Below are 288358 nucleotides of genomic sequence, written 5' to 3' on the forward strand. Positions count from 1 at the left end.
TCCAAGTCAAGATTGTTGCTTTTATTTTTTATGAAGTATGAGCTGATGATTTGAAGTGCATGATTTAGTTATTTGAGGCAGTTTTCTGTGTGTGCAGTTTATATAATACAATATTAAAAAAAAATGTAAACGGAGAATCTTCTTTTCACATATTCACATCTCAAGAAGGTACTTTTCTTTTTCAGCCCCAAGGCCAGAAAGGTTTGAACAGGTAAAAAAAATAAAAATGACAACTTTGAATTAAATAACAATTTAGACATCCAACAGCTTCTGTCTTCGACCTACACTAACATTTGACTGGAATTAATTAATTGCAGTCCATTTAATGTTGGCACATTTGGCCTGGTTGTCAATAATAAGTTACACTTTTACTGGCTTATGGTGTTAGGAAAACAAACCATGCTTATCAAATAAAAGTCTTATAAATCTTTTTCCTGTATTCTTCCTGCGAGGGATGAAAGGAAAGACAGAAACAGAGGGCAGGGCGGCCATTGTAAATCCATGACAGTTACTGCTCGATACCATCAGCAGGGGCAATGGAGGTATAAATGGTCCCAATAAAGGTTAGAGGTTTTTTTACGGTTGTGGCTATGGCAACCAATTGGTTTCAGAACAAAATGTCTTTCATCACCTATACCACGGAGATACTATATACAGTTTCTGACCGTAGGGTTTCTACTAATGCAGTAACAACCAGCACTGTAAATACCGCACATTGCTCATCATACCTTCCAATGCCATTAGGCTTAACTGATGCAACAGAGATGAAATAAAACAAAAAACTTGAGCGAGTGAATTGTATTTCACGTCCTGACATGTCAGGACTCTAACACACCAATATTGGCAGGTGAACTCTGCAGGATAATCTAGTGCTCCTAACTAGCTATGTGGTAAATGTTGCACAATAGCTCATTTATTTTCTTTTGCAAGGGTTTTAAGTGGGATTTGTAAGGTTGAGGAACACTAAGTATTATTTGTAGGTGATGCAGGGGAAATTACTTGCCTCACAATAATTGTCAAACGGGCTCTCACCGTGATTTCTGACAATGTTCTAATTTATATTATGAAATGTTTGATGGGTTGTATTTATTAGAGTGCAGTCAAATGCTTTCCAGATCCGGAAAAGACAAGTGGAGAGTGGCAAGTGATCGAGAGTACCATCACCCCTTGAATGCAAAGTATATTGGTGGCTGCTACTTGGACCAACCACACTCACAACAGTGATATGTGATGACATAGCACACTTCAGTCCATTGTTCGAAACCACCAGTGGAATAAATTAGTCTATTCAGAAGTCTGCTTACATATCAGTGGTGTAGATATCTCACACACTACATATAATAATCAAAATTTAAGAAATGTTATATTCTTAATATTTACAAAAATACATTATACACAGTTTATTATGGTGAGACATTGCTATTTAATTGGAAAAGTGTTACATTTTCAAAAAAACAACAAAAAAACGAAGGAACGTACTAAAAAAAAAAAGGCCTCATTTGCTACAGAGCACCTTCGAAAATCATGTATCTTCATGTGTCTGCTTCCAGATCAGATAAAACTTTATCGTCCATTCACAAGGAAATTTGTATTGAATTACATGCTCCAAACAATCCACAGAATAACATAAAACAACATAAAAACAACTGCCAGGTCACCCTCGAGCAACATTTGATGGGGGGGGGGGGGGGCTGCACAGTCCTAGGACTGTATGTGGGGGTCGGTGTTCATCACCTCCTTGCGCTCCTCTTGTGTTATAGAGTCAGGAACAAAATTGTGCTTGTGCTGGTTCTTCTTACAACCTGGCACCGTAAAGCATCTCCTAGAGGGCAGAAGTTGGCTCTCCTCATGTAGGACATGAGATGAGATGGGTCCAGGGTGATTTTGTTAGACAATCTGAGAGTACACTTAGTGCAGCTGTTAAAGAAGGAGTTTTACCACAGAGTGACCCACCACCTTGGAGCAGATCCCCACGAGCCATAGTATCCTGGCTTCCATTGGTTCGTACCAGAGGACGCTTTGTATGGTGGAGCAGAAGAATAGATTAAAGGTTTCTTTGCTGGATTCAAATGACCTGAGTCTCCTCTGTAAATCCTCTGCTGTACCTTATTTGCAGATGAAGTCCACACGGTGCGGTCAAGGACAGTGCACTGTCTACGTCCACCCCCAGGTGTTTGAATGATGATGTTTGCTTTATGGGTTGGTTTGTGTATTGTAACCCCGGGCAATATGGGTGTCTTGTGTGGCTCCTAAGATGATCTCCTCCGTTTGGAATATGAGAGCAATGTGATCACAACACTGTCCAGGTAAAGGTCTGGCTCTTTCCCCTCCTTCATCAGTGCTAATAGTGCCGTATCATCAGATCATTTTGTGATGTAGTGGTCAGGTAACCTGGTAACACAGTTGTTTGTGTAAAGGGTGAATAGCAGTGTGGAGCTGACACATCCCTGTGGATTTCCGCCGCTACTTCCATTAATTTACCTGCATCCGAGTGTGAAAGTAACATAACATAACATTAAAAAAGCACTTAGACTACATACTACGATAAAGGCGCCCTATGCTTGGCAATGATGTTAGAGGAGACTTCCATAAGAACGACAGATTTTACCAAGTGCACCCAAAATGACAAAGCCCTCTTGTGGCCGTACTAATTATGACCTGAGAAAAAGAGGAAGTAAGGTCATGTTAAAGAGTGACAAAGCTGGCGTCATTATTGTGATATTGAGATTCTCCGTGGTAGTATATGAACCAGAAACAACTCTGAACTGCAGAACATGAAAAAAAGGATGAGGACATACATTATTGTGTATGCAACTGCCTGTCATAGTTTATATGTATCAATCAGAAGCGTTTGAACAGCAACTGAAAGATGATTCTACCTGTTTAGAAGCGGAGTTGCCTCCAGGCTGCAGGCCAGTGCTGCATTGTATTTCAGCCCTTAATTACCTCGTTCAGATTGAAAACTGATACTCATGTTCTCTCCGTTTTAAATGGGCCTTTTCTTCTGCACATCAGGCTTCTCCGCGCTTTCTATTCTTATTGGTTTCAGCTATTGTGGCTGATATTACTTTTTTTTGCAGTCTCATCTTGATAGCCACAGCTCACTGCAGGCTGTGTCCATATGACATACTCGCACAGCAAATGACCCAAAACATGGCTTTTTAATAGTGCCCCAGAACTATTAAAAAGCCAATTCAGACAAATGTGGAAACTTTGGCACAGAAGGTGGTAATCAGACACAAAGTGCTTATGAAAGTGAATAGTGTCACTGAACATATCTCGCTATTCATGTATCAAACATTTACCCGGTTCTGATCAATATAGCACAAACACAATATTCAAACAAAATCATTTTTTACTTTACTCAGTAACAATAGGTTGTTTTAACCCAGTGTTATTTAAGAACTCTGTGTTGTAACAGAGTGGACCAGAAGTAAATTAGTCACAGGTCATTATAGAGGATAAAAAACACTATGGTGGTAAATTTAACAATGAGCAGTTTGATGGTTTGATGGATGACCAGGGATAGCTAACGCGGTGCCCGCGGGCACTTGGTCTCCCGCGGGCACTTGGTCGCCCGCAGGGACTACGTGAGTCGCCCGCAGAGCATGTTCTAAAAATAGCACTAGTCACCATGAAGTTCTGTCTAAAATTTGTATTTAATTGTTTTGCTGTTGTTTTTTATCAATAACACTTGAATTATTCTTTACTTTAAAATGACAATATTGAATATAGAATTTAAAAAACAAATTTTTTTTATGTATATGAACTCTGAGCGAAAGAAAACAAACTATTTTCACAATGATTGGGAGGAAGAAGTATTTTTTTATAACAGTGAAAGAAAAGTGTGTATGTCTCATTTGCGGGGCGACGGACAAAGCGGCACATTGTGGAGACACTTCGGTACGTGTCACAAAAGCTACCATGCTAACTAACTAATTCCCAGCTGCAGCACTGCGGGCAGAACAAGCCAAGAGTTAAAGGCAGCACATTTTTTAAATAAAGTACAAGAAAGCCTTTTCGGATGGAGAGGTCTTGAAAGGTGCAATGATGTTATTGAAAACACTGTTCAAAGATGAGAAGAAAGGTTCCGATGTGATCACCACTCTCCGATATTACAAAGTGAGTGTTTGTACAAACAGGATATGATTTGAAGATGTGACAGTTAATGATTTCCTAAATGTTTTTACAGAAGTGATACTTTGTATTAAAATATAACTGGTGTGATTTTGAACAAAATGCTACAAATGTTCTCATTCATACAAAACTGACAATAAAGATATTTACAAACATATCAGAGATGTGATAACTCTTACTTTCAAATGTTGAAATAGATTGAGAACATAAATAAATAATGTTGCATGTTTAAATATATCTGTTTCCTACCATAAATCATTGTTAATAATCAATGTGAGGAATAATTAACATTAACATGTGATCAGTCTCTTCACATATATGAATATTATTATGATTATGATTATTAATGATAATATTATCATTAAAGGTGAACCGTGCAACTATGTTATTCAGGAAGATTGTTTCAAACAAGTAGCCCTTCGTATTATTCAGTACCCTTGAAGTAGCTCTCAGTATCAAAAAGGTTGGTGACCCCTGGTTTAGACCAAGCGAGAATCTCCAGTGCTGAAAAATGAAGCCAACACGTAAGAGCCATAAAATGCAGTTCCTTGAATAGCCATGTACGGCTTGCTCCAAAAACGACCAAAAACAACTAAATCCCCATAGAAACCCCCCATGTTAAAATGCCCAACTTTGCAGCCTGGTACAAAGGTTAGAGGTTTTGGTCTCTAAAGCTAATTTCCCCGTTCATGACAACTGTACGTGGGGTTATTTCTATATAACTCATCCGTTTGAATTATATTAAAGCTTATAGTTATGCATAATTGAGTGCCAACGCAGGTTGCGAGCCTCCCCGGCCTGCTTCTCTTCATTGGGTACAATGTATTTTCCTGTTGCTTTACTGCTATACTGGCTTCACATCAGATTAGAAGCCAAACATGTCCCTAATGCTTTGCCTACCATACCATGCGTTTTCTTTTCACGGCGTCTAAGCCAAATGACTATTACATTTTTTTTGCTAAAATGCCGCTATATTTAGGTGTCACTTAAGGGCACGCTGCTACTCTCTATATATGTGCTATATGTGCACTTTTCAATGATGCCTCGCAGTTACTTTAAAGTGACTGCATTTGAACTTTTCCAATCTTTGTAATCGCTCAAAGCACTTCACCCATTCACAGAGTCAGAGGCTACAATACAAGGTGCACATCAGCAGGGATAACCATTCACACACTCACACACCGTTGGCCAGGCCATCAGGAGCAATTTGGGGTTCAGTACCTTGGGTATCCAAGGACACTTTGACATGACTGCGGTTTGTCAGGGCTGGGGATCGAACCACTCTGACCACTGGACAACCACTCTACCTTCTGAGCCACCGCCGCCCACAACCTGAATCTTATTGTAGTATCCCGACTAATATTCCTTGTGTCCATGACCTCATCGCAGATATCAGGGAGGTACAGCCAATGAGAGCTCAAGACACGACATGTTGAGGGGGATTTAGAGCACTAAACCAACAAAATGTTTGAATGTTTATTTTAGAACTGTATTGAAGCACTTCCTTTGATATAAAAAAAAAGTGTGTTACATTAAAAGTATTGATATTCATTACATTTTCAAAACTTTCTTATTGAATTGTATTTACCTACCACATGATTAAACACTCTTTCTGAGGACAAAATGTGCTTAAATCATAAAAAACAGATTTTATTTAATGGAAAATATGAATTTTAGGGAGAAAACCAAATGGAATCTGAGAAAAAATGATAGATTTCATAAGGCTCTACATTTTGGGTGGTATGACTGCGTGTTCTGTGTAATGCCTAAACCTGACTCTTTATGACATGACATGGACTACCAATATTCAGGAGAAGCATACTAAGCATCTCAAGTGCCTAACATGACTCATTTGCCTAACAAGACTTGAGTAGTGGCACAAAAGAAAACATTAATTATTCATAACACCTGAGCTGGTAATTTGTAAGTGTTATGAGTTTCTGCATCTGGATTATGAATGGCTGTTAAAAATACCTCAGCAGCTACACGGTACACACTGCAGGAGTGGATTTCATCAACATGGCCTGCAGTAAATCCTTGGCTCAGCAGAGGCTACAGTTTATCACAAGCACAAATCTGCTCCCTTTCTTACTTGATCCATTCACTGATACGCAAAGGAATTCAATCAGGCCAGGCTTCCTGACATAAAAAGGATTTCTCATTGCAGTGGTGGGACTATGGCGCTGAACTGACTTCAATAGCTTACTGGACCTTTTAAGGATGGTCTTTTGTTGCGCAACATTAAAGGTGACCCCCACACCTTTATCCCAGTGATTGAGCAAGTGCTAATACTCATCATCGGTCTGAATTGAACGACTGCTAGGCTACATCATGCTTCATTGAGTGCAAAATGAGCAGTATCCTATTATTTTCTCAGTTCCCCACTACAAAAATGACTGCAACAGTGTGTCTTCCCTGATTTGAATCTGCAGAATTGCAGTGCAGTCAGGCTGTATTACTGTTGGGAAAAGAGCAGGCCTTTTTAATATACAAAGACATCAGCCGTTTCTTGTAGGAAATGTTTGAGAATGTACGGGAATAGCCCCTTAGGTCGTTTACGAGTAAAGTCAAGCAAGATGCACGTATGGACAAGAATTGACATCTTCATTCATTCAGCTGATAAATAATCTATGCTAATATAGAAAAGGTATTTGGGTTATTTATTATATACCAGCAAGATGCAACAAATGTTACCCATTTTATCAGGAGCTTGAGAATAAGATCATTGAGTATGTATGTATGTATGTATGTATCTTTGTATCCTCTATAACCCTTTCGCAAGAGAAGAACTTCAACAGTGGACTATTCTGCAAAACATCCATGGCCAATGTTTTTCAAATTCTCACTTTCTAAAATATCAGCCCGTGTTAAAGTTTATAAAAGATTATTGTTAACTGTGATAGGACACTAACTTCCACTTCAACGCACCAACCCCCACAGCCTTACATTTCTCTCACACAGAGATCAAGTTCGGATAAAAACAATCTGCAGCTGAAATCAATTTACTTTTGGATTATGGGTCAACTTTTGCTTCATTTACCAACCAGGTGAAATAATTAAACTGGTTGTCATATTGTTCTATTATTTGGGAGAGTCCATTGTTTCTTTGTTAAGTAACATTGAGCATATTGTTTACATTTGTTATTATTAAACGGGAGTACAGAACAGGGAAAAGCACTTCTAGAAACAGCAACCCCCTCCCACACAAAACTATATTGGATGTAAACGTATAAATTGTGAGGTGCAGAATTGTGTAATAAGGGTTAGGGTTAGGGTTAGGGTTCGGGTTAGGTTATTTAAAAATGTTTTTTATTAAATGAGAGTACAGAACAGGGAAAAGCACTTCTAGAAACAGCAAACCCCTCCATCTTCAAAACTATATTGGATATAAATGTATAAATTGTGAGGTGCATTATTGTCTAATTTGAACATCAATCACAATATTTTGGTCTGGAAGTTCATGTCTTGATGATGAGAAATATTCTTGGGGATTTTTACCGCAATCCTTTTTGACATGACATGAAATATTGTGAATATTTCCTCAGTGTCTCTTAGGAAAATGTGATGAAAAAAACAATACTAACAAATTCCACAGAGATTTATTCTGAACCACAAAGACTCAAGTAATGTACCATGATATTCAGTTTGGGAATAAAGATATATTTCTGTGCATTACACTCCAACATACAACAATTCCTGTGACATTAGTTATATTTATTCATGTGTTACTGTCAATCTGCGTTTTAATGGAGGTTTTATTTTAGGCAGTGGGTGATGCTTTCATAATGTTACAAAGAAGCAATTGCCTCGTAGAAATTCTGTCAGGAAGGAGGAAGAAACACATTTAATCAGTATCACAACAATAAAAAAAATATGCTTCCATAAATATTGATTCTTCATCTGTGAATTCTACAAATACAATTAAACTTCGATAGAAGGAATACCAAACACCAGTGGGAGTACATCATCTTACACAGACGAGGTAAACTGCAGGGTGTGAATGTTATTTGGCTCTTTTAGACGATTGTAAGATCAGCAAGTCAACAAAAACGTAATGTGTTATTCAGAATCATAAAAACTTGTATTTGTTATCGTGTCATCCCACGAGAATAGTTACACTAACATCTCCCATAGGCAATGACAGTGCTGTTAAGACTTAGGTTGTCTTTAATGCTCTGTACATAAAGCATTCATGGTATAGTTTATTTTCAGGGAAAAGAAAAAAGAAGAAACTTCTAGCCGTTTTACGGACCAGAAGTCCCGTCTTTTCGTTTTACTTTAAGTTCGGGGGCTTTGATTACATGCCTGCAGTACATGACATGTGACTATGTTTCTCTGTTTCTCCCACTCACCACTTGTTGCAAACATTAAAGTTCTTCTTTCTAAACTTTCTGTCTGATTAAATCCACATCAAGCTCTGACAGTCAAAACAGCCAGGTTTAGGAGTTCAATTTGTCTCGATTAAAATCATTAACATAGAAGACGACTCTGGAGCTGTAATTGTCCAAACTGGCCTTTGATTAGACAGATTTTCCAATAATAAATTGGTGAAGAAAACATTTCATTTTATTTATTTCTTCTGAAAATCATGTAGTGTCTTTGAACACATTTTTGTCATTGATGGCAATGGTAAGCGAGGTCATTAAGAAATAGCAAGCAGTGCAGAGGGCACAATTTGCGTGCTCATGCTGCAAAACAAAAATAATTGAAGTTCATTCATATCAACTTTTCATTCTAACTCATCCAAACTTTATGCACTTTTAATAATGCAAATCTACCACTGAACTTTGACTCTGCTTGTTATTGAGAGAAAACATGATATGGACTTTAATTCCCATGATGTCCAAGACCATGAGAGTGTTCTGTGCCTGAAGCGTTCCTCCTGTCTGTGGGGTGCCACAAATGCCAGCGCCTTGGACTGTTCTTTTGGCCAAAGGCTAGATTTAACATTAATACCTAGATTTATTCAAAGCAATGAAAATATTTAACAACGGCATTCATGTTGTCGTTTAGGCTTGCTCTCTCAGCACTGATAGTGCCATTTATCCGCTGAAATGTTCCTCCACCTTGCGTAAAAAAAGAGGAACTTATCTCAGAAATGGTAGCGTAATTCCATTGCATTAGTGCTGTGGCATTTCTTCTAACTTCCCCTTAAACGATTGTATGCTGTATGTGCATCTGTAAAAAGACATAATACAGCCCTCCTGTTTTTTTTATTAATTTAGTCTATTAACATGTGATTCATTAACACACCATTAAGCCAGTTTAGTGGGTCTCTAGGGTCATAGCACTGATGGTGAACCACTAGCTACAAGGATACTAGCTGCACATGATGATGGCACAAGCGTGTGATATAATCCTGGCATGACGTGCTTGAGAACAAAAAAAAAAAAAAGGAAAGTGAGGCTGGAGCTGAGGTGGCTACGAACAACAGTGCACAAGCCCCTGCAGTTGCCACCATGCTGGCTTTATTAGTTTAGCGTCAAAAGCTTATCCCAGCAGAGAGTGTGTGTGTGTGTGTGTGTGTGTGTGTGCCAAGATGCAGGGGAAGTAAGGCTTTGTTTGTCTGGGCGTGTGTGTGTGTGTGTGTGTGTGTGTGTGTGTGTGTGTGTGTGTGTGTGTGTGTGTGTGCGAACAAATGGGTATGTGGGTCTGTCTCCTTGTATGACTCTTTTTGTTTGTTACCAAATAATTTGTGCTTGCTCTACTGACAGTTTGCAGTTGCATCTTTCTTTTGTATGTGTGTGTGTGTGTGTGTGTTTGTGTCAAGCCCTGTGATGTTCCCAGCCCGTTCTCTGATGGACATGATTTTCTAAGAAAATAAACAGACGGTGACCTTGCAAAGTAATCGCCTGTGAGGACCGAAACAAAAACAAACAATAAAAACCTTTAAATGGCAAGTTCCAAAACAATGCTAATAAAGAGGGCTGACCTACCAAATTCTAATTATTGCTTTCGAAGGCCTAATTTTCTGCAACCTAGAAAGTTGTTTTCCCAGAATGTGGGGACTTATTGCAGCGGTGTTTTCAGATGCATATATCTTAGGGGTAGAGAGAAGGTGCGAGGTGCACTTCTTCAGGCATGAACACAATAAGAGAAAAAAAGGTATGGAAGGTGTTGCAAAATTGAACAGCTGCAATTGTAAATAAGGTTTATGTGGCAAGGGAGAGCAGTCTCTCATCGGTCACCACGGTAACTGTGAATGTTGTTGATCCCTTGGGGAGAAGCCGCCTCTTCACACCAACACACTCACCTCCACTGCTCGAACTAGCACTGTGTCCAATACGAATCCCAAGTGTTTAACAAAGACTTCTTTTATAAACAATGCGCAGCATCGGTGCTCAATTAGATAACGGTCTTTTTTATTTATTTATCTGTGCTGTGAGGGAATATTACACACACACACACACACACACACACACACACACACACACACACACACACAGGGAAATTAGTTACATGGGGTGTACGGTTTGCTTGTTGACCTGGTGACAACAAACTTAAGAGACCTTGATTCAAGTGAGCTTAAAGCAGTCAAGCTGATAGTTAAACACAGCGCTGATGCCAGGAGAGGAGCAGTAAGGAGCCAGCAAACTATCTGCCTTTCAAGACGTTTGCCAAGGAACTGGCTTTAGACCAGACTCACATTCTTGCTATGAATCTGAAACGGCAATTATTTTCAGTTTACGGTGTGTATTATGTGCTATATTTTCAGAAAACACGGATGGGGCAAAACATGAACTGTTAACATTTTGTCTTTGTTTCAATGACACCTTCTTTTGCTGTGGTTTTGTTAACACTTCCCTGTTTAGTGCTTTATGACTGAGGGGGCAGGGAAATACATTCAGCAAAGAGAAGGGAATCAAAGTAGTCAAAAAGTTACACTCCTCGAGACGAATTTGACATAAAACTATGTGAAGTCGCCTTTCATTCGTTAAGCATAACTGTGTTTTTTTTGGGCGGGGATCAGCATTGACTCTCAAATCAGTGCAGGAGAGAGAAGAGGATACTAGCAAGTACAACTCCCCGAGGCGGAAATGAATGCTCCGCTTGTTTCCCTGTTGATCTCTCCCTGGTTGACATGTTCTGTTTTCCTCTCCGACTCGTTCAAATGCTAACAGGCTCATTTGAGCCATTTCTACAGGGAGACATGGATGTAGTCATTTGAATAGAGTTGCTTGGACCAGACTCATGGTGGCATGGCTTCCTGCGCATTCAGGCCAATTTGTGATTGTCGTGCAGGGAGCCATTGTAGATTTCTCCACTATCCCTTTCATGCAGCACAAATCAGCCATTCAGCGAGTGTGTGCTTTTGAACTTCATTTACCCTTTGGAAAGAATAGATGCAAGAGGAACGTGTCACAATAAAATGAACCTGTTAAGCTATTCTGATGTAAATGATTCATGCTTTTATGGGGGAAAAGGTTCTGTGGTTTTATATTACATTTTAACAACAGGTTCATATCTTGCTTGTGCTATTTTCTCATGTCTTCTCCATAATCTGTCAGCAAGAACAGCTTGTGTTAAGTGTCATCTAAAGTCATGGATTTTCTGTGGATAATGTGTGAAATAATTTCAAATGTCAATTTAAAAAGTCCTATACAATTCCATCTAGAGAATAAAGTATTACTTGGTGAAAGCAGGATACCTGAATATGTTATTTCAGGAGGCCATGCACCGGCTGACCTCACAGTGCTTCAACAGCCTTTCTGATATTTCTATCAGTTTGCATTTCATCATAAACTATACAAGCAGGTTTATTTTTTGAAAGCTGTGAGCATGAACTGACATCCTGCCATTCAAAATTAAATTTGATTTCTCGAGATGTGTCTTTAGAAACCAAATAAACTGCACTAGCCTCGAACAAGGCCTGTCACCAGTTCTTTTGAGAAATAGTGTCTCTCTCTGATGTCTCTGACAGAGTCCTTTGCTTTAGAGATGTGCATAACTGAAGGGACGTGACACAAAGTCACACAGCTCAAAGCATGCAGTGCACATGCTGCTGGACATAAAACCTTTTTTTTTTATGAAACAACATTTTAACATGTGATGCCGGCTCCACATTTCACCTATGCACAACCGCAGAGCAAAAGGTTCACGTTTTGGTAGGAATATAGTTATCTTAATTCCTGGATAATCTATTTTATATTGTTTTTTTTACAAGGAGCAAAACAATATTGTTAAATCCTATTATTCACAGTTTCCTATTAAACGAATCATTTGCATACTTTCCTCTTTTTCCAAGGTATTATTTGCCATCAACTGTGTCTTACAAGGTCAAAGCTCTGGGCTACACCTGCGTACTTGAAGCTACACGGTAAGTAATTCATCACTTTAATGATTTCTTTGAGATTTTGACCCAATGTGGGGAAGAAATACAAAAAATAAAATAAAAACACCATTTTTGTGCATTTGGTTGAAGGACATACAATAAGCCAGCTGTTTGGTATTGTCTCTTGTGCCTCTGGCTGTGTTGTAATGAAAGTCCTGGTGCTCTAAATATGTGCTGATGAATTGTGGTGACAATTGGATTGTGGTATTTAGGGTTGTACCCACTCACCTGGGCGTTAAATATCCAAAGTTGCCATGCTTTGGGAGAGGACAGTACTGGTTTGAAAATAGACACAAGGTCTATTTTTATTCCTCATCTATAAATGTAGATGAAATAACTCATTTTAAAACTGCTGCTACATAAATATCCATCACAGAGTTTGCTTAAGATGCGAAGTGATGATCCTAAGATAGCGAGACGTCCAGAAAGCTGAAGAATATTGACACATTTAAATGCTTCAATTTAATAAAAAATGTATAAAAATAAAGTACTTTCAGGGTTGTCCATTTCAAAATGATAGTTAAAAAAAATAAAATAATCTATAAACTTCCAAGGATTTTAAAAGTATGTGAAGACCCTGCAACTTTAATCTCAAATCTAAAGATTGTTTGTGTGCCTTGGTAGTAATGTTGTTACATTGCTTGTCACAAATTGTAAGAGAAAAATAAAAGGTTTTTGTGATCTGTGAAATGAGTTGGTACAGTGTTGCCCGCATGCTTTTGTAGATATGACCTGGAGCCTTGGAGATATAATCATTGAAACTGATACTATTTCAGTCAGCGTCGTTGCAGTTAAATCAGCATACTAGTTTCCACTGATCCATCTCAGTTGTTTTTTCTGCACAGTGAAAGGACTATACAAACTAAAAATTTGCCAAGCATATCAATTTATCTTATACACATTGAACAAACTCATTGGAGCGTGCCCACGCTTTTATTACGGGTCTCGATTGGATTGCTGGAGAGAATGCAAAGACTTAGGCTACTGTATGTATATTAGCATACAACAATACTCTGGGTTCAACCCATTAAGCAACTTCTGTTCCCCAAACTCACTTCCTTCCTACAAGTCTTACTTTAGGGACATTAATAAAAAAACAGAAAATAGAGTTATAACTTTTAATTGCATCGACTTTATTGCCGTGTTGTCGTCGCTGAACTTGAAATGCTGCATTGTTGCCGGTGCTTTAATAATTGGCCAATCAGAGATAAGAGACAGTATTCACATTATTAATTGTATCCTTTGCTAACCATAGCTCTTATGCTGGATGTTGCATAAAGCCCGACTGTAGCCTGCTCCACCTTCCAGAAACATATTTTAGTGGAAGCAGTGGCTGTTGGGAGTTCAACCTCCTCAACAGAATGAATAACATCGAGCAATGTCAGCCTAACCTGTGATCAGAAGCTGGGTGCTCCAAATCAGCCTCCTCATTACTAACTCTCGGTACATAACAGTAGATTCACAAGGTCAGAGTTTAAGGCGAAAAACAACCAAGCAAAACATTTCCTTTTCCAAAATGCATTGCTCTTAAAAAAGCAAAAAAAATACTGCATAAACCTTTTAGCGGTGAAATATGACTTTCCAGTTCTCTTGAACTAAGCACTACTGTAGTTTTTTTTTCTGGCATGACACTTAAAGCCACAGTGCAAATAATGGTATGGCAGAAGTGGCTGACATGCAGGGTTCCACTTCAGAAAGCTCACTTCACTTTGTGTCCTAAGGACATTTTTGGAGTGAAACTTTGGTTTGACCTGATTTAGGTGTGATGGGAAACCAGAACAGAGCTCGGAGCCGCTCTTGAAAGTGACCTCTTCTCTTTCTGCCTTTTTTTTTTCTTTTTTATGATCTTCCCTCGTGAAATGTGTTCTTGTCCCTCTCCACAGGGAGGTCTGAGGTCAGAGTGCAGTGTCAGACATAGAGCCATGCGCATGTAGTTGGGAGAGATGCTGGTGTCTTACCTGCGACACTTAAGCAGGGCAGGTTACAGAGCTGATTATAGAACCGTCCCTCACCACTACGCCACCCTACTGATCGTAAAGCTTACAATGACCTTTTGGAATGTCACACCCCGAACACCACCACTGTGAGATGATGGGATGCACTGTCACAAAACCAAGCCTCAAAACTTAAAACATGATCACAAAACAGCCCTGACATGAGACGCATGCTTAAATGAAAATGAACCTGCGCTGGGGAAAAGAAAAAAAAACGTAATCCCGACATGAACAGATCAATATTCAATCTGTCAATCAATCTTAGGTTAACAAGTCTATCAATATTCTGACACTGACAATGATCCAGACACTTGACCTTTTCCATGGCTTAAATCTTGGCATTGGGGGGCGTGAGATGGTAGAGGTTCGTAGCGCTGAGAAAAGATGGAATGAATCACAATTTGGATTTCATAGGCAGGGTCAGAAACGAACAGGAGTGACGGCAGGAAACTACACTTGAAAGTTCAGAAAATGTCCGTGAAATTAAAAGGGGGAGGGCCGTGCCCCCCTGATAGTAATGAACACCTTCTTTTGTATTTCCCCCTTCTCACATTATATTCATTGAGCTGTCAAATATTCACATGTGAATGTGCCTACTGGGTCGTTTTACGGTGATTTGTAGCAACCCATAACAACGTGATTCTTTGCAGGGCATCTCGGACAAGAATAATGGAGCTGATCAGAAAACAATGGAGCACACACATATAGCCTGCAGCAAATGTTTGATTTTTTAAATTTATTTTTTACTGTTGATGGGCTGGTATATTGCCATTTAATACAAGGCAAATCTTCAGTGTGCCAACAGGAAAGTTTAATAACCGATGCAACAACAAGAAGGAAAGGTTGGAGATAAAGAGAAGCTGACAAGTTGGGGAAAGACTTTTGGATTTGCAAGTTAGTATCAAGACAATTCCCCTAAAATTGTGTTAAATCGTTGTATTATTTTATAGTTTACACAAATCACCCCTGAAATGAAATCAAGAGGGTGTAGATAGGGGGTCATCAGATCAGATCAGAATGGGAGGGGGGAAGAAAACCCTCCTAAATAGACTAAGTCAGGCAAACTGCGCTATCATGCAAATCCCTTTATTTATTTTTTACCTTCACACACACACACACACACACACACACACACACACACACACACACACACACACACACACACACACACACACACACACACACATTTCACCAGTGGGCCAGTTTTTACGGCTAAATCTATTTATTGCCGTTCTGTCTGGGAAAGTGCATGAAGCCATGTCAGGTGTGTTTTATTTGGTGCGCATGATAGATACACCGATAGATAATCTGCTAATACAATTTGAATTACATCATAACTACGTATCAGCACACGCTAAACAAATGGAAGGCAAATGTGTTTGTTGTATCAGCAACGGAGATATTACAGGAAAACAGAGGAATAGGATGTTGACAACATTACAATATTAACATGAATTTGTACAGCTTTAATAAGGCATTGCTATGCACTCAGATGCAGTGCTTAGTACTGGGAAATTAACATCATTTTGTATACTCATTTTTTCTATTAATTTCTCTCTTTTTTTATGGCATAGTTGTTATTTATTGATTTTCAACATGAGGGTTGATCTTCTCTTTCTTTCTTTCTTTCACACAGTATTGTGACCTTGACAGTGTCCATGTCAAATCAAAGTTATTTTAAGATCATCTATCCTTACAGATGCTGTATATTACCTGGACAGGCAACCTCTATAAGCGCTTTGTTTGCTTGTTCTGTATTTTCCACAGTACAGTGTACAACGTGTCACGAACGAGATCAATTTAAATAAATTGGTTCAGCCCATTGGCAAAGAGACGCACACACGTGAACCCTCACAGACTCTCTCACACACACACACACACACGCAAACACACCGGAGAGCCACGAGACAAATGCAAGTAAATACCCGATATGACAGATCCAATCCTACTTGTGTAACATAAACAGGGATGGATAGGTGCAGACCCAAACAAAATATTAATACAGAGTTGTGGTTCTGAGATGTTACGAGAGCGCCGGCCTTACACTCATTCATCTTTCACTTTTCTTTTCCTGCAGGCCATAATATTTCTCATCAATCAGCAAGTTAGGTGTCAAGTGAGAACAATTCAGCACAAAGTGAATGTCAAGCTCTCTTCACTGCCCATTTTCCAATCTGGTAAATGAATGGCTCTCTAATGCTGATGAATATGTATTGATAGTGTGAAGATGGTATGCAACAGGGGCCGGACGACCTCACATGCTAATATTCAGCAGACATCTTCCCTCTCAGCGGAGGAACAAATGAAAATCTTGTCCTCTGCAACGTGGGAATTTACATGCAGTGCTTATGCAAACTTTTAAAGTTTAGCATAATGTTCTGCTTTGTTTAATGTGCATTAATCACTGTTCTACTGTACATCTATATATGAATGCAAAGCAACACAAATATGCTGTTGCTGTGCTCATTAGCAACTTTGCCCTGAAACAAGTCTCACTGTGATACGTCAGGGATGACATTATTGTTTGACTTTTAAATTAGCAAAGCAGAGCTTGTTTGCGTGTCTGCTTGATCGTCACTTTTTAATTATGTTTTAATGTTAACAATTAGTACTGAAGTGGAGTCAGCAACACTTGATTGGAATCCTTCATAAACAAAATGCTGTCTAAATATCTCTTATTATATATATAATATATCTTATATCTCTTATAAGGGTAACTAAATAAAAAAAAAAGTTTTCTTCTGAACTGTGTGAAATGTCTATATGACAAACAAGCAAACTTAAAATACATTTCAAACAGACGGATTTCTTTTTTCTAACAAACTCCATGTGATCATGTGTTCATTCTGAATCCTTTAAGATTGCATTTCTTGTGCACAAATGCAGGAAAGTGATAAATGAAGACTCTCTAAAGATGAAAAAATAATAGCACTAAGTAGGCTTTGAACTACAAGATACTATCACACTGCGTGAATGACACGTAGTCATGACTTATGCACTACCGTCAGCACTCTGCAGAGCATATAAATTATTGTGCTGGACAAACATCAATACTTTATTAGCTGAGAAAAATATTTGCAATCCATTTGTATGGTGCTTATACTGTCTGATTAAGCTAAAAGCAGCTGTCAGCGGACAACTGCCCCCAACATCTTCAGCTGAAGCCTTTCATCATATATCTCTGCATGGAGTCTACGCAGTGCATTGCCCTATCTCCTATTTAAAATCATACCTCTCCTTGTGTTCACTGCAGGACCAGTGTTTGTGAGGCAATCAATAATATATATTTTTATAAAACCAAAGTGTGGTAAATGTGGGATAGCCTTTAGACCTTGACCGTTTCATGCACACCAATACGTACAATCATTCCTGAATTCTATTTGAGAGATCATTTCTTGGCTGTCAGCAGCACTCCACTAAAGTTTCACTCATCACTCAGAAACACATAAATTGGAATCGGAGGAGAGGATCGGTCATTTGATGCTGTCACTTTCTTTTTACGTCGCCCCTGCTTATTTCTCATCGCGTCACTCTGCAGAATAGCAAAGTAAGTGTCACCAGTGAAGTGTGCTCGTCTAACCTAACCGCACACCCACCAGTCCACCCACCAATCCATCTCATTCATCCGTTCAGCCATACAATATATGTCATGTGGCCAAAAAAAAAGAGAGGGAATCATCTGACAATGACATGTCGACCATCTGTTACTCCGTTAAAATAGAAAATTTATTGCGTGTGACAATGGAGATAGTTGTTAAAGTGGAGGTTATGTGGTCCTGTATTATCCAATTCCATTTTAAGACAGGAAGCAATCCACATCATTGTACAACATAAAATAATCTATCCGTCCATCTATCCATGTATCTAGATAATTTAGAGCCACCCCTCCCTACTTTGAACCCCATATCTATGATGTGATTTATCATTTTTATCACACCTCTTTATCCCGGCCCTGTAACATGTTAGAGTGCTGTTGTCCAACAAGAAATGCAGTTTTGGTGGCAGTTAAGATTAAGTGCAATGATTTTAATTCCATCAGGAAATGCTTGCTCTGTCTTTCTAGCACGGGCACTCCTTTTGATGGCCCATTTAATTTGTCACCGTTTCTCTATGCTCAGCCAATTTTCATTAGGTTGAGGCAGCGTGGCCCCCCGGTCGACACGCGTACTAACACCCATTTCTTGTTTTGACCATCATGTCCGAAACATAAGCATCTAGTTTGTATTCCCTCCCTCTGCCTCAGCGTCTGCCTTTCTCGCTCACTCGCTCAACCATGACAGACCAAATCCTTCGCTTCTTGCTCATCTTTTCCACTTAACTTTAATAGTGTGAAAGAATCATTTGCATGTTTGAGATCAAGAGATCATGAGAAAATGTCAAAAGAAAAAAACAAAACACATCATTGCCATCTTATCCCAGAACACCTTGCTGTTGCCAGTCACCAAGGCAATCTTCCTTACCCCGCTCTCCTCTGCACTCCCTCTGTGGTGCCGTTTGACAGAACACAGTTAAAACTCTAACTATGTATAGCGTTGCGTGTTGACCAATGGTATTCGGCGATAGCTCGTTATATTTTCAGCTCTTCTATACATTTTTTAATAGGAATTATTAATGACCATACAGATATGTACACAGCTCACACAGATACATTTTTTTTGTGTTAAGATCACTGCATGATTGTGGAACATCGAGCTGATTTGTGCTGCCAGTGTCATCAACCTTTTACGTTCAACTGATCACCATAGAAACTGTCACTATTAGAAACGAAAGTAACATAAATTAAGCAGTCCAAGAGATTGAAAAGTTGGCAATGTAAAATTATGGATTTATAATTGCTTGGATCTAAATATCTCATTATTGAAGCCATCCATGGTAAAGTGCTATCCATTTCTTTGGATAGCTACTTTGCATTTGGAAGGAATTTGTATACATGCTTGTTAAGGAAAGACTTGTTACTGAATGGGGTTATTAGTTACAGTGCACAATAACAAGTGGCAGAGATTCATTATTATCCAGAAAGGAAGGCCTTGTTATCTAAAGCAGAGGTCCGCGGAGGTACTTCAGGGGGGGGTCGCAAAATTTTCAACATATTATAGCGGACGGATAAATGGAGGCAGAAGACGTTATCTTTCAGTCAGCATTAATTGAATAGCCTAGTATTGAATGCACAATAACATGTTAGCTATGTTTATACATGGCACTTGGCCCAGTTTAATATAAAACACAATTGTATACAATATATATAGTCCATGAGTTTGAGGGTCCTTGGCCTGAAAAACGTTGAAGACCCCTAATCTAAAGGGTTCTCACATTAAAATCAAGTATGAGCAGAAAATCATTTTTTTTCTACTACAGTAGCTACATGGAAAACTGGATAATTCACATCTTTAGCCCCAAAGTTTTCCCCAGGGTCAAAGCTTTGTGAGCGGTTTGAGTGGGAAATTAAATCAAACGGAAATTCCCCTCTATCCCCTTTTTACACACTTTTTTTTTTTTCCAATGATATGTCAAGATAGCAAGCTTATCTTTATAAAAACAAAACAAATTGTGAAATTTGGATTAAACTTTTTTGGATATAAGTCATGTTATGCCAAAAACAAACTTAGTTTATGGCATTAATGTTTTTGGCATGTAATCCTCTTTGAAACAGAGGAGAGAGATGGAGAGAGTGAGGCAAAAGCATCTCATGAAAGCTAAGCCAATCCCATTGGGATCTTTGCTTAAAAACCTGGCACAAGTCTACCGAACTGACTAATAACTGCACCTTGCAGTTGAAGTTTTTCTGAAAGGACATCAAGCGTGTTGAACGAGAAACCCCACATTCAGCAGATTAAGATCAACTCTTGAGGCTCAGTTAAGAGTTCTGATTCTATTCCAGTAAAAAAAAAAGTGTCTCTGTGAAACTCTCTTTTGGTACCTTCTGAAACATTTTTATTCACAAACTAATGTGCGGACATGACCGATCGTTATTGGACTGAAGTGTTTCCATGAATGAAATGCTTCTCTAACATGCATGGGTGAGTTAGCTTTTCCAGGAAAGCAAAATGGCTGCATATTGTTTTTGTTTTGGCCCAGTGCTTATTCAGTTATAACGCCAAGGGCATGCTAGTAGGCAAATATCCTTGGCTCCTGGTGCCTTCTCCATTGAGCACAGAGAATTGCAGCAGGAAAGGCCAGAGGCCAAGCAAATATTGCCCATTTAATTCTATTCCCATGAATTATACACCACGTTCTGCTTGAGCAAAGCTGAACTGCCTGATATGTACATTTGATAGGTAGTTTTTTCAGGTAGTTGCACGGAGGGAAAAGTGCATCATTCATGACAAATAAAGTAATAGACCAAGTATTTAAATAATGAAAGTTGCTGTCATCTCAATGCTCCTTTGCCTCCTCTGAGAACAGTGGCATTTTATTTATTTTTACCAGGTGAAATTTGTAATTGAAAATACCTCAAAAGTTTTTTGTCAGAATGATACATGAAGTGACAAATTCACGAAAGGCTTTTATTATTAGAGGAAATAAAATCAGTGTCGCCGACAAATACATGTACTGTCTGGAAAAGTCATCGGCATATATTCCATAGGGATCTAAAATTGTCTCATTCTTTGGAGTTTTAGGTGAGAAAAGATATAATTGAAACCTTTCTCTCTTTCTCTGCTTCACTGGTTCAAGATAGCCGTTGTGGAGGCCGATGCTTTTGAAATCACCCCGGTTGCCCTGTACGACTCTACCAATACTGCAGAGTCTCAATTTAAGAGCTGAAGGATGAGGTGAATACCTCGCTGGACTCACTGAGCCCAGAATAGATGGTGCAAAGCTGTAGTAAAGATGACCATTCATCAGCTATTGATAGACTGTATTAAGTTATTGATTATTTTGAATATAAAAAAATAATCATGTTTTAGTGTCCAGTCTTAAACTAAAATAGGGTATGTCTGCTCACTTACAGGCAGCTGTGGCTCAATAGGTAAAGGGTAAAGGTCGTCGAGTGGTCGGAGGGTTGGTGGTTCGATCCCCATCCCCTGCAGTCAGCATGTCGAAGTGTCCTTGGGCAAGATACTGAACCCCAAATTTCTCCCGTGAGTGTGTGTGAATGGTTATCCCTACTTGCACCTTGTATGGTAGCCACTGACTCTATATGAATGTGTTGTAAAGCACTTTGAGTGATCACAAAGATTGGAAAAAGTGCTATATAAAAGCAGTCCATTTACAGTAGGGCTCCACATTTCACACCTCTGTACTGTACATGCACAATTAAACTGACGGCAGAGGGAAGTTCTGATTGGCCCAAACAGATCTGGTCATTATTCTCTATCATGAATGAATGGCTGTATTAAAACCAATGGCTATTTAAGCATTTTGTCTCCCGTAATGTGTATTTTACTGCTTGTAGAAGTTTTCTTCTGTCTATCAATAGATTCAACAAAGAAGTATAAAACAAACCTACACGTCAGTCCTGCAGAGGAAAAAACTGTTGACCTTTGATCCAGCTACGTGGTCAGAACACACACAAAAACGTTCAACAACCCTAGAAATCTGCCCTTCATGTCGAGTACTCTTTTTCCCCCCACCCAATTCCTTTCTGTCGACACACCGAGATGCTCGTTCCCTGGGTGAACATCAGGAGACCTCGATTGTGGATCCAGGTTCACTGAGTGTGGATGAAGATAGCCACGGCTGCTAATCAGCATCAAACAGTGATATTTTTCTCTGCAACTGAGCGAGTCGAGCATGAGGTGAAAAGAGCTCCTTGAATTGTTATTGTTTCATAAGTTTTTTCAAAGAAGGAAAAACATAAAAACAGAGCCCGGTGCTTAAGTATGAGAGTGGTGAACACAAAACAATGTTGTTTGGGACCGAAATGTAATAAATTCAAAAGCTGTTTTGTTGATATTTGTTCCAGCAATGCCAGCCCTCAACTAGGCTGACTAGGGACAAATGTCAGTGTGCCTCCAGTCGCGTTTTTAATGAAAAACACAGTCCTGAAAGACATTATGATTTTGTAATGTGTCAGACAAATTGTTACAATGGCGCATATTATGTGCAATTTAAGAAATTAAATAATCACATTCGCACTGTGAGCTTTGACTGACAACACCTATATGTGTTTTTTTCAGTTGAATGAATGTGTCTGATAATAATTCACATGTATTTAATTGTGTAATATCAGAAGCTATCCTGTTGTTTGTGCCGTTTAACAATGTTAACATGCCCAGAGCATCTTAAGATATGAACAAAAGGCAGCACTGACAGAGAGAGAGTCTGCCTATAAGAAATGAATGAGGAATAAAGAGAGAGGGGGGGGGGGGGTGAGAGAGGGAGAGAGAGAGAAAGAGAAAAAGAGAGAGAGAGAGAGAGAGAGAGCGAGAGAGCGCTCAGTCTTTTATGTGAAAGATGAGATTAGATTATAGTTATGTAAGGGTCAGAACAGTTTGTGTCATAATTGTAATGAGGCTGAAACATACTGGAACACAATGAAAGGCATCAAGGTATTTATATTCAACAACCTTTTAATTATATCTTTGCCTAAATAAACAGAACTGAAATCACATTTAGTTATCCTATTCCATGTGGACCCAAAGTCATTTCAATGTGTTTTCAATAAATGTATTATTTTGTTATTATTATTATTATTATTAATAAAAGAAGAAACAGAAATGCTCCTTTACATCTCAGCGGGCTGGAGAGGCATGTCGGTGTCTGATGTGAACGAGAGAAGCTTGCGCTGCAGCTACAAGTTATGGGCTTCACGGCAGAGGATTAGGGCCGTATTTGAAAAATGTATTCAAACTTAAAGTTTAAAGTCAGAATCCTGAGAAAGGAGTCAGAATTCTGAGATTAAACTTCTAAGAATTGAGATTTATTCTCAGTAAAGTCATTTTCATGCGGCCCTAATCCTCTTCTGTAACGGGCAGAAGAGTGAGTTATTAGCGGTATTAAAGAGTAAGCACCACAGCAGCATCTAACCAGACCAAAGTAACCCTTGCAGGTATGTTTACATGCTGTTTACTGCACCGCAGCTGGGAAACTAATTAGCTAAATGAAGCTCTAGGGTAAATAAAGACTTTTCCTTTGCATTTTTAAGCCTGTGGTTTATTCCTCATATATCCTGCCAATCACTCCTCTCACAAATGCCCACTGATATTTTCCCTGCTTTCATTGTCTGAGGCTGTCAATCGTGATATGAGATCATCAGCTGGTCAAATCCATCCAGTAGCACAAAGTCACACCTACGTTGTTAGTCTACCATCTTGCTGCTCACCACTTCTCTCTCGGCCTTTAGTAAGCTTTGCTGCTCTTGCGCGCCCCCTCCACCTACCTATCACTGCCCAGTCACAGCAGAATCACCAGCGTCTGGACTCCATGGGGGGATTTATCTTGCTGCTGCTCAGCGTGGACGCCATCCGATTACAAATCTCCCTGTAGAGTCTCAGCGCCAAACACTTTCTGTGAAGACTTTATCATCGCGTGTCATTTGTTATAATAAACAATGATCTTTTCCTCCAGTCACTCGACTCTCCGGATTGAAGAGACGTTAGGTGAATGTTTGGAATGTTGTTCAACAACAGATATGTATGCTGCAGCAGAAATATATATATATATTTAACTTCAAATGTGGACTGAACACTAGGAAATGTTGGCCTGCGAATGTGAGGAAATGAATTCAATAGTACACTAAAAACACCGCTGCTAGCTCGCCACAAGCACACTACATCTCGCTAACTGACTGGAATAGCTACTCGATGCTATGTATTTGGGGGAATACACTGAGTTATCTGAGGACACTAATTATTCATTCACTGATTATTCATTCAACAGACCAATTTACTAATTTGTGCAGATGAATTAGTAATTTGAGGGACACATTAACAAAAGACGATCAAAAGGTATCCTTATACACTTATACAGATTTACAGCATCGCAAGGTTAGGATACAGGAACTTATACCAAACATTATAGAATATTTAGCTATGCTAGGTAAACATGATAAGAGATGCTGCAAACGAAAACATACTGGAAACTTATTTTGTGTATAAATAGCAGTTATGAAATCCCAGAAGTGTGTGTGTTTTGTGGCCATGTTGCAGAGTTGAGAATTAAATTCTTCATCAATAGTAAAAGTAAAATTTAAATATTCTGGTTTGAGTTGCGTACAACTGTTATATAAGCATGTCTGGTGCTAATAATAAGCATATTATTTTTAATATGTTGTTTGAAAAAAATTGGTCCCAATGCATCACATGCTCCTTCAGCCTTATGGTTTGTATTGTACGCTGTAAAAGAGATTTACTAACCAACCTCTTTAGAATAAATCAAACAAATAGTATGCTTGTTGTGGATTGACATTGTAAAACATGTAGCTTTTAGTTTGTAAAAAAAAAGCCTCAACTATTTTATTAGCCTTAACTAGAGATATGCAAGCCATAATGACGGTTATTTCTTTAACAAGATATTTGTACGCCAAACAGAGCTTTACCATCCAGCATCCGAGATGCACAGAGGATCCTTTATTATTACTATCTTCAGATGTGGTCTGAGAGGCCTTTGCATTAACAAGAACGACTTTACACAGTATATTGTTTCTCCAGTTCTCATATAAAAGCTGCATTACAGTCAGGGGAGTTTCAAAAAACACAGTGTGGTTTATAAAGTGACTCCTCAATAACCAGAAATCCCAACACCTGCAGTAATCATCGAGTCATTGGTATTGATCGACAACTCTATTAACACCCTGCAGGTATACTGTGGTCAGTTTGGGGTAAGCTCACAGTAGAAATGTAGGAAAATACATGAAAGTACTTTCACTTTGTTGCTCACAGCTGATGCCACTGATTCTCCTGCACTTTTGCCGTTAAGCATTGTCCATCGCCTCTGGCTTTCCTGTTTGTTGCCAAAAGACTACCTAAGCTTAATGCCATGACAGGAGTTAGGGTTGATTGATTGATGAACACAAACGTACTCCGCACGATAACGACCTCAGATTGGCTGTGTGTGTGTGTGCTGTGCTCTGCAAAAAGTAATCCCCTTTTGACAAATGATCAGATGGAGAAACTATTTATGCGCCTCCATTTCCCAGTTCCATAAAACTATACTTTTCATTTTTTACATTTGGACGTACACATTACATCCCGTTTGACCTCACTGACCCTCCTCTCTCCCCGCCACGCGCATGCTTTTACACACATGAGTGGAATAGAAAGTGACATTTTCCAGCAAGCTTTGTTACCCATCAGTCATTGTTAGTGTGTGTCATGGAGAGAAACCCCTCAGAGCGGTGAGGGAGTCTAAGCTGGAGTGGGGAACAGGGGCCTTTGAGTGTTGGGAGGGGACAAAGGAGCAAAGGCTGGATTGAATGTGTGCTGCACACATCCACCCGACTTTGGCTGAAATAAATAAATGGTCACCAATTAAAATGCAGAACAAGTAGAAATGAATGTGATTTAACTCGCATATTGTATGTGAAGACCAACCAACAAAAGAACATCTATTTATACTAAATACATATTTGACCTAATGGTGAAGAATATGCATTGCTGTAATGTTGGTTTCAAACATTAATTAAATATCATGTCGTGTAGACTGCTTGTAAAATGTCTGGCTTTATTTATTTTTTACATCTTGTACAAAATCCACAGCTTCTTGTCGTACGTTAAGTTCCAACTAGCACATTTTGCTTGCCGTTTGTTGCAGTCACAACCCCTGAGGCAATTAGCCGATGTCTGACAGTTAGCCAAATAATCTAAAGTATTATACCTATGATATCTTTATGTTGACATAAAACAAATACGTTTTAAGTGCATAAATAGAGGCTGCTCTTGTCTTTGCACTGTTTCAGGTGTGATTACAAGTGATGGGATGTAACAAGTGCATCTGTTTATAAAACCTATATAAAGGCAAGTCACTTTTTTCTGCTTTCTTACAAAAATGTATCAACCTTTTTTTTTTTGGTATACAACTCGTATATTGTAGCTTATATTTGTTTCATCCTTCTAAGGGTTGTATTGGCCAGGAAATAAGATTAGAGCGGGCTTGCAATTCATCCACATGGTTGAGCCACATTTATAAATTCAAGCTTATTATTATAATATCAATCAAATTCATTGACGCTACAAGCCATGTGCATTTAACCAGTACCAAAATGTCCATAGAGAATAACTGGCTCCGTGAGTTCAATGCTTGAAAGATCTAAATATTGCACAATATGCCTGCATACTCTCCAATGTTGCAGACCACAGTATAAATTCATGAGACCATATCTCGGTTCGCCTTGTCAGAGATTAGCACTAAATGAATGCATGTGGTCCTTTAATAAAGCATAACAACTCTCTGACCTCTCCGAGTCCACACGCTTCTCTCCCTGCTTTGTTAGCATGAACAGCAGGCTTTTTCCCCTCAAACAGTGCTAGGCTAATATTGCCAAGTAACCGTCAGCAAATATTGGCAGCTTGATTGCTCTGATAGCTTCTTGCTTGTTCGTTCTTTCTGCGGCGCTCAATCGCCCCTTTTACAAATGTGTATAGCTGTGCTTACCAGATGAGGTAGTGGAGGAGAAATAGTTTTAAGATTTGAACACGCAGGGAAGGGAAGAGTCTTGTTTGTACAAATAACAAGGAGGAGGAGGAGGAGGAGGAGGAGGAGGAGGAGTGAGGGGGATGAGGCTTTTAGACAAAAAAAAAACGACATCTTTGGATTTGCACATTGTTATCACAGCGGTGACAGCGCTGACACGGAGAAGACAATGGAAATATTTACTTCCAAGCACAGACATCTTGCCAGACACGATTTCTCTTTTTTTTTTTAAAGCCCACATGTAATAAAAAAAAATTCCATCCCTGGTGTATATTTTATTGGACGGGTCCCGTTATAGGAAATTAATGATTATCCTTCAGCCAATCGGAATAGCATATTCACCCAGGTAATGTTATAATGTAAAATATGTTCTACAGTCAATGCATATGCACACTGCAATAACTGTAATGAAAATGAAGATCATAGTTCAGTCTGGAATGAAGATGATGTTCAGATTGCTGCCGGACCACATCCTATCATCATTATGACACCTGCAAGAGATTGAGATTGAGGGAATGCAGGGAGAAATAGATTCAGAGAGAAAAAGAGTAAGGAGAGATGAGGAGAGGGGGGGGGGTCGAGGTAGATCTACAGTATCGACATTATTGTTAAATACATACAATCAAAGCCAGAAAAATGGCCAAAGAATCTGCTGGAGTGGCAGCACTTGACTAACCACTCATATACCCCTCGATCCCTCCAGAATTCACTTTCATAGCGGGTGTACCAGTGCATAAAGTCTTCCATGGCTGAGACCTGACAGCCTCAGATGCCAAAAATCCATCTTCCAATGCAATTTAGCACAGAGGGAGCTGGGAAGATGGTGAAATTATACAGGACTCGAGTTAGAGTTTAAGGTAGCAGTAGAGGCACACAGACACATTTGAAAAGATGACAGGTTGCAAGGATCTGACAAGTCAAAAGTTAGTGACTCCAAAAATAAAATTTCAGTCACTTTCTTGAGACCCTTGTGACAAGGAGAAATATTGAGCTACTGTTGCACTCCTCTTTGTTTCCAAACGCTCAAGATAACGAGACGTCTGACCAATGTTCCTCTGAAGCCTTCTCATTTCTCACCTCCGCTGAGGAGAATGACAGAGATGAACTAATGCCAAGTGCTGAGAATCGACTCAGTGGAATGAAATTGTATTGTCAGTACAGTACGAGTACGAATTATGAGCAAGAATCCTTTAAAGAGTTTCATATTTGGATGCATTCTTTTCGGAAAAAGCAATTTGTCCTCATTATTCTGCATTTTCTCAAGGTTTTGTTTGTTTGAGTTTTTCTCTCATTTGAATACAATTACTGTAAAAGTTGTGATAAGAATAATAACCCCATTTGTATTTTTACATGAAGAAACTTTGAGGTTCTTTTATGACAAATATTTATTGTTACAGTAGCAGGGAATTAGGTCCTTCTTATGATTCTGGAAAATACTTGTGGTGGCTGATCTCCTTTACGGATAAATGTCCATAAATCTGCTTTAGAGACATAACACCCAAAGCATGATGGGCAAATGTAGTCTTAATAACTTGCTGGTCTCAAATAATAATAATAATAATAATAATAATAATAATAATAATAATAATAATAATAATAATATGAAGAAAAAAGAAACGTATCAAAATTGTATTACTCCTTAGATGTCACCAACATGTATTTAACCTGCAAGGGTCTCCTCCTATAGATGGAATGGCGAGATATTCCTGAGCTGCTCAGCGTTTCTGACCTGCTGCCGGCCATCTTGGTTTTGAAAATGTATTTGTTGCACTTACCCACGGCTGGCTAGTGGATTGGCAGTGTATGTGATGACGCACTAGAGATATACATATACAAGGATGACTTTTGAATATCTGTCCACTGTAGTAACCACTATATCGAAAGGGTTAGGGGGGCTAGCTCCTTCCCTGCTTCCTCCCAAAGTCCCTTGGTCCCTCCGTGTTTTCATTTTATTACTTGCATAAATGTAGCCATTTTGTCTGGGCGTCAGTAGCTCACGTGCAATGCATCCTGGTCCATGTAGGCACTGTCGGCACGCTTTCTCGGCCAATATAGTGGACTGTGTTGCTTTTATCGTCTAAAATCCTCATAAACACAGGTGCCAATTTTTCCCTTGTGTCAGCCTGCCCTCACCACCTGGGGCCTGCCTGTCTGGAAGTCAAGAATCCACATGCACAGTGAGCTGTTTAATCCAAGGTCCTTGGGCTTTTGTGACAAACCTTAAGGGATATATGATGTTTAACTCTGAACTGCAGTCAATGAACAGCGATATCACATAGCTCCCTTTCTTGTCCAGGTGAGATAGGGTGGTGTGGAGGATGTGTGCTATGGTGTCTTCCTTGATCTGTTGTGGTGGTAGGCAAACTGTAGTGAGTCTAGTGCGCTGGGGGGTAGCCAGCCGTTCAAAGCATTTCATCACAAAAGAGGTGAGTGCTACTGGGCGCTAGTCATGTAGGCAGGCTGGTCTTGTTTTGTTTTTTTGGGGAAAGGAATGATGGTGGACTTCTTAAAGCACGTGGACAGACTGAACCAGGGACGGGTTAAATAGAAATTGTGAAAACCGGCGCCAATTGGTCAGCACATAATTTGAGAACCTGCCCACTGATACCGTCTGGTCCTTTTCAAATCTCCATTTCTATTATAAAAAAAAACATCTTTAACACCACTGACATGTGAGTTGATGGAATTTCGAAGCAACCCAGCCTATAAATATAGAGAGTGAAAACTCAGCACAATGTTGTTTACAGTAGTGTAATCTGAAAGCCTGGCACACGGTAGATGCTTCCCAAAACCAAAAGGTTTGGTGTGTCATAGGGTTGTCTCGTTGTGTGTGTGTTCACATGAAGTTACAAGGACAAGATGCACTCTCCAAAGTCACCGAGCAGTTTGCACAGTTTGTCTGTGACTAAATGTAAAGCAATGCTATATCATAGAGTAAATACTTTTCTTTTTTTAATGTATTCTTTGTGTTGTGGGAAAACTTTGTGGTGTTCTGTCAGCTTTACTTGATTTTTGGCAGACATTTTCGAAAGGTGAGGTAAATAAGGACTCTGCCAGGAAACCTGTTTGGGGGGGGTGGTAACGTGCGCTGAACGGGGATGATGTGCGGGGGGTGGTGGCAGAATGGCAGTTGAATAAAATCATAATTACTAACTCAACGTTACACACACACACACTCTCTCTCTCTCTCTTTTCTCTCTCACTGTCTCTGTCTGCACTCGCTAGTGTTAAACACAACCTAGTTAATACTTTAGTTCAATAAACATCTTAACATCTTGGTGGTCAATTTAGGCCCAGCGTAAGTATTTCAATTTAATACCAATTTATCAAGTCCCTAACCTCTGACCTGTGTACCTCCTCTTCATCACACAGTTAAATATCATTAAAATGTGCTGGAAGAATCCCTGTGAAATGTTTCCACATTAGCAGTTGTTGTTTGATGTGAGGAAGACATTTTAAATATGTATAATATATCTCTTCATTTAAAAGTCATATTTTCTTTTTAATTTTACCTCCGCTTTGAAAAAAATTGTGTTCATTGCAGACAACAACTTAGCCGGTGTTAGTCGAGGCAATTACTGCGGATCAGAACCAGAAAAACACATCACTTTCCATATTGGTGATAATTGCTGAACACAGTTGGACTGGATGTATCAATGACAGTGTGGTGGTAAATGCATTACACTTAACCACTGAAATCAAATTGATTACCCTCAACGGACAATAACAAACATTTTAATGGCTGTTCATTTTAACGTATAAAAAAAAACAAGCTTTCCTTCTGGGGCTCAATACAGCAATCTGTGAGAAAGCCAAGTGTAATGTGGGCAAAGTGCTCATGTCCCTCAGAGGAACACATGACCTAACTGTCACATGCCAAAAAGCCAAAGGCTTGATTGACAATCTTGTGTTAAACTGCATGTTTGAACTCATTAGCACATTAAGGCCTTGCTACATGGAGAAACCCCCCCAGAAATTATGTATTAATGTTGTACTCCTGATTCTTTCATCTTGTCACACATCGCAGCCCCGTTGTGAGAACGTGGAAAAGCAATGATGACACGTTTTTGTTTTTTTTAAAGGTTGTAAATCATTGATACTTGATACATTTATTTGCCGAACGTACTTATTGAATACTTAGTTTTGCATACGTACTGTTAATGCATAAAGTGGTGCCTGTGCCGCACAAAGCACATCAATCAAGAGTCAGAACGGGGTTTTCTTCACAACAGCTGTAATTCCAGTCTCAATCATAGCACAGTGCTGAGAGCTCAACATCAGTCAATTCCGCCCACTCCTATTCTCACATCTGTCAGATCAAACAATCATGTTGAACTTTAGGGTTCAAAAAAAAAATCTTTAAAGCTTTGCTACCAAAAATAAGGGATACAGAAGAGTAAGGGACATACAAACATATGTTCATGCCAGGCGTGTATTTGCTGACAAAAGGTTAGTTCCGGGACACAAGTGCAAAAATATACTGATACATCCTGTAGACGGAAATACCTTGATACGGCGCAGGTTACAAAAAGGCTTTGCTTTTCAAACATGAGCGCCTGCATTTTTCCTTTTTAAAGTTGCGACTGTCACCCTAATGCATCTTTCATAAAAGTGATTGACGTATGGTGTTATCATCCTCAGTGGCATTATAAAGAGGGCTAGTGGCAGTCTCAATGCACTCTTCATTTTTAACTAATAGGGACAGCACATGGCTGGAAGCTGTCGCCTTGTTGGTTCCCGTTTGACACTGATGCATTTCTATCCAAACTGAAAATGCTTGGTCAATAGCCAGCCTCAGTATGTACTGTGCGATTACAAAATAAGACCTAGTCCTTGTATTTTTTTGCAATATGAAATATTCTCATGTCGACAGTAGTCCTGAGGAGGATGCTTAGACAATTTAGTCCAGTGAGTGACAAGAAAATGCCCTTTAGCATAATGAGACTTTGACAATTAAATTCCACTCTGACACACTTTTCCACCCAGGTTATAAATAATTAATTTGAAGAAGTAAGCAGTCAAGAGAATGTCACGTCTCATTTGGTTGCGCCGAGCGACAATGACGAGCCTGAAACATGCGGCTTATAGGATATTATTGGAAGGTTGTTCTAGATATCCTGTTTCACAGTGACACACACTGATGTGTTAGTGAATCTCAGTAAGAGAAGTAATGTACAAAGCAGGGATTTTATTTAGTTAATTCTCTTAGATTTTTTTATTAAGATGTTGTTAAATGTTTTTTTAAGTGCACTCACTTTTTGAGCTTCTTAATCAATGACAATGAATATAAATGCCAGAGAGAATTCTACAAGGAAGCTGTAGTTTAGTGGAGATTGAAAAGTAGAGAAGATACATATCTGATTAAGTGTAATTCAATTAGTTATAAGTTTATAAGTTTATTTTTCAACATATGCATCATTATTCGTAAATTGTGTTTAGATTGTGTTCTCCAAAGCGACATCTGACCTTGAATGACAAAAATACATTTGTTAACTGAAGAATGAATATATACGCTCGTCTTATGAGGCTCTACAGTTGAAGTTGTTGACATGAAATCAAAAGCATATCAGATGCAAATGACTTACTAATGTCTTTCAAGGTGAATTTTCTCAGAACAATTCCAATAATTATTCTTTGAAACAATTTATTTTCCAAAGATCATGGGTGTAGACCGACTGTCTTGAGCCTTTAATATAGATATAGATGAACATTCGTCAAACCTTCATTTGAAACTCACCGTATGATGCAAGTCAATGAAAGTCAATATGTTAGGGGATTTCACTGAAATTATCATGCATGTCTTATAGGGTCAACATACTCCCAGAAAAATCCTGAGCTTCCCCTGCCTTTGTGAACAGCCGATTCTGCTTCCAACCCCCTGCAATTTGATGATGGAAATGTATTCCTCTTTTGGGCTGACATGAAGTATCGTACAGGTCATATCAGTCTTTTGATCCAGCAGCCATTAATAATCATGGGGCATGAAAAACTAGACTTGCATATAGGCAGTCCCATTAATAAATGATAGCTCTGATCCAATTAAAAGGCTTTGCAAAAGGAGGGTTTCTGAGGGTGTCCTCACAGAAACATTTTTGAAGGCACGCAGGCCTGTAAATAATCAAGCCCAGGGCGATCCCGCCCTCAGTACCCAGGAGATGCAGGCTGTGTCAACAGCGTGGCACTGTGCTGTCACCACATATCACTCCTGAGCCTTCTCACAGCCCTCAGTTGTGTGAAAACCTCACAGCCCTTATCTTTTCCCTACTTACCACTCCACCATGTTAGCCGTAGAGCATACACACCAGAGCCAGCCAACTATTCAGACTTTTATTTTTTTATTAAACACCATGTTTGCCTGCTCCATTTGGCTTCCTTTCTGTGGTGTTTGGAGCTGTGCAAACAGAATACAGGAGGTTTTTGAATTGGTTGATATATCGCCATGAATGCAAGCAGAGGTTTTGTAGAATTTAGCAACTTGTCCCCTCTCTATTACCATTAATCCCTTTCAAATGTACAATAAAATGTATAAAACGTAATACTGTAATCAGTCACTCATGAATAAATACATTGTTCTGACTGTGTCTAAGCCACTATTGCTGCTGATATCCCTAAGAGCTTTAACTAGAATATAAGCTTGTCACTGTTCTTGCATCATAATTAAACACTTCTTATACCGTATTTCTAGTATTAAATTAAGACATCATACTCCTCTCGGCTTACAAATATTGTCAACCACTGAATCTGTCACTGAAAGTGTGTGATTAACGCCATTGTGGTTGGTTACGCTTTTGTATGGCTGCGGTGCACAGACTGGCCCTTTAAGGAAGGAAATGCATGAAGATATGAGGCCTTAGATGAAAATTCATGCGACTTGCCATCATTAGTGGAACGGACATGCTCATCCAGGTTGGCGATTATCTTTGTGCCCGAGGCTTGACGATGCCCTAAAATATGAGCCATAGTGTGTACGGATGCGTTAATACTCCAGAACAATATGATGGAACATGGAAACACAATGATCTTAATTAGGAAAATAACGAATTCTGTCAGACACCAGTAGAGTCACCAGTCCACCAGTCCACTCTCCAGTACCTTATTATCCTGTAATGACTTCCATTGAATTAAACATGTCAGTCTATGTTTAAATGCAGAATGAGAGACAATGCTGTTTATAATAGAGTGGTTGGTGACATTGCTTTCACGCTGAAGCTGCGGTTTACCATTAAGAGGTATAAGTAGGTTTGTGTATAATGCACTCGAATGTGGAGCGTAAACTTTTATTTATTTAACCATGGCCACATCATTAGCATTTCTCACAACATATGAAAATCTATATTTTAAGCTGGGAAGAGCTGACACTCGCTGGCATCAATTTGACATCGCCATGGCGTCGTCTTCATGATTCCCGTACTTCTGTTGCATTTTAATCAGCGTTGGATGGCAAGAAAGCGAGCACTGAAAATTCCATGTTTTTTATGGATGTATACAATGAACCCTGAACAAAACTGCCAACAGGGTTGGTGGTAATTAAAGCTCATACTTCACTTTCTTTAAATTATAAAACCTACAAATGGCAAAAAGAATCAGCACTAAAAATGTACGCGGATTTAATTAATGTGAAAGTGAGTTTACCGACTGTGTAGACACAACGTTTTCTTTTTCTTTTTTTAAAACTCATTGCAATTCATGTGATAATATACCTGATTACAAGTACACACAGTTGCACATCTCCAGTACAATTAAAATGCTTGCTGTTGATGACTTATTTGCCCCATAATAATAATTGACATATCACTAAAGTGCAAGCAAGGCATTAACTCAGGGAGGAGAACAGCCATGAATGCTATGTATTTATTGATGAAGTAATCATCAAGAAGCAGTTCATTAGGCCCTACTTTATGTTTCGGTTTTAATTATCGGCCCTGGAATATGTAACATGACAGGATCTTTAATCACCTGAGACAAGACGCTTGCCTCAAAAGGACACCTTGCTGACACGCTGAGCAGGGAATGTATCTGCAATGCAGATTCACTGATCTCTATGAGTACATGTGTCACATCACCTTGATAATTAACAAAGGGATGTGTCAATTACCTACCGGGCAATCAGGAAAGCCGAGGCAGCAGGTGGTTTCAAAGGCTGGGGATTTCAGTCGCAGTTCAGGCATCGCTGCTGCCTATCAAAGGTGTACTCACCTTTCCATATAGATGGGGGGGAGGGGAGACCAGCAGCCCTAGCAGCATTCCCACAGCAAATATTCAAAGAAGGGCAAATTGGACTCAGCTCAGTGGAGCAAAGAGGGCACAGAGAGAGAGAGAACCCATCTTCTGCCTTGTTGTGCATGCATACTGCGTGTCTCCTATTCCCACAGAGATAATCTGCATTTCAGCATCATATGACTCACCCAGGAGGAGGAGGTGTACGACAAAACTTAGAAATCTTAACCAGGTTTTGAAATGCATTGCATCACACACACGATGACAGATTCCGCAGGGAATCACTGCGAGAGATTTGTTTTTGTCTTAAATATTCTCGCAACCAGAAATGAGCCCATTCTGCAGCCTGTACCTGCCACCGATGATCCTGCTGTGAATGTGGATGGTGAGACATGAATAAGCATATGTTAGTAGCGCTTCAAAATTTATCGGGGAAGGGAATTTGGGCAAAGCTATAACCGAAGAGACTCAGTCAAATGGGCGCTTTGCAGTAGGAATATGAGGAAGCAGACGGAGGAATGAAGGTAATAGTGCTCCAGTTAAACTAGCAGTTTATTAGTTGTAGAGGAGTTTCCAAATTATTCTCCTTTTAATGTAATCAACGATTAACAATTGCGAGTAAACATTTCTGGGTCACTTCGTTCTAATCTGGGCTCTCATTTGCTTCGGGCAGTCATCACTAAAAAATAAAACTTTCCTCCACAATACAAGAGTAGTAGTGGGCATGCGAGGTTGTGATTGCACGGTGAATCACACTGTGTATTTATGTTTCATGCATGCACTCTGTATGCTTGGCTATCTTCTGTACGTAAACAGTCAATCGGGATGAGTCTTCTTCCTTGTGGAGTGCCCTGCAACCCCCCCCCCCCCCTCCCATCCTGCATGCCTGTTTTCATCCAGCAACCAAAAAGCCCAAACACAACATCTACACATTTTCCTCCAGTCAAGGATGATCTGATCTATGGTTCATATACTCTGTATGATCTGTGCATTTTTTGTTTGTGCATGACTTACTTCAACTCTCAGTGAATTAGCTGCGGGTTACAGAAAGTGGCTCATCAGGCATTCTGAATCTCTCTGCCGGCCTAGATGCATCACTATGGCGTCAGTAAATTAGCGTAATGGCGTCGCGATGTCACAGTCTTCAAACTGCAGGGTGAACAGTGTGGGACACTTTTACCTCTTCCCATGTCTATGCTGTTAAAAAAAAATTAAAAGGTCCGTGCTTGTTGAGGCATTTGCTCTATCTTATGATGCAGTGTAGGTTGAGGGTGAGCAAGTGTGAAATAGAACTTGGGTTGCATTACATAATTTTGTGAAAGACTGAATAATTTGTCACATGTTGGACAGCAGCTAAAAAAAAACTTTTTAAAGCGTATACATCTTTGAATTCCTACAGCAGCTCATGTCTGGAATAAGAATAAGAAGTTACAGTCGACATACATTGTTTTTCGTCTTCTCAGGATTAGTTAAAATAAATAAATATTTGCTTCCCTGAGAAAGCAGACATCATTTCTGGTTGGATTTTTGCCAAAGCGATGTGATTGTTGCATGGGAACAAAGTTAAAAGAGGGGATGAAGTTGATACATTTGGAGCCTTCATTTGTTGCTGGAAAACAGTAAACGTGCATGTCATGAAAGGGGATTATGAGTCGTAGTTTTGCAGATGTACAACTTTATACAAAATCTCTCTCTCTCTCTCTCTCTCTCTCTCTCTCTCTCTCTCTCTCTCTCTCTCTCTCTCAAACAATGTTTAATATTATTAGTTCACGGCTATGGATTTTTATGTTGGCTCTGAAGATAAATCATTTTATGAGTGGACTCTGAATAAACTCTGGATGACAACTGAGCAGACAAAGTTGATTGAGCATAGTAAGCCATGTAAGTATATGGAATGAATGAGAAACAAATCTGTGGGAAAAAGCCTGCAATATGAATGACAAAAAAAATAAAATGTAGGCACCAAGGTAACATATGTACAAATTAAATGTATGATAATGTAATCATCCAGTCCAATAAAGTGGACCAAGAAAGTAGCTTGTTCTTTACCATGTACCACATCAAGTACATCATTTGATGGTATTGTACATACTAAAATGCTGATTAAAAACTGCTTATCAAAGTGTGTAATATTAAGCATTTTCCAGTCATTAATGCAATGCTATTTGCTATTTCATTGACTAGAACCATCTGTACTTTGATAACTTTACAAAAGTAAAAAAAGATGTTAAGTTAAAATCCATCCGGACTATCATTTCATGTCTATAGGTCTTTTCTGTATCTTTCTATACAACTAGCTAAACAACATTGTAACTCACAAAATTGTGAGACAGCAGTTTGTTGGAAAATTATCATTCCTTTGCTACTACTTTCTTTAAGTCATCTCATTGGGAAAGTATAGCTGCTCCTGTGACTTTACTACGAGGAACTACATAAGTAAGATTGTCTGTTTCTATATAGTTATTCTTAATGCTCGGGTCACCGGGTCCGATTCTGGCAAAATCAGACAAAATCATGCAGGTTCAAAAGACTGTAGCGGGGACCGCCAAAATCCACACAGAATTAAAGTTCCTCAAAGTAACTTAAGCAATTCTTCAGAATTAATTCAGTACAATGTTGCATCTGCGATAGGATGTTGCAGGTCCAGCATGTAACCAAGACGGCCGACTTAAAAGGGGGCATTTGGAAAAGAAAATATTAAATATGTTAAAGTTATTTGCGTTAACGGCTGGCTTTTTAGTATCACATATTATCTGACACCAATCTGCATTTTGAATGGAGGCAGCTTGTGTGATTACCTTTGTGAGGGAAGACATTTGTCCGCGATGAACCTCCGTGGCATATTTTTCACAGGGATGTCTGACAGCTGGATAAACAGATAATTAACTTGAACTCTCTTAGCCATAAAAAAGAAGAAGCGTTGGCATACCAACAGGCTATGTATTTTATTAATTGGAGGACACTTGTTTATCATCAGGTGGCTGAGACAACGCATTAATATACAGAATGTGCAGAAACATGTTCAGTCTTATTAATATAAGCCTTCTTTCCATTATTCTGCAACACCCCCAAGTGTGTGTTGTCCAATAGAAGTAGGAAAAGCCATGAACTCACCCTAAGGATTTAATGTCACAAATTATAAATATTTCACTAGAATTCTAAAACAAATCCAGCCCTGAGATACATTTCCCAGGGCCCCCCAGCTGAATGGCTGCTTCAGAAGTGGAAAGCTGTATCTGTGAGGAGAACACATCCTCCTGTACTCATTCTGCTTCAGGGGACAACAGTGAGCTGATGCAGTTCCCCATCGAAGTGACAATCCTGACAGAATAAAAGTAATGGCAGCGCTAAACAGTGGGCAATGGATCTGACAAACATTTAGATGCTATCTCCCAGTTACAGTGAGTAACTGCTCTGCCACTCCTACCACACCAGTGTAGCCACTGGCAACACCAGCCAGACATGTAATCCCTTTGGACAACAGAGCACCTCATCAAGCACAGGCCCAAATCAAAGTAATTGACAAAAGCACGTAAATAATGAATAGACTACGAGTGGATAACCAAGCGTTTTCTTTTTACCGGAATAAAGCAGTTAGCTGCGTGTGCTGTGTTGTCCAACTCAACCACAATGGAAACAATGAATTGGGAAGTTAACATGACCAGAAACATAAAAAAAAAAACTAATTAAAAATATGTTTATCGATATATCCATTTTTGCCAGAGAAAATGTCAGTTTTATGAAGTAGAACAGTTATATACTGTTCAAATGAAAGAAATACATATTAAATCCTATATTTCTATTGCAGTGTTGTCAGTTTTCATCTTTTTCATAGGCTGTAGTCTTGATAAATGTAAACAATCAAGTACATGCGTCAGGCTAAAACCATTTTACGACTGCATTCTTTACTTTTAGTCTACTTGTTATACCCTCATTGTACCGTAAGCCAAACAATATTTCCTCATCTCATGTACTGTATGTCCCCTCTGGGTCACACTCAGTATCTTGGCAAAGACTTCATCCCATACACAACCTATTTACAGATGCAATTTTATCCCCGCTGCTGCAAATATAATTCTAAGTTGCTTGCTTGATCGTGTTTTCATATCCATATCCATGTCTGCACCGCCACCCCCTCCCACCCCCCTTGTGTGTCAGCAAGGCTGAAACCCAATTTTAATGAGGTCAAAAAGTGCTCAGCATAGAAGGGGAATCTGATGGTCCTGCACTAGAGACATTTTGGCCATTTAAAACCAATTTGCTGCAATTTTAACAATAGATCTGCATATTTCATGTTCGTCACAACCTGCAAAATTGACTTATTGTGCAAAAGATCCAATCATCACAGCGGCCCGGTCGTTCAGTAATTGGGGTGCCATTTGTACCTTGAAATTTCTTAAATTAATTTTGGCACCACTCAAAGAATGTGGCTCTGTGTGGTTACATCATATATTAATAATACCGTTTTACAATACATGCACTTAGAGAAATTGCGGTATGCTCTCTTGACATGCAGAGATCAACCCATTCTCATTCCCAGTGTGCTTCTACTGAACACCAGGCAGCACAGAAGAATGAGCCAGTTCTAAGAATTATGTTCGTTTTCAGCTATATTGCAGCTAAATATGTTTTTAGGTGCAATATCAAACTATCGGACAAAATATTAGTTAACTATTCACCGTTTAAGATTTTATTACAATTATATCCACATATTAAAGTGTGATAAAGGACGTGTTAAATCATTAACTGTCCACTTTTATTGCCCTCTTTATTCAGCAGAAATGTATGAAATCACTCGCACATCCTTTTGGTCGAGCCCAAAACAATGCTCGTCAACAACAATGCTCTACCCGCTCATAAAACAACATTTCTTTACAGCACCAACAGTGGTCGAAAACTCTACAGGGACCCTTGAATGTAAAGTCACTCTGGCACTTGCCTTCGATCGGAGTCCAGTTAAGCCGACAGACGAGCCAATAAAGAAAAGGTTCCACTAAGTACAGTCCATAAAATCAAAATCTAATTAAAAGCTACAATTTACACAACCATGGCTTAAAATAACTATTCAATTATTTACTAGGAATACCTTGTAATATTTAGTTTCAAAACATTTGCTTCTGAAAAAATGTAGTTTAGCAAATCATTTCACAGTGTAGTCAGAGGGTGGAAAAATGATTCTTACAATGAAGCTATTAGAAATTCAGTAACACATTTCTGTTACCCCTCTTTAACCGTATGTCTAAAGATGTACAATATTTGCATATTTGGCATGCGAAATGCTGCTGGGACTTGAATTACAGCCGGAAGGTTGCCCGTTTCCTTGGAAAGTGGAAAGATGACATAAAATAAAGTCGCCTGGAAAGAGATATCCAAGTTTCCACTGTCAGCCAGTGTAGAGATCACATGGGTTGTGGAGTCTCACTTGTTTCTCTGCCTTCAGTGTGGCTTTCATGCAATGTTTCACCTCATTACTGTAAATGTCCTCCAACAACTCCAGCAATCAACTCATTTCTGTCTCTATGCACGCACTGGTACAGTAAGTTTGATACATTTCCCTTGCAAAAGGCTCACGTGATGCGGTTGCCTCATCTGCCCCAGTTTCAGAAGTATCACTTCATGATCTAAAATGATAGGGAGGAGCAGAACAAACAAAAGTAAAGATTTTAGAAGTTTTTTTTTGGTAATATACTGTTGCAGGAAGAGCACAATGAACTAAAGTTTCCATCAAATGTACAGTACAAGTGGTTGTCCTTACGAAAAGGACAAATGTATTTTCAGCATTCCAGTCACTGGTGCCGCAGTCATGAGACTTCACAACATTATCAAACTCTCTCAATGGTCAAAATAAGTATTTATTGAATTGCAATAAGGAGCATGTATTGGAAAGAAATGTAGACATTCAAATCATTTTCTCACATAATAGGTTAATGAGTGCCATTATATGTAGTAAAAAAGAAAATGATGGTAGAAATAGGGCACCTCATCAATATTATGAAGCCTAGTTTTGTTCTCATATTACGATATTAATTCCAAAGTGGACAGATGGCACCAATTGCATGTCTACCAGCACTCTTAGGGATCAAGCAACAATTTTGCACTTCACTGCAACTGTCTCATAAAAGGTCATCCATTAAGTTATGCAAAGCTTTAAAAGCCTTTTCATGTATTATGAAATTAATTTTGAAAAGCGGGTAGCGTGTCCCATTCTTCACTGGACTAGCTGAAGCTGACCCTCCACATTTAGTCAGGTTTTGTTTTTTTTTTCGCTGAAAAAGGAACAATTATTATAACACAACCATTAAGGTAGTCAGGCTTAAAATGTTGCTTTATTACAGTTATGGTACAAGAGCAATCTTGATGCAGTGGGCATTGCTCATGATTTGAAAACACCAAACTGACCTTGAGTAGCTCTTTCAGGGGGAGGGGGGGGGGGGCAATGGCAAGGACTGGCTCATTGTCATTCCAGAGGGGAAATATTTGGGGGATCATCTTTATCTCTGATTTAATGATGCATAGTGAAATCTTATGAGAGTCACTTATGTCCCATACAATCCCTGGACAAAGCTGTAAAATCAATGACCTGTTTTGTTACTTAATGAGCAGCTCAACTGTGGAAAGGTTGGACCTCTTTGATTCTTGTGCCCCACCCCTTAAAGTATAACATTTGCTGTGCAGCATTGAAAACACAGTTCCATCATTTATGCTTTTATCTGCAGGTTTAGCTTTTAATGGCCTTTAAAAGACACACTAAACTGTAGTCTAAGGTTGCATGATTACACAATTCTTCAAGTGATATGGTACAATCTTGTGATCATTTCCCCTCTATTATAAACGGCTATATGCAGGTTTGGATACTTTGCTGGCCATAGTACTACAGTGCTGTGGATGTCTTCCATAATATTGTACCTTCTAATCTCAGTGGGGTATTAAAACTGGAATGATTGGTATGCAGCCTTAATGTGGGAGAGTTAAGAGTTAGGGGTGAGAGAAAGGATATAAAACCAACCAGGGGAAAAATTAATATGAGGCAAGGTAGTGGAACTGATAGTATTCTATAATGTGTTGGCAGCGAGATTGGAGCAAAAAAAAAAAGTGTCACCAAACAAAGTGTTGAAAGTTGTGGATTGTTTGGAACATTTTCTTATAGCACAACAGAAAATGCTATGAAGCTCACTCTTAAACTGTTTGATGATATCCAGTTAGTCTGAAAATACTTTTAAACGGTGAATTAAACATTTGTATTTGTTATTTTTTAAACTTTCTCAGTAAAAGTAAAAGTAAAAAAAAAAAGGTAAATAGTGAAACTGTAGATCCAGGTAGAGGAGTGATTATGTATTCTGCCCCATCCTTGTAAATCTATAATCATTAACATCTGCTCTAGCTTTCTTTATTGAACTATTTTGCCCATGTGTGGTCCACTTATCCTCGTTAACTCCACTTTAGCCAACTCAGCACATAGATCGAAGGATAGACAGAAAGGAAAGAGAGGGGAAGACAAACAGAGAGAAGAAGACAGAGACAGGAGGGCACCTTTTTAGAAGATAAAATAAATAACTTCTGGCTCTAATTCAAGCTTTTTCTTTAGGTCGAGGCATGCACGCTACAGAAGTGGCTTTTGTGCCTGTATTTTGTCCCAGGAACTAATTCCTTAGCCTGTACTGTATTTTGACAACTGACCCATGGATTTACTGTCTGGTTGCAGGATGTCTTGAAATAATATCTATAATTGCCTCTCTACAATATTGATTCAGACACAAGGTTAAAATAAGAGCATGTGTATTGAGATTGTGTTGACTGCTGAAATTAAAAACTCATTAGAAATCCCATTGACCTTGTTCCCTTTTATAACTTTATGGTAAGGCCCCCCATTTGAGACAAATACAAGAAAAAGCAGCAGCAGCAGCAGCAGCAGCAGCAGTAGTAATAGCAGTAGTAGTAGTAGTAGTAGTAGCAGTAGAAATAGCAGTAGTAGTAGTAGTAATAGTAATAGTAGTAGTAGTAGCAGTAGTAGTAGTAGTAATAGTAATAGTAGTAATAGCAGTAGTAGTAATGGTAATAGCAGTAGTAGTAGTCGTAGAAGTAGCAGCAGCAGTAATAATAATAGTAATAGCAGTAGTAGTAATAGTAGCAGTAGTAGTAGTAGTAGTAATAGTAGTAGTAGTAATAGTAATAGTAGTAGCAGTAGTAGTAGTAGTAGTAGTAGCAGTAGTAGTAATGGTAATAGCAGTAGTAGTAGTAGTAGTAGTAGTAGTAGCAGTAGCAGTAGTAGTAGTAATAGTAATAGCAGTAGTAGCAGTAGTAGTAGTAATAGTAATAGCAGTAGTAGTAGTAGTAATAGTAGTAGTAATAGCAGTAGTAGTAATAGTAGTAATAGTAATAGTAGTAGCAGTAGTAGTAGTAGTAGTAGTAGCAGTAGTAGTAGTAGTAGTAGTAGTAGTAGTAGTAGTAGTAGTAGTAATAGTAGTAGTAGTATAGCAGTAGTAGTAGTAGTAGTAGTAGTAGTAGTAGTAGTAGTAGTAGTAGTAGTAGTAGTAGTAGTATTAGTAGTAGTAGTAGTAGTAGTACGGTGGTAAATCAGGTCTTGTAAAAGCACACTGGTGCACTGGACACCCATATTTGTCAAATCCCACATCAACCTGTGTGACCTATTGATATCAAGTGACACTATATCAATATGTATAGGCCCTTTCAATATCCACAACACCCCATAGAGGAGATGTGTCTCTGTCCATGCATGCAAAACAATCTCCTAATAAATACAAATCCTGCTGTTATTTCACAATTACATTCCGGGTGCCTTATTGCCGACTTTTGTGTGAATGCGAGTAACAGTGTCAAGGTCATGCCATAGCTGAAAGGTGCAGATACCGATGTTAATGCATACAGTAGGCTATGCATTAGCCTTCGACACCTGCGTCCTAGCTTTGCCTTATAACAGCAGTCAGCGTCGACATTCTTCATGTTTATCCGTGACCCTAAACTTTCCCTAACCTTACCCATGTGGTTTGATTACCTAACCTTTTGACGTCGACACCGATACCATAGGAAGGACTAACTGATTTGTTGTACAGATCTGTACATGATTCTTTTTGTGTATTACGTTGACTAAAAACAGAAGCAAGGTGTTGTAGTAAAGGCTAAATAATTGCATATGTACCTACGATAACTTAAAGAAAATATAAAACGGTTTATATTATGTATTTTGCACTGGTAAACCAGGTAAATATTTTGAAGTATAGAGCATAATGATGATGTTATCACTCCTGGATATGCACGAACAGCAAACACATTCCTTATTAACAACCTGCTTTTGCTGCATTCATGAATCTATGTGATGGTGAATTTCTCCAAGGAAAGAGCCTCTTGACACTGGGTTCTCAGAAAAGCACATGTAAAAGCTCAAAATGAGTACAAGCTAAATTAAAAAACATTTTTTACTTGGGGATAGAGAGAAGCAAAACATTTATCCCAAATATAATTTGCATCAAAATATGTGACAGATGGTGACTGAATTGTTGGACGCAAGATCGACATCTCTCCCCCAAAAAAATAAATGATTCACCCATTGGACTCACATCGAGTAGTTTAGGGCACAGACCCTAAATACATCCTAATGTTCTCACATTCAACATAAAAGGCAATTTCAGTATTATTGTACCTTCATGTAAACTTCTCTTAAATTGCTTCTCAATTTACCAAAAACCTAGTTTTGAGCAAAACCTAGTTTTGAGCAAAACACATCTCTCCCTTTCCCATCCTATCAGGTGATCAGGGCGATAACTAGAATATTATTTACTGGATTGGCAATGTTAAAGTTAATGTTGCAAAAATTCCCTTTCTACAGTCGGATTCCGGCTCTAATGAGGCTTCACTGATACGGCGTTGATGGCTCTGCAGAGGAGACGGGCGGAATGTCAAACACCTACCTCTACATTCTTGTGTACCATCATTAGGGTCATTTAGTATTTCCATTGAATCGCACAGCAAAAAGTGGCAGCAAAGAGCAAAAAGTCCATGAAAAATCACCTTGCGCTTGGCAAGTGCAAAGAACTCAAAGTGTATTTGCATGTTCGAGAGGGAGAGTGCAGGCTGGATCTGCCTTTTGAGCTCTTAGTGCACACGAATGTATTGATTTTAAAGTCATTTCAGTGATCAGAGTCACTTGCAGAGCACCATTACATACCATGAAAAGCTATTTTGAAATAGTCTGGTATAGTAGAGGAAAGATTCTTGCTGAAGTGATTTTCATTTTTCTCGCTGCTGGTTGCTTTTAGTGAGTTTATATTCAGTGTTATCCTGTTTCCGTGCTATATTCTTTCACGTGACAGAAAACCGTATGTGAAAAGTGTTTCAAGTATCATTTATTAAAATACTTCCACTAGTTTGTGTTAGGTTCTCTCCATTTCATCTTGCGATGGTATTTTGAAGTCCTCGTGGAAGGCAGTACTTTGACATCTCAGGTCAGCTGGACTGGTCGTGACATTTGCTGCTGACAAGTGTTACATCTGTGAGAAGGATTGTGAGGCCGATGACATTACAAATGAACAGCGGCTGGAAGAAAACACCTCTTGATGAAAAAGTTTAAGTGGACAGTCGGGCAGTCCGCTACAAAAGTAATGTATTCTCCATCACTCCTTTTTTGATTGACTTTGAGATTTCATTTTTCCATTCACTTGCTTTTTATTCATTTGACGATAGGAAAGTCTCTGTGCTGAACTCCCGCCTGTGTGTAACCCAGGGACCAATATAGTTCAAAGTAAAGGAGGGCTTTAGGTTCTCTACTGTATATTATTTGACAGGTAAAATATAATCTGAAGCAAAATGTAATCTTCTGTGACAAAATCTCAGAAAGGCACAATGATCACAATGCGCTTTATAGACACGACGATGACAATGGCTTCCAAGAACCAATCTCATCGAAATGGTTTGAAAATAATCAAAATGATCACTGACACAATTATATTGTATGTCCCCCAGATCTGCTATTCCTTTGAATGCGGAAGACCTAGAGCCCTAAGCCGCCCATAGGTGACCCTCCCATCCCACACAAACTCCCATTTTCTCGATTTTAATACTCCCACACCACAAAATCTATTTAAATTAGCTTCTGTTGTGGTACTACAGGTTAAAATATGCAGTCTTGTTGAAAACCTGCCACGAAATATAAAAAGTGATACATGTTGAAACTGTCGAATGTAATAAATACTTAGGACTCTGGCTGCATACTATACACACTTTTAAGACCCATGTGGCCACCTAGCAAACTGAAGGTCAAAATTGGATTTTGTATAGAAATAAAAAATCATGTTCTTCTGCTGCTACTTAAAAGACCATTGTGCGATGTGCAATTCTGTCTTTGCTTGTTTATTGTGATATTGTATATATGCATGATTCTCCCTCCATCTTCAAGCCTCTTGACTTGGTATATGACAGTGTGCTGCGTTTCATCACAGGTCAGTGTTTCCACAAATATACTTTACTTGAGCGGGCCGCCTAATTATATTCGCAGGCGCTCAAGAACATTTAGCGACCTATTGCCACATTTAAAAAGAAGAACATTTAAATCCCTCCAAGGGAACAAGGCATCAACGATCAGTTATCTATTGTAACTGCAGTTCCTTCGAATGGCCACTTGAGGCTGTCTTTTTATAGAACTCTCTCATTTGAATTATATAAAAGGCTTAAAGTTACACGTTATTAGGGGCGTGGCCGCTTTGGGTGACAGGTGATTTGCGTCTCAGGTTGTTATCCGCTTCCTGTCTGCTCTGCTGCGTCACTCAGGCCCACTTCAATTTCAAAGAAGATGTCCTTTTTTAGACGAAACGGTGGCTTTTCAGATGGTCTTCAGAAACCTATAGGTGATGTCACTATATTTTATTTATAAGAAAGTTGAGCCAAGTATGAAATATATTTGTTTGCCTAATTGTGAAAATGTATAATGTATGTTTACAAATTATCTGTCTGTCTAAACTTGAATTGTATGTGTTGATGATGTTTTGTACACCGGTCTCTCTTGAAAAAACGGATCCCGATCTCACTGAGACTACTTGTTTAAATAATGGATTAAATCAAATATATAAATCATGATGAGATTTGTAATACATAATCATACGTTTTTTAATCGCTACTGTTTAATAGAACATTTTGTTTATGTCACATTTTCTAGCAAGTGTTGCATACGATCTTTCAAAACATGTAGCCTGTGGCATTTGGTTAATATTTCCATTAATAATATTTTCCCAGCAATTAATAAATATATACAGTACATATATATATATGTACTGTATATATAATAGATTAAATGTATATCTATATCATATTGAAACTCCACAACTGATGAATTATGGACGAGATTTACTAATGAAAAGGGCTGGTCTCCATAGATAAAAAGCTTAAGATCATGTGTTACAATAATGATGATTTTAGAATATGAGAGGACCGTGCTCGGTCTGTACAGTATGAAGAGGACTTTGATTGAGGTGGGAGTATCTGCGTTATGATACACTCTGGAAATGTTCCACCACTTTCGATAAAGCAGCTACAAATCCATATCCCAAAGCTCTCCAAACTTTTACCTGCTGGGATCTGTCGAAAGCATTTAGAGTTTGAGCTTTTACACTTCACAGAGAATTATACATTGAGTTTTCAACAGTGTAGGCTCAACATCATACAGAACTAATACATCTATGTTAAACAGTTGTAAAGATTAACACTGCCAACTATGTTTACATATCTTGCCTTCGGCAGAGAGAGGAACATCTAAGCTAAGGTCTCAGTGTGTGACTTTCTGATGTCTGTGTGATATTGCTCGGCATCATGGGAACACCTCGGCCGGCTGATGAAAAACTGCCAAATCTTTAACTTTCCTCTAGAAATGCATGGGCCTGAATCCCCCCCGCCCCCCCCCCCCGCTCTCCCCTCTCAGTGTTTTTCATGTTATCTGAGGGACTTGTGGCCGAAGTGAATGATCTTGCCTCGAGGCAACATCTTACACTTGTGGAAGTTTGAAACTTTTCACTCGCAAATAATTCTGTTTTGGACAGGTTCATTTATATCGTCGTAATCAAGTTTTAAAACCCATAAAAGACCGTAAGTGTCAGCAGGGTGTGTGTTTAATGTACATGGTTGTGTGGTTGTGTGTGCATGCATCCCCCTACAAACAGAATTTTCTTATGCCTCAAATGCCCAAAAGCCATCATCACACACTGTGTACTACATCGTCTCTGTCATTAGTCATACATTTCATAAATATTCAATCAGATTGACTAGCAGCCGAACGCCACGTATCCAAAAAACAATCTCAACACCCGTTACATTATTTATTTCCGTACCCTCCTATGAATTATTTTTTCTTGTTCAACTATCATGCCTTCTTTTTTCTTTTTTTTTCTTCTTTTTTACTTTCCTGAATATAAACCTCAGCAAAATAAAAGCCAAGTCCAAAAGCATGCTTCAGTTTATAAAACGAGTCGTAAATTCAGGTATTGTGTTTCCTTGAATGTGGGACGCTGCTCTGGAAGATTACATGAACTTTCTGATGTATACAGGGAGATATTGGTTTACTGGAGACACATGAAACATTGCTCTGCTTTCAATATTAGAGTTTCAAAAGACTGCACATAAATTGAAAAAATATATATTTGATTTGTTTATATTGTATTGTATCAGGTAAACATGGAAGTAAATAAGGAACCTGATTATTTATTCAATTTTGTCCTATTTAATTAAGCCGTGTCTTTCGAAAAATGTTTATTTGTCATTTAGCTTTGCATATAAATGATTTGCACAAATGTGAAACCTTTTGAATACTATTCATTCGTTTGCTTGTTAGCTCTGCGCGACATCATCAGCGGACCACAAACACAAGCCCGTTGTTTGAGTCTGGTATTCAGCCTAGCAGGTCATTAGTCCCTGTCTTCGCCATATATCTCATATTCAAAAACCCATGTTCTTTTCATCATTCAGCCCATTTAAGATCCATTTTCCTAAGTCATTTTTTTGGTGATGAATTGGCCCCAACAGTGGCACTTCAATCAGGCCTGATTTGCTATAACACGTTAGAAAATGAGAGAGAAAATGATATGGAAATAAATCACATTCTGCTACTTGATCAGAACCACAGTCTGAGCCTGAGCTGCTCTCTGCCTTGAGTCAATTACTCATTACACACAGCTATTGACCTTTCTTCCAACAGGAAGTTCAGTGAATATCTCTGCAAGGATTGTAATTGACAAGATGTCTCTTTTAATAGAAAAATGCCCACATTTCCTCACAAGTTAATTATAATTCAATAGCGGACCCAACGGCCACAGCCACTGAGAAAGGTTAGTATAGACATTTGTACCTGCCACGCTGCCCATACATGAACACATCATTTATGCCTGACAGAGAACTCATTAACACATGTACCTTTTGTGCCATTCAATACTTGACAGTGTCGCGATTTGGGAATTCACATCCATATACAGTACATAATTCCAGGTGCATGTGACATGAAAATAGACGCTTTTAAGTAATTTGTGCGGCACGAAGTAGCAGTTATTCTTTGTCCTCATTGAATGTTACCGAGTAGGCTTGTCACCACAGCGCATACTTTACAGAGGTTCAATTTCCAAAGTGAAAATGATGTAATCGTAGAGCGATTGGGTCCAACATTATGGAACAATTGAGAAGTGGCAGCACATCCGTCACCATAAGGAAAACATGTCCCTGTGATAATGCACATAGATATGCCCTTTAGTTGCCCTGGAGCCTGTCCCTGAACTCTGCCGAGTAGTGAGGCAACGATCTACATACAGCAAGTCCAATGGTGAACAATTTCTTTGAAAGCGGTTCATTCTCATCTATTGAAAATGTGTGACACATACCGACACATGAACTCCAAGTTGCCTGAATGTTTATAAAAAGATCTAATAAAATTCCATCACATCTCAACCTTCACAACCCTTTTCATTCATGTTAAAGTGAGACCAATGGGACTAAGTATGAGATGACAGATTTGTCTGCTGTAATATTATACTCAAACACTCACAAAGGCTGTCGCAGAGGAATTTTAGCATACAGCATACAATTCATGATTTAGCAAAGTTTACAAGTAAATTATCATTTTTTTCTACAAACCAATTTTTTGCCTATTAAAGTGGATAGAAGCGCTTAATGGTGTCATTATGATCATAACAAGGAAGTCAGCCAGAAGACTTACAACTTTGCCACGAAACTGGCACCTCTGAATTCATGTAACAGAAGAAGGGTGACATGGAAAGAAAAGGAGAAAAAGATAAGCCAAAAGTATTTTCCAACAATGAATACGAGCCACATAGGAATAAATGACATTAATCATCTAATCACCAACAATGACACTGAGCTGTACTGCCAATCTTCATCATTTCTCTTCTCGTGACCCACATTTTTTCAGCAAAATGCATCGATAGATATGAATTGGTCTGTACATTGTCTGTTGCCTTCTACTTCTTACATTGTAGGATTCCATTCCGCTTTATCAAATATCCCGCTGATAGATATCCTTGTCAACTTGCAGCCATAATTCATCCATGCGGCGTGAACAGTGCTCCATTTTTTTTGTAGCAGTGTGGTACTGTTTAACATTTTCGAGAATCACTTTGGATATTTGGCAGCAAATTCTAAACTAGCACATGAATCAAAGACAGCAGCAAGAATAATGACATTCATTTTGGTTTTGATCGCCGCATTTGTGACATAAATAGTTCAGAGTGAACACAGATTGCCAGTTGTCACTTGCAACCCTTGTGCCACATAAACTATCCACCACGATGTCGCTGTATATTTGCATGGATATTTACAGATTTAATATATTAACTACATGCTCAATAAACAACATAACTACTATATTAAGCAACTTTTAAAGTTGGCTTTCCTGAAAAACAGACTTTGAAACACAATGGAGCCTGTGACCTTACAGAGTTCAACTGAAAAGGTTGCCGCGATTTCAGTGGACTTAGAATCAAAAACACTCCACCAGATGATTGGAAGTACAGATGAATCCTTGTTCCTGCTGTTCCAGACTGATGAAAAGACTAGAGTACGGAGGAAAATCCACATGAGTACATGCATCAATCATGCCACACATCAGGCCATGGCACGGTGATGTGTGGTCTTTTTTTTCTCTGTGGCACACATTTTGGACCCTTGATAAAAAGAGAAGTGATGGTTCAATGCCACAGGATAGCAGAGTGCTTTTGCCAATCAGGTGCATCCCTAACAGCATGGAAGCACTGCTGCGGAAGGTTTTTTTTTCCAGCAGGGTAATACCCCATGCCACATGAACAGAATTGTCCAGGAACGGCTCCATGAACATGACAGTGAAGTCAGTTTACTGCAAAAGACTGCCCAGTCACAAGATTCCAATCCAATTGAGCATCTGCTGGATGAGATTGAACATTTGGAGTAGAGATCTACTTCCAGTCAACTTGATACTACTGTGGGAAGCACTGAAGACAACATTGGCCAGCATCCCTGTGGAACTCTTTTAGACAAGATGTGGAGGTTATTTCCTAACAAGCTGGCACTGTGAAGGGGGCAATATGGGATGGGAATGAAAATTATCATCATTTTACAAGTGTTTGTACCATCGAGAAATTAGTTGTGGAAGCAGATCTTACATAATAAAAGTATGTTTTTGCAGTTTTTTTACGATAAAAAAAGGTGTAATCCCCAATGGAGGATTTATTATACAGTATATCTGACTGCTTTATAAAACATTAAAGCAGTAAAAAAGTAAATAAGTGTTTATTGTAATGGATCCCAACCAGTACAATATTTATTCAAACAGCATACTACTGAGTACATTACAGCAACCTGTGCTATACTTTTTATTATAATAACATAACAGAGATGACTCTACTCTTAGAGTCATTTAAGAGCGCTAAAGTGATGATGCATCAACATTAATCTTTCTTTTCAATCGCATACTCTGGAAATGCATCTCTTGGGAAGTTCAGGGAACCTCTTGACACGCTGTTTTTCTCTTCATTACCCAACCAGCTGTTACTCCTAATGAGCCTGAAGGCAATCTCTCATTCTCTTATAGCCAAGGGTCTTGTGCAACTGGTGACATATCGTCTGCCAACAGAGTGAGGACCAGCCACTAGAAAATTAAGTTTGTTGTTGCCACCAGTTTGCACAACATTTTCTTTTTTTTTTTACTAGCATTACTGAAGTGCAGAAAGAAGTTGATCGGACTTCCAAACCGATTACAAATACAAGCAGTGTGAATTGAGTTAAATGAATTGAAATGAAAGTAATCATCAGGAGGAGTTTTCGAAACATTTCTTTAAGAATTTGACAGCACACATATATTGCAGTTCGGCTCTTAAGTTGCAATGCCACTGTGGTGTGGGAAACAATTCTGCACACTCGTAGTTTTTGCTGAGTAATCACTTACAATAGGACAGAAAATGTTAATGATGTGTTGATTTGTCCCAGCATACTGAGACAGGAAATATATATTAGGTGCACAGCCCCTTAAAGCAATGTGATTTTGAGTCTTTCATACGCGAGTAAGCCCACTTTATAATGTCACGCTCAAAACGGCTTAATGCTGCTTCGTCCCGTACGTCGTTGTTTTTGGTAAAAAAGCAATACTCCCTCATTACTGCTTACAAAACCAAGAACAATGCACGACAAGGGAACATTCTTCTCGGTACAACACAGCATCAAAGTCTTTAATAGGAATATCAACACCTGTGCAATTTATCTGTACGTCGTCACACAGGTCTTTGCAAATAATCAGCATCGGTCCCTGACAGGCTGCTGCAGGTGTAGATTAGCTCCCACTCAGATTACAGCCTCATGAATCCTCATAGATAGAGTATGTACCCTGACGGCGACTGAGTGAAACTGCTTGTGGTGTGCCAGAGGAGAATTACTCCCCTGATGTATCACATTAATATGTGATAAACAACCTTGCATTGCCAGATTACAATAAATAATTCACTGCCCTTCAGAGGATGTGATATGTGCCTGCACGGATTACTTACAGCTTTGAAATTATTCTTTTAATCTCGTAGAGCAAGCTGCCAAGGTGAACCCGGAGTAAATAATACATGGCAAAAGTTTATTGCTGCTTTATATTCTTTTTTTTTTGTCTGATTATTCTTTTTTATTATTATTTCTTAGTGAATGACTGGAGAATTATTGGAGAGTGCGCTCGGTGTTGCTTTGTTTCTAATCGAGTTTTGGTAATTTGTGGGTTGTTTAATATTCTTGTGAGGTACTCCACAGGGTTCACGCTCGGTCCACAGCTAACAGAAGTGTAGAAAGCTGAATACAAATACTCTGTGATTCACTTGGGATTTGTATTTTTTCCAACAAATATAAAAGTTCAACTGACTGTTGTGCTGTCCATTAACAATTGCAGAAGACACAAATATATAGGATCCAGTATGGAGTGCGCTGATGATCAGAAGTTCAACTAGTGCTGGAAGTAGTTGCAGTTTGTACCACTCTTATTGATGGTATCAACATATCAAAGAATCCGTAAAGTGCTTCTGGTTGAAGCCGATTCCAATATGCATTTTCAGCCAGTGGGGAATAGGGAAGAAGTTTAAGTGCAAAAAAATATAAATATAGGCATCAAGTAAGTTGGAAAGACATGAAATGTGTGAAATCTAGAAACCCTTCTATGTGCAAATGAAAATGTTACCGCTTAATGGGCGAGCTACATACACATCAGCAGAGTTATTCTCCCCCCCGTCTTTAAATAACAAGAGTACAGGAGTGCCTCTGTGAACAATTTGTGAAAACAGAAAAAATGTTGTTTCTTCCCTGTTGAGTCCAGGACAAAGGAGGCCAGAGAACATCTGCTGCCTAGCAGTAAATTCTAATCTTGTACCTCTACTGCAGACATTATGATTCACAGCTGGATTGAAAAATGTTCCGCTTTCTCCCAGAGTAATTAAGAAACAAGTGGAGTCAAATTAATTCATATATGTGATGCCAGAAAGAGGGCCAGCGAAAAATATGAATTGTTAGTGATTGTTCCAAATATCACAGAAGGTTGCGCTGTATTACAGCGTTTGAATTGATATGAACTTAGATATAGTTTCACCTTTGTTATTCTTTATTTAAAATCTGAAAAAAAGGTGGAGTAAGATGTTATAATAAATATGTCTAAACTAACGCTTGTGGATCTTTGTTGACTCAATACGTGACTTCTGGGAGCTTTTAGCTTCCCATGGATAATAAAGTAACACAGCTCCATGGCAACTGACTAACAGAGAATATTGAGTTGACCCACCATCAACCATGTGATTAAAAGAGCTGAATGCATATTGAGTTGAATTGATACAAATCTAGAACGGAAGGCAGTAATTCTACTTAATTTGGTCAATTCCTGCCACAGCAGTTGTCACTCATGATGATCTGGTGGAGGCAAACGCGTACTGAATCAACCTGCGACACAGAAGACAACAATTAAAGAATGAAAGAAGAAGAAAAGAAAAAGACATTACTGATGTTCCGTTTTTGAAAAGCATGATGTGACTGATTTGATCTAACCTCGATGGGTACCCAAAGTATGACTAATTATTAAAAATCCAATTTTGGATTAATAGTTTTTATGCATACGAGTGTATTCAGGTATCAACACAACTAACAAGGAAGGAAATGCCAAAAAAACCTAAAAGGAACGAGATAAATAATTTCATCAGAGTGTGCAAAGAAACGTCTGAAATGTCTTGTACTAATACTAATACTATGATTAACATGTATTAGAGAGAGTGATAGTTTTTACATTTGTGTTCGCTTATCATGAATAGCCTGAGAGAGCTTAGACTGACAGGTGGATAAAATCAAGCGAAAGCTTTATAGCCACCAAAGCCTTAGGCTACTCAGGTTACCTACATCACCCAGCCAGAGAATCTGTAAAGCAAAGCACCTTTACTGTTGCCTTTTTTATGTACAATCACCTTGGTTGTCTGTGCCTTAAGCTACTGTGTTTCAACTTCAGGAAACACTGCTGCCATGTTTCAAACCTTTAAGATGGGAAGATTAGAGTGTTAACGCCTGAGGATTACAGTCAATGCTGCATCAGCAGTTCTCTGTTTATAACCATTTACCTGCATTCTTTAAGTGTTCCTCGAACTGTCGCAACAAGAGAACTAAATAACTGTGGTCTCCGCAGATCCTTAAAAAGTCTTACATTTAGTTTTGGATATTCAAGGTGTGGAATTGTTGGAGGGTAATCGTTAAATCTGGGTGTGTGAGGTCCGTATAGAAAGGACATGCCCTGCTTCCCCCTGTGGCTTCTGCTGCGCGGTGCGTTTCAACCATCGACATCCGTATTAACCGATATTTGCCTTATTGAACGTCATCGGCTTATCGACGAATAAGATGACATGTTTATCTGTTGTGTCGCATCAATTTTGCGATGTCGTTTTAGTTATTTGCAGTTGGACTTTGAACTGAGATATCCAGCTGCTGATTCGGAGAAGAAGCCACTGGCTGGACGCTCTTGGCTTTACAAATGACTATGAAAGAATATGTCAGACACGTGGCAGTATTACGCCGTCTCAGAGAAAGATCAGCAACATGCTGTTTTGTAAGACGTGTTTTATTACAGAACTATTGGAGAAATAATCACCTCTTTTTTCCAGCACCATGTGCTCCATGCCCCAGCACTGACAGCGGGCGGCTGTTCAGATGAGAAGAAAATAGACTGAGAGATGCTTACAATATCTTTAGTAGGTAATAAGTATTTGTATAGCAGGCTAAAGAGGCTTTTGAAGCAATTAGAAGAACATTACTATTTTTTCATGTGGAAGAAAGCTTTGTTCAAGGTTGTTTCGTACGTTTGCATGATGACATTTTTACTCATTCAAAATAGTTTAATGAACGGCTAAAATAAATAACAACAAAAAACATCGGTATCAGCCCAGAAGTTTACTATCGGTGCATCGCCACTCAATAACAGCGTATACTAGTCTAGTTTCTACATTTCTTTTGCCACAGGAATGGTCATATTTTTACCTTTTAGAGGTATTAAAAAGGTCTAATGCCATTACATGTGCAGATACCCTGTTTATTAAGGCACAAGGAAGAAGCTGTGAGAGAGAGTGAGAAATAGTAAGAGAGCGTGAGTGAGAGAGAGTGAGAGAGAGTGAGAAATAGTAAGAGAGTGAGTGAGAGAGAGTGAGAGTGTGGAATAGTAAGAGAGAGTGAGTGAGTGAGAGAGAGAGAGAGAGAGAGAGTGAGAGAGAGTGAGTGAGAGAGAGAGAGAGTGAGAGAGAGTGAGAGTGTGAAATCGTAAGAGAGAGTGAGTGAGAGAGAGAGAGTGAGAGAGAGTGAGTGAGTGAGAGAGAGAGAGAGTGAGAGAGAGTGAGAGTGTGAAATAGTAAGAGAGAGTGAGAGAGAGTGAGAGTAAGAGAGCGCGAGAGAGAGTGTGGAATAGTAAGAGAGAGTGAGTGAGAGAGAGAGAGAGTGAGAGAGAGTGAGAGTAAGAGAGCGCGAGAGAGAGTGTGTGTTAAAACTACACACAGCATAATGTTAATTGTCAATCATAGGACATTGTTTTAAAAGCTCACAGTCAATGTTATTTTTCATTCAGCAGTTCAGTACCATGTTTCATTTAACATGCTATAGTGCCCGAGTTTTAACATAAACCAGTGTTTCTCTCATGTGTCTTGATAGATAACTTTAAAGGAAGATCTTTTGTTTTTAAGTAAAATTCTTTATCCACTTGTCGTAAGGCTATTATCTGAAGCAATGTCACGCTTATAAATACATTCATCATCAAATAACTGTATAAAATCTGTAAGTCTAGATGTCGTGCACACAGTACTCTTTTCTCTGTAATTCAGCATTAAAACAACTTTGTTTAAAAACATCATGGTTTGAATTCAAATTTAACATAAAGTGCAACGTATCCGAGCTACGCTTGGCCATTCATTTGTAATACTCATCCGCCAGTGACAAGACACAGTTTAAGATTGTATTTATCAAATGAAAAAGTTCCAAGGACATTTGCGAAGGATATTGTGCAAGTCTCAATAACTCATTCAATTGCATTTTCAGATTCGATGGAAAGTCAGTAAATGAAATTTAGCTAAATACAAAAATAAATTCTTCTTTTGATTCATTACCATGGTGCACATGGTGCACGTGGTGCACATGGTGCATGGTGCACATGGTGCACGTGGTGCACATGGTGGCCTCTGTTAACACAAAAACACAAACTCACAAAAGAAATAACATCCTTTGAACTTCCGCACCTTAGGCCTGTGTGTTATGTGAGGGCAGCGGTGTTGACAGAAATATATTGTAATTAATGCAATAATTAGCTTGATCATCCATCTACTTAGCAAAACTAGTTTAGCTTAACATGATGTTCACGGCAGGTCATTACAGAGGAGAAATGTATTTTAAAAGTTAATTTAATTTAAAAAAGGTCATTTCCAAGACTTTCTTCACCGGCAAAAAAAACAAAAGGGCATTGCTCCTTCGTTCCAATGCTTAAGAAAACAAATGTTTAAATCCTAATGTGTTGCAGTTGAGAGGATAATGAGTGTTCTATCTCGTATGATGTTGTCTTACGAGATAAAAACCTGTGAAACGTCTCTTGGGGGAGATTTAGAGTCTTTTTCCCCACACAAGCAAGATCTGCAAGTGCTGCAAGTGTGCAAGTTTGCATGATAGTTGAGACACGTATAACAATTAGACATGCCAGTCTTTGATACTTATTCATCAACTGCTGACATGAAACATTAATTCCCTTTGCCAATTTTAATTAGTCATCTCTCACACTGTGAGCTGCCATGATATCACCGTATGTCTCTTTTATTAATTCACATAGGTTCTTCTAATGTCAGCATATAAAGTCTTGACAAGGGAGTCATGTATCACTGGGGAGTAAGTCAGACGGTTATTAAAGGAATATCATTCATATTGTCAAGTGGTAAGAAATGTTAATTCAGCGTTTGGATCATACTGGAAGCAAATTCCTTACGTTTAAGAGTAGTTCATCTGATGATATGCTAGCAAGACTTGCATCTAAGAGACAAAAAGAAATAAACAGTTTGAGAGTGTTTGGGTGGTGTATTATGTATTTTTTTTGCAGACATTATTCTTCAGAAGGCCGCAGGGCGTATTACCCTTGTGCGACATATTCTTTGGCTCGGAGATTACTTGGGGAATAAATGTATAACGATTTCAGAATTTATTCACAACCAGACAGGCCAGGCAAGGCCTCGCTACTTTACAAGACAATTTGCTCACCTCAAAAAGAGATGGGAGAATGGTCACATCTCCAAGGGCTTGACTTCTCACCGTAACCCCTAAAAATGATGACACGGTGATCTGTGGAAAATCCCAGAACTCAGCATTTTTCTCAGTGTAACTTGAATTTGATAGCTTTCACGAGTGTGACAATACAGCACGGAGTGATCCTTTAAGATGTGGAGATATGAGTGAAAAGGGGGAAATAATGGCCTCTTAGTGATGTAATAGCACACCTGTGCATACAAACTTGTGGATTGATAAAATATTTATATTTAATTTATTTAGGAAGACGTCTTTGATACCATAAGTATGTCAAAAAGGAAGATAAAGCTTTCCAAAAAGCACCATACAATTACTTGTCCAGATATCTGCGCCATATGCTGTTAATAATGTTTTCCATCTGTTTATCGTCCCGTTATGTATTTTATGTGTTTTAGACTTCAGGGCAGGTGAAGAGGAATGTTGTCTGACAGAAGATTAGTCGTGCTTTCGCCCCCATAAATCCATCTTTCTCTTAATCACGCTGAAATGACTTCTGGATGGCTTGACAAGTCAATTTTCTGCCTCCTTTTTTTTGTGATCACTCTCTACAAAATCTAGTCGGCTAAAAGCTAAGGATTCGAGGGAAAGCATTATCATTCAGTGTGTCAACTTCTAGGAGAAATCTTATTCTTTTGCGTCTGGTATTTTTGAGGTCATTCACCCGCAGACATTGCTGCATTGCGATGATGATTTTAATCACTGGATTTCATTGAGAGAACCATACAACAAAATGGATCAATGTAACGTGCATGCAAAAAGCGAAAGTTTCTACTCTCCTTCACAGCCGCTGCCAGGATAAGACGGCTGACGGCAACATCCATACAATCTTCAAGTACAAATACAGCTAAGCCGCTAAGCTGATGATTGGTGTGGGAACACAGTATGTAAGCAAATGACTTTGAGGAGGAGGAGAGGGCCCTGCTGATTTCTCAATTATACTTCTTCCTCAGGCTTGGGAGAGACAAAAAAAAGCTAAACTGCATCATTGACAGTCAACTGGGCCAGACCAAACTCTTACCCTAAGGTATTGTGGTCCAACAAAAAAAAAAAGGGTAATAGAGCTGGTTCCATGTGAGGAAGGCTCACGCTGCTGTGAGATCACAAAGAGCAAAGTTTGAACCATGCAAATACATACACCGGCTCTCGCTTTTAAAAAAGGACGACCGTCCTCTTTGTGGTATGCGTGGAGACGGGATGATATGAGGATCTGAAGTTATTTCTTCAAGAAAGACACAAGAACAAATACGCATCCTTCACTGTTTGTATGTTGGCGGTGGCGGACAGAGAAGAAGGAAACCATAAGAGACACAATTACCACATGATATACCTCAAATAGCAGCAGGTATACAAAAACAATTTATGGTAGAATATGATCATTTATATTTCATTTCTTTATTCCCCCCCCCCCCTCCCCTCCTCAACAGAGACATGTGCTGGGAACGGCCGTGTGAAATTCGACTAATGTTTTAAACATGCAGGCACACTGTAATAAACATCAGCATTTGCATTCACACTGTGGTGATAAGTAGGTTACCCTAGAATAGGAATACATCCTCTGCGGTGCACTATTGTTGTTAAATACTTAATGGTGCTGCCAGTATCTTCAAGGAGCACCTGTCCCGTTGTTTTGTTAGTCTGATTAGAGTGTGAAAGAGCTGTAGGGAAAAAGAATCAATAGGGAGCTCCCTGTTAAGTCAACTCTGCGTGAACATACTTTAGAAATGGCATATTTGTTTCTACAGAAAAAAATGCCCCCACGTGTGTCTTTTCAGCCATTATCTCATCGGGTGCTAAACAACGTTAGCATTGTAAGTCAGAAAATGCAATCTACTAAGTGATTATACTCCTGACAATTATCTAAAGGTCCTCACCTGCAAGAAAATAAGGATGTCTTTTCAGTGTGTGCTTTGTGATGATGGTCATTGTAAAAAAAAAAAAAGGGCTGTTAGCGACCAGTGTAGCATGCCAATTGAACGATTACTGTCTATTGTTATTACTAAATTATAACGTTCACACCACCAGGGGATACATTCGCATGCAAAGAGTCGGCTATTGGCCACGCTTAAGAGTCCTATTCAAGTTTAATTACACACGTGTGCCTTTGATATTTGGAGATGGAGTGCACTGTTGATATGAATAAACCAATTAATGGAGTAGTGGTTTCTACCTGAGGTGCTCCCTACATGAACACATCACTTCAGCAGAAAAGTATGAAAAGGTTCTGCTCGGAGCCAGACTCTATGAGCAGGAGCTTAGCCCTTAAAATTACATTTATAATCCCAATAGTAAAAATAAGAATTGCTGTTGCCATGTTTTTGTTGACATTAAACTTGTACCCATAATGCTGTGCGAATCTGATTTCACAAAGACAACAAAAAACAAAAAGTGGAAAGAAATGAGACCGTTCATGTCACAGTAAGCACTTTATGGAGGGAGAGATGAACATCTTAACCAGGTTTTCATACTCAAAAGTAGGAGTTATTCTGCGTTGTGGCCAAGGCCGGCTTACTACAGTAACTGGGTTAAGAGATGGATTTTCATGAGAATGCAGCAGTGGAACAGCAGGAGCAACAATGAGCTCACATTTGAGATGTAAGCAGTCGTCCAACTGGAATCTTCTTAACATGTTGCATGGATTAATCCAAAACGCTTCTTTCAATTCGGCTCGACGTGTTTAAGTGTGCATAGACGTGCGTTTGTAGCTATTCAACGAATCCAAATATCATTCAAGTGCACAGAGGTTCAGAATGCAGGAACGCACCATTCAAACACCCCGTGGAAAGTACCTGTCATTCTCCCTCTGTGAAGGGTGTGGGAGTTCTCTCCCTCCCTGCAGAGCGCTTGTCTATTTTCAGTGATATAGTTTCCAAGCCAGCAATCACATAATTAAGGCCCTTCATCATATTTATTCATCCTCAAAGCCTTCTGACAACCTACAACTGTTTTCCACCCCCACTGCTAAACCTTGTACAAACATGAATACCCTTGGCAGTATCTTGATAATGTGATGCATTTTGTCTCTGGCTTGATTCATCTTTATGAGAGCGAAAACACTCGCTCACAGTGTATATCGACAATCCTAATAAACATATGAATCAAGATTTTGTCCTTTTTTTCATAACGTCTCTGGCGATGCACAATAAAAGTTGTGAATCATATGCATGACAAGGCTCATCCATTCTCAACTTGAATGTTCTGGAGAAAGAACCCGCTTCACTGAAAGCCTCACACTCAGCTAGCTGGGAATGATTTCCGTGCAAGACTAAGACCTAATCATTAATGCATAATTCCAGTATCCCATCAGAGTAATACACTATCATTGTCCTTATTATTAAAAGTTTATAAGCCTGCGTCTATGGCCACCTTAAGAGCTTTCATGTATTATTTAAGCAGAACCCGGGAGCAATATAAAGCCAAGCCTATCAACTTCACTCCATCCAGTTGTATGGTGTTCATGCGATGGCCCTCGCATGTGAAATATTGAACTAAGTTTATAACAGATTCTGTGGCAGTCTGCAGCAACAGCAAGCTGAAAAGCTGTGCAAATTTTATGTCTGAGTGCTGTGAAAACTGAGAAAGAGGTGTGAAAATGTCTTCCTTCTATTTTCCGTCAATTTGAGGTAGAAATGGGGACATTTTATTAAAAAGCAAAAGGAGAGTCAACAGTAAAAGTGAAATCTGTGGGCTAAATGGTTTTAGAGAGAGCTCTCCTTAATGCTCTCTTCTCTTCCTTCTTCCTTTCTGATGGCCTCTGGTCGTGATGGAAATGCTCAGACGTCCATCATCATTATCTATTTACATGTTGTGTGGGCGTTAGGGCAGCACGGTATGTCGCTTCAGCGTCGACATTGCAATGTGCGCATGCACAATGGTCACAACGCAGGACATGCAATGTCTGAAAATTCACTCAAACACGTCATGCTACAACTTTTTTGCCGTTTGAAACAAAAAGGAAAACTTGCACTCTTCTCATTTTCCATGACTAATTCAGCGTTTTCCCATTATGTACCTAAAGTAGGCCCGCCACAGCTTCCGTGACCGGCTTTAGATCCGGGGTGAAGTTGGCTCGCAGCCATACCTGTCAACATTGGAATTTCAAAATAAGGGAATTTTTTTGCCTGACTCCGCCCTTATTTTAACAGCTCTCAGCCACCCAGCCCCTACCCATATAATGTAAATGTAAACACATAAGGGACAGGTATATACATTCAGAAAATACATGTTTATGTAAAGTATGTATTTTATTTTTTTGTTATTATCATCAATTTATTTGATGATTGATAGTTTTTGTGGCTTTTGTTTCCCCCACGAGGACTTCCTTGCGATGTTAGAGTCGGGAAACATGTCCGCTACACTGCGACTGAAATCAACGCAGAAGCTGAAGGCTACATTATTTTTAACGCAAAGCATCGACATCTTTCCCTCAGCTTTGGTCACTTGGTTTGCCTCCGACACAGTTCTTATCACACATGAAGTCATTGACAGTGTATGTGTTTGTACCTCTTGGCGTGCTTGTGCTTGGACGATTCTTCTTGCTGGCGAACATCGCTTATTCCGCCGTGTGCGATGCTAACATCTGAATGGCACACTTTACAAAAAGCACGAGTTGTCCCGACTCTGCTTTTTATTAAATAATGGAAGGTCTCCTCCCATTTGTCTAGTTACTTACGTAACGTTTTAACTTGTTTGGCAGGTGTTTGTTGTTTGCGTCTCCATCTATCTCCCGTTCACTGTGACTCATCCATATGTTTTCGTCTTCTTCTTCTGTGTTATTGTTACTGTTTTCTTCTTCTGTGCGGATAACGTTTTTCAGCTAATGTTAAACATAATACTGCCACCTGCTTTACACTTTTTTTAATTAGGCCTTCTTTTTTTTTAAAGGTTAAAAATACGGGAAAATTCCGGGAAAATATTTAAACGGGAGGAAAACGGGATGGAAGTAAAAATACGGGATAATCCCAGGAAAAACGGGAGGGTTGACAGGTATGCTCGCAGCTCCGACCGTGAGCTTTATAGCGGCGGTCCCCAACCTTTTCGCATGACGACCCCGTTTCATGCAAGACAATTTTGACAAAAAAACTGGCGAAAAGCGGTTTGAATAGAAGTGGTCATTTTTCAAAATAAAATACCTGGCAGACTAATGTCAATAAAATTTTTAAAATAAATATTACCAACACAAACGTTTTATTCTTTCTGTGCGGCCTGGTACCAAATGATCCACGGCCGGGTACTGGTCCATGGCTCTTTGGTTGGGGACCCCTGCTTTAAAGCCCCCCTCACCTGGACCTCGCCGCTTCCCGGAGCCGTGGACTTGCTCACTGCGCCCTGCGGCTGAGGGACGGGGCTCCTGACGGGACTGCCAGGGGTCTGCAGCGATGTCAGCAGCCCACCCAATCCATCTTGAAACACAGAGTCCGTCGTTAACGTTGCTTTGTAGGTGTGACTTTTCATATCTTTACAACCAATACATTTAATCATAAATGTTTACTAGAGCGCAAAACAATATTTTGCTCTCAAAGTGCACCACATTAACTTTAAAATGTATTTGTAATGTACATTTTTATTTTATTTTACTGTCAGTTTTGTCCAATATTGTGCAGCACTAGTGGATGTGTGAGATATGAAGGGCTCTGTGTGTTACGCATGTGTGTTATCTGCTCATGTGATTCATATTGGCCATAACAGAACAGATAACAGTTTTGCAAGGTATAAGCCAGTGTTTGTAACGCTGCAGCTTAAGTACAATCAAAGGACAACGGCTGAGTTGGTTGTCTGGGACACGCTGGTCGGGCCGTAAACCCAGTGCAGCTGCATTTCGGTGCAACACTTCAATCATCTGCGAAGCCATCGGAGGATGCCTCATTTATATCATCTAAATGTAAACAAATTAAAACTCAAAGAGTAAAGGTTTATGTAATTAGTGTGAGTAGATCACAGGAAAAAAGCTACACACATAGCACTAATGACTGCTGGGTAAATGACTAAATAAATATGCAACGTTTAAAAATGAGAGTGGGTTCACTTCCAGTTTTCTAGTGTAGTGCGCCACAGATCTGGTGGCTAGGCACGCTGCCAGCACAAACTCATGAGGGTGTTGTGTCGTTAACAAACAAGCCCCACACAGCTCCATTCTTTGCCTCCTACAATTTAAAACACAAGATGGGAGACTGTGCCAATGACAGAGCAGGGAGTGATGCCAGAGACTGCACAATGTGGGGGGGGGGGAGTGCTAATGATCAACAGTCCCTCCTAAAACACGCAGCTGGAGCAGTAAGAGAGGAGGGAGTTGTAAAAAGAAAGAAACCTTCTAGTTCAAATCTATGAATTGATTAACTCTTTATTGTGAAGATATGGTCTATTTGTAGTATCTAGCTGTCAGTCAGTCAATCTTTTTCCCTCCTTCATAGGGTGTATGCCCTTTTGCATGTGCGCTGTGTGAGTGTGGGTCTTTAAAGAAGAAGAGAATAGGGACATACTAGGGGTGTCACGATTCTCCACATCCACGATTCAATTTGACTTTGGATTTTAAGTTCAATCAAACTTTTGGCTGACGGCTATGCCATTGTTGTAGACCAGTAGATCATCGGTTTTATGCAACTGTCACTCACATTTGAAAGGCTTTATGGTATCAAGCTGATGTATCCACCATCTGTTTCGGGAATGTACTACATGAAGGCCTTATGGTCAAATTTAAATAACTATTTTAAAGTGTAATAATAACTTATCTTCCCAAGGAAACAAACTGTAGGCTACACAAACACAAAAGGGTATTGTACAACAACAGCTTGAGTTTCTTCGCTTGCACAAAGCCCCAAGATCCTGAACGTTAGTTGTTTCTGTCTACGACACGTTTGTTGTTCACATAACTCGCAGGAAAAGGCTAAATTCATCTGTGTTGTCTTTGAGCTACAAGCTCCGTTAAACTGCGCTGTGCTGACTTTGAGCTGCTGTGTCGATGTAAGTGTTGTTGACGTTTTTTCTTTGGATGAGCGCAAAGTAGGCGGGAGAATCCCTCGATCCTGCTTTTGATTCCGATGATCTGCATGAACTATGTATCCTTGCATTCTTGTGTTGTGAATACAATTCCAATCCGTGATTTATAAATCGAAATTTAGCAGCACTTGTGATCTTAATTGACCCCAGCCCCATTACATATCACTTATGTTTCGTCGTCTCTCTTGTCTGGAACAACCTGCAATTTGAGGCAATTACCCCAGAGGACAAAAGTGTTTTCCAATATAAAAACAAAGTGAATTGACATTATGAATGAGGCACTTTTCCAAAACATTTGATGCATAAACACAATGTCCAAATGTAGTGCCACTGACAATCCTAGCAGGATTAATACATTTCAATCTTTTGAGAATAACAGCATTTAGAAATATGCACGCTGAATAACCGCCATGCTCTTTGGTCGGGATTTGGAAAATGACTATTTGGCACTGTAAGCAATTCTTGTTATTGAGATGAAGTTCATTAGAAACAATTGCTCAATGTGACTATGCTGTACACGGGACAACCTTCAGAGTAAGAAGGGCTCCAAGTTTACTTCACCTCTCTAGGGAAGATGCCTGTCATACTACTATTGTACAAATGATTATGGAATCCTCAGCTTCACACCAGCAGACCAATAATGTGACAGGTGAATTTATTACCGTGATAAAGTTCTTGAGTTATAACATTTATCTGGAAAGATCTGTATGGCATCTTGGTAAATCAATTCTCAGTCATTAAAAGTCACTCTCCTCGTTACTGTGAGATGTCTCCTAATATTGCATTTTAAAAGTCAATTACACGATCAATACGGAAGAAAATGTTTTAAACAGGATATTAAGAAAGATAAGATGCCACACTGTCAATATTATTAATAGCAATTCTGCTGTTAATAATATAGCTGTGGCCTTGTGGATACATTGTTAAATATACTGAAATATTTGTCTCCTAAAAGGCCAAAACAAGTGTACAAACAAGGATTCTAACACTCGAGCAAAATTGCTTCTCGAAACTCTGTGTGGCAGCTCAGCATTGGCCGTGATTATTACTGAGGTTTATATAACTGCTGAGGTCAGGATTCTTCCTGAGCATCAAGTTTAATTAGTAGGATGGACTGGGAGTGAGGAATGAACTTGTGTTTAAGAGCGAGAGTGTAATAGTGACACCATCCTTGATCCCTGGCCCAGGTCATCACCTGAAGGAGTCCCTTGCTAAGACACAGGAGGGAAGAGAGTCTACTGATTGGCCTCAGGAGGATCACAGCGGCCTGCCTGCAGGACCGGACGTCTTGTTAAGGCTCTGGTGAAAATGAATAGCCCCCTCCCCTACACACTTCGAGGGGGTGGGCTATTTAAGGGAGAGGACCCTGGCTATCTAACAAGACAATCACAAAAAGCCAATTAGGACCTGGGGATACAGAGATTCCAGGGCTTTGGGAAGTGAATCTAGCCTTGGTCCTCCCTGGTCTACAAGCTGGAGGAGAATCTCAGTGTTATCCGCGGGAAAACAAACTCTGGCTGTGGATCAATCTCACCAGTGGACCAAATCAGATTTCCCTCGGTCCAGTGTGCATGGAGTGAATGCAACATTACTTTACTTAACTTAGTGTTTTGACAACTTTTCCGAGGCTCGTCAATATGATGTGCTCTGTGCATGAACTTGAGTTCTCGGTTGGTCCATTTTCTTGTATTGTTTTAAAGCACTGCTTGAGAAAGTACAGTTAAGTTTCACCTGATTCTATCATACTATAGTCACCATAATGTGCCACGTTGATCTATTATTCAGTCTTGTACTCCCTGGCAACGTATAAGTCCACGCATTCTGTAATTGTGTGCAGTTATATCATTTGACACACGCCACCTCTATCGAAGGTTGTCCCCTGGGTAGTAACTTCACCAGTAATTTTTCTGCTTAAGTCCAACCTCCTGGATATATGTGACATGTACTTGGGGATCTCTTTATCTTGGATGTCTGTTCAAGGTGGAACAGTGGGCACAATAGAAGAAGAGTTTTAGGACACATAAATGCAAAATATGTTTGTGGAAGAATTCAGTTTAAAAGTTTGAGAGAGAGAAGGAGAGAGAGGAATAATTGGGCACGGAGAACAAAAGCAAGAAGACTAAACTAAACATTTTGTCTACTGTCATATTGTCTGCTACTGTATATTTAACGTATCTTTGTCACTGACGTCTTTTTTTTTACTGCCAATCACGGGAATATGGTGTATAAAAAGTGTTGAAACATACTTATAGGGGTACCTACGTTTCCTGAAGGCAACATGATTGAGAGGATCCTCAGTCTTCTTTGTTTTGCTTTCACTCACATTTCAGCAAAAGTAAAAAAAAAAGAAAAAAGATCTGAAACCGAAATTTTTAAGTGTAAAAAATAAGATCTGCAAATGAAAAAACTTGTATCAAGAAAAAAAAAAAAAAATATATATATATATATATATATATATATATATATATATATATTAAAACAAATGTTTAATAGATAATTTATTCAAAAATAATTCCAGAATTAAATCAAAATGATATTCAACGTGAAAAAACATTTAATACGGAATTTTTTGTATACATATATTATTGTATTTTTTAAAGTGTAAGATAAAAACATGAACTTTCAGTTTAATTTGTTTTGTTTTCAAACAATCAAAACTTTTGGCCCGGATTTAGCTCCATTAATCTGCTGCCTGCCTTCACAGCTGCTCCTAATATCTAATTAATCTGTGTGTGTGTGTATGTAGACGCAGATTTTGTGTTGTTTGCCTGTGAGCCCGCAGTTTTAGTGTTCAAGCTATTCCTGTTTTCCTGAAGCCTGTTGCTGCTGTCCCACCTTCCTGCTAATTCTGTGATTTGTTTCCTGCCTGCTCGGTGCCAACTGTGAACCTGAACATGGACCATGTTAATTGCCTTTAAAACATTTTTTTAATAAACTTCAGCATCAGCATGGGCACTTTGGTACACTTACCTGTTGCTAGGTTCATGAACTGTTACAAAAAACTGCAAAACATCACACTGAGTTAACACAGTGCGCAATGGAACATAAACAGTGGTAGAAAATTGAAAATAACAAAACAGCATACTAAATGTATTGCAGACAAGGCTTAGTCAAAGCCACAGGCGAATAACATCATTTTTATTCATTCTTTTCTTATGTGAAATGCTGGCTTTTGATTCTGCAGAGATCGCAGCTACTTTCCAAGAGCCACTTTAAGAAAGTGCTGGGAAAGTGATGAATGACAACCGTTGACCAACTGAGAGGAGAATGCTGAAATAAACAATACTACAGTTGCTGCCCTCGGTCCAAAGGTTACATAATGTAGCTTTAGGTATAGCATATGCTATTTGAATGTGCATTACATGGTTAACCTATTTCCCTACAACATATTGTAGCGAACGGATTAATGGAGGCAGAAGACTTTATCTATACATTCAGTATTAATTGAATAGCTTAGTATTCAATGGATGAATATTGAATACATGGCACTAGGCCCAGTTTAATATAAAACACAATTTTATACAATATATATAGTAGGCGGTAAATGGTAAATGGACTGCTTTTATATAGGGCTCTAAGCACTTTACAACACATGTCTGCATTCACACAGAGTCAGAGGCTACCATAGAAGGTGCACATCAGCTCGTCAGTAGTGATAACCAATCACACACACTCACTCACTCACCGTTGGCCACCGAGAGCAATTTGGGGTTCAGTATCTTGCCCAAGGACACTTCAACATGCTGAGTGCAGGGGATCGAACCACCAACCTTCTGACCTGTGGACAACCACTCTACCTCTTGAGCCGATGGAAAGATGGATGAGGGTTCCTGCTCCATTTCTCCATCAGTTTGGCGGTCCTTGGCCTGAAAAACGTTGAAGACCCCTGGCGTAGGCTATATACTGCATGGACAATTAACTACTGTCCAAATACTTGCAGAGTGCACTGAAGCATCTCAAGCCCTTGTTGCTATGCATGTAGTTTTTGTTAAAGTATGCCGTCTGTAATATTGCTCTTGAGGCAAGACGATTATGGCCCAACCGATAATCCCGATTATTCAGATCAATAATGAGATCAATTATGTATCATAAATTGATTTTTTGTAGGATGATGCTAGGTTCTAGGTACTGTTATGATTGTATGTTTAACCTCTCAATGATTTCTGATTATTGTACACTTTTCCAAAATAAAAACATTTTTCTTTGGATTTGATTTACTTTTGTTATAATAACTAATATTTTATTTCATACTGTAATATACTTGTTTTTCATTCATAATTTCTACATTATTTTTACCCACTCACTGAACAGAACTGAAAAAACAGAGTTGGTTGGTTATTCATTTTCATGAAGGTATTAAAAAGGTGATCGAGTCATCTGTGCCTGCTTATATTTAATTTCCTCCGTTTAAGTGAAGACGGGGGTAAGATTTTAATTTCGGAATCAGCTGAAGCAACAAATAAGAAGAGCTTGAAGCCCTTCCTGTTGATGCCACACCACATTACCCCTGCTCTGGCGGTGGATTATCCGAAACTTTGTTGAGGACCATGAAAGCAACTCAATCTTGTTATCGCTTATGCACTAACATCTACTTAACAAAAGACTTCCCAAAGCCTTTGCCATGGTTCGATCTTAATAGTCTTAACGGCATTAGACTGCGAACAGCCACAAAAGGAAGATCACTCTTCCCGCCCTCACAATTAAAAAAAGATTGGGGGGCATGCCACAAATCCACTGCATGTTTACAACATGCAAGGCATGCTGAGAGTGCCTGCTTTACTGAAGGTAATGTTGACATGTTTTGTCTTGAAAGATGTCACTTCATCTGGTGTTAAGTGTCCATCAGAATTTGCATGTTGTGTATTTCATCATCAGATTTTTGTCTAAACCAACATGATCATGACAAACACTAATAACAAGATTGGAAATAAATATTTTCCAGTAAGTGCTTTTCCATCTTCACCAACAGTTTGTGTGAAAACCAATGGACGTACAAGACCAGTTGGCATGTCAGTGCTTTTTGAAAAGTGATTAAATTCATCTGAAACGTCTGTACACATGGTGTGTAAATCAGAAACATATACTTAATCAGTTTGGTATTTGTTCACACTTTGTTGTACATCCAGAAATCAAGCAGGGGGTACAACCTGTAGAGAGAACAAAGGCACATTCAGCATTTGTCATTTAAATGACCTCTGATTCAAAGCACAGCTCTACAAGGAGCACGATACCCTTTATTTATGTTTATTTATATTTATTATGTGTGAATCAATCTCTGTGTTTAGTGAAAAGACAGGTCTGGGACACGGTGTGGGGTCTGGAGGCGATGGTACGCAAGCAGGTATTTTGCTAACGTAAATTTGTACTCCCACGTAATATTACATGAAGCTAAAAGACATGCCGCATGCCTTTGTCAATAAGCTTAAATAGTAAGCAGAGCGTGCTAATGCAGTTAACTTTAGAACAGATATTCCAGCTGTTCCTTACACTTTTGCTCTGTGTGGTTTTGGAGAGGTGAATAAATAAAAGACACCGTCCAAAATCTTTTTGAAAGAGAATGCTATGAGAGTGTTGCTCTTAGCAAAGCCCCATGCACACTATGTTGGCATGTGGACACATTAGGGTTTAGCGATTAGGGTTTCCAAGTACCTTGGCTGACACTTGCTGCTTACCGTATGTCTTCTGTGCTTGATTTTCTGACAACATAACCTCGCTTGTAAATGCAATGCTATATCTCAGATCCCGAGAATATAAACGTGATGCCGAAACTGAAATTAGCATTTCTGCCTTCTCTGGAGTTATAATGCAAAATATAATTATTATTATTTTTTTTTTTTAAAGGACACAAAGGAGGACTGACAGTAAGAGCAAGTGGAGACCGCTGTACAGTACTATGGGATGGTACCCCACTACATCACAAGTGTCTATGTCTTAATAGAGCCACAGATAACTGACAACACAAGGGGCGTAGAAACATCAGCGATGAGTTCAAGTGACCAATAAACCCTGTAGATGTTATTTTAAAATGTTTTGTCTATTTTCAACTAAAAAACAGACATAAATGAAGTCTTCCACAATGATAAGTAGACTGTAAGCACTGTGTGCCCATGTATTATTTAATAAATGTAGGTCCCATAAATGCATAGCACACAAGACTTAGTGTTGTTAGGCGTTCACAGATACAACTGAAATAGTGATTTTGTAAGTTTTGCCTTACAGATATAATCAGAGCGAAGGAGTCCAGCAGGTTTCAGGGATATAAGGTTTAGAAGATCACTACCCTATTTGTGCACACACATTAAGAGAACAGAACATCAATTAGATGTTTTTATTTGAAAGGTTTCAGAGATGCACCGGTTTTGTCAAGCACACAATTAACTAGGGGATGCATCAAAAGGACAATATGAGTCCTTGTTAAAGTGCCACATATGGTCTGTCATTTTAGTGTACCTATCGGTGCTCTCCGAGAAAATTAAGGTTTCTTTGACAGCTTTCACCTGGCTGTAGCACTCTCTTTCTCTCCATTTGATCAATACAAATTCACAGGTGCTGCTCTTTGTAATGTAGGCCAGCATTACAAAAGAGGAAAACATGAAAAGGGTGAGAACTCTTCACATTTAATTAAAGATGCAAATAATATTGCAACACAACAAAAACAATGCATAAATAACTGAGGACTTAAAAGAAGCTTGCGTTTTCTTTTTCTCTCAATCGAAATTGAAATATGTACAGAAATAGTTTATTGATTATATACTGTGTAAGGAAAGCATTGTATTGTGCTGCAGTTCATATTTTGTTTAAATAGAACGTCTGCGGGTGTGTGTGTGTGTGTGTGGATACAGTACTCTACTAAAGTAGCCCGAGTGGAGATGAATTGACACATTAGTGCCGGGCCTCTTTAACGATTTGTCAAAGGAAATTAGAGCGACTGCTCTTTATGATGGTGCTGCATAGGAAAGTAACTGAGGGAGAATAATTCAGTCTCAATTCATTTTAAGCTGAAGGCAGGTCAGGGTTGAATTGCACCATTTGGCTTTCGAAACTAATGTCCGTGCATATCTTGATTGCCTGAACAAAAGCGCAGGGTGGCCTTTATGGGTCCTGGAGGACGGGTGTGGGGAGGGCTTAGCCCGTAATGCTCATTGCCGGAGATGATCACTGACAGCTATAACCTTAAGGCACTATTACCACCAGCAGCAACCATCATTTGGTTATTACATTCAACAATGTTGTCTAATGGGTTTGCCATTGTAGCTGTGCTACAGTATGCTGTCTTACTGGGTATAGGCAATTGCTGACATCTTTGTTTTCCCATACTGAATACTAAAGTGACTTAATGATATCAAAAGGCATTTAAATAAAAACTGAAATCGTAGATGAAGTTCCATAATTTAAATTGCATACTACTGGAACAGCTGCTTTGCTGGTAAAACTGTGCTCAGCTTGTGCGTTTACATAAAAATGAACAGTTCAGTAGTCTGCAGATGCTACCGTTAGGACTGCAAGTTGTAAAGCTTCTTGTGGATGCTTATGGGTTGTATATGTTGTTGCAATGAAATAACTCCTGGCTGGCAGAATCACAAATAAAAATGAAATCAAAGTTAAGATATTATCTCATGCGTAGGAACCTTAAACATAATCCGTTAAGAAAATAGATTCTCAAGTATTTTAAAAAGCAATCTGTGGCTTCTTGTACTTTCTGTTTCAACACATTTTATGTGGAAGATGAGCCATACCTAGAAGGACCAATGCACCCAATGCAGTCCACGATTACAGTTCACCCTTCACATGGTACAGAATAGGGCGATATTGACTGCTTCCACTTCAGTGGAGTTAGATGTGATTGACACATAATGAAAGCACAGCGGGGGAGGGGAAAACAAGGAGAAACGGGTACAAGCCTTCTGTGGGCTTTCAAAACATCTGATTTCTTTACTATTAACTGTAGTTTAAAAAACAAAATCCACCATCACTTTATTAAGATTGTAACATTAGTCTTATGAGCAGAGATACAGCACTCTATGGGCTCTATAAGCCTCACTGACTCCTGTGGAGCAGCACACCGATCTGTTGTGTTCATGTACTTGTTGGGCTAATCAGGACTGGCACACCAATCCGCACTGGTACTGGTGGATATAAGTGGAGACTTTATCCTCAAACCAGCATCAACAGAATCAGCATCTCAAAGGGCCCCTTCCATTTCACCTTGTACACTGTAAATACTAACATGGTATTTAATAAAAAGTCATAAGTGAACCTAACTCCGTTTTTATTAACACTCTTTTTAAATAATTTACTTGTAAATTGGGGTCGAACCAACTCAATGTACTTGAGGTGGGCTAATTTAGAAAAAATAAGTTTAGACCTGCGCACATCAGTCCTTATCTACTTGGTGCTTAACGTTGCCTCAGCGGCAGCGGTCATTGTTGTGGGCATTAGCGTAATTCTTGTGCTTGGCACACTGCTTTGGTCAGTAAATATTTTACACTTGCAACCGTTTTGCGGTCTTATTGTAATTCAGCTCAAGGTTTATGTGCTTGCTAGTTAGGGATAACATTACTGTAAATATTGCCGACACCATGTGGCGAAATCTTATTGCAACTTGGCCCATTAGGATAAACCTTGTCAACCCACAACTTTGAGTTTGTTTATACCTTAGACTTAAGAGTAACAACATATAATATGCAAAGATAGACAATGCCTGACAATAACGTTAGTATGTTTTAGATGAGTTGAGGATCTCTTCAGAAGGAAATTGTCTTTTTTACCTTTCAAAACATCGACTTACACATGTGAGCAACTTAAAAGTATTAATGTCGGTGTTTCAGCCTAATTGCCTAGACTGTGGTGGCCCCTTTTAAAGTTTAAGAATGAACCGAAAACAACAACAAAGTGTAATGTTACACTTCTCACCATTTCTACAAGACATGCTTTGTAAAGGCCCTTTCACACATATCCGTATGGCAGAAACGTATGCCGGCGCATACGAAATATTGGCAATACGCTAATATAAATTAAGGGTAAGTTGTGATCGTTTGAAGGAGGCAGATGACACGCCGAACACGCCAGACATACGGCCCTGTCACACAGTTCCGTATGACAGAAACATGGAGCTGGAAAAGTGCCATTTGGTTCACGTCATGGTGATGCTGGAGAACAGGTAGAATGTACTCTTGTCGCAGCCTCTCAGCATCCTCCATGCTCTCTGATGCTGGGTTGATGTATTCATCAAGACATGCTGTGAAGAAGTGAGGATGAGCTACTCACAGGGACCCTATATACTATATATTCAAACCCCAATAAACTCCCAAAACGCTAGCTGAACACTAGCTGTACTGTAGAAAACTCCGTCGTCAGGCATAATCTTAACATAGGGTAGGAATAGAGTATCCACTCGTTATCAATAAATTGGCTGTAGGGTTCAATGTCAGCCGACGTAGCCTATATCTAACGTTCCTCTAACGTATTTACGTAGGTATTCACGTACGTATTCCGTATTCACGTAGGTATTCACGTACGTATTCCGTATTCACGTAGGTATTCACGTACGTATTCCGTATTCACGTAGGTATTCACGTACGTATTCCGTATTCACGGATGTCTAACGTAACGTAACTTAGGTGTAACGTCTGCATAACTTGAAGACACACGTTGGGTATGTCCGGTAATTTTGACGTACACCAGCGTGTTGCCGATATTTTGTATACGCCATATTTTTGTATATCTTATGCATTCGTTTGGTATTCGTCTGATATATTTTGTATTAGTAAGTGATACTCTATCAATAGATCCGATGAAAAATTGGACGTATTTGAACTCTGACAAATTTTCATATAGGCCAGCATACGTTTCTGTCATACGGATATGTGTGACAGGGCCTTAAGTACTTGCACACAAAAAAAAAACAGTTTGGTCTGCCTTTATTAAAAAAATTCTCTTCAGTAGTCATACAGACGTAGAACAAAGATGTAATAATGTCTGCTCAATATACTGTTCAGTGATGTCTGTAAGTTTTTGTACAGTGACACATATATTGTGCTTCAATTTCTCCCCAAATCATCCGATAGGTATGCAAACACTCTTTTCATATGCTTCTCATTATATATGCTTCTATAGCTTTAGTTTATCAAAAATGAATGTTTTCATAGGAAGAGCAAATTCAATAGATAACGAGGATGATGCAGGATACGGCAAGAGATGAGGCCCTAGCAACCGTCACTGTTGTTGTGCTGACTGATCTCAGCGGAGATGGTCCTCTGCAGGGTCCAAACACAATGCACCTCCAGCCCGTCTCCACTGCCATCGTACTTGAGGGAGGTACTGTCATGGACAATATCAAAGACTTGCTTCAGGCAGTTAGTCTGTTATTTGGGCTTACATATGCTTTGCATTTGGATTACCCAAAATGCATGGCAAATACACTCAAATTCATTCAAACAGTAATGTTTGAACTGGGAAACGAAACCCTCTCACCAAAACTGCTAACTGAGAAACAATCTACTGGGTTAGACCTTAGTCAAGATAGTCATCAGCTATCAGAGAGCACTTAGTAACATTTACAATAATTGCTTCGTTAATTGTTATGACAAACAAGTTGGTTACTCTTGTGAAACTATACTGTTAAATTGTTGAAAAGAACAATGATTTTGTGAAACTGTAGTTCTTCTGAGAAAAACATGTGTTGAATAGTACTGCAACTAAAAAGAAAATCTAGATTAATCAATTAAATCATTTGGTCTATAAAAGGTCAGAAAATAGTGAAAAATGTCCATCCCAGGTGATAGTATTTAAATGTCTTGTTTTGTCAGATATTCAGTTCAATATGATATAAGACAGAGAAAAGCAGGAAATCTCCATATGAGAGGATGAAAACTGCATTTTCTGACATTTCTGGAGGAAAAATTACTTTATTTTTTCAAACATTTTCAAAAAGGTATTTAACATAAAAGTGTTTAATTACAAAACACATTTTGAATTGGAAATTTACAATAATATTTGAATCCTCAGTATCCTTGTTTATTGTTCAGCCCAGATCTGCTAAATATTCAATGTTGGTTGAATTACTTTTTTGGCATTTGAAAACAAATGTTGAAATGCAGCTGAATCACCCCAATGAGTGTTCACAATGCATTGTTTTTATAGGCTTATTAGAGTTTATGCAATGTGTTTATAGATAAACTGTTTAGTTGTAATTGTAATATTAGAATCATCCCAGTTCAAGGGAATTAGTTTGTTTAATTTGATTAAGTGAATCTCAGAAATGATGAGTAAGTAGCATTAAAAAGGGTTACGTTGTGGTTATTGATTTATTTAAATTAGGGTTCAATTTGTATCAAGTGAAAATGAAAAAAAAGTTATCTTAAAGCAGGGTTTTTAAGTTACATAACTTTAAAAGTTTGTGTTCGTTGTACTTCTTGAATTAATTAATGCACAATAAACAAGTTTACCACACTAAGTTTATTTAACTAACTTTTTGTGAGGCAATGAGTTTGTATACTTTTTTTCTTTTTTTAAAGTTAAGCAAACTTATTATATTTTACAGTGTAGGGACAACAAGGTAGAGTCACGCTAAGAAGAACCACCACATCTTACCATCTATAAAACAGGATATGGTATAGTTAGGGTTAGGGTTAGGGTTATTTGATAAATATGTAGTCCCAACACATACTGTACTGTATAAGAAATTAGCTTATCTTCTGCTCAGAGAAAGACATCACCTACTTACCTGCAAGCAGTGCTGACATGGATACACTGAGCAGGGTCCTGTTGCTGCTGAGCTGTCAGAAGGTAGTCTTTATTCAGACACAATATCTTCGGCGCTACCTGGGAAGCAAAACACCTCCTGCCTGACCAGCTAGCTGTAGTGGGGTCAGCATAGTCTTCATCCAAATAGCCAACAACAGAGTGGAATTTCTTAGATTTGGTCGGTCTATTGAAGTCAAAAGAAATTGGAACCTGAAGCTTTTACTGCAAGGTCTCCTGCCACACTTACTTGACCACCTGCCAAAACTTGCCCATCAAAGGAGCTTGAAACATCAATATTTCTGGAGTCTGTCTGAAGTCACATACACCCAGAAACATGGGGCCAAGTACAGGGAGAGATCAGTGTGCCTGCGTGGCTTCTGCTTTTGCAAAGATATTAACTGGAAAGTCATTTTGCATGGACAGTGGGGGAAATTCTGAAATCTTCAATGCGTAAAAGAGAGTAAGGGTGCCTTGCTGCCCACTTCAAGGTCATCATCTTATGGAGAGACAGCTGGATGGCAGGGAACTCTGTATCATCATCGTTATGCTATAAGATCTTCAGCTTCAAATATCTTCCCACTCCTGCAGCTGATGAATTTACAGAAACACCCTGCGGTCCTAACAGATAGGCTCTACAGGCAAACCTATGGAGCCTGTTTGAGCGTGAAGCTTAGGTGAAATAGAGCTGCATAACCGTGTGTGTGATTGAAACTAGCAATGTGCAGTCGGCCTACATGTTGGCTCAGTGATAATTACATCAGATTCAAGGCAGACCATATTGGGCTCTATTATGTACAAGCAAATATTGTCATAACTTTACACCTATCGGAATTATTTAATCACCAATTGAGTAAAATGATTAAATCCTCAATGTTAACAACTTAGGATGGATTGAATTGGAAGCCTTAAAAAGAACTACATCACATATTTCATTAATGTTTTATCACTATCTGGAAACTGACCTGCTGTCTCAAATTACTGCAGATGATACAGTCTGAGGTGTAATTAAAAAACAATTAGGAAAATGTGGCAGGCTAAGAGCACCTTCACTTCCCCTCAGCTAAACGAGGTCATTAAGCTTTCTGGATATGACTTTTAGGCCAGGTGTGTGTGGGCAGCAACCATCACAGTCCTACAAAGAGCATCTTAAATTCAGTGCCGCAAAGCATAAAATGTTATAACACAAACATTGTATGATGGAAGCAGTTAATGAAAGCAATAAAATGGCTGTTTTTAAACGTGTTGTGATAAAGATATTTAGTTTTAATACACTTGATGCTTATCAACTTTATTATGTGTCAATAGGAGTAACTGAGCTGACGTCACTTAGTTGCTGGTGGGGAAACACAAGGAGCGCCAACGACGATACTATCTGAACCTGGTCGGGACACATCGGCGGCGGACTGGCATCAGAAAATGGCCCTATTTTCAAATTAAACAGCAACTTAATGTTTCACCCACACACTTTTGTCACAGTGTAGGAAAGCACATTGACATCCCCAGACGAGTAACAACTTTGTCCGGGTCATTTTCTGTAACCATTGTAGCATTAAAGCATGGCGGACTTAGCAAGCTAGTTAACTGGCCAGCTGTCGGCTAGTAGCTAGCTAGCTACATTTAGCACAAATAAATATAGGCTCGACATCAAGGCACCGTACATAATAATACAACAGCTCCACCAAAACATGAAAAGAGCACTGCACTAGTGAATATTAAAATAGCATCATATGAAAAGAGCACTGCACAGCCACAGTGAATATTACAAAAGCTTCATCAAAATACAAAAAGAGTGCATATTACAATAGCTTCATCAGAATATGAAAACAGCACTGCAAAGCCACAGTGAATATGTCACACTGCTGCATCGCTTCTCCCTCCTGCCACATTTGCCTGCGGCTCCGGGGGTCCACTTTCCAAGGCTGTCTGTTCTTTAACGTCCGTTTCTGCCACATATCCAGTGTCCAATACTGATTATTAGGCATCTTCTTCATGTTTGTCTCCTTCCTCGTCTTGTTTTTCCTCTGGTCTGCCTCTGCAATGTCCGTACCGTCGCCCACGCTAACGTTAGCGCTGCAAGCTAACGCATCACTCTCGCTAGCTACAACTGCGGCCTCTGCGGTGACATTTTTCGAGAACAACATTTCAAGGTCATTTTTTTCACATTTTCACCCTCTTTGTTAATTTCTTTCGTTTGGTGCCCCGATTAATTTGCTTTAGCCTGGCAACGCTGGCAATGTTACATTTCGTACCAGCTCAATTTCTTGTTTCCGCCCTCACTTGACCTCACTCGATACGTTACATGAAGGGAATCATGGGAAAAAATGCATTTATTAAAAGTTGAAATTGGACAAATCTCATGTGTTTTGGGCTGATTGTATAAAAAGAACCTTTTGAATATAATTCAGTTATCTAAGCTTTTTAGCCTTCAGTCAATGTACCGCCTGAACTCAATTTTTGAATTTCTCCTTTTTTGACAGAGGTAGGCTACAATCAATATTCAGCAAGAAGCTTGTAAAATCTGCTTAGATTGGTTGAGTTTTTCCATTAACTTCATTGCAGCTCTCTCCCCTCCTGATCCGAACGATTCTCAAATGTTATTTTTAGTTGAACTTGATATAACCGCTGTAGTTGTATTTTATCTGATATATATATATATATATATATGTGGGTATATTTTTCCAGTGACTTTTGTTTTTTTTTGCTGTCTATCCAGAAGTTTGAATGTAGGCTCTTACTTGAAACTGCTTTAATTCAGTCTCCTCGATATTTTTTGAAGGATTTTGACTTTAATCTGAAGTTTCAGGGCATGACTTTTAAAGCAATAACATTATTATTATTGTATTTTATTTTATTTATTTTTAGAATCAATGCTAAGATGACCCATTGTGAACGGCCCTTTGGGCATTTGCTCAATTTCCAGATAGCCAATTTATCACTGGTAGCCAACACAAGAAAACACTTGGCAGCCTAACCATGTGTTAAGACTCAGACACAGGGAGGGAAGACTCAATCGCATGACTCCAAACACAAATGTGAACGTAAAGTGTAGAATAAACCACACAAAGACAGGAAGTAAATACAAGACATGACACAAGGGAAGTGAACTTTACAAAATAAAACAGGAACACAAATCCAGAGTCATGACACCATGGTGCAAACTTGTGTGGTCAGAAGCATTACAAACATTGCTTTTATGATTTTTTTCATTCCCTGCTATATTTTTCACCATTTCAAAATGGTGGGGTACAGTTTTGGTAGGAGGAACAGACTATTTATTTCAATCTCATACAATTTCTCCATAATGGACCTGATTTAAAAACATGTTTCTTAAAAACATGTTTGAAAGATAAATGTCACTTATGAATTCAATATGGCATAAATTGGCAAACCTACTTCCATCAAGCTCAACCTAAATAAGTAATCTTACCTGTATGCATCCAGGGAATTATAAGCTACTTCTCTCTTGTATAGATCCCAGGAGTGTGGATTGATCACTCTATTGTTAATCAGTTCCTTTTTATAGATCTTTCGAGCATGAGAGCTCGCCATGTGGTGGGCATCACTCAATGTGTTGTGAAAGAGTAGAGAAAGCAGTGTTTTGTAAGTAAAAAACAAAAAAAGAAAAAACTCCAAAGAATTTTGCAAGAACATCTGCTTTGCCTTCTAAATTTATTTGCAACTCATAGAAGACAGTGAAGAGTCCTACACCTGTAACCAGCACACGTACACACACACACACACCGCAGACTCTGCCTTAAAGGCATTTCAATTTGTATTTTGGTCTGCGTTAACTTATAACAAGTGAAAAAGGATAAAAGTCTACTTAACTGAAAGTTTCTGTGAGTGTGGAAACATCTGAGCATGCAAAATATCAACAAGATTTGATTTGGATTTAGAAGTTGTATGAAAGACAGATAGGAAAACAAGTGAACATAATCCTCTCACAAAACACCAGGTGTACTGCTTCTGTTCATTTATTGGTTTTTCTTTTTTATCTCACACTTTTCTGTCATTTCCTCAAATTCATATCAGTAACAGGTTGTTGTTCCACCACTTGTTTACCCTTTGCTGGTCAGTTTTTGGTCAGCTCATGTAAAATTGCATTAAACCTCCTGAGGTTAATAATAATTTACTATTTAAACAGATATATATATATATATATTCAGGTTTTGGCTATTAACCTCAATACTGTTTTACTGTTGACATCAATGTAAAACCGCATAACAGATTATTTCTGTCAAGTGTTTAGCACAAATTATTAATTCAAGGGAACAAATTCAGCAACTCGAGGGTAAATATTATCACACATGAGTATCAAAAGGTTTACCACCTGCCAGGCCCTGTATTTTTAATATAATGTGCTTCTTTTTATAACTCCAGACAATGAAAAGCAGCTAAAAATATAAAGGCAAATTAATAATTCTAGTCACTCTCATGCATAGCTTGAAGGCATTTTAAGAAATCTTTGGAGACTTTCTGTTGAAACCAGCTTCCTTATTGCCCTCCTTGTTTAATTTCTCAACCCAAGGAAGTGGAGAGTAACTCTCTTTTTACTCCTCTTTTGTCTGTTCTTTTTGTCACTGTCTTCATACCCTCCAGCTCCAGTAAGGTCCATCATTTTACTGGTGTATCACACAGCCTCCTCTGTTTACTGGCAGTTCTTTTAAATTAAAAGTTACAATCTGGCTGCCAAGCAATTGTTTCTGCCTCATGGCCATAAAGTCATCTACTATTTTAAGTGAAGATGTACCCTCTTCCCTGTGCGATTAAATGGCAATTGTCTGCCAATATCACTTTGCATTAATTAGACTTTAGTCTGAATTTGGTGAAACACAACATATATCCTCACACATCCCCAGTCACAAATTAGGTCCTGTGTTTGGGTCTGCCATGCTCAATACACTTTCTGCACTTTTCAATGCACTTTTTCAATGTCACAGTGCTACCCACTGGCTTTCTGTAATATGATACTGGGCTGTCTCGTTTGACTTCGGGTTTTGCTTTACAGATCACAACTTTTGTCAGTGATGTGTTCATGCCCTTTAAGCCCCTATTCATCCACGCAGTGTGACCTGCAGTATACTGACATGACAGTGACATGGCTGGTGTTTCACAGCAGGCAAACAGGCCTTCAGGGAAGACATAATACCACTCTACTTTTAAAATAAAATGTATTCTGATGCTAATACACATGGCTTAAATGTTATCTGTTCACTGCTTTGTTTAGTGCATGGGGACTCAGTGGCGTATAAACTAATGTAGTGATTTATTATATTATTCATCCAAGTAGGAAGCAAATGTATTTACTCATTTACATGTTTACCTTTGTAAATACTACATTAATGACACACATTCTAACATCTGACGGTCTAAAGAAGTTAAACAATACTTCAGCGTTAGTCCTCTTCTAAGAGAGGATCATATGGTTGTATCAGCCGCTATGCTAACAAAATGTTCCCACGTGCCATCGTATCAAGTTTGGTCGTTTGCTGGAAGATGTCAAACAGCATACTGCTCTGAACAACATAAATATCTTTTGAAAAATTATTTGATGAATAATCTCAGGCGGTGGAATCAGGACGAGTAAGGCACTACACCTGTTACCACGGAAACCATGCAAACAGAGAAGCGCAGAGGAAGTGAGTGGGAACAAGCAAAAGTCTTTCAATTTTCATCTCATCTTCCTTTTCATATGAGGCTATAGTAATATTAAAGGTTATGCACACACAATATACTATATGCTGCCTTTCAAGGTTATAGAGCCTTTGACTGACGCAAAGGCTTTTTCTGCAGCGTTGGTGAGACGTGTAAACCAGTGTGGGATGTAGGCTGACAGTTCCAGCACTAACAACACAGTGCAACAACAACAGGTTGTAATTATCAAGTCAGAAGATGTACAGAGTTACAAGAAGACACATGTACTTGCGTCATCTTCTGCAACCCAGCAGTCCATGTCCTGAGGAAAAGCATTGTTTTATTACCAAACAAAGAGAAACAATATATTTTTATTGTCCAATAGCCATTTTAGAAAAATAAAATAGGCGTGCCTTGTTGATAATTGTGACTTTAAAAGCATTGCCCTGCAATTGAGTATGTCCATTCAAGAGGCAATGTTTTGCTGTGTGTGCTTTTAATTCCCTCAAATGTACCACAGATTTACCATATTAATGTACAAATTGGGTTATCCTTCTTTCAAGGTCTCCAGCCTTAAATTAATATGACATATTTGGCAAGGAAACCAGAATGGCTTTTAAAAGAATTTAATAAAAAGCATCACTGATGAAATTAGCTAATGCCCATTGACATTTTATCCTGAGCATTATAAGAATAACTGCATCCGGTGATCATATTTCCCATGGTTTGTGACGCTATCGTCTGGTTGGTTTAAATTCAATTTGTAAGTGAAAAGTTCGTCTTAAGGTCAGGTGTGGTACCAAGGTTTATTCAGAGGCAAGTGATAATGCATCCATACTGCATTCGAAACGATTTTCTCTGGCAATATTAATCTATCACTAGATTTGTTTTTCTTTTCTCGTCCTTAAATATTGACAGAGAAGCATACGGGATTATTGTCCAACTCAGACTGTAGATTCAAAAGATACAAGATACAAAAGAGATTCTCTGTCTGATGATACAGTGCATTCTGATCTTCGACAAACAGTTGCATCTATTCACGGCTCACGGCAAACAGCAATCACGAACATGGCGTCCCTGCCATCAGTCGTAACTGAATACCGTTTTAATCTTACATTCTCTACTCACCAGACAACAACTAGAACACATCATTTTGTTCGTTTCATATCACATGTCAGCTATAATGATGGAGGCCCACACAGAAGATTTCAGCAGACGAAAAAGCAGTAACCGTATGTCTCGGTAAACCCACGAGAGCAGCAGACTGTGAAACAAAGCAGCTTTCACTTTTATGTCCTTTCTTTCTCTCTGTGGCTGTTGGGAAAGTTGCAAGTAAATTTGCCATTAAAATGGCAGCAAGAACAATTGTTGTTGCGCTTCTCAATCCATTTGAAGAGTTCTTTCTGGTGTATAATGGTAGGCTTTTTATATGCAATGCTGTTGCTCAAGGATGGATGAAAGTACTGTGTTTTTATGACATTGTTTATTTATTTCCTTTAAAAGTCTATTTTTCTATCATTATTTATACAAAAAAGAACTTGATGTATTCTGCAGCTTGTTCGCTCATCAAAGACATTATTGTTTCGTTGTGATTAAACCGGATAAGATCACGATGATGATACCAAGTGATACATTTAAAGATGTGTGGATACTTTATGTATGGTATTTGACGAAACATCACTAATGGTCTGATACACCTTTGATGTCAGTGCCACTTTGGCGATGTTGTATTGTTTTTGTAAGCATGCACAAAGTTTGTTGACACCTAATCAAATGACACATTTTCTCTATATTGTTTTGCCTCACTATTACTCATATACTGACAATGTTGAAAAAGTAACAGAAAGTTTGTTGTTTCAAACACAGAGGAAAATCACCACTTTTTTTTTCTGGTAATAGTCTTCAAGGAGACCTTATTAAAGAATACTTCAGCTGTATGGTTAGCTGACTTTGAGCCATCGTATCAAAGATTTGGACAACTCCCCTCTAAACCTGATTCTACAGTCACTGCCTCGCTGAGAGTCCAATTAGTAAGAAAAACAGAATCCTACATCGTACTGTCAAAATCAAGCATCGTAAAATATGAAATAATAATAATAATATATGTTCAGCTCTTAAAAATTGTTTTTGTTGCTAATTTTTCCAAACAGGATTTTGTATTTTAGCAGCAAACTCCAGGATAATTGTGTCTACTAAACAGCGGTTATATAACTAGTAGTGGCATTCAATATGGCAATAGATTAAGATGAGAGGAGGAATGGTAATTGATTTGAAACACAAAATGCTTAGTGCAGTTAAAACATGTCTGGAACAAAGAATAAATCAATGAGAGTCAGCTGCCCGTCTGGCTGTGAACTGAGACAGGAAAGTTTTAATGCCTTGGTTTTATTGACTTGCATTGGAACTCATTAATAACAAATAAGCAAATATTAAATTAATCTTCTTGGCCAGTGTTTCTGGCACGCATTTTATTCCAGTTTACCAGCTCTTGGCATGTCAGCCAAAATGTTCCTTTTGAACGCTGTAGTTTGGTGAGTTCATCCAATGCCATTATCATCACTGACCTCAGCCATCTTTAATGGTTAATGTATGTATTGTGTTTTTTTTTTTAGATATCTTACATGAAGGTCACTTGTGTAGCCTTTTTTTTTTTATTATAGTTTGTTGGCCTATTTTGTCTTATCTACTACCAACAAGCCGACCATACCTGTGTTCATTTTTCAGAGCTAGGGATAAGAAACAGGAAGGCGTACTGAGACAGGTTTCTAGTATTCTGCACTCCTTTCCTCATGATATGTGAGCAAGGTGCACCGTGCTTTAGTATTCAATTATTCATATAGTAAGTGTTCAGCTAACACATTTTCACACATTAGCGCAACAGCTCATCAACGATCCAAGCAATTTGTATTTACTGTAAAATAGATGAAGTCCTGAAGTCAAATAAGAGCTACCAATAATTGATGAACAATTATATGGAAAAGGCCAAAAATCCTTACTATCTGTGTTTTCTTGTTCACGGTGATGGGTTTCTTCCAATGCAGCTCAGGTGCACTCCCAATAGTCTGTATGTGTCAGTCGACGTATAAGTCCAGTGATGGAGTGGCAACCTGTTCAGTACACGTCAGTATACCTTCTGCCCTGTGCGTACATGGAGCCCAACTCAACCCCTTCACCAGACAGACCCTGAATAAAAATAAGCATGTAAAGGAAATAGGGGAACATACGGGACATTGAGGTGTTTCGGTGCTTAAAGTATGTCCTGGAGAAGTTTTTGACCTTTTCACAGAAAACTCATGCATAATTGTGAATATTGTTTGGCCAGTTTTTCTTTCATTCCCTTCCATAAGATTATTGTTGGACACTATCTTATTAGGCTTCTCTTCCAAGTGTTTGTAGAAAAATACAAAATGATACATACAACCTATGCATTCAACATTCAAAATAGCAACTATAGAGATATCCTTTTATAGCGATATGCTCAAACATGCATTTATGAATAAGTTTGAGGTTCTTGTTTCCTTGTTATAAGAAGAAAGGCTGCAGTCACACTGTGCATGTGAGCCATTAGAGTTACACAAATAAATAGATTACTCCGCATTAACACTTGAGCTATGTCTGGCTCCTCTGTAGTACAAGACAACACATAATTAACACCAGTGAGAGAAACCAAGGCACCCTCATAGCTTTTATAATTGCTCATATGAACACATGCACATCCAGCCAGATAATGTGTCGCCGGGGCAGCAATAAGTGGCAGGAGGTTCACATCGAGGTAAGGGATGTATTTCTAATCGTGATGAACTAAAGAATAGCAGTCACACGAACACAGTCACTTCAAGTTAAGTGAAACACCTGTAGAGTCAATTTGTCCAAATGCAGTTTTCCAGAAGAACAGGATGTAATTAAAATACCACCATGTGAATCTTAGGTAGGAAGTCTTGGCGGATGAATAGTGAGTAAAGCATTTTGTTTTTTAGGTATGACAGACAGATGGTTTTCAGAGTGAGACTAATACATATAAATAAAAGAAACATTAAAAAATAGATGTAAAAAAAAAAGAAACCGTGGCAATATCTCCACTTGAAGTAAATGAACTTCAGATGTTCTGATTAAAAATGGATAATCCCCAAACCTTGGTTTGATAATCCAATTAAAACCACTTGCAATTATGCTCAAGGGTAATTGGCCCTTTCTTGTTAAACATTAAGCTCGGATTTACAGTGTTTCAGTGCACTTTCATATAAACAGCTTTCTAAAGCGGCACTTGATACTGAGGATAACTGAAAAAACAAAAGAATCGACTCTTTTGTCTGTTAAACAAAAAACTCAAAGTCAGCAAATTAAAAAAAAAAACATTTCTGAATCTTATAAATGAAACGGTTTGAAAATGTAATACCGACGGATTACATTCTTGATGTTCATAAAGAGCAGGAGAGATCATCGCGCTATAGTCTGAAAATCTGTTCTTCAGGGACGTCTGTCTTTTAAACTTAGTATAATAGTCTATATCTTTTAGAGTACGATGTTTTCCTTGAGGGTCACTTGTTTATGAGGATAAGAGGGAGTCCAGCTACTCTTTAAAAGCTTTTTTGAATTTCTCGTCTACTCCAACCATAATTTGTTAGTATTTATGGCTACTGGTCTTCCATGAAATCTGGCGAGAATCTGCTGAATGTATTGTGATGTGCAGGGATTGTGATTGTGAAATAGATGTGAAACAGTGTATAACATGTTACCACCATCGTACCCATAATGTACTGTCTGAAATGGTTTGCAGATGTGTTATTGTTCGGCTTATACGTACACTGATGGAGAAAGAAAAGTCGCTTGTGCCACACTCTGTAGTTTGCTAGCAAAGATGTGACAGGCCTCATAGTCAGAGACAGAGGAACATTTTTGGACTCTAATCTCTTTTTGTTGTATATGCAGGTCAGTTTCTACTTTTTGTTATTCGTTGTGTTTGTTGTGTGTTTGTGTGGTGTTTTTTTTTTTTTTTGCATTCTTTTTTTAGACGTTTCAACTCCTTTGCAAAATGCAGGAGGCAGGAAAACTGTAACCAGACGTAGGGTCCTCAGCATCACAGGATTTGAGGTCATCTTTCATTGCGCTCATCTTGCCCTGGTTTCTAACAAAAGCAGATGCCTTCAGAATCTGCAGCAAGATACCAGGTGTGAAAGTAGTGGTACATTCCAGAACATAAATTACAAGAAAGATATAAAAAAAAAAAAAAAGAAAAGAAAGAAAAAAACAAGAAAAGGGCCTCTGGGCAAATGTCTGTTTTACACAGGCTGAGCCTCTAGGTTGCTGCTGGCAAGATACTCGACAAATGACAGCGCTTGGTTGGTTGTTTTGAGGCCATTTGCCGTCATGTGACAGGTTGTGTATCCTTCTCCCCACTCTCAAAATTTGACTGGCTATAATCTTCTTTTTTTTTTTTTAAACCACAATCGGCAGGGCATTAAATAGCATCTGATTTGTAATTTATACTGTTGGATGCATTTGTCTTATTTTCGGTTCTCTTCTGCTGTCTTCTGAGGCCTGTACGATGAAGCAAACTTTGGGGTGAGCGAGGTGACTTCAGGTGTAACCCTGGGTTAAGTCCCACGACGGTGGTTCTTACTTCTTACAGGCGCAGGTTGTGTTCGAGATATCAGATCAACTTGTTTAAAAAGCACTGCCGACTGACCATTCACAGCTCAGCGCACAGATTATAAAACCATATTACACAGATATGAAGAAGTTATTCCTACTTCCACCTAAAAAGAGGCAAACATTATCTGATGTTACTATATTTAAGTTACATAACATATGTAGGTTAGGAATTTGGCATAAGCAGCATTGCTAATCTTGAAACCTTTTTTTTTATAATACTATGCTGGAGCGTAGTTCCCAGTGTATCTGATACATCTGCTATGTTTGAGTCGAAACGCCATAATAATGTGGGCTGCTCTCATTGCAAATCAAGGATTCTCTACAATGCCAAGTTACTGTTGTATTCAATAAAATGTAATATAATGCCCACGGAAGGATATTTACTCAATTATGTTAGATTTATTTAGGGAATAGCGCAGTAGGATAAACAACGTGGGCATATATTATTATCTTCCGGTGCTTTATTTGATCTACTCCTGATCACTGTGTTCTCTTGTCTTTCTCTTTCCTTCATAACTTCTTTTACTCTCTCAGCTTCACTCATTTATTCCTGGAAACTTCCTGACGCGCACGGTCCACCTAGATGACGACATCTCCCCAGTTATAGAACTTTTGCGCCATTGATTTGCCGATCCAGTCGGATACACTGAGTTGAAGGTGTTTCAAAAACCTAAAATATTCAGTGTTTTTGAGAAAACAGTCGAGGCTGGAGCCCCAAATGACACCCCCCCCGCCCCCCCCCCCCCCCTCGCTCTGCCCTGGAGACGAGGCTTATTTTTAATCACCAATTGAACAAAGAGTGGAGCAGATGCCTGTATAAGACCATCAGATAAAACATCAAATCACATATTTCAATCAGTTCTTCAAACATTACAAAATCCAACATAAAGATACACATATGGTGCCATCAAGAACCCAAAAAGATGCATCCAGGCTTCATGCTCAAACAGCCAAGCTTGAAGACTCCACAGAAAGCAAACAGCAGCTCTTAAATGAGACACTGTAGACAGCAGCAGTGACCATCCACCAGTAAAAAAAATTGAATCAGCGAAGCATTGTTCCTCGGAGAAACTCTTTCTGCTCCTGTGCTTCTGTCTTTCTGGGGACAAACGTTAGATTTTATGACCTGGCAAAAGTTCTGCAAATACCTCCCCTCCAGTGACTCACTTACACCCATGCTGTCTGCAATAAACAGGATAAACAACATCCTGTAGCATGGTATGGTAGTTTCTGCAAACCGCATTGCATGTGCTTTATAGTAATTAGCTATAATCATAAAACAGTATGTACATCTACACAGGGTCACAAGGATTTATTACTGTAACCTGTTTACTCGCTTGTGTATACAAATTGCAGAAGATTCTACTAAACAAATATATGTGAAGATATATGTCACTCTGGTATTTTATTTTTCAAATATGGATCCTACATTACATTTACCAGCATGAATCTCAAACATATTTCTAAAAGTGACCTGTTCATACTTTTAAAACGCACAAAATACAAATCAAATGCTGTTTTAAGTCTGAAGAAATGGCACATCAGTAGCAGCGTAATGGTTGATGAGTGGCAGCAAAGTGAAGTGACGAGTGAGCTCAGTCAGCCCCTTCATGTCGACACCATTGTAGCCGTACAAAGCTTTCTGTAGCTAGATGGAGAATTACGTATCAGCAGCCAGCTGCTACTCAGAGCTACAGTCTCGCAGTGTCGATGATGTGCCCTCTCTATATGCCGCGCTCTTCAGAGTTTCCATCGTCCTACATGTGTATTATATTCATAAAGCTGAGACACGCGCACGAGCATTCCAGATCGGCTTCTGCACATCTGTATGTAAACCAGCGGGGAAAGCACTTTAGATGTGTAGATCAGCTCGACGCACTGTAGCCACTGTCACAGCTGTAGGCTGAGTCCCTTAGGGAGCGCTCCACCAGCCACCCTGTAAAAAAGTGCCAGAGCACATCTGGGTCCCAGCAGGTGCTCTGCAGTCCCATGATATAATATCCTTTGCTGCTGAACCTTTTGGACTGGTGTCCACATTCAGTTTGGAGAACAACTCAAGCGATTGGAAAAGGCCTTGAAAATGGAGGATGAGGCGTTCATAAGTGTAAGAAGAAGCCAATAACAATCACAGTGGGAAACTTCTTATTAAAGGAGATGATGGTGATGATGAGATGTGAGTGTGATGTTGACAGCCTCTTTCACTAGGATGCCTGAAGACCAATTATCATTCGTGTAACAAGTGGATTTTATCACAATATTTTATTTTTTGTGTTTGTGTGTCTTGTACTTTTTCCTTACAATTAAATAATCAAATGTGGCATTCTGTCCCCTGCCATCCATCTACTGTATGCAAATTATAATACCGCCGTGTCAGGAGTTTTTGGCATTTAAGGACAAACTGTAAACATTGTTTACATTTTTATTAAGGTGCGGAAAGGACAAAACAAGGATAGCTGAATGTCATCCTGTCTCATCATTATTCTGTGCTGCCATGTGCCAATATCATCAGAGATAAGCAAGTGCAGAGTAATTGCAAAGATAACTTTCATTTAAGCAAACTCTAATACTTGTCTGTGGTTCTTAATTGTATATGTACTATGCAGAATATCACTGACCTTCGCATCCCCTATTGTTTATCAGTGAAACCATCAAAATGATATTTGACAGTATCTGTGAGGAGCAGCGATAAACGATTGATTCAGGAGTCACAGCGTCTTATTAGTTTCTATAAATATAAGAAAACAAGAAAAAGAAAGCAGGTGATGTGCGAGATGCGCTGCTGAAGTCAACATTACAACTCATTACAACAATGTGTCAGTTTGTTTGTTGCTTTCTGACACAACCTCAATCCTTGACTGCAAACAAATCTTAAAAAGTGTTTTTATTAATGTGTTCTTACAATATATGCCATGGGTTTTTTTTAGGTTTTCAAAACAGCACAGAAGCTTTAATAGCGTCGGCTGTGCATAGTTTAATAAGTTTATTATACGAAAGCAACTAAAAATACATAAAATGCTAAACATAAATTAATCAAATGGCGCAACATTTATACCATTGCAGTCATCACACTGAGGACATTATGAACACGTAGTCTAATGTTCAGCCAGAGCTACCAGCCTGCTGCCTTTTATGTGATACATAAAGTATTTATTTAGAAAGAATAATAATAATAATAATAATAATAATAATAGCAATAATAGTTCAAACAACTTTGCTGCTTCCCAAGAGGGACAAAGAAGATCGAGTCCAAAATCAATAGGAAGAAACGCTACGCACTCAAACTAAAAACTAGGAAAACAAAACATTAGGAGAAGATGCAATTCTGGAAGATGGGTGTTCACTCAGGAACAACAACACCAAATGTCTGAGTTAAATAATTCAAACGTCTGTGGCGTCAGTGCCGTTGATGAAATCACGCAAATGACAGTGATAGGTAAAGCAGTTATAGAATATTCGTCTCTTAGAATGAGCGCTGGTGGCCGGACGAGCCTCTGAACGGACATGTATGCTTCATTGGAATATAACTGACAGGTGGACACCCAGTGGAAAACAAAAAGCCTGATCACACAGAATGCTGTACAATGTTTTAATAGAAGAAGCAGCTGCACAAACTACGTATCGCTTGGAAACCAGGTCCAGATCCCAACGACATTAATTAAGAGAGGAATGTCTACAGATAATCATCAAACTGCCATAAACTGTCCAAACTAGAGAACCAAGTACAGCTTGGGTCCTATTATAAAATATAAATAGAGCAGTTGTTGAAAAGACTACGGTTATTGACAGCAATGCTATTTATATAGGAAAGAAAAGAGATGTTTGGGATTGAATGTACAAAAAATAAAAAATGGTCTCCTAGACAGTTTTTTTGTTCTGATATCTTAAAATGCTGCATATTTAAACTTTCGAATGACACGGTTATCTAAAGAAAATCCAACTCTGGCTTGAATTCTGATATGTTTTTTCATCTTTTGAGGGACATACCATGTATATGCCTTTCAGAGTCAACATCACAGGTTTTCACAAGTGGGTCAGTTACAGGCTTGGCCGTCCCACTTTGAGGCAGAACAAGGTATTGTGGAAAAACTATTTTACATTGAGAGCAGACCCAAGTTTGAAACTAGCTAAGTGGAATATGATTTGAGTTGCGTTCTTCCACCTCTAGGTCTGAGAAAAACACAGTGTATGTTTGTGCATCTGAATCCTCTCCCCTTCAACTTGTCTGAGCTTTGATTTCTTGACATATTCCCTTGCTGCTTTTTTGCTTCAGTGCTCTGTGCACTGTGTTGTCTACCATCTTCTTGTATCCGTCTCCTATCTCATCCCACATGTGCTTCCAGGCAACGCAAGGCTCATAGCCTGCTTTCCATAAAGATAACATTGCTGAGTTAAACAGATGGGGTATAAATGTCCTCTCAGTGATAAGTATTGGCTTAGATACACCAAGAGATACAAAAAGATTATTCATAGTATCTTGAATTCTCAACAAAAAAAAGAAGATGTGTGTACAGTTGGCTGTTTGAACATGAGCACAATGCATGTAAGACAAGTTTCACGAGAGTACTTTCATCATGAATGCAAGCCTACATTCCTGATAGGGGAAGAATCTCACACTCTGAAATGTTGTCATGTGTGTTTCTCTTTTAAAGCTAATGGTCACAACCACATAGCTGGAGCTGTTCATCAGATTACATGGTGGAATTTCTTGCAGCCAATGCTATGTAACACATCTGATGAAAGCAGACTAAGAAAAATCATGTCAAAATGGTGTGTTAGCCTATAGAAGTTCTGTCACAAATAATGATAAGATACGATTTTAGGATTCTAATACACCCTGTTAGCGTCACACTATATCCACATTGCACACTGTTTTGCTGAGACCCTATCAACCCAGAATAGATGGGGATGGGATGTATTTAAGTTCATGTAAAAATACATTTTCCTCATCTCCAAATGTTCAGATTAGATGGTCATAGCGGTCCTGTACAGATCCATAAATCTAGGCTAAAACAGGCCGTGTATTAAATATCTTCCTAATGTATAGTGTGGGCGAAGGCCACATCAACCAACTGTCCTTATCCTCAATCCACGCCGTGGTGGCATTTTCATTCCTCCCTGGTAGTTGTAACTTAATTCTAAGTGTTACTGAACTCCCTGTCAAACATTGTGTGTTGATGAATCTCCTAGTTATACTTAAATCAATATGGGGGCAAGGTGGTGGGTGAAAAACCTTTATAATCCTTGCCCTCAGCAATCCTTTGCACGCAGGCCAATTTCAGTTTGGTTTTATCATTTGAACCTGACAGTTTGCTGTATGTTGAGTGGACCCGATCCATATTGTTTGATACCACTATTGGCCCACATCCATAACGTACTCCAATCAAAGTTGCTGGAATGTGATTTTAATGTCAGAGGAAAACCTTGTTTGTTTATGCACTTGTAAGATTTCCGCATAGAATATCAATGGTGGAGGCAATTGAGCAAGTACTAATCAATTTCTACTGACGTGAAAAATGTTACAGCAGCGTCTTTAACGACAGGAAATATGATTACTGTACATTCTTGATGTTATCATTTAATTACTTACAAGACATAAAGCAATGACACAGAAATGAGAATTATCTGTTGAATGATCTATCCTTGATTAAGGAACATACAAGGACAGCAACTGGATGAGTTTCTAAATAATCTAGTGCGTGTGGCTTTAAGTGTAGCAATTTAAGGTCAATTACCTCTTTGATAGTTTACAGATTCTGACCTTCATTTATAGTTTCCTAATCAGTTTAATGTTGATTAAGTATCACAGCACGATGCCTCATCAGGTTTTGTCAAAATTCTATCAATTGTGAATAAAAGTGTTTAATAAGAAGATCACACACACACTGTTGACATCTAGTTAGGCTTTGCCTAGGCATATCTTTGGATCTACTAATGCTTATGGTTATGATTTGTTATATTTTCACCCCAAATGATTCCCTTTTATTATGTCCGTTTTTCATTATTCATAATTGATATGACATTTGTAAAGGGTTCTGGAAGGTCCATCTAAATTAAATGTCATTCAACCGCTAACAACGATGAACACGTTTACAGGTCAAAGTTATCAGTTAAAGAAATGTATCCACTGCAAAAAGACATACAAGTCTGGTAAGACTGATTGCAGAATAACAAGCACAACTCTCAGTTTGATATTTGAAAGGCTAAAATGGGTCTTTGAATTATATATTTCATGGGGCACAGCAGGTGGATCTGCACCAAAAGCTGCTATGGTTGACCATAGTGAAAAATGTAAAAATGAAAAAGTTTTTCACATTTAATGTACTGACTTAGGGTTGGTAATTCAAGTATGTAACGGAGTATTCTGTGACCCTTCTAACTCATCTGCAGGACAACCTCTGATTTAAGTTAAGTGGCTCCTTTCAGACACTTTGTCAACACGAGTAAGTAAATGGAAGCTGTAAAGAGAATGCAGTAAGTTCTCCGGAGATTAAAATCAACATTTACCACGTTTCTCTCCGACCGCACATCACAGTAAGTGACAAACAAGACAACGCTATCTCGCCAGATGTCAAAATGAGACGATGCTCCATCTCTTCTGTCTCACTGTACATTATTTGCAATTTTGCCCATGCAGGTTTGCATGTCTTCAAGGTGCTATATTGAACATCATTGGGACATCTTGTTAACACTCCTTCAAATGAGGCCCATCTCACAGGTTGCGGGAGACAGAAACAATCTTGAAAAGCTCCTCCCAGGTTGCGAGAAGCAGCATCAATGAGTGAAGGATCAGCACACCAACAGTTAGAGGGAAGCCTCAGGGACATGTATAAAATTGGATCTGCCATTTTCTGAAAAATGTGCTGTTGATTTGATGCTTTTCGAGTCCAGGTTTTGTTCCTGAGGATGTCCGTAATGGTTGATGAAGACAAATTACAGGTGCTTCCCTCTAAAGGAAAGGGAAGCGAAAAAGGAGAAAACAGATCTCAGTGTTGGTCCGTCTCGTCTTCTTATGTATTCCGAGAAGACCGTCTCTATACTGTATACAGAGCAATAGTCCGTAGCGCAATAGATCAGAAGAAAGATTTATTAAAAGGTAATGCTAGACATTTTAAATATATTCATATATTTTGGTGTCTCAGGACAGTTTGGTCGATGTCGGTGAACTTGCATCAGTTGTTCCTGAAGCTAGAAATCAGCGGCATAACCCTTGAAGTTGTGATGTCACTCGGCTGTAAAATCGGAGGCTGATTTGTGGACGCTGACTGCGTGGAGCCATACTAAGTTCACACTGAAATTAAATTAAAATTCTATCTCTGTGAAGGGGAATGTGAACCCTCATTTGGATACAAAAAATCTTATGACTGCACAAAGTCAGCATGGTATTCAAAGTCAGCTTTTGACTTAACCGTCCAAGGGCGAAAGAATAACATGCAGTTTGAAAATTTCTCAAATGTTTGACATTCCCCTTTGAAATCCACGAGCATAAAATGAGTTTGTTAGCTGTTTTGTACAGTTGAAAAGCAGTACCCATTCCTTTAAACTTGCCCATTCAATGCCAATGGGGGTTAAATTAAAGAGAGAAGATGCCCTTATGATACTTTAAGCTAAGACTTAGTTATTCTTCAGGAACGGATGTGTATACCCATGCTAGCTCACAGATAAATCCTTATTTGTCTGCTTGTGCGTGTCTGTGCCTTGTATAATTTTCAGTGCTGATGTGTTTGAGTGAGAGTCTGTGTTGTGCTGTGGTGACAACCTTATTGGCATTTTCTACAGTGATTTCTATGAGCTTACTCTATTAGAATCACAGAGGGCTTCCATCTAGTCTGCAGCAGCCTGCATGCAAAAGAAGTGTCCCTGGAGCCTCTGTTTACCAACCAAGTCGGATTTGCTGCTCTCATACGCAGCCAGGCTAAAGCTCAGCTACCCAGCAACCCCCTCCAGTATCCCTCCCCCTGCCCTCGCCACCAACCAACCCCCCCCCCTCCTCCTCCACATACACCCTCACCCCCATCCGCCGGTCCTTGAGGCTTTCATTTTGTCGCTCATCCTTAGTTTACTTTTTGCCAGAATCTGTTTTAAAACTTTCCATACTGCGGGCTTTTTATGTAAATCTCGTGGCACAAAAAACGAAGCCATGGTTACAAGCCAAATCGGCATCCTTTAAAAAAAAAAGAAAAGGAAAACTATAAAAAAAAGAGACACTTCAAAGAGAATTGTTTAAGTCTCCAAATAACAAAATTGAAGAGGGATCGTATTGTTGCTTTGACAAAGTAGAGGGAGGGAATTCAAGAGCTTCTTAATAAACATTGGATTCAAGCATTTTGCCTGAATAAAAACCTCCTCTGTCTGCTTTAAAAAAAGAATAAAACTGTTTAAGTTATTTTTCATTCGTTGAAATGTTTGAAGAGTGTGAGCGTGAGGCGAGTTTGGTCATGTGCCCTTTATACTATTTTTATTATTGTCTTTGGCGCTTTGATGTTCTCAAACAAAATCTTTCTCAGAGTGTGAAATAAATTGTTGTCTCTAAGAATTGCTTATGATACAGAAAACAATCCAAAGACAAGACAACAGGGGAATGTGTCTGCCTCAACCACGCAGCTCTCGGGGGGAAGAAACTTCTCAGTGTTTCAACAACGCTGTACTTCTGCTGATATGAACATATCATATGTTACTTTTTCTTCCACAAACATACTGTATGTGCGTGGAAACAGTTCTAAAGGGGTATGCCAGCATTTTATTATCAACTTCCATAATGTTGGGGGACTCACAAGAGACAAAAAAGAAAAAGAAATATAGGGGTCAAAATTGAAGCAGGATATTGATTTTTACTTTTTAAATTACCCAGAGTGCATAGCGCCACACACCTGATCATCTCCAAAGAAAATACGCATCTTTTCACAGTCAACTTCAACTGAATAGAAAAAGCACGATGTTCCCCTTTAAATGGGAGATTTGCAGTATTCTGTAATTATCATGTAACTTACAGAAACAAACAGCACAAGAGCACAAATGAATTCTACACTTCACAGTAAGCTTTGTTTATCACTTATTTTTGGCTGCCAATATTTAGCATTTAACTCTGCCACACAAACTTGGCTCTGTGTTTATAAACCCTGGCCTTTCTATTTGCCCTCATTATAAAGGTCTGACCTGCCATCACATTGAAAACAATAAAAACTTAATATCAACTGTCAATAAGCAAAAGGGATGGCAGCGCACCAGACATGAAAACAGGACAAAACTGATACCATCATTTTCATTATTCTTAGGTTGTTTTTTTCCGTTATTTCTTGGCAAGAAGATTAATGTGAATTTACACGGAGCTGTTGTCTTGGCAGTCATGGATTGGCAGACTGCCACAAACCTGGCATAATGCTGTCATTCTTCTGATCAAATATAAGCTAGAAGATAGTCATGAGTTCAGTGATGCTACGTTAACTAGTTGGCACCCAGTGTTCATATGACATTGTCAAGAAGAAATTGCTTTCTGTCTTTACGGTAAACATCTGCTTGATAGTTTCTCCGTGCACCTTCAAAGCTGTTTCTCTTTCAGCTTTTGTCTGTCACCAAACAGAGCTGAGTCACCGACTGTCACTTCCAGCTGCAGTCTGTAGGCTCTCAAGACATGAAATCAATACTCAACATTTTCCCTCTGATGGACACATACAGGGGACAGACAGATTCCCCTCACCAAGACTGCACTTGATTGAGCCCCACTTAGATTGCTAATGTGACTGATGGACTGACACAGACAGCTCTACAGGAAGTTACTGTATGATCTATCGTTACAATCTCTTGCTGACAACAAGGAAGTTGTATTTGAACGTGTTTGTGCTGTTGTCTCCAACTGTTAAATGCTCTTTGCTTTTGTGCTTCCTGTTACTTCTTTTTCAAAGGTTCAGATCATGACATGACAGATGGTCTGGTTGAAAATCTGAAGACACATCCAACACTGTATTCGTGTTTTTACCTGTGCTTGTGTTTTAAGGACTGTAACATTGAAACAAAAGACTTGAAAGACAAAATGCCCTAATAAGGGCACATTCTTTTTTAGCTTTGTGTTATTGATAATGAGTTCAAAAAGGGAATAACTGCACACAGAACAGCGTGTTACAATACAGGTCTTCATCTTAAGTGAAGAATATCAATTGCAAAGTAAAATCCATTGTTTGAGGCATTCAATGACTACAGCATCTGGCATAGTGGCACGAGGCTGGCATGCATTTTCAAATGTTTTCAAAAATGATGAATTCAGCAATTAGCTGGGGTGGTTTCATGAAGGTATTAATCTGGGAATTTTTGCAATTTTTGCAATAAATGTAATATGTCTTACAAATAAGTATTAACATAAAAAATGGAAGAAAGCAATATAATGTGTTTCATTTGTTGTGCAATACCACAATATGCCTCAATATGTTGTGTAGAAATGGGGTCTAAGAAATAATCTTTGGGTGGTTACAGTACCAGCATGCATCCTGACGCGTGCATGCACGCCTCACCCCCAATGTAAACTGGGATTGGCACCGAGGATGGCTGATGGATGGATGGATGGATGGATGATTACAGTACAGTTTGCAACACATTATGCATCTTTTGACACTTTGACAGAGTGCAATGAACATTTGTAAAGGTTAAGTAAAACATAGTTTATTATATTATAATTCTCTGCACTTCCCATCCCTAGGGAAGGATAGAATAGGTCTTTGGAGATGAGAGAACCCATGATTAAAAACACATGTCGCTTTTGTTTCTGATTCAAATAGTATATGTATATCAATGATTTTCCTGAATCCTGGTCATGGGATATTCAGAAATAGGTCAGAAGCAACTGGATATCCTGTGTAGTTTTGAAGACATTTCACTGCTCACTAAAGACACCAGAGGGAGTTCTGGGATTTAATCTTACACACAACGTCACATGAAAGGCTACAGGTCACATGGCTACGAGTTGAGACTCATCATAGTCACATGAATGGAGACATATTTGTATCTTAACTCTACATTTGGAAACATTTCTATGAATGAAAAAACATTATTTCCTCAAGCTGAGATATATTCAGTAGTTCATACTTGTGTGTGTTTTTAGGCTGAAACAATGTACTTTAAGTGTCAGTAATTTGTTCAGAATTAAAAAGTGATTCTTCGTTATACTGTAGAATGACAGAAATAACTAAACAAACTTACTATTATGCTACAGGCTTGTTACTGGAAGCTCATTTGAATCAGTTCCTACGTCGTCTGCACATTTTGAATTCCGACATTCCTTTGAGCTGCTTGCATTCCAATGTTTGGTACGGATGTTGACTTCAGAAAAATATATACTTTCTTTTTTTCTTTTTACAGCATACCGAGATCACCATGTCAGTTGGCTTTCAGATCTTAATTACAATGCATACCATCAATTCCTATGAAAGAAAGCTCCACAGATGGCAGCAGTGTCCCTGAAGCGAGTTGTTCTCTACCGCAACAAAGAATCTGGAAATGCCGTGGGTTTTTATTTATTTGGTCATCAATGTTCTAGCAATGGTATCCGGCCTTCTGCCTTCTCTCCATTCTGTCAGCATTCCTCTTCCACTTCTCGTCTGTCACCCTCCTGCTATTAGACCATGTCACACTAATGTTGATAGTTCTAAAAACACATTTCTTCAATGTTTTGGTCTGGCATCATACAACAGTGATTCAGGAATAACAATTTGCCTTGGTTGGCAAGCAACATTTTAAAACCCAATCCATTAAGTTATTATTGTATAACAGTTACATTACAAAAGAAGGATATGTCAAGGAAACTTAGTTATTTGACATGACAGATCAGATATTTCTCCTATTGAAGATGTTTTCTCATATTCATGCCATTTGTGCCTCCCACAAAGCAGCTTCTATGAAACACAAAAAGACAAAAGCAGAGATACATAAGAATGGAGATGATTCAGCCATGTTCTGTTACTAGGCGCATTTTATTTTCAATTACGATTTTGGCTTCAAATGATTATGAAAACAAGATCAACGAAATAAAAAGATTTTTTGTTCCGCATTGGGTTTCGCAATGATGCTCTTGTTTTGTCTTGTGTTTTGAAATCCAGCACTCTTTCCTTTACAGCAGTTCGATTATGCGATGGCCGCCCGGTGTGTCGCGACCAGCGCGGTGTTTTCTTCCGGGGTCGTGGACGTGCTCGCTGCGCCCTCTCTCTCTGCGTGGAGGTATGGGCCCACTGCTTCCGGCACGAATTTCAACCAAGTGGACTGTTCTCAGTGCGTCACGGGTCTGCGTCGATGTCTGCAACCCGCCCGACCAATCTTGAAACGAGAACTCCGTCTCATTTACTGTGCTTTGTGGGTGTGACTTTGTTATCACCATTCAAATCAATACAACCAATGACTTTATGATTAAATTGTTTATAGGGCACACCATTGTTTACAAGAGCACAAAGTTCTACATCGATCTAGCCTCTTAGGGATGGAAGCATTTAAGTTTAAAAATGCTTTAAAGTTCTAAATGCATGATGTTTCCAAAGCCAATGAGTAATCATATTACATAATCGTGATCTCAATATTAACCAAAATAACTGTGGTTATGCCATAATCGAGTAGGTCTATTCTGTTTGACCAAAGCTTGAGTACTTATTTGGCTAATAAAGACTAGCTATAGTCTTTTCTCGTGGTCTTATTGCATACTAAGAACCAATGGGACTTCTCTCTGATTAAGCAACTGGTATAGCAGCACTGCCTTCAAATGACTTACAGTCAAGGAGGACCTCGTCCCACCATTACGCTATTTGAAACAGCCCTCCTGTCCAGGTCTCATAATGGCACTTGATCCTCATCTGGCCTTCAACACCTGCCTGAGAGCTCAGCTGCTGCTGCTGCTGGTGTCATTTACCATCAGCGTTGTATGGATTGGAAGATGCTTCCCTCAGTCTCTTACCTTACCTTACGATTCAAGTGGAGTGATATAATTTGCAGAGGCATGTTGACACTTAAGACACCATTGTCCCTTCCGAAAACTCCAGCTCACACAGTGTTCTCAGAGAAAGAATATGCGGGTGAAGGGAGAAGGATCCTCTCCCTTCCTCAACCTACTAGCGCTACCTAGTTCAAATATAGTTTGCTCTTGGAGCTGGGAGTCACCGATTCACCGTAGCCTGTAGCTTTCTACTTCTATTCTGCACTCTTGCTGGGCTGCAATGAGCATTAAGTCTGGTGATAGAACTCCTTGCTACCGTCAGTCCATGCTGGAGCAGGTGAACTCAGCTAGTGTGTTGTAACCCTCTTCTTCTGACAAATTTCCCCAGCCAAGGCAGAGTGTTCATGCACAAACACTGTGAAACAAAAATGCTTTTATTCTTCCCAGGAGAATCTCTGGACTACAGAGCGACACCCTACTGGCTGTTGCACAAAGAGAGGCTACTTGTTTCCAGAGCGTTTTTTGCAGCACAAACATCCCTACCCATTTGCAGCAAACACACGGCTCTACAATTCCCGAGTTCTTGCACAATAGTAAAGATGCCATGTTTGGGTGAACCAATCTTGGAATGAGACAAAGACTGGAAAATTTGGTATTATAATTTATTTTTTTGTTAACAGTCTGCACCTTTCCCAGCTAGCCTCTTTCCACTAGCTTCACAATGTATTTCTTTAGAGAGGTTTTCTTTGTCTTTAAAAAAAAAATTCCATCAATAATCAAGACTGAACTGTAAAATCTGAACATCTCGTAATTTTCAAAAATATGCATCCAATAACTGCAGCTTCCACATGAGGATTCAACTGTGCACCTGTGACTCATATGAGCTGTAGTTGCTGAATGAATGCGAACAATGGGTGGGTGTTTACACTCGGAAGAGGCCAGCACAGGTTGACAAAGGTGCTGCGCAGGAACATTTGCTTGCTTATTAGCTGGATGTGGAGTGTGGAGGGGGCTGACCATCGTTGAATGGTGTTCTCCATGAAATGGCAACTTTGATTATCTTCCTAGGTCAGTATTTGTGTGGCAAAGGGGTTTCCACATGCATTTGTCAATCAGGCATGCTCTTAACTGATTGGAACATATGAATATGTCATGTCGATGTCACAGCTGGAGATGGCAAATGTCAGTCTTTTCCATCAGAGTCTACTCAGCATGTTGAAGAAATCAAATGGTTTATCGATTGTAACCTGGTCTAGGAGCACATGCACCAGCTATATGTACTGGTATATGTATAGTATCGAGTGTCACAAGAGAGGACAAGGCATTTTCTGAGGTGTCTGCAACGGTGGTCTCAGCTTGTGCTCATAGAACTAGCGTTACAATGTGTGACTCCTGTCACACGTCTATCTACTCAACCATACTCCTTACTAATGGAGGCGGTAATGCACCAATTCCTTGTTTTCCAAATGCATGTAGTTTAAAGGAGAAACAAAATATTTGTTTGCATTTTTTCGGCCACTCAGTATGTTCAGGGTTAGTGGAAAACCTTTCAACATGTGAACGATGTCCTTCCACATTAGTGTGGACATCTCCGGCCGGATTCACTGATGTCAAAGAGAGTCCCGGACTAAATAGACTATTTCCAGACACAGCTTTACTTTACATTTCATCTTATTTACCAAGGTGAGTGTAGACATGCGGCCGACTCTTTCACGATCTGAAAGAGTAAATACATTTATCTATGGGTACATTTAATGTTGTCTTTTATGGGATTTTACATGGACATTTTATGGACAATTAGAACCATTTTGCAACCTCTATTCCTGTTAAACACAGATTACTTATACACATCAAAATGCAAGCACTGAAGCCACTTTTGCTCCCATCATTACACTCCACCTTGATTAATTGGATAATCATTCTGCACATTTTAGCTGCTCCTCTTCTGCACCCAAGTGGCTTTACCAATTTCATTCTGTGTAAGTGTAACAATAAAAAAGTGTCAGTTAAAGTGAACTATGTATTCTAGGTAAAATGACACCCGTCCTTCCCACCCCACCCAAAGTAATGTTGAAAAATTGGTATGACTGATGATTAAACATGCTGATTCCCTCTTAACCACTCTCCCTGTCAAGCTACTCTTCTTCAAACCGGCTTTGCTGTCACTTAGCCTTTCTGCTCCACCAGTCCCCTTTAGAAAAGCCTGTGCACGGTAGCTCTTCTATGTTAACTGTCTCAGACATAGCGGGGTGATTATTCCACCTTAACTGTGCTTAGCAATAATTTAATATCCTTGTTTGACAGTGATAATGTGAGCAAAAACCATTCAATCACCTTTGGGGCCATTATCAACAGTGCTTTGCAACAGGAACATGTATGCATTAGATTAAATAGGCCTCGACACTACAAACATATACACAGTATGACTCATGCAGACCTTCATATTTCTCAAGGAAACAGCTTGTGGATTGGGAAAGCTAGCTACTAGGGAGGATTAGCGAAAGTAAATTATAGTGTATGTAAATGACTACATTATATCATGTTGATGATCAAATTCAAGCATTTTTTAGGCTGTCACATCAGGAGGTGGTCAAAAACAACCATACAATTCTTATAGCAAAATACTACGGCACACCAAATAACTACAAAACTGCTTTGGAAACACAACACATAGAGTCTTGGTTTAATAAATAAGTTCTCGAGGATTACTCAGAAAGATGTTAACCATTCATTTTGGCACTATATTCTTCAGTGTTAGAGCCATGTATTCAAAGTTACCATTTGCCCAGATATTCTTTAGAAGCTGTTAGACTCTGACAAGAATCCTCTCACTGCTTCAGTGTGGGATATTCATGGCCGGAATATCAAAGTACAGCTGAGGTCTGGAGAGTCTGAAATGCTTGAATCAATATGTCTGCTTTTTGCAGATGATGCCGTCTTTCTGACTTCACTGGAATTTGTATTAGAGCAGTTTGTTGCTGAGTATGATGCATTACGAGTGAGTGCAAATACATCAGATGGGCATTGTGGACCCACAAACATGTTTTGTGAACACCAGAACATTAAACTCTATCTGATTGCTGAACATCTCTTTCCAAAACTCTGGACATTGAGATACTGCTATAAAAGCCTTTCTGGTAAACACTTTCTTAAAGATTTTGGCTGCAGGTGGTCGCTTCCATTCAACTTCTAGAGTATAAAGACTGATGTTGGGCAATAAGGCCTGGTCTAGCAGGCGTGTTGTAGTTCATCTAAAAGGTGATCAGTAGGGTCTAGGTCAGCGCTCCGAGCAGACCAATTAAGTTCTCGCTGTACTTCACGCATGCCATAATGGACACTAAATCATTCCAAAGTACATCAATCAAAAGTATACATACTGGATATATGTATACATGGACTCGCACCCCACTAGGGGAAAAAGCTGGCTAGAGGGATATGTTATCTGGGGTTCAATATTTGGTAAACTGCTTGCTGTCTTGCAATTGTGACACTGTCCGGGACAACAAAACAGATGCATGAATGGATGAATAGGTTGATGAATGGATGGATGAGCTGATTGATGAGTTGAGTGGTTGGACGTTGATTGATATTAGTTATGCTTTATGTTCCTGGTCTGGTTTTCCTGAAGCATTTGTCTCAGTAAGAATGTCTGAAAATCAAAGAATTCTTTTTTTTTTGTAAAAGATGTTCTCTTTGTTCTGCTGGCAGTGGTAACCATGTCAGATGAGCAAATCTTTTCTCTGTCAAGTGAGGGGATAATTTGTGCACTGCAAAGAGTTAGACGTAAACTACAATGCCACCTAATCTTTGCCTTACAGTATCGATGCAGTTTAACATGAAACCATTGTGGTAAAAGGTTATTTTTCTTCAACTAAAACAGCTTTGAAGCTTTACAGCATATAGAAGTCTTTTTTTGCACATAATACTGTCCTCTCTTACGCTTCCTCTCTTAAGCCTCAAGCTAAGGAGCACAAAATCTCAAGAGTGCGAAAGAAATGTCTGCACACATTGTCTTTGCAGTGCCATGTCTTTGGCAAAGGGGCATTCACAGTTTACAAGGCTTGCCTTCAATTTTACTCATCAAACAATGGGTGTGTACACAGCCCATTCAAGGCAGGGAAAATGCAACACAACGTGACATGAACATCAAGCATTTGGCCATCTGGGAAGGAAGAGTGCCAAATAATGACTCCTTAGTGATTATGAAAGCGCTATTCTTTCTCTCTCCTGTCACACCTAAAAAGAATAGTTAATGAAGGAGAAATATGTGTGACGATTGATCTTACCATGTGCTCCTGTGACACCGGTCTGATTCTCTGTTCCTGTGTAAAAAGGAAACAGCGGCGTGAATTTCTTTTACATGGAGGAAAAAAAGAGCTGCCAATTCAAAGAAGTTGATTGATTTCAAATCCCTCCTCCCACCCTTAACTCACTTCCATGCAATTTATTTTCCATTTGCTTTTGTTGCCACCAGGGCCAGTCTAGTTCCTGACCTCAAAGGCTCGTCATTAAGATCGAAATCTTCACCACATAAAATTTTATTTGAAATCAATTCAGTTGACCTTCACCATGCAAAGTTAAACGCATTGTCAAACCCATCCCTATTTGAGGCTCTGTGTTAAACAAGGGTTGCTTATCTAGATTAATAACTTCTTCTTTTAGCAATTGGAGGTTAAACTTCATAATGTGCCTTTTTTTCCCTTTTAAGGACATGTAGTAACCTTTGTAATGGTAAATTCAACAGTCCAAGTATCTTTTCTGAAGGATTTTTTACGTTTTTCCGCAACTGTTGTGCAAATGAATGAACGCACACATGCACATGAATACAGGGTGGGACTTCATTCAGCTGAATGTACAGTATACAGCCAAAAAAGCCATTCTCATCTGACAGTGTTGCCCCAGGCTCTGTTTCACAGTAGACAGATGGAAGGAAACATCACCACAGCATGTACAATCGCCTTCATCAAACAACACACAAAGCCTGTTTTAACAGTTACTTCTTGAGAAAGAGAAAGCTTTTCAAGACAGCAAGAATTATGATTTATGTATCCATCTTAAAAAAGGAAACACTGTCAAGTTGATATCTGTTGATGTTCTGCATGTATTTTTGAGCATTTCTAATATTTGTGTTTATTTCGAGCAGAAAGTGACAGATAAAAGTGAATAGGTGAAATATGTATTCTTCTTTTGCTCTACAAATTGATCTTGTGCCGTATCGTTACAGAAAGCAGATGTGTGATGTACATGAAACGGCGCCGAACTGCAACACAATACTATTGTTTCATTATTCATTTACATATGTTGTTATTAACTGACTTTTCCCTTTCACCCATGCGTCATCATACAATGATCACATATGGTTTGCACTATTTATAACACAACGTGGAACAGGTTTTAGCACACTTATGTGTTCTAAATAGGGAATTCATAATTTATGAATTGACTTTGCAGATTTCACATTGAAAGGCTTAGCCTCACTATTGAACTCAGGAAAGTCATTTTAACATCCTTTTTTTTCTTTTTATCCAATTAATGACCATATTCTGCATTTAACCTTAAGATGAAAAGTTTTAATGCTATTTTTACAAACAAAAATTCAAGTATATATTCCGATAATAGCACCATTACTTGTTAGTTTGCCAAAAGCAATTAGCAGTCTTAGCAGTCAAGCGCCTTTCAAGGACAAACATGACATGATAAAACAACACAGAAGTCAAGCAAACCTGAACAATGCTTGCAAATAGAAGTTTTCAGGCATTAACACACATTTGAATCGGCGCACACACACGCATACACACGCATACACACACACACACATATATTAATTTGCCAGTGGAACATTAGGTGAGGACATGCCAACTGACAATAATGGTAGTTCACAGTGCTGGCTGTAGTATAATTGGTGTGTTGCAAATACACGTCACTCAATGTAAGACCCTTCATTAGGCTCAAGAGTTCTGTGCTTTGTGATGAATTCTGCCTCATCTTGCTTCAACTTCCTCTGACAGAAAATTATTGACAGTGGCAAAAGAATGTCATGTCGACTTGAGGCTGATTAGTTGATTGAGGCCAGGAGATGCTGAATGTCTCACACAAATACATCTGTGCTTAGGGTATTTAAAGAGCGTGTGCACTACTTTGCTCATAACATGAATTAGAGCAGCGACATTAACCTTCTATTGTCGAGAACACACTTGGGAGAAAATGATTTTAGAATAGGATCATTTAGGATTTTTATAGTCAGGCATCACATGACAGACCATTTTAAGTACACAAGCCCTACAATTCTGTTTCTGGGGTCAAAAGTCAAAGTCTAAACTAAAGTCTTTACTTGTAATGGTCAGTTCAAGTAACCTTCGGTTTCTCCCTAAATCTAATCGCCACTAGCATGTGATTTCCAACTCAAGACTACTTTTGCAAAGTTTAGTAAGTATGTAAGTATGCAGTAAACAAACTAGGTTTCTTAAAGTTATTCTTTTTGCTACTCAATCAGAGATTATTAAAACAAAACTAGAAATCTTATTCTCTTCATATGTGGAGACTTCACATATTTTAAATAATTAATAATACTCAAAAGAATAGTCTGATATGGATGTCTCTCTGCTTTTAGCTATTTTAGCCTCAGACATGATAGACTGTAATATTGAATCACTGCTTTTTCTTCTGCACTATCTGCTGCTCTGGATGAAACCATTTTCATGCATGCTGCATATTCATACTGTATGAAAAGGTTCAAATATTATTTCATTTGAGGTATCTTTTTTGTCTATCTTGCGTATACATTGTCTCTCTGTAATTCTACTTCTGTTGCCAATAAGGCAAAAGCAAATATTGAATTGTCCTCGCTCTGTCCACTCCATCATTCTCAAATCTTTTTTCTTTCTCCATAGATCCTTGAGAAAGTTGGAGAGGGAGAAACAGACAGAAAGAAACGAGACAATAGAGATAGCTTCAACTCATTGTGGTAAATCTCAGTGGTTCTTGAAAGTTGCCATGGATACAAACTCAGCCTGTATGGATAAGAAGATTTGTCAGGATGTCTCCAACTCTTCAAAAATATCTGCTGTATTTCTACAGAATATACATTGGACATGTTTGCACTTCTCTCTCTCTCTCTAAGTGATATTTAGTTTTACTGGTGGACAGACAACATTAACAATTTAGGCTCAAATCCTAAATGAAAAAGAAAGAAAAATCCATGGCAACATTTGACGGAGTGACGAACAAAAGACGATGGTTCAGCAGCTACTGCACCGTGGTCTCTTTGGACAACTTATCTGTTTAAGCTGAAAGGATGTTACACAAACCCAGAATGGCAATGAATAGAGTGTGGTTGGCACAGAATCTATCCTTTTTTCAAAACCTCTGTATGATAATAGGCAGCGACCTTGCAATTTAGCTCTGCAACCCTTTCCTTCACCCGTCCCCTTGCCCAGCTGTGTCTGACTGATAAGGTATATTAGTAAGTGTGCTCTTTCTTCCAATTATTTCTTTTACATGTGTGCATGGATTCAGAGGGAGGCCAAACAGCAAGCATGATTAAAGGCAATGCTGAGAAAAAGGTCTATTTGTTCATATCTTTAAAAAAGACAAAGGCAAACTTTTGCTTTTCTAAATGTCTGTCACTGAGTCCTTTTGATTTAACATTATGGGGAACAGTTTGTTGTATTTGACTGTTCGCGGACAGAAGACACAATCAAAAGACTTATACGTCTTCAGTTAGCATTTCACGTTAACGCTCGATATCTCTGTATGGCAGTGTTTCTCAAACTTTTCCAGACCAAGGACCACTTAACAATAAAAAAACACTCACGGACCACCTAACTCCCCAAATATCGAGGGGGGGGGGGGTTGCTGTCGGGGCTCAGTGAGAGGGGGTGCTGCGGTCTGGTGGACCACTCTTTGAGAAAGACAGCTGTAGGGGGAAACAGATAATATTATGTTCCTTGATTTTGATATACAGTGTGATATGTGATGGCTCCACACATTTCTCAACTAACTGTTGATGTTTTCAATCTCGTTAAACTGTGTTGCCCTTCAGAAAAAAAGGATCATGAGCTGCAGGAAAATGTGGCGTTGGTAATGTTCACTAGAACAAGAATCTCTGGGATATCTGTGAGGGAACCTGTAAACTAATCTTCTGCTTTGGTTAAGCTGCTGCAACATTATAACTAAAGATTTCTTGCCATGAATAATCAATCAAGGGTAAAACAGTAATCTCCACCAGTGCCAGACAGGTTTTACACACATAAATAGCTTTATTTCAGTTTGTTGAATTTTAACAGCCCACTGATGCATCATATAAGATCTGACATAGTGCATGTAGTAAATTCTTCCCTTCAATTTATTAGAAATGTCAAAAGTTTTCTCTGAAAGTATGTTTTTATAATAATACCAAAATAGCCATATGCATGAGAAATGATATGTGATGCCTTTTGACAGATAATACTGCTTGCATAAGAGAAATCCTCAGAGACTAAGAATACAATTAAGACAAAAAGATACTGTCGTAAACTGAAAAATAACAATGGTTCTGCAATTTCCCAGCTGTCGCTTTTAGACTAAAATATTATTTGACCTAAACAAAAAACAGCCATCTGGCCCCACGCCTGCCCCTTTGTCTTCAGGGATGAGTGTTGTGACATGAAATAATGAGGAGGGAAATGGTTAACAGGTGAAGAATGCTGTTTACTAAACCTTGCCAGGGGCTAAACTTGTTAAAATGCAAAGTTACAACCATTTGTTGGATGAGGGGATGGCAAAGACACAAGGTTAATCAGCTGTAACATGGAGGTGGCGGTGACCATTTGACCTTTGTGTGACCATAACCCTTTACGACCCCCATAAAAGCACCTGTTAGAATCTACTTTAGGGTATTTGAGGACGGACATTCAATTTCCCGCGGCAGAAAATCGACAGCTTGATGGTCTGTGATCAGTGACTTTTGAGCCAGTCGATATGTTGCATTGATGCCTGTTTGACATTGAGCCTTTCAGATGCAAGCAGATATGTTGATGTTTCACCTCAATATGTTTTATGATCCAAATTACACGCTGTTAAACAACGTTAAGCACTTTGCTGATACTGAATATCTAAATCATCATTTAGTATCATTGTAATGAGGAACTCTATTCACCTTGCCAATTTTTGTATGATGACATTTCCCTCAATTTTCCAGGTAATCCTTTGTTGCCATTGTTTCACTTCTTGCATTTTAAGTGTTCAACTGTTCATGGTAATAAGCTGAACTGCGATATGTTCATACATCACAGGAATTGCTTGACACAATTTTATAGAAACTATGGAAACTGTGAACAAGCCCCATTATCTGGCTAATTTCTCTGATAAGAGCTTTTGCCACGGCCTGTTGACACTCTCGGGAATGTCTGAAAAGAATTTGAACCTCATCATTATTCAGAGGTGCCAATGATACAGTAGACCTAATTGGAAATGAAAAGCAGAAACAAAACTCGGTATAAAAGTGAAGAGTGCCCCCCTTCTGCTTTCAGGCGGATTTCTGATTGTTGCAACTGCAAACAGCAGAGGCATATGTGGTACACACATACCCCGCCATCCACCTACGTCTCAGTGCAAGCATCTCTCCAACGCAGTGCGGCTTTAAGAGGACCGGGGCTCTTAAATCTGCGGTTGGCTCCTCCTTCCGCCATGATGTCAGTCGAAGGGAGAGCGAGAGGGAGAGAGGTGGGCAGCATTGAGGAACTGAGTTCATACAATACTACTGAGACATCTACAGCTTAGCAGACAGATACGGTGAACCGCCTATCCCGGCTCCTGTAAGTGATGCTGCACTGAGGCACACTTTGATCCAACTCCATTGGGGGGCGATGCGCTCTCTGCATCCCTCCTTCAAGAGTTTTTTTTGGGAGCGTGCACAACCTCGAATCACTCAAAACAAGTGATTATAAAATACATTAGGTTCAAGCTTTCAGATTTTCATCAGAAGTCCTTTTTTTTGCGCTCTTGGATTGAAGTTTTACGCACGAGTCAAGAAGCATTTAAAGCACACGCGTAAGTTTGGTGCCAGCGATAAGCTGCTAAAAAAAAAGAAGTAGGAAATTCAAGACAGTAGGCTAGGGATACAAAGTTAATGTAAAACAAGATTGGATCAATGCGTATCACCGGCCGTGGGATTTCGAGCCCAAGACACGAGGAATTACAGCGTCCTTTTCAAACAAAGTTGATCGCTGTGCATTATTTTTTTTCTCTTGCACATGAGGACCAGTTGTTTTTTTTAGCGCATGGATAAGTTTTTGTAGTGGATAACCATTTTCTTCTACTTGCACTGCGTTTTGCTGCCGCTTCTGACGAGGATCCTTTCCCCGACTTCAGTTAAATTCATGGCACTTCTTTTTTTGTAAATCAGTGATGTCTCCACGCGACGGTATTCACGGTTGATTTTTCATCCTGTTCGAGCTGAAAAGGTAAGCTTTGCTCTTAATCGCCACTTTACTGTTGACATCAAAATGTGTTTTACTTTAGTGGTCTCTGAGCATGCACATTACTGGTCTGTATCCTGAGCGCATTCAGAGACGCTGTAGAGCGCCCAACAGTCTCATTTATTTGGTGCGTATAAAATCTAATTGATGTCTCAAGACCGACGAGGACCTGCGCTACATGTACAACCACAGAGAGCGAACATATAGTGATCGTCTTCAAGGCACTTGGATAAATCAGTGTGTTGCAATAGTGGGTAATTTCACTGTTCCATGGGTTTTCCTAGAGCTGCTCCAAAGATATAACAGGCGTCCCCGCGCACCTGATGTAAATAGAAATTATCCACGGACACGGTGCATTGTCGAGAATCTAAGATGACTTGTCGCATTATGAATGTGTACCGCGCGGTTGGTCACGACTTCGTGCGTTATTTGCTCAACACTGATCGCTAGATAGATGGGCCTGCCTCCCCAAGAGCATCCAACTGCAGGGACTTCTCAGTGCAGGTTTCTCAGCAGTTTGGCCGAAGCTCGGTGCGTGGGTGCGTGGTAACAGCGCGCTCCTGGTCTAACGGTTCAGCTGCTGCAGACCATAACCTCAGGGGTTATCAGACTGTTCACGCTCAGACTCTAGGAAACCAAACATAAATATATTAGCCTATTGTTTTCTACTAGGAATAGTTTGAATAATCACGATGTAAATCCCCGTTGGCCTGGAGATTAACCGCCACAGTTGGTTGTTTGACTTCCTAATATGTTACCTGCTCAATATGCAATGGATTATTACTGGGCATGTTTTTTTTTTTAAAGAGTCCCACAAGGCCTATTGAACTCAATATTTGCTGGAGAATTAAATCAAATAGTAATGTGAGCCTTCCCAAGGTGAGCAGCATATTTTGGCTGAGGGCTGAGGCATTTATATTAAAAAAGAGTCTGTGGGTAAATAGAAGCAGGTTAAGTATTTGTTGATTTGAAAATCGCAATAAAACTGTCTGCTGATGCACCTCCGCATTTCAAACTCACCAGTAGGTTCAAAGTAATTGATCATAGTCTACAATATGCAGCTTTGGCTACTGTACATAAGCCTATCTCCAAATGTTTTTTATGCCTCTGATAAATTCAACAAAATATTGAATACAGAATGGTTGATTTTGGGGTCATTAACTTGTTGGGAAACTAGTTTTCTAAAGAGTTTCATCGAGTAATTAACTTGTAAGTTGTTCACATTCAAGCTCTTTTGTTATACATGTCTGCCTCCACAGTCACATATAGTTTTGGAAAAACTCAATCAATTAAGGGTTTGTCCATCATTTAAGGCCATCTTTAAATGTGAGATCTTCTCCTGAATAGTTTTGGTTGGAAATTCGCCATGTACTAGTTGTATTGTCCTTTGCACTTCTCATAAAGGATAGTATATTGAATGTAATACACACATTGAATTTGTATATTTTGGAACCCATGATGTTGTCTACAGCACAGATTTGACCAGAAATTTGACCACATTGAAATATAAAATGTTCTGAAATTGAAATAATTAAAAAATAAAGCTATATTTGAGCAACTATTCATAATATACTATACATGTTCACAGACTTTAGTTTTATTAAAAAAAAACATGTTTTAATTAAATGCATGGTTTCTCTGAAAATGTTTTTACTTTAGAATTGTGTCACATTTTCATCAAAAAGAATAGAAGTTAACATTAAAGATGATGTAAAGCTACATTGAAATGACCACTTTTATAGAGCAATATGATGACATTTGCATGCATGGACTGCCCTCTTGAGGTCAATGATTACAACGTTGTAAATTAGTTCGTCATTTTGCTAATGTGGGAAGGTAAGAAATATTACCTAGCAACTATTTAATTACCCATGTACAACTCTTCATAATTTAAGTCTATCAAAGAAACTGACTGAAATGTGAAAAAAGGCACTGGGTTATGCATCTTAACATCATTGCCACACTTTGCCAGGCAAACACTGTGCTACACATTACGTATTAGGATTCTGATACATCATCTATTTCCATTTTCATTGATACAAATAGTGTGATCGTAGTGATATTTGAACTTCAATATACGTGTTTTGTCAGTATTAAATCTACTGTTAACATTGTCAATGTGGCCGTTTATGTGGAGCATCATGTTATAGCACTTTTCCAGCACGACTTAAGTAATATAGTCAATGTTGAAGTTTCCCAAGAGAAAACAACTTTTATTCCTTCACCGTGTAAAGAGAATTGTTCTGGCTGTGTGGACTGAAAAAGAACTGACTGATCTTGACAGAAACCTGGTCTGTCAGGCTGTCAGCGATCCTTAAAGCTGTTAAAAGGGAAAAAGCCCAAGACAATCAGAAGTATTACTTCTACCAATGCCCTCTTTTGAAAATCTCTTTGGATCTAAAGGCAATATTGAAAGATACAACTGTGGTATAAAACCTGCCTTTGACACTTAAAGGACTCCAAACGTCTTGGTTCCCAGCCTCAGATTAACTACACTGAAAGTTTCCAGTTGAGGGTAGGGTGAAGGTAGAGGGTGACAGTAGCTGTATGTCTCCCCTCACTGCTACTTTCAGCGAATGCACACACCAGGAAGGCCTGTCCATCACACTGTTGTGTAAAGTGATCCTGGGCTGGCCTGCTCTTCTTCACTCTGTGTCTCCCAAGAGGGAGGCTTGAGTTTGCCTACTGGATTCAACCTGCTGTCTGGGGCTCAAAATAGCATTTCAGGAGACTAGTGAAATGTAAGCAAACGAGACACTCTGACTGACACCTAGGATTTCTTTCTCCCTCCCTCTTACTTTTTTCCCCCCTCCAGCACAATTCCTTCTCTCACCTATCTTATCCCTCATGGACAGGCTTATAAAGAGTTGTGACAAGTGAAACGCCTGGTTATGACAAAAGAATCCGCATTAAGTTAATAGAATAAGAGGAGTTTGGCCGCTAAATGTTGAAGGGCAACGTGTACCTCAATCCTAAAATGATCTAACGTCCTGATTTGATAATTTTAGCTTAATGTGGGAAGAGAAATATCTTTATATATCTCTCTACTATATATATATATATATATATATATATATATATATATATATATATATATTAATATATTATACTGTATATGTATATTTCCTATACTAGTAAAATGTGGTTGCCACGTTGCCCCTTTTGTACTCCTGCATGTACTCTTGAGCCAAAAACATACTACAGCCCTTCATCTTACGAAACATTATTGTCACTTACAAGGAAGAGGAAATCTAGATCATGCTTTGATCTTTTCTCTTTTTTTTTTTCACCTCGCCGAATCACATCCCATTTAAGGATGTAATTTAAACTTCATTATGTGTTGTGCGAGCTCAGCCTTGGACTGCCTAGCGATCATCACAGTAAAGCAATTGCTGCTCACTCTCAGAAAGATGCGCACTTCAAAGTAAAGTCTGTCACAGTTACTAATGGGATATATCTCATCAATATTTGGACATGACAGTACAAAACTCCCTGTGCTATATGTGTAGCATGAATAACCCTCTCACTGATCAATGTCAGCCATGATTTTTCCTGTCCAACTGTTCTTTAATGAGTCTCATGTGACTGCTTTATGAAATGTGTGAAAAGAAATCTGTCTTCACAGGCTGCATGAATGCCTTGCAATTGTTGCTGATTCAAAAACCAGCTTAATTAAATTCTTATTTTTAATCAATTCCCCTTTGTCGGTAGGCTGAGAGCTTCAATGGCTATGTTGCCTTGCCAATTTAGAGAACCCCCGTAGTGCAGTTTAGGTAGTCATACCTTTTCTACAGGATATTGTTTGACTCATGTTAATGGATGGAAATTTCATAAAGTAGGGAATATTAGGCTTTCCAAGCAGCTTTTTGTGGTCCCTTGTTACTTTGGGTATGTATGCATCTTAAACAGCTGTACATTGTTTGTGTGATGGCTGTCCTACACTTTGCCGTACTTTGAAGGGAATGAGCGTTTGATTTTAAGACAGCTGCCCAATGAATATAAACCAATATGTTGAGGAAAATCATACTGTTGACAAACACTCAGGTGGGGTTTGGTGCAGCTAAATACACAGTGGGATGTGAGCAATACAATTATATTAGTCGTTAAATATATTGTGCCTGAATACACATGGGGAGCCAGGATTATTATGAGAAATAAACATAGCTGCGCATTGGTGGCATCGCCCTGATTCGTCATTGCACACAACAAACTACTAAACATGGAAATACTTTGATAATTACACTCTATTAACACCATTGTAATGCCAAAAGCCAATTAAAGCATTTATAGAGAACAGTGTGATTTTGGTGAAAATGATAGAATTTCATTTATTAAAGATATCCGAGAATTGATTAAATGAATGAATAAGTCCAAATGTGAGTTAGCAAACCAAATGAAGTAACTCCCCTAATAACGTACTAAATATGCTTCTAATTAACTGGTGGAAAGCAGTCAATATTTCATGCTAGCATATACTGGCAGGGAAGGCATTGCCGAGCATGACTCCTTCATCATCTTCCAACGACCTACTTGGGTTTTTTGGCAAATCTGGTCCTTGCCCTTTGGCAAACATTTTCACGTATAAGACAGTTAAAGATTTTGTAAAACAACAGCATCAAAACAATTGGCAATCAACACAAGAATATTTATTAATGAATATGATGGTGAACCCATCTGTACAGCATTTTTTCTGTTAAGGCTTTTTATCCTGGGCATCATTCAGCACAGGAGAGAAACTCATTCGCCAGAATGTAATGAAGTTATGATTAAATTTCACTAATTTGACTGATGGCTGATCCCACAATAAATTATTTCACATCGTTGTCTCCTTCCACACCGGATACTTTAAACAGTGCTCTTATCACACTGTGTATGTTTACACACATGGGCGTTCATGGAATATTTGAGAGCTCAATTGTTTACATTCAGAGCTAATGAGGTTTCCCATTAATAGCTGCTGTCAGGCGGTACTATTGCAAGTGAGTGTGTGTGTGTGTGTTTGTTTGTGTGTGTGTGTGTGTGTGTGTGTGTGTGGATGGAAGCATTGATGCTTACAGGTCAGTTCTGCTGCCTCAATATCAGCAGAATTCTGGATGTGGGGTGCAGCTTATGAAGACACTATATTGACTCCCATTCACTCAGATATGAGTTAAAGTATTTTCTTCATCCCATTTTTCCATTCACAGTAGTTTGTGAAGCTTTCAAAGCAAACAATTTTGTCGCAACACTGAACTTGACTGCTCTCGTACTTCTCAATAAAAATATGAAATGGTTCATTACAGCGATGGAATGGATTGATGGAATATGTGAACTACTAACCTTTATGTGTCCGCTTGCTCAATGGATGTCATCAAAGGTTAATTGTGTAAAACTGCCATTAATTTGCTCTCAAAGACATGCAAAGGATGTGGGCTCATAACTAGTGAGGATGAATAGGTCAAGTTGAAAACTATCTGTGAGGGAAAATACTACTAATTACAACTGAATGTGAATGCCATGTAATTTTGTGCACTGACATTGTGTGTTCTCTCTTCTTTTCCCTTTCTTTCTTCTCTATGTCTCGCCTCTCTTGTGGCAGAATTGCTGCTGTAGAAGTGAAGCTCCCATCCACTCTTGAGTATGGACTTAGCAAGTCAGACTCATGTGCTGGTGGTCTTGCTCACCTGTGTGGTCTTCCTATGCCGGGCCCAGGAGAGGGACTACACGGTGAAGGAGGAGCAGCCGGAGAACGTCCGTATCGGCAACCTCCGCAAGGACCTGGACCTCAACCTGGACCCCAACATCCGGCTATCCTCACCGCTGCAGTTCAAGCCTGTGTACAAGACAGGTGACGTGCCTTTGGTGAGGGTGGAGGCCAACACAGGGGAGATCTTTACCACCAATCACAGAATCGACCGGGAGAAGCTGTGCTCAGGGGTCTTCGCTGAGAAACGCTGCTACTATGAGATTGAGGTGGCCGTGCTGCCAGATGAAATCTTCAGATTGGTCAAGATCCGCTTCCTGATCGAGGATGTAAATGACAACGCACCACTTTTCCAGTCCACTGTAATAAACATCTCTATCCCGGAGAACACGGCCATCAACACCCGCTACCCGGTGCCCTCAGCATTTGACCCTGATGTTGGGATCAATGGGATTCAACATTATGAACTGGTCAAGGTGAGGATCAATCCCGTTTCATCTCTCACATATAGAAAATGAATAGGAATGTTGTTATGTGTCAGAGTTGCCTTAGTTATCTTAATTTTGATAAAAAATAAAATAAAACATTTATGTTCAATCACTGGAGGAGAAAAGATCATTCAAGTCCTCTGTGTGTGTGATACAAACAGAGAGATCAAAAAGCCATTTCTCAAAGTTCCAAAAATAAAGAATATAAATATATACATATATACTGTATGTATGGTTCATTATGAATGTTGATTTTGTTTGTCTAACACCACGACTGCAACAGTCTCTGACTACATGTCAGTCAGGACTCCTATACATCCCTGTTTTATTTAAAATTACAGCTGGACTGCCAGCTGTAATCTGATAATTAATAATTAAAACATCCAAGTAGCTGAATGTTGCTGAATGTTTAACTGAAGTTGATAGAGGCTTTTACTGTATGTCCGCAATCTCATGTCTAAACTAAAAGCCATCTTGTACAAATGAATTTAGTTCTATAGTGAATAAGTGAAAGATATTGATAGTGAAATATACGGGCCTGAAGCCTCATGTTACTGGTACAGTCTTCAAGTTACTGGTTCGCTTTATGGACTTAATAGAATAAAAAGCTTTTAGTAGAAAGATTACATTCGATAAACCAAATAGCCCCGTAGCAATCTATTTTGGAGCAACAATTAGAAAGAATAAATGGGAAAGAAAGTATAAAATGAATTGTCTTTTCAAATAACCATATAGATCTTCAAAGCAAGCAGAATTTTAGTCGGCACACAACTATTGATGGATCTCTTACACACTGATCTGCCTGCAGCATGCCACCTGTCTACATCAGCTCTGATTGGTTGACTTTTTTTAATCAATCACCCTACGATATTTTCTTTCTTCAGATTTGGCTCACCATGGCTTTCATGTAATATCACTCAGATTCTGCATTATACTGTAGCGTGTGCTGTAAACCTGCTATATTGCAGTAGAGCTGTAGCGCTGTAGTGTATATCCATATAGTAAATTAATTTTGACACGTTGGAAATATGACCTACTTTTTCATAAGGTGGAATGTGTCATGAATCCAAACATGTTTTATACCATGCCATTAATATCTCCATATGCTTTATGTCATTATGAGGGAAGGCTATAAATAAGGGGAAGTTTTCACTATGTACAGTATTATTGAGAACAAGCAGTAGAAAGTGCACACGCAGCATATACTGCATGTCCAATTTCCAGCAACAGGTTACATGTGCTGAACATAGTAGATTTAGGCTAGTGAGAAGAAGACTGCTGAATTATGTTAAAATGTGTCTCATGCAGAAATAGGAACGCTTTTCTTCATCATCTAATTGATGCTTTATTAAACTGCAGTGCAATATTCTTTGTTACCTACTAATGGAGTCAGCCCTAAATCCAGAAAATAAGGTTCATATCATGCATTCTTCATTTATAGTCTAGACAATACTCTATGCTTTGTGGATAGATGAATATTGGAGATGACATGAGCTCTTACAAATGAAGCGTAATTAAAGAGGGAGATGCAAGCACTCTGGAGGAAACCCTAAACATAATAAATAAAGAAAGATTACTAGGTTTTGAGAGCATGGTGCGAGACAGAAATGACAAGTCCATCTTGGAGTCTCAGATGAAATTAACACGGGGTTGGAATGAACAGAATCGTTGCTGTCCGTGTCTGCCTTGAATACCAATTTGCATTTTTAAAGAGTCCCACTGCCAAGGCCTCTCCAGCGCAATGTCCTGAATTGTTCATGCCTGGAAAATCACCAACCGAATGTTCTGCTCATTATGATGATCATCTGCAATCATTTTCTTTGCCCTTTTCACAATATAAAGCTTTCTAAAACCCTCGCCTAGACTGTGGTTGTATTATCTTTTGCTGGAAATTCTTCTTAGAGCATCCTCGGCACTGTGTCCCTGACTCAGTTCTTCTCATTATATTTTCATTGTACTCAAGATTAATTTCCTTGTATTCCAGGTTCCATATGAGTAAAACACAGGGAGAGGCATTAAAGGAGCCAGAAACATTATTTCAGAAGTGCAGTAGAAAGCCAAGGGTTTAGTGGGGAAGAAATGTGCAAGCATTTCCTAGAATAGCTCTTGGCCGCTAAGCCACCCTTGGACTATCTTTGTATGGTCCTCTGAGATTTGTCTCAGAAGCTCCCTCAGAATGATAGTTTTCCCAGTTTCCTTGTGTTGTGCTGAAATTGCTTCCATTGTGTAGCACAGTGAGCCATGCTCAATGGTGGACCACTCCACATGTAGCATGCCTGAATTGTCAACATACAAAACAAATGAAAGAAACATGGTAGCTTCTTTTTGCACAATTTTGTCTTTTTCCAAAGCTAAGAGGGACAACGGGTAATTTCATCCAACACAGTGCTCCACACAAAACATAATGGTTGGTAATCACACTTAAAGTGAAACTTTACCATCAGTCTGGTGGTATGCTATGTCACCTGAACTGCAGAAAAAGGCGTCCTACGAAATGGTCAAGGTCAGAGAAAGCAATAACATGCACGGCTGGAGGAGGATGTCCCATGAAAGCAGATTCTATCACTTTACGTATTCACAACTTAGAGGCCAACACGGAAACATACTCAAGACTAAAGGAGATTCTGCTGTTGGTTTTGCTCATGATTTTTGGCTGTTCACAAACATTGGTCCATTTTCTTATTCCAGTGGTGTATTAGTTTGCAGCATCACACACTACATTAATCCAAGTTGCATCTATGTCAGCATCTTCAGACGCTTAAGTCTTGTTCAAGTCATTTCATGTAGATCCATTTTCTGCTGCTGGCTGGGTTATGCCTCACTGATAAAGTGGATGATGAAGTGGGTGTCTCTATTTTGGTTGGGCAATCTGGAGGGCTCTTAGACTTAACCTTTTGCCACATAGCTTTTTGCTTGCAACATTTCTATCTGAAATACACCTAAGATTGTTGAGTGGATGAAGTGGTCTTTTTTGCTGGTACTCCAAGTCTTAGCTTGAATAATTTCATTCCTAAAATTCTAACTTTGCATTTGAAGATGCACAATTTATTCAAGCTCCATTCCCAAGAAGCAAGAAAGGTTTGATTAATGCATTGCTTGCTGCCTATAGGCAGTGAATAGGAATTGTGGGCAGAGAGCTCACTGTCAAGCATTTCCAGTTTTCATTAGCATTCTATTTTGACACATTATCGTCTTCTAGGGGTTGACAAAAAGAGACAAACAATTCCCAGCTTCTTTTGTCTTAATTATATGCATGAGATCATGGCCAGGGGCAAAAGTGGATGAAGGATGGAGAGAAAGAATGAGGGAGGAATGAGAAAGAGACAGAGAGAGGGTGAGTTTCCTTCAGCAGTATAAAGAGGTGCTATAGCTTGTGATGATGAATAGCCCTCCCCAGTTAGCCCTATCCATGGGCATCACCGTGACTAGAGTCCTCCTGATATATTCACAGCCCAATCTCAGTCTCCTCTTAGTTTTAATAAGGTCATCAACTTGACTGAAAGATGCATCGACTGATAATCTCACGCGCTGTCTGCAAAAAGGGGTTCAGAGTAATCCTTCCCTCGTCATCAGCCACCTCTGCTTCTGTCATTATCCCTCAATCATTTTCATTTAAATTAGCCAATTCTGATTAGTCTGTGTACCGCGTACATCCCACGTATACAGTGCCCCAATCCCTTTCTGAGCCCTGCAGAGACCGATCATGTGGAATGAATGGCAAGTCATCAAAGATCAAGACGACATGCACCTGTACAGTATATGTGTGGTGAAAGAACGAGGCGCAGTATAATGTGCACACTTAGTCGTTTAGAGAACCACATCCTTCTCGCTCAGCCTTTGGGTTTCCAGTGAGTGATTCATGCAAGTGTTTGGCCTTTTCTTAGCCTGCCCTAGATCTTATCACAATCCACCAGACTAATTCAGCATTCAGGAGGATGCACAGCCTGAGAGATAGCTCCCTTCAACTTATTGAAATGCGCTGAGTGCCGTCATGTCAGTTGTAAAACTGTGTGAAACCAAGACAAAAGCATAGAGGAAATGCTGGCTCATAAATCATTGTGCAGCATTCCCTTTGACACATCCTAACCCAACATCCTACTATTAAATCAGGCGTTGCCAAATATCAGTGTGCAGATACTCAGCTACTGTGCCGAAATCTGTGAACTATTCAAACAGCTGGGGATTGCGGAGCTCTGTGCGGATGGAGTAGTGCTTAGAGATAGAGCCTCCACAATGTTGTCTTGGACCTTTCAGTTTTGACAGAAATAGTTCTGCAATGTGCATAAAGATTCAGCACAGTTTCTCCATAAGGCAGTTTTTTTACATTCCCACACAAATGTTATGTATCATATCTGCTTATCCCTATACGGTATGACTCTTGCTTGCCAGAAGGATCACAAAATAAGGCCTGAAAGATCATTGCTACAGCGTTGACTAGTTTAAGTAGTTCTGTCAATCAGTGACATGTTAACAACATTCCTTCAGCAAGCAGTTTTTCAGAGTACATAATTTACATGCTGCAGCTGCACGTTTCCTTGTGTCGACTACAACATTGTGCTAGCAGAGCGACGGTTCTAGATTTTTAAAACCTACTGAGGACTCTTGTGCTCACAATTTGGTTTAAATGTTTCTTCCTTGAACGAGGAGAATGTATATATCTTAATCTCATTTGATAGCTGTGCCTAGACAGAGTAATCTCTTCCAACATTATGTGCAGCATGAAGCTTATCTCTTTAAAGAGGATGCTTTTTCTTGTTTTACCATGAAACTGCTTCTGACTGAAAGAGCTTCAAAGGGCTTCTTTGTTTCATAATGTGCATGCAGCTCATTCACAGGCTTGATCTTCTTCTTATTTCCTCCCCCTACTCTCTCTTTCTCTATTTTTCTGTCACTTGCCTCTCTTTTCCTCTCCCGTCCTTCCTTTCCTTCTTCTCTCGTCTAATTCGAAAACATTCATGGATCCATACTATACTCAATCATAAATTGTAAATATTAGTGCTATTTTCTTTTGCTTTAACGCAATTACTCATTACAGCCAGTGCCAGTTCTTCCAGTTTCTCATGGGGATTACTTATGCATTTGTTTTCATTTTCCTCCTACTTTACTTTTTCCTCAATATAGCTCTTCTTCAGCAAAAAGCCTATTTTTCTAATATGCAGAGTTTTTACACTCCTTTCTCTTAATCTGTGGTGATCTGGTCTTGCAGTGTATTTTTAAATGGGAGCTCATTGCTATTTATCCAGTTCCAGCTTTCTCCCTCCCATTATGAAGTTGAAATGTTGCACGGCTGCCTCTGTCTCTATTCTAACTTGACACAAGATAGGAAGGTAGGGTGAAATCTAATTTTAGTGAAGGCAGAAAAAGATGATGGGTGGAAGGACTTGAAGGACTACAATGATTTGTCACATTTGTAAAAAAAAAAAGCTTAATAAACTGACATTTGCTTGGTTTCTGGGGCAAGTATTGCACAGTGTAAGTAAATGAGCAAAAAAAGCTGACGATTAGCATGTTTGAAAATGCTTTTGATTAACGGGTGCCAAACTGAGATGAGCAGAGCAGAGCCAAGAACCAACTGCTTTGTTTAAAAAATGTCCTGGTCCGTTTACTTTGCTCTTAACATTCATCACTGCCTAAAAGCCTGATCCGAAGAAGGGTTATAAATGAACGTGAGTAACCTAAGAAAATACCCCTACAAGCTGTTTGGCTTTCTAAGTCAATTGACAAATCTACAATCTAAGAACAAAAACAAGAGGAAGACTGCTTCAGAATATATTATACAACACTATAGGGATCTGTGCCCATCTTATTACCAAAGTGAAAATGTTATAGTCTTACTCATGATATTATGTAAGTCATGGCTTCACAATTTGCACACCATATGACACCCTCTAATCTAAGTCATATAACAAAAAAACATCAACCTTTGTTGGTAAAATGTTGTGGTTTTCACATATGAATATTATGAGTGCTAAAAAAATAACCATAACTCAAAATGTTGTCTTGTCTTTGCAGAGTGTCAGCGAGTTTGGCTTAGACATCATAGAGACTCCTGAAGGTGACAAGTGGCCGCAGCTTATCGTTCAGCAGAACCTGGATCGTGAGCAGAAGGACACCTTTGTCATGAAGATAAAGGTTGAGGATGGTGGAAACCCTCCCAAGTCCAGCACTGCCATCCTCCAAGTCACCATCTCCGATGTCAATGACAATCGTCCCGTCTTCAAGGACAGTGAGCTGGAGGTCACAGTGCCAGAGAATGCCCCCACGGGGACATCGGTTGCTCAGCTTCACGCTTCAGACGCAGACCTGGGTTCCAATGCACAGATCCACTTCGCCTTCAGCAACCAGATCTCTGCCTCAACCAAACGTCACTTTGCCATCGACAGCTCCACGGGACTGATCACTGTGAGGCAGCCACTGGACAGGGAAGTAACTCCTGTTCACAAACTTATTGTCCTTGCCAGTGATGGCAGCTCTACCCCCTCCAGAGCCACAGTGGTTGTTAATGTAACAGATGTTAATGACAATGTTCCCTCCATAGACACACGCTACATTATCAACCTGGTTAATGGAACTGTTCTGCTGTCTGAGAATGCACCTCTTAACACCAAAATAGCACTCATCACTGTTACTGACAAGGATGCAGATCTTTATGGCAAAGTAGCTTGCTACACTGACCATGATGTTCCTTTTCGGTTGAAGCCTGTCTTTAATGATCAATTCTTACTAGAGACAGCTGCCCCCCTAGATTATGAGACGACTCGAGAATATGCAATTAAGATAGTGGCTTCGGATAGGGGGACGCCTCCTTTGAACACTTCAGCTATGGTTTTAATTAAAATCAAGGATGAGAACGACAACGCACCCATCTTTCCCCAGCCGGAAATCCAACTTTCCATACCGGAGAACAATGACCCCTCTACACAGTTAATAAAAATCAGCGCCACTGACGCAGACAGCGGACATAATGCTGAGATTATTTATACTCTTGGCCCTGATGCGCCTGACGGGTTTAACATAGACAGACGGTCAGGAATTCTCTCCGTTGGCAAACGACTGGACAGAGAGAAGCAAGAGAGGTACTCATTCACTGTCATAGCGAGGGACAATGGCTCCGCTTCCCTGCAGAACAATGTCACTGTCAGGCTAATCGTCCAGGACCTTAATGACAACAGCCCAGCTTTCACACATCCTGAGTACAACTTCTATGTGCCTGAGAACCTGCCTCTCTATGGAACTGTGGGCTTAATCACAGTGACGGATGCAGATGCGGGAGACAATTCGATTATAACCCTGTCCGTTTTGAACGGGAAAGATAATTTCATCATCGACCCCCAAACTGGTGTGATCAAGCCCAATATCACTTTTGATAGGGAGCAGCAAAGCTCCTACACATTTATGGTCAAGGCAGTTGATGCAGGGCAACCTCCAAGCTCCTCCTACGCCAAGGTCACTATAAATGTAGTCGATGTGAACGACAATCGCCCTGTGTTCGTCATCCCATCCTCCAATTACTCATATGACCTAGTGCGAACCACCGTCACCCCTGGCGCAGTGGTTACCAGAGTATTTGCCATTGACAATGACACAGGTATGAATGCTGAGCTGCAGTACAGCATTATCAGCAGCATCATCATCACATCTAGGGTCTCTCCTCGAGGTCTTTTTGCCATCGACAAAACAACGGGTAACATAACACTACAGGAGAAAGTAGTGGCAGCTGATCAGGGGCTGCATAGGCTGGTAGTCAAGGTCAAAGATCTAGGTCAGCCTGAGTCATTACATGCTATCGCACTTATTCACTTGTTTGTCAATGACACTGTGTCAAATGCTACCTTTATCCAAGAGCAGCTGCGAAAAAGTATGGAGACACCCTTGGATCGTAACATAGGGGACAGTGAGGTAACACCTCAAGCCAATGGATATGTAATTGTTGTCATAGCAATCATAGCAGGGACCATGACTGTCATCTTGGTGATATTTGTGACTGCCTTGGTGCGCTGCCGACAGACACCCAGACACAAAGTGGTACAGAAGGGCAAGCAGAGTGGCGAGTGGGTGTCACCCAACCAAGACAACCGTCAGATCAAGAAGAAGAAGAAGAGAAAGAAGCGATCCCCCAAGAGCCTCCTCTTGAACTTTGTGACCATTGATGAATCCAAGCCTGACGACCCCAGCCATGAGCATGTTAATGGTACACTGGATCTCCCTGTGGAGTTGGAGGAGCAAACCATGGGGAAGTACAACTGGGCTACAACACCCACCACCTTCAAACCCGACAGCCCAGATTTGGCCAAGCATTACAAGTCCGCGTCCCCTCAGCCTACATTTCAAATCAAACCGGAGACTCCAGTGGCCCCAAAGAAACATCATGTGATCCAGGAGCTCCCCTTGGACAACACGTTCGTGGTGGGCTGTGACTCACTCTCCAAGTGCTCATCGACTAGCTCCGACCCGTACAGTGTCTCAGAGTGCAGCTGTCAGGGGGGATTCAAGACTGCGGGGCAAATCACCACCCGACAGGTAATTCATGACTTCCTTTTTAAACCCACCCACACTAGTCCCCACTCACACTCCCCTTGCTGTCCCATGGTAGGTGATGTGAAAGGGGGAGGGTGGCAGCATGGAGCCATGGGACTTTCCCACACAGACCATGACCATGTCTACATGAATGTCATTTGCTCTTAAAAATGAAAATAAATAAAACGTAATTTGTCGCAATTAATACAGCAAACCTTTCACTGTACTGATTGTTCATTAATTCATGTATTCACCCTCCTTCATAAGCAATCATAATTGCATAATCGTTTACAAAAATACATGTGCAGGCTAATTTCATATTCAAAAGCTTAAGTAATGGCAGCAGTGTAATTATGATGGCTAGCCGATTTAAACTTCAGTGTGAGTGGTTGGTGGCAATGTAGCCTGATTTAGAGAAGCTTGGGATAGGTGGTAATGATTGGACTCTCCACTGATGTATTTGAGATCAAGGGTGAATGATGCCGTGTGCATATATTTGACTGACGTGTTTTAAAAAGGCTAAGCAAAAAATAAATATTACAGCCACAGGGATACTTCATCAGGTATTCATCTGGTCAAAAATGGTGAAGCTAATAGCACAAAAAACAAAGTGCTCTTGACATGCTAAAACAACTTGATAAATAGTCCCACTGTTTGTGGATTCTGTCCTCAAAATATTAAGTGCTATCTTAGCTTTGCCAGTGAGGCTTTGTGGGAGAGAAACTCATTTGAATGCCAAGGTACAGCAAAGGGCTTATGATTCCATAAGAGATATGTGCCAAATGCGAAGTGCCCCAATAAATAAAAGCTGGCGAGGGAAATAAATGTAAATCAGAGGTAAAGAGAGGTGGCCTTGCTTAGTGCTGACAGCCAGAGCAGAGCACTGTGGGGAAGACTGAGTACTTCTTGGGGCGGGGGGAGGGGGTCACAAGGATCAAGGTGACGCAGAGCCTTGAGACCAATATACTTAAACACCAAGGGAGCAGTAGTCCATAAAAATCCTGCCAAGCCGATGTTGCTTTTAGCCCATAAATGCTCTACTTTAATGACCCCAATTATTGTTATAAATGACGTATGTAGATGCACATTCTTTACATTCTTTAAATTACCTCACATAGGAGAGGCTGTAATGACATCACAACAAAGGTCTTGCCGCTGTGATTTGTTGTAGTTTGTGTTAGAGATGACACTGATGATCATTGCATACATGGCAGAATATCTAAGTGTTGATATTTGACCTGCTATCACCAGCACAATGGAAACTTATCAAGGCAGACTAGTATGTGCATGGGGTAGCAATTTATTTATACTGATACGCCTGGATCCATATTTCCCCTCAGTGTCAAACCAGTCTCAACCATTTTCATTTTTTTGTTTGTTTCTTTTTGTGATTTTTTGTTGTTGTTGAGGATTTGGTTGGTTTGCCTTTGGTTGCATTGGCTTTTGTTTTTGTTACTGTTTTGATCAAAATTATCACAACTGCCATTCATCCAATTCTAGGTCAATTTCATGATATTGCATCAATAATTGATTTAGTTTGATGAGGTGCTTGCTTTTGTTTGTGCGTAGCCTCATATTGCACACAGTTTTCAGATATTTGGTTCATTTCTGTCTTTTTGCTCCCAGTACGCTTCTGTGTAACATCTAGCGAACGTTAAAATTCCTCATGGCATAGTTTTGATAAATGACTGTTGATCCCATGAAGTATTTTGCTTAGCATAATTTATGAAGACACCCACACAGAGTTGATAGTCATTCCCTTCATCCACCTTTTATTTGAAATCATGGTTAAAAGCTATGCTCTGCCATGGTACATTATACATAAGCCAACTACATGCCCTTGGTACCAAAGATTTAATTCCTAATGTGTTTATATGACACACTGACGAGTTGTCAGGATGATTTCCCCCTCTTACTGTTAGTGTCTGCCCTGAAATATGCATAAATATTCTGTCTTTGCTCTACAATTCCGAATTATTATCCTTCGTGAATGCTATGCATCAAGGATTTCAATTGATTTTTACTTATGTTTCTGATCAGAGTGAAGTATTTTTGTCAGAATAATTTAAAATCAATGAATATATGATTAGTAAACATCCTACCAAACATTCAGGCTCTGTTTGAATCAGTTTATTTATAATGTACTATATATTTATTCATTTCTCAAAGGGAGGTCAGGTTTAATATGCTTAATATTCTCATATTTTGGTGTCACATGCTCTAAGGATTTGAATACTATCAAATAAAAATCCTCATTGGTTCTACTCACCAACCATATCTTCAAAGATGCTAAGCTGATAATACATCAATTTCTTTCTGTCCCCTTGAGCAATTGACAAGTGATGCCTCCCACTTTAGACGTTAGATTTCCCACCAGTTTTAAGTGTGCTTATTTAAAGCCTGTGTCATGGAAAAAAAATAGCATGAAGCTTTGCGTAATGAGAATCGGTGGCTGCAAAGGTTAATTAAATGCACTAAAGGGTTAATCACTCGTAATACAGTATGATTAAAATCACCGTAATTAGGTTTCGTATGAGGCTGATAAGAAAGAAGAAAAAAGGCAGCCGTCCTTTAAGATTATCAGTGATGCTTCGTACTATCCTTGTCTAAGTCACGTTCTCAGTATCCCAAGTGATGTGACAATAGATGACCAGCTGTCCTGTTTTTAGAAGCTATTATAATTTCATCTCTGCTTGATATCATCTTCATGCTACTTTAAACAAAATCTATTTTCAAAGTCTAAAGAAGAACACTCCTTCAAAAAGTGCGGTTGTTGCTTTTATCTGAAGGAGGTAAAAAAAAAAGAGAGAATATTTGAGCGCTCTCGAATTTCAAGAGATTATTTCAAGTGTGGCTGTTAAAACAAAAGCTTTATTTGGTCTTTCAATGCCAGCAATTCAGTCTCTGGTGAGCCTAAACCTAATACCAGAAGTCTAAAAGTGAAGATTACAGGCAGGTTGTCATGTTTTCCTTTTTGTTCATCAGAGTGACAGATGGTACGTTAGTGCCTTTACAGTGATCTCTCGTTTGCCCCACACCTTCCCTCACACCAAAAGCAGCTGAAAATAAAGGAAAGACAAAAAGCCCACCCGATGGCAAGCCGATGTGGAGGGCTCATAGGAGGAGATAATTATGGTTGAAGGTCACCTAAATGTTTTCAGGGACTTTACAGATGTAGCTGATAAAGAGTAAAGCTTGTAAAAATACTTCAGAGACCACCGATTTGTGTCACCATATGGCTTCATTATACAGCGAGAGCTGTATTTGCAAATAAAAAATACCTCCTCTCTCCCCTCCCCTCTCCTCTCAGTTTTTACGCATCTCATCATTTTCTTTTAACCCCTACCCTGTGATATTAGAGGTCAATCTGCCTCCGGTGATGAGGAGCTCTTGTGAGAGTATGTGCTTTAGCGGAGGCAGATCAAATGGGTACCACCCTGCTTGAGTGATCTCAGACATCACCATGAATACAAAGGGAATAAAAAGGCTAATACATTCTTTTGTTAGGCCCTTAATTTTGGGCCCACGGAACACGAAGGGTCACTGGTTAACGAAACTAATCTATGACTCAAGATACAGTGGGAGAAGCTGCTGTTAGTGTGTTTGTAGAATCACATCAGAATACATTGCAGTTTGACTAAATATAATTTACACCATAAGTGTTGTAGTTAGGCCTTATTTATAATGCAATTTATTATACGATCTTTATAAAAAAAAAAGATCATATTATAAATGCGTTGTAGAACAAGGGCAGCGGTGAACACATTTTGCATACCGTCATTTATTTGCGTGGGTGAAGGTATGGGCATTTCACACTAGCCACCCATGGTCCGATGACAAAGCGCTTGTGCTGACTCATAGTTAGTGCGTCACCAGGGCTAGAAGCCATAATCTTAAAACACCAACTAGGCTTCGTTTAAAAAACATATAATGCCAGTTTTAAATCTTCACGAATGATAATGACTTTATTATATTTTATTTTATTATCATTGTCTTTTTTTTTATTTATTTTTATTTTGAGTCATTGCATCTATGCATCACTGTGCCTTGCTAATGTAAGCACTATCAGGTCAGATTCTTCCTGATTCAGATATTGGCAGATGTGTTGCTAACCTTCTTAGGAACAGCAAAATGTCATATTCTGTACATATCAGAGGACCCACTGGCAAGGGTCCGAAAGAATAAGTGGGCCTAAATTGATTCAAATGGCTTTTTGAGGGGAAATGAAGAGTGCTGCACTGGTGTGGTGGGAGACAAAAAGACAAATTGGGAGTGATAATTGGATAAGATTGCATGCTCTGATAAGTACAGGAAAAATGCACAAGCTTGTGACACTTGTAGCATTCTTCAAGGAACCCTGACAAGATAATGATATGATTGCCAGCCGTGCCTTGAAGAATGCTTTTTTTTGTATCTTCTACCTTCTCTTCGGAGATTTTTTATTCAGTGTTCAATGTAGCCTCACACTGATAAGGCTACACCTTAGGCTGCTCAGAGCTCGATGATATTGTAACTACAATCTCCCTATATCTGTCTGTCTCTCTATATTTCAGGAGACGGCACTGAAACCACCACACTATGGCACACTCTGTGGCACAGGTACAGCTCACTCCCACAGGATTAAAATCAATCTCTAGCTCCCACTACCTAAAGCGAGAAAAAGAGAGAAAAGAGAGAGAGAGAGGGCAGAGGGAGGAAAGAAGGAAGGCGAGAACTGAAGAGGTGAAACAAGTACTTTACTATCTCTACAGCCTCAAACCTCCACCTCTTCATACAATCGAGAGAAAAGATGAACTTGGAGGGGGGGAGGGATCTCAGAAAAAGAGAGACGCTTCATGTTGCCTGCCTGAAACTTGACAAAGCTCCTCCTGTGAATCTGTTGGAAGTTTGAAATGCTTTATTGAGTCCTATGCTATTACTTACCTGTGTCACTGAGGACAAAACTGTATGCCCTGAACCCTCCTCGAAAAATATCCCTCTCCAGCACCCACTTTGTAAAATAGGTGTCAAATACAGTCAGTAGATCTGTACAGTATGTTTATATGTATGTATGTATATCTATCACAGAGTTGATGGTGTTTATATTTATTGATTCCATTTATTTGCCTTGTTTTCGAAACTGCCTGGTGGCCATTTTATTTTCTTACTTTCTGATTTTTGTATTATTTGTCGTTGCTCTATTTGGGCTTGCTCATGAAACTAATGACTTATAGTGTATTTATGCTGCCAAGTCTACAGCCTGTAGGCTTACATTAGTGTTGAGCCCACGTCACCGTGGACCTTTCTGTCCCACTTTTGATGCCACTGATAGAATTGTTAGTGATGAGTGTAGCTAACGTTACAGAAATATGCATGGCCCCACAATATGACCACATTTGTAGTGCTTTACTACCGTGCTACCGCTCGCCATGCTGTTATTGCAGCGGGAGGAATGGCAGGACAAGTTTAATACTTTGAGCTAAGCCACAATCACAAGGGACTAACTGCTGGGGATATAATCAAAAGCTGTTTATGTAGGGCAGATTTGAAGAGCACTAAGCCTGACCTTTTGTGTTTCGCTTTCAATTCGGAAGCGATTTAACCTGTGAGATCCACGTTAAAATGACTCCAGATGGCAAAAAAAAAAAAATAATAATAATAATAATCCTCAGGCAGTCTTTAAAATGAGTTGTTGGGCTTAAGCAAAAACGACTTGACTGTGTGCACTTCTTTACACTGACAAAAGAAATGTTCTGATGAGAAGAACATCGAACACCAAAATGAAAAGGTAATCCAGGCTTCAGTTTAAAAACAGCAATAAGTTAATATTTGACAGAAATCCACTATGGTGCACTTACTACTTCTTAGGCGTTTTGTTCAGAGCATCATTTTGCTTCTACTGTTTCTACACCTATAGAATGATTATGGTACAGTACGTCCTGCTAGAATAATCTCTACAGTATACACCAGTAAATGGCTTGATGGGTTCGCAGCATTGTTGTTCAATAGTCCTGTTAATTGGTAAGCTAAAGAGTGCTTTGATAGGTAAGGCATAAAAAGGCACCTACAGTACAGTACATGCATATAACCGTAGAATTAGAGTCATTAAAATGGACATAGCCTGTGTATTCAATCGGAAACGTACAGATGGACTGGACCAGAGGCTGTTTCTCTTCTTGCGAGAGACTATATATAGTTAAATGAAATGACTTTTTGATTTAGTTCCAGTCTTAATATGTCATGGTTTCTACAGACTATGTCTATTTTAAAGCTTTTAATTTTATGCGTATTGCCTCTTTGTGAGGCAGGTTGTTATTAGTGAAGGAGGTATATTCATGTAATTATGGTATCAAATGTATTCACTACTGCGTAGGAGCCACAGTATGAAATATACATAGCATTAAGCACTGTGTAATGATTAGATTTGCCTGATCTTTGGGGAAAAGAAAAAAAAATACTCATACATGGGGAGAGCTTTTGTCCTTGTAAGGGAGACAGAGAACCTCACTTTTATTCAATGTGAAGTACAATATGCACCTTACATGATCTTTGTAATTGACTTTGATTTGCCAGTGTGGAGAAAACTGTAAATGTTTTGTTTATGTATGTGTGCGCTTCTGAAATTTATTAAAGTCTTTTGCATTGTATTGCACATTTTGACGACTCTTCTTATTCATTGCTTTGAGCGTTCAATATTAGTCTGCATCACTCAGTTCAGTTTTCTGCACACTATGCTGTATTTGCTTCATGAGCAGAGTAAGACTAAAAGGAGCCAGTATCGTAGTGTATATTACAAACAGGCTGTCAAGTGTGTGTGGCTGTGTTGCTTTGGACACCATTAATTGGCTCATTCAGCGTTCGAAAAACTGCCCATACCTTGGTTCTTCTACATTTTGCAACAATATAGTATTTAACTGGGAGAACGAGACGAAGAAATAGTTTTAGATATACATCGCTCATTAGGAACAGAGTACAGATAAAAAGTTATGGAAATGTGATGGAAGCACATCCTTTGAAGTGCACAGACAGAAAACAGCAGCAGGAAAGCTTTTTTTGGAACGCAATTTTTTTTTTGGTTTCTCCTGCATGAGAGCTGATAATTATCATTTGATAATGATAACCCTGCTATTATGATGTACAGTAGTACACAAACACAGAATTTTACACATCTGAGAGGAAGACTGATGCTAGAGGGTGCAATAATATTGTGTTATGCAGTGTTTATGCGGATTTGATCCAAAAATACAGACTTGAAAGGCATAAAACAAAGCCAGAGTCAAGACAACAGAAAATGTTTAATTGCTTATCAAAGTTACTTCGTATTTTAAAACTGAGAAAGAGCTAATCAGTTCCCTCGGGAAATGTGTCCTTGGTGATTTGAGAAAATGGTGCACACTCAAGTAGAGCATTCTCTTATAGAGAGTGCATAAATGTCAGCCTTCTATTAATACATAAATGTAAACCTGCTAAATGCCTCGTTCTTACTTAGAGAACACAGAGCTCGGGTAGATCATAAGGTATCTCTTTGAGCTTGATAAATTATGATTTGATTTCTCGTGTTATGCACAATTAGGTAATGAAATGTTTTCAAATGAGCCATAAAAAAATAAAAACACCAACAAATCCACAGCATTAATGAGTATTAACATGTGTGCATGAAGATAGAGTAGGCAATAAAAGGATTGTTCTTCTGCTTCGGAGTGCAAAGTCAAAGGTGAGAAGGAAAGGGATGGTAGGAAAGGACTTTTTTTATTTTTTTATTGGAAGCAGGAGTTGCAGATCTGGTTTGTACCAGGAAATGTCTTTGGCATGTCTTTGGACCATTTTGTTGTTGCTCCCTTTGTTCCCACATAAATGTGCAGTTATTACGGGTCTCAGCATGCGCTTGTGATTTGGTCAACTCACATTAAGTGCATGATTTTTTTTTATCATCTATAAAATGACTTTTAAAGGTTGTCCCGTGGTTGTATTACAGTATGTCACTGAGGGGAGTGATTCCAAAGTTTCTTTGCTGACATATTGATTCATGATGTATGAGGATGCAGTATTTAATTTCATCTCACAAACCAGGAAGCTAGATATATGTAGTAAGTTTGATTACATTTAATGCAATGATACAGTATGTCTGCTGATGGAGCAACGTATACAGAACCGCACAGAAGAGCTTACACAGACACACACAGCAATTGTGCTGCAGTGGTGAGGCTAACCATATGGTCTTCATTAATTTCATTTTCTTTCTTTCTCTAGTTTTCTTTATTTCACCATTCGCATTATGGCTTTCGGCAAAGCTTGTTAAGCAGCAGTTTCCTGTAATATAAAACCTTTAGATGCACTGCAGTTATGAAGTATACATGGTTTATTATAATGAATAAGACGATTAATCAGAAACCACATATAAAGTTTGTCAATGTGAAGAAAAGCGCATATAATTTGCCCAGTGACTTTCCCCAACCTTGAAAGTACAATCTGTGCAATCAGTACCTCTGCACTGTTATCAATTATTCCCCTATGATAAATGTAACATAACACTAGAACCTATTAGTTATTCATGTAGGTAACATTGCAAAGTAGCTATTGAGTTGGCAAAACCCATTTCTTTCTTCAAATTACATTGATTTTACAAGTCACTCACATTCTCTGCTGACAGTATAGAATGACAATTCAAGATTACGCATGATTTAGAAATAAAAGATGGCTGCAGTTGCTGCCTCAGCTAACTTTTTAAAAGCAGAGTGGAGTGAGTAATCTGAACACCACTAACAGTATTTTATGACATTTCTCTAAAGTTGTATGAAATCAGTGATAGAAAGATGTTGTTGGCAGCCTCTCACACCTTCATAAAATCCTAACACATCTGTGTATTTTTAATGGGGACATCAGACAAATAAAAGCCTCAAACATGGAACTGTTATTTTGGCGGTCTACACTTTCTACTTAAAAACCATGCGTTTCATTTATATGTTCAAACATAACTACGAGAAATGTATTAAATTGATGATTTAATGCTGAGGGTGTCTATGGTATACTGTAGGTCAATTAGCCAAGCAGCAAGCATGTTCTGGCTATGATGTGAAGTAGTCCTGAAGCGATACTGACTGTCTAAGCAGGGGCTATTTATGCATGTGCTGTGCAGTGGAGCAGGAAACAAGAAGATGCTGTCTTTCTGTTGCACTCCACTCAAGGCAACACTCCACACAATTGCTGCCAAATCTCTGCCAAACTGAATAATTCAATCATCCCCCATAGCTGCGGTGGTCTAGCTACCTTTGTGTGCGCAACAATCAAATCAGTGTGGAAGCCCGCCGAGTGGTTCTTTCTGAGACACTGAGTAGCTCTACAGCCCGGAGATTGTTTTCATTGAAAACAATTCTGTTGATTAAACGAGGTGTGACTGTGGAGCGCGGATCTGAGGAACATCGATTGCTTGTACAATTGTTTGTTCCTTGTTAAAAGTGTGATCTAAAACAGTAGTTGTTGATAGTGTGCAAGGGGCATATAGTTTGCTGGTGTGCCTGCAAGACAGTTAGTCTGTCTCTGTCTTCCCCTAAAATACCCAGTTAGAGAAGTCCTCCGTGATCGTTCGTGTGGGATTAATATTTCCCTCGCGATTGACAGATACACAAAATGTTTGGAGATGTAGTTGCTAGGACATGGCGTTGTCAAGGCTTGATTGTTTTGTTTAATATATGTTACTACAGTTGTTACAGTAGGGATAAGTGAGCTTTACAAGCGTTCTTTAGGAGACACCCACTCCCCCATGTCCATCACCCCACCCCTTTTTGAAGTAATCACAAGGTTTCAACCTTAGTTCTCCTAAGGCAGATTTAACACTAATCCCTCCTGAATACAAAACCAAATACAGTAAAGAGAAGGCAAAGAGAAGGCAAAATGCATTTATCTTGTTAGCTACCAGGTGCATCTGCATTCTGTGGACATTTGTGACTAAGCTACAGCCACATAGAGGTTATTTGCATTGAAATGTGGACCTAATTTTATCCTCTTTGAAGTTTATAGTGGGAAAAACCTGTCCAGCAATCTATCATGCTGTTAGGGCTAATAAATGTAGCTTTCAAACCTAGCCACGTCCCACTGTGGGTCATTGTTCTACAGTAATGATGTCAATGTTGTGTAAAGCAGAGGCGCTTTTCTGAAGTGTAACTGAGCTCTACGACTAATTGAGTTCCAACTGTCAAAAATGAATGCATTTGAACACCGTGGTGCTGCACTAGATGTATTGTGTGGCAAACAGTTAACCATATACCATTTATAACAAAAACAACCATTCCTGAAAGTGATGTTTAAAGCCGAAGAGAATTAACCAGTGTTAAGGAAATTGTCACGACAGGATGCAGCCGTTGCATGTCCGAATACTGAAGGTAGCTATACTGAAAGGCAACAATTTAAGACATTGTCCGAGGAGGGCCATGCCTGTGTCCTCCTTAATCCTGATAATCCCCGTACAGAATTCTTGATTTGCTTTTGTAAAAGAGATTGTGAGATGATAAGAAGCTCTTCCGCCTCCTTAGACTATCTGATAATCTGGTTTGAACAGAGGACTCAGGGGGTATTTAGCCTGCCTTAACATTTGCCCAAGCAGATGGCGCTGACGGGGGAAGGCACAACCTTAGCCTCCAACCCCCTCCTTCTCTGCATGGTCCACTTCGAGAAAAAAAAGAACAGTGGGATGATAATCAATGTTGTTTATTTTGCTACTTGACTCTTTAAGTACTTTCAGCCAGATTATAGGCTTTTGCAGGGGATAATCGGGAGACCGCAGACAATTGCCTTTTTCCATCCTGTCAGTATCCCCCCTTGAATGCGTAAAGAAGGCGATTTAAAGTAGATGTCGACACTTAATTCCTGATTAGTCCCATTGCAAACCCTGTTAAAATTAACTGGAGACTGCACTAATAACTGCATTTCAAACACCCCTGTTCTGGCGCAGTGGACATGCCATATCAAGCAGCGAGAAGACATCCCATGAGTGATATCTCCATAAGTACTCAGTGTTTGAAGCTGCCTGTTTCCCAATGTAATGACACTCACACTATGAACCCAGAAATCTACTCCAGGGTATCTGTAACACTTCAGGACTGAACAGTGAGTGTGCTGACCTCTTCTGACTACAGACAGAGGCAAGGCCCTTCTCCTCTATGTTGTACAGTAAAAAAGAAAGATGGAAAGACAGTTGCTCTCTTTTCCAGTTGCACGGCCGTAGGCTATTGGAACTCGCAAAAGATGTCAAGACAACTCTTATTTGCTGCATTTCATCTAACTGTAACTACAATAATCCATATATTTCTTTTTAGTGACTCTGGCAATGGGATGCCATGCAGTGTGTAAGCATGACTGCATATAAGCTATTAAGTCGTTTATATTGGTTTACTAAGCCCACATCTCTAACCTTAGGCCTCTGGCAATCTTCTCAGCTTGGACTGGACACCTGCAACAAAGCATTTGTCTAATGAGATCAGACAATTAACTAATTAGAGCTTCCCATGACATAAGTAGGATGACTGTGGAAATGTTTGTACGTACGGAACCAAAGCATGTGATGCTTTTCCTTCGTTCTTTCTCAGTGCAGTTGTGTTCTATAACAGGATATTATACATGGCTGTCAGGATCCATCTGGGGCAGAAACACAAAAGACAAGCAGAGGCCCAAAATGCATCCCGCTCAAACATTTACACAGTGCAAGTTAATCCACATGTACACAATAGCATGCTGATTTTCTTTCTGCTCTCTCACTTCATCCTATAACAATCAAAAGGGTTCAAAATGAATGCTTGAAAAACGCTCAAATGTGAATATCTGATTCCTATTCAAAGCATTTTGTATGAGACCCACAAATGTTACGTGTTATAATTGGAACTGCATCCACGGCTTGATATCTTTGTGTCATACTTGCTATGATTATTGCAGTAATTACATAATTCTTGTCATCAATGCTGTGCTATGTAAGGGCTTCCATATAAAATAAATACACTGCATGTGTTTGAGAGGTGAAAACGGGTTGCATTTCAGCTTGGAAGTATGCATCGTGCCATTAGCCGAGAATAATAAACGGTGAACCACAAAATGCTAATGCTAATCAGTGGTACCACACATTGTACAGCTCATTCTAATGGCTTGGCTCTCTAACTGCCCCAATGATAGGACACTGTTGGCTCTTTGAGTCAAACCACAGCATTAACTTGCACAACAAAAGCAAACATCTCTAAGCCTTTAACAAAGTTTTGACCTAATCACTTTATCCATCAGAAGCAGCTCCGCTTTCTATAATACCTTTATAGCAGGTTGCTTTTATATACCGTAGGTAGTAATGCAAAATATAGTCACAGTACCTGCGATCATATTCCACAATGAAATGGAAGGATAGCTAGAGATTGAAACATGAAAGCACAATAGAGTCAGGGATATTCTTCTTCTCCTTAAAAACTGTGTGTGATATTCATGGATGGTCATAAAGAATTTAAATGCATGCAGTCTTCAAAAAGAGCAGCCACTCATTCCCAAGTGCAGTCAGACAGATTATTACATGTCATATTCACTTTTTTTTGTTGCAGAGGTCTTTGTTGCTTGATCGGTCAGACAGTCATTATGAAGTGCTATGGCTTCACGTCATGCTGCGCCAAGAATTTTGAAGGAAATTGGTGCTTCTCACACACCCCTGGAGATGCCTCTTTTTTTGTTTTAACACCCCATTGCAGTTATTTCTTGGTTATAACTTTATTTTTTAAAAGAACTGACTTAATCTACAGTTCCTCCTAGGGGGGTATTGCCATTTCTTTTTGTTTACAAGTAAAACATTTGAAAAAAGAATCTGACCACTTTCACAATACTTTCCAATCATACTCCATTAAATACTTTTGTAGCCAATCCGGTGTGATTAGAACGCTTGGATCCGAACACTGCAATCCCATTTGCCAATAATGACGTAGTTTTCTTTTTCTTTATTGTACTTCTTTCTATTTCTAAGAGTCTACGTATGTAGAATATACTCTGCAATTCCCACTATGTTCTCTCCAAATCAGTTTTTCTCTGCTCGTGTTTTCCTGTGATTGCGGTTATGTCTCTGTTTCCAGCAAAAGAAAAAGACCCAGGTATAGAGGAGAATTGCACATGTATTACAGATAAATTCACTCCATACATTACCAATGCTCCGCACATATAGACAGGCGCTTCTTGTGATGGAGCACACGTGTTCAAGCCTAGAGGTAATGGACAACACTTCAGTGAATTGTGCCGACCTTATTGTATTGTGTGGATGATTGTGTTATGCTCCCTCAGATAATGACCGTGCCCTACTTTGACTTTGAGGCAGTGACCTGAAATAAGGCACACAAGTGAAATCCGAGCCTGGATGAACCTGGAAGTGATTAAGGTCACCCAGACACACCACATTTGTTTGACCCCCCCCGGAGCCTCACATCGACCAATGTCTGCAAATCCTATGGGACTCTTTTGTGGGATTCCTCCTCAATGCAAACATTGGCTATTGATAAAATGTTTTGGAAGAGTGTCAGGATGATTAAATACACCTGCAAGAACAGGCTCTGATTATTTAATACCCTATTGTCCTGGGAAGTGCAAAAAAAAATGTTGTTCCCTCCTTACATGACATAAGGTCTTTAGATTTCTGGTAACAAATCAAAGTTCATCTCCACAAGTAGCCAAGTTTATTTCTTCCTACACATAATTATCTTGATGCAACCTGCTTGCATATTTGAGCCACAAGACCACTTTTCCACTTCAGTTGGCCTCATTCGTTTTCGACTGGACAACAATATGATATACAGGGGAATTGACAAATGGTGCACAGCATGCTGCTACTCATGTGTCCAATATGGCAATGTGCTTGCTATGGCTGCTGACTGCACAGAGGGAGAGTCACTGAGGTCACAAATAGTTCAATGGCAACTATCAATGGAAGTGCACAGTAATGCAGAGCACTATCAGTGAGTCAATGCTATAAGATGAATAACGAATTATTCATAGTTTCTAGGGGAATATGCAAATGCTCTAAGTACTTAAGTATGCATCACATACAGGCAAAATAAAACATCAAGTGAATGAAACTGAGTGCATCAGAAAAGATGATACAACACTGAATTCTGGATTCGTCTGAAATTAAACTCCATTTGGCTCCTTGATACATTATTTAACATGAGGACTGAAAAGGCTGAGTTTCCTAGTCCAGGTCTCATTGACATGATATATACAAATACATATGCCTTAATGCTTTGGGGGGAACACGGATAACATGGCATCATGTCTGCCTCTTGAGGGTGCGATATACTGAGTGGATCTTTGGCTTGTTTTTGTGTCTTGATATTCTGTTGGGGATCAGTACACAGCTCCTCGCTACAGCCACGATGCCCAGATAAAGATTATTCTTCCTCTGGTGTGCATGTAAATGAGAGTGGGGGGATATTATGAAATAATGAAGTGTGCCTGCTTTTTCCAAGAGAGACCATTGGGACCCCTCTATTTTTAGACACAACAAAGAGATTGCCAGGGGTGTCCAGTCTCTATGGTTAGGTTTTATCCACTTGTCAACGTACAACCGCTTGTCTCAGGGCTTAGACACACGCTGGGAAGAAATGGAGGCTGTTATCTCCCCCCAGACAATGTCAATTAAGCCTCTGTGGGATTCACTGGATGGATATGTCCTTGGATGGTAATTTTTCCTACCCTAATAGATGACGGAAATCATCGTCAATGAGATGAAGTGGATTTTGAGTTATGTACAGAACATATCCATTGGTCACAAGCATGGTAACCCTGTAAAATGACCCCCCCTGCCAGCAGGAAATGCTTTGTCACTCAGACAAATGTGGCAGATGAATACTCAGCATGATCCTGGCGTATTTGTCATCTGGTGTTCTCTTTCTAATGGGTTTACTGCTGATGATCCAGGTCAGAGAAGGACAAAGTGCTCCACACCAGAAGTTAAGAACAGATTCTTAAGAGGGATCACACGACGTGAACCTAACCTCTCATCTTTCTAGATGTCATAGTCTAAACGTTAATCTCATTCTCACTGTACCTTTAACATGGACTCATATCACAAATCTTATCCCTTTTGTTTGCGATGCTCTTTCTAAATCTTGCCAAGGTTGCTGCTGCCTGTACCTCAGGACATGCTAGGTTTAGCTCCTTTTATCTCTAAGGACTGACAACCATCGATTTATTCGTCTGGAACTGCATAAGAGATGCATTCCCATAATTTATTGTAACACCATTATCTCCCATATTCTCAATGCAACATTTAACCTTGAAAATGGGAAATTGCAGATGCAGCAAGACTGGATCTTTGCAAAGTCAGATATTTACTGGCATTCTTGGCAAGGAGGAGGGGGCAGTAATGCTGCCATGCTTGCCTTTCTGAGATAACACCTTTGAGGTCATTTGAATGACTTGATATAATGTGGGTCATGTGGCCGTATAGCCTCAAATGCACTAGGCAACCAACTTCCTGGCATGTGAGATATTTCCTCTGCAGAAGGTGTATTATTATATGATTGTGGTTGGTTGCTTACTGTATGTATGATCACTCCGTAGACTATTTCCGCAGTGCAGAGCCACATATATGGGCCTGGGTGATAACACAATGGCCAACCTGTACACATCAGCTTGGTTTTGTGTGAAAGTTATAGCAATGTCTGTTCTCCTTCTATAAGATTTCTCAAAAAAAAAGACTTTATGTCAGAAATGGAAATGCATAAATGTATCCTTAACATTCAGGATTAGAATACCTCCAAAACTAACTGTCCTTGACTACTTTAAAAGGAAAACATAAAAGGCAATGCTTGTCAAGACACACATTCCCCAGCAAAGTGAAAACTCCTGCCTCTTATCTGTTTGATTTTGCACTTAGGGAATTTTTTCTTCATCTTTTCTCTTCAAACATCAAGTACCAAAGTCATTTACATGTGCTAGGGGCAACCAGAGTTAAAACACAGACATACAACTTGCTGCTGTCTAGAGGCAGTCTATGAGGGAAATAATGAAGTTATAAGGTATGGGTAAAATAAGGAAACATAGGAAGGGTAAAATGAAAGGAAAGAGAAAAGGAAGGGAGGTGGAGGAGGAGGATGACGAGGGAAATGAGGACGGTAGGGGAAGAGACCAATGAAACACAGAGGATAATTCAATTTGACTAAAACTCTCTGTCACTTCATACAACTGGGGGATTGGCCTAACCACCAAAATGAATTATAATTCATGAACTATTGAAGAGTGAGCTGCCAGTTGAAAGTGGATAATATGATACAGTTTTAAAGTATGGGCATATATATTTTTTCTAATTACAAATAAATTAGACTATGAGTTTACCTTAAATTAAAAGCAGGAGAGTTCCCACAGAGATATCTGATCCCATGTGTAACTCATTTAAGACTGATTTGGGCCCCTATTGAGCTGGCAGGCAAACTGAAATTATTGAAGCAAAGCATCTCAACTGCATAGTATTGTCTAACTCCTGCTGACGGTTCTGTATTTGAAAACCATATCTGCGAGGTGCAATTAGGTAATAAAAAAAAGGAAAACTTCTGGCATGCTAAAGTTTCCCCTCTCCAATTTGTAATCTTATACAGATTCATGAACGTCTACTCAGTGGAATCTGGCATGGGAAGAACACGCGGCCTATTGTTCGTAATTCTTCCCAAAGTAGCCGAATCAAAAGAAAATCCAGTGTTTGACTTTCATCCATCCACAATATAAATAACTAATTTATCAATTGTGCTTAAAGAGGCATACAATGGGCAGAACAGAGAACATTGTGTAGCTGGGATAATCCCTTAGAAGATTTATCCTGACGTTGCCTTGAGGGGAATAAAGGGAACAAGAAGCAGATCCCATTCCCTCCCTCTCTGTCTCTCTATCTCTCTTTCTCTGGATACATAGTCACTATCACAGCTCCTGATCAGCCCTGTTTAGTTATATTGCATTGTATTCTTTGATATTCCAGTTAATCCGTCAAGTGAAGAGATTTAGCCTGAGATTACAGTGATTCAATGAACTTTTGACGATACACTACTCATGTCTGCAGCCCTCAGGCACTTTCTTGATGCACGTTACGTGCATTTGTATGTATGTGTGTGTTAAGTAAGGTGGCTGTCTTCATCTCTTGCGTGTGCGACTTTGACTGTTACAAGATAGCGAGAGCATTGCCATCGATGGTCTGACGACTTAACAGCTTCCCTTAAGATACTTGAAAGCTAATGTAGGCGGTTTGCATTTCAAACGTGAATGACAAAGCTAGACATGATCCGGGAGAGCTTGAGTTTTGTTAATGTTGTTTAAAGTAAAAACAAAAAACTCTCTATATGATCGCAGTGGAAGAAAAAATGGTTCCAAGACACCTGATTCTCTGTTTAGATGGAATAGAGCCCTAATTGCAGGTTCAGGACTTTTTACTGCCACCAAGACGTGAGTGGATTAGTTTTTCTGTAGTGAACCTGGTGTCTTGATCTATATGCAGAACACTAACAAACAGACCACGGAAGTGTAATTGCACTTTAGGAGTGCCCAAGACTGTTTTACAAATTTACTATGCATGTTTTAACCCAAGGTGAGTTGCGTTGCCTGGCAACAAAGCAAACAAGCCAGTATATATTTGGATAACATCTGTTTTCAGTTCATGAATTCTATCAGTGGGAGCATTCTGTATGTGCAATTACTTGAACCAATCACATGCAAAAGCTTTTTCAATCTGGCTCCTTGAGTGCTGTCACTAGTTATTACAGTGTGTGTGTGCTATTTAGCAAAAGTGCATTTGCAGTTTGAAGAGCATCCCAAGATATTAGTGGCATCTAATTGCATTACCTGGAGGAGACTGATGGCGCCAGTTAAAACGGCTGGCCCCAGTTCAGGCTGTGTTGAAGGCAAGTGCTTCTTTACAGGTCATACGTCATGTTTCTGACTGGAATCTTTTGTCGACTAAGTGATTTTCTGACAGCTTTAAGCCCCCATTCGCCTCACCAAATACCCCTATTCCCTCTGCAATCGTACATCTTACCATTAATCCACTTTCATCCATGCGAAACTAAAACAATGACAGAATGATAATGGCAGCTAATGCAGCCAAATTTTGATTGCACAAGTCAAGATTCGCTCTCATTAACTTGTTTTGAATTGATTCATGCATTCATGCTTGTTTACCTAGCAATAGTGTAAAGTGTCCCAGCAGTGCAATCCATATTCAAACAGACCAGCTGTGAGGCTCACTGCAGCACTTGTCCATTTAAACCCTGAAAAAGCCAGATTTCCTTTTTCATTCGATTCATTTTAAATGAGCACTGATCAAATCTCTACATCCCTTTGTCAATTCATCACACTGGTAATCTTTTCCACATAAAAGATGGAGATCTTCATATAGCTCCGGATTACCAAGGTCACAAAAGTGTAAAGTTTCCATAGGAATAGAACGAGTCATCTCATGGGCGGCTCAACATCATTTTCCAAAAGCCACAGGCAAATCTTGATGACTGAAAATACAATAAGGTGAAAACTGCCAAGTGACCCTCACAGGATATGTCTCTAGCACCTTCTGTCTTCCACTTCTAGATTTAGTAGGGACCGGAGGGTTTTTTACCTCACAGTCCTCACGTAGTCCAGTGGGACTCTCATCTTGGGAATAGCATAGCAGTTTTATTGAGCAGGGAGTGGCAGTGGAGAGAGACGAGGGCCCTCAGAGACGCCTGGATGTTTTCCATATTAAACTGCAGAGAGAGAGAGAGAGGCTCACTGGTGAAATGACTTTCATTTTCGATATCAAAATGCCAAAGTAGCATAATTATGGAGACTTTGACATATCTTTTGCTATCCCACTCCCTCCCCTCTTCTCATCTCACTTCTACCCGAACTACACATTCCTCTCTTCCTCTTCCACCCTCCCTCTTTCCCCCTTGCTACCTCCCTTGCGCCACTACCCTTCTTACTAATTCCCCAACCCCTAACTCGTCCTTTTTTCTGCCTCACTTCCTACAGAGAGTAAAATGTCTATGGGCATTTATAGTCACATTAATATGAGTAAAGGATGGGGGGTAATAAATCGTTTTCTTTCTCCCAATGAGCCATAAGAAGAGGTGATAAAAACAACTTTTCTGTTGTTGTGCGCTTTTGCCTCGTGGAGTGAAGAAAAAGAAGAAGCTGTGTTTGAAGTTCAGATTAGTCTTCAGGGAGTCCCACCTATTGGGACTGTTAACCTTTAGCCATTCAGCTATAAAGCAAGTGAGTTCCATTAAAATACATAATGCATGAAGTGCCGAGATTGCATGCCATTGATCAGCACTTGAATAAATTGAGTTGAAATCCTATTAACATAACCAGTTACACATAAAGTGAGATGAATAAAGTGCAGTATAACACCTGCACAAATTAGCCACCATCAGCCACAGTTTTGTGATGGTTGAAGTGGTCAGGCAATTTAAAAATTAACAGTAATGAACTATTATTTCAGCTATTTGTGCAATGAGTTGCCCCCCTTTGTAGTCTTTCCTACTGGCATTTTAGTAGCGGCTCTTTTTTTTTAATACCACAACACATATTAGTGTGGGTCTAAAATGCTTATATATACACTACATTTGTTTATCAGTCACCCTCAAGCCCTTAATCCTTAGTCTCAGAGAGATCCTGTTGTGACCATTTCTTCGATTTAATACAGACCAGAAGGGGACATTTTTTTCCAACATCAGTTAAAATGTGTCACAACAGCAATAGCGCATTTCTTCCAAGTGTATTGTCTTCACCTTTCACTCGAAATTCTTAACTTTTTATTGTTGTTTATTGGTTATTGTTTGTCCCTTTGGCTGAGTGTGAAAAGTTGCCGTGAGAGACTCATAAGAGCAGTTTAGCGCAGTGGAATGTGGCATCTGAGGCAGCATCTTGACCCGTGGTGCCTGTCTGCTTCAGTGTGTGTGTGTGTGTGAGTGTCTATGGAAAGAAAGATGACCCCCCCCCCCCCACCTTTCCCCCAACAACCACACTCCACTCTTCATTATGAAGCATGTGCTTCCCCCTTTGAAAGCAGTTAAGCGCTAATATGTCATCTTGACATGTAGCCTCCATCTCCCTAAATGCATGCCACTAAAATGCGGTTTTTTTTGTGGAACGAACAAGCCATACCATTTTATATAAATGTTTTTCTGCCTAGCTCCCCCTCCTTCTTGTATCAGGAATAATTAGGTCAATTAATTCAGGTGGATACCCAGTACAACATATGTGTTTTCAGATTAGGTGCATGGGAGACTCTGTCACCCGACCTCGTGCAGACTGGGAGATGACCCAAATTAAAGCATGTTTCCTCCCCACCCACTGCTCCCCCTTCCTCCCTAGATCCCCCTCACCACCGCCCCCAAACCCTCACCCCCCACCTCCCTTCCGGTGCCGTGCCAGCCTCCCCACAACAATGCCAGAGAATGCCTGCCAATGGTAGCAGCTCCTTAATGAAATAGTAATTGTGACTGTGACTTGCATGCATCAGTTGCTTTCCTGTCCTGTTCTGTTTCATTGCACAATACACAGAGAAGTCTACTGAGTTCTGTAATTTCATTAATGCTCAGTGTCGCACCTCTGCGTATAGTTTGTTTTCATTACAGCTTTACATTAACTGTGATTGCTTTACCAAGTCTCCTGCCTTATTGTTCGAGGTCTTAATATCTTAAGAAATGTTGCATACAGTATACCACATGTAACTGCAGAGTGCATTTGCTAGACGTACACCCAATGAGTGAGATGCATGAAGTGCATTGAATATTCCCTAAAGGAGATGCGTAATGCAATTTTTGTGTGGTGGCAGTAACAGCTGTTCAGAGAGACACAAGAGTGTGAAATATTTAAGATCAATATATCATTTATTTCACTGTGAGTCTATAATGGGCGCACTTGTATGCTCCATTACTGGACACGAGGGCCTAGACTGCTGACCAATCCCCTCTAATGAAAACAAATGTACTAGTAGGCAGAAGAAAAGAAATACACTACACCACAGTTCACGTTCCATTGTCATTTGGTATGCCGACTGTTGCCCTGGTTTATGCAGAACGGCAGGCTTAACAACTCAAGTGTGTCATTATGTGTGGGCAGGGAGAGGAAAGAGCCCTAAAAAGAGTAGCAGACCTCTGCTGAAACTGAAAACTAGACTCCAGTTATTTCATAGACATGTAACTCCAGTATCTATCTATCTATCTATCTATCTATCTATCTATCTATCTATCTATCTATCAATCAATCAATCAAATCAATCAATCAATCAATCAATCAAGCAGCAATCAAGCGAGCGAGCCTCTAGAGCGAGAGAGAGCGAGCATAGCGATCAACAAGCAACAATCAAGCGAAGAATCAAGCAATCAAAGAAGAATAGAGAGGAGAGAGACGAGAGGAGAGGGGATGAGAGAGAAAGGACTATCTCTCGGATATCTCGCTGGTGTAGCTCGAGCTGGAGAGCTAGAGGAGAGACAGAAAAGAGAAGTCTCTCTCTCTCTCTCTCTCTCTTCTCCTTTCTCCTCTCTCTCTTGTCTCTATGCTTCCTCTCTTGCTGATCTCTCCTCTGGTGGGTGGGTGTTCTAGGAGAGAGCGGAGAGGGGCGCGAGCGCGGAGAGAGAGGGAAGCTAGAGGAGCGAGCAGAGAGGAGAGAAGCGGCTAGGTGCGGGGGGAGAGATAGGAATAGAGAGGGAGAGAGAGGAGAAGAGAGGGGGAAGAGACGAGGAGGCGAGAGGAGAGCGAGGAGAGAGGAGAGAGGGACACGAGCCGAGTAGAAGAGGCAGAGCGAGAGAAGGCGAGAGAGAGCAGAGAGGAGCGAGAGAGGAGAGAGAGAAAGGAGAGAGGAGAGAGGGAGCGAGAGAGACTGTTAGATCATATAAGAGCGTGATCTAGCTCTCTAAATAGAGCAGGCGATAGACTATATACATACTGTAGAGAGCGAGGCGTGGGAGAGCGGGGAGAGAGATAGAGATTCTCTATATCGCTAGAGATAGGCGCGACGCCTGAGAGAGGATCTAGTATCCCTCTCTAGTCTCTCTCTCTCTCTCTATCTCTCTCTCTCTCTCTCTCTCTCTCTCTCTCTCTCTCTCTCTCTCTCTCTGCCCTCTTCTCTCTCTCTCTCTCTCTATTTGAATTTCAGAATTCTCATTTTGTTTTAGCATTGCCAGTTCTGGATATCATGTTGAGATGTTTCAATGATAGTTTCTTTTATAGCTCTTTCATCAAAAGCACAAATGAGATTAGGACTATTATTTCCAAAGTACCCATGCTGATCTAACATCAGTTTTAGCGTTAGATCACGCCGAAAATTGAAGAAAAACAAGGACATATTTAGTGATCCCAGATCAGCAAACCTCCTCTGAGAGGAGTTTGATGAGCACAGCTCCCGATTAGATTAGAGGCTTCACACTGATGAATGTAATCCATCACCTTGTAAGCAACGGAAATGTATGACAATTTAGTTTCAGTAACTCTGTCATAAGCCCTTAGCTTTTAGTTTTCAGAGTTGCATAACTACAAACAGAATAAAGGAGTACAAGTGAAGGCTCGTGGGGCGACATGTTTCATAAAACTTGGGGGATTTTGATTTGTGACCATGACAGAGATTGAAAATACATCTTTCTACGTTGAAAGTGCTTTTTTTTTTCTATTTCTCGCGTTTTGTTTCTTTGTTTCACCTTTTGCCTTTCCACTGCAGGCAAAACAAAATGTGTGGCGGCTCCATTTCATCAACTAAACTCGGAGATAAAACACGTAGAAAATTGGATATTTTGTGATTTTTTTCACCACTTTATTCATTTGCGAGAAGACAACTTCTTTTGAACTTGATTTTTTCCCCCCATGGTGCAGCTACTGTGTAGCCCATGACGAACGTATTCTTACAGGGCACCGAGGGAATGAGCTGATCAGCATCTCAACACAAATCTTTTGTTTTTGTTATTCATGTCATATTTCTGTCAGGTGTGGCAGCTCATCAAGCTGAAATAATGAGGCCATGTTCCATGATTAGTGACACAACTCTTTAGATATTTATGTGACGATAAACTGTGTCTTAGTTCTTGTGATTAATCCACCAAAAAGATCCTGTCACTATTTCTTTGTATTGCTTGCATGTAGAATGCACGGTAGATTATAGCTTTTTGAAGCACAATATAGTACTAACAGATGCTCAAAACAGCGAAACAAAATTAAAAAGCCGAAACTAATTGCTACAAATGTCTGCATACTGTAAACGTTGCAACCACAAATACAGCAAACCAGTTTAAAAGTGGGCGTATTAATTTAATTAAGGCAAAATCTGTTGGGGTGACATGATAGAGGGATGTGGGTGGGGATTTTTTAGCTGCTTAGGAGTTTAAATGTTTATGCCTTTTTGGTTTGGTTTGGTTTTATAATTCCTAATACCCATTAAGTGACATGAAATAATGTAATTTACAAGAGGAATAACAATTTAGGTGTTCCATTAGCGAATCATACTTTCCCCCTGCAGTATTATTATGGTGTTCCTGTTGTATGCATAGCAATAATACACAAAATACAACTAATCACACTGAGTGTCATGGTTTGTATTATGCTGTTAAGAATTAGACAACGCTGATAAATGTTGGTTCGTGTTGTCTGGAACATATCACGAATGGTGTGATAAGAAAAAGCCGAGCCGCACATCCATTCAAGCGCTTTAAAAAATAAAGTGCAGGTTTTGGATGAACTCTTTGTATGCTGCCTGCACAGACAACAGCTTGACAGTTGGTTTCAAAGAGTGTCTCAGCACCTGAAGGGAGGTGTGTAAGGAAGGAGAGAATAACAAAAGTGGTTCAGTCATGCACATCACATCGTTCTTGTTTTTATTAATCCCTACTGTACATCTCCTCAGCACTTAAAACAGACTTTAGCTATCACCCTCTAACTCACATCAAAGTCAACACTTGTTTGTTGTGTCATCCTTAGAAATAGACATTTGCTCAAACAACTGATAGTAACACATCTTATTATGCAAATAGGCAGGTATTTAACGTTGTTCTCAGCCTAGCGTGCTACTGGTTTCACATCAGGTTACAGGTTGAGGGGAAGTGATGCACTGGGTGAATGAGATTATCACCTCATACATTTGATTTCAACAGTTCCTGCGAATCTAAAAATATGATGTCATTGAAAGTAGTTAGCCTTCTGTCAGTTTAAACGGCTGAGACTGACTACCTCGGCTCCAATACATCTCATTTAAAACAGTGTATTGCATCTGAATGATATTGAACCAGGTGTTTCTAATCCATTCACATTTGTTTAGATACACTGCACGTATTGTTTTGGGCACTGTCTGAACCATTTACCTTTTCATTTTACTGGATTTTGCAGGTCGGGAAATGTTGATGTAACTTAACTACGTGTCGTCTCCTATTTCAATAATAGCTGATTTGAATCATATCCCTTCAGATTGGTGCACATGTCGCATTAAAACTTAATTAACTCTCCATCCAGCACATAAAGGTGGATGGAGAGTGATGTGAGCCGAATGCAGATAACGCACAGTAGGGAGAGCTTCGCAGAGCAGGGTGGGCTAAAATCACGCTTATTTAAATAATTGACATTATACACGCTGTGTTGAATAAATAATTAAATAAATAAATAACACCTCCGGATCATAGCTTGGGTTTCTCATTAGAAGGCAAGCTGTGCAACTTCGTGCTCAAGAATGACAGTCAAGTGAAGCAATTGCAATAATTACAGCAGCAAGAAGGAGCGTGCGTGCGCGTTGGGAGAGGTGGGGGCTTAACGGAAGGCAATGAGGAGGGAGGCGCAGACTGTCTACAGGTGCCTCTGATTAAGGGTAATCTGGGCAGCCCTCCCCATTCTTATCTCTGCAATGAGCCCTGCTGCCTCTGGGTGCCTCGAGCACCGTGGCTGCTTGGCGTAATGAGCTCCACAGCCATACAGTGGCTGGCCCGCAGGACAGTCCCTGCAGTGCCATAATGAGCACTCCAGTGTACCAATTCGTGCTCCCCACCAAGGGCTCCCCGCAAGCCTGCCTCCCCTTAGACCTGGCTGTGCACGGCTTGTTCACCAAACCTCCCATCGCCACCCTCCACTTCAACTCCCTTTCTGAGGGTAACGGCATCCCCTCTGGGTTCGGTGTGATGTCCCTGCGTGTGTGGTAGGAGGGATGGCCCGGAGCCCAGGCTTGGCATCAATCACTTTACATCAAGAGTGAGGCGAAAGGCAGAGGCGGCGATAGGGATTGAGTTGCAGCAAAGATAGAGGGGAGGCACGGGACACTGGGATGGAGTGCCGTGTGAAGAGTGAGGACAGCTGAAGTAGCCAGGGATGGAAAAAGGTAAATGATGGTAAAGGAATGGAGAGGGTGAGGTAACTGACAGATGGACTGAGTGTGAGAGAGGCAACGGAAGATAAATTGTGTGAGCGAGAGAGGGAGAGGTGGAGTAAGAGAGGAGTATATGGGTATAATGAGGTCTATGGAGGAGGGTGGGTAATGAGAGGAGGGAGAGAGTCAGAGTCCAAGGTGAGGAAAGATGGTGGGTGGGAAAGAGAGCGAGAGAGAGAGAGAGAGAGAGAGAGAGAGAGAGAGAGAGAGAGAGAGAGAGAGAGAGAGAGAGAGAGAGAGAGCGAGAGACACTCTTTTGCCAAACAGTGGCCCCTCTGTTGGTGCTTAGGTGGATCTGTGTGTTTAAGAAACTGCACTGCTGTGCTTTTGCTCTCTTAAACAACCAGGAGGTGGGTGAGAGGATCGACGGGCCTGACCATAGAGCAGGGCTTTGAAGCTGCCTCATGCTGAGAGAAACTGTATTGGATTTAGAGAGACTGCCTTTCAAAAAGAAAAAAAGGAGAGTAAGAGACAAAAAGAAGAAATAAAAAAGAAATAAATACAGTAAAATCAAAGAAAGAAATATAAATAATTCTTATACAAATATAATATACAATGCATAATAATAAATAATCTTGACATGCTTCATACACGTGCTTTTGCTCATATGTATTTATCTCAAAGATTAGCATAACAATGAATATTTTCCACAAGCCTGTATGCAGAGAGCAAGATGGCAATCACTAACATGGTGTAGCATTCATTAGGATTATTCTCTATCATTAATTGTGGTCACGAACGATTTTCATGGTTGGAAATGATTCCATCTGTTCCTCGCATTGGTTGTCTTTAGAAAGGAAAAACATTAAGCAGCATGTTTACCAGCGTTTTGCATTCGCGGATGCGTTTCACTGTGTGAACGCCTGCGCATGTATGTGTTCTTAGACTCTTGTGAAGTCCAGGAGTAAAAAAGCTCTCATCATCTTTCATCTGTGCTGCATGTTTTCTACACTAGCACTGCAGCAGCTGTTACAGACATATTTAGTTGTTTCTCCCTCTCCCCACAATAAAAATATTGTAAACTTGATTTTGAAACCAAAATTATTATGCTTCTTCAGTGGCAGGTATTCAGATCACAGTTGATCTGGCATCTTAGAAGAATACATTTTCATTTTCTGATGGGACGGGTGGAGGGAGTAAGAGTGCAATATTATATACTGATACAGTAAAATGAGAAAGTTTTTGCACTACAATAACTACATCTGTATCAGAGAGGATTAGCATGGTGGGTAGGATTGTGCAGTGTGTCTTATTTTAATTGCTGTGTATTTTTAAGTAACTTCCAATTGCTCTTCTTCTTGAATAGAACCTCTGCGGGGCCAAAAACTGTCTTTTCAGAAAATGGTTCCATCTGGGAATAAGGATTACATTATTATTATTATTATCTTGTGAGGGATTAAGGATTTGTCTCAACCAGTGAGTGTTGCCCTGCAAAATACAAGTAAATCACAACACAGTGTCACAAAGTCTATTGTTGAGATGCTGAATATATATATAAAACGTTCAATCCTGAAAAGGAGAGGTTTTACATCCTCTGAACAAGGTCAATGTGCTGTTTTATTGACAGCATGTCATAGAATTGAAGTTTGAAAAAGAATGACGCTCGTTGGCAGAGTTCAGCTACAGTTCCAGTAACAGTTTTCTAAAGAAGATGTTGAAATTATGAAACTGCATTCGGACTCAGTTTTTTATACACTTGTGTCGCATATGAGTTCACACATTACAGATGAATAAATTCAGTAAAACTGCAAGCCAAAAAGCTTTCTAACACTTTTTTTTTAAAATATTTGTCTAATTTTATGTTAAATCAGCACTATCAGCCTATTATCCCAGGAACATCAGCAGCTATCCGATTGTTATTTGCATGCGATAAAGTGCACAGAATACCGAGCACAGGCGCTGCATCTCACAGAAAAGATGAATATTTATAAATGTAAATGACACTGTATATTCAATATATAGACAAAGAATCCGTTTCTGTTCTAAAATATACAATAAATTGGTGTTATTACTTGTTTTCACATGTGTCACATGGCTTCAGTGCAATAAACAGAGAGGACATCATCACAAAGCACTGCCCACGGCCACAATTGACCTTTGGGGTTCTGATCCTTTAATGTGTTTCTCTGTGTTGGTGCTGATAAAGCCTTCCTTTCGCCTCCGTCCAAATCTATAAAGCTTTTTCTAAAGATGCTGGTAATGTGGAGTGAGAGACACAAATATCCGCCCCATTTCATGGTCATAACCTCTGTCTCTCCCATCGATAGCTCTAATAGGTGTTTAGAAGGCCTTGTATGTGCTTCTGTTTGATAGCCGGCTGATGGTTCGGCATGTCATTCAGATAAAATGGTTTGTGTTGAGGAAGCCAGACCACAATATGTTTTTTTTGTGAGGTCCGCTGGACTGCAGGAAGAGAACATCTATTCAAAACCAATCTCTTTTAAATTTGTAACACCATAGATTTGCATAATTCATGTATGTCCACCTGAAACAGAAAAAAAAACAGATCTGCATTCCATTCGTGATCATAACACCCCGGTTATTATGTTCGAAACACACGTGGGGATTGACAGGGCAGCCTGAAGGGCCGCTGGTTACAGATTGATTTCTGTACAACACTAGATACTCAGCAGATCTTTAAGACAGTATTTCACCCTGAACGACTGCTGTTTGAGTTTACTTCTTTTACAAGACATATTGTAGTTAAACTACGCTGACGTCAAGACAAGACACCCTTATTTAATAAAACACCTTTTGCTACATTGCAGCAAGTCTGAAAAAGCCATAGTTTAACCTTGTTAATATCTTTTTTTTTTAAACTGCTATTTTTAAGATTCAACAATTTCTGACTTTGTCACCACCGCGTGGAACTAAAAAGCAACAACACTGTAAAAGACGGCTGCAGCAATTAGTTTTTATAAAAATCTATGAAGGCTTACATAAAATCACTTTCAAGTGTGTATGTAGTGACGTGATTTTGTATCATGGTAGAGCTGCAGAGGATGATATCCTATTTGTTAAAGGATTACGGTCATACATAATGAACACATTTGTAGTATGTGTTTGTATAGGTGTGTGTGTGCTGTGTAATTGTATGGTGATTGCTTTAAAAAAAAAAAAAAAGAGAAGGAAGCTGTTTCCTTCTTGTAAGTGATGCTCTGTTGTGAGTTAGCTAAATGTTCATCACCGCTGACACAATACCAGTAGTACTGTGAATGTGAGGTTCAGACTTGGTTGGGCTTGTACAAAATGTAATACCTGAGTTTAAAGAGACAGGTACGATCTTCTGTTCATTACATATCAATGTCTAGCTTTGGAGTGAATAGAAGGTGATATTTATTTGTTGAAATTACATTAAAAAAAAGTGAGGATCATACTATATGTAAACTAGACGTGTATTCACAAAAGCAAACATTCTCTTATTGGAACGACTCCCCATTACCAAATGAGGGATCCAGTGGTTAATGCTTATTCAACATGAGATGGTAAAATGGAATTGATGGAATGGAAAAGGCTAATGTTACAGTTCGTAATGTTTAGATGTTTTTCACTCGGTTTACTTTTAGTTTGTAATTAAATTTGATGTTTATAATCTTGTTTTTTCTCAGAGTAAAATCGAGCAAAATGCAACACTCCGAATGATATAAATACAAGATACATATGGTCACTTATACTATTATCAATCTAACCTATATTTCATGTCTTAAGTATAGCTTAATTGCATTATTTTGCTAAGGAAGAGCCCTGGGATTTATAATATTAACTACCTACTGTTTCCCCCTCTGCATTTTGCACTGTGCTTCAGCAGCCAACTACTACTTGGCTAGAAAAACCCCTCCACTGAGGTCTAACACAACCAATGGGATTATTTCTGCTTGCATAGCAGCTCTGTCTCTGAAAAATGTTTGCATAGCCTAAACCCCAATCTGCTTACATGTCCTGGTTCATGTGTGGCCGTGACTCCCCAGACTCCCCAAGTTTGGTGGAGGCGTTTCTGCCCGCTAGAAGTGTGGAACACATGCATGGCACAACCAGTGCTACGAGGGGGGGGGAATGGCACACAGCTGGTTTGATTGGGGGCTCTGGCCTTAATCGCCCATGTCTCTGCCATCAGTGCTCAAGGAGCAGTCACAAACATGTTAACTGTGCTCATACAAGGGAACCTGATTGGAGCCTTCCAGATTCATTCCCAATCAAATACTGAATCAAGCTCAGACAGATACAAAGGCTGGTGTTGCTTTGTGAGATGGGCATCAATGTCTAACGAGAATGCTCTGGCTACACATTCAACAAGCTACTTCAAGTCTCAATTATAATGCAGACGAAGGACGGAGTCTATTTTCAGAAAGCCCATAGTTGGTTGCAGAATGGTTGATGATGTGGAGAATGTGGAGAAGGCCGCAACCAAAAAACACAGGGGTCAGAAAGGTCGATGTCGAGCACCTCCGCAGAGAGGAGAATAGACTGCTGATCCAAACAGAGTGGCTTCTCTGTAATTTGACAAAACAGAAGATGATTAAAATATGTTTGCCAAATGTACCTCCAAATAGTGACGGTTCTTTTGTTGTTCAAACAAACTGTTTTGAATCAGCTAAATCAAAAGCTACTAATATATTTCTCATTCCCGACCCAATTTCTCAAAATGGCATTAAAATGAGGAGAGTGGATTCGTTAATGCACAGCACGTGCACTGGGTAATTGACTAGATAAGATGGTATTTATTTTCATTTATCAAAATAAAGTTTTGCCTGACCGTGAGAAGCAGTCAATAACAATATGCAGCTAATGTAATTTTGAATAAACTCAATGCTCTGCTCACCCAACTAGAGAGAGAACTGCAGTCGTAAATTGGTTGACTGTTGCTGATAAGCTTAACAGCAAAGCGGCATCCAAGCATTTGAATGAGGGCATTAATGGCCGTTTAAAACAGGAACAATGAAGCGACAACGACAGGGTTGCTTCTTGCTCTTGAGAGGAAGGTCTTCCAAATGGAGGAAAATGGTGACTAGACTGACTTCTAGAGGACATGAGCAGAGAAATAGTAGGTCATCAGAACTTAGAAAATACTATAATTGCTAACCAAAAAGAAAAAGAAAAAAAAAGCTCAGCCTCATTTCAGGATAATTGTGTCTTTATAAAAAAAGCAGCTTCACACAGATATATTCAGTCGTGCACAAACACTCACATGCGAATGCGTTCACACACAAAGATTTCTCTTAATCTTCTGACACACACACACACACACACACACATACGTGCATGCACATTTGCGCACGATATACACAAACAAGCACAAATGCAGTGCACAAACACAAAGCAAATGTCCTCACAAAGTAGATGAGCTCCACTCTGTGTCGAATTGAAAGCATCTGCAAAGCCAGTTCCTCTCGGCCGTGGAGGCGTGCATCAGCCGGCAGAAGCGCCTGCTTGGTGTCCCAGGGTGGCTCGCGTAACACTTGGCCTGCTCCCTAGCCACTGCCTGGATCAGAAAGGCCCACTGCTATCATCTAGGCGCTGGCAGCACAGAGGCTAGGCTTAGAATGACAAATTGGTTAGAGGGAGTGAGTGACGAGAGCAGGCCAAGAAATATACTTTGAAGAGAGAAATGCATTCCGGGTTGTGACTAGCATGCCACATTATATGGTCAAGTGTACAAGTCTGACTCCCGCCATGTGGACTGATCCGGATCCCAAAGACAACTTAAATGAGGCGAGGCTCTCTCATCAAGACAATGCCAGAGTATTTATCTTAGAAAGTCACCCAACATATTACTGGATTAGAGAGCTTTTCAGCACACAGTCTCTCGCCTCGTGGCCTCAATTTGTATCAAACTGCCCCTCGTCTCCAAACTATCCGAGAGGCGACAATTATGTACTGTTAGCTGATGTTTTCGACACAAATAGGGTTGTAACATTCACACATTTCTAAACACACACATGATTATATCCAACTTAATCCAATGAGACCTTGAGCATTTACATAACTCACTCAAAACAATTACTGGAATATTCAGCAAAAATTCATATTGTTTGTGTAATACCAGCCTAATATAATTCTCACTGATGAAATATTTATTCAAAATGTATTAGTTCATTCACTATTTTAGCAATTACAGACAGCAAATAATGCCAACTGTTTACAGTTTGGCACAACGAAACGTACTAGGAAAGAAATGCTATGTTTAATAGATGTTATTTTATTTGTTTAGTATCGAGGTAGAGCTCGAACTTCGGTAAGATTCCTACAAGATGTAGACCTGTGGCTTTTTGTCAGAGGTCAAATATAAAAAAATAAACCAAGTCAACCTCTCTCTCACCCGAAGGCCATGCACTGTGGCTGACAGCATGGAGTTGAAATATAAAAAGCTTGAAACTAAAAGAACATAGAGATACTATGTGACCTGATTTTGTAATGACATCATGGGCACAGAATGTATACACAAACCTCTGTTGAGCCACTAAATATGCCCTGCATGTTTTGTTGCACACAGCAGCTCTATTGCTCAATTGCAAACTGCGTGCCCTTTCTGTAGGTATCACGTTTCTGAAAATGTAATGTCCTAATGCAAATGCCTTAGCAGTTGTATATGCAATAAAAACAATATCAAGCTTCCTCGACATATTTTAGATTATCATAAACCCACATGGTATGAAATCCTGTTCTAGTTAATCCAGAGCAATATTGCACTTGTCAAAACAATCCATGTCACCAGAGACTGTTCTAAATCACAGCGACGGAGAAAACAATGAATCCAATGAAAAAGGACTGGTGATAGAGTAGATAGTGACCAACTGCTTAATGTTGCAGTTGCATTAGATTCCAGTCTATCTGAGGAGAATAACATCTATTGGACATTTTGCATAAAAAATATTCAAATATATTCATACATCAAATAATAAAAAAGTTGCCTCTATAGTTCACATTTGATTTGAGTTCCTAAAAAATAATGATGAACTCCTACCAAATTCCAAACTATTTTAGCACATTTTTCCATCGTGCCCATTTGGAAGACTGATTGAGTTACTGGTATGTAGTCCTGCTGTATAAAGAGTCAGTTTGTTCTAAACGCAGCAGCTTTGTAGGTTGTAATTACATTGTTTTTCTGCACGATTGTTGGCACCTCGGTCAAAGGCAAGCTCCTGTGTGGCTCTAGGACTCCATTTCATGTAAATTAGGCCCTCTTTCCTTGCCAAAGCAATCATGACATTGCACTGGTGCAATGCTAGTTCTGCAAATAAGCCATGTCAGAAGCACACACACACAAGACACCGGATGTAACCCTCTTGAATTCCCTCTCTGAGCTAACTGCAGAGCCGTACCAGTTGGCATCTCAAGAATTTGGTTTGTTGTAGAGTATTTTACTTTTGTTGTCAAATTGCTTTGCAAATGAGGCCCACCCTGGCACCGTTTCAAAGGGCTTGTGCTATATGTGCAGCTTCCTTCAGGCACTAGTTTCTCAACCTTCATCATTTTGTATGCATATGCACAGTACCGCACTAAGCTCACATGGAAGACTAGATAAACATGCCAAGCTGAGACGAAGATGGAAGGCAGCATACTTATGTCTTGTCTGCCTGTCTCTATGTTGTTTCTGTGTTCCTCGACGTGACTGACATGGTCTATCTAAAAACATGGCAGGTAGACAGTATGAAAGCCTCGTAGGTTTTTACCCATTAAAAAGATATTCCATCATTTTCTGATGGGCTTTTTTGTTGTTGCCCGAAACCACGCCTTATAATGATGCAAGGTTCGAGTGCCATTCACATTGAAATGTTATGTTGCTTGAAGCCACATCAAAATAATTGTTTTGATATGTCCCGTTTTTGTCTTGGCAATGACATTAATAGGGGGTGATCGTACAATGAGGATAAAGAAGATTTTTTGAGGTATGTTGACTAAATTTAAGCCACGGATCCCCTGGCTCACAGTTATAGGGTTTTAGTCTGGGCATCATGAAAAAGGTATTGCTTTGCGATACAAGTGTTGCACATATTGCGTGTCCCTTTGAATGTCCAAGTCTCTCACTAAATAATAATAATGCAGGGATTGAAACACTGCAAAATAGCCCAAGGCTCAGAAATTGCTAATGAACGGCAGCAGGGTGCTGTTGGGGGTGCGGTGATGGGGTTGAGACATCTGAAACCTTACTTCCTGTTTGAAAGGCAAATAATCCATGGTCGCTTTCTTCATACTCAGAACATCTTTGTCAATGCCTCAAAGGCTGGGGGGAATATTGAATGTAGGAGTAGTTCGATATGGGCGAAAAGCTATAATGGACTCCACAAAACCAGTTTGTGGCTAAAACAATCACACGACCCGAACCCTTCTTACATGTTAGAAACGTGTTAATCAAACTTCAACACAAGGCAGCTTTATTTTGCATAGTGTTTTACGCTTGTTACACTCTCTTCTTTCACTGCCTGTCAAGAGGTCTTCTCACATTGTAGAGAACCATCAAGCAAAGGGAAATCCATAGAGAGGGATAGAGACAGAAGGCTAGAAAAAGAGAATATATTTGGTGCTATGTGCTGCAGATCAAAAACATGGCAGTCACATGATCAAAGGCATTTGATAATCCTTGAACTACATTGCTCCTTTAATCCTAGTGCGAGAACTATATTTTATTGCGGGAAGGGGGGGGGTGGGGGAATGAATGTGGGTGGAAAACACAACTAGAGAAGCAGTAACTAGCTGCTGGAAACACAGTTTACTAAATCTAGCATTCCACTTTTGTGGGAGCCGGGGAAGACGGCAGTATAAAGCCGCCTTGTGTTTGTGGAGAATGGAGGCTGAGCTGATGGGGCTGGAAACACAAATGTGCCACAAGTCCCTGTCCACTCAGCACTGAATAGTGCTCTTGTTTTTTTCATGGGGCTTGTAAGGGAAGTTGGCTTGTTGAATGTGACCAGACTACTATACTACATCTGGCAAATAGAAACAGAGAGGAAGTTACACAAGGTTTAGGCTAATATTCCCTTTTGCACAAGATGCCTTGATTTGCTTCTTGGTAATTCATTTAGGTTTATCTAAATATGTATTATACAGCACATACTGTAATTAACACTTGGACTATTTGTAAGTTATGATGGTTCTCGAGTGAGGGTAAGAATTATGCTGAAGGAAAACAAACCTGAGGTGCAGCAGAAAGGATCATTGCTAAACCAGCATGTCTCCGAGAAATCAGACAAATAGAAATCATATTTCAGTTATCTTTCCGTTTCCTCAGAAAATAAATGTTGTTGTGTATCATAGCACTGTGCTCTCTGTGCCTCATCAAATTACAATAACCACCCCAAGCACTCTGAAAAGACAAAAACATCAATATATGGTGTAATCCAAGACCCTCTGTTGCAAGCCTTGTCAATAGTGTTTCCCTATCAGATGAGAAATGTTCCAGACCAAAGGTGAGCTGAAAAACGACAGTAGTTTTTTCCTTCCATTTCTTTTCTATTTATAACGTATCTCCTGACATGATCATCATCACATTTGTGTATTCTGTAAAAACACGGAATATGAGTTATTGCTCACAAAGCTGCATCCTTTTTCGCAATAGTGAAAAATTAATGATTAACAATTACCTCGTACACGTGTGCGTTACACTGGAGCTGTGCGACAAAGGAACATGGCCTCAATGAAAAGTGATGTTTTGCTCTGCTCAAAAAATGAAATGAGATTGTAATAGGAGGAAAGAAAATAAAACAACAGTGATTATAGCCCGTGGTGCTCTTGCTATGTGTTTGTGTTTGTGTCCAGGAAAGGGTGAGAGATTTAGATTATCTATGGTTGTTATCAAGCTTGAACAGGTTCCTTTATTTATACCAACTAAAGCACCAAATCCAAGCAACACATTATATTTGTATCTGTAAATATTGCTTCTTCCACATCTTTTGTGCTTTCAAATTAAAGTGTTTGATTAACAGGGAAATGAAACCCTGTTGTTTGTTTGCAGTTTTAAACAGACTTTTGAATAAATCCAAAATGGTCTATTATTTCACCGCTCAGTGAATTTACTGTAGCATATTTGAGTTCTGATTTTCTACTCTTAATAACACAGAAGATGTTGACCTTTTGTTTTTTCGTAGCACATCAAACTATCCTAGAGTGACTGGGAGGTATGAAATTAATTGGAAATGTTTGGTGTGAGTGTTTTTAAGCGTTCTGTTTTACCGATGATTAACCGTCGGTGGTGGTAAAGGGCAGAATCATGTGCATATTGTAAAAGCTCTGGAGGTTCATCTCATAATTAAATGGACTGTCCTCGTTTTTTTCATCCATCTCCATTCAAATCAGCAATATATAAAACATAGAAGTCACAATAGCTTAGAATCAAGGTCATTCTGTTCCCCCCCCCCCCCCCCCCCCCACTGGAAATCATAGCATGCAACTCACTCAGAAGACAATTCCATTTCTTGCTCTTATCCCCAAAGAAAATAACTTGTGTTTATTTGTCACATCAATTAAGATATCATGGTTGTATAGACTACTCAATCTGTAGGGAAAATTTTGTCTACTAATTCTATCATCCCAGCAAGGCCCATTTATCATTCATATTTAATGATGCAGTGTTTATGCTGCACTGAAAGCCTGGCTGTTTAGTTTTTTCCCCCCCTCTCTCGCTCTCTCAGTCACTGTGGCCATTGGAGGTGTTCTCCTTGTATGTTGCAATGAAGTATAGATGTTAAGAGTCAGGAGAGTTGAGTGTCTCATCTGTCCTGGTGATACCATAAGGTAGCCATTAATAGTGTCAGGGAGCATCAGACATACCACAGGCACATAATTGGATATGAGGGCATAACTGAAAGCACCTGCTGGAAAATCAACAGGACCTTCCCATGAGGCAGGCCCTTGGTACATTCCCAAAGAAGTTTGTAGAGCCCATCTCCATCCCTGCTGGGTTTGCCTCACTCATTGCTCTTTTCATTTTTCACTGAGGTCAGCTCAAGATGGCTTCTTGTTGTCTTTTTTTTATAACGGCATTGTGAGTATGCAAATACTTTGGATCTTTGCATAATCACAAGCAGCAGGGACCATCTGTTGTTGGCTTGTTGACTTACCTTGCGTCTGCTTTTTAATGGTGTTTTCTTGTATCTGAGTGATATATTGGTGTATTAACAATGTGATAATCATTTAATCTCAAAAAATGCATTCAGGCGTGTGCGAAAGTCTGAACATATGTTCAGTGAAATCTTCTGACAAAGAAGGATTTATAATCTTTGTGCAGGAATAGATGGAAGAGAAACTGGAAAACAAAACATAAAAACATCACTATTCCCACTCACATGACGTGTGATAAGTTGATATTGTCACGATAAAGATTTAAAATATGATTGTCAACAAAAGCTGTGGACTTGGATTAGTGGGCGGCAAAGACCTGCTTGTTGAGTGAGAGTCACTTAACCCCTCTAAAATATATTGCAAAAATGTTAACGGCAAGGACTGGGATATAAACTGCAACTTCTGTCGCTGAAGATTTGCTGGGAGATGCCCTCTACTGAAAACATGTCCCTGATAATGTGTTTTTCTTGTAGAACCTGAGCCAGACACCGGAGAACTGTTTTAACTCACCGCCCCCCATTTGTCCTCATAAGGTAAGCTCCAACTTGCTTTCAGTTAGGGGGAAAAACAACATTATGTGAAATACTTAAAGATATTTTAAGCATCTAATGTTATTATTAGGTTTTGTTTTTATGCTTCATGTACATCTCGCATTTATAAATAAGCTTTATCACTCTTGTCATATGTTTAAATATTTGATGATCTATTCACCATATGCCTTTCACCAAACTGTTTGCCAAAGGATGTGCAAATTCATGTGTTATTCAGTCATTCTAAGAAGACAATGTTTTTAAGTAAACAACAAGCATCTCTTTTCGGTTCCTGTAATATTTTTTCTTTCTGCATTTCATTATGATTCAACATTTATCTAACATGAGGGGAGAATGGCAGATTTATTCAATGCTAATTAGTCCTGTACATGCACAGTCAAAGTCATCACTTCACTCTGACGGTCTCAAGTTGCACACGTACTGAAGTAACTTTCCCCTTCACTTCGCGCTCCCGGTGCATGCTTCTTGCAAATGTGATAATGTGCTATGTAGTGAAATTCACACAATTTCAGTTCACTTAGCAACAAATGTGTCAAAAATGCCTGTGTCCTTTTCTCGATGAATGGCTGGCATGGTGGAGAGTGGCTTGTTGCGAGAGTGGACCTGGGTAAAAGGAGTCCAAAATAGGGAAGCTGTCTGACAGCCTGTCATCAACTGTTCAAAGCATAACACTCTTCTACATCACTAATGCACAGCTAGCTGTCTGAAATGACTTTGGGTAGCATGGAAAGCTGCAGACGGTGGTACAACAATAAATAATAATACAATATGATACAGTCTGATGGTATGTCTGTACTGTTATTACTGGCTGCCACATTTCCGTCTCATTCTCTCTCTCTCTCTGTGACTTGCTCTCTTTACATTTTCACACAGCTGATCAGGGCTGATGTAATGGGGGAACACCGTGGGTTCTTCGCGGATCGTCTTATTCACGTTTTAGCTGTTAGCAGCGGAACATAATCTCTCTCTAGTCAGCTCACATTAGTCTCCATGATCCGCACCAACCCAATATGTGCAGCGAATGCAATGGGCCAGCTGGGCTAATTTAGTATGTCAGTCAGCTCAGGAGGCTGGTAAAATGAGTAAACGGCTGGATATGATTTATATGAAAAGAATATTCTGATTATAATGGCTCTCAGAATAGAATATCCTCTTTTTACACTTCTGTTCATCTGCATTGTGTGCATCCCCCAGATAGATAGTGAAATGAACAGAGGGCTTTTAAACTGACTGCTCTGTGATTATATTAAGAGTGTGAGAGCGAGGAAAGACAGGGGAGGGAGGAGATCGGGTGCCCGAGCATTAAGTATATATAATTGCTTCTTGACACATTGGCCAAATTCTGCAGTGCCAGGATCTGAGCGAAGATGATTAACGGCTGTCCGAGTGGGTGGGCATTGCAGGTCGTTCAGGGCCTTTGGTTTCCATAGCGATCCCAGTCTAAAGGCCATATATTGTATACTGAAAATCTCAGAGGTTCACACATTGTTAAACTACAATTATAACTCACATCGAGAGCATTGTCTGTCCACTGCAAACTCTCTTATTCAACCGCCAAGCGGCTTTACGCTTCTTTTCCTTTATTTCCTCCTCTATTTTTCTTAAATGGTCTCCTCTAGCTGGCGAGAAGATAAAGAGTGAAAATCTTGCATTCTGTGAATAATTGATGAGTGGGCTCACCTCAGAGCATCATTACAGTACGGCAGTCAGGGTAAGAGGTGAGGGTAACATCACATTTCTGACACTAGGCTTCAGGCGGTAGAAAATTGTGTCAGTTTTTCACAAGGTTTTCTTCTGAATGTACAACATGAATAACAGTTTCTCATTATAGCTCAACAGGATAGGAATGAATTGCAAAGAGGGATGTGCGAATGAATACATGTTCCCGTACATAAACTGTATCACATTTGTAGCACAGATGGTAAACAGAAACTTCTGAAACTTCACTCTTAAGCGCAATGTTTATTTCTGTGTTCCACAAAATATGACCTAATAATTATTTAGGTTTGAATTCTTTGGATATTTGGAGGACAGTGATTGTGTCAATATTATCGTGTCTGTGCCTGTATGCGCATTAAAATGTGTGTGCATGCATGCATAAATACATGTAGTGTGTCTATGTGAACATTGCATTCTTGTTAGGTGACAGATGGAGAGGGCAGGCATGGGGGTGGGGTTCAAGCACCTCTGACAGTATGGGGCCTGCACTGCACCCTGTTCATGCCAGCTCTGAAATTGCTAAGGTAAACTAAAGCCAGTGCAACTACAGGATGCCATTTCACAGTTTTACTCCCGGCAACAAGATGAAAGCCTCTCCCGCGCAATTTCACCTAACAATGTAGAAGTTTAGTGATGCACATGCGAGACAGACACGCTGCTTCTTGAAGCACCCTTAACCCTGAGAGGTTAAACTAGGATGTAAATGTAAACATGCTGATTGCCACAGATAAAATGCTTAGGAGATCCTGTGTGCAACAGCATTTTTAAGCCAAGGAAAGGCCACTGGATAAGCACATCTTAATGATGATTCATTCTGTATAATAAAAGAAAATCCCTCTGGCATACAAACAAGAGGGTAGTCATGCAGCAATTAAGCTTAGTTAAAGGCATCAAGCTGACTATGGGTGGTTAGTGAGGCATCCTCCTGAACACGTACGTCCACACGCAAGCCCTTGCTCATGCAAACACAAAGACACAAACATTCACTCACTCATCTTGTCTCAGACACACACACACACACACACACAATTCATATGAGGTAAATGTGATCTCAGAAGACAAGCAGCCACAACCCACGGCTGCATCAGGGTGCCTGGGGTTGCATTGGTGGCCATCGTCAGACAAATAATTCTTTGTGACTGAAAAAAAGACAATCCAAAAGGTCATTTGTGACCTCTGGGACCAGTATTGTGCAGCATCTGTCACTAGCAAGCACCACATGTCTGTGTCAAATGGCAAAAGGTATGCAGTGCAGCCAGCCTGCCGTGTAATAAAGGCGGTAGGCCAATATGTACGTTGCATCACTGTCACATTTGCATTAACAAGGCTCTGCAGTCTCCTGGCTTATTTGCAGACCATCCAACATGACATTCTGTACACATGCCTGGTTGGATAAATCAAAGAGCTGCAAGATTTATTGTTTGAATGTTTTTAAAGACACATGTGGAATACTGTTTAAATAAATAGGATTGAACTCACAATAATATTGCTAGTTTAACAGAAGAATCCCTAAATTAAATTGTGTGTCGATCAAGAGTAAGTTTAACTGCTTCAAAAGTATTTTTCAATAACATATTTAAACCTTCAGATGTATGCCTTACATAAAGCAGATTACGTTTCATATATATATATATATTAAGTATTCGGCATATGATTCGGTCATGTCTGTGTGTGCTCTCATGCAGTGCTATTCTGATATCGGTTTAAGAGGTTGAGGTAATCCTCAGGGGAATCTAACAATGACTAGCTTCCATGTTTGATGTCATCTCTCTTCTGTCACGCGATTTTCACAACAAGGGATAATAGAATGAAGAATTCTGTGGAAATTGATGAAGGAATATGTAATCCATTCCTCCTTCTCAGTCGGCTCGCCATGCTCATATATCTGAATCAGACCACACCTCCATGTGGAACAAATCAATAATATTCCATTTCTAACCAAATTCCTCTTTTTGAATGGTGAAATCCAATCTTCATGGACACACTAACCAATTGGATATCCTGACGGTTGCATTAGGAATAGAAACAGAAACACAGAGATGGCATGGGAGTTTCTGTGCAATAATATAACATACGTATTGTGTGTAGAAATTGCATATCACACAAAATTTCATTCTGAGTTTTGTGTATTTCCCAGATCTCCTGCACTGCACTGTACTCCCTGTCTGTCTGTCCATCTGTCTCTCTGTCTCTCTCTCTCTCTCTCTCTCTCTCTCTCTGGCTGTCCTTTCCTCTCACTTGCCACAGCATAGCTCTCCCTCCCACATTCAGCTAAACCAATCAGGGATTTGAGGGCCTCACTTCCAATCAATTACCACCCAAATCAGTGCAGAGGCCTTTGATATAGAATCATTTGTCAAATCAGTGCAGATGGCTGGGGGCAGGTACCCCTGTGCCATAGGCCACATCCACATGGAAATCTCTGCTCAGGGTGAGCTCTCCCGATGCTCTGCAACCCATTAATGGGAAGTCATTGTGTGCTCCAGGACTGCTGTCCAACTGCCTGCTCCCCTAGATTGCTATATGTATAAGCATCTTAGCCTGACCGGTGGATAATACCAAGTCCTAGAGTCTACTATAATGATTTGGACTATCTTTAAGGCTGGCGAAATGTGACTTTCACAGATCCTACTTGAGGTGTTCATATGAACTGCACAAAAGCTGCAGGAAGTGTAGCAAGGTGTCTTTTCTAAAGAGCAGCATTATCACATTTGACCTGCTGCAATAAAGTACACCTCAGTAAACGAGTCAATCGGAGGACAGACATTTCATCATGCGAGTGCACATGCTGCGGCGGTTCACACGCACCATTAACATGTTTTCTCGTGTCAGCGTTGAACAGAAAACATCTTGATGAAAGTGTACATCTGAACTCCAGATGTACAGTACAGTGATTATAAAAAATGAGGAGACAGTGAAATACAATGATGAAATAAAAATATAATCACACAAAACAATAGTGGAAACTTAAGGTCAGGAGTTCTGACAGTAAAACCTGAGGAAGTGGTAAAGCTCATTGTAATATTGTGTGCATTAATATTTAATAAAATGCCACTGCAGTGATCTGAATAAATAGAAATTCATTATAATAAAATCACCATATAGAGCAGGTGGAAATATAATAATACAGTAAAACTTGTGCAAATGATGATGACAGATATAACATAATTGAAGAGAACGTAAAGATAATGCGAGCTTGCACTATGAGGAATATAAAACAATCCCCCCCAAAAACTCCAGTATGTGTCCATATTGAGAATATATTTCACTTGTTTTATTGATGATGTTCATGTGAAATAATAATGTCCAGCGAGACAAGTAAAGAATACTTAACGAATATAGGAAACTCAAAATCTTTAACATGTGTTGGAAATACCATTAACTACCAGAAATGTCATTAATAACTCCTCTTCCCTGCTGCTCAAGTCTTTTTCACAATGTCAACAGACAATTCTGCATGTGCAAACTGCGTCTCAAATGAGGAAAGTCTCCAAACATGGATCACTCCTCCGTAGATTGTGCCATTAATGCGTGATTGGTTCAGTCATTAAACAGGCTTGGGAGAAAAGCAATTTGCCACTGTTGATGTAGTGTTGAGTAGTGGGAGGAATTTCCTCTGTAAACTTTGTTTGGTTTTTACACAAAAACTCGCAAGCAATTTTACCAAAGTGAAGGAAATGATATGTTGCATACACCGCAGTAGTGCACACTTAACTGACTGAAGTAACTAATAACACAAATACACACGTGGAATATGGGCCCTTGTGCATGTAATGCATTGTGGGTTGTTTTATATTTGAATGCATGTAGCATACAGTTGGTCCCATTTCTCACATGGACTGATGCTGTGTCAGCTATCCACATTTCAATGAATACACTTACTGTACCATTCTTTTGTTAGGTCAGTGTGGCAGGATCTGTCCTATCTTTTGCTCAGGTGTTAGCTGCTCTGGCTCACCTGGTGCATCCTTGGATGTCTTGAAGTTGTGACCTTCTTGTCTTCTTGCCAAATTAAACTTGACTATACTATGGCGATTTAAAAATAGATGATATGTTCTTCAAAGGTCAAAACCTGTTTTTGAAAAGAAGAGTTTCCAGCAGCTTTAGCACTGTGTTTATCCACTGAGTGAAGGTGGAAGATGATTTCCATCAAGAGAATGATGGCTGGTTAGAAGACATACAAACACTTTGGCATTTCCTTAAAGGGATAGTTCGTACCTTTTTTGAAGTGGGGTTGTATGAGGTGCTTATCCATTGTCGGTGTTTTAACGTACCTGCAATAGATTATGAATCGGCACGCTCTCAGTTTGGAGAAACAGACAGGAGTACCAGCACTGGAGCAAAGCAATGAACTGCCGTGGACGGAGGCAGCAGCAAAACTTATTTTAGCCACCTAAAAAAACTAAAACAATATCATTGAACGCTATATGCAGATTTTTTCATTGCTTTACCTTTCAGTAAGACAGCCTTTTCCCAACAGTAAACTGAAGTCACCCAGTATCTTTTGCCGATACTCTCTTACCAAGCCTAATTTGTATTTGTCAAGGATAGAGAATTATTGGTGCTCTCTTCGTCTAAACATTCGTTCACCTGCATCATAGATGTAATTAGTTGAAGGCTGGAAAATACTGGAAATAATGAGTTTAACATATTGTTTGTCCTTTTAATAAATGTTACATTGACAAAGATACAAATGCAGCATTGATCTAGGATGTAAAAAGACAATTAAATGTCAAAAGATAAAAGCGCTTTGTTTACTATAATTTAGACCCAAATGACTTCTAATTAAAAACTGATCTTGAGATTGAGGATATGTTTGCCAAGTGACACGATACTTGGAAGGGTTGCATATTATTTCACATGCTTGGGGTCATTCGTGTTTTGTAATAATAATAATAATAATAATAATAATAATAATAATAATAATAATAAATTGTGTTTATAGGCGCACTTTTCATTTGCGTAAACAAAACTCAAAGTGTTTTGAAATGTATAAGCCTTTACACTCACACAACTGACTAACCAGTAATACATATATTCATTTTTCTTTTTTTTACAGTGATACAGTGTTTTTTTTAATGAATAACATATTGGATGTGGGTGGAACTATGTACATTAGTATGTTACAGAGGTTGTTTTTACATTTAATTAATTTATATATTTTATTCCATAATTGTTGTGTTGTTTGTGAGTGACCAGTCAAGCATTTCTTATACTTGAACAGACATGAAATCCCCCTGGCTGAAACATAAACAATGCAACTACATTAGTTTTCACTGACATTGATTTTCTTAGCCAGGTTGGCGTCATGTAATTGTTTGCCATTAGAAGAAAACTGTGTCGTTAGATTTCAATGTTTAATGACTTAAACAAAGCCTTTGAGGCTTCATTAGTTTGCACAGTGGTGCAGCCCGAACTAGATTGTCTAAGAAAGAGATCTCTAAAGTTAAAGCAAAGAAAACTTGTGTCCTCAGGTGATCTGTCCTGTCAAAACGGAAATAAAACTATAAATAACAAAAATAAAATAAAGAATCAATATATAATTAAAAGCAGTCAAAAATCTAAAAACTTTAATTTATAGATGACGCATTAATCATAAAACTCTGAGATTCACGGTTATGGTCTATGTTATAAGAGCTTATTTTAATGATTTTATTCATGAGCAAAGTATTATTCAATACCTTCATGTTTCAGTGATGTATCCTGGCCTCTTATTTTCCCCTCCCTACCATTATAAATCAGTGCAGTGCTGTGGGATGACATGGATGCCAGCCCTCAGTTCTCTACACAGGAAGAAGACGACAAGTTCTCTGTAGTGTTTGATACACATTCTTTTAAAAGATGTCTTCAGATCAACACAGCACAACTGTGTCTCTGGCAGACAGAACAAAGATCGCCCAAATTAGAAATGAAAAATAAATCTTGAAAAAACTCCCGAGGAGCCAAGGACCGCAAGCGTGCTAACTGAAACAACCTCAGTGGCCGGTTGATATCTGCCAACACATTCTACCCAAAGCCATATTTTAGCAGCAATCAACATAATCATCAGCAATTTCACAATTTATGGTCATCATATAAGTAACACTTTCACTGTAGGTACTAACCAAGCTGCTTTGTAATTCATGTGAATGTGGGAGGTGTTTCCCTGGATGTCATCACCTCTGCAGAGGATCTTTATTTTAGTTTTAAATATTACTAATACATGCCAACACATCAGTTGAATTAACAACAAATGTCAAAATGTCAAAAATATCACACTACACTATGAGAGGTGTGCCATTGTGCCTCATTATTTTTCATTTGCTTTATTCAGTCCACAAAAAAGACTGTTCTTATACAATAGTGAGCATCATCTCCCAATTTTACACCAATTGTAAAAGACATTGTTCTGATGCTTTTATTCCGTGACACAGATTTCATGATCTCTGAGATGCCTTGTATTACCTCAGACAGAAAGGAAAAACAAACAAACAAATTGACTAATAAGAGGAAATTACAGTTTGGAAATGATTACAATCGTGTGAGCTCTCTAGGCAAGAACATGAGGCATTGCTCGGGATATTTTTCTCACCCTCTGCCTTTGCATATTTCACAGTGGCGTAGTCTTTGGAGATGTAAGTCATACTGAGAGAATTAGGCTCTGCATGCTAAAAAAGCATAAATACGAGAGAAAAAAAAAAATCATAACCAGCGGATGACCTTATTACACTCTAACGTGTACCATGCAGTAGCAATATTGCCTTTATTTGTCATTATTACCACCCGCCATTAATGTGAGTGGGAGGAATATCAATTTGACAAAGAGGGCCTCTGACTAAATGTTAAGGAGCCCCCAGTCATGTGAGGCACATTCCTACTGTTCTGAGTGAGCCAATATGGCTGTATTTTACTACTTATGGATATTCAGAGAAAGAGTACAGAGCGGGTGTTGCTGTAATAAAGCATTTACCAATGCAGAGTTGCACTGTGCACTGTGAGAACATATGTTAATGCTCTTGGCTGTGGCCAGAGAAACAGCAAGAGGTTTAGGGGAAAAAGCACATGGGACTGGCCTCCTGGAGCACACATTTGCCTTCTACAAAGATATTAATATGACTGGTGCTCAGTGGTGGAAGAGGAAGAAAAATTACCCTGGCAGTGAGGAGAGGTTTGTTTTGGTGATGGTGATGGACCCCAATTGAGTGAGGCAGGCTGGGGAAAAGAGACAGCTCTGTGCTCAGTGGCTTTTGAATTACATCAATGGCACACTTTTAACTGACTGCACTGCCAGAAAAACTGACATCAACATATTTGAGAAAGATATGCATGGAGCAAATGGGGATATGACTGTGAGCCTTGTCTCTGTGCTTTATCAATGTTTTACCGAGTCTGTGCCACTGGCTTTGCACGAAGGATTGCTTCTGTTCCCTCTCAAGAGTTGACAGTTACAGTACGTATTGGAAAGAAGTTGTCAGTTGAAGAAAAATATTGAATAAAATGTACGCTGTTCAAAGAAGTCACAATGAGGGAACACAGGAGGGAAAATGATGCCCTGACCCAGTAATTTTACTGCATTTCTACTGTGTGTTTAGAAATGCGTAACTTCCAACGACTGCTAAGTTATCGCCTTGCTCGGCTTTCACATTCATACGGATTACCTGAGAAAATATTCATGAACTTGACATTTGTGTCATCCGAGACGGTGGTAAAAGTGGTGCCTCGTCCGAAATATTGCGTACGTTGACTGTAAATATTTGATCAGTAGCAGCAAAGTCAGAATACATTGTGTGTTCTGGGTGCATTGAATCTTGCTGCAATTAAGCATTCCTGTGAATGCAGTTGCCTTCGTCATCTATTAGTCTATGTTATGTTCTTTAGCTTTTATTAACATGTCACTGGTAGAAGTACACATGACATTGCCTTGTACCATCTCTACTTGCTTTGTCCAAATAAGGAAATGATTACTGCACAAAAGAAATACCTAATTTACAAATGTTTTCACTTTGTACAACATTCTCCAAATATTCTTATGTGGAGGTCTAAGTACAAAGAGGAATGTGTGGTTGATGTTTTGAATTAATCCAACTTTTATACTGTAGTCTTTCAGTCATATTCAACTTGCAATCTGCTTTGTGTCGGAGAAACATTCCCTTCATTTCTCATTGTAAGAATAGCGATATAATTGGACATTTCAAAGATGGTTTTCTGTATTCTGAGAACAGATAACAGCAACGGTTTAATTGTTTGACTTACAACCCACAGTAAATTGTACATACATTACAAATGCACACATTCTGCATAATGCAGTTTCCTCCATGAAAAATATGATCTCTTATGATAAAAATTGATCTCTGTGTAGTGATCAGATTACATATAACTGGTAATAGCAGCAAAATCAATCTTTTTTTGAAGTGAAGCCCCGTCAACACTTCCGCATAGAGAAGGCTTTATTCTTAGAGACAAGTATTATCCCTGCTTGTTAACAGTCGTTAGAATTGTTCATGTTTAACACGATTCTTTGTGAAATCCTTACGCTTGTGATAATATATGAAGAATGGCAGTGAATACATTTTGAAACCCAGATGAAATTAGCTGACTGCCGTTTCAGCTAACCATTCATTAGATCATTTTCATAAATGTTCTGAAAAATCATTAATCAATATTATCTTTGTGACTCATGTTTGTCAGTCAATGACAATCATTCTGGCTTTGCTTCAAACATGAGCCTGTGATACAGTATGTCATTGTACAACACAGTCTATGGACAATGCCTCTGCCAGTCTCAATGAAGAAAACTGTCAGATGTTTCAATGGGAGATAGATCAAACGGATGAACAATTCACGGGACTAGTCAATCTTGATAAACTGAAGTTTTGACACATCGAAGGGCTTTCCATTCTCTTTCCCGCCATGTTTCCTCTTTGACGGTACACTTAGTTGCCACTTTATTACGCGCACCTCCGCATTAATGCAGCTCACTCCTCCAGATAGTGAGTCAAGCGTCTGTGACTCACTATGCAGGCAGACAGCACATGCCGACGAGGTCGAGAGGTTTTGTTACCGTCCGGCCAAATCTGTAGTCTCCATGCGAGTCTCACCAACATCTACAGTGGGTCTAATTCCATTTCAGTCAAATGCTGCACCAAGTGTTTTTATCCCACAGCGCCAGAGTCAGCTGTGGCCGTTGGCGTTATGTTTTCGGATTGTCTGTCCGTCCCATTCTCGTGAATTCAATATCTCAGGAATGCCCTTGTGGCAATGTCTTCAAATCTGCCACAAAGGTCAACTTGAACTTAAGGATCAACTGATAAAATGGTGGTGGTCAAAGGTTAAAAGATCAAGGTCACCGTGACCTTATGTCCGTCCCATTCTTGTGAAAGCGTTTTCTCAGAAATGCCTGGAGGGAATTTCATTACATCTATCACAAACATCCACTTAGACTCAAGGATGAACTTTTTAAATGTGCTAGTCGAAAGTCGGAAGTGAAGGTCAGTGTGGTCTTACAAAACACTCTTATGGCCATAATCTAAGAATAAATATGTTAATTAAGTCACAATTTAACACTGATTATAAATAGGATAAAATTATGAAGTGATGACATTTTATATCTAAAAGGTGTGACACTGTCACATCATAATGTTCTGCAAAAACACTTTTCTCGCCATTATTCAACGCCATTATTCAACGCCATTATTCAACGGCATAATTCAACACCATAATTCAGGAACAGAAGGGAAGACTCTGGCCATATTTGAAATTTGATCCGATACTGATATGTTGATACTAATCTTCAGTGATCAAATAGAACTTGTGTGCTGAGATATTTGAAGCATTGTCTTCTGCGACAGCTACAACTTTGTTTTCTATCAGAATCAGCTCTATTGGCCAAGCATGTGAACCCATACAAGAAATGTGACTCTGTCTTTTTGTTTCTCTCAATGAACTTACTACATTACATACAGCAGAAAAACATCAACAAAGCTTGAAATATAACAAGTCAATTCAATAGAATTTTATTTATATATCCCTATATAAGAAATCAAGGGGCTCACAATATCTACAAAAAGTGACATCCTCTATCCTTAGACATCCCCCCCCCCCACTCAGATGAGGAACAACTCATGTATCCCTTGTCCTCCTCTCCGCCGCGGCCTCCACACTGTCCAGTTACAACCTTATTACCAAGCTGGCCTTGGTTAACGGCTTGGTGAGACTGCTGATATCAAAGCCTTGATGCCACTACCCCAGCACACCACAGCAAAAAATAGAGCACTGGCTACTACAGCCTGTTGCACACAATAAAGGATCTGAGTCTCCTCAAAAAGAACAGTCCTTTCTGAAGAGGGCTTCAGCATTGTGAGTCCAGTCCAGTTGTGTTATTGATGATGTGGACTCCATGGTACTTGTATGAGTCCACTCTATTCATCTACTCTCAGGGTGTCTCCTGTTCCTCTGGTAGAACAACACCAGCTCCTTGGTGTTTCTTGAGCTCTTGGTGTTTCTGATATTGAGCTTCAGATAAATGTCATTGCACCATGTGACGAAGCTCTCTATCAGTTGTCCGTATTTCTCGCAAAAAATTGTCTCTATGTGAAGACAGCATGTTTTTCACTGGAATCATATATGTCAATATAGTGACTTCAATTGCGACAAAACATATACTTAATGCCTTTCATTAAATTCCTTGTGTAAATGCAGTTTGACTGGTTGGTGTTTACAAACACAAGGCGGACGTTCTAGTGTTTTACTGATTCTGATGCAAAGTGCCCTATTAGTGTAAGCAATGTTGCAGTGTTGAGTTGGTGTGGAAATCTGCATATTAGGACTTATGGAAAAAGACTATTGGACTTTGATATATACATATAGATATATACATATTTTAATTGCCTCAGAAGGCCCATGATCACTACAACTCAATCTCTGAAGAGTAGAGAAACCTTAACTTGCTTAACAAATCTGTGCTTCTGTTGCAACATGCAGATGGTCAGAATGTGATTTAAATTCGATGGATCTCTCGTGTCTGGTATGAAAATCAGAGGGTGTTGTTGAGGTTAATGGGTTAATGTGGTGGGGAATGTTTTCTTGCCAAAGTTAGCCCCATAAATATCAAGTACTCTTCAAGCCACAGCATACTTCACAGATTACTCAAGGGTTTTTCAACTCTAATCGTAGTAATAATAATCAGGACGATGATAAGATAATAGTCACTTAGTGTGCTAGGGTGGAAGGATTGGCCGAGGGGTGGAAGGAGAGCACATGGGGCCTGGAGTAATCTTCACCCGATGTATGTTTGTTTGTGTTTATGTTTAAGTTGAAGTTTACACAACACAAACAAGCAGTCCATGCTGGTTTCTGTCACGTAAATAAACTTATAAATACTTTCTTATAAAAGACTATTCACCATGAAAAACCCCTCTGTACTGCTCAAAATGGTACAGTCTGAGTTCCCTCAACTATAAAGCCCATTGGAAGCTCACACTTCCTGTTTGGCAGTTTGGACCCATGACCAGCAGCGACCACATCAATTGGAGCTCATTAACAAACTGACACCAACAAGGGGACTTGAAGTATTTCTGTAAAACTATGAACATAAGAGTTTAATTCTAATTTCTGCTAAACATGGCTAATTCCGTTGCTAGCAATAAACCAGAAATATATGGCGATTTTGCACAAAAGTACGGTAGCTGTTTAGTAGTTGTGTATTTAACAGTAAATCCAACAATTTTGCACAAATGTAAGATAAACACACAAAGTAAAAAGCTAGCATGCTATAACATTATCCAAGTGACCATATCTAGGGTGTTGGTATTATCAAAGGGCAAGATGTTCATCCCTGTAATGCGATGAATGTATTGATATTATAGGATGCAAAAAGGGGCTTGAACAGTAGCTGGAAAAAGTCTTATGTCTGCCAGTACTTGATGTACTTATGATATGTTTGCTTTTATAAATACAGCCAACATTGTTGCTGACCAGCTGCGACCTCTTTATATTGACCGTGTACTATTTTTTTTCCCCGAGGGGATTTTCAAGCAAGATAATGTGTCATTGTCTGAAGATGGTTCCAGGAAATTACTTTACTTTACTCCAATGGAGTGCACAGTCCTCAGATCACAGTCTAATAAAACACTTTGGGGATGAGGTGAAGTGGGATGTTCACAGAATTCACGCAAAACCTGCAACAACTACACTGTCAAGTCAGTATAGATCAAGATCCCTATGGAACATGTGTGGCACCTTGTTGAATCAATGCTTCAAAAATAAAGTTGCTATTCTGAGGGTCGAAGAGTGCTGTACACAGTAATACGAGAGTGTACCTAATAAAATTGTCAATGAGTGTATTTACAACACCGGTAAAGGACACTTCAGTAAGAGACCTCCGGCTGAAATATTTCTTCCCTTCCTTGGCTTCTTAGCATAGACACCATGACATCCTGAATTTGCATAGTCGTAAAGATCAATGTAGCTCTTGGAGGCTGGTGTGACACTTATTCAAAAAAAGCTCCCCTTCTTTTCCCTAGTGTAGTCTAGAGCAAAAAGGGGTGAGCAGGCAGTGAGTGATGTGGGTAAAGAAATCCAGACACTTCCTCAGCCGGAGTCAACCTCAAAGAGCATTTTGTCCTGTATCTTCTCTTGGTAAAGTACCTGCAACCCTCTTCACATCACCACTGAATCAAGGTCTGTTTCACACTATTTGATTCTGTTTGATGTCAGTTGAGATGTGAAACAAGTAATGGAAGAGTAAAAAAAAAAAAGAAAAGAAAAAAGGACATATTTTCTAAAACTGGGAGCATTTTTTTTTCCTCCTTATCTTCATCTTTTAGCACATGAGTGATTTTTGGTAAGTGATAATTATTAAGTTAGATGTCACTGCATTATGAAGGATGTCCTTCAAGCTGGGCAAGATTTCAAGGGACAGCTTGACAAAACTCACTTTGAATTTGGTTGAAAGCATGTCTAATTGAATTTTGATACGTAATTAAATCAAGCAATAAATCAGCCCAGATCCCACTGCAACTGACAATTCAACACTCCTGAGCACCACAAGCTAATTATGATGAAGTTATTATCTCAGCCAAAGGGAGTACTCTGAATGGCTCCTTCTGCATCATGTAGAATCTTTTCAACTAGAATGTACTCAACCTTGAGGAAAGGGCATCTCTCATATTAAGGATACAGAAGATCCTATAAATGTCACTCGCTTGGTTGGAAATGTATCCATGTTGAAACATTGTCCCACTTTAAAGCAGGTGATTAAAGCGGTCCCAGTGAAATGTCTTTGACTCACTTGTACACATAAACACATTGATGCACCGAGCAAGAAATTATTTGATGTGTTGTAAATCAGCAATTACAGCTGGTAGTAATTTCTCCCAATAATCCCTTGATGTGTAGGAAGTGGCTATATTGATTAAACATGGATTAAGAGCATCGTCCTCATCATCTGGTTCCCAGTCTGATATGGTTAATCAATTACATTCCCCTGCGACTTAAGTATGCTTTAGATGCCATGCACTGCGCATGTAATCTCATGACATAAGGTATTAAATCAGGTCTAATTATAACTGCAGCTATGTGTCAAATCCAACTCTTATAATACCTTCCCCGAGAAGACAGATTGGTGTGTCAGTAAAGGGGTGTAAAACAAAATGTGTTCTGTCACTTGATCCTTGTAAATAAATAAGCATAAATGAATAACATGTGTTTTAAGTGATCAGCCTGCCTGAAGCTGAGAAACCTTTACAAACACATAAAGAAGTGAAAAAGGCAAAATTCTCCAACTCCCCAGACAACCATACTAGATCTAGCTGGTATGGTTTTCGTAAATGAATCCTCTGCAACAATTACCAGAGTAGCCTCCTTCTGCATAATTTGATGAGCAAAGAGAAAATTGATGAACTTTTTTAATCATTACGCCGCTTGGGATTCTGACACAAGCGCCACAGAGAGGGGAGGGGGGGTCCACCACTACAGCTGCTAGGGAGCTGTTTTCTCCCTTCCTCTCTTTTCCTCTTCCTACCTCCCCTTCTTTAATTCACCCAATTTGTCGGACCAAATGAAACAGCAAAAGGTTAGAGTGTGGAGTAATTAACAGCAGCTAGCCTAATGAAATCAGGAGGGGCCGGTACACTGGGAGGATCAATACCTCGCTAAGAGCGAAGCAAGAGGGGGGGGGGGGGATTGTCCAGGGGAAACACGCATATACGGGACCACTTAATAATAATAAGCTGATGAAAAGGCAACATGTTGTCCACTTGTAAATCAAAATTGGTTCGAACACACTGTGACATTATTGCTGTCTAGTAATTGTGTTAAAGGAAAGTTGCTCCTTGTGCACACTCAAGAAGTGTACAGGATTTATACCACTCGCAGTGGTTTGCTGAGAGGGTTTCCCTTTATTGAATGTCAATAAGTACATCAATACACTTTGGACAACTGAACACCAATGCAGCGGGAAATGGAGATTCTATTTATCTAAGGCTACACTTAAGTATATTGAAGACTTTATTAGCCGCTTTTGATGAGGAGGTGTTTTGTTTGCAACAGTTTTATTATGCTGCCCAAGACATGCTGCGTCCGCCAGAAATATAAGGAATGTAAACTTGAACTCTGCCCACTGTTTCTTGGCTGAGATATCCACGGCACTTGTGCGTGCACACATGAGCAGATGGCATACACGTCCAAGTTTTTCCACTGTGAAGATTTGTGTTACGCGTGCATATGTCTGCATGTGTGTGACTGTGACACGGCCACCTGACAAAGTTGTCATTTTTCTTCTATTGATAAATTCAGCTACATCCATCTCATCCACGGGGATAACCACTTGATAGCAGGACCACATGCTTTTCTCGCACCCTCTCTAAACAGCTTAAATCGTGGACTGTGGCTCTGCCCTGACATTTCTGGTGTACCCAGAAGTCCTGACAAATCCTGCTTGACCATTATTTTCACACACTTCGTTCAGGGAGACTCGCTGAACAGCAACACAATGCAGTGAGCCTGATCAATGAACTCCGAAGTCAGAGTCAAAACAAATGTGAAATACGCAAAGGCAAGCTTTGGCTGGTCTGTTTCTTGTCTCTTTGCTTCACTCTAAGCTTCTCACCACCTTCAAAGGTATTTACACTACATAGTGTACTGTGACGTGGGAGGTTGTAGAGATGGGAGCAGCAGATCTCATTAGTGTTAAACTATTAGGAGCACGGGGACCCCGGGGACGAGAGGGTTCAAGGTTTTCGGTGTGGCTTGAAGTTATCACATCATACACTCTTTGAAATTATTTTTCACAAATTGCAGCAAATCGTCTTCAGCCACCTTTTTTTTTTTGACTTTGACTTTGACTTTATTGCTAATGTTATTAACTCAACAAAGTTTTATACCGTGATGCTATCCTGTTCTTGGTAGATTGAGGAGGTCAACCAATTTAGTTAGGACATGTACAAAATGTTTAAACGCTGGGTTTCATTTTTCATATGATTATGATAAAATGGTGGAATACGTCCTTGTGAAGCCAACTGATCATTTTGTAGTAATTGCTGAAAAGGAGCACAAGGAAGATGAAGTTGATTGATATTCCTTCATAGTAGAACGTAGTAATGTTCCCAGACCTCTGTGTCATCACAGAGGACAGGGGAAAATCCCGTCAAAGAAATTGGAATAACAAGACGTTAGAAATTCAGATGTAGTTATTTCATTGGCTGCGGTTGTTTTACGTACAGTATTGTGCCTGCAAACCTTTGTTTATGTGCTTCTCAATCGTGCTTGAATTCAGAGTTTTCTGATGAAATAAGAGTTGTTAGATAATACAGTCAATGACTTACAGTAAATAGGTTTGCCCTGTTTGCTGTTGCCTCGCCGTTATTACTTGTAGCTTTGCTTTGTACTCTTTATTTGGTTGTGTTGAAATGAAACACAAGATTACAAATAAAATGACTAATACTAACTGTCAAATATATATATATATATTGCCTGGCATTAATGCTTAGAGGTATGTACGGTAATACAATAAAGAACTCGGTGGCCTGGTGTTCTCAGTTATAAATCTTTGATTAACTTATATTCCTTTTTATACTCTAAATGTAAACATAAATGTACTGAGGGAGATTTACTAGCGTATGTACAAAAGCTGATGGAAAATTCTCTTTTTAATATCCCTGGTATGCACACAGTGGGCTCATTGTCTTTCTCTTGCACACTGCAGGCTTCCAGCGTAGATGTAATATTAGCTACCCTCCAGTCACCTACGCACAGCTGGAATGCACTCTTACCTACCTTCTGTCAAAGCATTTTGATTATTGCCCAGTCCTTCTACCTCTGTGCCAACCTGGCATGCCATGGCTCAGACCCTCACTGGAGAAGATGGGTTATTGCAGCACTTCAACTTGTCTCCAGTTGATACTGTAACTCGGTGCTGGGGAACTGAAAGCCTGCACTGTAGTCAGAATGTGCTTTACATGCCATACAATGCTACGGTATAGGCTACATGTTTCTGTCACTCCTACCTACATACATGTATTCACTGTGCAGCCACTGTATTTCAAAATCGGGATTCATTTTGGATACAGAAACAATAGCACAATAAGGTCTGGTGTTTTTAATCAATTATTTATCCAATATTTTAATGATCAGAGTGCCTGGGGTGATCAAAGGCTCGGTTCAAGCTCCACTGCCTTCGCTCGCTAAGACATCCCTCTGTACTTTGATGTGGTTCACCAACAAATGCACTTATCTTAAGCATAACTCTCTCTCTCCCAGGCTTGCATGTGGGTGCTTTGAAAGCACTAGTTTGAGAGGCATATTACAAAGAGAGGGTCACTGACCAATCCATACTGAGCAGGAAAAAGAAACTCACATATTTATGGTCTCCAGCAATCAGATGTACAACTACTATTTTGAATGTCATCTAAGTGTGAGACAAGCATAGGTCACCTTCTCAGATCTCCCATGTACATTATCATATATTTAATTGGTTGGCAACTTGAAGTACGTGTCACAGGATGCTGAATAAAACATTACTTGGAGAAGAAACAACTGCTTGATGGCAGCCTCAAGTAAAATCCTGCTTTAAATGACTGGTCAGTGGATGCAAATGAGACCTGACACATGTTGGTGGGCTCAAATATTTATTTTTTACACGTATTTAAAAAATAAAGTTGTCAATTAATTCACAGAGGTTAGTGCTATAGCAGTTCCAGCCATAATGATAGTCAGGTGTTTTGAAGTACAGTATGAATTATGTTTTCCAGCTTACGACAAGGTCATAAAATCTTTTTTAGACATAACCTATATATGTCTCCATTTGCAGAACAGTCGTGCGTTAGATTGTGTCTATATATTATTTGTTCATAGCCTAGATGTGCATGCGCCATGTTAAATGAAAACAATTGTATACATCAATTCATTGCGAATTCCTTTTTTCTTAATTTTACAATTTAAAATAAGTTCTTATTCTAAGTGAGTATGATGATTGCGCTTTTGGAATTTCTTTATACAAACCGACATATAGGGTCCTTATAGCAGGATACTTCAGCTAGCATATGTCTTTGAGCCATAAGTCATAATATTGTTCTACGTCATTTATCTGTCACCTATTTCAGACAATAAACCTGCATGTATTAGTGTTTTTGCTACACGGGGGGGAGCAACATTGACTTATTACTTTATAAAGTTGTCATTGCAAACATGTTAGGAAACAGTTGCCTCTGTACTCATCAAGCAGACACAAAACAAAGCAACATTGTCATTCATTAAGAGTCATGTTTCTCTCCCAATGTTTACCCATAGCTCTGTTTTAGTCACCACCAACTCCTGTGGGTAATATCTACATCTTTATCTGCCAAACGCTCCACTATGTTCACCAGTTGCTCACTGATTCTGTCCAACGGGTACGGGCTGTGGGTTATCGGAGCTATTTTTTAAGGAAATAGCTGCACTTATGATGTATCATGTTTGAAATTGAAGTTAATTTGAATGTTTTCAGCACAACACTTAAAGATGAAGATGTAGCCATAGAGCAGAGCAGTGGCCTAATGGCTGCATGTGCTGAAACTGCCACATTACAAAATGTTTAATACAAAATCAGAATCTTGAAAAAGAAGAGTCAAACTGTGGTGATGCATTGTTATTCATCAGAGTAAATATTGTTACTGTGGTCAACAATATTCAGTTTGCATGTCTTTAATTTAACTAGATACTTCATAACAATGCCATGACTTAATGGTTACCTATATAAATACCTTTAGTACATCTTAACTATGTCTCCACACAACACTATACTACTATAAATACTTTACAATACAGTTTAATGTACTGTTCCAGGTAGTTATTTGTCAGACGTTTGGAGACTTTACTTTTGAATTTAGTTTAGTTGTCCAACCTGAAGCTCCATTTATTTTTTGATGAATAGCTTTAGGTCAGCTGCTCTATCGCTCACTCAGTAGCAACTTCCCTTGGTGAACAATTATGGCGGGATAATCTGTTGACATGAACTTGTTTCCTGTTCATTGTTTCAGCGTTCCACCTCAGCAGTCCTCTCTGCTTCTCCCCTGTCTAAGTGGCTCCTCACTGCCAGATTTCTTCTATTTTCTTTGCAAATCAAGTCATGTACTTAGATTATTATACACAGTACAAAGAAAACAAAATTGGTGATTAAAAATTAAATACTCTTATCTCTCTGTGAGTTATCTCAGTCCCCAGAGAGAGGATGCTATTTTGCAAGCTTGCGGGTGTCTTTTGTTCCCAATTTAGAAGCTTGTCGCTGTTTATTGTTAATTTTTGATGCTTCATTTGATATTCTGCTCACTTTCCTCCCTGACATGCAGAGAAAACATCTTTATCAAAGTGTCAGTTGTATGGGTTGTATTGTCAGGATGTCAGGTTTGCCCTATTCTTTACATTTCTGGGGAGAGGGTGTATGCTCCGCAGCCCGGTTTGTTGGCGTGCCAACCGAGCACAGAAATGTGCTGTACAAACTCTGCGTCTGAGGAAGAAATCAATATGTATCCTAAATCTCTATTCCAACTTTAAAAAAAGACTTTAAACCAAAAAAAATCCATGAGGTTGTCAATTGCGAACTCTGACTGACTTTATGAAGACTGGAACGATCCCAGTGCAGTTTCCTTTGTTTGCTCCACGTATTCATTTCCATAGTAAATCCTCTGTAGAGTTGAAGTAAGACAGTGATGTGAAATGTTCTTCTGTCTTTGCAGGAGGCCTGTCAACTTGGCAAGATAACTTCTGTGAATGTAAGTCTGTTCTCTGCTCCTTCTTGCATGTGCATTTCCATAAGTAAAAAGGTCTATCGTTTTATTTTGCAATAAATCTGCATGTCTCCCTTATAATCTTTCTTGCCCAAAATATACATATTGTTGCTATTTGAAAACTTCAAAAGCACAGTTGTATCTATTGTTTTAACTTCAGTTGAAAGGTTCTGTGGTTCAAATGTTAAAAAACCATCATGATTATGAAACCCTTGGAAACTAAATATGATCCAATAGCGATGCATGATATATTCATCTTGTTCATTATAATTGTTTTATAGCTTTCTGTAAAAAATGCTTTGATACTGTCATGACCACATTCTAGCATGAATATGACTGAAAGGTTATGAGTGAGGTTTGTATGGTACCACAGATTTCTTTTCCCTTCAAACCATGTAGTATTTTATTGAAACAACAGAAATACTCAAACTTCATATTTATCCATTAAGAGCAACAACTTCTTCTTATCCCTTTAAATCATTATATATATATATATATATATATATATATATATATATATATATATATATATATATATAGGATATTGTAAAGTTTTTCAGACTCTCTCTTTTCTTTTCAGTGTTCCTCTCTTTATCTTTCAGTTCATGTCTGTACACAGTCACAGAGTTCACTCGTCTGTGGCCACTGAAAGTCAGAGTTCCTTCTGCACTTTGCACAAACTTATTTTTTTTATTCAGCAGAGAATGTTGCTGTACACCCCAACTTGTGTGTTTAATCATAACTAGATTTTGGAGAGCAGTCCCACATTGGCAGTCTAATTTCGGATTCTTATTGTATAATAGAGCTGGTGCATCGGACTACATATTAAAAATGATTTGAAGTTCTCAGAAGAACATTACAGTTCGGTGTAATACCCTGCTTTGCTATGACTGACGAATATCACTAATGCAGTCACAGTTCATGTTGCGCAGAGAACAGATGACAGATGAACTTGATTAGAATTTGATTTGTCACAAATCACCCCAGTACTCAGTCAACCCACTTGCTGCTACAATCACCTCCTTCTTGCATGTTCCCGCGAGCTCATCATTTCACACACAGTGGCATATCACCTCACACATAATACACTGCGCTGGAACAGCATGTACAAAAACAAAAGGACACACCCGCAAAGTGAAATCCCGAACAACATGTTTGTGGATGTGGCAATAGGAATGTGTGGGACAGAAATTATTTTGGGAGGAATACCTCGCCGTAGCTGTTTTCTTATTTTTTTCCCTCCACATAAGACATGTGAGACATGACAAATCACCATCTCCTCTGAACAGATTTATGCAGGTCTAGGTTTGCCCGCAAGCTGATCCTGATCTGAAATGGCAGCGACAATCTCCCCTGATTCACTCCTAAGTGGTCCCTGTTTATCACTCAAAGTGAGGTGGTTGTCATCCAAGTCATTCTCTGTGCAAGACTGAATTCTTTACTATTTCTAGAGAGTGGTAGTTTGAGGGGTAAAGTTTGTAATAATATAACTCAAAGAGCTTTGACCTACCAAAGTACAAGGTTGCAGCCACTTGGCCTCTATTCCTATATCTAAATATAACGGACTTCTAATCCGGTAACAGTGAATCCAGCCCAATCTGCCTATTGTCTGGGTGGTTACCAGAGGGAGGGTTTTGGATTCGCTGGCTTGTTATATGGTAGAACTTGGCATGCATCTCTCCTGCTCATTTTATCTCTGTGTACATACTTCTCAAGGCAGTGTTTTATCTGGCTGAACGGGCTTTGTTTGGTCTTGATATCTCTTACCGCAGCTTGTCTTTGCTTTATAGATTTCTGGCAGCTTCTTTAAATAAGTGATAATGCTTAGCAAAACACTCACCTTGACTCCTCGGCGAATGTTTGTTTTTGTTTGTCATGTTTGTCTTTCGACGTTGATGTTTTATTCACATTTGTCATTCCCACTGAGAGCAAAACTTTTATTTATTTAAGACCCATTAATGGTATTTAATTGTAATTAATATTGTCGCTCTAAACGACTTAGTATTGAGTGCATCGTGAAATCAAATTAGGCTTTTCTTAACATCTGGCACCAACTTGAATGGGCTTGAATAAACAGCCGTCTAAAAATGAACACACTCCCTTATGCAAAATGATTATGTCCTAATTGTCACGGACAGCTGTTTGTTCTAATAGATTCTGGATGCCATTGTTGGAGCAAGTTTCCAATAATTAGAGTCATGTGGAGAGGAAGCATGCTTTTTGTAGCGCTGCCAACCTTCCATAAGTGGGCTCTTTCTTTTGCTGGAACCTGGACTTGCTTTTTTCCGTGCATCCTCCAGTAATTTGAGAAACAGCTGCCAATGCTGTTTGAAAACAAGTAGATATTTAGACTACTTGAAAGCGTGGGCAAACATGGCATACAGAACTATATGATTTTGCCAACAAGGTATCCGTCTCCTCTCTGTCTTAGAAAATGAATAAAACCGCACGAGGAGTGGGGAAAAACACTCCTTTCTATACAGAACCTTAGAAATATACCTCATCCTTTTGGCAGCAGACGATGTCACAACACATGCAGTAACAAACACGATTAAATGAAAGATGTTCTGCATTACATATTTGTAAGATGGGTCAGAAATGAGTGTGGTGCATGTACATTCCTAATGAAAACAACAGCAAGAAAAAGCTTTTTGTTTTTGAGTTGTTATCTCACACATGTCGAAGGTTGTGTGTGTTTACTTCTTTGACTGTGCGCCCTTTTTTTTGTTTATTTCTTATCTGTCTTTTACTTGCTAGCATACGCTCACACACAAACTCACACACACACACACACACACACACACACACACACACACACACACACGCACACGCACACGCACACCACACACACACACACACACACACACAGAGTGACTTGTGGCCTCAGGATCTAGATTAATCAAGTGAATAGAATATTTAGCTAGCTGTTTCAACATCACAGCATTGAAAACCAGTCAGTTGTGCTTTCATGATGTTAATTGTGTGGATTTAGGTTAGTCAACCCTCTCTGATAGTTTTTAAATGAAGCTTTTTGTGCACTTAGTTTTTGGCAGTTTGTCCTTCATTAGTGCCAGACTTTATAACACTCTCCCTCTCTCCAATTTGCCAAGCCTTATTTAGTCTTATCAAAGAACAATAAGCGCTTTATCTACACACTATAGTAGCTACGGGTAAAATATGTTAGCACGGAGACATCACCTCCTCCTGAGCTTAAAGGAGCATGTCTTAATGATGTTTTTAAATTCAGGACTCACATAATGCTTTTTGATGCTACAGCGATGAAGAAAAATCAAGATAGTTGTATTTTGCTTTTGAAAAAAAAATTCTCTTATCAGTTTGAATAATGGGACGAATAAAACTCACCGCAATAACCGAAGCTGAGGGCGTAATTATATTTGATGTGTTTTATGCTCCTATACAGCGAGATGCAGTATGATGCTACTCGGGGAGTCATGTGAAGACATGAATTTAAGCTACAGTATATATCACTGCGACAATTTTACCGGTATTACCTCAAAGCCGAGTCAGGTCTTCTCACTCCTCATTTTTTTTTCTTTGTCAAATGAAAAAGGAAAAGATATAAAAAAAAAAAACTAAAGTAAAAAATGAAATCAGTGGTATCTACAGATTGCACTGTGCCTCACAATATGAACGATTGTAACCGTGCGGTTTGTTTTATGGATGAATCGCTGAACATGATAGCAGACACACAGGATGTGTTTTCTTTTTTAGCTCTAAAGGAAGGTCGCAACATGAACTTCTGTAAACCACCAGAGAAATCAAAGAGGCCCACACCTTTCAGAAGAAATGCCCACACTCCTGTGATCCCCGAGACTTTACAAATCAAAGTCTCAGCCTCCACACACATTCCACTTCTTATGTGTCTAAACTGGATGAGAGGGAAAACTAGGACAAAGTTCAACCTGTTAATACACATCCCTTCTTTTATCAGGACGGGAAGTCTCAATTATAAATCTTTTACACAGTTTCTTCTCTGAAAAGTAATTCGCTAGACTCGACAGACCAGAAATCATTTTTAGGTTACGAGGTCATTGTTTCAATTAGTCCCCCTGGTGACATGATGCAATTTTGGCATATCTTCCAACTAAAAGCAGGTAAAGATGATGGATGCAGTGCTGGGCGTGTAACAACAACAACACTTGATGCAATTAGGAAAGGATTTCCCTTGTAAATGCCGCCTCGCAGTACTCATTCACCCATAAACGAGCATTGTTGTCACCACTCATGATGATATTAATAATCTTTGTTTGTCGTTGGAGGTGTGCCAAGACTCTCTTTAGGAGCAGAGAGAATACCTATAACGGATACTTTCTTTAGGACCAAGGTGTACGCATCTCTGGAACGACAGGACGGGATTTTAAATGTTTCTCTCTGGTGGCAAATAAATGAATGAGTCAGTGTTTTTGATTTAAACAAAGTAAAAGACAAGCAATAATTGAGGTTAAATCTCAAACTTTAAATTGATGATGACGTTGGCTTTTTTTACAAGGTTGGTCATTAGCTTAGGTGTTGTGATATGGCTCTGTAGGTAGTTATGGTTTTATAGTCCCAGGTTTTGAGATGTCTGAGATTTCGGTCCTGTGCCTCAAAAAAAAGGAGGGGAAAGTAATTTCAATTGTGACGCTCAAAGCGTTGAAATACTACATTTTTAAACATTTAGCAACAATGTGGTATCTCCAGAATGAATGTCCTTGTTCCTCTGGACATACCTCACTGTGAACCGTTTGCATTGTAACTACTCTCTACTGCAAAATATTCCCTATGAAGACCGTTGTCAATGTGTTCTATTACGTTTTTCAGAAATACTTGAAACTTTTTTAAATGTAATTTTTTTTTGTCAATGCTGTGAGCACCATACAATTCATCTCGATTGTACTTGTTGTGGAAGAAGAAATCTCAGAGGTGGATATCTCGAAACCTGGACATTTTCTCTCATTTGTAAGCCTTTATTCTACGGCACAATCTGTCTTCAGTGTTGGAGTAGGTACACATGTTAGGCCCCTTAAAATTGCTTAGTAATTAAACCATGTATCTCACTATTTATTCAGCCCTTCTCAAGCTCTTGCTCTATAGAATTAAACTTGGTCTTTACGTGTGACCTACAGGACTACAGAAGTGGCTCTCTGACTTATCATGTAATGGTTTATTCCATTCTCACCCACACTCCACTGCTGTTTTTTGTAAACTTTTTTGCGCATTTTAAACAGGGCAGAGTATCTAACGGAAGGTTCCTTGTTTGTTGGTGTGCTCTAGACCCAGCGCCGCGTGACATTCCATCTTCCAGACGGTTCCCAGGAGAGCTGCAGTGACAGCGGGCTGGGAGACCCGGAGCCAAGCAGCACGGCCAGCACCACCCAGCCTCTTCCCCTCAGCTTCCCCCAGGAGGAGTACTATGAGCAAACATCACCTAACAGCCGCACCGAGGGAGATGGAAACTCAGACCCTGAATCTAGTAAGTACTGACTTTTGCTCAGGCAACAGGCAAATCTACTATTTTATATTTTTCATTTTTATGTTTTGTTTGTGATTTTCGAGGCTGACTCTCCATAATGTAATTTATAAATGGCCATCTGTGTTTTTAGACAGTCAAATAATTTACTGAGATTACAGCTGTGTTTGTCTCAGAAACGAGACAGCTTTGCAAACATTTAACAAGACACAATCTTCTGTCAAATAACTAGTAACAAGCTAGTTACGCTATTTTTGTAAGGTCATTAACTCCTGCTCCATGTACCGTTTTTTGTCAGTTTCACAAAAACCATCTCAGTCATATTAGAAATGCAACTAAATTGGATTGAATCAAAACAAGAGGTGAATATGTTGTCATGGGAGTGCAAAAATAATACTAAGTGTGTAACTTGCACAACGCTGCATTTATTATCAAAATTTAGTTTGTAAGTCTGAATTTTGTAAATGCTGTCCTGTGCTAAAGCTAAGCAATGTAAGGGGAATTGCACCTCTGAAGTTGGAACTCTGTTGCTGAATTTATTCAAATGATTCACAAGACAGCTGTCACTGCCTGGCTTACTGCCCAATGATGTTCTACATAAAAAGCCCCAGTTGAATGATGGGATGCGCAACTCCTTCCTCATACATATACAACAGATTTGTTTTAAATCATTGCTCAAACAACTGGCTGAGGGGGAAAAGAAGTATGCTTAAGACACAGCACAGAGGACCCTGGTTGTTTCCACCAGTTGTAGCGTAGATCCTAAGCCTGTGCACCAGCAGCATGCCAATGATGCTGCTGAAATGATTTTGCTCCACCTTAACATGAACAAGGCTATCCTGACTCCCCTATCACTGTCCTTGTCACATACCAACCCCCTCCACTTCAGGCTGGATATTCTAGTCCTGGTGGGTTAGATTTTATTTTGTGCAGATAACCCTGCATAGTGTATTACAGGCCGGATGGAGGCTCAGATCGCTGCAGACCTTCACTCCTCCTGCGGCCTGTGTGCATCATTGCTAGAAATGCATTAGCCCTTGCACGGAGTTACCTGTCAAAAAAAAACAAGTCTGTTTTTTTTTCTTCTATCCAGCAGACAAAAATATCTACAGGACAGGTAGAAATAGATTGCTTTGCATACACCTATGTGCAGTATAGCCATTGTGTCACAACTGTAAGTGAGACAACAGTCTTTGGTGCACCTGCCTCCACATGCCCAGGACTTCGGTGTGAGTGTGAGTGTGAGTGTGAATGCATTTGTTAGACATTAGACAAGATGGGTGACATCCTGGCGATGGATTCCTGTTCATTTACATGCAAAGGTCCGTTCCATATGTGATTCTTCTCTTTTTGATACGAAGATATTACAAGTTACAGCAAGAAATCTTGTTTTTACAAGATAGCCACACACAGGTGGCCTCCATATTCCCTCACACACACACACACACACACACACACACACACACACACACACACACACACACACACACACACACACACGCACATGCACACACACAGCAGTATCAGTACACCAGGCACATACATAAACACACATTCAAACACATACATCTAATGATCAAACCACTCCTTGCCCAGCTGTTCCCTTTAATGTATTCAGCAGTGTGACAGCAGTGATTCATATATGTGATTCATTCACATACAGAGGCAATTGCTCATCATCTCATTAATATTCAGTGACATAAACATCTCATACTTCATAAACTTACTCAAATACTGCCCTTATTACCTACTACTCCTCTCGGGTAATATTTGTTGAAGTGGATTAGTTTTAGATAGAAGACCATGCTAATGTAGTAAAAGCATGTGTACTCTTACAAATTGCTGCATTAAAAATCAGAGTGAGAGTGTGTTAACAGACTTACAGCGAGTGTAATATTGGAGTCTAATATTAGTAATTGGATATTAAAAAAGTCAACGCCCCTAGTAATACTCTGTTGTAACCTTATGACACCAAACTATATTAAAGCAAATGTAATTCTTACTGATAATACCATAAAAAAAGTACCTGATAATATTTAAGGGGTTGTGTAAACACCATATAAGAAGTGATTTGATTACTTTTATGTACATATATATTATTCCTTATGAAATATATGTAGAACTATTCAGCTTTCAGATATATATTGCTTGCCTTTCCAGGCTGCCAAGATATACAGGAAGTTCATATTTAATATTTCTATAATTTAAGTAAATACACTTTACACCCCATATATTCTGACCTAAAGTCAAGAAAGTTTCTTCATTTGCTTTTAGGTGCCGTTGATTTAACACACGCTCGCACACACGCTCGCACACATGCTCGCACACACGCACGCTCGCACACACGCTCGCACACACGCTCGCACACACGCTCGCACATCATTTGAAGAGTCAACCGGCTACATTTTCTCCTTCCAGAAGTTAAAAGATAAACTTTGACTCTGTGCTGCTCAGTTCAAAAAGAGAGATGCATCCCGTGGATGTTGACCGTCTCAGAGAAGAGTGCATTGGTGACAGAGGGGGGCCTGAGATGGATACGATATTGTTTTATCAATAAGCACCAGGCTGGCAAGGCGGTGGCAATCTCTTATTATGTCGACTGAATTTGTAAAGCGGAAAAAGAACAAGGAAAAGTGGAAACGGGGGAGAGGAGATGGAATGACTCCAAGTGAAGAGGGAGAAATAGAGCTGAGAGATTGAAAGACTCAAGAGAGAAGAGAATTTCAGGAGTCAAACGCGGTATTGTTTCGTAAAGGTGCTTCAGCTTGGACCAGAATGTCAACTTGCACTGAATAATTGTCTGAGCCAAAGGCAAGCCATGTGGCCTTCTTATGACAATGAATTTCTCAACTCCTCTTTAAACCTGCATCTTTATTAGACCACCCACTCTTGAAATAAAGTTCATATGACATTTTATGTTTCTATTATTTATGAGTTAGGCGGCTGTTCATTTTATGGGCTTTTGCTTCCCCCTCCAGGCTGACTTCACCACCCGCCATCAGTCTTTGTGCTGTCGCCTCTTTTTTCACACATTTTTCCAAAAGGTTTTTTGATATTTCCTCCTCTGTCTCGACAAATAGATAAAAGCTGCAAATTAATATCATTAGCATGTGTGTTTTTAGGTCCAACCCCCCTCACGTCTTACAGCTGGCTTTTGCAGAACTACACATCCAGAACAATTAGGCATGATGAATTGTACCTGTCCCTTTAGGCCAAATTGCAACACTACATCAACACATCAAAAACAGGAATGCATAATGATATGCGATGCATCTCTTCCCTTGAATATGAAGGATGTACTGTTTCAGCGGATTTTCTTTCACGTACTGAGTCAGTGCAGTGGCGTCCTCTGCACAGTTTTACAGAGGTCTGCCTTGTAGGCATCAGTAGAAACTGACTTTTCCTGGATTCACTAAGTGCACTGTTTAAGTGGAATACTAAAAGCTCCCAGTTGATGAAAATCTTATTCTTGACCCATCTTGGCTCACACACTGATGTCCTGATGATTTGATTGTTGTTGTTGTTTTAAAAAAACAATGTGCACTGGCCTTGTTCTGAGTGGTTTGACTGCATTTGCCATCAAATAATTAAATCCTATGTTTTTATTAATTTCAGACAGCCTGATCTTGACCTTATGATGTCTGGAAAAGCTTTTTTATGTGAATCATCATGTCATGAACAGCAAACAAAGCTAAGCCTTCAGACAAAGTGCAGCAAAGTGGGACCAAATCCCTGAGTCTAAATCCTTCACATTTTTCAAACAATACACAATTCTGTTCTCTGGGCGATTTGTAATATACTTATTTCTTTCTCCTGTTGTCGGAGCCGAGGGATTTAAGAGCTTGTGCTTTTCCCCTCTTACAAGCAGCTCACTATAGACAGTTTTGAAGAAGTGCATTAGTCTCTAGAAGAAATATGAAAAAGCTGTACAGTATAGTGCCGTATCTTAATCTGTGGCATATGGCTTTCAAATGACCAGCTTACACCTTGTCTGTCTAAGATCTAAATCTGCTATTAAAATAAGCCAATCCTTTTTAAACACTGCAGGTATAATAAGATTATAGTTTTAAACACGCAGCACAGTGTATTATAAAACGACAAACTTTTCAACAACAGGGAATTGCGTCATCAAATAATAAATTTCAAAAAATGATTTTGTTTGATATTTGAATTGTGTTTTACGTTGGGCAATTGTGTCTAAGGCTTTTATAGAACATTTTATAATTCCATGATGCCAGTAGACAAATAATCTGATTAAAGGCTTGCTGGGTTCATACTTTGTGGGGTTTACGTTTCCAACTCTTTGATTTCTGTAGGTCCAACATTTTCATAATAGCTCTCAGACTGAGTTTCCAGTTGACTGATTTACAACTGCCCTTTTTCATATCTTTTGAAAAGGCCACTAGACTTGATCTAGTGTGCAGGGACCACTTGAATTTTTAATACTTCTCAAACCTCAGACTTTACCCAGTATGTCTGGTCACCAACACCGAGCCTGCGCTAAGATTGGAATTCAACTGTCTAGACACAATCTGCCCATGAATAAAGGGATTTCATGAGGAAGCATGAACTAAAAAAAAAAGTTGCACGGTTGTGTTTGGAAGTCTACGACTGAGCGGGTCCAGCCTCGGTGCAAGAACCGTATCACGACATTTTGTCATACATACCAATAATTTAGCACTTCATTATGTGACGGCAACAATGCCATCGTGTTCAGTACTGTTAGCTGCATTCATTATTCATACGAGTCCAATCTCAGTTTCACTTTGAGGGTTCTCATATGCAATTAGAAGTAATGAATGTGCTTCTTAATTACATTCATTTGTGCAAATTTCCATTCCCCATTGAATTTTCTGTGGAAACATTGTGACACTGACCAATGGCATATCATTTGCAATGTGACTAAATCCATTCAGCATAGAACAATTAGCTGTAATTAGTGTTACAATGTCATCAGCGACCAGGGGGAAGGACTAGACTGACATGTAAAAGAGAAGAATCCTTGTTCAGAGAGTTTAAAGTCCAACATTGTAGTAAGATCCAGATAATTGGCTGACCACAGGTTAGGAAAGATGATGAACTGCTGTAAGACTGCAAGGCTTGAGTTTTTTATTCATGTAAAGTTGGCTGAGTAGGCATTCTCTTTGATAGTAATGCCCTTCTACACATTTGCACACTTAGTGCAACCTTTAACTCTTGCCAGCCCATCTAGTCATCTGCTGCTGACAAATGAGCGGCTTCACCAAAGTAATTAAGAATGAAGTGCGTCGCTTAAGGGTACATCGCTGGTGGTTGTTGAAAGACGGGAGGAAGCATTTCTCATTCATTTCACACCATGACCTTACAAATTGTCATGTTATCAGAGATATTCTGGCTGTGGCTTGTATATTTAATTCATGCCGGACATAAAATGGTAATGCAGCCTATTCCTTTTCTTGCAGTTATCACAATCTACAAGATAACTTCTTCAAACTCCATTTTTTCCACATCATTTGCACCAGTTTGCTTCCCGCTATATATTCTCTCTCATATAAATAAATAAAAGCCTTTGTGCCTTCTGGCTCTCAGAACTTTTTACAGCTGCCCCAGTGGGCCTGCAACAGAGCTAAATGAAGCAACAGTGAGTATTAACCTACATAGATTGGACCTTTCCTTTTAAGATGATTTAGATTTTTTTTTTTTCCTCTCTCCTTTTTTTGACCGCCGGGGGTCTAAAGCTGAGTCAGAAGGGGGTTTAGATGGACTCATCTGTATCCTTCTCAACTGATTGGGATTTGGTGGAAGCGCTCAGTTCTCAGAGGTGAGGTGGAGGGGAACCCTTGTTTTATCTGGTTCAAATGCCACATCGGTTGTCTCAGAGAGAGAGAGACGAGCTATTGATCTGGAGGACTCAACTCAGCTCGAAGAAATCTCTCTCCACCCTCCTTCAAACGACTGAGAAGTGTCATGTTAGAAACCCTCTTTTCCAGAGTATTAGGCCCCTGCTTTGTTGCCCTGCCAAAGTCTTCTGTAAAGTTGAGACAGTGGATTTCTGGTACAAACATCCAGATCTATACATGACAAGCCGGGAGAAGATATTAAATGATTTGGGGACAACCAGAGCATTGGCATTTACAGTGTCCATAGCAATGGAAGTGCTTCAATGTCATGACCAGAAGAAAACAACACATATAATGGACATTTAACACATTATCACAGTGTTGAGAGCTGACTTACAAACTAATTGAAACAGACAAGCAGTGTTTCAACTGAAAACAGACCTCAGAGTTGACAGCACATTATGAGTGACACATACTTAGTATTTATTTTTAAACTTAGTGTTGGTGCAAGAGAGGATTGCTGTAAGCTTTTTTTTTTGGTTTTGAGCACAAATCTACAAATTATCCCTTTTTTTAATTAACTTGTATTTATTTAGTTATTTTATTCAACTATTTCAGGGGATTATATAACTTTTTAAATGAGAAACAGATTTTGTGTATGCATCATTTAATACTTTAATACTACATGTGGTAATGCGCTGAGAGATGTGATTTGAATACTCAGAGAGTTCAGCAAGATTTTTAAGAGAAAAACCAAAAAGTTGCTGCGTCAAATTCACTCTGCAGCACCGTGACTTGACTGGGCTTTTCAAAGACCTGTACAATTAAAATACTCATTCCAAAGTTGTTAACATGTTCAGTAAGTCTTGTGTCTGGTTTGGGAAGGGATCAATAGCTGCCAAGTGTGATCGTGTCTCTGGACAATGTATTCTCAACTCAGCAGGGATAGAAGAGACTTCAAACAAGGATGGAGGCTCAAAGGCCCAGCCAGCATTTCACTTTGTTCCATTTCACTGACTCTGTGATTCCTAAACTAGAATATGGTTCGGACTGCTTATTAAGCCGGTGATATGCTGGGTTCAAGAGAGGTGAGCTACTTTGGTCCCTGGTCTAATGTAGCTGATATGATTTCAGCAACATCATTAAAAACAACAGCAACAACACACCTGAAAGGAAAGAAATGGGCAAGCCATTTATTGGATGCTAATTGTGTCTTTAGCATATCATGCAAAAGGAGACATGTCAAGTCATTTGTATCCTCGTTTAAATGAATGTGGTTGAAATCAAGCAACCACAAACACGATTAAGTCAGAGCTCCCCAGGTCATTTTTAACTTACTTTTAAACTTTGAAGAAATCTCACCACAGATCCGGACACCACAAACCTCCCAATGTTCCTCAAGAACCACGCTGTCCATTCAGTGTGATGAGCTGAGGTTATACCTGTCTGAAAGAGCAGAAACTCTCACTCTCCTCAGAAGCAGGAAGAAAACATGGGAAGCCATAAAATATAGATGTGCTAATGTTTTATTCAAGGCCATTTGTTATAGATAGCTTTTTACAAAAATCCCAACTGCTTTTCATTTTTAGTTTGAGAACTTGTGTTTGCATTAACATTTTCCACTGCAACTCCACCCCGCTCACGTACACTCACACACACATACACAGACTGTGCACGCAAAGTTCACATCTACCCCCATCATAGTTCAAAATTGAACCCTAAACAGGTCCCATTTCATTTCCAGTGCTTTGGCATCAAACATGTAATCTATATCTTTTAAGCGGGGATGGATTTTTCTTTGGCTTTCAAATGGAAAAATAGTAACATTTATGTATCTGAAAATCTCCTAATTTGAGATTTTACGTTCTATAAAATGATCTCATGAGGTCAGAAGTCAGTCGGCTTCACATTTCAATAAAGCCATTATTCTCTGGCTTGGAGGTGTTATATTTCCGTATAAACGATGCTGTGGTTTATTGTTAACAACTGCATTAGTGAGGCTGAGACGGGGTTAGAGGAAGTGCATCTCTCTCCCTCTTTCTTTCCATCTCCCCGCACACTCCTCCTCCTCCCACCCCTTCTCTCCCCCCCCCCCCCTTTAAAATATAGCGCCACAGACAGATTAAAATGCATAGTCTCATCCCTTTCTCATTTTTCACATACAGTCGGTCTCAAGGATAAGGATGGCCTCTGCTCAGAAGGACTTATTGACCAAAATAACTGTGCATCAATATGTCTCCTGAAGGCTGAGCGGACCACAGCATCACAGGGGTTGTATTTTCACCAACTCTCTCAGCCTTTAATGTTATTGACCTGGGTTGTCTTGATATGCTGCAGAACAACATGGCAGGCTAGACACATACAGCATGGCACAGCCTTTTTAAAGTTTCAATGTCCTAAAAAGAGCACATTTATTGATGTATCAGAGCTAAATGAATGTTACAAGTATGCTGACGGATGAGAAAGAGGAACAAAAACAACGGAGATTTGCTGAGAGCAAGGCATGCTGTGACCAATGTGAAATTACATTGCTGCTTTTCTCTGGCTTATTTTTCAATAAGAATTCACTATGAGATAAACTGCAGTTTTGATGAGATTCAATTTACAGTGATAGCTGCAGTATTGCTGCAATGACATCAATGATATGATGACAGACGGCTACAACTATGATGCCATCTGTCTATATTTCACGTATTAACATATTTCAAGTAAAATGTGTCATTCACAGGCAATGCAATATTTTTCTGTGAAATCATTAATTTCAGAAGCACGGGCATAAAATCCCAATAAATCTCAGGCATAACGATTCTCTCTCTCACACACACACACACACACACACACACACACACACACACACACACACACACACACACACACACACAAACTATCAAATTTGGAGGTAGTTACCAGCAGTTAATTCAATTGGTTGCAATATAATAAAGCATGCAGGTTACAGTATGTTTTTAATCTGCATCCTGAGTTTCCACTTTGATTTAATCCAGATATTGAATGCGCACCCATGAACAGGATTTCTCCCCACTGTTCTGTATAGGGCCCTATCTCCACCCGATCAATGTATGCTCTGACTGGTTGATAAATTGGTATTCACGGACAAATGGATCACTTCTGAGACGACTCACAGCCTGGTAACTCTGACAAATGGAGTGAGAGTGTGGCAAGGAAAGGAAGGAGTTGTGCTGAATGAGCGCAGACAGAAAGAGACGCAGAAGAGGATGTGTCTTTTTTAAGATGGGATACGCTGAGGGAGTAGAGTTTCAGGTAGGCCCTGCAGGACATTTTAGGCCGAACAGAAAATGACAGGGGGCTTTTGAGGGTCTTCACACTGAACACATAAACTCCATTACTGTGCACCCTTCAGCAAGTGAGCCGAGGCATGCATCAGATTTTTTCCATCGTCAAGTTTGCGGGGCACTTCTGCCCGGTCTTTTTGTGAGGCATCTGTGAGAACCTCAAGGCAATGTAGCACTCGTGAGGTCAGTCAGCTGTCTGCCAGTCCATGCAGAAGCAGAAGCAGACCTGGTGCTCAAGCCTCGCCAGAAGCCTTTGCAAGCAGGCAGACAGACTGTGTCCCTTTTGTCCACATTTCCCCCAGACACCTTCGTGATTGCATTGATTTGTCCTGATTCCATTTAGCCAGGGGTCCCGCTGGATTACAAGTGTCAAACATCTGTCATACAGAGGCTCTCTCATGCCGGCTAATTCATAACCCTCACAAGAACTAAATCCTCATGGAACAGATTGTTAATATGCAACAAGACTTGGATTAACAAAAGGAAATGGCATATTTCCAATATTGTGTGTAGAAATTATTATTTTTAAGTTTCTAAAATATATTTCCTTTTAAAAATCTTTTTTGTAACAGTACCGGGTGGTGTCTTCACAGACATGGATCTGGATTCTTTGGTGTATCCCTTGGTGTTCATTTAAGATAGAGTGGCAAGAAAGGCAAAGAAATACAGACTGAGAGAAAGACAGTGTTAGACGAGGTGAGCTCACAGTGTTAGCAGAAAATAGACTGGAACGTCTCCTGAAGCCAGATACAGGCAGCAGCGGCAGCAAAATCTTTGTTATGATAAAATCAGGGACCTCTGCGAGCATGCCCTTGATTCTGCAGTTGGCTTAACTCGGCAGGTCACCAAGGGGAGGCAGATGTTGTCTCGAGGCATGTCCCACTGCCTCGGCAAGGGCTCCGGCTGGTGTCGCTGAGCATACAGGTGCAGAGGGGATGGTGGATGGTGCGGGTGGAGGGGGCGGAGGGGTTGGAGGTGCTCTAAGCCGTCTCTCACCCGCCACAGGCCAGCTCTGGGGATGTTGGAATGAGCGGATATGCTCATTTTGATCCACTGAGGTATAATAATTGATGATCAGCCCTGCTGTCACATCTGGGAGTCACTGGTCCATGCCATAATACAGCCTTAATGCAACACATGGTGGTGTGGACAGAGGTGCCATGGGGTCTCATGCTGGCTTGTATTTCATGGTATGAAGGATGATTGAAGGAGCAGGTCCATATAACACACCATAGAAAATCATGTTTGGCAGTTGCAACTTAACTTCTTATACATGTTGAATGGATGCCGGGAGTAATCCCTGAAAGAACTGATCACTAAAAGCTCTCTTTTAAAATGTTTGTTTCCTTGAAGATTTGTTAGACCTTTCATGGTTTTTATGTCCACCTAAACAGGAAAAGCACAAACAATAAATGTTCAAGATGAAAGAAAATAGAGATAACGAGTAAAAGGAATAGGCAGTCACTAAAAATGCCAGGAAATGTCAATCTGGGACCATTTTAGTCTTAAAGTAAAATAAATGCAGTTCAGTGTGCACAGTGTATTACAAAAAAGAGCGGACCACATGTGCATGTGTGTATGTGTGTTCGGTGAACAAAGGAACTGTAATGGTTTCGTAATTGTTCATTTGAATGAATCTGCAGAGAATAAAAGAGAAATGGTAGCAAGAAACATTTCTTTTTAAATTCCAACTTCATCATACTTTAAGCTTAAAACCTGACCTACTTTCCTCGCTTCTTCTGATTATCTCCTCTTGTTCTATAAAAATGTTTTAAAAATCCTATTTGGTATTTGGTTACTTAAATTAATCGCTGTGACTTTCACAGTTGCATAGCGCATGCATAGACTTCAAGCAATAGGCATACAAAGAAAACAGGCATAAACAAGAACATACATACACGTTCACCTTGATCTACATCTAGCTGAACAAACCTCCCACGTTGTACAACTAACAAGCACAAGACACTACCATTGACAACCTAAGGGTCTTTAAAAAGCCTCCACTCACTGATCCTTCTTCAGCGTGGTTCTCCTACTGCAAGAGCTCAAACACGAAAACAGCAGCCCAACACAAGTAAGTTGCAAAACTCAAAGAGAAAAGCCTCAATAATCAAGTCACTGCCTCTTACACAAATTAATGCAAAGCACTGAGAAAAGTTTAGGTTTCAGAATAAATTTGAAAAGGATCAATAGGCTTCCATTATCCTGGCCACACTGAACAACATTTAAACCACTGAGCGGCTTTGTCTGTTCAAAAAAAAAAGGAGTTCTGTTCCATGTTTGTTGTCATTGTTGGTCGTCAGTGATCCGATCAAATTTTAATCACACTATTCAGCCTCATTGATTTCAGTTTACCACAGATTGTGTTGAAAGAAATGTTGTTCTTTTTTTTTCTCCATCGGTGGCAATTACCCAACAATGAAAGCTCGATATCACAGTGTATTAAAAGGCATGGTGTTTGTGAAATGCTGGCTTTGGTGGAGTTCTTGTCAGGAGCTGGCGGGATTTGAATATACCAGGCATACGTGCATACATATAAACATGCGCTACACACACTTCCCTGTATGATCTCAAGCAGGCACTCATTTACTTAGTACACACCCACACGTCCACTACTCGCACTGCAGATAAATAGATAAATGCAGAAAGAAATAGCACCACAGTCATCAAAGGCAGTGAATGGAGGCCTTTTCTTAAGTTATATTGTTTTATTGATTGCTCAGAGTAGACTTATTGTTACTGTCTTTTGTCTTCATGGCTCAACACAAAAGAAAGCATAGCTAGCTACACACTGCAGTCTCTCTATTCTGCAGTTTTCTGAACTGTGTTTAGTGTTGAATAACATGTTTTGCCATTAAGGCAAGAAGGCAAAGACAGTCTGCATATATTCTAAAGATTTGTGTTTAAATCACCTTGAAAATATATCGTCCTAACCTGGAACATAAACGTCCTAACTTTTGTAAAGTGTATATCTCATTTATCAGCACATAACAGTTTACATTGAGGACCTTACACTTAGTTTTAGTTTTCTTCATTGCCAGCCTCGCATTACTTTATCGCTGTAAATTATTAATATACATTTTTCCAAAGTGAAAGATGTGCATGCTTCCACAGAACCCTGGCGAAATCCATCTGTCTTACCTTTGGAGCATCTGCCATAGCTTACAGGGCTGCCACCACACGAGTTACAGAGACTTAGGGACATCTGTCCCAACAGATAGAAAACCAGGATAGGGCCATCCATTCTGTTAACGCTCCACTGAACTCTGTGTTATGTTCACCATAATTTGCTTTTGGTTGCTACAGCATCCCGGAATATTGCTTTGCAGCAGCTCAGACAAAGTCAGCTGGTTGTAATGTGTCCATTTTCGGCCATTCTGCAAGTAGATAATTTGATAAACCCCCAGACGTAATGGCTAAGCTGCATCCTGATAAATGTGGGTAATATGACATGGGACAGAGGATTTCCCTAACAATTTCTGAAGAGAAGTTTGGCTATTAGGATGATTTGATATTTTCCGGAGAGAGTACATTTAATCTGAAGGGAACGTATTGGTGGCATTCAATCTAATACTGTATAACTTTTTTAGATACGGGAATTGATGCATATATTGTCTGTTTTGTTTCTAAGCTTGTTTATGGATGTTGTATTTTGTTTGTATTTGTTCAGGCAATAAGTTATTTTTGCAGTTTCAGATAAATAACCCATATTCCAATCGGGAAAAACATAAAGTAGAGTTACACACACGAAGTGTTACTAATTCCTAGGTGTTACTATTGCCTATTTTATGTTATAGTGCCATATGTTCTTTAGCTTCTCCCAAGCAAGAACATTCTCCGCTGCACACATATTATTCATAATACCTCTTATATATTCCTGAAAACACAAATCAGAATAAAGTTAGTGAAACTGACCATGCAGTGACCCAAAAGCTCATGCAGCCATTCCTCCTTCTCTCATCTTGCTTTCTCTCAATCTTCTGAGGGTAAACGCGTCAGCTATTCCTCATATGGTAAAATATGCAATCTGTGCCTGCCAGTCTATGAGCGAGTTTCGGGTTAATCCTCATGAATACGTGACTTTGTCTGCATGAATAAATAAAAACCTGCTCACTGGGTAATTGAGGTGCCGTGGCACTAACAAACGAGGACACAATTTGTAAATGGGTTTTTCTTTCCCCCCTGAACTGGACACACAGTGTTTTATATCACATTAAAGCGCTGGCCAAAATCATATTGATACACCATATAAAGTAGATGTGACATTGAAATATTGGATTCTCCCCTGAGGACTAAAAACAGTTCTATTATGTTTCTCTCTTTTTCTTTTTTTTTTATCATTTGCTCCAATTTTGTAGAAGCTCATTTGTAAAAACGTCACAGAGTGTTGATTGCTAAATGTTGAGCCTGGTGGCAGAAAATATTAAATAAGCCATGATTTAAAATGATTTAATATAAAGGTTTTGACGGTAACAGAAACTCCATTGAGTTGTCTGATTCCACATATAATATATTTACAATCAATATAATATCTTTATCATGAGCTAAATTGTGATGTTGATTGGTTTTTAAACAAAACATTTTGTGGAAAGCTAAGAGTGCAATGGAGTTGGAGGAAGAGAGAAAGAGCGATGCAGCAGGCAGAGGTCATCCGTGATTCCATCATGGCTGGTTGCTCTTTAGAAAGTGTTCCATTTTGTATTTAGAGTGGTCCCAATTATGGTCAATTTTGTGTTGTGTGCGTAAGGGATTCCATATGTTGATCCTCTTTATAGAAGAAAAAAAAAGCTGTCTGTCTAAAGGAGGTTTTGTGACAGAGCACTTTGCAATTTCCCACAGCAGCGCCCTTGGTAATTGAGCCAAAAGCCCAAAAAGGTTTCAACATGTGACTGAGAATCTCAGCAGCCAGGTTACATAAACATTTATAGACGAGTGAACTGTCAGCAAATGTAAAGCAATTATCAGCCCTTGACGGTATTTGGAAAAATAAAGAGCATTCAGATATATGCAGCATAAATAGAGAACAGCTTGTAAATGTAAATGTGTATTAATTCAGTTTTGCTCATTTGTGCACAAAGACTTTTAACCCTGAAACCTATATATATAATTAGTGAATTGATGTTTAGATTTCATTCACTAACTACTTCACTCACACCTGGACCGAAAAAAAAGCAAATGAACATTATTTTGTTAATTAACTTGGATATTTATGTAGAGTTTGAGTATTCTGCCAGTAGTGTGAAAGCTTGAGGTGGCGATGCAGATAGATCTTTATATTAACTTGTGTGTGGACAATGCACTGGGTAATTCCTGTTTGGATAGGAATGATAGGATAGGATGGACTATTACTGTTACTCACGGCCCATTGTCGGCTATGATCTGCAACGCTGAAAAACTAAAATACATTATGAGAGTGTTAGGATAAGAATAACCTCGCCTATTAAACCGTGTCAAATATCCATTAAAAGTGAAATTGCTACGTTCTCTATAAGATATATCAATGTACTTGCAAGATTCCCGCTGTTCAGAGTTGTAACCTCATGATTGTTTGTATTTATTGTAAGTCGCTTTTGGACAAAAGCATTTCCTAAATGAAATGTAATAATAATTATGTAATAATATCATTTTAAAGCATTGGTGGCAATTGTTGTCTTCTTCTACCTTTCTTCACATAAGAACAAAGCATTATAAATTAAATTAAATGAGTGAGATCTCCCAGAATAGTATCATATTAGTCAGATACATCCAGATATAAAAAATAATAATTTTGAAAGCCTCTTAGTAAATGTCTGTGTTTCATTGAGATGATTCGCTCAAATAATTTCCGTAATAACAACTGATAATTCTGCTATGCTACAACAAACTATTTGTTCTTGGTTTACTTATGGCCATGAGCAAAATACAATAAACATAATTGCAAATGAATCAACTGTGAACCAGTAACGAACCTTGCCAGGATTTCTCTGAAGGGTCAAGGCTTTCTGCCAAATGGTTTTCACGCCCACAAATCACAACAATACCACGTCAGAATGTGAAACTGACAGTAAATGAAGGTCAGATAGAAAAAAAAAGAAAAATTATACTGGTTCTTAGTGTTGTTTGTTTGCTATTATTCTTTTAATAACTTTTGTACTTACCTTGAAAGCCGGCTCGCATATGCTCAGGGACTGACAGAACAATTAGCTTCTTTAACACCAGAACACCAATGATGTATCATTTCTTTTATCTTGGGAGACAAGCATTATAATGGCCAACAATTTTTGCTAGCATTTACTGTAAAAGCAAAAATACACAACTATTATGATACTTATCTCACAAGATCTGATGACGAATAAATGCCTTGGGAATTATATAATCAAACTCGGATAGGGCAACTCCAGCTTTTAGCTCGTCGTTTACCACCGCAGTACACTTTTCTGGTGTTCGATATCCCACCAAAGCAAGCCTTGAGAAGTGCATTGATTTCTGTGGGGTCCTCTTTGCCAGTCCTGCCCCTCACGCCTAGTGCTTGACCCACTTATTTTCTCATCTTTCCCTGTTTTCTCATGAGAGTTATGCTTGAACGCTGCTTTTCCCATTACAGTGTGAGTGGATGCAGGCCAAGTATGATTGCATTGTATAGTCTGTCTCGCTCATTCTCTCTCTCTCTCTCTCTCTCTCTGTGACTCACACAAACACATACACACGCACACACACACTCTGTCTACCTGAATGAGTTAGGTGATACCAGCTCAGTTAGCCAACAAATAAATCACCAGACAAATTGACATATATGCCACAAGAGAGACCGTCTTTAAAGGAGCGCTGCATGTACTATAAGAATTTCAACCCGTGATAAATATTGACAAAGCACTGAGTTTAAACCAAACAAAGGGCCCACACTGATCCAGTAATACCACCAAGTATCACTGTCCATATGGATCCGGACTGCCCATTGAGTGTAACTTGAAACAAATCAAATGTATTGCAACTTTAATGCATTCATACAATGTTAGAATCCATAACATGCATTCAGTTAGCAGAGAAGCTTGTATACTCCAGCTTTGAACTGCCTTCACCCTACTTGAGAGATGCATGCTGGGTAAACAAGGCCACCTGATGGGCAGTGATGTTCTATCATAACATCTATTCATACAGTACCTGACTTAAACTCCCAATATTCTATAATTTATACAGCGTTACGAGATACTGTCACTTAAAAGAAAATGTATAAGTAGTCAACAACCCATACCCAGCAGTAAAGACAGCCTTTAGCTACAGTTCAGTGCTGATATATCAGCGGTAATTTCCCAACATTACAGTGTAAGTTAAACAGTAGACTCCTTAAGTTATAACCAAACAGAGGAAAGCTAATTTAGCCAAAGTACTTTAATTATTCTTGTTTAAAACAACTTAGAGGAAGGGTACCACCTGGATCGAGCTTACTGATACCAATGAGGAAAAAGCTGCATGCTTTGTGTACACAAAACAAATCAAAAAGTAAAATCTGCAATGCATTCTGAGCCGCTACGAAGCGTTTGCTGCATGTTATAAAGAGTCCCACAGTTTGCCTGAGGCAGCCTCACTTATATAGCTCGGAGCCAGGCAGAGCGTTCTTATGCGCCACAGTTTAGGGATTTGGTTGGGTAGTGTGAGAAACCTAAGATCTGTATTTTTCACCTTGTCAGAGGTAAATCCAGGACCTGAACAACTTTTGGGCATTTTGTATCTTGTAAATGTAAAAACTCACCGAAAGAAGTCAATTTTGCCTGGTTGAAGTAAGGGTTGAATCAAGTATGTTCCCATATGGGAAAGAGGGGTCTTTGGCTGCCTTATTGTTGCATTCTAGTGTTTATTTTTACAGGATAACTTATTTCGAAACGTTGAATCAATTGAATCAAATTGAAAATAGAACACATTGTTACACTGCAATGTTTGATAAAGTGCTTTATATTGCACGTAATTCTGTCAAAGACAAACCATTCATTACAAATGAACTGCAGAGTTCAATTGTCATACTTGCTCATCCAGAGAGGATGAGGCCGGCGGAAGGCAGGCAGGCACCAGAGTTTAAGGCTAGAGTTTAGGTTTCTTTGGAAGGCTGCATAATATTTCTTAATAGGGTTGAAAGTGGGCTTGAGGCAGGTCTGTGGAGATTGTCCCGTCCTCTCCTGGATTATCATTTTTAAGCAGCTTCCTTGGGACCATCGAGAATGAGCATTATAAAAGCCATTGTTGAAAAGAAAAAAAAATAGTCCATACCAATTTAGTTATTTCACTAATGTCTCTTCTTTCGTATGATTTTCAAAATGTACTGTTCACCCTCCTAAAGCATAGTGAGCTTAACTCTGTTGTGCTAACTACAACTGTAGCAGAGACATATTCAGTTTTCCTCAGCTGACACCTTCAGCCTCAGCACATTGCTGTCATATCTATGCATTTCAAGGATTGAGCAAAAGCTGTCATCAGGATGATAGAGTTAGAAGTTGTTTTTATTAATGATGAGGGAGTAACGTAGCAATATCATACCCAGTGCTGATGCAAAGAAGTGTGTTTTCATTTTCTTAAAGAATTCCTATAAACTTCAGTTTGGAAAAAAGAGACTTTGAACTGAACTCATGAGGGTAAAGGGAATATTCTTTTTTTGGAAGCGAGTGTCAGCTGATACTCCATGGACTTCATAGCAAATATCAGAGAAGAATCCCACTTTATTGTTTTATGCAGTTGACATCCATTGTGCAATACATGTGCAGAACGGCAAATCCTTGAGAGCAACTTGCAATTTCATATTGACACAGATGGTGAAATTAAAATTCAGTATTACTATTGATCCTCAGTGGAAACTGAACTACAAAGGATCCATCATGTGGAGTGGTTGCATTTTCAACCTCGTGTGTCCAGGTCTTAGCCGTGAGACAAAGCCTGTTCTTATTAGCTGGAAAATCTGAACTTCTTCAGGTACATTTTTCAGATTTTCCTTTCACAGCGAGAGCGTTTGCATTTTTCAGTCGAGGCAGGTTATGAGCAAAGACTGTGATTGCTCTCTTTGCTAGTTAAATGTTTAAAGAAGACGTGCAATTTGAATTGCAGCAGAGCTCATCAATATGAAATTGCACTAGTGGAGGGAAACAAAATGTAAGGGGGCAGCCTTGCACTCCGTATGCCCAAATCCAAAGACAACACCCTATTTTCCACAACAGAAACACAGGTTGAGACTTTTAGGAAGAAAAGAAAAAAAGAAATCCTGAGGCTACTCTACCTTTTGAGAATGTTCCTTGTTATCAACAGCGTAAATACTTGCAATACGTATCAGAGCATCTGCAGGGTAAATCTGGGAAGAAGACAGCTTTTAAGAGAGCGGATGAAAGATATTATACATATTTTAAAAACATATGCAAAGCTTACTTATTGATTATTCAAAATCTAATAAAAATGAATTATCTGTGTCAATCTTATTTCCACATTTACAGAATAAACAGGTCTGTTAACTAGCGCAAAGCATATCCATCTGGGGAAAACGTCATTGGGCCTCTGAGCTTGTTATCTGTCACTCAAAAACTGATCCAATAGTATTCATAATGGTGCTAAAACCCACCCGTTGTTTTCTGCCCCCAAATCCTGCTGTGCCTGAAGATGTGTTGGCAGCAAATTATTAAATTGTATTTTTCATTCTCAAGGGTTGTGAGCAGCCTTGCAACAAAATAGAATTTCCCAATATAATTATGATTCCTAGAGAGAAGGTGAAAAAGACGAGCTGATACGAGGCAAATGGGGATGCTCCCAGCTAACAAGGGGGTCGAGCAGTTTTGACAAGTATCACCTCCTTAGTTCTTCCACTTACTGTCAAGCCAGGCCCAAATATGATTGATAATCAAGCTCTGTCGCAACACAAACGTTGCTCAACGGAAATAAATAATTTGTATGGAGAGACAGTCAGAGTTCAATAGACTTTCTGTCATCGACTCGTTCAGCTGATAAAACGCACAAGGCAGGAGGGCGAAAGGGAGCCATTTGCCGAGTTGACAGATTCCATCATGGATGACTTTAGCATACCTGAGCGTTGCTCTTTCCTTGCTTTCTGCGTGCCCTCTGCAAGCGAAAGGGGTGATGAATCAGGCTTTATGGGCCTTCAGAATGCCCGAGAGGTCGATCCGTGCGAATGGCTGTTAAAATCCGACATAACTTGACCAGGCCCTTTTAACAAGCTGGAAGCCATTCTCCACCCACAGTCCAGGCTGCACATTTGTATCCTTCTCTAATATACTTTGCTCTGATAAATTGCTCACTGAGTTCCTGAATAACGAACTTGGCTGCTACTATAAATTATAGTGGAAAACAAATATTTCTCCTTGCAGTTGAGTTCATGATCTGCCCTGTCTTGCTCCCTGACTTTCCACTGCTGCTTGCAGTGATGGAAGAACAATAGCTTGATCTCAGGCTCAATTATGGTTTCCTAAAACCACTGTTTAGTTCTTTGGCTGTGAGCCATTTTACAGTCCTTGCCCTGAATTCTTTCTTCTAATAAAAGACGCTAAAGAAATAAATTATACAAAGAGAGAAAATATAATCTAATTACACAACGTATTCTTTCCTGATTTCTAATACAGCGGCTGCAACAGGAGGAGAAAACGATGCGCTATCTCATTGTTTCATTATTACCCGCAGCTGATGAGTTAATCTCTTTGAAGTTGTTTCCCTTTCATTACCAAAACCCCAAAGCACTGCATGCAGGCGATATATACAGTATACACACATAAAATCCAAAAGTTGGGAAAATTAAAAATCTAAATAATGGTAACTTAATAAAAGGAATTAATCTGACGACCACAACTGAGCACTATGCACAACAGAAAAATGGACTTCTGTTTGTCTTTGTTTTTCCTGCATGAATTGTAAATGACTGTTGACATTTTAGTGCAGTGTTCTTTAGTATTAACAAAAGTCGCTGTGTTCCGCGCTCGTAAAAACACAAAATATCATCATGCATAGTAAATAATATTCCTTTGTTTTGCACATATGGGTGAAACAGAGTATATGACAGCCATATATGCAAAACAAAGGTTCTTTTATCCCCCGATACAGCTTTTTGAGAGTTTCCTTCCCCACCAAACAAAACTAAACCTGACAATCATATTAACAGTTTGACGTATTTTGCCATCAAGTTCAACCGATCCATTTAAATTGTCAAAGGAAGGGACAGCTGCAGTTCATCCATCTTATTTGGAGACCACTTGCTTTTTGTTTGCTTTTACAGTGAACCGTGTTGCTGCAGCATTATAGTGAGAAGTTCTCGTAACTGTAAAAGCCTCTTAATTTTTATTTTTATACGTCCGTCATGTTGCCTTGACAACAGACTTGGCTAATCCATAGTGCAAGGGGCACAACTGCTGGGCCATATAAAAGGGCAGCCTGAGAGCACAAAATCTGAAATATCACCTGGACTTGGGTGTCTCATGTCTCTTCACTCTGATCTTCCCTTTGAATATTTTGTTGATGTTGTGAAGTCACATTTTCACACAGCTTCACCACATGCACGTACGTGGGTGTGCGTGTATTTGTGCATTTTGCCAGTGGTCTGGCAATCATAGGGAATAACACAGCTCCATGATTGCACACTGCCCTTGAAAAAAAATCTATTCCCAGTTGAACTCAAAACAGCCCGAAGCTTTTTTTTCTCACCAATCTCAGTACTTTTCCTGTATACATTCTGCTATAGGTGGCCAAGAAACAGAAACTAAACTAAGCAGTAGTAACTTGTGGCACTAAATTACAGGACACCTACTGTATAATTCACTCAATCCGCCAAACACAAAGTAAATATAGCGGTTAGTCAAATTAACATTATGCGATTACGTGATGTGCTGTTCCGCTGAGCAATTAAACCACATAAGTAAGCATAAATATATCAGATCACAACATATCAACGTGTTTAAAGCATTAAGCTATTTTCTTTCTGAACAAATGTGCTTTAGTGCATCCCAGGTTAAGTGTTATTTTCAACCACATGTCAGGTAGTTTGGTCTTTTTTTTCTGGAAGCATTTTAGATGTGAGGTGCTCTTTCTTCTTGTTAAATGTCACTGACAGATTTTGACATGAAAACTTAAGTTAGCAGTATCCAACCTGTCATACTGTATTTGTAAACAGCTTACGTTTCCTTCTCCGAGCTTAGGGGAAAGGAGGTGAAGCCTGACAGCAGACAAGGGTTTTTTAACAAACATCCCCACATGCATAAATAATGCCCCATTTCAAAAAAGAGAATGTTTGCCGCTCCATTTAATACGTAGTATTTCTCTGAGCGCCCAGAGGATACCTTCTGTCCACAGCTTCTATGGGCTCCATACACTATACTTAGCAACCCTGAATCTTACTGTATGGCAACACAGTTCACCACCTCCACCACTCCTATCTAGGCATCAAGGGAATGAGTGATTTAGTGTCATGTGATTATGCCTCCTGAGGAATCCATGTGCCCAGGCAGAGTCAAAGTTTCTTGATATAATCCATCTCATGATGAATTGCCTGGAGTTTTTGCGGCATGAACTTTGGTTTGCCGGGCAAACTTTGGACGTCATGCATCAGCGGCTACATGCTGTGTCCATGTTGCGTGGATATTGATTGATGTAGCTAAGTAGTGCAATTGCTGTCCTACACAGCAGCAGACAAGGCCGATAGAAATCCTGTGGATTTCTATGGCTCAAGCAGGTTTAACTCATCAGCAGAATAGGAATCTTCTCGGTCCTCAGGGAGTTGGGCTGGGGATACATCAAGGGCAGGTGTGAGGAGACAGGTGACCCCATGACCCTTGCCTCCCACCAGCTGACCTTGGAACGAGATTTCTGTCTCCGAGCTCAGGCTTAAATCTTCCTCACTAGATCAATTTTAAGATGTATTGAGGGTTAGGCAGGAAACATAAAGAGACAAATGGGACACGGTGTATTTGTCAAGTCACCTGTGTTTTCTACACATTTTACACATCTGCCTAATTCAGCAAAATGAATATGGCACAGCATTGCATTTGGAAATGCCCCAACGTTGCAGTAAATGTGCAGTCGTACATCTTCATATATTATTTGTTTAATGAGCTGTATTCAGATTTGACAGTTTGAATCAACTGCTTAAATTCAACAGCTAACTCAAAATATGCGAGGGTACCTAACTTAAAAATCTGCAGATTCAGGATTATTTAAATGTTCAATACCTCTGAGATTGCAGAAACGTACTGGTAGTATTCCAGTAATGCTCTTTCTGTTTTCATGTGGTCATTTAGTCCACCAGCTGAATAAACAACTGGCCTATTTCTAAATTGTTTTTAAATGTGTTGTTGCATTCCGTTCTCAAACAATTTAAAAAAACTTCACTAAATTGACCGCACTAACATTTCTTTTTATGGGGAAACATAATGTACTGTACATAAATCCAGCATTTTCCAGACAGATCAGATTATTACATTGTGTGTAAGCCCCACTGCCCACCCTGAAATGTGTTTACACAAATGTACACAAAGACAAGAAATTTGGTCACATTGACTTGGCAACTGGATGTGACTAAGGATTAAGGGTGGCTTGCTTGTCAAAACGCAATCTCTGAACACAGTGATGATCCATAAGCAACAAGACATCCGTTCAGAGCCTGGAAAATTGTTTTCCCTTTGTGAGCAAGTCTGTGACCACAGAGGACACGGGCAGAGAGTGAATGACTGGACACATTATGAATGAGTGAAGAATGAGTGAACAGATTGTATATGGCCACTTGCTTAATTTCAAACCTGCTCTGCTCTTGCAAACATGTAAATTGTCAGTTTGTTCTACACCATTAAAAGTTAAATAGACTATTTGATGAGTCTGGTACAGTACTTATATGTATGACAAAAATGTGTAACTGCAAGAGACTCTGAATGGTTTCTCTAACTGTATAATCTTATTTTACCGTTGAGTCAGCATGTGCAATGATTTCTTTTTCTTTTTACGTTTTGAATTTTCATAAAAACTCAAACCTTAAAGCGGTCTTCAAGATTACCCTGTCACCACATAGAATATACAGTTTTGTAATTTTGCCAACTACAGAGCTCATTTTATTGTATCTATTGAGGTTATTTATTGCATGTAAACATTCTATTTTTACACAATATCTACATGCGCGCTGGGGACTTGGTGGCACGTGTGGTTAAAACATCAACCAGGTGGTGATTTGAAATTTGTCACCTTTGGAAGGAGCGAAAGTAAGCAGATGGCAGGCCTTTAGGGTCCATAGCACATTGTCGACAACGAATTGCAGTCCAGAGGGAAATGGGATGGCTGATAACCTCCATCCCATGGTTCCATCTGCTGAATCCTAAGCAAGGACAGTGCATGCAGACATGCAGACCCAGACGCTGACATCTTGCATGCCTGATGTATAAATGTACAAAAGGTGAATTGGGACAAATAATTAATTGTTTTTAGGATATATACTGTAGCTTCCCTTGAAAATCTGTATTTTGATAGTGCAGTAGTCCTACATCATTGTACCAAAATACAGTCAGTCAGTCATTATTTTGTTGCCATTGTGCTCAAAGTAATTTATTAATGCTATAATTAAATATCTGTTACATTGCAATTCTGAATGGAGGTACTTTTTTCTGCATCACAATAACCGAACAAAGGCTCACAATAAAAGAGTGATGATGCTGATGTAACCACCTAAGTTAGATGGACATTCAAAAGGATTCAGCCTGGCATTTGAACCTTCAATACAAAGCAATCTCTCGACTGTTTCCAGGACATCTATTCAAAGCCCCTCTGTCTGGCTCTTTGGGGTGCTCTGGAAAGAAAAGACTTGGAAAATAGCAAGCAAAGGCAATTGTCAGAAAATACATGCCAAGCCTGCCTTTTGTCCTGTTGAAACAAAGTGGTTCGTCATGTTCTGTACATTCACCAGGTTTCAAAATAGGCTTTCATCACAATGACATTATCTAAGCTCTATTGTGGCAGAACAAGGCAATGTTCTCAGAATCAAATAGAAAAGGAATAATGTTGTATCTAATTGCAGTTCCTTCACTATATTCACCAACTGGGTTTAATCTAGCTCTATTTTTGCACGTGGTAATCACAACATAGTCTGAGCTGCAGAATTACCGCCACACATAATTCAGGCTGTTATAATTACACAATTGGCATTGGAAAGGAAAGCCATCAATATAAACTACACGGACACAGTTGGTTGTTTTCATTGATGTCTTAATATTCGAGGGATACAAGGAACACTGGACCTGAGAGAGTCACTTTATTCAGCTCTATTGAAATGCAACCAGTGCTGCAGCCACTCACTCAGCTCGCTCTCTACAAAACCTGCTGCCTCCACAATATTGTTCAGCCTATTTGTATGTGACGGGAGGTCCCCTCTCCCGCCACGCTTCTACAGTACGAGGAGCAGGTACAGTAAGAAATCAAAGCCTCTGCTGAAACAACAGCTGTTTCTACTTATGTAATGGCTGCAGGATGACTGTTCATATCCTGGCTTGTTGAAGCTGTCACAAATCATTAATCTTGGGCCTGTCTGTGGGGCCACACTGTCAACTTGTTTTTGGTTTGGACATCTGTGGCTAGACAGAAGCAGGACACATCATTTAAGAGGGCACCTCACTCCTTCACTCTTACTACATACATATTGATATATGTCAACTATATATATATATATATATATATATATATATATATACCAACAATAAAACACACATGTAACCTGATTTTTGTGGGCATTTCACTGTTCAAGGAGGACCACAAGATAAAACGAAAATCCACTTTCTGTCAAGTGAGCACTAAAGAAAGCCACTGCACATTTCTTGATGCTGGGGTTTATGCATGTCTGTTGCTCCCCCTCGTGCAATGCTAAATATGTTGTAGGGTGGATGTATTGCTGGTAACACATTGCAACAGAGAGCCCCGCAGAGATACCTCAGACCGAATGGCACATCAAGGGGCTTAGCTGCAGTATTAGTGAGGCTTTAAGTAACTTTTCAATACAGCAAGACACTGAAAAGAGACACTGAGGGAGACTATATGCCCTCTACTGGTGGATAAAAGCAAATAACTCAGGAGAGTTTGGTCCTTGTGTGCTCACATAATGTGCTGAATATTACTCATTTTCTAATTATTATAATACACATAGTACACGTACAGATACATAATACAAGTAAATAAGTAATGCGTCTTGTGTGTGTAAGACCTTCAGAGCTTTTTGTTTCATTTTGTAACATGCTGCAAGTTAACTGTAGCCATTAACTGTATTTGCAGGGATGATTACAGGTATGAATGTGTTGTGGTTTAAATAGATTAAATTATGGTTGAATTATAATAGGCATTTCATTTGGAAAGGAAAGTGGAGAAGGAGGCTCATTGTACAAGAAATAAAGAAAGTGAGATTCTTTATTAATTTTTTTCATCTTCTTATTGCTGATATTTGCAAATTGGAACAAATGAATTATAAAAGCATTGACGCGTTGGAGTGAGATATACAGTTTGGCCCAACCCATAATTGCTTTTTCAAAGACTAGCCTTGAAAGTAATTAGAGGTCGGAATAAAAAACACTAACCATTCAGATAATCAGCCTGCCATTAACACCTTTGGGGCTGTATTCAGTTATCAGCTTGACCCTATTTGAAAAATACACTCTACTCGTCTGATGTGCAGACTTAACTCTTTAGACACGAAGTGTTAGTGGATTGATTAGTACAAAGGTCACCATGTAATACTCCCAGCATATGTATGGCTCAGGAAGTTATTGACTAAACAAAATAGATGGCGTCATACTTTTCAGCAAGACTGTTGTTTAGCAGCCCCATTGCTGATTGGGCAACCTCTTGTATTTTTGTGAAACAAAATCTCCTTTTATTGCCTGACCTTTAATGGCCACCATAGACACACTTGTGATTGAGTGTGAATTTCATTATGGAGAGAAAATCATCTTTATTGATCAAAATAAAAAGGCAAGTTGCAGGAGGGGGAGAAAGGGATGACAGGTGTATTCTTGCGAATGTAATCACAATCATCGTGCTCCAAACCCCCATGTCAACTCGGCGACCTCTTGTTTTTTCATATTTCATCGTGAATTAGCTTCACTGGATGGGTCTGACTTTACATGGGTAAATACATGTTAACGTCGGGCGAGAATGAAAACTAAAACGTGTCTTGGGGAAACCAAGACACTATTTGATTTTAAATTATAAGGTGACAGGCAAAGAAAACATTTCATTTGTATCAGACACACCTTTTTGATTGTTTCCTGATCACATGGTCCACGTTCATTTTGGCAACAGGTGTACGTGCAAATAACTGTGACTAATAAACGCTTGCTTCACATGCCGGTGCCTTGACAGCGTTAAAGAAACAATACTTGGCTTTCAGTAGAAAGTCATGCAATTTTATTTATGGTTAATTTAATTTATTTACAGTATTTCAGCTTCAATAATTGATGCACCATCCATGGATCATTCTTTTCACACGGAAGGGAGACAGCATCCTATTTAATGTTGTTATTTTCCCATTAAAACCTGAGAAAACATCAAAGGCAAAGTGATTTAATTAACAATGTGGAGAGTCTGTGTACAGCCGTCTGCATTTTGCAAATTACTCTTTGCTGAGAATAAGAGACTTATCAGGTCCATACAGACATCGCTGCACACCTCAAAAGAAGTTGTGTTGACACAAGGAAGGGGAAAATACATGTCTCCCCCTGACAGAATTATCCACTTCACAGGTATTTTCAGTTTACAGTTTCCAGGTTGGAAAATTAATACTCTTTCTTCTTCTGCCAGTAGAGTTTACAATTATGTGTTGTGTGCTCTGTGAAGTGCGGACTGAACGAGGAATAGACGGGGAGTTAAGTGCCATATATGGAATATCATTGTGATTTGTTCCTTATAGCATTTGAATTCTTGATAATTGTTTTGGACTTTAAAGTGTCTCTAGGAAGCTGTTTCTTAATGATTAGTCCCCTCTTGCCACTTGGGGTTCGGGGGCTTTCAGTGTGTTTACTCGTGGCTAAGATGTGCAATATATCCCGGCAAACCCAGAGAAGTGCTCTCAACATGTTTAATAGCAACATTTAATAATGTTATAGACGAAGAAAAACAAAATACTATTTGGGGCATGTTAACCACTTAAAATGTTAATTGTCCCACCTTGCTCTTTAAAGACCTGTATGATTCTAAGAGCAATTGAAAAGAAGAGGATTGGAGCCAGAAGCATTGCGCACAGTCTCTAAGCACTGAACTCATTGCCGAGATTGTTTCGGCAGTGCAGCTAGTTTGTTTAAAGGTCCCTCATTCATTTTAGCAGATTTCACATTCAGATTCAACATCTCAATGTTGTCTTAAGGTGAGGTATGATGTCTGATTATATTTCCATAATGAAATATGAATAGAAATGGATTGGGTCACATGCTTGCAAATTAGAAAATTAGTTTATTCTGCTTGTCAAAGAGATGGATGGTTAACATCCGGCCTTCCTTTAGTCTGACTTCAATATGTTGACTCCCTGAGAGACAACTGTGTGGCTGTGGAGTGGAAGAGAGATAATGAAAGAATGATACGAACCCTGCTGTATAAGTAACCATCGATGATGTCCAGCATAAAGTCTGTTTTTGTGCACTGTATCCCCCACTGCCTCTTACACATTGTATGGACAATCTGCAAAGGAACTTGCCAGATCCACTGCATGTTTTAATAATAAAACAGAATACCCGAAATTGTTCCCTCAAGAAGAGAATGAAATGTGGAAAAAATAAACAGCAAGACAAACGTGTATGAGAGAGAGGATAACAAGAGATGGAGACAAGAGCAGAGGCAAAGACCGAAGGAGGGAGATCAAATTATTTTAATTTATTTCTAGCGTTGACACTTCCCGACAATTCAATATCATACCTGTGTTTTGTTGTACTGTTCCTCCTCCTGCTTGACATTTCTGGGTTAGAAAGTGTCTATTACAGCTCAACATTGCAATGTTTCACATAAATTCACATTAAGATGTTTCCACAGACATTGATCTTGTTCGCAGTCTGGCTCTATTATTCTGGTCATGAGCGAGCCACCACCACAGGTGAGGGGAAGGAGGAGCAAGGCAGAATATTGTTGTGATAGAAATGTCACACGTGATAGAATCACAGTAATTACACGCGTGTACTAAATTGTTCTTCGATGCCTGTACTGTACATTGGGTGGTCTAATGCCATGCCTTAAATGTAATTCTAACTCTCACATTATTTCCAGGGAGAATAAGGACAAATCATCCGGTGCTTTATCATTTATTTTAATAATCACTTTAATTATAGCTTGAATCAATCACGGACAACCTTTAGTAGAATTCAATGAGCAACCGATTTCTTGCAAAGACAAACAATAAAGCCATCAAAACACGTGACAAATGCTTTTAAGCTTGTTCGGAACAATGTTTTATCATAACAAGACTTTGACTACTTCTACCGCTACAGCTACTACTGCTAATAATGTTAATAATAATAATGCCGACCGAGCTTGCTTGTTTCCTCTCGATTTCCACACCTGATTTTAGCTTGCAACCTGACTGTTTATTGCAGATGATCCTGAGGAGTGTGTGTGGGGAGGGTTGGGTGAATGTCATCAATCAGCATTAACCATCAGCTCTGAGCTATTGACTGATGATTCACCACGGCAGAATCTCCTCTGACTCTAAAATGAAAGGCAGCAGCGGCAACATGAAGAACAGACACTCAGTTGATTGGCACCTCATTGAGTCTGGCAGGGGAGCCTTTGATTGCACTAGCTGTCAATATCACGTAATTGTCTTTCTTACATACATGGTGCCCTTTGTTTTTGCAGCAGGCTCTACTTTTCCATTTGCCTGAATGGCATGGTGCAGCTAGTTTGCAGAACTTATTATCATTTTGATCCATTATCATGAGGCGCACACATTAGCTGCTCATACAGGGATTTTATGGCTACATTTACCCTTTTGTGGACATTTTGAGCTAAAGACAGTGTTTGTTCACTACCATCACCAATCAGTCATCGTAACACCAGTGCATTAAGATTCATAACACATACTGGACAGCTAGATTTGCTGCATATGGTTATAAATCTGTCCTTCACCGCTACCCGAGGATGTGTCAGAGTAGCCAGTTATGCCTTGAAGGTTTTAATTGGGCCACTTTCAATCATCACATTAAGACTGTTACTGGAATACATACATATACTGAGCACACTTCTGTCTTGACAAGAGTGAACTCAACGTGTAGTCACTGAAGTCAGGCTACAATTGAGTTTAAATTTCTTCTTAAATAGCACCTATAACTGCCAGAGAAACTGTTCATGGCTGAGAGAGCAACCCCGATCTCCGCCCCAAGGTCAGCGGAGAAGATGACATTTAATTGAAATTGAAACTGTCTACCTGATAGTTTGAAATAATTAGCAATATCTGAGTGGCGAGAGGAAGAGACGGGGATGACGAAAAATAAAGAGGACATCAACCTCGAGATAAAAATGGCAGACTGGTGGCAAGTCATCAATTCTAGTGAATTGCATGTCACTGTGATTGACTGGACTTGACTCTGGATGTCACACATGAAACTCGAACAAGTAATGCAAACAAGACATATGATACTGAAACTTTGCCAGAAGTTTGGAGAGGTGACGAGCCGTGTCTCTTTTCGCAGGTAAGGCAAGCGTATAATCGGAACTGCTTTGACCCAGGGTCTCATGCAATGGACACTAAACGTAGCCTCTTGTCTTAATATTATGCTTGCATGCCTCCCAAAATCATCTTCCCTGTACAAGTAGCTTTCTCCTCCCACCCGTAAAACAAACTCTGCCACCCCTCAGCCCCGAAAGACTTCAGAAGTCACTTCTGCCGGGCCCAACATTTCCGCACCAGTTAATAAAGGGGAAATGAATTGTATCAGTGTTGCTGTCTTTGCTCATAGTGAATAGGAAATTATCATAGAGATGGGTATTGGTGCCTTCACACACTGAATTACATAGAGGGCGAGCCTGTTTCTCTCTGTCACACACTCACTCGCACACACAAACGCAATAGCTTGAAATAAACTGCAGGATGAAATTGGCTGTAGTGATGTCATCGTAAGAGTGGTTGTGGTAATAAGCCAGGAAGCACTGGCAATTTTCCCACACAATTCTACAGACACTCGGACATGTTGGTGACATTCAGGGCTTTTTTTTTGTTTTGGTTTTTTTGCGAACTTCCTGTCTCTCTCCACACCTTTCCCCGGGCTCGGCTAAGACATGTCAACATTAGAGTCAATTCTAGATCCCAGGCAGAAGAAATGTGACATAGCCTTTCCTCTTTTGTGGGTGTTTGTCGTGTTAGAGGAGGATGAAACAACATGACATTAAGAGGAATGCAGGGCCGAAGTCCTCAGGGCCTGACAGGCACACACAATCAAAGATGTTGGGTGTTAATATCTGATAGTTAGCGCTGCAGGCAAAACAGCGTAAAAGACATTTAGGTCAATGGGTCGCTGGCAGCCTCTAGAGCAGAGTAGTTGCATGGCTATTTCCACCGTGTCCTCCTCTGTGGACTGTTGTAACCACTGGAGCATTCTCTTCATCATCACAGACAGAACACAATCAGCGAACCTACTTTCTGCTTTTGCCCTTTTATTTTATTAGATTTTTTTTTTTTTTCTGTCTTTTCAGACTGTTTAGAAACCAAAGAGGAGCTATTAGACTTGCCACCCAAGAAATTAAATCAGCGCTGAAGACACTAAAGGAGGTTTTCAGGAACCAAGCGGTTTGATTGCCTTGTGATGAAAACTGCTAACAATATATTTCGATCAAATCTGAAACAATGACAATGAACCAAGACAAATATACAATTCACATGAATAAAACAAATGATTTCTTTAGAACTATGGCCATTATTTGTTATAATCAGTAGCATGTATGCAGTTTCTCAGTATATAAGTAGAACTGAACTGACTGCAAACTAATTAAATTCAGTTATAATTGCATTTGTACTTACATGGTTTAAAAATGCTTGAGTTAGAGTATTGAATAAGATCACCACAAATCTTTATTATGTGCAGTTAATTTGTGTCAATAGCACTGTGCGATACAACTGGCTTTGACATCAATTAATTGTGTTTATGTAAGGGGAACAGTTTTCATGATGAGACAGCCGTATGGTTATTTGGTCTGAGAGTGAAACTGTAATGAATGGCTTGCTTTACTTAGAGTGCTGATACAAACAGCAGAAAATTGAGGCTTTTTCTTTCCTCGAGTTAAAATTAAGTCACTCCAGCAACAGTTATTTTAAGTATCAACTTTAATTTATTTTTCTTCACATATTTTGAAACATGCTCCTGTTTGTTTTTTGCTTATGTTTTAGCAACTGCCATTTAACAAAGTCTCTCCCCCGCGTGTGTCTCTCTGTTCTGTCACTCTCGCTGGTGGGAATGTTAGTTGACAATGCCTGCGCTCAACACACCCCAAATGAAGTGCGTAGTGACAGAAACATTAACACAAGCCACTGAGTACCTCTGTGATTTTACTGAGAGCATGTCTGTCAGCATGGGCCTGGAGGAGTAAAAGGCATATATCTGAACTTTCAACAGCTGGTGTTTGGGTGGATGATTGTGACAGTCAACATCAGAACAGTAAAAGTAAAGCTTTGATATATTGAATGTGCCGCTTGGATCTGCTTTCATGTTTGCCAGTGATACATTATATGACTTTTCTCCTGCTTTCAAGAACATGGCGATGTGGATGAATTAAACATGTTAAGCAGGAACAGGTCTTTCTCTGAAAGCCTTACCCTTTTCATGATAACCCCTTTTTAGACATTCAGCGGACTTATCACGGCGTAAAAATAGGACAGAATTCATTATTCAGGGGAGGTTTCAGTGAAAAATTAATAGTTGTTCCCGGAGGAGCGTCTGTGGCACTCCGAAAAAAGAAAACCTTTAAAGTGTACATGCACAGGGGAATGTGGTGAAAGTCTGCCCCTCGTGTTAAAACCTTTACCACGCTACACTTCACACTGATACTGCAAATATAAGTTTGCTCAGCGCTAATGCCTGTGACTAATACAGCATACAGTCTGCATTCATGCCCAAGCTGTCCTCGTGATATTTTGAAGATGGAAGAAGAAAAGGAAACAGATAGCATGAGTGTCTGCTGCTGACATTGATGCCTCATATAGATTATCATTTTCACGATGCCTAGTAGGAAAAAGAACACGGGGACTTGAGCTGTTGACATCTGAAGAGAGAGACTCTTTTTGTTGTTGTTGTGACTACACTGAATGATTTCACATCACTGTACAATAAACACACACCAAAAACACAAAAACTGTACATCAGGTCCTCCTCTCAGCTATAAGAGATTACAATTTCCACCGTGCCCAGATCACTCATGCACTGAAATCTTGCCGCCGCTGGTGCTGAGTGGTTTTCAGCCTGCCAGTTATCCGTTGAAAGATGGGCTTCACGATGCCTTTGTATCCACTTCCTATCTGCCCGGCCATGGAGGCAATAACAGTAATGTATGGCTAAGGGAAAACAGAGCTAATCATCAATGACTGCAAGATATATAGCATATGCAGTGGCACCTTGTTTATTACCCTCTCTCCTCCTCCCGCTGAATCCATCGGCTATACAGTCAGGCAGCGAGATCCGAGGGCTTCTTCAATGCTAATTTGATTCATTCTTGTTTTCCATAATAATTGGGGGCAATGGGTCATTGTGATGAATTTGCTTGTTACATGACACAGGATGTATCACGGTGGTAGGTGCTGTACAGTTTGTCTCTCTCTCCTCCATCATGTGAAGGCCTTATTTTTTATTAGCTATTATCTGTAAACTAATTTGTTGTAAAATGTGTTGTAGCGACTCCAAACGCAAACAGGTTGTTCTTGTTCTTCGAGGACCTGCTTGTGCTTTCGAATCCGCTTTTAATTTGGTTTAAAAAGGGGAAGCTTAGAGAGTTATAAGTGACATTAACATTTTTAGATCAAAGTCTGATTGTTTGGATAGTATTCCTTCTGGAACTATCCAATCTTCTTGCAAATATCAAACAGCTACGTCAGGTCCCACTTAATAAGCCTATTTTCCATTCATTCTTAATCTCTCAAAAAAAGAAATCCACTTCCTTTTCATTCTGCGCTCTTTATTTTCATTTCCCAGACCTCACATTATCTACACAATATGGAAATGTTCAGACATTCATCCATGTGCAATGAATTTTAAGGTGGATTCACATTTTTAATCTTATAAATATGCATTTATGTATTGCTTCCTTGTCAGTGGCGGTGCAACTACAGTATATCCACAGCAACGTCCAGCGTTCGCACAAGTGACGACTCACAAAGAAGAGAATGAATGGCTGCTCTTGTACCAGATTTTAATCAGGGAGGGTGTATGTGTGTGGGAGTTTCTCTGTGTGTGTGTGTGTGTGTGTGTGTGTGTGTGTGTGTGTGTGTGTGTGTGTGTGTGTGTGCATCTACATGAGCATGTCTTGTGTTCAACCCCCCATAGAAACTGTGCGCCTCCTCCTCTGTGTGTTATTGTGGTGATGAGCGCTGATTGCAGATTGTAATGGCGCTTGCACCTCTCATCTATCCAGCCCACGCTGGGTATTTGGCCAGGCCTGATTGTGTTGATGGTGAAACCGGCATCTTGTCCTCGGGTGGGGAGGCCCAATAGTAGTGCAGACATAATGAAGCAGATGTAATCAACCAATGCAACACACAAAAAGTCAAGTGTCAAGAAGAAAGCTGTTTCTGTGTTCCACCTTCCCAACTGTGCTCGCTGGATAGAAATCACACAATCGCTGTTGTTGATGTTGGTGCTCGCTATTAAACATTTTCTGCTGAGGCGATATGAAAATGTGAAAAGGAGACTTTGAGATAAAGGAATTAACATTAAATTAGGTGTGCACATTGTGTTGGTATTGTATATTCTCCGTGGAGAAATGGGTGCTTCAACCTGCAACATACTTTTAATCAATTGTAACAAAAAGAAAGAAGCACAAGTACTTGGCACTGGGTTGCTCAAGAGATCCTTTCTGTCTTTGTGCACTTTGTCCTCTCTCTGTGCTTTGTTATTTGTTTTGGTGTTCTAATCTCAACCAAGTCAATAATATTCTTTGTTGTCTGAAATTGTGTGTCGGGAACAAAAAGGCCTCCTCCTTTTGTTGAAAGTACCTGTCTGCGACTTTTCACTCTCTCTCAGACTCCCAGATAAAGTAATCATTAGATGTTGTTTTCTGCCTGCAATTACTTTCAGTTACAATGGGTCAAACACTAGGAAAGCAAAAGGGGTCGAGAGGAGACAAGGCTAGATGGATTACAGGCGAGGAACTGTATAGGTCCCACAAGTGCTGATAAATACGTATGTGACTCAGAGACTCGCCGTGTTCAGTGGCGTCTCAGTAAATGCATCAAAAGTAATTAGTCTGGAGTATATATGGACAACCTCGCTCCTCTTATCTGCGTCACATTGTCTCTTTAAAAAAAGGGCCATTCATTGCATAAGGCCCCATTTGTCTTAAAAAGTAAAGGAGCAATGGCTTTTCCCATTTCTTATATCTCACTTTGTATCGCATCGGCACAGAATTGTTCTGAAATTTATGTTTCTGTGGAAAATCCACTATTCTATTATCAATGGTAACTCATTACCATTCAGTGGCATGCAGTTCTTCAGACAGGCTGTATAGAGACATTTCTATTGTTTCATTGCACACTCTATAATAAAATTGTGTTAATAGAATTCTACAGTAGCTGTCTACCCCTGCACGTCTCCTTATAGATCTTAATACATGTCAGCCTCCTACATGGCACCACTGACCTCTGCGGCACAGTTGATATCTGCCTTCCAAAGAGCATGGCAAATTTTATTGCTACAATGGAATATTTACTTCCTCCTCCACGCCCTTGTCAGCAATGACAATGACAGCTCTTATTGCTTCCGCCAGGGATTATACTGTACCTCCTCCTGATAAAAGTAAAGAAAACCAAATAGCATTTGAGTCTGACGTGCAGAGGAAAGTTCATTTTCAGTCTCATTGCTATAGAGACAGGCTTTTTAAGAGAGGTCACAAACCTTGTCTCTGAGCCTGAATATTTTTATTGCATAGTTGAAGTAATGTATATCCAGGACTTCGAAGTATTTCATAGAATTTCCATTTCTTCAGCAAGCAGACTCTCGTGAGCTTTGCGATATCTTGAACATAATCTTGAATTTAAGCGGCCTGTCTTGTATTTGTAATTCTGTGACAGTAAGACATTAGTCTCTCCTTCAAATGATGATTGCCAGAGCTGTGATGAAAGTAATGGCATCTTTCTTTTTGGTTCAACACCAAGGGGTTTTAATGGCGCTATTATTATTATTAATGACCATCCATTTGCTTATCCAGATTGTACTTTTAGAGTGGATATAAGGCCCAGTGAAGTGATAAAGTCTTGGTAATTACAAACCCAATTATTTCTACCGTGATTCTATTTGTTTGAAGGAATCTTCCATATTCTTGTGGTTCTGTCTTTTGGTCTCCCTCCAGACACGAGACACGTGTACCCTCTGTGTCTATTTTCCTCTCTCGGTCTCAACTCATCCCCTATCAAACAAGAACGCGTAATATTATAAGGATAATATTTGTGCACTCGTGACAGCTGTACTTGTCGTACTCCAGGATGCTATAGTTGTTTGCTCTCGATGAAAGACACGTTGTCCATTTTTAATATAATATCTAATAGAGCTGGATTTAAGCCTCTTTGCATCATTCTTATATTTCCTGGCACCATTAAACCTGTTTTAATTGACATTGAGAGGGGCAGAGCTGTAGGTGATAATGCTATGGGTGGTGAAAGGATTATTTTCTTGGCATAGTTACATTCTTGAATATGTATGAACTTGTGCACTTTTGCGACTGTTGTGCGAGTAGAAAACAAATAAACTTTTGAGCTTCTCTAAGTCTTGTCTAAGTCAGGGAATGCTGGAAGAAAACAGCTATGTTGCATGGTGACAGCTCTTGTATCAACACATTAGACAATAAAAAAAAGAAAGAAAGAAAGAAAGAAAGAAAGAAAGAAAGAAAGAAAGAAAGAAAAACCTTCAGTTCAATAGATCACTGAAAAGAAATACATATATTTAATATTTATTTAATATTACAAGACAGTGGGGACTATACAGCAGTTGCGGACTCGACATGGACCCCTTATTAATCATAATACAGCAAAAATGTGACACATAAAACAAACAAAGCTGAATTTAAATATGACCATGAACATACGTGCTTACACAGAGGAAGTCTGCAGCATGTGATGAAGCTTTCATCTGACATTACGTGAGATTGATGAATGTAAGTTTCAGGCTAGAAGAATGAAGAGACTGCACCAATTAACACAGAAGAATGAGTCAGAGGAGTAGTCCACCTTCCTGATGGCTGTTTGAGGAATTTAATGTCCTAGATGCATGCAATTATCCTTTTAATTAGCAATAATGAGTTTGTGCATGCTGTAATAATACGTTGAATCGTGATATGTGTGCAGACCTTAATGTGAAGCTCATCAAGATGTAACTAGCTAACTAGCTCTGTCAGTAAATATCATCAACTGTCATGTTAAATATCTCATGCTATTGTACTGAAAACCCGTCTAATATGCATCATAGCTGCGCACGCGTGTGTGTAACTGCCTGTCAGAACTTGTATTTGCATTAGTGGATTTCATAGTCATTAGAGAAAATAAGTGAGATTGAAAGTATTCCAGTATATTATATATAAATATAAATAAAAACATAAAACATACAAAAATATGTCCATATTCCAGCCATCCTTGAACAACCCCATGGGATGGAGCATCGCATTGTTTATCATGGCTTAATCAAATCATTAAATTACCTTGTTGCTGAAATGTAACCAATTATCTGTATATTACCTACTGTGTACAGTAACCTCACCATTAGCATGCAGCAGCATGGGCCTGAACATTTGCATTACTCTTTATTATTTCAGCATTACAACCTGTATTAATATCCAAAAGAGGAGCGGCCATACAGACACAACAACTGTAACCAGAATAATCCTATATTCACCGCTGTAATGGACGATTGCAGTGGAGAAACTGGTGTGCCATGCATAGCAGTTAATTGTTTTAAATTAGAACTTGAATTTGTTTACTGGGATGGTTCAGAATCAGAGCTGCACTTAAAGGGATATTATTATCCATGAATCACATGCATGCCAGCCGGTTGGAATATAACAAAATGTGCTTGAACAGGAGCTGTATGCAATACATTGAACATATCTATACTGTGATACAACATAATACAATACATGTATCATTTTTGAGGGAGGTTTTGTTCAGACTGGCTCAGAGGGGCTTTAATTCTGCTTTTTGTAGGCCCATATTTGTGGTGTAGAGTACCGGACTGCCATGAAACCGAAAGATGTTTATGTGATACTGATTGTTATTTTCTTCCCCTGCTTACAACAATACAAACTAAAGTTCTTAAAAATATTTAATAAAAAAGCAATAAGTACGTTTTGTAGGCACACTAAATTGCATTAGATTGCAAAAATATTACAGGCATTTAAGTTACAGATTCCAACCCTCTTATATTTCTTAATTAAACTGTTTTAGTACTGACGTGTCTCTAGCAGTCCATTTGTATTATAATATCGTGCAAAAAAAAAAAAAACACTTCCTGTAATGTTTGGATGCCATGCAGCATTCTCTTGCCTCTCTCTTACACATGTCCAATGCTTATACAAGCTGTAATGTTTGACCGCACGGATGGAATGTCAGCTGAAGGTGGTTGCAGCGGTGTTCGATGTTACGCCGGCCGAGGGATGTGTTGATGTTGCAGAACAAGATTGCTGTAGGCTACCACTGATATTGACCTTGCATATGACCATAAGATCAAAACCTAGAACAGTGGCACTGCAGGGGTGTTGAGAAATCACAACAAGATGGATAATAGATCATGCTACCTCCTCATGACAGAGTCGTCAAATTAGCCTGCCAACTGTTTTGAATCTCAACATGAATTGAATACCACTTGGTCCCTGGAGTAAACAGCAGTCATTTGGTTGCAGGTAAACTTGTATTAGATGTGCAGTGAAGTCTGCACAGTAACTAAACAGGTATCACAGTTTTGTATATCAACCACATCACCACTGCTCGGTAAAGATGAATCATCTCAAATGAGAAGGTCTGATCCGATCCATGCTGTCTATTACACACAATTGTTTGCCATTATCCCCGCTTGTCTGTCATTCAAATTTCCTTAAAGGGAATGTAGAAAAGAATGTTCTTAGCATCAGGGGAACCATGGCGTCAGTGATGTGTGATTCCATCCCGAAAGCTCCGCGGGGTACAGTTGTTTCCCCTGAATACAAAAGACAACGGCATCACAAGGAGGCTGCGGCATACCTCTAGCTGACGAAAGCAGCCAGAGCTGTCAGCGACATCACTCACGCCGTGCTCCCACCCTCCCAAGCCCGCCACCGCCTATCCAAACTATCCCGCTGGAATAGAAAATAGTACAGGCCCATGTCTTTTATTTTTGTAAAGGCTGGATGTGAAATATTGCATACAGAATGTGAAGGCACTGAGAGCTGTTGAAACAGAACTGCTGTGAGTTCAAGCTGTGTGAAGTCGCAGAGCCACAGACTTCCCTTTCATTTGTAAAGTATGCTACGTTAAAGACAGCTTCACCTCTGGCTGCACTGATCATTTTAAGTTGAGGAGGAGGAGGCAGGGAATCTGGCAGAGATTCACTTTTGTAAATGTGTGTTTGTGTTCGGAACATTTATTTGTGTGTCAGCATGAATGCTTGTGGAATAAGAAGTTCATGCTAATAGCGTTACCTCATCAAAAATGACAGTACCCTGAAAAGACATTACCAACAGCAGAAAACACTGGGAGAGAGATTGAGTCGGGGCACAGCCGAGACTTGGCTCGGCCCTATTGTGCTAGCTCAGAGAATGAGAAAGCAGCATCCATTTTTTGCCTTAATGAAGTTAGTGACCCTCTGAAAGGTGACACATTTACCGCCCAGGGGATTTATACACTCCTGCTCCAAGGCTCCAGTTCAATATTGAGAGGACAGATTTGACTCCACGTGGACATTCCAAATATATCCTCACAATTTATACCAGGCGATTCATTTTCCGACACTGCTCTCGTAATTAAAGTCGACGCTATGCTATTCAATCTGCAGTCGCATGGAAATACAAAAAGAAATGAAGTGCATTGGGCCGTTATACAACAATCTAGATCGTTTTAGGAGGCTGGACTGGCATCACTAACATAGCTTAATCAGAATATTAATTTTCATTTTGCAGAATGCCATTCAACAATAAACAAGATGGCGAGAAGATTTGCAGATGTTTGTGGAATAGAGCACGCGCAACTTGTGTGTGCGAAGGAAATAGTCGTCCCTGAGTACTAGGGGTCTAAGACCGCTTAATTATTTATAGCATCCTTACTTATGCAAATATACTAAATAATTTCTACATGACAGCTTGAAGCTTAGGCCTTGAGTAGCGATGTGATGTTTGAATGAGGACCCCTCTTTTCTTTGCATGGCCTACGAAACATAACACTGCAGGCTCATGGTTGCCTTGGTGCATACTGTTTTACATTCTAATTATCTGCCTTGACAGGCTTTATTGCTGAGGCTCAATGCTGAGGCCTCATAACAGACTCATTCCACACGTGATGTCAGTGCCGGGATAATGAGATAAGATAGTTTGAGTGCTTAGCCTTGTCCAATCGCCTCCTCGTTCACTTTTCAGTTTGTTCTTCCCCTCTATGTCTGCAACCTAAATGCTGCCACAATTACCCATGTATATTAATTGCACCTGATTATGCTAAAGATGCTCCCAGGATCCTGGGATAATGGGATTTCTTTTTCCCCAGCTTTCACTGTTTGAGTTTTCTTATTTGACCAGATTTATTTTGGATTTTGGAAGATCAGAAGGATTTAAGGTGTGCCACATTGATAGTGATTAAAATAAACAATGCTTTGTTAAGATGTTCATTAAATATTTAACTCGGTAAAGCCAATCCAAGACACAAACAGCGAGACTTTTCTTTTTCTAACTCTAATTAAGCTACAGGGAATTCCTTGCATATTGTAGGTAAACAGACAGAGTCATGGGAATACCAATGGAAATTAAATGCTCTGTTGGTGTTTTTCTCATTACAAGATGAAATGAAACATTTATCACTGACTTTCATTCCGTTAAAAGGCTGACATTTTGTGGGTCAGACACCAATAAGGCGACAACTTTCTTCTATTTACATTATGATTCATGAGCACCCTGCAACCTGGTAAAATCATTGCTTTCCAGCTGCACTCTGTATTTTCTGACCTGGTAGAATAACTATGGTGTTTTCTTATTTCTCTCTTCTCCTCCTTTACAGCCATCGAGGTGAACCTACAGAAAGCCTTGGCTGAGGCCTCTGAGACCTGTACCCAGGAGTGTCTGATACTGGGCCACTCCGACAGCTGCTGGATGCCCCCGGCCCTGGCCCAGTTCCAGGGTCCTGGCATAAACAGCCCCACCTCCACCCCTATCACCACCGCCATCACCGGTACAATGCCCTCCTTTGGCTTCCAGCAGAGCTGCGCCCGGGGAGCCAAAGTTAACATGATCAGCATGGGGGTCATGGATGGTCGCCATACCCTGGGCAGGTCTGTGCCCAAAAAAGATGAACTGGACAAAGGGATCAACCGGCCGCAGTTCTACAACACCCTGGATAGACACTGCAGTAAGAAGGAGGACACCATCAAAGTCATCCCCCTGGCGAGCTTCTCCTCCCCCGGGCAGCAGACGCCCACCGGCGGGGGCAGCAGCTCTTTCTTACATGAGCACCAGTTGTAAGAGTAACAGACAGACCTTCATCGCCCTGACATACATGTGACTCTATCCATAGACGGCTTGTTGTCAGTGACTTTATGATCAGTATGTATGCGTACGCGTGGAGGTATGCATCATTTTAATAACTTTGACCAGCTCCAGCTCAGTTTTACTAATGAAGACATCTGAGAATGGATACGATCATGATGATGTTGTTCAGACAAATCACGTGGGATCAGTCTGACAGCTAAAGAAGTTGAAAATAAATGTCTTAAAGTCTTAAAATAGCAGGCCAATGTATAATCAATAAAGGTAGTTCTATACCAAAGTAGTTCCATCATAGAAAAAAATAAATTTTGCTTTCAGTTCGGTGATGTTTGCTTAGTGATAAGATAGGGCAATGTACGCTTTAAGCCCTTTGAGCCCAGCTTAGTGAAACTGTGTCCTAAAAAAATATATTTCTTTGTGCAGAAACACTTGCAAATACAGTACTTTGTGTTGAGTGAGCTAAATTGGGCTAAATGTTAATTATGAGCTCTGAGTGGATGGCGTTTCTGTTCAAGTTCTAGTGAAGTATTGCTCTGTATAACACGCAGCACAAACTCCTTTGGTGGTGGAAGATGTTTCTTTTGTCTTGCCTGAACATGTTTCAGGAGTCTATTTTGGTCAGGGGACTGCAGAAGGATAAAAAAAAGTCTACAAAGCATATCTAGGCCAATGGTAGACAACACCAGTAATCTTTTGCATACTACATTTTCACCGTGGACCAGCACACAAAATATAACATAAAAAAATACCTTCAGATACTCACACTTACCCAAGATGTTTTCCATACGGTGGTTTCTACATCTCTGCCAACTCTATTAAGAAAACGTTCACTTCTTGCATCATCTCAGCAGCTTAACCTTGAAAGGCGCAGACAGATGTGCTTTGGAAACGTACCATTTTGTTCCTTCTCTTTGTTTCTATTTCTCACATATTGCTGCTCAGAACGACTCAGATACAATAATAACAGTTATGGAGCCAATTATGAAATTCTCGCTGTAATTATTATGATGTGTGATCTCAGAAGCGACCCTCATTGTTGTTAAGAGATCTGGAATGGTTCTCTTGGCTACTGAGAAACATGCTCTGCCTGTGCGGAGGCAATGAAAAGGCAAGTGCTGAGAAAATACAGCTTGAAACGTGCCCTCTCTTCCCACCATATCATTAATAACACCTTTTGTTCTTGCTATTAATTACTAGTGTTTGTTTTTAGAACTCAATTTGGCTGCAAAGTTTCTTTTATCAGTTTACACTGTGTGTTGACACTGGAACAATAGACCAGGGTGCATTTCTTCAAGGCCCCTAGTCTAACTGAATTATTGATGTTAATGTTATTTTTTGCAGTTATCACAAAGAGAGGCATTGGCAGTATTTGAAAGGACCTCCATGCAGGCTGCCCCTCACCCTCATCATACATACACTGCATCACCGCCTGTGTGTGTAAATTGTACTGATGATGATAACTACTTCAGACTAACTCGCTGCTGTATTGGGTGCAGTGTAATCTATTACTACAGAAATAAGTGACTTTGCTGATATCCATTTTTTGTTTCTAGTAACATCAGGTATATGATTCATGCGATTCATTTTCTCGTACCATCTTGCAAATTGGGTACAGGCCTGAACCGATAATGCAAAGTGGCATTCTCGAGGCGCAAGGCAAATTGTGTTTGCATGCTCTTAGCTGCCACACCTATTCTCTCTTATTCGTGGGGTCAAATCAAATCAAATCAAATCAAATCAAATTTATTTGTATAGCCCAATATCATAAATTATACATTTGTCTCAGTGTGACTCTTAACATTATAAAGAGGATTTATCAGAGAGTCAGTGAAATGATCACTTAAAGGAACAGTGTGTCAAGGACGCGGAAAAAGGAGCAATTCAATTTCACCTCAGTCAATTACAAAAATTAATTTAATTCAAAACAAGCGACAAACATCCGTTGATGAAAATGTTGCACTTTGGAATTCCAATTTCAGCTCATTTACTATTACTTTTTCCCCCTTATATCACTTTTCATCTCATTTCACTGTTATAGTACATACATATATCTCCGACTGGTATAAACAATACATATTTAATCAAAAGGAACACATATGAAAGGGAACATAAATCAGTGTGTCACTGAATTGGAATTGTATCACTCTGACAAATGCAAATCCAACGCATATTTTTTTTTTCATCCAAAAGTTGCCTCTAAAAAGTATTTTCAGTCTCTGTTTACAATTATGTGAATAAGTAGGGCAAAGAAATTCCTGGTTGGATCTTTTCAACGGAAATAAATCCGAAAAAAACAACAAATATGTTTTCAAGAAACGTTGCCATTCATTAACAATAGAAGTGCAGACATTGTCTGCTTTTGGAGTGTTTATAAATATGACCCAGGGAATTGTGCCCTTCCTCATAGCATAGAGGGAGAGAATGTCCATGAAATATATACGAGATAATACACTGTCACACTGTAATAAAAATGTGATTGTTTGAAATTATTAATCCAATCACATGTGTACAGTAAGCACCATGTCACCTACCTGTAACCCTCACTGTGTTTTAACTTACTCTGCCTACATAACTCCTGTGTGTTGTAATGTTGCAGCAGCTACATTAACTGAAAGACAACTTCTAGAGGGAATAGTATAAAAACTGCATGAATGTACATGTGTAGGATGTTGCTTTTGATACCAACATGACTTTTTTTGTCTACTGCAGTCCTATTTTGTTTTTACCATATAACCTTCTAGAGGTAAAAGTACCTGTGCTTTATTTATTTATTTTTCAAACAAAGAGCATAACATATGAATGTGCATTTGTTTTTCTGGGATGATGCTCCCCCGAGAGTAAGTAATGTCGCTCTGTGTCAAAGGTTTTCATCTTTCACAAAACACAGTGAAATAGATCACAGGTTTTCACTTTGCATGATTCCGCACTCACTGTTATTTTCCTATTTTTCTCAATCCCTCTCCCCTAAAAGTAAAGATAGTATACATAAAATTGAAGATTGCTTTTTTATTTTCCGAATTCTTCTATTCAAAATGTGTGTCATGAGTACCATGTCAACTTGTCTCATAATTTGCATGAACTGTTTGGACCTCCACAAGGCGTTTCTTGACACTTGACTATGTAGTTCATGCATCCATCATTGGATTCAGTGTCAGTATTGATGTTTACTGCTCTACATGTGTGTCTGTCTTATGGAACAAAACAAATGTTACATGGTGTAAACATTCAAGCTTTGTGAAGTGTGCGTATCACTTATGCCTCTACGTACACACACATACTGTATCTATACTGTCAGATAAACTGGATTTTAAACTGTACATAGCAGTACCCCTAAGAACTCGTAATAGTAATTACAAACTTGAAATACATACAGTAAAGACTAAAGGCTATAGGGTAAAAAACTGGAATTTGCAATGTTGATAAAAAGGAAAAAGGTGATGACAAATGATGAGATGACAATCTCTCCTGTAATGTAAATGACTACATATGCATAATATTGATGAAAGTGTGTTTGAATGTGTTTATAAGTGATCATGTCTGTGAGGGAGAGTGTGTGTGTCTCCTTGCATGTATGAGCGCGTGTGTGTGTGTGTGTGTGTGTGTGTGTGTGTGCGTGTGTGTGCACATATGTGTGTACTGGCATGCACCTTGCCAGGATATGTTATGTACACAAATGTATCTTGTACAAAAACTATATCAAAATATGATATAAGACTTAAGTATATGCTTGTAAATTAGTCATCAGTGAGTCAGGTCAAGTTTTGCTTTGAGAGAAGGCTTTAATGCTTGCCAGCAAATCTGTATTGGTCAGTTAAAGCTATACAGTCTGTGTTGTCATGCCTTTGTAAGATATCCCATTTAAATCTCTAAAAAAAAAAATGACCTTCCATATGGTGAAATGATTTTTCTTGTCATTGAATTTTACTTGAGCCATTAAATATTGAGTCCTCAAAGTATGCACGGATCAGCTTGTCCTTCACGTTACATTGTTGTTTGATTAGGTTGTTCTGAGAGCATTGTCATATCAGTGATAGATGTGACATAAGGGCATACTGTCACACTATTCCAATTATGGCAATTACAAGCTAATGATATAAGACCCATCAAATTGGACATGGCATTTCACCTTCATCATTTCTGTAAATGAATACTGCTGGGGGAACGACTCAACCTTTGACATATGTGTATATTTATTGAAAAAAAAAAGGTTACCATTATTAAACACGGTAAAGAGCATAGCTATCATGGAGAGTAGGCTGAAGGGGTTTTCCTTTTACTCTTCCAACAAAGGACTGAGCAGCTTTATTGCACAATATGTCTCTTTTAAAGGCAGCTAACGGTTAAATAGGCTTTGTAATGTTTTTTATATTATTTAAATATGAAAATACAAATACTAAATGTTACAATTACAGCAAAAAAACAAGAGTGTTTCTTTTAGCCTCTATGTCCTAAGTACAAGGGGAATACCACACTGTTCTTCTTCTGTATTTAATACTTAATCAATTGCCAGTGTGGTGACATACTGGGTGCATACCATAGACCAGGGGTCGGGAACCTATGGCTCGCGAACCATATATGGCTCTTTCGATGACGCAATATGGCTCGCAGACAATTTTGAGCTGACATTTTTTAACATGATTAACAAGTTATAAATAATTATACTGTGTCATTTAAAGTAAAACATTTAGCAGCGGCTTTTGTTTTAGTTCTTCCCTCTCCTTTCCTCCACTCCGTCTCTGACTGTAACTGTGTGCGCACGTGTGTGTGTGTGTGGGGAGGGGGGGGGGGGGCGGAGGCCTGCCCTTCGCGAAACAGCTGAGGAGAAACTGCGCAAAGCAAGCAGTCCAGGGGTGTCAAACTCAATCACAGAGTGAGCCAAAATGAAGGCATCGTTTCGGGGGTGAAGCTTGGTAACTGCAGCGCCCACAGAGTCACACTTTGCCTTGAGTGTGTCGTTACACTGGAGGTCAATCAGCTTCATTTGGATGTTCACATGTGCTGTTTCCACGTCAACTGCAAACGGATTACTGAGCAGTTCATGCTCAGTCGGGAACACAGCGGTGGAGATGGTTTGTCAGTGTTTTACACAGACAATGGTAGGGGAAACACTGATAGCGCTTTTAGTACTCGGAGACGTGATATACTTAAAACTAAATTTTATTAAATATATGGCTCTCAAGGAAATAGATTTAAAAATATTTGGCTTTTATGGCTCTTCCAGCCAAAAAGGTTCCCAACTCCTGTCATAGACTGTATAAAATATAGACGTAGTCTCCATGACTTCACCAATAGGTTTCTAAAGAGCTGTCCAAAATGGGTGGCTCCAGACGTTGCCATCTCGGCAATGACGACTCCGCCTAACACCCGCCTAATCCAAAAAGATCGTCCGTGGAGCTGAGGCGGCATTCCTCTGCCACTCAAAGCAACCGCGCCCTTCACATGCATAATCTTAAATCATAATATAATTTAAAAGTGTGAGTTACATAAATATGAATAGTCTGTTTTTGGTCTCCACCAACTCCTGAGGGAAATATCTTGATCAATGGCCGCTAACTGCTTCACTATCTTCACTAGCCGGTCGCTAACTGTGTCTATCTGTAGTTTGATGCTGAGTTGGTAGAATACAGAGGTATTAAAACAGCCACAAAAAATGCTAATGAGAAAATGCAGACTGAATCAAAATAGTACATTTTGATAAGGAAAACCAAAACAATAAGCTGAAAGACGCTATAAAGCTCTGTAGAGTCGATGGGAACTGCAGGGTCAGGTGATGTTTTCATGTTTCAACACAAACTGTATTTTTTGTCTCAATAGAATACGTCAAAATATTCAATTATGTAAGCCAGTAAAGGTGTAGGTGGTCAAAATAATTGGATTGGGATTTAAAAGGTAACTCCTGGCACATTGAAAATCTAAAGGGCACTTTTTTGAAATTACACTTTTTATTGTTTGCAAAAATGTCTACAAAGAACCAAAACCATGGCAAATAATCGTAATATGTACATTTACAACAGATAACAAGATGATAATTGCTTACTGAAAAACAAAGTGTTCAAAAATGATAATAATAATAATAATAAATCATACACCAGATTCCGAGCAACTGTTTGTATCCCTGTGATCCCACCCCGACGTTAATTCACCCACACAGGATGTATACAGTAGACATATTTTGTGTTTAAGGCATGTTTACATAAGAGTAAATACAAATAAATATAAAAATAAATAAGTAGTCTAACAGACATTTACATGGTTTCTGTTTAGGAAGGGCAGAGCAATCATCGATCACATCCTACATTTTTGATTTGGTACAAATCAATGAGCTTCCCGTCACAAGGTCGCATCTCTCCTCATTAGACGGTTCAGCCACTATCATATCAGAATAGGCCACAGGCTCTAGGAGGTAGCCTATACATTTCAGAGAAAAATCAATAGTACACAATAAACCTTAATTTTAGCCTTTTGGTTGTAGGGCTAAGAAGTAAATGTAATCTTAAAATAGGAGTAAAAAGAATAATCTATTCATTCATGTGACGTGGCTGCTCAGAATGTCAACTTTGATTTATTCTAGACTCACTGTGCATCATCTCTCAGCACCTTCAGCAATACCAAGAGGCTGTTTACTCTACCTGTGGCCGTTTGGCCTGACATAGAGTAAAGAAACAGAACGTTTCGTACAAGGTATTTTAGTGTAACTTTTTCCTTTTGTGCCATTTTTTTGTTTTTCACCACTTCTGCGTATCCATTCATTTATCCGTCCATCCATGTAACCCACCCATCCATCACTCCATGTGTCCATCCATCCATCCATGAGCTTTGATGCCTCAAAGGCAAACTCTGCAACAGTTTCGACAATCCCCCTGGGCTACGTGTCCTACCTGAGGCCCTTCTGCCTTAATGCTTTATCTACTGTTCTCTTATGAATACATACAAGCCCTCAGAGAGGAAATGTCAAGCTTACAGTATGGTGCAGGGGTTGATGTTCACAACAACAGGACATGACAGGATCTTTTGGCACTGACTCGTAACTCACGCGACACAAAAAGACATGTCATGTACCTCGTAACGCGCCAAAGGCTTGCTGGACTGTGTCATCTAGCCTCATCTTCAGCATATGTTCAGTCCCCAAACTCCTTAAGAGAGCCGGCTGTGACCTGCCCCATTACTTTTCCATGGTAATTGGCTAATAATGAGACAGTGGCAGTGCAAAGGATGTCCACACTGTCAAAACACATGCATACCCAACTTCACTAATCTGCATTTCCGGTAATTTCTGCATATTTGAACAGAATGGACTTTGTGATCTTAACGGCGCACTAAGTGCTTGTTTTTTTACCCCACCCCACCCCACACACTCACCCTCCATCCCCATGTGCTAACAAGCCAACTTATTGTAAGCCTACGTAGTTCTCAAGGTGTCATCTGTTGAAGTGTCAGGAGAACATATAGAGATTGTCAAACAGTACACTCATTTCAAATTGTAATTAAACTGGCCATCAGGTACCTTGAGGCTGTTTAGTCAACAGCAGGGTACTAATTACTATAAGATGACCTTTGGAATAATATCTGGTGAATTATTCATAGTTGAGAAAATTGCTTCGGAGACATGCCAACGACATCCAAGGGACGGCTGAGTGTACACACACAGAAAATTCCACTCAAAGATTTCAGCCTGGCTATGAAAATGAGGTCAGCAGATGGATGAAACTCTAGCTTTTTTGTGTGAGAGAAAATGAGATGGTTGCGATAAGCCCTGAAAGACAAGTGAAAATGTTCCCGACACAAAGACGAATATTACCGACCAGAAAATAGACTGACTCATGTAAAGTTAATGTAAAAGATTTTGGAGAGAGAAGATAGCCTTGTCACAGGGTGGATTAAGAAGCAATATTATCCTGCTGTGCAAATTGACACTTATTTTATAGTGGACTCAACTCTGCTGACTGTCAAATAAATCCTTGTACTGGTGGTTCTACTATGATTTAACAAGACATAAAACATATTTTAATTCAAGTTAGAATGCGAGCATGCATGAGGATGTTAAAAACACTGAAAACAACTATCAAGAGAAACATAATGCATATTCAAAATGTTTTTAGGAGAATACAAGAAGAACTGTTGAAAAATGCATAATAAAGACATAGGGAAAGAAACAAGAAAAAGAGAGACGAGAAGTGGCAACATCTTTCAACAGATAAATCCTCCTGCGGTGACTTTCAAAAACCACTGACAGCATCTACTCCCTCCCGTTTTTAAATGTTTCTGTGGGGTATTCTGCACAGATGGGCCAGAGGTCCTGAAACGTTTCTTTCCCATGTATGCTCAACCTTTAGGGACACTTTGCAGAAATTACTCCTGACACCTTGCACAAAAATTATTCTCCACATCTCCATTCGACATAAATACATTAACAGCGGCAAAACAAGTCCTCAAAGCTACACCAACATGTGGAACTCTTGTGACAACAGATGCACCTGCTGAGAAATCTGGGTGATATGTGACTAAATCAGTGCTGCTCACTGTAATTTAGTACAATTACAATCATTTAGTAGCAGAAAATATTTTTTCCCTTTTCTTTTTACAACACTGGCTAATTCCATGTTGACGGTGTCTCTGTTATGGAGTCACCCTGTGGACTCAGCACCATGACAATGATGTTAACCATATGGCCAGGTCCTCTGAATAGCCTCTTTCAGTATGATATCTGTTGAGTATTTATGGGAGGTTGAAAGAGGGTCAGAGAAAGTGCTCTTCACTGCCATCATTGAGGACCCAAATGATTAGTCAAAATTTGGGGTAATTGGAGGTAATTAACGTTGACCTTGTCCTCTTGGACATTAGAGAACCCAAACCGTGCCAGAAAATCTCCCCCTGCCATTAGAGAGCAATTACTAATACGAGACGGTAGACCATACAGCAAAATACAGTCTATGCAGCAGTGTCTGTTTTTCTTTCAAAATATGTATTGCACACTTCTGATATGAGAATATTTTCAAAAGTAATGAAGGCTCTATATATATATATATATATCGTTTGAGAGATATTGTTGATGTTAAGTAGAAACTTCTGTAAAGTTTCTGCACTGCTGCTCTCAGGGACAGTATCAGTATCTGCAGCACAGTGCTGTCCTTCCTGTTCTTGGCTTGTTGTGAATTACGGTAAATTCACTTTCAAAAGTTTTCTTTGTTTGGTTTAGTAGCCATCATGCTAACTTGGTCCTCTGTTGACTTCATACAAATATTTGTTGTACAGGAAAACAAAACACGTCCTGTGAGCCAGTGGATTCTTCCTGCTAAGAAGCAGAAACCAGACTGCTTTGTATACTTATTAAACATAAAGTGCAGCTGAGGGTGATGTGAATGTTATTTGTTTAGTAGGTATTATGTATTATATTGGTAGAACTGAAAGGCCTGACGATCACTAAAATAATTGAAATCAACCTCTATCTGTAGCAGAGTTCATGGCGATCCATCAATAGTTGTTAAGATATTTCACTTGCACAACCATGCCTGATGGGGGCGCTAGAGAGAAGGTCATGGGATCACCAAAGTCTGCAGGATTCATCCTGTGGGGACCATGAATGTGTGTATGGAAATGCATGACAATTCATACAAAGGTGTTTGAGATATTTTAGTCTGGAACAAAGTGGTGGCCTGACAGAGAGACCATCATTACAATGCATAGAGCCACAGCGCTAGCATGGCAACAAAAAGAAAATTCAGGATCAGTACAAAAATGTTTCTTTACTTTTAATGTTACTTTAAATTAATTAATAACAACTAACCCCTCTCTTTGATTCTCTCAGGGTTTTCCTGCCTAAGTAAAGAAAAAAAAAGATAATACATGTATAGTGTTTTGCCTGATAGGTAATAAAGAGAAACTAAGTTCATATCATGCCCCTTTCGCAGTAAGGAAGTACATCAGAGAAACTGCTTTTGCTGCGAGTTCTTTGTGCGAATCTAAAGACAGTATCACACGGCAGCCACTGTGCCTGACAAGTCTGTTCACGTTCAGCACACACGCAGCTTTCCTGCAGTTAAGGCACCAAGTCCCTGAAGCTCTTCCTCCATGGAGTTTATTGTCAGAGTCTCTCCGATGGTAGGACGCCTCTCCCTCCTCTTTGAAATCCGGAAGATCAAACAAAACAACAGTGTTGATGCAGGGTGTGTTGTGTTTGTGGTTTGAATATATAATCAATTTCCATGGTTAGAGGTTTTTATTTGTTGTTGCATTGTTGCTAGATTACTATAATTAATCATTAATATAATTAATATACCCTACTACATTGTATATTGACTTTGTGCTATATCTCTGTCTATCTGGTGCTACTGTACATACCTGCTTATTTTAACCTGTTTACTCCTTTCTGGATAAAATACAAGAGAAAATACTACACTGTGCTTTGAAAAGCGGACGGCAATACTGCAAAAGATGTGTATTCTTTTGTAATTGGGCAAAAGCATTGGTATGGTCCTTTAATCCCTTTCCAAAGCAGTATTATTCGAGCCAATAAACCTTTGCTTTCAAGAACATCTATTGAATAATGGCAAGAGAAAGCATGGTGGGATGAAAAGAAAGAAGCAACAGGGAAAATCAATATAGCAATTATGTGTGCAGATAATGGACATCAAGGTGTTATTTGGAGTGACCGAAAAGAAGAGGTGACATAAAGCCAATTCAAATACTGCAAACATTTCATTGTCTAACATCTGGTGCTTCTGCCATAGATTTTGTGTCACCAGGCTCTGGAAAACCAACAGTGTTTTTTGTTGTTGTTTTCCTGCATCGCCACCGTCAAATTAGCATTATTTAGCTATATCTAATCATTGGGTTCTTCTTTATGTTCACACACAATCACCGGCCTCTGTTAGAATTCTGTAAATGTTATTATGTTTGTATCCGCTGCGCAAACCCTGAAAACACAAGCAAAAAACACAACGATTAGCTAATTGAGATCTCAGACAAAAAAACTCACACAAACACACAAAGAGAGAGTGACATGTAGAAAGAGCAGGAGGAAGAAGGAGAGGGCGACAGATAAGAGTGCACACACACTTCCTCCCCCTACCACGCTTTTTCCTCGAAAGAGGTCACCTCCAGCTCTGTCAGGCTTTGCAGGTGGGTCAGAGATCTGGATTTGATAACTGGAGGGAGTTTAGAGAGCAGACATTTGACAAGCATGACAATGCTCTGACAGCCCTCATTGGGCCATGATTAATGACTGACATCCCTGTCGCCTGTCTTGTACAGAATGCCAACGCAGCGCTGGGAGAAAATTACCCTAATGTGACCCGTAATTGGATGCAGGAAGAATCACGTAATGCAAGAACGCGATAGGACCTTTTTTGCTAGTGAAACAAGGCTTTATTATAGAGAACACTACAGACATGATGAGAGAGATTCTGCAGCGTGATTGAAAATGACCGCCAGCAAATCCTTCTCATTTGTAGTAACACATTGACATTTAGCAGTGAGTCAAGGGATGAGCGGAGTCGATGTTTGGTGTCTTGAGATGAAAAGTCACACCGAGCTGGCTCCTTCACTTCATGCAATAATCATTTTCCTTCCGCTGTTTGGTCAGATGTCACTGAGTTAAGGCAGCAGGTTTAAACCAGAAATTGCACCACAGATGAGGACGGTATTTTCTAATTTATCTCTATTTGTACCAAATGTATTCACATTTTTTTTTGCAACAGCTTGGCATTGCAGGTGCTCTAGGTGCTCCTTTTCAACAGCTGGCATCAGATTTTAATGAATATGCATTACGGATATCATCATTCATTGACATTTGTCATTGAGTGTTTTGAATGGAACCACAAGTACACTTTACCTTCTCAAGGACAACGAGTTCAGATTGCAATGGCTTTGCGAGACGAACAAAAGTTTAAGGTGAATAAATTCAGACTATCAAAACACAACCAGAAACACATTTTATTTATATATTCTATGGAAGTGCTAAATGTATTTTCTACATCCTTCATGCATATGCCACAGTGTTAAAACATGTTTGTTGCTGAAGTTGCTCATTCCCTTTGTCGGGCTGTGTTGCTCTATCCTTAGATCTGATGTGGTTCCATTCAGTTATTTAGCAACGCCTCGCAGAACGCTACATCAAGTGAGCAAGTGCTTAAATGAAAGGACTGAATCAAAAGCTACACTCGTCATTATAAGCTAATCGTTCCAAGTGCTTTTACTGAAAGACACATGTCCACTTTGATACTCAGTTTGATAGTGATTGTTGTTTCACTCTATAAATAACCTTTACATTGAGTCAAATAAAAGCTAGCATTGATGTTTTATGTTTTGTGTGACTTTTGATATAATTATGTATCCAGTCTGCACTTTCTAAGTTGGTTTATTAAAATAAGCGCACATAACATAAAGAGAAGAAAAAAACCAGAGCGATGTCAAGATTTGTCTTTGATCGTCTCTAATTTGCAATTAAAGAGAAAACCGTAAACTATGAAAGCCACAGGGAGGAAAAAGGGGAATAATTGTGAAAAAAAAGCGACCTGGTGATGCTGCTGGGGGGAGGAGGAGGGGAGGGGGACACTTCCATGACAATGGGATTCCATGGGAATAAGTGTCAAAATGTAGGACTGCTTTCAAATACTGCAGCAATTACAAAGACAAACAGTTATGAGTAATGAGCAAATTTGATATTCTGTATGTGTTATTTCTAAAAGCAGGCGAGGCTGAATGTTGCTTGTGAAGTTACTCATTATCCTGATTGTATAATAGACATAATCAAGCAACAATGTACAATGTGGAGTGCATCGGCATGCCTTTATCTGAATGAAAGGGATTAACAAACAATTGACACTGCAAATTTGTTTGTTTGAAACACTGGGATTGCTCCCTCATCAGCGACATTGATGAAACCTGGGGCTTTAAAGAAAAAAAAACTTTGACGTATATCTGTGATATGATGGAGGCTGTGGGATGTGAACAAACAGTCCTTTCCAGGTGGTTTGAGTGATTGCCTAATCCCCTGTAGCTAGATGATTGCAGAGCAAGGTCAGTTCGAAGGCTCAGACTGATTGAGTGCTGTCTGTAGTCTGGGGCTCGCTCCAGCCTCTGATGCCATTAGATGGACAGCGGCTGAAGATTCACTGTGGAGTTTTTCAACACTTGAACCAAACCTGTCCAAACTGAATGACACTGGTGTGCCAGTAATCATCGGAGCATACTGCCGGGAACAACATAAACAACAATCATCTGGGCTGTTTTTATCATTAATAATCACGGAGAAAGAAGGCTAATTTTTCAGAAAAAGAGTAGCTACAGATGTGGTGGTAGTTTAAGATTCACAACAACATGCTGTGTGTATTTCAAATCATATCTCAGTGTATTATTGCCTTCTTGCTTTTGATATACTTTCTATCACCCTGTGTGTGAAAACACCTCCAACTGCCTGATTTTCATTAGCATTGCATCAGATATTAACTTTTTTTCCACTAAATAAATCCTGTTGTTCTTACACAGATGAAGGTTGGCGTTGGCAACCTGCATCTTTTACCTCATTGACACCCATTTATTTCTAATGCTTTAATTTTGTTAGTAAATTGGGTTTGTAGCATAAAACTAAACGTTTCCTGGGGCTGCAATTGGATCACCCCCTACTGCTATGTACATTCAAATACCGAGGGAAAGTGCTGTTCTGTATATCAAACTCCACTAGTCTGCAGCAGAAATCCTTTGTGCGGACATCTCTGTGACAGATTCTTGGCAACTTGTACGCCTGTGTGCCACAAGCTCCCTAAGCTGACTGTTTGGATCAAGTGGGAAGAGGCAGCAATCCCAAAGAGAACAAAATAGCAGATCCCAGCAGCTTTCACAGCCGATGCTATGAGATTTACTAGACTAGAGAGGAGGGTGTGTGCGTGTGTGTGTGTGTGTGTGTGTGTGTGTGTGTGTGTGTGTGTGTGTGTGTGTGTGTGTGTGTGTGTGTGTGTGCGTGTGTTTGTGTGCTTTTGTGTGTGATGGGGAGGGGCATAGATGTACTTTGAAATCTTTTCAAATGTCAGACAAATAAGAGCCACAAGAGGCATTATGTTTCCATAATGATGATGCATTGAAGCTTAAGTGTAGCGTCAACATGCAAATGAGTAAGATAATAAACCGGTGACATTTTTTTCTTTTGAAAGGCTTAGGAAATGGATGAAAGCCTTATTTCCCCTTTACCGTGTGCCCTTTGAAGTGTCAAGCTTATCAATTTTCGCAAATTACCAACACATTAATAGAAAATATCTAATATTTAAAAATTAAGTTCAAAAGGTAACTAAACACATGTAAATATTTTGGGAGTATTTAATTTGATTCATTGATGTCAATGATTTAAGTTTCTTTCATCATTTCCTGGATGTTATCAGAAACTAATGTGCTGTATATGTAATCTTTAATAAATAATCTATGTCTAAATATACAAAAACACTCAATTCTGAACTTTTTTTTCATTTGACACCCAAATACAGATGAAATCAAAGCTCTGTTTACAAGCCTTTTCTCCTCTATATTTTCCCACCCTCACATAAGCCCATAAACCGCACATAGGTGCGCTCTCCACTGCTGATTCTCCAACAACTGAGCTTTAAAGAAACGGGAAGAATTGGTTCCAGTCCGATGGACACTCCACATCATTTAATGTATTCCAGTCTATTACCACTTTTGTTCTGACACTTCATTCTTTTCCACCAATATATGACGGGGTCATTCAATAACTGACACCTCTCTTCCATACCGTAGTCACATCTCTGTTGCTGTTTGAGCATGTGTCACAGCTGAGAGGCCTGATTTTTAAGAGATAGATTTGCTGACAGAGACATCCCATCACTCCTTGGGCTGAGGCTCGAGCAGGAAATGCTGCGCTGTAAAGGTGCAGTAGCCTTGTCACTTTCATCTGAGGTAATTGATCACGGCAGACAACAGCTGATGTGTGCAAGTCAATTGTAGGGGGCAAAAGGATGCTGCTTATTCAGATAAAAGATCTCCAGCATCCCCACCAGTCACTCTCACTGATAGCTTGGCATCATTATGGACAGGAAATCAACCTGGCAGGTTTGCTCTTCAGAAATATACTTACATTTCGGTCAAATACAAGTCTATAGTTTAAACTTATTTCTAACCATCTCCCCATTAGCGTGTGAAATCCCTCACAGCACACTTGACAAGCTGCCCATAGGAATCACTAGAAGAGAAGCAGCTAGGTGTCATAGTGCAGGTGCACTGGGAAAACCATTCTGACTTTAAAAAAAAAGAAAAACCTTGCGACTTCTCAAATGTCACTTAGCATTCAAAGGCTTTGTGATTCATTAGGAGCCCAGCAGACTGGTTAGATGGAAGCATCTGTTATCTGGTTCCAGTCCTTATGCCATCAATGTCACAAATAATCCCATACAACAGGTGGTATTACAGCTACAGGTACTCAGACATACAGCTTGCTGCATTACCTTGCATTATTCTGTATCCATTATTTATAATGAGATGCATTTTTTTTATGCATATTATTGTATTGGTGTTTGGCTATAAAGTTTGGAGATGAATTAGTTTTGTCATAAATTCAAAAGCACGGAATTTGGCACACTGCCCATGGCTTGGCTCACAACTGTTATTGAGAGACAAACGACTGATCATTATAGGAGAGCATGACAATTAATCATAATGCCTCAAAAATAGAAAAACATGTCATTGAAAATTGCCTAATACAATATTTTATTGAGTCTCTTTTAAAGGATAAGTTTGGAGATATTATATAGTATATATAACCCACAAATAGACCAAAACCAACAATAAATTGATGCTCTTTTGTATCCAAAGTGTGTATGTTAATCATCTGTGCCATATAGCTATTTAAACATTGTAGTTTATTTTAGGTCACATACAACCTCCTGCTGCCGTAAACTCATTAGTGACAAATGTGTATTAATCTACAGCTGAAAATAGGACCCATCTTTTAAAGTAACATTTTCTAAACAACTACAGTGCCTAACAGTTTTAGAATAAAAAAATAGTATAAATAGTATAGTTACTTACATAGATAAATAGTATAGTTACTTACATATTCAGTAGGAATTGTGTTTGGAGGTGAGTGTCATAGATAGGGAGTCATAAAATATTGACAGACAGAATAACACATTGTTCATTTAGGCTTTTCATGGGATTTGTTGACAGAAATAAAATATAGAATATTGCCTCACTTATCCTTTAAAAGCGCAATCTCCACAAATAGCACTATGTCATGTTTATTTAAGTCGACGAGGGTGTATTCAAGAACTTGGTATTATACACTATCATAAACACCTCTATAATTTAAAGCTATTCGATACAATAACTCACAAAAAATACAATGTTTAAGAAACAATGTAGTCCAGAACAACGCAACACATGGCCTAAAAGATGGATCAACAAAAACTAAATACGGAAAATAAAATTCAGTAGACAGCATAATTCAATATGCACTCTCTTGGTTGTGTTGATTGATGGCGTAATGTTTAATTCTGCATGGTACAACGTTGAGGAAACAAACACATATCTAATTTGAAATACCCACCCCATCTAGCAGAGCAGTTTATGATGTTATTTATTTGATGTTTATTTATACTGGGTGGGTTGGCTGATCATGCGAGCGCTTTCCCATCAACACACTGCTCCTCATTCTCCATCACTAACACTCAAGTTTATGATACAGTGAAACTGAGGCAATCAATGGAGGAGAGGACAGGTTTCCCACAGCCCACCGACAGCTATAAATGAAGATGTCACAATGAAGTTTTGGTCTTTCTGTTGATTGTTTATTGTGTCTTGTGACATCCTGTGAAAGATACTGACACAGGTTGATTTGGATGTTTCTGATCCACCTTGACACATCCCTCCTGCTGAGAAAAGACATCATCATTACCAGAGGCTGTGAACTTGATTGGTCGTCCCTTTTTGAATGATGAGAACGATGGAAGTGAGGATGGAGGTGGAAGTCTCAGTATTTTTACTATCTTTATTCAAGAGCGTGTTTTTCAATTTGAGCGTATGCCTCCTTGATTTCATGTCAGATTTTGTAATACTTTTCCCACAAACCATGCCCTCACACTCAGAAAGTCCCTGCTTGCACATAAAACTGCAAGCTTGCACTCAGATATATTGTTGCTTGCACAGATTTCCTGCGCTCCAGCTTCAGCCCTTCTCCTCACACACGTGAAACTCTCGGATTTCTCCTCTGCTCTTGGATTTTTTGTGCAATAACCCTGTCAAAATTCCCCAACCAAAAGAATGTCAGGTGTAGTGTTAACCAATGAAATGATCCCTACCTCGTTGTGGGTGTGTTCACATTACTTTTAGATCATCCCAGACAGGCGGTTGTTCTTTGACCAGGTTCATTCATCCCCTTCCGCCATCCAAGTCTTCAGGTAGTTTCCTTTTTACGTCTTAAAATGACAGTTAATATGCATAACTGTTATGTCTCGTCGAATTTGTTGAGTTGTTCATGTTGTCTTGTCACTTCCTGTTTTATTTTGTTTCTCAACCCAGATCCCTTTACTTCCTGTCCTGGTGTGATGTCCCTCCATCGTCAGCGTCTGCCTCGCCCCTGATTGTTTTCACCTGTTCCCACTCACCTCTTGTATAAATTGTCCTGTCTCCCCTTGTCGTGTGTCAGTTCGTCTGGTCATATCCATGTAAGAGCCTATGCCTGTACCAGCGATCTCGGAAGTGTGCTTATCCGATAGTTTTGTAAATCCTCCTAGTGAGCGCTTTGATATAATATTCTGTTTTACTGAAGTAAAGTATTGTTTTTTATACTTTACCTTTGTGTCCGGAGTCGTGCGTATGAGTCTTCCTTCCCTGTGTCTGAGGCGTAACAATAACATACATCTTTTACTATAATAGCTACATCGACGGGAGGCCGAAGTATCTTATGCTATAGGGCAGGGGTCGGGAACCTATGGCTCGTGAGCTCAAAATTGTCTGCGAGCCATATCACGTCATCAAAAGAGCCATATATGGCTCTTTTGATGACGTGATATGGCTCGCAGACAATTTTGAGCTGACATTTTTTAACATGATTAACAAGTAATAAACAATTATACGGTGTCATTTTAAAGTAAAACATTTAGCAGCGGATTTGTTTTTAGTTCTCCCCTCTCCTTTCCTCCGCTCTGTCTCTGAATGCACAGCGCACACACTTACACACGTGTGTGTGTGTGTAGCCCTGCCCTTCGCGAAACAGCTGAGGAGAAACTGCGCAAAGCAAGCAGTAGACCGGGGGGGGGTCAAACTCATTCACAGAGAGGGCCAACATTAAAAACTGGGACTACGTCGAGGACCGAACACGGTCCACATGTATTGAACAGGATACACATAAAGTGCAAAAAGATATGGAACATATTTAAGTCAACTGCAGACGGGTTGCTGAGCAGTTCAATTAAAATATCTGAGCAGCAAAGTCGGCAAATGCTCTCAGTTGATCAGCAGAATGCTGTCGGGAACACAGCGGTGGAGGTGTTTGTCAGTGTTTGGAAACACGCAGTGACCAAAGTTTCCTGCTGCATCAGAGTCTCTAACAGGCAGCTCGGCTTGGAACGCCCTCACTGCATCATACATGTCCGTGATCATACGGCCCTGAAGCTGCAGGTTTAACAGTGAGATGCTTCGTTATGTCGCACAAACAGTCCAGCTCACATCGTCCCAGAGATCTGTGGTGTGTTTCCCTTTGCTTTCCAAAAACTTTCATTTCATTCACACATTTAGATACTTCCTCAAATGTTTTTTCCCCTGGTTGTGCCATGCATTGATGTAATTACCAAAACCGGCGGGCCAGTTATGAGAGACATATGATATTTTCTCGCGGGCCGGATATAATAATAATAATAATAATAATAATAATAATAATAATAATAATAATAATAATAAATTGTATTTGTAAAGCGCCTTTCAAAGCTAAAAGCAATCTCAAGGCGCTAAAATGCAGGACAACAACAAAAACAACACCAACAACAACAGACATAAGAGGTTAAATAGGTCATAATTGCCTTGAGTTTGACACCCGTGCAGTAAACACTGAAATATGAGCTAAATAACGTAAGCGTTTAGTTTATTTAATAAAAGAGCACCTGTTCAATGCAACACTGATACCGCTAGTAGTACTCGGAGACGTGTTATTCTTAAAAAAATGCACGCATAAAGTTGCGTTCAAATTGATTAAATATATGGCTCTCAAGGAAATACATAAACAAATATTTGGCTTTTATGGCTCTCCCAGCCAAAAAGGTTCCCGACCCCTGCTATAGGGGAATGAACAGTGTTGTCGGTCAGTGGAGAAAGTTACTATTAGCATGTACAGTATATACCAATGAGAATTGGTCAATGCCAGTGGGGAGTGACGCCAGTCAGTGCAGCACGAGGTTCATTCATCCCCTTCTGCCTCCAAGGCTTTATTATGTTTAGTTCTCTGGCTTATTTTTTATGACTTTTGGAATGCAATGACAGTTAATATACATATATCAGCACCCGTACTTTTTATTTTACTTTAATAGATACACTGGAGCTAACCTTTTTATTTTGCTGTGTGCTGGCGGGGATGGCGTGCATCAACGACGTCAGCTCATGCTTGTTGATAACTTTCTGATGCTAGCTAAAACCGTGGTGGTAACCGCCGCGATCTGCCTTCTCTCCTTAATACATCCATGTTCTGCACGCATCAAGCTATCTCTCTCGCTTGCTCGCTGTAGCATAATGTTATTGATTGTCAGCGGTATTCCTGTTGACTGATGCAGTCGTATGCTGCTGCGGTCATAAACCACCTAAAATGGCTCGTGTTGCACAGACTGCTGTCACTCCCCACCGGCATTAACCAATTCTCACTGGTATATACATGCTAACTGAAAGTTTTCCTCTGACGACCACATTGTTCGTTCCCCTGTAGCGGCCTCCCGTCAATGTAGCTATTATAGTAGAAGAAAAAGTACGGACGTTGATGATGTAGATTAACTGTCATTTTAAGTCGTAAAAAAAACAAGGGAACTACATATAATGAAGACTTGGAGGCAGATGGGGATGAATGGGTTAAAGGGTAACCGCCCGTCTGGGACGGTCAGTAAAGCAAACGCACCCAAAACGACATAGAGATCATTTCATTGGTCAACACTCCTCCGAGAGCAGGAGTTTCACGCGCGTACAGAAGCAGCCTGAGTGTGAGCATGTGCAAGCATCAATATATCTGAGTGCAAGCATGCCGTTTGAGGAGAGGCAGAGCAAATCTAAGCACAAGCAGGGGCTATTTGAGTGTGAGGACATGTTTTTGGGGGAAGCATTACAAAATCTGAAATCAAGGAGGCATGCTCTCAAATAGAAAAACACGCTCTTGAATAAAGATAGTAAAAAGGCTCCATACCTCAGAAGCCAGAAATGATTGTGAGAAAACTCAACAGATAGCATCTAAGGGACGGACAGCTCTGCTGAAATGTGAAGCTGAAAGCCATTTTGACATTATGAAACATGTTACTTTTAACCCTTTTCTCTGAGGAATGAGATAAAGGTAACTTTTGAAGTTAGCCAAATTGTATTTAATTTTTTTATAATATTAGTTTTTAAATGTTAAGATTTCATTTTGGAATATTCTCTTCAGTTTTATTAATGAGATGACCAATGTGTTAGTTTGTCACATGTCAACTTTTATTTTCTCAGAGATGTGATGCATTTCTTCTTCTTCTATCTGTCCTCCTGATCACAGGCCAGATTTGTGTGTGCTTATTATTGCTAACTATCATTTCAGTCAAGAAGCAAATAGCTCCACTTTACTCCATAACTTTACTTCACAGACATCCCATCATCAATCGTAATTCATAATATCAGAATTAAACATCTGGTTGGTCCTCCCATCCAAGCTGTTTTCAGTGCTTTTGATGTTTCGCTTCAAGTATCTTGTATCTAATGTTTAATATCCCACTTAGACACACCTTACCAGCTGTGTTGGTGCTTTCCTCTGAATCTTTCCATAATGTCTTTTCTGCTGGTATCGATATGTGTTAACATGATACAATTGGATCATGTTAACACATTATCTTCCAACTACTGCTGTAATTCAAAGCACTTTTTGATCATTTATGTCAGAATACATTGCAGATCTTAGATTTCTTGACTGGCCTTTGGATTAATACTCAGTTTTCTTACATATGAATGAAACTAAAGTTGAGGAATGATATGCGTTATTTTTCCTGGGGAATTAAGACAATGCATATAGATACGCACACATTTGAGCCTTATTTTCATAAGATACGTCAAAGGGTCTGGTTCTGATTCTTGATTTTTATATTGCCGTGGAAACAATAGCAATTTCAGGGTTGTTCAAGTTGAGACAGTGCAAGGAATCTCCTTTAGGCTTGGCGACCTTTATCTCAGCAAACATCCGAATCCCTATACAAAAAAGCAGAAAATGAGCTATTGATTTTCCGTTTTTCCTTTTCCCCCTCACTTTCTTATTCCTCTCAGGTATTGTCATTCTAGTGTCTAAATGAAGGTCAGCATTGGTTTCTTTGTCACTACCACAGAGATGTACAATAGAAATATAGAAATCGGTGTTTTCGGATGAAAAAGCTCTTACAAGACGATAAGAGCTTGTTTTTGTCTTCAAGGATTAATTCGATTCAATTCAACTTTTCTCTTTAAAGCAATACAATTTTTCAGTACTGTATTTCATAGATGTGTGCTGACAGTGAACACAAACACACAAGGAAAAAGAATGTGCTGCATATAAAGGAAACAAAGCAGTCAATAACATCATTTAGGTTTGATTGGTGACATTTAAAGCAGTATTTTAACGTGGGCAACGTTTCTTAAACAGCCTTAGCTAATGTGTGAAATCACAGAAATGACAGCCTCGACCTGTTAAAGGGGTTTGTTCAGGGAGTTTTTTCCTTATCTGAAGCAAAGGTCGGAGAGGGTGTCGTATGCTGTACTGATCATAAAGCCCCCTGAGGCAAATTTGTGATATTGGGCTATATAAATAAAATTGCACACAGATTAGGAGCATCAGATAAACACTTATGTCCTCTCTCTGGCTGTGTGAGAAATCAAAATGTTCTCTAATATAGACTGAACTGTCCCTGCTAGTATAAGGATAACAGCTAAAACTCAGTGTCTTTCTCCTCAGGATGAGCCTAAATAATCTTTCATAAGCTATCATATCTACCTGGAGTTACTCCTCAGTCGACGTACTGTAAGATCAAATGTTTGTTACATGTCTTAGTTTTTTGTCCCGATGTGTCTGTAATCCTCTAAGCTTTCTTGCTATCTAAATCAAGCTGAGAGAAAATAACTAAATGTGATGTTTTCTTTCACACGTTCACACCCACAGTGCAACCCAATCAACAACATTGTGTTTCATTTGACCCGAGATCGTTTTCTTGTCATCTAATAGGTGGTGGCAAAGATTCCTGTCATGACGTTGGGTACCTCAGCGAGATCAAACGTTCCCTTAGTCTGCGCTGACATCAGTATGTTTGACTTGGCGTGTCTCTCTCATCTCAATTCATCACCTCCCCAAGGTGAGCACGGTATCTTGCCAAATTCAACTCAGTGTACAGTGCAGAAGCCTTTTTTGCATATTCTTCACACTTGTTTATGGTTTACTGAGCAGGTCACTTCCACTGTTTGCTTGAACAGCTGCTTCAGTGATGCCCCCCCCCCCTCCTACCCTTATTCCTAACAGGGGTAGGAAGACTACTTGTGTGCTGCTCCCTGTCAAGTTCTCCTTTGCTTGTGAGGCCTGCTGGTGACCTCATGCACACAGCCTTTACTGAGGCCATATGAATAATGTATCCTTTGAATTTAGCCCAACCCTGACATTTCGATGTTTGATGTCCACAGGCTTTGGATTTAGCAATATAGATAGTGCTCCTTTCCTCTGTGCATCATCAGATAAAGTCTGAAAGCTCAGCTAGTGCACTCAATATCAAAACATGGATATCAGAGATGCTGTATGTTCCACACACTTAATTCCTCTATTCTATTTAGTCTTACCGCAGTATCTATACCCATACAATTTGATTTAATAAATGTTGCAGAGATTTGAGTTCTAAATAATGTGTTCTGTCAATAGGAAGAGAAGATAAGATGGACATTTAATCATCACGATGGGGACGCACTTACAAATGAAAATCTACAGTATGCTTTCAGGAAGAATACTAACAAAAAGAGCAAAGGAAAGTCATGTAAACGTATGCAATAGATACAAAATAGACGGTTTGACAATAGTTTGGTAAAGTATGAATTGCATGAATGCAGTAAGAGCAAAATAGCAGCAGTGGTTGCAGTAAGTGAGGGAGGACGGTGCTGTTTAAAATTGACAGCCTTTTTTCACAATTTTCTTTTAGTACAGCCTGTATTTAAACCTCTGACCCTAACTCCTAAATCAATAGACACAAACCACAAATGCCCTGGGCTGAGCTGCTGGATTAAACATGAAGAGAAGTCTCCCTTTGGCAGACTGGCCAGAGTTGTTGATGAGCACGCATAGGTGCTTGTACTGTAGGTCTGCACCATCTCTACCTCTTCACCCCGCATGATGACAAGTGTCAGTAGTTTCTCGCTCTGTCGGAAACCCACCACCAAGCCCCTTGATCTTACTGACATTTAGCTGCAGATGGTTCTCCTTACTCCACCAGACACCCATTATAATGAAAGCATCAAAGAACTGCTGGAGGGTGCATGGTCCAGAACTGAACCTGAAGTCAAAAAATGCAGCGCGTGAGGGAAAACTGGCCCTTGTGTATTTAAGTGGGTAGAATTTGTTTCTCTCATGAAGCATATGGATAATTGCATTTAAAAACAGCCAATTACAGAGAAAAGTTTCACTTTAATATAATTTTCAAGTTTTATATTATATGTTATATAATACTGGCAAACAGCATATAGAATTCCTCACTGATCAAAGAACATCCACAAATGTTTTATCTCCTGTCTGTTTCTTCTTCCTGCATACTTGCTAAGTTTTATAAAACACCTTCACTTATTTTTCACACAATCTGTGCATTTGTTTAGCATTTGACTTTGAATTTGTTTGGAAATACTACTGAATACTGCTCTTTCAAAACAGATGGAAGGAGAGAAAAACATTTCAACCTTCATCACAGCATACTCTTTTCAAATATTCAGTGCAGTTTGATAAAACCTTGGATGAGTCATATCCATGAACAATTCACATTACATACCCACCTATTTAGCCTCTCATACAAATGATTCAATTTGATTGAGTGAATACCATCTCTCAGCTGATACAGTGAACAGGTTCTGCTTGCTCAAAGCATCTCACCTACATCAACATCAAGTAGCTCATGACAGGCACACGTGGATTATTTTTCGTCATTGTTCTTTTTTATCTAATAAAACTCCCCCTCACTTAACTTTCTGAAAAGACTTTGAGGGACGTTTTCTAAAATCTTGTACTCTGGCATTTTCTCAGATCTGACTTTTTTTTCTCCCCAAGGACATCTCCTCCCGCTGCCAAGACCTGTCAGGCAGGAGCATCTCTGAGTAAAGGGGTGAGAGGACACCAATTAGAAAGCCATCCTCGGCCAAGAGAGCCAGCGGCACAGCTTGCCACAGGAAGTGGGATGTCTGACTTCCTGCATGGGGTCACAGCTGTTTGCGGAGAGGTTACCGCTACCAGCCAATACGCGATACCGTTTAGCATCTGACGAGGCAGACCTTATTTGAATAGCAAAGAACCATCTCAATGTCACCAATAAATTTACATGATATCTTCCTTGTTACAGCTGGGATCAGAGTGGGGACTTTGCTGGAATTAGGGGAGCGTGACAATGTCAAAAGAGCGGGGCCAGCCCGTTTCAAGTTGGCTAGTTTTGAAGTAAAGATTATTACTTCGTTTAGGTACAGTTAGGTAGAATTTGTACACATAAATAAATCCTCTAATCACTAATGTGTAGACAGGAGAATACCAGATACTTGTATGAAGAAATATATTACATTTTGTCTTTAATTGAAGCATTTTTTTAAAGGGATTTTGCATTTATTTTACAGCATTACAGACGGGAGAACCAGCAACATTGCCGTTACATGGTATAACCACTCTAACCACCCAGCTTTTTGATACATTTAAAAAAAAAAAACATACGCTACACTTACTTGTCCTGTATAGTCCGTGTAATGGATACCAGGAGGCCATGCTACTGTAAAATATGTATAGTTGTATTTGAAATTAAATGTTCTGTATAAAAAAATCAATGTCATAAAACAATTTAAAATAATACAATGGCTATTCTCTAAAATGTTATTATTTTTAAAAGTAGTTCTTCTGAGTGCTAATCATATGGGATTATTTTATTCAGAGCAGCTGTTAAGTCTTTGAAATAACAGATGTTTGATTTTGGAAAAAGAACCTCTTCAAACATGAGACAAGTAATCAAAATCTCAAAGCAGCTTCTTAAGTGCGTAAGAGATTCAAATATCTTTACCTGAGGTGGCGAACAACTGGAAGCGTGGCAGGGATGGGAGTGTGTGATTGGCTCCTGCTATGAGCAGCTGTCTAAAATGCCCATATTTGGGCCCAAACCAATTACATCCTCTGATCCCCAGTCACTGGGCTGATGCAGTCAGAACCATTAATCTCCCTGGCTGAGTACCATGCCATGTGTTAACAGCCAAGATCCCCCCCCCACCCCCCACCCCCCACCCCACCCCACTTCACCGCCAAGCCCCACCACCAAGGTTGAAAGTCATGCCAATCATATTGACTCCTTTGCCTCTGATGTCCCCTTGGGCTCATTTTGATTATGGACAAACCTCTGATGATTGTGGAAAACACATAATGTACAGTTAACAGGAAGCACACTATTCAACACCATCAGCCTGGTATTTCTGGACCGAGGTTTAAACTGGAGGTACAGTGTGTGTTACCAGATCTGTGATGGAGAGGGGGCGTAGGAGAAGGAGGAGGAGGTCAAAAACATTCTGGATCTGGGATGTTAACTACAAAATATCCTGGAGCTGTGTCAAGGACCAATTCCAACAAATCATTTTCAAAAGGGACAGTAGTAAACAGTAGAGGGTTTTTTTCCAACTGCCTGTATCAGAGAAATGAAAGGCACCTTCAGCTCACGGTGTACAAATGGCTCTCTGGACAAAGAGAAAAAGAAAGAACAAAGTACTTTGTCCAACATGTTAAAAGTATTTCAGCAATGAAGACGTTTGATTTAAACCTTTGGTTCCCTGTCTAAACAATAACCAATAAAAAAAAAGCAAGCCATCCTATTGTTTTGATCACCAATTGGCTTGTGTAACCATGATTAATGTTCATAACTCGGGGAATAGAAAGCCCGGCTAATGTAAAATTGTGGAGAAGTGGCTTAATCATGGTCTGAATTACATGGATCCTCAGTTCCAGTTTAGTGAGCGCTTTTTGTTAACAAAGATTTAGGGAGGAGTCAGGCACCCCCTCATTGTTCCGCTGAGAAAAGAAACTCATTTGCTTTGAACGATAAATGTCTTTCGAGCATAAATCATGTCCCTTAATCCCTTTACCAATGCCACGTAATGCAAATTGTCTCTCATTTGTAGATCACACAAAGGAGACAATGAGAGAAGTTTGCACTCAGAGCTCGTAGCATTGTCCTACCTGCTGAGGACAGATGGACTTTCACCTAAGATCGCAAGATAAAAGTTCTCTGTAAGATTGCATCATGTGAGCTCATCCTGCATCTCTCTTTGTACTGAATAAACACTTCTCACTTCGTCTCAATCCAAGTGGAGCTGACACACCAAGGTTAAGGTAGATAGATAGTATAGGATGAAATATGAAAATAAAACAAAAATGCTTAGACAACAGTAGGTGTGACTCTTTTTAATAGGTCAGCCACCAACAACTTTTAACTTGGGTCTATTATACACCTTTCTACTTCAGTCTCCAAACACCATATGAGTCATTTACCCGAGGGAGGCAGGTTGACATTTAGCTCTGTGTGTGCATGTACTCCATTTCTATTCCCACGACAATGGTGACTTTACAAAACATGCAGGCATCTGAATTTGTAAAAGGAAAAAGGGAAATTACAAATGAATTAAAAATGGTCCCCTATGAGCTGCTTCCTCATTAGGAAGAAGCTCCCAGATTAACAAAGTTTTTTTGATCATGCATGCATGATTTAAAATGTCTGGCTTTCTTAATTTGAAAACAAACAAAAGACCACAAATTAAAGTGGAGTGCAACCCCTCCATAGAACCTTCATGGGATAGCTATTGACAAGATATATATTTATATAAGATATTTACTCTATAGAAACTTGCTGTCTGTAGCATGATGTGACCTTACCTTTCATACTAAAATAAACACTACGGGGCACGCTGAGCAGGTTTTATCGACAGCTCTTCGCTGTGTGATGTCCTCTCTGCTATTGCAGCTCTGAGGATAAAACGCAAACAAATAAAGCTTGGGTGATGTGTGTTTTGTGTGCAAGCAAAATCCCATTGTGTATCTGCGGCTGTATTTGTGTGTCTCCGCTATGAAACTATATAAAAAGAGTATATTCATGTGTGTGTGTCTGTGTAGCCTACAAGCAGAGGGCACGGCCATGCAATATATTAAGATCAGTGTGTGTTAGTCTTGGTTTTGTTTGTGTCTGCCTCTGTGTGTGCTTTAGTTGGTCCTCGAGGATCACATTGTTTTCAGAGGGCCCTGTGTGTGGCTGCAACATCTGCTTTGAGCGGGTGATCCATCTACTCTTAGCTGCCATATAACAAGTCATGAGGGATTTTATTCAATGGATGCCCAGCACAGAGGGCTCCATCATAAAATGTATTGTCTCACAAGGGCATTGTAGAGATTGTGCTTTCCATGCCAAACAACTAAGTGTTAACTCAACTGGTTTATTTCTGCTAATTACTTTAAATGAAGTATATTTTCTTTCTTGATCGGAAACAGAGTTGTTCTTTTTCTCAAACAGTAGCCGCACTTTTAGTTTCCACTGAGAGAGTCTCAACACTGTCTGCTAATATTGCCTTGCTTCCCTGCTGCTTATTAACATTGGTGTCATTTACGGATGGTGTACATTTCAGTATGTTTTCACAGCAACACAGCAACAGTGTCAGCAGTGCACTTTCAACACTGGCATCGTAGCAGGAGTCAAAAGCAAGCTTTCATCCCTTATTTGGATAGACGACTGTTTTTAAATGCCCCTGGCTTTCTTCCAAGATCCTAGCCTCCAGCCTATGGGTCTAACAAGCATGATGCTTTGAGGATTGACTTGTGATTCAACCCAAATTTACAAGCTGATTACTATGCAGACACTGAGTCATGTCGAGTACAAAAATGTGCTCCTTATTTTTACCAACAATCTTTTGGATGTCCGGAGAATTAAATGGTGTGCATGTGTCTTTGTATGTTTGTGTGTCTGTGTGAGCATGCATTTAATGGGCACCAGCTGAAACTTTGATGTAATTGATAAAAGAAGCTGTTCCCCTAATCCTAATGGCACAATTCCTTATGATCCTTTATACACAGACTTGCAGAGGATCAAAGAAACAGAGTTTTGCCCTAGGAGATAAAACATGTATTAAAAATGAGTTTGAAGAATATATTAACAGGATAAAAATCCTGCAGTTTATTCAATTGATAAGTTCAGCATTGCCTGTAGTTCACAGACTATTTCCATCATTCAAAAATAAAACTGCTTCGCTAACTACCAAACCAACTGTTCTTTGTTATGACAAGAAGCATACACTATTCTCCGTGTCTAATGAGCTGTTTTTCAAAGTAAAAGTCACAGTGGGCATGGGCTGATCATTTGTCAAATGCTCAGATGATATGTGTGGGATTAATTTATACTGTATATGAACATGATGTGGCTCCAATCTCCGTGTGTGGTGAGTTTTTAATCTGAGGGCTTTCATCACCTACGCGGAAAAAGAGTGATGTCAGACATAAACCAGCTGAGATCAATGTCAATTCCTCACTCGTGTAAAAAGTCCTCTCTCCAATAAGGAAGCCGTCCTGGGAACTTTCTCTCTTTCTCTCTCTCTCTCTCTCTCTCTCTCTCTCTCTCTCTCTCTCTCTCTCTCTCTCTCTCTCTCTCTCCCTTGTCTGTCGGTGCCTCATTCCACATGTTAGATCTGGATCTTTGTCCTCCAGGATATTTTTCTCTCTCTCTCCCTCTGTGTTTGTTTGTTCTCATCTCTGTGTGAATGATGGGCTTGAGTTTAGCTTCTTGTGTTTTCTACCAATTTATTCTTACTGTTTATATTCACATTATGTCTATATTGTAATTCTATTATGTTGGTTATTGTGTACACACAACATTTATTGCATGTCGATCCCTCCTCAGTTGCTCTTCCTGAAGTTTCTTCCATTTAAGGTTTTTTGGGGGAGTTATCCAAAGCCAGGGTCAAAGGGAAGTGGGTGTCGTATGCTGAACAAATTGTAACACCCCTCGAGGCAAAATTTGTAATTTGTGATTATGAGCTGCATTAAAAAAAATGACTTGACTTGAATTTAGCATACACTCATATCCACACAGAAGCATTCACAAGCAAAAACAAAAGATTACATCGCAATTGTGTCTTTAAGTATAACTGCAAATGAACTAGAAGGGGAAAAGATTTTCCAGCTCATGATCACAATGTATCACTGTATCCACACAAAAAAGGCTTCTATTAGAACTAAACTGGCTGCGAGAGTGAAAAAAAAAAAGTCACACAAAAGGTCCGAGTTATCGTTTTGTCTTAGAGCAGAGCGATTCCAGGGGCTGAGGAATAGAGTGAGACAAGTCCTGGTGAAATAGGGTGCTGCTCCCTTACAGGTGATCTATAGTTTGTCAGCACCAATCAGCGTGGAATGGGAGAACAGTCCATTCATCTGCTCATGGCTTATTGAAGAGGGTGGGCTGCTTTTGAATGCCTCAAGCCCACATCTCCTTCCAGAGGCACTATTGGATTGAGCCTATTTATCTTCCTCTTTATCAGTTGAGAATGCACTTTTTGATTTATACGTCCGTATGATTCGTCTCACTGTGAAGAATTCCCCTACATGCAGCACCGGGGCTAGAGATCCTGAGCATGAGAAATAGTTGCAATGAAAAAGTCTTACTGACATCGAGTAAATATCAACAGGAGGTCTCTGCAAAACAGATGTAAATACAATTCCCTCAGTAGTTTTTCCAGACTTAGGTTCAAGTGATTAAAATACAGATGATTTTATACGAAGAAATAATATGGTATTTTAGATGCTCTGAAATGGAAACACATGCATTTTACTTAGATTTGCATTTAGACAAGGTATGTCAAGGTCGACAGAGAATTCCAGTATAACACCAGCCATAATAGTACACAATACTACCTGTAAATATGTTTCAGAACCACATGGTTGTATGTGTAATGTGGATGTTTTAGATGCGGAGAATATCTTTTTTGCTTGAATTCACCACAATCTTTACTCATCTCACTGCACATTCAGTTGAATAAAGAAATACCTTTCGCCCGCTGATATACTGTAATAACTTAATACATCCCAAATTATAAATTCTGCTGAGGTGCAATATGTGGTTAATATGCTGTTATATATTGTATCGTTTCAGCCAAGTAATTTGGTCAAAGATGTGCTCCAACTGAGCCAAACATTCTCATAAAACACAACTAGCCATGCTTATTGGATGCCATGCCAATCCTTGCGGAAACCGGGGAGCTTGTTAGCAATATTCTTTGTGCTCCCTTTTTATATTATGCATTTGTGCTCCTTGGAACATGTGTTCGGAACCGTTGTATCAAAGCCACTCAATTATAAAAGAATAATCCTTCGATATATATTCATAGCCATCATGCTTGCAGTACCAGGTAAGGAAATTCTTTGCCATTCTGGTGTTGCCTATGGCTGTATCTGGGGTTAGGCATGACAGCTGTTACATTTTGGATTCATTTCTAAATTGGTTAAAATGTCACTTTCATTCAAACTGGACATTAGACTAAATAACACATTCTAATTAAATAAAATGTATTTCAGTACAACCCGCTGTCACTTGCTAGTTATATGGCTTAACTTGACTTCTTCGGTATATGTCTTTAATTGTGCTTGAATCAATCTTGCCATTGCATACAATAATATCGATGGTTAAAGTAAAGCTATAGGGAAGGAAATTAGTTGGATTAGTTGGATCATTGGAGTTAGTGGTTAGAGTAGAAAGAAAAATACATTTGCAAATATTGACCCAGATAAAAAAAAAGAAAGAAGTGTGTGAAGCAGTAATGGCAGCAGGCTATAGTGAACATTGTCATGGGTATTGTGGGACCCAGTGCGAGGTTGGGAAATTAATAGCCTATGATTAAACCGCTGTCTTTTTAAATATGATATCTGGAGCAAACAGGCAATTGTTAGTTTGTTGGTCTACTCCTAATCACATAACATTTTGAATGCATGGTACATGGCTGACACTTACAGGGACAATTAATGTAGCCGCTGTGTAAAAGCATACCAGAATATAACACAACAGAAATATCATGCTACAACAGCTAAAACAGTATTTGGTAACATGTACCCAGTGATATTCATTCAGATTATTCATATTAAATCAGGTTGCTACACTATTCCGTACCAACCCTTGTACGTACCAATCTTTCTGTTTTTTCATCTTTTTGTCCTCTCAGTTTGGTGTCTAATGTACAATATAAAACTCAACATAATGGGTACTTTAATTATGCTGTTGGCATGACATGCTGCCAATACACCCCCATAATCTTTGTAACAAATGCCCTCTCACGTATAACTGCTGTCCTTTATAAAACTGGCATCATCAGAAATTGTCATTTCATTTATGACATCAGGTGAAATGTCATCAGCCCTCATCAGACATTTAAATCCTGAGGCACATTATAGTCACCTTCATATTGTATATGTACGTGTTATAAGATGTTTCCAGCCAGAGCAAGACAACCAATGAGTGCTAAAGTTGTGTTCGTGTCATTATTAATCTGCCATGGTGACAGTTTTCGGATAGCACCTGGATCTTGTTGTGAAGCTCAACTGGTTTATCAGTTAAATAAATCCCTCTCCACCACTGTGAACTCGACCTTAAATCACACCTCACCACACCGCATCTTCCAAATTTAGCCGGTGCCCTCTGTGCTGCTCAGCTGCAACTTTTTAAAGTAATTCAAGATTTCACCTTAAAAGACAGGAATTTACTGCATTGCCATAAAAGCAAGCACTACCAGAGAAGCACAATGCATGTTCAATAAAACAATATGAGATCATAAAGGGTGAGTGATAATGCATCTCGGAGGCAGATTAAATGAAAATCAGGGAACCAATAAGGCTTGTAATAATGTACTCTGACAGGCTGGCTATAAAAAACAGGGCAGACACTAACATTGCAGGATGCCATATCATGTCCTTTCCTTAAAAAAGGTAACAACTGAAATCACTTCAGATAACATGACTTACATTTAAATCAATAATTGTCTGGTAACACAGCTATTCATTTAAAAATACAAGAAATATTAAGTTATAGAAAGCAATCTTGCCACACACTAAAGTCCCCTTATAAAGAAGTATTTTAAGTATACATGATTATTTGTAATACTACAAAGGCTCTTTGGGTAATGGATTTCAGACTCTACAGATAAGGCCAGTGTTAAAGGCCTCAGCACGACATCGTGTTAGCAGCACAAACAAGACTATAAGTCTCATTTCATTGTCTGGCACAAACTTGGACATAACTGAACTTATAGAAAAAATAATGTTAAAGTGTAGATGCAATAGGTGTGAAGGTTTCATCTTGGCACAACAGGCATTTTAATGGCAGTCCTATTCAAAACCGAGACGTAAATCCATGCAGTCTTTGTCCGTCGTCGTCATTCCATGCCCAGAGGTATCAAAGCCTTTCTCTTTGTTGCCATGGAAACTTTTTTACCCTTTACATTTCCTATTGTCGCTTATGTTTTTTGTGCTTGTCCATCTCAATGAGACAAAGTTCTGATGGTATTCGCCATGAGACACTTTCAATAGGGTTGTAGAAACTAATGAACTCTGAGACATACGTCAAAAGCCACCGTGGGACCTTGGCTTCAGGGAAATAAACTTTTATTCAAAGGGAAATTTAAAAGCACAATGGTAAAGGAATATACATTCAGATGAAAAAAATCTGTAAAGATGAGATCTGGTTATAAAAATACATTTTAATAAGGTGCAGTAACTAATGTTCCACATAAAGCATGTATTCTTCATAGTGATGAATGCTGCCAGCTAATAGCTGCCTCTCATATGTCCTGTTCTGGAGTTTATTTATGTATTTCCAATGCCATATTGTCACAGCATACATACATATATAGCATACAAATATCATAGGAACTATATTAACCTTTGAGGAAACATCATATAACAATCATAAAAGACACAAAAGATACATTTCTCAGAACATTCATCGAAAAATAAGATGCATTAATTTCGCATTTAATCACCACAATTGTGTTTAGTCTATAAATCCAGAAGCTTTATCTGCGTTAAAGTTTGTTTATAATCTCCCCTTCCGTAAAGGGATTAGGACAATGTCCAATACCTAAGAATTACAGGGTAGAGGCCGATCCATGATTTGTATTCACATCATGATGTGCCATTGTATACTGAAAATTGTTGGTGCGAATAGTCTTATGTTCTGCCATTCTCAGTTTTAGAGCTTCTTTAGTTTGGCCCACATACACCAGACAGGGACATTTTTAATATGTAGATAATGTGAGCGCTACCGCAGTTTAAAAGTCACTGGATTTAATATTTCTTCCCATGTGCATGGGTGCACAAACTCATTTGCATCAGTGGAGATAGAGCACAGTTACTACACCGATAAAAATCCGGCAACTTCCCATGGCTGTGCTTCAAACTGCAAAAGCCTCACACCTGTTGTTATTAAACACGTGATAATTACCCAACAGACGATGTCAAAAAAGAGATTGAGAGTTGTATTGACAGTGCTTTCAAAAGAAGTTGGATTTTAGAAAGAGAAAAAGAGTTCCTTTGCATAAAACAATCTGTCCAGCCTTTTATGTTTCCATAAGTTCCTCCAAAATACTCCTTTGAGACTTATAGTAGTTAGTATTGGCAGTTTAATGGAACCTCTGTCTCAATGTGAGGATCATTTTATGTAATAATTATGAAAATATGTTACAGCTTTTCTGGGTTACACTACTAAAGTTTTAAATATATTGAAGATTTTGGATGCAATGACAATTAAATTACATTACAGTTCATTTAGCTGACGCTTTTGTCCAAAACAATGAACTTGTGACTTTTGATGTATAGAGTTCGTACCCCCACAACATCGGTTGTTACCACATTTTGGTAACAAATGCCCGGCTTTAAGACCACGGCATAACCTATTACAGAGATGACAGTCAGAGAGCAGTGACAAAAGAACAACAAGAAGAAGAAGGCATACTTACACTACAAGTATACTATTAATCCTTTGAGGGAAAATTTAATTTTTCACTTTGTTGGTATTTACACACACACACACACACACACACACACACACACACACACACACACACACACACACAGGCCTGAAATACACACATGCACAAACAGGACCTCATGTATTAATGTATCCAGAGATGTAAGAGCGAGGGGCTGCCTCATAGGATGGTGCCCCGACCAAATGGGGGCTTGATGACTTGCTCAGGAGTCAAACTGGCATCTCTTTAGCTACACTCCGTAATTGAACCTAGAAAGTTCCCATGGACTGAGCTACTGCGGCCCCAAACGCCAAACTTCCAAGAGCAAGAGTTTGCCTTTAAACTGTTTATAATCCAGCGTCCGTACAGATAAAACAAACAATACCTGGAACATTGGCACAATTTATAAAGCGATCTGTCTTTGAGGAACATGTTTTTTCTGAACCTCCACTAACTTAATTTGGAAGAGCATGTAACTTAAAAGACCATCCATTCGTATCTTTATACCTCATATCTTCTGCATTTAGCTCGGAGAGAGACAGAAAATGCAGGGGAGAGCGAGAAGGGCTACATGCAGCAAAGGGTGCCTAACCCCGGCTGCTCATTCGTATCTTTCCAAACCTTGTGTCCACATGGATATCATCTCCCTCTGCAGGACTTTATCGGTGTTTTCAACTCTAACTCCACTGATGCAGAGGATTTTGTGCAACCACGCGTAAGGAAGAATTTCTAAATCTAGTGGTATATAAAGTTCAGTAGCACTTACATTATCTGTGTACTGAAATGTTCCTGTGGTCTGGTGTATGTCGACCGAACTAAACAAGCTCTAAAACTGAAACTAGCAGAACATAAGACTGCTATTCACACTACGAATCTTGAGTAGGCAATGGCACATCATGATGTGAATACAAATCATAGATCAGCCTCTATCCTAAAATTCTGGGATATTGAATAGATGTCCTCATCCCTAGGGGAGGGGACAGTGAAACTACTATTTATACTGAACACAATTTAATCATACAGATGAGGAAATGAATGTTTCTTGTTTTCCATGAATGTTCTGAGAAATTAATCCATTGAGTGTTTTATGATAATATATCTATACTATTTTTCAAGCTGTTAGACTTCAACTCCTGGGAATATTACATAATGATGAAATAACTCTCAATCACAAAGACTCCTAACAGGGAAGGGTATCATTTGGCCCCATTCAGCAGAGCTTCTCTTGAATAAATTGGCCATCAATTTTGGAAGTATCCGTGTGCATGTCTATGCATTTGGTTTATATATGTAAGCACCATTTAGACGTTTCACAAGATGTGAGTGTCCACAAAAACAAATGTGAGAAAATAATCACAGCAACACAAATACTAAATAACTGAAACATAAATGTAACAAGGATGCAATCCTATTGTTTGTAGTAATAAACTCATATTTTGATTTTTGGCATGCCCTCAGGTAATATCTTGTTTGTAATATATGGTGTTAGTTTACTACTTTGAGAAATCATTACATAGATGAAATAAGTATGAAATAGAAAAACTTTCCAAACCATTGACTGATATCACCAAATGTGTAGCATTAATTGACAGAGATGAAACAAGGACATGTGGAATAGTCCTAAATGTACAAACTTGGCAGATTCAGACATTGAAAATACTTTTCTCATCAATATCTACAGATCAGATTTTTTTGCTAAATGGTTTCACTTTTCTCATCTATCGTTCCATTTTGCCTTACCTACCAGCATTAAATACATACAACATGAATCACTGAACATCCGATGAAAGAGCTGCTGCTGCTGCTGCTTATCCCACTGAGAATCAACACCTTAATTTGAAGTGACAGCTTTCAACTCATTGTTCGCCCTTAATATAAAATAATGGGCCGACACTTCAGCCTTCAAGCTCATACAGGACGTGTCACCTTCAACAGGATTTTTTGGTGTGTTCTTATGAAAGTGGAGTTTGCTGAAATATATGTAGTGGAATTTTAAGATTTCCACAGTTTAGAAGACTGTTCTCCCAATTAGAGCTACAACCCCTTGTTTAAATTGATATCTGCATTAAGGTGAGTGAAAGGGATAATAAGATTGCTTTAATGAAGGTATGGCAGGAAAAGGATTCTGGTCAAAGTTAAGAACAATAATTAAATTATGAAGGATGTTTGAAGATAAAAACTCCCAGTCTTTGTATATGAAACACAGTCTAAGATCTAACTTAACTGCAAAAGATGTTTACCATCACCTGGACATCCACCATAATACACTATACAATGTGTTCCTTCGTTGTCACAATCTCCATTTACTGTAAAGCTCTCCCCCGCAGCTGAACTCTGCCTTCTCTTTCAAATAATCTTGCAAAGGTTTTGCTGAACATGTCCTGAAACCAATAAAAGTAATTAAGTTGAATAAATAAATGTGTAAAGTATTGCTCCTGTGCATTTGTATTGCAATGTCTTTAATAACTTCTAACACCTGCGTATACTGTATATGTGCCGCCTCCAGAGACAGGACATTGCACCAACAACAGTTGATATTCCACTTCCTTACTTTTCTTTTTAACTGTCGTGTAATTATTTTAATTGTTAACTACTCTGCTGCCCACAAAGAAAACCACCTGTTGCTTCTGAAGCAACAAAACTGTTGTCAGAAATTCCAATTACTGGTATTTTGACAAGTCAGTTTCCACTTTAAAGGATATTGAATCAAATTGGGATCTGTTGAGCTGTAACTTATAAACAGGATAAAGAGCATGGGACCAATACTAAGCAATCATGTTATATAATTAATGAATAAAACATATATAGGCTATATATGTCAATAAAAAAGCATCATCAATTCAGCTTTCTCAGAATTGCTGAGCAAGACAAAACTGATATGGTTGAGGGAGATATTTTCACAAATATATACCAAAATTTGATGCTTGAGCAATAAGCTATTTTTGTTAGTTGCACGCAATTCCGTTTGCTTGGAATCCGTTAATAATAAAAACAGTTAATAAATCCAAGCTCCACTAAGGAGCAAGCTGCTGGTCCAAAAAGAAATCTTCAGCTAAAAACTATATGAATGCCAAAGTACTTGCTTATATAATACTTTTTTTTCCACAAAATACTTGTATTCCAAGTATCTTTTGAAGAAAAATATGTTTTAATGCCTGACCTTGCCAAGTTGTATTTCTAGGTAGATAATTATCTTTGTGAAGTGATGTTTGTGCTTAAGTAATCATGGTTCTGTTGAAAATGAAAAGTACTTTGTTTTCAGCTGTTACAGCTCCAAACTTTTCCCTCAGTGGAAATACTTTAAGAGTATTAAATACATATATGTGAGAATATATTAACATATGCTGCAAATATTACATACATCGCATGTTAAAATATTTTTTAACGTGTAACTTGCTTGCTGTTCTAACAATAAAGTGACTCTTGCAGCCGCTTAAATGTTGCTATCCACTCTCTTGTTCTGTGTGGTAACTCCCATTCCATCTATTTCTTCATTTATGAGACAGAATGCGATGGAGGTGAATATGGAAACAGGTTTCCTCAGCTAGAGCTTTGGAGAACTCAGCTGGAGGCCAGATGCAGACCTGGAGATAGGTACAGGCAGGGGGTCTATTAACGCTTAGGGGAGCCTAGCTTGACAGCTCCTTACTCATCTGGGCCCCACAGGGGAGCTTGTTCTGGCTGCGGCACTGTTGTGATGGTCAATACCGGTGCTTCCAGGGACACCTGGATTTGGACTGGGATATTCGGTCAATGTAATGATAGTGCTCCATCTGGGATTTGATCCAATGGATGCAATACTAGAGCAGGGCATTCATTTTATGTTCTTTCTTTTGTCTTTTTTGCTGGGCTCAGACAAGAGCTCAAAAGGCAAAAGGCCTTTGAGTATTAATTTAAGTACAATGCATGTCAACCTACACAATTGAGAACTTCTGCATGTAAAGTGTAATATACAGTAATCATGAGACCTTCAAGCACATTGTTCTCGTTATGCAGAGACTGCTGGGGGCTATGCAGCTATCAAGACAATAATGTCATGCTAGTCTCAGTTTGGCTGTTTTGCTCTGTATGTTACAGATTTTAATTAAAAACAATGAGGCAAGTTGTTGTTAATTGTACAAAGCATTATGCTCCTAGTGCTTTTGCAATTGCATGAGAGTTATTTTTGTTCTATTTAGATATAGGTCCATCATTGTTTGTCCTAACAATGTTTATGATAGTATTCTTCAAAACAAAATGTAGCTACCAACCACATGATAGCTAAAGCAGTAGCCTGATGGCAAAGGAATTCTGAATTAGGCAGCTACTTCTTGTTATAAATAATGAGCTCTAAATGAATAAGGATCCGTCAATAGATTTGGTGCACATACAGTAATAAGTAAGATCTAGTTTTATTTAGCTCAACAAGGTTGGACATGCTACCTATCGTGACAGCTAACTAGCCTAGCTTGTGATTTAAGATATGTTGTCACTTTTATGTCAGAATGTAGCTAACAGGCGCAGCTAATTGGTTGATTCAGAATGACCACCTTGGTGTTGTGAATCCAGAGATGTTCCGTAGAAAAAAAAACTCCCCACTTTATGTACTAACGTGAGCTAAAAGATTGGTTTGTCCTTTTCTCTTGCTCGAGTCAACAAGCTAGCTAGCTGGCAGTTTTCTGAGCCTGCTATAAAAAACAATGACAGGTGAGTTTTGATAAGTTAAAAAACTCTTTTGAAGTGTATCTGTTCAGTTATATATTTTTCTGTAGTTATTCATATGATTATTTATTTCACAATCTTATATCCTATTGTTCAGTTTGTAGTTACGTATTTGTGTAAGCCTACAGTAGCCTACAGCAAAATAGTTATGTTAATGTTCTTTTATTTAAATATTGCCAAAATGCGTAAGTTAAAACAACAAACAAATAACCAGAGAATCCGTAATATGTCCAGCCTGTAATGTGTCTCTACAATGGCGCATTTGAAAGATAAGCTCTTAGACAATAACACCTCTGTAGAAGCAAAGCTTCCGCATGACTGAAAAATATATAAATACGTTTTTATGTGTGCGGTGAAGTGTGTGTGTGTGTGTGTCGTTCAATATGTGTGTACACGTGTGGGTGATATTTTACCTTGAGCCAATGTGGCAGTTCCCGTCTCACAACAGATTCAAAGGGGAGTTCATCTTTGTGTCATTCCAATCCATCTCACCGAGCGCTTCCCAGAAAACTGATATGCCTATGAATATTTGCTCCCATCCTTATGTAGATGTGTCTTAATGGACTTTGACAGCTGTGTGGCTATTATTGATGTCCCTGTGAAGCATAATGAAAGTAAAATTACTCCTCAACAATAGGTGGCAGCTAAATGGTGAAAGTATTCACCCACTCTGACAGGTTAACATGTTAAAAATCATTTTATCTGAAACGCCTTATGGAGATATCTATCTTGCACATGTAATGAGTTACTGCTGTATAATCCTCTGGATGATGTTGTCCATGCAGGAGGATTTTTAATGACACATTCCTGGACAGACATTGAAAATATGCCTTCCGCTGAATAAAACAATAGTGGCAATCTTGCAACTAAAGTTGCTAATTTGTAAATTTCCTCCATATTTCACCAGAATGCATGTGGCAGGCATTGAAATTCTAGGCACCTCCTTGCTATGGTCATCGTTAATTAAGGCGGCTGTGTTCTGACTTATTGACCCCCGTGGCTCAAGGGATTTTGATGGGTTATGGAAGAGCTCATGGAATCTGGCCCGCGGCCCAAGTTCTTTCCGTTTTGGTCATCCTCAGTGTTTGATGCATGGCAATTTAAATCCTCTCGTCTAATTAAATGTGATCTGCACTTGTGCTAAATTACTTTTTTTTTGTTCACTGAGAGATATCAGCTGCCTCTCACACAAGGTGACATTCCACTTTTTCCATTATGCAGGATTATAACAGGTAGGTAGAACTTGGAGCATATAGTGTATGTAGAGGGATGCTAGCACACTGGAAGTCCCTTTTTTATTTCTGGTGAATAAGTAATGGTGATGAGCAGACTGCCAGCCAGGGGGAATCGAAGGGATTTGGGGCTTAATTCACAGCTTAGCTACCCCATCCCTGGTGTCAGCACAATGCAAAGTTCAGTGCTAAATCATTAATAAAATAATGCCATCAGTCAGCCAACAGTCAATGCAAAAAATGTTGAATTCTAATACCTTTTGTGGTCAATACTTGAACTCTGGGACGCAGCAGTATGTGGAGAGAGAAAAGTGTCAGTTCAGATGACAAATGTGTGTATCATGATACACAAATAAAAACAAGATTTATAAATAAATCATTTATAAATAGACTATTTTCTATCTGTTGTGTACTGAAATTGAATAATCGGAAAGAAATACCGCACAACTTGAGGAAAGGTATAACAATGAAACTGCTCATTAGAGATCATTAATCAAATATTATGTCTAAAAACATGTGTAAGTCAATGAATACTTTTATTAGGCGTTTGCACGAGTCAGTGTGTGATAGCGCATAAGACTCTTTGGTATGGTGCATTGACTAATGTAGTGTGTATTGTACCAGGAAAAAAGCCTTTCACAGTACTGGATTTCTGCTTAAATGGACTGAATAGCAATACATTTGCATGCGTTTCTGGCCTATGAGGACTGCTGTTCTGCATAAGCATCAACTTGTTCTTCATGGCCAAACCTCATCCGTCAAGCATCCGATCCCTAAAAAACGAACACGGCAGAAGCTGATCACTGACAGTATGCTGACTGCTGAGCTCTGCTGATGATAAGACTGCTGGAAACACTCACAACTACAATACCAAAAACCCTTCAAATGTACCACTCTTCCTCTATTCCCTGTCCAAACATGAGCAGTGGGTTAAGTGCCCTTCTTAAATTTCTCTCCATTGACCTACAGTGCAGTGACCTTTCACAGTAAACCTCTTCCCGTTGCTCTTATGGTTAAGCTGCTGAGCAGGAAAGAGCATGCTACTAGGCTTGGCCCAGCTAGTGGCTAGAGGCTTCTTCTTAAGAAAATCCACACCCAGCTGTACTCAACCATGGCTGGCGGTGTTGTTTGGAGCCTGAGGGTGTGAGCAGGACCCTCCCACTTCTTATTAGGAAAGGTCATTTTGAAAATATCTAAATTGTTAAATAAATTAAATTATCAAAATTAAAGACTTTTGCTTTTCAAGGCTGTTTTTCACTGCTGGCTAAACTACTCAGAAGTTCAACTGTTATTGTAGTGATTCAACCAAAATCAACTTATTTGATTGATGTATACGGGTAAATGCATGCTGCTACATCCACCAAGATGCTCCATTGAATTGCTAGCTAAGTACTAATTATTACAATGTTTATTATTTGTGTCTGTCTTACCTAAATTAATCATAATTATCATCAGCCATTTCTATAAAAACAAGAGTATATATAGGAAAAGGGATAGACCAGTCCCGACTAAAAGCCAGGTGAATACATTCAAATCTGCAATCACCAGCATTCAAGTCCAATCACGCTAGCAACCTCTACCTCAGGGGTCGGGAACCTTTTTGGCTGGGAGAGCCATAAAAGCCAAATATTTGTTTATGTATTTCCTTGAGAGCCATATATTTAATCAATTTGAACGCAACTTTATGCGTGCATTTTTTTAAGAATAACACGTCTCCGAGTACTACTAGCGGTATCAGTGTTGCATTGAACAGGTGCTCTTTTATTAAATAAACTAAACGCTTACGTTATTTAGCTCATATTTCAGTGTTTACTGCAAGGGTGTCAAACTCAAGGCAATTATGACCTATTTAACCTCTTATGTCTGTTGTTGTTGGTGTTGTTTTTGTTGTTGTCCTGCATTTTAGCGCCTTGAGATTGCTTTTAGCTTTGAAAGGCGCTTTACAAATACAATTTATTATTATTATTATTATTATTATTATTATTATTATTATTATTATTATTATTATTATTATTATTATTATTATTATTATTATTATTATTATTATATCCGGCCCGCGAGAAAATATCATATGTCTGTCATAACTGGCCCGCCGGTTTTGGTAATTACATCAATGCATGGCACAACCAGGGGAAAAAACATTTGAGGAAGTATCTAAATGTGTGAATGAAATGAAAGTTTTTGGAAAGCAAAGGGAAACACACCACAGATCTCTGGGACGATGTGAGCTGGACTGTTTGTGCGACATAACGAAGCATCTCACTGTTAAACCTGCAGCTTCAGGGCCGTATGATCACGGACATGTGTGATGCAGTGAGGGCGTTCCAAGCCGAGCTGCCTGTTAGAGACTCTGATGCAGAAGGAAACTTTGGTCACTGCGTGTTTCCAAACACTGACAAACACCTCCACCGCTGTGTTCCCGACAGCATTCAGCTGATCAACTGAGAGCATTTGCCGACTTTGCTGCTCAGATATTTTAATTGAACTGCTCAGCAACCCGTCTGCAGTTGACTTAAATATGTTCCATATCTTTTTGCACTTTATGTGTATCCTGTTCAATACATGTGGACCGTGTTCGGTCCTCGACGTAGTCCCAGTTTTTAATGTTGGCCCTCTCTGTGAATGAGTTTGACCCCCCCCGGTCTACTGCTTGCTTTGCGCAGTTTCTCCTCAGCTGTTTCGCGAAGGGCAGGGCTACACACACACACACGTGTGTAAGTGTGTGCGCTGTGCATTCAGAGACAGAGCGGAGGAAAGGAGAGGGGAGAACTAAAAACAAATCCGCTGCTAAATGTTTTACTTTAAAATGACACCGTATAATTGTTTATTACTTGTTAATCATGTTAAAAAATGTCAGCTCAAAATTGTCTGCGAGCCATATCACGTCATCAAAAGAGCCATATATGGCTCACGAGCCATAGGTTCCCGACCCCTGCTCTACCTTGATCAGAGTTCCCATGCAGAGAGGGTTGTTTGCCTACACATCCTTTATCATTAAGGCCTACTGTTGCTGCAATGATGATGCTAGTTTAGTGTCTTTGGTATACATAGAGGTATACATTTATATACTTTAAAATAGTGTTGTTATTATTATTATTACTACTGTATGTTAAGTCCACCAACTGATTGTAAATAGTTTGCAGGAACTGGTGCTAGTCCACTGTGTTTCTGCATTGATTTTGTATTGTCTTATGACAAAGAACCAGTGCAACTTATTTATCTTATGCTGGGAGGAGGACTGGTTACATGTTAATGAAATCATTCAATTCCAGTTCAAGTCAAATTGTATGACTCAGCGATCTATTGGCATGAGGAGTCGAAGAAAACAAAGTCTTTCATGAAGTATTTCAGACTGGGTGTTAAGGAATTGTGCAGTGAATTACTTTTGGTTATCGAGGCCATTTCAAAACAGCCCTTTAAGCACATTTGGCACATTTCTCAAGTCAGTGGCAATTAGGGTGGAGTAACTATTTGCTTTGAACTCAACTTAGAGATTGAGTGATTTGTGTACCTTACGGTAAACCTGAGCTGCATATTTAAAAGAGCGGATCTGAGTGGTTCCTCAAACAGAATCCATCCCTCTTGCCTGAGAACATTTAGCTCTAACGCATCAGCACAATGCACTCAATCCTCCCACCCGTAAGGATGACAGGGACAGTGACAGAGAGGTTGCATAATTTGTCCCAGGAAGATGGCACACCAAAATGGGATCGTCCTACAGCTGTTTGTGTGCACTCTTCAAGAAGTGTTAAGGCATCAAGCCTTGTTCAATGTGTGGAGAAGATGTGTGGTTCATTCCCCTATCCATTCATCAGATGTACCTGCTGGATGTATCTGGGTATTTCCTCAGGGCTGTGCTTAGCATTAAAGGATGTGAGTGAGACACTTGTTGTGTGAGACTCTTACAGTACTAATGCACTGTTAAGAGCAAAAACTGATCAGTTTAGTGCAGTGGAGCTTGTCTGTTCAGAGCAAGAGCTACCTTGCCTATCTTCTGTTGAGGATATGATTGCACTGTGGCAATCAGGATTTAATTGCAAGATTAGCAGGATAGATAGCGTTGGTACCATTCGAGCGTAAGCCTGGACAAAACCGAAACTGTTACAAGCTTTAGTTCTACAGATGTGTTCAGACAGAATGCAAAGTGAGTTTTACAGCTCAATTTGCTATAAGGTAATGTAAAGTCACAAGTGAATGCAAACGGACACATATTTGCTCTGGTTGCATTGGTTCAAAGACACATCCAGAGGGAGGATTTGCAACTTTTAAAAACATTTATTTAAGATTTTAAATTGATCTTGGTGTCACTTTGGGCTATGAAGATTTATAAAGGCCATGGTTCCCTATTTTGTATTACAAAGCAAACAATATATCAGGCAAGTAAAATAATCAGCAGAATTTATTAATAAGGAATAATCATTACTACTTACTGGCTAGTATCGTTGAGGGAGGAGGAACCACATTTTAAAGGTTGTGTTTACAAGCCCGCACAGACCAATCCTACTCATCGTGCCTTTTAAGTAATCTGAATACTTCCTCCACCACTGCCTGCCAGTGATCATTGAACTATAAATGTGTTGTGCTTATATTAATGTATAAAAATGTGAAAGCTGACAAAGAATAAGATATCTGTTGCATGTGGAGGGTTACTCTTTAGTACCACATACAGTAGTGGTAAATATCTTTGTCTATTACTGTGCAATATATTCAAACCCCCGATACATCAAAGCCTGTTGGAACCATAAAAAGGCTAGTCCTTGCCTTACAGCGCATGTCAGTGTGCTTTAATCCATTTGAAAGAATTGTACATCACAAGACAGTTCTTTAAAAAAGACACTAAGATCACTTTAGCTGCCAATACAAAGTCTACTCTATGATAATGAAGCTTGTATTTTTAGAGTGTGTGGCACATCTTTCTCTCTCTTCCCTTTAGTTTTCTATCATTGTCCAGCAAAAACTCAGTTATCTTGATCACACTCTCTTTTTCTCAACTTTCAAGGAACAAAGCAGTTCTTTATTCTCTTAAGGGGATTGAAATGTGCTGTCAGAGACTCTGATGTTATAAACCTCCAATATAATGGTTACCTGATGCACAAGCTCTATTGTTATAAAACCATTCACACAAAGCGGCGGAAATGATACTTACTAAATGGAATGGCAACGTACGACTAACTCAAAGGAGACACATCAATTGAGTCAGAATGTGTTACTTTTTAGCAGCTGTACATACAACCAGAAGCACTCGTAGCTTGAAGTGTGCTTAGTGTCGCTGCCAATTTTGAAATGAATACCCTCTCTTACAGTCCGATACCAACATTAGTAGGCAATTGGCTTGAGTAAATAGGAAAGTGGATAAACAATGTCTATCACTTTATGCAAACATAAACAGTCTGTACACATTACTGCTAAAATATTTAACAAGATTACATCTCATGTCAAAGTAATACCTTTGAATATTCAAAAGAGGCAGACAAAATGACACTTAATGATTTAAATATTTAAGTATTCCTGTGCCTTTGAATGGCACTATGTTTCTGAGCAATCAATGTCAGGTAAACAAAAGGAAATGAATGAGATGAATGGTTGGGTTGATTTTACCAGCACATGATTTCCTCTAAAAATTAAACCTTTGGTTGCTCTCCAGGATTTGATTAAACTTGGCTGACCTGTATGCATACTAATGTTATGAAGTGCCCCAAAGTGTCCGGGCTTGATTGCAATATGTTTTTTGATTGCCATTACCTTTGACATATAGTACTTTACAATTGGAGGGTGAAGTTGCGTTTGACACATATTTATGTGATGTTTGCTTGCTGTGTTGCACTTAAAATGGTACCGAGACCATTTTGGAAGCAAAGGATTTGAATCAGCACCGAGTACCCAGGGAAACAAAACAAATGGTCCTAATTTTGACAAATTGTTGCAACGCCAGTGGGCTTCTTCCCAGCGGTTCTTTTATAAATTGGGACATAATGCGGCGGTAAGTCAGAGCACCCCTCATTTTTTATGGGACAAACTCAATGATCTGTGTGCCGAGTAGTGCGGGCTAGAAGACACACACACGCACACACACAAGTACACTCAGAGTCTCTCAGGCACATACAGACACTACACCAGCAGAATTGTAGGCCGAGCTAGCTGGCGATAGTGGGAGGGGATATAAATGGCCCATAGCGGAACCATTCCCAGCGGGCAGATCGCAATAGTCAAGCAAGTTCAAGGTATAATCTCTGTTGGCCCATGAGGGGGACTAATGAGTGACTGGAAGAAGGGGGAGGAAGATGATTATACTTTACATACTAACCTTGGCAACTGGGCCTGTCCTTTAATGACGGCATAATTCAGCGTTCACCTTGGGAGACTGCCATGGGTTTTGGTTTATGAGGTCACCCAGGTAACCTCAATCATTCAAGTGCATGCTCTGTCTTTGCTTCAGTGACTACCCTCAACACACACACAGGCACAAAGGCACACACACAGTGCCCCTGTGTTACAGATAGGCTGCCTGCATCACCAGCGGCAGAACAGGTCAGATCACAATCTTCCTTTACTATCCCTCCCTGGTTGGGATACTTGTGCTGGGCTGACTTGAAGTTACGAGTGGATTGATAGATGTGCATATAACTCAGGATTAATCTCTCGGTTTCAGTAACAAGGCAGAGTATTGACTTGTGAGGATTGTGTGCATAACCCATACAATAACGCTGTTTATTTAGTGCCGTTCCAATTCCACATGACAAGTTGATCATTTTGTCATCCAGTGACACTGTCTTGTTTTCCTTGAGAGAATAGAAGAAGCTGTTTAGTAGAATAAAGATGATTGTGATTGGGAATGAACAGAAATTAATTACTGGATTTAATGCTATGCTAGTAATAATTTAGACATAAATAATGTCACATAAGTTGTCTTCTTGCAGATGGAAAAGTCTTCATGCACTGTAGAAAACCAGGCAGACATAATTTATTTGATCAATAGAGTGGTTATAGCTGTGCCACAGCATAACGATGCAGTAAATCTAAAGATTTCAATATTCTGCTTTCAAAATTGAACTTTTAATTCTTTATTGTGCAATTTGTTTATTCCTGCTGCTGCAGCAATTTTACTATTATTTTACTTACTTTTAGAGTTGCCATTTGTGTGCTGCTAAATCTGTACCCTCAACCATCACTAATTGATACTAGATCTTATTACATATTGATCAAAAACAGGCTGCGCCACGTCCGAGAACATCGTCTAATTAGATGATGTATATTTCATATGGCTCTTTTGCAATACAATACAACGCGCTGATGTATTAGAATATCCATTATTCATACAGAGCGCCAATACATTTGACATATTTATTTTTCAGTCTGCTTTGGCTGCCAAGCTATTTCAGAAGATGCATGCATTTGACACAAATTTTTGGATGCATTGTGCGGGTGGGGCAAAGTGGCTCTCTTGTCTCCATTATTAAAGGCCTTAGATGTGTTTTTCTTGTTTTCAGCTGATGGAAATATATTATCATGAAGCTGTGGAGAGCTGCAGTAGCACAGAAATGTATTAACATCCCCTGACTTGCTCTGGTGCAAAGTACAGGATGAGTATGCTTGACTCTACAAATATTGCCTGTGCTCCCCGTGTATACAGGACGAGAGGCGATGTCTGCGTGGTGATCAGAGCAGAGTTCATATTTTAAGTGTGTGAAATCATCAATCGCACTTGTTATGTTAATTCTGTTAAGTGGACAGAGCTTCACATGACCAGAGGTTTAAAATATAAGGGAAGTGGAAAAAGAAATACATCTAATGAGAGTAGTGAAGTGAGCGTTCAACAAATACATTTTGTCAGCTAACAAAGCAGTTTTCAGATGGGAAAAGAAATGTCCTGGATTAGCTGTCGATATCTTTTTAGCTGCATACAGCATTTTTTTATGTAAAAAGACACCCATTATATCAGGCTCGTCACAAAGTGAGGCTGCATTAGAGAAGACAGTTCCATCCCTCACTAATTGAACATGCATCGATTCGGCCTACATCTGCCCAGATAGAATTCTGACGCTGTTATAAATATTTCTTAGCAACCACACATCTTTGAAGCGAAAGATAGAATAACCAGCAGTAGATGTAACGCTGGCAAAATCAAAAACATTTTATTTGTAGTTTACTGATGTCATTTTTACAGATTTGGAAAATTAAGTTCTAATTTTCAAACAGCTGCAAATAGGAGAAACACATTTTCAGAATGTAGCTTTTACTCTTACAATGGAAATGTGGGACCATAATTCAAGACCAATAGGATGCATCATGACAATCCATAATAATTATACCAACAGTAGTATTTTTGACAATGAGCATACTGTACAATGACAGTGGATTTCAAAAGAATTTACAGCTATTCTATCACTCAATCTCCTGCCATCTCAATTACACTCAGTACTTAGTCTTGTCAGATTTAGCCATGCAGAGTCTCTTTAATGATGACTTTCAGCTCCTCTTTAGAATTTACGGAGAGCTTTGATGTGAGTTGCCAACTAAGATTGCATTCAAGCACCTGTCACTTTTCCACATTCGAGTGAGGGGAGATGGAGAGACATACAGAGAGAGGGATCAGCAGGTGTGTGCTAAGCCTAGCAGTGTAGACAATATACTGTAGCCAGACACAAGCCAGGAAAACAGATACAGGCAGCCATTGACACAGAAGTTGTTATCATTATCGGCAAGTGCTACTCCTCAACCAAAAGTCAGACTTGTATTTGGTCATGGTTTGGGCAAAACAATGGAATTGATCTGGAATTGATCAAAACGCTCGCACATCTCTCTCATCTAAAGGGGATTTCATTGATCAGCCAAAGTCCTTCTCTATAATTGCTTCAGTGAAGTGTAAGAACAGCAGTTTCAGGTGGGTAGGTATCACAGGAAAGAACACAGCTTGGACAATTTACAGATCCTTAAAGTAAAAAGACCACCTCATCCCCACCACCGCAGCCCAGACTCCCCTCCTTACAACTGCATCGACAAACCAAGTGATCTACGGTGAAGAGAAAAACACTGATTACCATAGCCGTGATGTATGAAACTTTTTTTCCAGCTATTTTTTTCAAACCAAACATCAAATTATATATTCTGATAAAGCTGTAAAACAACCAAATCTTCTTAATCCATATTATCGGCTCATCTCTCTGTATCTTGATGTGTGCATGGAGGCTTATATCAGCCGATAGGTTTTATGTTACTAGACTGCCACCTAGTGAACGCACTTAAAAGGTCCCTCTCTGCTTTCCACATGAGAAGCGACTGATAGATAGACGCTGCTGCTTTGAGCAAGGTGTCTAAGCTCGTCTTCCGCAGAGCCTTTTGATGGCAACACATCTAGGCTGTTGCCAGCGGTAACACAGAAAAATGAATTGTGGGTTTGTAAACATCACAAAAGAATCCAATCAGTTTTTACTCAGCTGCTTTGTTAGACATTTTAGATTTTTCTTATTAAACTGAAAACTGGAATATGTGTCTGTAATTGCAGACAAATAATACATTTGTGTTTAATAAAAAAAAGATTATATTTCATCGATTAGAACAGCAGTCTGTCCATCTGTCATCCTCAACATCTAACTCTCTTCCTCCCTTTTCACTCTTTCTTGCTCGCCCCATCCTTTACAAGGAAAATTGCAAAAGTACACTTTCCATTAGTCCAATCCACAGCCAGTGGAAGACTTGTCTAATGTAAAAAGCAGAGGCAGTGCCTTCAGAGAAATTGAAATTACTCAGCAAAGCTTTTATTAGGTACACAAACCGCAGCAGTGGCTTCCTGGTGCGCCTGACAGAGTCTCAAAATAATTGTCAAAACACAAAAAGGAGGTATTCACTGGGTGTATGAAAGGAGGAAATGTACATGAGCAGGATGAAGGAATAAAATCTGAAAGGTCAGAGAACCTTTGTCTACCAGTAAAACAACTGTAACTCCTCCACTGAAGCGGAGCATTTTGATCTTGCCTCAGAAAAAGAAATACATTCAGTTTGTACAAACTAAGTTGGACTAACTTTGTTGTATCCGAAAAAGCCAGAAAAGCAAAAGCAAAAGAAATACGAGCGAGACATTGTGGGAATTTTTGTTTCCAGCCTGTCACTGCCACTTGGCAGTCCAAACAGAGATTTTAATGTTTTGTGGCCAACATTTGAGCTTAACTTGACAAGAACTAAAAGAAATAAATACTATGTAGGTGGCTTTAACAAGAAATGAAACAGTTTCCAGTTAGTTTTGATGAATTTAGATAATTTTCTCTCTTATTCGTAGTTTAGGAGCCATCAGATTTGGATCACTTTTAACAGACTGTACATTAAATCTCCCAAATATGCGGAAAGCAGTCCCCATCTCGTACAACTGAGAAATGACTAGCCCGGGTAAGTATTGTTAAGGGACTTTTATAGCAAACTCAATGAATTACACAGCAGGGGCTAATTGAGAGAGAGAGAGAGACTGAGGCATGATTGTTGCATTCTCCAGAGATGGTTTTGTCTGAGGCCAGGCGCCTTATCTCTGCTGTGAATACCATGCATCAAAAGCATATTACACCCATAAGTATTACTAGGTTACAGACAATATTTATTAAAAAGCAACAATGCTTGGCAACTGGATTACTATTTTAATATTAATCAGACTTCCTTTTCATTCACAATTCATTTCAGATTCTAAAATTGATCTTAATAATAGATGAGCTATAAAGAACAGAAAGAAAGGGAGAAAATAACGTCATGTAACTGTCATGCTGGTTCTGGTTTTTAAAGCTGTGCTGCAGTGATGGGGTATTTTTACATGTTTAAATCAATTAAAGCGTTTTAAGGGATAAATTACCCAACATTTTACTGAAAGCATATATTCTGGCAATCTATTGAACAATGGCATTTGTATAGACATAATTTAATGAACATCTGGTTTTCTGAGGATGCCTAATGATTTCACATTCATCTTCCTCTAAATGGCTAAAGTGCACGCAATTACGTTTTTAATTAGCTGTGAATATATTTCTGTCAATTGGAGTGATTAATCTCTTAGACATGAAATGTATCCCATGATTTCAAAAAGGGTGCACTGGTTCTGATTTTAGAAGTGTACGTCTTCTGGGTTAAAGGTTTTGATATTAGAATACAGATCTCTCTGGAAAAAAAAACCAACATCTTCTATAATTCTTGATATTGCTTTGTTCTCCCCTCTGCAAGAGCAGACAACTGGATTATGTAAAAGCACAATTCATTCTTTCCCAATTCACAACATAAAAATGTATTGACAGAAACATAGATACATTTAATTATTGGGCTCCCCAGCCCGGCCGTTACACTCTGCTTTTTGCCACTCAAAACCAAACAAACGAAAAAATCTCAAGGTCTCTAATGAATACTGTTCGGCACATCCCAGTCTTCGAGACCTTTCTGACTCCTCAATGCGGTGCTGACAGTCATTTCTTCTGGACCAATCACTAATTCCTCATTAGAAATGATGAGCTTCTTCATCACCTCTCTTAAGAAAAGGTTAGGCCTGGGCCCAGAGGAGAGGTGGGGAGTCCTTCACTCTGGACCTGACGGAAGCTTCACAGGCCTGCAGCTATTGATTGGGGGCTTCAGGTTGCCTCTCCACCAATGTAGGGGCCTGCACTGCAGCATACTAAGCTGATGTGTAATCAATGACTCATACCACAGCCGGCCTCTGTGCACAGACCCGTCAAATTATACAGTAGCCATCCAATATCTGACATAGTGTGTTTTTAAAACTACCTTCCGGAAGAATGATGCACACAGTGCACACACACACACACACACACCGACGCACACAGGTAAATACACTTTGGAGCGCACACAAGCTGAACGGCATACAAGGATGTGCATACATGTGCAAAACCTTGCAGATGCTCACAAACAACCCGCACGCACACGCACGCACACACACACACACACACACACACACACACACACACACACACACACACACACACACACACACTAAGTCACTTACAAACTACCACTGGGTCCTGCAGGGCTACTTTGATTTTTCTGCTTGTGTCCAGATGAAATGTTTATCTTCTCAAATACTGTGTGAAAAAAAAAATACAAGTTATAAAACCCAATCCTTCTTAGAAACGGTTGCCTTTGGAGTCTAGCAAGCACCAGCTGTGAGACGTGGCCTATCCCTGCTCTCGGTCTGGCAGCAGCTCCAACGTGCCCTCCTCCTCTTCATGGGGCTTAATGATATGCACAAGCACACTCCGGGGCCAGATTCCCAGAGCATTTAATCCACAGAGATATGATACTATGCTGGATGTTGTGTCATCCATCACAATCTCTCCCCTCTTTGTCTTTTCTTTCTACATCTCTCTCTCTCCCTCTATCATACCGTGTTGCCATTGTTTGATTAGGTGCTCTGTTATCTGTCTGTCTGTCTAACTGACCATCTTATCTATCTACTTTTAATTGATGGAGTAAAGTTTAAATTAAATCCTTTGCCAAAAAAGTGTTTTTGTTGTTTTACTTTGCTGCTGTCTTTGATACTAAGTGTTAATTTCTGTGGTGTTGATGAACTAAGCTCCCTGGAGATATCCTGTCAATCCAACAGTGTGTTATAAGCGCTGTAGCATCTTTTTACTTTGATTTCCCATTTATAAAGTTTGAGTGTCTATATGTAGTAGTTGTTTGTGTCTGCTTAACCTTAAGTGGGCATCTATGCTCATTATAGCAACTTTTGTTCTTCTTGTGTTCAGTTTTCTTGTTGTCTCTTCCAAACAATTGTCTCTGCAAAGCATCACCTTCTATCTGCACCAGAGGTTTTTATTCTTGCAGAAAGGCTTCGTGTTTAGAGGAGAACAGGAAAAAGCTTCCACGTTATCTAATATTATGTTCTGATAACGGGTATCAAAAGACACATTTGTTTTTATAAAAATGTCAAACATAATTTGTTATGTTGTTGCAAACGTTTATTCCTTGTATAAATCACAAAAACTACATTAGAGTTTCACTGGAAAATGTTTTTTGCATTTATCAATATCAATTCTCCAGATCAATATTGTTAAGTCAACACATGCCCATCAACACCATCCTTTATCCATTATATGCTCCATTACGTTGTCCCTACGGTTTCCCGACAAGCCATTAGGTAACAAAATCTGACGAAGGAAACCCAGTCTTTCACATCGCAGGCCGGTCAGTTTGGAGCCTTCATCACACTACGTTTCCCCGCCTTCCTCTGGGTTTCACTGCGTAGTATGGAAGACAAATTGATAGCCATTAGTAGTGTATTAATTACATGTACAGAATGACTTTGTTCATCACTCAAGCAATTCTTCCCTCCTCTTGTCAAGTGTAATTTGGGGACACAATGAACAGAACCTGTTAGGGCTTTTCTGTTCTGATCTCTGCTGTTAACAGCCTGTGTCGTGTTGACAGACTGGAACACTGAATGCAACTGCCTCTTGTTTCTTCTACAGAAGCACACCGCCATGCCACCCTGCTGAGCAAAGGTTCACAAAAACACCTCAAATAGAACTGACACAAATTATCATGTCAAGATAGATTAATTGCAAAGATTGCTGAAAGACTAATGATTACCACTGTCAGAATGCATAGATGCACAGACACAGCAGTGTAACCGCTTTTTAGTGGGCAGGCATCATATACAATTATCTGTTCTTCTCTGCAAGAATGAATGTCAAAGTAGCAACGCATCTACATCCAAATACCACAAATCATTTGAACGTTTAGACTTTAAGCCGTCATTATTAGAATAATGGGAAACTTGTGTATTGGATGTATTTCTGAGCTCTGTCATATTCAACTGAAGTACTCATAAAATGATTTACACGACTGTACCTTCCCTTCGGGGTATACAGTACATGGGTAGTGTGTGATGTCATCATTTTGTACATTCAGTATAGAGTTTGAGCAAAGATACAGGTAACAAATATATATATGTGTGTGATATATGTGTGTGATATAAGTATGTGATAATCACATAATTGTGTGCTACATAGTTTTAAATTGCATAGGGACATGTTATACAGATATATCTGTACACAGATGTTAATCATGATGAAAGCAAATATCCCTTAGTGAAGTGATATTCTTTGAAAAGGAAGAGATAAAGATTAAGAAATGTAATAGAGTGATTTTGAAGCCAGGATGTGGATTAGGAGAAACATGCCTTTAACTCAACACAGAAGGGATGCATATCTCCATGCACAAAATATTCATGTATAATTGACGACATTTATATAATATTTTGAGCTTTTATATTATTGCTCTGCATCATTAATTATTGCAATATTCATACTCAGTACACCAATAATTGCGTAATTTCTATAAATACCGTTACATTTAGTCTTTGCAAAATCATAAGCAAAATATTGGATTGTCTCTGCAGAGGTATGAGTAACTCTGGTGTAGGCCCTGAGGCATGAGACAACAGAGGTAAGAACAAACATTTTCACCTCCTCTGAGCCTCTGCACTGCATCCTTGGCCAGTTTAGTGCGTGCAGGGCCCCCTGCAAATACACCGTGTGATACCATTGACACAGATTATGGATTTTACCTTCTTAAAAATATGCTATGTGGGAGCGTGGAAATGTCAGCGAAGGCACCCAGGCTCTGAGATTTACTGGGAATTTATAGATCGCCAAATGCTGCTCTCTAAGGAGAAAGAGAGGGAAAGTCCATGCAGGGGGCTCGTCAGAATGCAACCACTGTTTCCTATTTCACCCCGAGCAAGAACCGATATCTGGCAAATTTGCATATACATGCATTTGCACAGATCCAATCAAACGTCAAGGTGCTGACACAATTCCAGGATTCAAAGCGGAATACCAACCAGTGTTTCAGCTGTAACTAATACCCACAGCCCTAGGAAGGGGAGAGGAGGGTGCTTTATCTTTGGAACAGATAGCATTCAAACCACAGAGGAGTTTTAAGCAGTCGGCGTATAGCAGCCCAGGTCAGGTCACTTGTTCTTGTTACAGCTGGAGTGTGTCAAGCAAGTAGAATGAATTAACAGTGGACAAGTAATGCTGTCATGTACCATTCTGCTCAACAGGGCATCTGTTTATGTGTAGTGTTAAATAATGAATTATTTGTAAAAAAAAAAAAAAAGCATCAACAGCGTATGCCCGATAAACAGGATCTTAACACATTTTCATGGTAGTGTGACCAATTTCAGATCAAATCAAGGTTACCTGGTGAAGCCTATGGCTGTATTGAGATAAGAAGTTATGCTTACATCAACACTTGTATCTGTGAATCTCTGCATAGAAAATATAAATCCCTGTGCAGCTTATTTTGTGGTCATGTGCTGTTTCAAAGACGTCTTTGTAGGTTTTATTGGAGTATATCAGCAGCCAGTGACCGCATACTGTTAAACCAAAATGCAGCGCTTGTTAAAATCTTATCAAATCAAAGTGTAATGATTGTTCAAAACCTTTTTTTTTTTTTTTTTCACAAAATACAGTTAATGAAAGTGGAGAAACAAAGTGGAGGAAGGGAAATGGAACCGAGGTGAGGAAGAGAATATATTAAGCCCTGAATGGAGAGATGGAGGAAAAATATTCCTCATTCGGAGCCTTCAGAATGTGTTATTAGGGAATGATTTCAACAGGCTCTTAGTAGCTCTCATTAGATGGTGTATCAAACCAGAACAAAACTCACTTCTCCTAACTATGTGGAGGAAGTGGATTGGAAAATTAAATGGGGAGAGGAGAGTGAGGGAGCAGTCTCTGCCATGCTCTTGTCACCATGGCCCTGCTCCCACTAACAAGTCCGCTCAGTCGACTCACACTGAAAGTCATTCACATGGTCTTTAATTTCACTTCATTGATTGGAATTTAAAGCCCCGGAATATAGCAAGGAAGACATTAAGATTATCTATATTCCCTAAAACCACGTACCGAACATTTGTTTTTAAATTGCGGTACAGTATGGCTGAGACCTTGTCTTTTTTAGTTTGCAGACCTAAAACTTCAGAAACTTGCAAACTAAACTTGCACTCACTGCTGGGTACTACATGAGTGCCTGCAAGGTTCTAAGGAAGTATATATTTATATACTGCATGCTGTAGATCAATAAAAGTAACATTTCATTAATCTTGACATGCTGTTCCTGCTTGATGCCTGATGCTGGGGACACAAGCTGTCGAAACAAAAGACATGCTTACTTTCCCCTTCCCCGTTTTTCTTTGTTTGCACTTCCAAAGACAGCATTACATCTGTCAGCAAGATATGATTTACATAAACATCAAACTAGTCTTCTGAGTATCTGTCAGGGAAACTCTTGAGACTTGCAAAATATTACCATTTCAAGGTTGCATTTACACTATGTTCATGTCTATTTTGCATATACTGTTTTTAATTTACTGTTATATGGCTGTGTCTCTGACCAAAGCCAGTGTTGAGATTTCAGGCATGTAATTCCACGGTCATTAAATAGCAATAATGTCAGTTTTGAGTCTGAGAAACAAACAAACGGCGCCCTAAATACTAGATAGAAACAGTCCATAGCTCGTCATCGCGTGTGGTAAGATGCAAGAAGAAGAAAAAATTCAATCAAGAAAAGAAATATAAACAGTATTCCACTTCACTTCACCAAGCAACTGCATGCAATCACATCTTGAAATGGAAATTACACCTTGGACAAGCGCATGGCTATTTTATGGATTACTTTTTGCCACTGATTGTATACCACTCATGTAGTAGGACAGCTCCTGCATGATGGAAGAGCCTTTAACAACAACTGTATGGAAATGTCATAATGTTTGTCGGCAGTATGTATTTTAAGTGCAAGCTTGTGTGCAAGCTTGTGTGTGTGCTTGTGTAAAGGCATGTGATGTGTGGTGGGCACAGAGTGTCACCTGTGAAAAGAGACAAAAGTGACTCTCTTGATGCTATTTGCATGATTGGTTGTTATTGCTAAACAGGGCTGAGCACTGGCCTGGAATTACAGTTGTACAAAGAATTACAGCAAAGAAAAACATCTCAATAACATAACTTGTATTTCTGTAAAC

General features: G+C 39.3%; 1 protein-coding gene across 2 annotated transcripts; it reads left to right on the plus strand.

Annotated features, from left to right (window-relative positions):
* The first annotated feature begins 111164 nt into the window (after positions 1-111164).
* pcdh11 (protocadherin 11) lies at positions 111165-234934 on the plus strand. 2 transcript variants are annotated; one of them, XM_029441206.1, is made up of 7 exons: positions 111165-111915; positions 117509-118089; positions 124114-126621; positions 163492-163551; positions 184476-184511; positions 189801-189999; positions 230502-234934. In XM_029441206.1, the coding sequence occupies exons 2-7, from the start codon at positions 117550-117552 to the stop codon at positions 230960-230962; spliced, it is 3804 nt and encodes a 1267-aa protein (XP_029297066.1). In that variant the 5' UTR covers positions 111165-111915; positions 117509-117549; the 3' UTR covers positions 230963-234934. The 2 variants fall into 2 exon arrangements, with proteins under 2 accessions (XP_029297066.1, XP_029297067.1); XM_029441207.1 differs by lacking the exons at positions 163492-163551; positions 184476-184511; positions 189801-189999; positions 230502-234934 and adding an exon at positions 131172-133249.
* Positions 234935-288358: the final 53424 nt, after the last annotated feature.

This window comes from Cottoperca gobio, chromosome 10 (genome assembly GCF_900634415.1).
Source record: "Cottoperca gobio chromosome 10, fCotGob3.1, whole genome shotgun sequence".
Taxonomy (NCBI): Eukaryota; Metazoa; Chordata; class Actinopteri; order Perciformes; family Bovichtidae; genus Cottoperca; species Cottoperca gobio.

Coding starts and splice junctions, on each gene's coding strand:
- pcdh11 (XM_029441206.1), top strand. CDS start 117,550: ATGGACTTAGCAAGTCAGACTCATGTGCTGGTGGTCTTGCTCACCTGT. Junction 126,622..163,491: donor GGCAAATCACCACCCGACAG/GTAATTCATGAC, acceptor TTTTTCTTGTAG/AACCTGAGCCAGACACCGGA. Junction 184,512..189,800: donor GCAAGATAACTTCTGTGAAT/GTAAGTCTGTTC, acceptor GGTGTGCTCTAG/ACCCAGCGCCGCGTGACATT.